At 39.3% G+C, this 288,358-nt stretch overlaps 2 protein-coding genes, 1 long non-coding RNA gene and 1 pseudogene across 4 annotated transcripts; 1 reads left to right on the top strand and 3 right to left on the bottom strand.

Moving 5' to 3' along the window:
- Positions 1-153,303: 153,303 nt before the first annotated feature.
- On the top strand, positions 153,304-275,011 carry ZNRF2 (zinc and ring finger 2). Of its 2 annotated transcripts, XM_053608391.1 has the most exons (5): positions 153,304-154,537; positions 222,081-222,176; positions 252,780-252,885; positions 262,518-262,597; positions 273,353-275,011. In XM_053608391.1, exons 1-4 carry the CDS (start codon positions 154,078-154,080, stop codon positions 262,573-262,575), a joined length of 720 nt encoding a protein of 239 aa, XP_053464366.1. In that variant the 5' UTR covers positions 153,304-154,077; the 3' UTR covers positions 262,576-262,597; positions 273,353-275,011. The 2 variants fall into 2 exon arrangements, with proteins under 2 accessions (XP_053464366.1, XP_053464365.1); XM_053608390.1 differs by lacking the exons at positions 252,780-252,885; positions 262,518-262,597; positions 273,353-275,011 and adding exons at positions 245,627-245,829; positions 248,690-248,760 and having other exon boundaries at positions 153,725-154,537.
- Positions 199,882-200,412, bottom strand: LOC128598121 (protein tyrosine phosphatase type IVA 1-like). Its single transcript, XM_053608392.1, has one exon. It carries the CDS (start codon positions 200,407-200,409, stop codon positions 199,939-199,941), a length of 471 nt encoding a protein of 156 aa, XP_053464367.1. The 5' UTR covers positions 200,410-200,412; the 3' UTR covers positions 199,882-199,938.
- On the bottom strand, positions 200,506-201,077 carry LOC128598124 (uncharacterized). Its single transcript, XR_008383577.1, has one exon. It is a non-coding gene; the product is annotated as an uncharacterized LOC128598124 (long non-coding RNA).
- Positions 237,848-238,200, bottom strand: LOC128598122 (small nuclear ribonucleoprotein Sm D2-like; annotated as a pseudogene).
- Positions 275,012-288,358: the final 13,347 nt, after the last annotated feature.

Here is a 288,358-nt window from a genome sequence, read left to right as displayed (position 1 = left end):
GCAGGGTCCAGACTCTAGTGCCTTTAACACCAATCAATTTCATCTGCAAATCTTCACAGGTGTAGTGTCTTAATCGACTGCCCATCCATTGGCGTCACTTTTCCATCTTAGTCTTAGTCCTGCTCCCTACTTTTCCCTTGAATCTACAGTTCTGTCTTTCTGGATGGACTGTTTTGATGATCTCAAGGCTTCCCAACTTTGCCTTTGCTGGACAGCCTGTTTTTGGGTCCCCTTTGCTGCACGCTCTGTGGCTGCAGAGCAGCCCTGCCCTCTCTCGAGCATCTCCAGCCACCCCTTCCCTATTCTTCAAGCTCCAGCCCAGGCAGAGACCAGATCCTCCTTGCTTGGAGACTTCAACATTTGTACACACGTTTGTTTACACAGTTTCTTATTTAATTCCTGAAAGGCGGGTATTATTATTGCTTTTATTATCCCTGGCCTTTTGACAGATGAGAAAATTGAGAGTTAAGATGGGAAGTGTGTTATCTTTTACTGTGTTGTGACAAATTATCACACACTTAGCAACTTAACACATATTTTATTATCTCACAGTTTCTGTGCATTGGGAATCTGGACATGTCTTAGCTGGATCCTCTGCTTCAGGCTCTCTAATGAGGCTGCAATTGAGGTGTTAGTCACGGCTGGGGTCTTGACACCTGGGCAAGGATCTGCTTCTGAAGTACTGAGTGGTTGTTGACAGAATTCAGTTCTTTTGAGCAGTTAGACCAGGGGCCTCCATTCCTTGCTGGCTGTTTCCTGGCAGTCACCTCAGCTCCCTGCCACATGGGTCTGCGCTACTTCAGCAGCATGTAAACTAAGGAGTCAGTAGAGTGTCTGCTGGGAAGAGAGGCTGCAATCTCTGGGAACCTAATATCCAAAGTGACATCCCATCATCCTTTGCTATTCTGTTGGCTAGAAGCAAGATGTTAGGCCATCCCACACACCAGGAAAGGCACTGCACAGGGCAGGACTAGCAGGATGAATCATGGGACCCATCTTAGCATCAGCCCACCCCAGGATGTAACACCTGAGGTTTTAGCTCTGGTCTGTCAACGTCCAGGGCTTGGGTGCTTACTTCTATGCATACCTGGACCCTTGATGGTTGTGCCATTCTATAGCTTGAACAAAAAACGAACAATAAATTACTTTGTTTTTCTTTTTTTATTTCTTTTTTCTTTTTTTAGACAGAGTCTTGCTCTGTTGCCTTGAGCTAGAGTGCTATGGTGTCATCATAGCTCACTACAGCCTCAACTCCTGGGCTCAAGGGATCCTCCTGCCTCAGCCTCCCCAGGGGCTAGGACTACAGGCACCCACCACAATGCCCAGATCATTTTTTCTATTTTTAGTAGAGATGGAGTCTCTCTGGTCTCAAACCTCTGACCTCAAGAGATCCTCCTGCCTCAGCCTCCCAGGGTGCTAGGATTATAGGCATGAGCCACAGCACGAATCTGATATTACTTTCTTTATGTGACTCTGTCAACTAAAAACACTTTTAGCCAGAAATGTCAAGTGATCTGGTTTGAACAATCATAGAGTAGAACTTCCAAATTAGCATACTTTTCCAAAACAGAGTGTGATTTAAAGCTTGAGTAGCTGAGGTGATAAAGGGAGAGGTAAATGGTGTCCTGCTGATATCGCTGGCCATCACCTTTCAAACCAGTCCTTCACCCTGCAGACTACAGGTACATCCTCTCTCTCCACCTTGGGAGATTGTCATTGACGTAACACAGCTGCTGTAGCGTAGAAGGTGGGTCAGAGGAGCTGGAGAGAGCTAGCCACCAGTCTTCTCTCTGAGCCACCTTATTCCAAGCCACTTAAGTGGAAACAGGCCAGAACACATCCCACAGAATGTCCTGCAGCAACAGGTGGGAGAGATGGAAAGTGTCAACCTTCTCTTCCCATCTTGCACCACTGCTCCCTGAACACTTCTGGTGGGGATGATTCCCAGAGCTGTGGCTTCTCGGAAACCCAGCCCAGTCTCAGGCACCCTTCTGCTCCTAAATCTGTTTCTTGGGGTACCACTGAGTAGACTCTTTTCCCAGTCCTCCCACTCCTCAGAGGGGTCACTCTGGCTTCCATGACCCCCTTCATCTCCCCTGGGACTCCCTGTCTCTAGCTTGACCCCAGATGAGTAAACTTATTTAATAAATATTTATTGAAAACTCACCAGAGGCCAGATATCCTTTCAGGCACTGAAAAAGATGTTCCTTATGCAAGGCTAGATATGTACATCATACCCGTAACACAGATGCTAAGAGCACACCTTAAAACCATGTAGATCCCACCATTTCGTAATAGTGAACTTTACTTTGGTAAGTTGCTTAAACTTTCTGAGCTCCAGTTTCCTTTTCTGTAACACGGAACCTTTATTTCTAACTCCTAGGTTCATTGTGAGGAGTAAGTGAAATAATTCGTGTGCAACACTTGGCATTATGCCTAATACATAAATACTTAATGACATGTCTGTGTGATCAGCGATGGACAGACTGTTCCCACTGGCTCCTCACCCCCACCACACTGTAGGCCCACGAAGGCTGAAACTACAATGGCCTCTTTCACCATTTTATCCTCAATACCTGGCACAGTGCCTGGTAAGCCCAAAGTGCTTTTGCGGAATGGGTTAATACATGAATAAGTAATACTGCAGTTAATGACAAAACTATCTGGTGTAACTTTCATAGGAGCTTAAAGATCTTGCAGTATCATCTAATTCAGTTTCAAAGTTCACTTTGGATGGTAAGTAATACATTTGACCATTTACTTAGGCATTTGACCAAGGCCTAAACTTGACTTTCTTAGGACCATGTAATAAATCAGTTCATAGGGTTGGCATTCAGATTCTTGTACCCAGTACTCCTACACATCCAGTACATTGAGATCAACTTCCTAGCCTGAATGATTTAGCAAATATGGGAAAGCCCCTTTGAACTTCAGAATTTGAGGGCTTTCTAATTTCCTTGTGACCATGACTCACTTTGGAAGGAACCAATATGTTGTTCCTGTACTTGGTGCTGAGCAAATGGTGGAGCAAAAGCCTGCTGCTCATCAGTCCAAGAGTGAGCTGTGACATCCCTGCAGAGTTGCCTGTAGCCCAGGGAAGATGTCCCTGTGTGGCAATGTTAGCCACTTGAGGTGACCAGCAGACATTCTTGGAGAGTGAGAACAAATCTCAGAATCAGGCGATCTGGCTTCTAGTCCCAGCTCCACTAGCTGCGTGACCTTGGAAAAGTTACTTATTTTCTTTGCACTTTCATTTTCTTATCTGGAAGAAGGGAAAATAAGGACTTAATGATATGGTGTGTGGCAAAAGGCACCATGCCCTGCACAGTTCCCAAAGAATGTTTGTGAGTTTGAATTGGATTGATCCAAAGTTGACCTCACTTGTCAAAGCAGGGCTCAGAGATAGCCTAGATCCCTCTCTGTGATCTACCCCTCTACATTTTGCAATGACCTCTCATGTAACTCCACGAGCCCCCAAACTTCCCAGAATTTGTTTGGAATACGAGTGAACTAAAGTGGTATTCCAGATGGTCCCTTTCAAATTAATAGTAACAATACAAACCAGTGATGCTGGCACCGGAGTTCACTGTGAGCTTTCTGTATGACAGGCACTGTGCTAAGCATTCTACCTGAATGGTTTTATTTAACGCACACATCTATACTATAAGGTAATTGTTGTACTATTTATATCCCTTATTTACAGATGAGGAAACTAATAGAGTCTAAGTAACTTACTTGAGGTCTTATTGCTATTGAGTGGTAGATTCCAGGTCTAGCTCCACAGTCCTCACTTTTGATCATGTTAAAATGTTAAAATGAAAACATGCATCCAAGGGAGGGATCCACTCATATATGATCATTGCCCTGCTACAAATAAGTTAACATAGTGAACTGGCTCTGAGACAAAGGGTTCTAAGATAATTGAGGTTTAATGAAAAACAGAAAAATACAACAGAACAGGAATATCTGCTATTGTGTGTCATGGTCTGAAAGGTATTTTGGAATACTCTGAAGACTTTTAACCAAGAGAGACAGTACTTGTGACAAAGAATAAACAAGGTGTTAAGAAGACAAATTTCACTTTATTGCTTTCACTTTTTTCATTATTCACTACTTCACTAGTTTATAAAATCCATGTTGAATGTCTACTATAAGCTGGATGTGTTATCAGAACCACAAGGGGGTTGTGGCATAGATCCAGCTGCTTGCCGCACCAATATTCCATTATTAAGACAATGAGGGTTGCCAAGGGAGAAAGGAATTTTAATGCAAAAGCAATCTGTTGAGAGAACAAGAAAAATAGTCTCAAATCTGTCTCCCTGATCAACAGAGATCTGGGGTTTTCAAGGCGGAGCCACGTGCACGGGGCAGGTTGAGAGGGATGGTGATTTGTAGTATCAGGAATCTTGCTCAGGGGCCTTCAAACTTTCTACTTCTTTGTCTTGTAAAAATCCTACCATTTCCGGGAAACAACTCAAAAAGTTCAAGTAACTGTAAGAAGAGATTATATTATTTTTAAAAATAGGAGTCATTGAAATTTTTTCATACAGCCCATTACAACTGCTGCTTGGTGCTGGAGAAACAACAAAGAGTAAAAATGGACATAGTCCATGACCCTCAAACCTGACACTGTACTCAGTATTATTAAGCCTAGCAACTTAATTCGTGCCCAAGTCACGGAATCATGCAATTCCACTTTGTCCATGTGCTTCCCTTATGTCCCAGCCCTTTTGGTTTTGATTCTACCCAGTCTTATTATCTTGCATTATTCACTTTGTCTGTTGACCTAATGAATTTCCACTCTGACTCATGCAGTTCAACCCAATTCTGATGTCATGATCTCAAAAGCTTGCCTTGTCAATAGATGTTTTTAAAATTCTTGTCTATAGACAGGATTTGGCTGGAGTTTAATAACTGGTAACTTGTAAATACGACTAATAGGTGGAGGTTTTTCACTGTTCTGCTCTTGTGTTCTTATTCATTACTGCTCATTAATTACCCAGAGTGACTGATATGCCAGATGGATAGTTAATGAATGGTCTAATGACTAGATCTGAAGCACCATATTCAGGTTCAAGGGAACCGTGGTCCTTAGAGGGAGGACTGTCACTCAGTTTTCTCCTTTACTTTCAGAGGAGGTTTGAGAAGTTTGAATTAGATCCTAAAGATCATGTGGCTCTTTTTGATTCCAAGGAAATTTTTCCCAAATCCCAGGCTTGGTATGCTTTCTGTGAAAACTCATTTGGGGGAAGATTCTCAGTCTTACTTGTTTCAAGTTGAATTTACTTACTTTGGCAAAGTTCTGACCTATTTTAAAAAGTACTAATAGATAGAGTAAGGAACCATGTTGTCTTAGTCTGTTTTGTGTTACTGTAATCAGCATACTTGAGACTGGGTAATTTACACAGAGTGCTGGCACCTCCTGGGCTGCTGGTGAGGGCTTTCTGTTGTGTCACAACATGTAGAATGTGGAAGGGGAAGCAGACACATGTGCAAAGGAAATACCCAAGGGGTGCCCGACTCTTGTGGGAACTAATTCATTCCCAAGAGAACTAATCCAGTCTCATCAGAGAGAACCCACTGTCTACCCACCTATTCATAAGGGATCAGCTCTCATGACCCAAACCTCTCCAGCTGGGCCCCACCTTCCAGCACTGATACCACGGGGACCAAATTTCAACATCAATTTTGGTGAGGACAAACCTATCCAAATAATAGCACATGTGAAGGAAAGAAGAAAGAAAAAGGGAAGAAAGGAATAGCAAGACTGGTAAGAAATCCATGATTGATGTGAAAATGGAGTTTTCATGACAGGCAAAGGAAAAGTTATAGGCTGTCTCCTAGAGACACAAATTTCCAGGATCTAATCTGCAGATTTGTTTACATTAAAAACAAAACTAAATTTAAGCCTCAAAGTAGTAACTCAACATTCAGGCAGCCATATGGGCTGTTTGCTTTTAACAAGGGGCAGCAGCCAGTCTTCTCCAAGTTGGCCAAGAGAAAATTTTTGAAACACAGACTGTAATGTTAGCTGGCCCAAGGAATTTTTGAAAGAAATAAGTGCTTTCAAAAAGAAAAAAATGAAGACAATAATAATAATAAGTCCATATACAGAGTGTGCCAAAAAATGTGCCCATTTTAAGAAGGGAAAAAACTGTATTTAAATTGTAGTCAAGTTTGACTTCTGCAATTACAAGAGCTACAAGAGACAATATACAAGATGACAAAAGTTATCAGTATATACTGAGTGTAGAGATTTCTGTGTCTGTGCTGCCCAATGCAGTGTAGCCACTTGCCACATGTAGCTATAGAGCACTTCAAGTTTGGCTGAGGAAGTGACTTTTTAAATTTAATTAATTAATTTTTTATAAATTTTATTCAAAATATTAGAGAATACAAGTGTTCTTGTTACCTGGATGAATTGTATAATGCTGAAGTCAGAGCTATTAGCATACTACTCACCAGAATAGTACATATTGTACCCAGTAGGTAAGTTTTTATCCCTCATCCTCCTTCCATGCTGCTCCCTTCTTAGTTTCCAACATCCTTTATGCCACTTTATGACCATGTACACCCATTATTTAGTTCCCACTTATTAGTAAGAACATGATGTTTGGTTTTCCATTTCTGAGGTACTTCACTTAGGATTATTGACATTATTTCATTCATTTTTATGCCAAGTAGTGCTCTATGGTATTTGAAGACTGTCTGAAAGGTGTCTAGCATGTTATATGAAAAATAGAGACTTATGTGGCTGGATACTTTTTGGACAGCCCATATATGTATATTCACTCAATTCATGAGTGAATAAAGAAAATATGGTATATATACATATATATACACATATGGTATATATATGGTATATATATATATATATATATACACACCATATTATGTGTATGGGCATATATATATGGGCACTTGGGTTTATTCTATATCTTTGTGTATGCCCATATTATGTGTATGGCATATATATATATATATATATAGGCACTTGGGTTTATTCTATATCTTTGCCATTGTGAATTGTGCTGCAGTAAACAATTGTGTATAGGTACCTCTTTTTGAGGTAATTTGGCATATTTTCTTTCCTTTAGGGTAGATACCTAATATACATCGTATAGGGATTGCTGGATTGAATAATAGATCCACTTTTAGTTCTGAGAAATCTCCACACTGTTTTCCACAGAAGTTGTAGGAATTTACAGTCCCACCAATAGTATATAAATGTTCTATCCTCTCTGCATCCATGCTAGCATCTATCGTTTTTGGACTTTTGAATAAAAGCCATTCTAACTGGGGTAATGTGGTATCTCATTGTGGTTTTAATTTTCATTTCCCTAATGATTAGTGATGTTAAGAATTTTTTCATATATCTGTTGACCATTTGTGTATCTTCTTTTGAAAAAACTGTGTCTTTTGTCTACTTTTCACTGGGGTTATTCTTTTTCTTCTTGCTGATGTGTTTGAGTTTTTTGTAGATTCTGGATATTAGGCCCTTGTCAGATGAATAGTTCACAAATACTTTCTCTCATTTTGTACGTTGTCTGTTTTCTCTGTTGCTTATTTCCTTTTTTTGTGCAGAAACTTTCTAATTTATTAGATTTAACTAATTGAAATTAAAATAGCCATGTGTGATCTGCAGCTACGATGTCAGACAGCACAGACTTATGAGATGCAAACTGTCAAATCTGTTTGAGAAAGGGCAATGTTGTAAGAGAACAGTTCAGTGGAATTATAAGGAAGCATAGAGCTCATAAGCTTAAACAAGTCAGAAAGAAGTTTTTAATGAGTCATGAATGTAATTCTTGTTACATCCTTTAGTGTAAAAACAAGCAAAATGCAAAACATTTGTAAACCTTTAAAGTCAAATAGGCCACTTTCAAAAACTATTTGACAAATTATAATTTTGTTAAAATGAAAGAGACTCAACTTTGAGTTAGAATTTACAATAAATGAGGAAACACCAGGTCTAATCATTGCACTCCATCAAGCACAGGAGAGTTTCTTTTTTTTTTTTTTTTAATTTATTTATTATTTATTTTTTTAATTAATTTATTTTTATGAAACCATAGCTGTGTACATTAGTATGATCATGGGGCACCATACACTTGGTTCATAGATTGTTTGACACATTTTCATCACATTAGTTAACATAGCTTTTGTAGCATTTTCTTAGTTATTTTGCTAAGACCTTTACATTCCACATTTACTAGGATTCACATATACCCTTCTAAGATGCACTGCAGGTGTAATCCCATTAATCCCCCTCCTTCCCCCTCCCTCCCCCCTCCCTCCCCTCCCTTTCCTCTTTCTTCCTATTCTTAGGTTGTAACTGGGTTATAGCTTTCATGTGTAGGTCCTACATTAGTTTCATAATAAGGCTGAGTACATTTCTTCCATTCTTGAGACACTTTACTAAGAAGAATATCTTCCAGCTCCTTCCATGTAAACATGAAAGAGGTAAAGTCTCCATCTTTCTTTAAGGCTGCATAATATTCCATGGTGTACATATACCACAATTTAGTAATCCATTCGTGGATCGATGGGCACTTGGGCTTTTTCCATGACTTAGCCATTATGAATAGGGCTGCAATAAATATTCTGATACAAATATCTTTGTTATGGTGTGATTTTTGGTCTTCTGGATATATGCCCAGTAGGGGGATTACAGGATTGAATGGCAGATCTATTTTTAGATCTCTAAGTGTTCTCCATGTCTCTTTCCAAAAGGAATGTATTAATTTGCATTCCCACCAGCAGTGCAAAAGTGTTCTCTTTTCTCCACATCCATGCCAACATCTCTGGTCTTGGGATTTTGTGATATAGGCTAGTCTCACTGGAGTTGGATGATATCTCAAAGTAGTTTTGATGTGCATTTCTTTGATGATTAAAGATGATGAGCATTTTTTCATATGTCTGAAGGCCGTGTGCCTGTCTTCTTCAGAGAAGTTTCTCTTCAAGTCCCTTGCCCAGCCTGTGATGGGATCTCTTGTTCTTTTCTTGCTAATGCGTTTGAGTTCTCTGTGGATTCTGGTTATTAAACCTTTGTCGGAGACATAACCTGCAAATATCTTCTCCCATTCTGAGGGCTGTTTGCTTGCTTTACTTACTGTGTTCTTGGCTGTGCAGAAGCTTTTTAGTTTGATCAAGTCCCAATAGTGTATTTTTGAAGCAGCTTCAATTGCCCGGGGGGTTCTTCTCATAAAAAACTCGCCCAACTCAATTTCTTCAAGGATTTTCCATGCACTCTCTTCTAGTATTTTTATAGTTTCATGTCTTTGGTTTAAATCTTTAATCCAGTGAGAGTCTATCTTGGTTAATGGTGAGAGGTGTGGGTCCAGTTTCAGTCTTCTACAGGTTGCTAGCCAATTCACCCAGCACCATTTGTTAAATAAGGAATCTTTTCCCCACTGAATGTTTTTTTTTTTTTTTTGTAGAGATAGAGTCTCACTGTACCGCCCTCGGTAGAGTGCCGTGGCGTCACATGGCTCACAGCAACCTCTAACTATTGGGCTTACACGATTCTCTTGCCTCAGCCTCCCGAGCAGCTGGGACTACAGGCGCCTGCCACAACACCCGGCTATTTTTTTTGTTGCAGTTTGGCCGGGGCTGGGTTTGAACCCGCCACCCTCAGCATATGGGGCCGGCGCCCTACTCACTGAGCCACAGGCGCCGCCCACCCACTGAATGTTTTTAATTGGCTTGTCAAAGATTAAATAACAGTAAGTAACTGGATTCATCTCTTGGTTCTCTATTCTGTTCCAGACATCTACTTCTCTGTTTTTGTGCCAGTACCATGCTGTTTTGATCACTATCGATTTGTAGTATAATCTGAGGTCTGGTAGCGTGATTCCTCCTGCTTTGTTTTTATTTTTGAGTAATGTCTTGGCTATTCGAGGTTTTTTATGATTCCATATGAAATGAAGTATTATTTTTTCAAGATCTTTAAAGTTTGACAGTGGAGCTTTAATGGGGATTACGTTGAAATTATATATTGCTTTGGGTAGTGTGGACATTTTAACAATGTTGATTCTTCCCAACCATGAGCATGGTATATTTTTCCATTTGTTAACATTCTCAGCTATCTCTTTTCTTAGAGTTTCATAGTTCTCTTTATATAGATCTTTCATGTCCTTTGTTAGATAAAGTCCCAAGTATTTCATCTTCTTTGGCACTACTGTGAATGGGATAGAGTCCTTAATTGTTTTTTCAACTTGACTATTGTTGGTATATATAAAGGCTACCGATTTATGAATGTTGATTTTGTAACCTGAGACACTGCTGTATTCCTTAATCAAAATCTTAATCTAAGAGTTCCTTAATCTAAGAGTTTTGTAGTAGAGTCCCTAGTGTTTTCCAGATATACTATCATATCATCCACGAAGAGCAAAAGTTTGATCTCTTCTGACCCTATGTGGATACCCTTGATCGCCTTTTCTTCCCTAATTGCGGTGGCTAAAACTTCCATTACAATGTTAAAGAGCAATGGAGACAATGGGCCGCCTTGTCTGGTTCCAGATCTAAGTGGAAATGATTCCAATTTAACTCCATTTAATATGATAATTGGCTGTGGGTTTGCTGTAGATGGCCTCTATCAGTTTAAGAAATGTCCCTTCTATACCAATTTTCTTAAGTGTTCTGATCATGAATGGATGTTGGATGTTATCAAAAGCTTTTTCTGCATTGATTGAGAGAATCATATGGTCTTTGTTTTTTAATTTGTTTATGTGCTGTATTACATTTATAGATTTACATATATGGAACCAGCCTTGAGACCCTGGGATAAAACCGACTTGGTCATGATGTATGATTTGTTTGATATGTTGCTGGATTCTGTTTGTTAGAATCTTGTTGAATATTTTTGCATCTATATTCATTAGTGATATTGGTCTATAATTTTCTTTTCTTGTTGGGTCTTTTCCTGGTTTGGGGATCAGGGTGATGTTTGCTTCATAGAACGTGTTGGGTAGTCTTCCTTCTTTTTCTACGTTTTGGAACAGGTTGAGTAGTATAGGTACTAATTCCTCTTTAAAGGTTTGGTAGAATTCTGACATGAAACCATCTGGTCCCGGGCTTTTCTTTTTGGGGAGATTTTGTATGGTTGATGATATTTCTGAACTTGATATGGGCCTGGTTCAACATTTCCACTTGTTTTTGATTAAGTCTTGGAAGGTGATGTGCTTCCAAGTAACGGTCGATTTCCTTCAGATTTTCGTATTTCTGAGAGTAAAGTTTCTTGTAATATTCATTAAGGATTTTTTGGATTTCTGAGGAGTCTGTTGTTATTTCATCTTTGTTATTTCTGATTGATGAGATTAGAGATTTTACTCTTTTTTTCCTGATTAGGTTGGCCAAAGGTTTATCTATTTTGTTGACCTTTTCAAAAAACCAGCTTTTTGATTTATTGATCTGTTGTATTATTCTTTTGTTTTCAATTTCATTTAGTTCTGCTCTGATTTTGGTTATTTCTTTCTTTTACTGGGTTTGGGGTTGGAGTGTTCTTCCATTTCCAGTCTCTTGAGATGTCCCATTAAGTTGCTTACTTCCTCTCTTTCCGTTCTCCTGAGGAAGGCTTGCAGTGCTATAAATTTCCCTCTTAGAACTGCCTTTGCGGTGTCCCAGAGGTTCTGATAGTTCGTGTCTTCATTGTCGTTTTGTTCCAGAAATTTGGCAATTTCCTTCTTGATCTCATCTCTGACCCAGCTATCATTCAGCATAAGGTTATTTAACTTCCATGTTTTTGTATGAGTATGCAGATTCCTGTTGTTACTCATCTCACGTTTTATTCCATGATGGTCTGAGAAGATGCATGGAATAATTTCTGTTCCTTTAAATTTGCTGAGGTTAGACTTGTGACCTAAGATGTGATCGATTCTGGAGTAAGTTCCGTGGGCTGATGAGAAGTATGTGTATTCAGTTTTGTTGGGATGAAATGTTCTGTAGATGTCTGCTAAATCTAAATGCTGGATGCTTAGATTTAAATCTAGAATTTCTTTACTCAGCTTTTTGTTGGAGGATCGAGCCATCACTGCCAAAGGAGTGTTAAAATCTCCGACTATTATAGAGTTGGAGGAAATCAAGTTGCTCATGTCTGTTAGAGTTTCTCTTATAAATTGAGGTGCATTCTTGTTGGGTGCATGGATATTAATAATTGAAATCTCATCATATTGAGTCTTACCCTTAACAAATATGAAGTGACCATTTTTGTCCTTCCTTACTTTTGTTGGTTTAAAGCCTATTGTGTCCGCAAATAAAATTGCAACTCCTGCTTTTTTCTGGTTACCATTTGCCTGAAATATGGATGACCATCCTTTCACCCTGAGTCTGTATTTGCCTTTTAAGTTAAGATGTGACTCTTGTATGCAACAAATGTCTGGCCTGAGTTTTTGTATCCAGTCAGCTAACCTATGTCTCTTTAGAGGACAGTTTAAGCCATTCACATTAATGGAGAGTATTGATAAGTTTGGTGAAATTTGGGGTATTGAGGTTTTTGAAAGTCCAGTGAGCATTTTTAATCCTTTTGCCATTGTGGAAGTTGGAGTTTGATCAGAAGTTTCTGAGTGAGTTTACTTTTGTAGTAGAGGATTGGGTTGGTTATTATGGAGGATAGGTCTGAGAATATCCTGAAGAGCTGGTTTGGTTATGGCAAATTTCTTTAGCATATGTATGTCATTAAAGTATTTAATTTCTCCGTTGTAAATGAAACTCAGTTTAGCTGGGTAGAAGATCCGGGGTTGAAAGTTATTTTGCTTGAGGAGATTAAACGTTGATGACCACCCTCTTCTGGCTTGAAAAGTTTCAGCAGAGAGATCTGCAGTCATTCTAATTGTTCTTCCCTTTGAAGGTAATAGATTTCTTTCTCCTGGCCACTTTGAAAATTTTCTCCTTCATATTAACTTTAGTGAAGTTAATTATGATATGCCTGGGGGATGTCTTATTGGGGTTGAGTCGTGCTGGGGTTCTGAAGCTATCTGCTATCTGAATTTCAGGTTCTCTAGGCATGTCTGGAAAATTCTCTTTCATAATTTCATGCAGAAGGGCCTCTGTGCCCAGTGAGGCCACTTCATTTGTTTCAGGAATTCCTATGAGACGGATATTTGCCTTCTTCGAGTTATCCCAGAGCTCTCTGAGTGAGTGATCCATTTTTGCTCTCCATTTCTCTTCCTCTTTGAGAGTTTGGGAGCGTTCAAAGGCTTTATCTTCGATGTCGGAGATCCTTTCTTCTGCTTGGTCCATTCTGTTGCTAAGGGATTCTACTGTATTTTTATATCTTTGAGGGCTGCAAATTCTTGCTTCAGTGTGTCTAAGTCTTTGGTGGTTTTGTCTTTAAATTCGTTAAATTTTTGAGACAGCTTTTGAATTTCTCCACGAATTCCTAATTCCATTTTGTTAATCTTGTTTGCCATCCAAATTCTGAATTCGATTTCTGACATCTCAGCCAGTTGTTTGTGAATGGGATCTTCAATTACATCTGCCGTATCTTTCCTTGGGGGTGTTGATCTATTCTGGTTATTCATGTTACCAGAGTTTTTCCGCTGATTCCGCCCCATGATTGTTTTACTCCCTTTGATTTTCCTCTGGTGTTTTGTCGAGGACCATACAGTGCTGTGGCCTGAGAAACTGGGGCCCTGTTTGGTATAGAGGGGCTAAGTGGTTCTGATTTGTTTTCAGCTGGTTTCTATGTGACCCTAGTGAAACAGTTACTCTGGGTTGAAGTCTCAGCTGTGGAGAAATACCAGCAAGTAAGTCACCCCACCCACCACGGGCAACAATTGGAAAAGGAAAATCAAACCTTCCTACAACCACACACCCAGGGCACCACCTGGATAGTCCCCAGGTGAGTGACTCAGTTCAAAAGGTCCAAGTCGATTGTCTCAGTCAGCAGCTGCCTCGGGTGGGAGAGTTCAAGAGGTCCCTGGGAACTGGATCACAGGGGTCTGGTGACTGCTCTAAAATGGCTTGCTCCAGTGCTGCGTGGAGTCAGGAAGAGCCACCAGTAAATACATCAGTCTGGGAAGATTGATGCCTCCTTCCCCACCTTGCAGCTCTGTCACACCCAGTCGCTGCTATCCCCACAGGGCTGTGACCCAGTCAGTTGTCTGCAGTAAGCAGATACTCCAGGGGTTTGCACCTGCCTAAGTCACAGGGTAGTCTGTGTCTGCTCGACTAGGCTGCTATTCTCTGTCTTTATCCAGCAGGGGGTGGTGTGGCCTGTCAACCTTGGGCACTTGATGGAGGCTGGAGGTGTTCACTCAGTTCCAGCCCCACCCTTAGTTTATGTTACTGGGTGAAGGGAACAACCCTGTGGGAGTTTGTTTCTGACCTTGCCAGATTCCTCTGCAGAGGAGAGACTGATTTGAGTTCCCAGAACCTGTGTCTCAGGCCCTGTCTTTAGTCCTGCGGGTTTGTATTCGCAGCATGATCAGTTGTTGGCTGTAGCCTCTTGGCCTCCTTTGTCTATAGGCTGGTGATCCCCTAAGGGCCAGGTGCGTCTTAGGCTCAGTAGAGCGGTTTCTGGATCAGCCCCACCCTAGGAGTTTCCCAGCTCTGCGGGTGTGTTTTCTAGTCCCCGTGTTCCACCCAGGTCGGTACCGTCTCAGGAAAACCCTTTACTCACGGGGCCTGTGTTTCAGTCCCAGGTCTGTTCCATGGTGGTTGCCATCTGAGAAGATGCTCGGCCTCATCTGGTTGCCCAGGAAGACAGGAGGAGAGGCTATGGGATATCTGGGGGTGGGCCTTGTTATTGCTGAAGACGGCTGTTGCTCTGCACCTCAGGGCACCACTGCTCCAGTGTAATTCCCTCTCAGCCGACCGTTGTCTTCTCGCTCCTTTGCTACAGAGTCAGCACTGGCCAGCTGCAGTCCAGGTCCTGTCTACACCTCTTGAGAGTTCACCCAAGAATCTGGAGTCCTGAGGGGGCAGGTCTCCAGATCACAGAGTGAGAGTGGAGGGGGGTGTTAGGAGCTCATGGTTGCAGGTCGTAACACCAAGCTCATTGAGACCAAATGAACAAATAACCAGATACAAAGGTTACCAGGCACATGGGCCCATAGATACAGAGACAGACGGAAACACATAGACATACAGGCAATAGCCACGACAACAGCAATATAAGAACAACTGCAATAAAAATAGTGATAATTGTAAAATAATTGAAAGAAGGGAAAAAAAAGAGAGAAAAAAGTGGTGTTAGAAGGAATGTTAAGTGAGAAGAAAGAAGAAATTAAAATTAGAAGACATAGAAATAAAAAATATATCTATATAAAATGTAGTAATAAAAAATTATCGAAATCTCCTCTAAGAAAATGGTGAGGAAAAATCAGACAAAAAGAAAACAACAGCAAAAAAAACCAAAAAAACCCCACGAAAACAAAAAAACAAAACAAAAAAGGCACCAACTGCAAAAATATTCTTGTGCTAGAAATATACCTTTAAATATCTATATGTCTGCTGTAGGGATCAACTTTCATAGGAATATATTCATACTGCAATATACTTTCTGGACACCAGGTGGCACTGTGAGTGGTTTCGAGACTTATATCTGGTTTACAGTTCATACCGTTACCATGGTAACCACCTTCCATGGCCGATTGCCATTTTGGAGTTTCCGTAAAAGTTTGTCGCCTAAGAATTGTGCAACCTCAGCTGTTCTTTTCCAGACAGCACTTGCGACCGACCTTCCCACTCAGTGCAGGTGTCCACGCTTCCTAATTCCCTCCACTCTGTTCCCAGGTTCCCCCGCAAACTGGTGACTGCAATCGGCCATAAGGGGAGTGGTGTTGAGTTTGCGCGGTATCTCCTGTAGCTGGTTCCCAGGGCTTCAGCAGCCAAAGCCGGTCCACGGCTTCAGTAGCTTCACAGCTCCAGAAGCCAAAGCCGGGTCCTAGGCTTCAAGCCAGTTCCCATGGTTGGAGCGCTCGGGGGATTTATTCTGAGTTTTATGGTTTAGAGTTTTGGATGGGCGTCCGCCAGTTCGCTGTGCAGCCTGAACCGCCAGCCCCCTCCAACACCTGGGGGAAAGGTGCCCGCCCTTTTGGGTAGTTCAAAATGTCTGTTTCCCAGGCAGGATCCCTTCCCTTCAATTGTCCAACAGTTTGCCCAGCTCCCTGTGGTTTTGAGTGGCTCTCCTTTCAGATGCCTCCCTCAGTTCAGGATTAATTACTTGTCAATTGGATTTTGTCAGCATTTACAAGCTGCTGACCTCCGTGGGGGAGGGGCCTGCTGGCCGGCCTGGCCAAGCAGGGAAGAATCTCTACAACAGAGTCTGTGATTTTAAATTACCCCTCATATATAGCAAACCGCCAGTTCGCTGGGCGTCTCCAGCTGTCTGTCCACTCCAATAATCCACACACAGGGAAGGTCCAGACCGCCTTTCCTCTCACCTGGTGGCTTGGGAGAGGTGGGCTACACGTCTGTCCTGTCCGCCATCATGCTCCGCCCCCCCAAGCACAGGAGAGTTTCTTGAATGTCCTTCCTCAAAGTACATGTTGTACCTATGCAGATAAGAGCCATTTTTTGGGAAAAGATAATGTAAGAAGCATTGTTTATGAAACTCACCGTTGGGTTGGCAATGAGCTTTCTCATTTGCATCCTAATGAGAAAGCCTTATATAGGGAGAAATTAATAAAGTTAGCATTTTTTCTGTTTCTGTCAGTGCAACCCAGGATATGGGTGTAAGTAGTTTGTTCAATAAGAACTCAAATATGTCATAGGCATTATGAGAGAAGGTCTAGTGCATAGGTAACTTTAAGTATTAGGAGACTTATCATCCAGGAGGTTAGGGGTCCGAGATGAATAAATCAATGTTTCAAAAAGCTCACACCTGTAATTCTAGCTCTCTGGGAGGCCAAGGTGGTGGATTATTGAGCTCAGGAGTTTGAGATCAGCCTGAACAAAAGCGAGACCCTGTCTCTACTAAAAATAGTAAAATTAGTCAGGCGTTTTGGTGGGCACCTGTAATCTCAGCTACTCAGGAGGCTGAGGTAAGAGGATCACTTGAACCCAAGAGTTTGCAATTGTTGTGAGCTATAATGCCATGGCACTCTACCCAGAGCTACAGAGTGAGATTCTGTCTCAAAAAAAAAAAAAAGCATGGCTTTTACATCACACTTAATATTTTACATGGAGACCCTAAGTAATTGGAGTAAAAATGGCCCTTACGCTGGGATTGACAAGTCTTATTCTGAGACCTGGTTATGCTGGTTCTAGCTGGAAGTCCTTCAGCAAACTACTAACTCCCTCTGTGCCTTCCAGTTTCCACATGGGTGGATAGTAACTACTTCATAGGATTCTTGTAAGGGTTCAGTGGAAAACTACAAGGCACTTTGCAAATGAGAAGTGTCATCATCATCGTTATTTTGACTTTCTCAACAATCCTGCGAGGGAGTGAGACAGAGCTAGTCCACCCATTTACAAATGAGGAAACGAAAGCTTAGAGGACTTAAATGTGCCCAAGGTCACACAGCTATGAAGACTGCATTCTCATCAAGGCTATGAAAAATTAGGTGGGTGGAATTTAGGTGATAACCACAAGGTTTTATAGTTCTTTTGGAGCTTATGGTTTAGAATGTCATGGGTTCTAAGGTACCAGCCACATACACTGGAGCTGGCGGGTTCGAATCCAGCCCAGGCCCACCATACAACAATGAAAACTACAACCAAAAAATAGCCGGGCGTTGCAGCAGGCACCTGCAGTCCCAGCTACTTGGGAGGCTAAGGCAAGAGAATTGCTTAAGCCCAGAAATTTGAGGTTGCTGTGAGCTGTGATGCCACAGTATTGTACCAAAGGCAACAGCTTGAGACTCTGTCTCAAAAAAAAAAAGAAAAAAGAAATGTCATGGAAAATGGAAAAGTCAGGACTACCTTTAGACACAAGGAAGATAGACCTCTGCCTAGGGACCTGTGTGCTAGTTAGGACAAGGGTCAGCCAACTGGACCAAGTCAAGCCTGCTTTGGTAATAAAGTTTTATTACAACACAGCCACACTCATTCGTTTATAACCTGTTTGGCTGCATTTGCACTACAGCAGGGTTGAATACTTACAAAGGAGACCCCATGGGCCACAAAGCCAAAAATATATACTATCCGGCTCTTTACAGAAAGTTTGCTGACTCTTGCTTTAGAAGGCCCAGTATCACAACACAAAAATAAATGTATGAACGAAAACATGGCTGATCTATCCCTCAGGATCTGGAAACTGGCATTGGAAATGTATGACCCATACCCTTAAATAGCTGCTGTAGTGACTAGCATCACTCAGGACTCAGGCCCCAGGTCACCACACCTGCCTGTGTCCTCAAAACAAAAGGACACTGGATGCCAGAAAAGCTCAGGACTTCTGCCATCTCTTATTCAGGCAGGCATGGCCTGGAGGTGTAAAGAGCAGCATAAGTACTAGGAAAACAGAAATGACAAATCAAGTAGTTTGTCAGCTCTTCCTCTCAAACAGCATAAATGCAATAGATCTTCCATAACTAAAGTATCAGTTCCCAGTGGGGCGGGTGGCCTTGCTTCTCTCTCTCTCTTTTTTTTTTTTTTGAGACAGAGTCTCACTTTGTCACCCTCAGTAGAGTACCCAAGTGTCATAGTTCATAGCAACTTCAAACTCTAAGGCTCACATGATCCTCTTGTCTCAGCCTCCCAAGTAGCTGGGACTACAGGCACCCACCACAACACCCAGCTATTTTAGAGATGGGGTCTCCCTCTTGTTCAGGCTAGTCTCGAACTCCTAAGCTCAGGCAATCCACCTGCCTCAACCTCCCAGAATGCTAGGATTACAGGCGTGAGCCGTTGTGGCCAGCCTGCCTTGCTTCTCTTTCAGTTTCAATTCTTGGGTCTGGGTCTGGGGATGCTCACAAGATTGGCAAGGGACAGTATTTACACAGATGCATATGGCAATTGGGGAACATTTTACATTATTAAACAACTCATGCTACTTAAAAATTTTTTAATGTAGGTCTTAGTATAACATGCATGAACTGGAATTGTGACAGGGTTTTTTTTTGTCAACTAGATGGACATTGAATACTAGAATTGTAAATAGTGTTATTTTATTTATTTTTTTTTTTTTGTGGTTTTTGGCCGGGGCTGGGTTTGAACCCGCCACCTCCGGCATATGGGACCAACTCCCTACTCCTTGAGCCACAGGCGCCGCCCATAAATAGTGTTATTTTTTAAGAATGATTTCATTTAAATGGTTTTTATTTGAATATTCGATATTGTCCATTTGGGATCCACATATTAACCACTATTTATAAACAATAGAAATTTATGACTCATAGTTCTGGAGGCTGGGAAGTCAAAGATCAAGGTGCCTGCAAATTCATTGTTCCTCATAGATGGCACCCTTTATCTGTCCTCATGTGGAAGGGTAAAAACAAGTTCATAATCATCTCCAAAGTCCTCACCTTCCAAAATCATTGCCTTAGTGATGAGGTTTCAATATCTGATGCAAACAGTCAGACCATAGCAGGCATTCATGTATTTTGATATGTATTTTGCCTCTTTTTTTTTAAAGCTGTGTATAGTATTTTTAGTTCATGAGAATTTTATTTATGATTATCATTTTCATTTTTGTCGTGTCTTTTTTTTTTTTTTTTTTTTTTGTGGTTTTTTTGGCCGGGGCTGCGTTTGAACCCTCCACCTCCGGCATATGGGACCGGCGCCCTACTCCTTGAGCCACAGGCGCCGCCTGTATTTTGCCTCTTAATTTTAAAGATAAATTTTGAAGTTTTAGGGAAAAAAATACTTATTTGACAACATGAAAGTTTTGAATTTTGAGATTTTTAATATTTATTTTAATTTACATTATTTGATGAAAATATATTAAATTTTATGTACTTTGAATGCTGTTATGTCCTGTTTTTATAATCCTTTGAGCATTACTGTCAATGAAATAAAATCCAAGTTTCTCACTTATATTAGTAGTCATGATTTTTTTTGATTTTGGCAGCCGCAGAAATAATATGCCTATCTTTAATTTTTTTTTAATTTAGACAACAGATGGGAAAGTGACAGAACAGAATCATTAATGTGGATATTTGTCCCCCATCCCCCGGTGCCCCTCCCTCCATAGGGACACATTCCTCAGTAGGAATTGTGTTGAGTCCTTTTTACACTGGTATCTTTGGGAATCTGTTTCTCAGGGAAAAAAGGGAAGAAGCAGCTCTCTTCCATGTCAGGACTGTACAATCCCATTTAATGTTGCTTTCCAGGTGGGTTTGGGTTTGGGTCTCTTTTTCCAGTGACTCATTTGCTAGGATGCAGCTTCTCAGGAGATGTCTGTGGCGGCCCGGGTAGAGTTCCTTGAAGCCCCCTGGCAGGCTGCCTTTCCAGGAGGAGGAGGGAGAGCTGCTGGGCTGGCCTGGAAACAAGGCAGCCTTTGTCTCCTTTATCCCAAAGACAGCTGCTTCCCCTGGGGCGCCATTAGGACGGCCATTCAGGAAGCTGATGAAAGCTGAAAGCGCTTCTCTTGTAGTGAAGAGAGACACTCTTCCAAATCTACCCCAGGCCTCCTGGAAAACTGGCACAGATGTTTTTAATGAGTCAAGAGGGGTCCAGGGCCAGAACTCAGCTGAGCTGCCCCAGGATTGGAGGACCTTCTCCCACACTTGAAAGAAATAATGTATTCATTTGTTGGTTCATTAATTCATTTAACAAATCTAGACTGCACGCCTACTGTGTGCCAGGTGCTGTGCTAGGCTAAGGAACACAGGTGTGAACGTGGTTAGTGTGTTCCTGTGGTGTAATAAGAGATATATTGGGTTTTGTCCCTGGTTCCTGGCAGAGGGTTCCTCAAACTCTTAGAATTTCCTGATAGGTTTGTTTTTTGTTATTCATAAGGAGCCTCTTTCCATGACACGCAAGTCAATACTAGTAAAGTGACTTAGAGTGGGACTATTAGATAGCCTTAGGATGGGGCTAGTCACCAGAAAGGCCAAGGGACTGGAGAGTTGGAGCTCTTAACTACCTATCAACCTCCCAGAAGGAAAGGAGAGGAACTAGAGATTGAGCCTGGTAAGGACTCCTGAACAGTGGGATGTGGAGAGCTTCTGGGTTGGTGAATGCACCCATGTACTGAGAGGGTGGCATACTCCAATCCATTGACAGGAGAAGTTCTTGCATTTGGGACCCGTCTCAACCTTGCCCTATGTACTTCTCCCTCTGTGGTTCATCCATATCCTTAATAATAAACCAGTGCTGGGACCCAGAAACAATATCCCAAAATGAAGGCCTTGGAAGGAGCCTTAGAAGCAGAAGTTTTTCTCTGATCTTCTCCTGCCCTTTCATCTCCCAGTCCCATGCTCCCCCGAGGTTAGCCATAGAACAAGAATCCTTCTTCCCCAAGGTGGGTCATAGAAATCAGAATCCCTTCAAAACTATTAAGAAATGAGTATAATTGTAATGGATAACATTTCACATTGTATATTGAAGCAGTACCCTGAACCCCATAAATCCATCAATGTACAAAGTTATGATTTAATAAAAAAATAATTAATTAAAAAAAATAAAAGAAATAGGAATCTCCTTTCCCCAAAGTCAGCCATAAACCTAAAAATATTGCACCAATTTTCCCTCCACCTTTCTGTGTAAAAACTGACCGTAAAGAAATTATCTGACCTACTTTGTTTGAATATAGGTCTTAAGACCCCTATTCCAGAGAGGGCTCTCCCCAACACCAGAAGGAAGGAATGCTGCTCAGAGAGGCCAAGAAGAATCCAGACAGAAAGGCCCTGCTGGGTTTCCCCACCCAGGCTATCAGCATTGGATCATACCCTCTTTGTCCAGTCACATTTCTACATGGTTATCCATACTTTGTTGAATCTAACGATAAAAACTGGACAATTTCCCTTGGATCTTTGGGTCTTCATTCTGAAGGTTCTTACCTCATGTAAACTATGATCAAATAAATTTGTATGCCTTTTTCTCTCACTAATCTGCCTTTTGTCAGTGATTTTCAGTGAAATTTCAGAGGGCAAAGGAGTTTTCCCTTGGCCTCAGCATCAGTAAATGTAACTACAGGGTCTGAGACCGGTAAGGCATTCTAGTAATTATTGAACAGGAGGGAGTTATGGGAACCCCTGGTTTATAGCTGGTCAGTCAGAAATATGGATGGCCTGGAACTGGTGATTGGCGTCTGAAGTGGGAATAATCTTATGGGACTTAGCCCTTGACTTGTGGGGTCTGCACTAACTCTGGGTGATTTGAATGGAACTGTAAGTCACCCAGCTGATGTCTGAGAATTGGTTGGTGCCCGAAAACCTCCCAGAAGTCCTTTACCTCGGTGAACTTACAATGTGTCAGAGAATGACCTGATGAAACAAGTCATTACAATAAAATAAGTTTGAAAAGGGGAAAAGATGAGGAACCCTGGGAGGCTATAGCAGGGTCACTTATCTTAATTGAAGAGATAGAAAAGGTATCCAAGGAAGGGACATGCAAGGTAAGACCCCAAGGACACACAGGAGTAGCCAGCCTAAGAGGGCAGAGAGAGGTCCAGGGCAAGGGCAGAGCACACAGGCCTGAGCAAGGGGTTGACAGGAGCCTGAAGGTAAAGCAGGCCTAAATTTGAAGAATTTGAAGGTAAAGCAGACCTGAATTTGAATTTGTGTCAGGTAAGGCAAACACTAGGAGAATCCTAAACTCAGGATGATAACAACTTCATTAAGCCTTTTGGAAACCCTGTAGCTATTTCCTCTTCAGAATGATACTGAGCGTCATTCATTCATTCAACGAATGTTAAGGAAGCATTTTGTCTATGCTATGTACTGGGTGAGGAGCTGGGAATAAAAAATGAAGTCAGACCCAGTCCTCACACTGAAGGAGATTATGGTGTGGCCCTGGAGAGCAGCATAGTGGATGTATACTTTTGTCTGCCCATTATCTCTTTATGGGGACAACCCTGCTTTGTCTGTCATCTCTCTGGCTCTGAGGATGGGCGCATGACTAGGTCTGGCTAATCAGAATGTCCTATCTCCCTGGTCATAGTGACTGGTTTAGGAATGGACATGTGCCCGGAGATCAGTCCTTTAAACCCTTCCCTAGGACTTTTGCTGGAATGAAAGAAGAAGGCAGCATTCTCACTATCTGAGATAGCAAGATAAAAAGATGCTAGGAGCTGCCTTTGCCTCTTCCTGGAAAAATCTTACCTGAAATTAGAGCTAACACTGAAGAAAAGCAGATCTAAAAAATGAGAGACAGAGTCAGAGCAAGAGTGTAATGCATAGCTTGCACTGTTCCTTCTTCCAGATAGATGGCTGTCCAACTTCATAGTTACATGAATCAATAAGCTTGCTTTTTAATTTTCTTTAATGAGACTTATGGTTTTTCTTGACCTACAAGCATACTATGCACTTCACAATAATGTGCTAAATACTGTTAGAATAGAGGGAAGACAAGAAGGCAGGAGAGCCTACTGGGTAAATGGCTGGTACAGCTGACACTGTTAGTGCCTTTCTCATGTCCTCTAAGCCTGCAGTCCCTTGAGACCATGGACTGGTACTGGTCCATGGCCTGCTAGGAACCAGGCCACACAGCAGGAGGTAAGCAGCAGGCAAGTGAGCAAAGCTTCATCTTCTGCTGCTCATCACTCCCTGTCAGATCAGTAGCAGCATTAGATTCTCATAGATGTGTGAACCCTACTATAAATTGCACATGCAAGGGACCTAGGTTGTGTGCACTCCTTATGAGAATCTAACGCCTCCCCCATCAATGGAAAAATTGTCTTCCATGAAACCTATCCCTGATGCCAAAAAGGGTGGGGACTGCCGCTCTAAGACCCACCCTGGACATCTGGTACAGCGTTAGAGGATCATTTCCACACACATCATCAGCACATCTCAAGCCCCTGCATAGGTGTGTGCTTAGCTCAAGCATAGGCCAAGCTGGAAGTACCAAGGGGTTAGGACTCTGAGGGCCAACCATCAACACATGGAGGCCTGCATTTAGAGTATCAGCACCCCAGCTCTCCCATTCCTGGGTGGAACAATTCTAAGGCACATTTTTCTCAGTCATTCAAAGGTCCCTGGAGAATTTAGCTCTATTACCCACAAATAAACCCTTGACGGACTTTCCTCCATCCTCCCTGTCTCATTCCTTCACTCCCTCACCTGGGCTTCCTGAGATTACCTTGTAAATAGACCATTTATACCCAAATTCTGATCTCAAGGGTCTACTTTTGGAAAACCCAAACTCAGACAGAAGCATTCTGAGAACATCATATAGGTTTGAATCCCAGTGCTGATGCTCCCAGTGTTGTGTGACTTTGGACAACTTATTTAATCCTCATGTGCCTCAATTTCTTTGTCTATGAAAGGGGGTGATAATGTTGTGGGCTTAAATGAGACTCAACACATGAAGTGCTTACAGCAGTCTGAGTGCTCAGTAAATATAACTGTTGTTCTCCTTTTCCATCTTCATTAAACATTGCCCACGCATCTTGGAAGAGGGGACACTTGAGCTTCATAGTAAAGAACCAGCATGAGCTCAGAGGAAGATGAAAGAGAGAGCGCCACGTTGAGCAGAGGAAATGAGACATTCCACTTTGAAACTTGGTTCTCTGATAATTAGACAAGATTATATCCTTTTTTTTGAGACAGAGCCTCAAGCTGTCACCCTCGGTAGAGAGCTGTGGCGTCACAGCTCACAGCAACCTCCAACTCCTCGCCTTAAGCAATTCTCTTGCCTCAGCCTCTCAAGTAGCTGGGACTATAGGTGCCTGCCAAAATGCCTGCCTATTTTTTGGTTGTAGTTGTTATTGTTGTTTGGCGAGCCCAGGCTGGATTTGAAACCACCACCTCTGGTATATGTGGCTTGTGCCTTAGCTGCTTGAGCTACAGGCACTGAGCCTATTTTTAATTTTTTTTAGACAGAGTCTGGAGGAGTCTCAACTATGCCTATGTCCATGTATCAAGTTGAAAATCAGTGAAGGATTGAGAGCATGGGCACAGGAGGAACAACAAGGTCTGTTTCTGCTGCAGTAACAAAGGCCAACAACTGTTTTGCCCCAGCCTGGGTGGAATGGAATTTGGATGCTCAAAGACAAGAGGACATTTGACCTGGATTCCCCAACTGTGGTGGACGCTAATTAATGCCCATGACACTCCTAATACTGAGGAAACCATCAGGCCGTAGGTGGTGTAGACAAGGTAAGTAGGAATTAAGGAGGAAACATGTATGTGTGTGATGTATATGTGGGTTGTGTGTGTGTGGGTGTCTCTGTGTGGTGTGTATGGTGTGCATGTGTATGTACGTGTATAGTGTGTCTGTATGCTTGTGTGTGGTGTGTCTCTAGTGTGTGTCTGTACCTGTGTGTGGGGGTGATGTGCATAGTGTGTATGTCTCTACTGTGCTGTGTGTGTAAGTGTCTACCCCTGAGCTCCATGAAGCTAGAAGGGCCCAGCCGGGACTTGCCATCTCCACTCCGGAGTTGCCAGCCTTTGTCAAGCTTCCTACTTACTGCTCCTTCTGGTCTATACTCCTATGGCAGATGGTCAGGGTCACCTTTCTTGAGAAAGGAGGATGTATTGGTAGCCAGGGGCCTGCATGGCATTTCTAGCACAAACACATTGCAAGTTTCAAATCTCTGCTTCAGGTGCATGAAAGGGCCATCAATGGCCTTCAGGACAGAGCAGTGTTTCTTAAAGTGGGTTCTTTGCAAAAGTAATGGGCATTATTTAGAAATAGGATTCTGTGGCCATATGTATTTAGAGATCAGCTGCCCAGAGTCTTTAATGTAAAACAGTGCATCATACATGCCCACTATGGGGGTACTTATTCACATGGCCACCAAACACTATGACCCTGATGGGTCCCAGGACTGTTGCAGGCAGAACACACTTTGAGAAGTGTTGTGTGACTGGTCTGCCTGTTTATCATTCTGTGGTTCTGACTGCCATGGTTTGGGATTAGAGGACATATTAGCCTGCCTAAGGTGAGTTACTGAGAAGCAGCAATTTGAAATCTCTGAGAGGTGACAACTTGTTGTACTCATGTGCCACCTGGAAGAAAAACGCGGACCCCACTTCAGGTATAAATCAGATGGTGATTTATTACACTTGTGCAGGCAGGTCACTGCCCCAAAGGGCAAAACGGCCCCGAAGAGAAAAGCAGGCTGCCTTTTATACCATTTTTGTGCTGTTGTGGCAAGCCAAGCAAAAACAGAAGCAGAACGTGGCGGTTGGTTAGCTCAGGGGGTAGCTCGGGGCAGGGTTACAGTCAGAGGGGCTGGTTGCCTCAGGGGGTTGCATCGTGGCAGCTGGCATGAGGACAAACTTGGCTTGGGAAATTTTGCTTGAGTAAGCTCTCCACCATTGTTTAGCCATTGCTAGGGAGTTGGGGTAAGTTCTACCATTGTTTTACCTATTGCTAGGAGTTTTGGGGAACTCAGGGAACTTCCTTGTCCCGAAACCTGTTCTCAGAATTAACCCAAGGGGGTGGGGGGGTTGAGACATGCGGAGACTAAGGCTGAGACAGTTAGGGGCCTTTAGGGGTCCTTTGGCTGGGTACTACAAACTCATCATTCCTGTAAATTTCCAGGGACAAAGCTATCAATGGCTGGACTGTTGCCACTACCCATCACAGAGCTGAGTTTTCTGCCTTTGTTATTATTTGTCTAAGGTCACCGTTGTTTCTTTTCTTATGATTTCTTTTTTGAAACACAAGCACAAACTTCAATGCCCTAAAAGGCCATATGAAATGCCTTGGTGTTTTTCCAGGCAAAAAACTAGTAGCCAATTCATTTTTAAATTAATTCATGCACCTGCTATTTAGTATCGACTGACCCCTCTGGAACGTACAAAGTTTAATTAGGCAAAGTCTCAACTCTTTAATGTCTTTTGGGCCAGCTCTATCTGATGTCTTTAGCCATTTATGTTCTAGAAAATGTTACAGTAACACATTTATAGATAAAGGGATTTATCTGTAGATGAAAGAAGCAAGTAGCTGCCCTAGTTTTGATGCTATGAAGTTGGAAACTCTTCCAAGGCAGCAGGATAAGGAAGCAAGATCATTACTTCACTTCCACTTAACTTCAGTGAACTTGTTGGAAAAGATGGTATTTTAAAGATCTGAAATAAAAGCACTAGATGAATCTCAAGAGAAATTGTTCAATATATGTATAAGGATCCAGGCTCGGGAATGTTAGCACTGATGACTCAGAGAGGGTGACGCTGGGTGTTCTAAACCTCTTTGTTCCCTGTCAAAGACAGCATCTCTTACATCTCTTAAATCTCACCATTGGGAACTGTCAAGCCACTGTTTCATTATAATCTTGGCCCTTGAACAGCACAGTTCATCCAAGAATGACAGGGTTTTATGAACAGAAATTAGGCCTTGGACCAAGTTTGTAATAAATCATAAGTTTCATTACATAGGTGAAGAAAAGTAACCAGCTATTGGATGACAGATTTGCCAGGGAGCAAGAGGGCAGACTTCATGTGGCCATTTCAGAAAGGTTCCCCTGTGGATTTTGACTGACTCACAGGGTGACTTTCTTTGGGGGACGTTGTGTGGAAGAAGGATAATAAAAGGGAAAGGATAAAAGGAGGGAGGGAGATTTGGGGGTGGTGGATGTTTCATCAAAATCTTTTGAACCCTTGCAGAAATGGCAGCATGATAATACACTTAATAAATATTAAAGGAGAAAATCAAATTATTTTTCTATTCTATATTTCTATATTAATTAGGATTTAGGTGAAAATGGGAGAGTTCTTTCTTTTACTTAAAATGAACAATAGGCCTATTAATAATGTTAGGATGTGACCAAAACGAGGGGGGTAATAACAGACTTGGATTAACACTATTATTTTCAAAAGAGTCTGAACAACTTCAGGTTCAATAGAAGTCCTCTCATCACAACTGCAGCACAGGCCTGCCGCAGTTGCCTAAGGAATGCCTCTAGGATCTGCCCTTTCCTCTTAGTCCTTCCTGCCAGGCCTGCCTTGTTCTTACCTCCTAACACTGGAACCAATATTGCGTGGCCACAAAGGACAGTCAGGCTGCTCTGTGGGCTGCCACCAAGTTGTAATCCAGCTCATCTGATCTTGCCACGCTCACACACTCAGTCTTGTTTTTTTCTCTATGTGTGACAGAGGATTTTACAGACAATTCATGAGCTGCCTCTTGCTTAGCCTAAAGAAGGGACTTCAGATTTGTCCTGGTTTTTTGGGTGACCTGCCAAGGTAGACTGGCCCAAAGATGTCTGATTTCAGTGAAAGGCCTGGAGCCTTCTGCTATGACTGTGAGAGAGACAGAGAAGTGGGGCCTTGGGTTGGGTTGAGGGGATGTAAGGGCTATACCCCTCTCTGGTTCAATGGACAGTTTGTGAGCCCTTCTAAGAAAGAAGAGTTAACAACAAAAATGGAGAAGTTTTCCTTTTTTTTTTTGAGACAGATTCACACTCTGTTGGCCAGGCTAGAGTTCTGTGGCATTATAGTTCACAGCAACCTCAAACTCTTGGGTTTGAGCAATCCTCTTGGCTCAGCTTCCTGAGAGCTGGGACTATAGGCACCCACCACAACGTCCAGCTAGTTTTTCTATTTTAGTAAAGATGGAGATCTCACTCTTGCTCAGGCTGGTCTCAAACTCCTGAGCTCAAGAAATCCTCCTGCCTTGGCCTCCCAGAGTGCTAGGATTACAGACATAAGCCACTGGGCCTGGCACAGACAAATTGTTTTTAAAAACTGACCTGTGATACTGGGGTTTGATTGTAGGATGGAGGGTGGAGATGAAATGCCCAGACTATGATGCTTGGTTCCTCCAACCCCCTACCCACAGGTGACAGTGTGTTGCAGAACTGGGAGGGGCTACTTTCCATACTACTGCACAAAACTCAGCGTCTGTCTGGCCTCCTGAGGCGTGGCAGCTTTGAAAACAGGAGCCTGTGATGAAGTGACCACAGTCTGGCCAGGAACCTGTATGGGCTTATGAGTGGGTCATCACATGCAGTTACAAACATCCAACTTAAGTGCAACTCATACTTACTAACAGAGGCTATTACAGGTAATAGGTAAATGTACCTGCTCCAACTTACAACAAATTCAGCTTAAGAACAAACTACAGAACCTATATAATTCAACTTGGGCACTGTCTGTACTCTATCTAGGGAAAATGAACTTTGTTTTTTTTGTAGACAGAGTCTCACTCTGTCACCCTGGGTAGAGTGCCCTGGTGTCATAGCTCATAGCAACTCCAAACTTGCCTCAAGCAATCCTCTTGAGTCAGCCTCCCAAGTAGCTGGCACTACAGGCTCTCACCACAATGTGAAGCTAGTTTTTCTATCTAATTTTAGTAGAGGTAGGGGTATTGCTCTTGCTCAGGCTGGTCTTGAACTCCCAAATTCAGGTGATCCACCCATCTCAGCCTCCCAGGGTGCTAGGATTACACGCTTGAGCCACTGTACTTGGCTTAGGGAGAATGAACTTAAAACATTGAAAAGAAGCCAGTCGGGGGGTTGGGACAGAAGCTGCTAGTGACCACTAATAGCCACATGCTCTCTGTCCTCTGTGAATATAGCTGGGCAACACTTCCTAATCCCCTGGTATCTAAGTGGGACCATTGGTCCTAACTAGTGAAATGTGGGTAGAAGTTTTGGATGCCAGTCTTAGGCCTGCCTCCTAAAACCTTCTGTGAGATCATCCAAACTCTCTCTTTAGTCATTTGCTGGCTAGATTTGGAGGATCAGGAGGAGGACTCTGAAGCCCTAGCTGAGCCACAGATGGAAGAAGCCTGGGTCTCTGAGTGACTGCCTGGACCAGTCTCTCGTACCACACCACATCCCCATCTTCATTGGACTGAGATGTGAGTGAAAATTAAAACTATGTTGTGTTAGAACACTGAGCTGTGGACCTTTTTTTTTTTTTCATAACAGTTACTATAATGACTAGTGCAGAGTTGAAGCTGAAAAGTCAGGATGTAGAGAGGGGCGGAGGTTATCATTTCTTTCTCCAAAGATTTCCCTTGAAGTTTTCAGAAGTACAAATAAAAGTAAACCCATATTCCTAGGTGCTGGGGCTCATGACCAACTGGTTTGCTTTGAGTTTAATTTCCTCTTAATCTCCTGGCTGGAAATATTTGTCTTCTTCTCTAAAATACATTCACATTTGCTTTACAGTAAAAATAATATTTATGAAGATTTACTCCTATGTTAAATAGTTAAATTGATTTTCAACCTATGCCTTGGCATTCCCACATTAAAGTCTGGCTCCAAAGATGACCACCCTCTCTTTCCCCTGATTGTTTGGTAAAGAGCAAAGCTACTTCTGGGAACCACCTAAGCAAGGTTACAATGAGTTAGCATTCATTTGATTTCAGATGACTGATTTAGTTCTTCAAAAATGAAAATAATCTTGACCTATTTTTTTGTTAATGCTGACACTATTGAAAATGTTTAGTAACTTGGTTAACAAAAAAGATAGAGAGTATTTTTTTTTTAAGTCTGGAGGCTTCTATAGAAGTCAAGTGCTTCTTTGGGGTGAGGCAGCCAAAGTGTGAAGATGTCTACATCTTTTCCTGTCTGATAGTTACACCTCAGTGAGTTTTCCTCCTGCTCTGAGGTCAGACTGCCTGGGAGAGTGAGATATTGGAGAATCAAGCCTAGACCCTGGAGAGTCATCTAAGTCAACACTTGTTCTCCAAACAAGAATCCATGGAGACTATTTAGACCAAGGAGGAAGTACCCGAACCAGTTCCTCTCCAAACTGAAAACTCCCAGTCCTCTTTATCTTTTCTCAAGGTTCTTGTCTGCAATTTAATGATCTGTCTGGAAAAACCACTGAGTAGTTCTCTGTCAGAGGCAGAGGGCGCTGAGCCATTGACATCAGCCAAGGAGTGGGCATGGAAACCTTCTCCATATCTTGCTGTCTGAATTTTATCCTGTGATCATTACCATAGACTTAGCTATTAGATAACATGGTGCCTTGAGACAAGTTGTTAAGAATCGAAATAACTGAAAGCAGGGACTCCAAGAAATATTTGTACACCCATATTCATGGCAGCATTAGTCACAATAGCCAAAAGGCAAAAGTAGCCCCAGTATCCATTGACGATGAATAAATAAACAAAATGTGATATCTGCATACAATAGGGTAGTAGTCAGTCTTAAAAAGAAAGAAAATGCTGCCACATGCTACAACATGGATGAACCTCAAGGACTTCATATTATTTATTTATTTTTTGAGACAGAGTCTCAAGCTGTCGCCCTGAGTAAAGTGCTCTGGTATCATAGCTCAAGCAACCTCCAGCTCAGGCTCAAGCAATCTCTTGCCTCAGTTTTTCTATTCCTAGTAGAGAAGGGGGTCTTGCTTTTGCGCAGGCTGGTCTTGAACTTGTGACCTCAAGCAATCCACCTGCCTTGGCCTCCCAAAGTGCTAGGGTTATAGGAGTAAGCCACAGCCCCCAGTCAATATTAAATAAACAAATCTTTTTTTTTTTTTTTTTTTTGAGACAGAATCTCACTGTCCCCCTGGGAAGAATGATGTAGAGTTCATAGCTCACAGCAACCTCAAACTCATAGCCTCGAGCAATCCCCTTGAGGTTCATATAGGCAATTGCCACCATGCCATGCTGGTTTTTCTATTTTTAGCAGAGACAGGGTCTCACTCTTGCTCAGGCTGGTCTCAAACTCCTAAGTTGAAGCAATCCTCCCACCCCAGCCTCCTAGAGGGCTAGGATTACAGTTGTGAGCTACTCACTGCACCCTGCCAGAATAATCCAGTATTAAAAAGACAAATACATTTTGATTCCACTTGCATGCGAATACCTAGAGCAATCAAACTCAGAGAAGTAGAACATAAAATAGTGGTTTCCAGGGATTAGGGGAAGGAGAGAAGCAGGAGTTATGGGTTAATGGGGGTAGAGTTTCAGTTTGGGAAGATGGAAAGAGTTCTGGACAATTAATGACTTAGCACACTGTGGCAGGTGGAGGATGGGGACAGCAGAAAAAGGGAAGGAGGGAGGAGGTGAGGGGATCATGGGGGGTGTGGTGGTAGGCCTTTTGGGGGCAGAACACTATTATGGGAGGGTCTTTATCTGACACAAGCAATCAATGTAACCTGGTTCTTATACCCTCAATGAATCCTCAACAATCAAAAAAAAAAAAAGAAAGAAAAGAGTTCTGGAGATGGATGGTGGTGATGGTAGCCCAACAATATGAATATACTTAAGGCTGCACACAACTGCACACAAGAATAGTTAAGATGATAAATTTTATGTGTATTTGACCTCAATTTTAACAACTATTGAAGAGGCACAACTTTGGAAGAAGGTGTTCCCTTACCCCCCTCCTACCCAAGACACAGCTCTGCAGTTGAAGTAATTTATTTAGTTACATATTTTGCTTGCACATAACCACACATTTTGTAATTTATTTTGCTGCTTTGGGGTCCTGAATGAAAGCATAAAATGAAAACTCCCTCCTTTTTCTGCCTTTGTTTCTTTAATGTCTGTGCTTTCATGGCCCATGGAGAATGTTCAGCTTTTCTGTGTTTTAAAGGCTGCTGAACAGGCCAAGCAGTGGCTCACACCTGTAATCCTAGCAGTCTGGGAGGCTGAGGAGGGTGGATTAGCTGAGCTCAGGAGTTTGAGACCAGGCTGAGCAAGAGCAAGACCCCATCTCTACTAAAAATAGAAAAACAACAACAAAAAGAACTAGCTGGGCTTTGTGGCAGCCACCAATAGTTCCCGCTTTCTAACTACTTAGGAGGCTGAGGCAACAGGATTACTGAGCCCAAGAGTTTGAAGTTTCTGTGAGCTATGGTGCCATAGCACTCTACCCAGAGTAACAGAGTTTTGAGTAACTGTCTCAAAAAAAAAAAAAAAAAAAAGGCTTGGCACCTGTAGCATGGTGGTTATGGTGCCAGCCACATACACCAAGGCTGGTGGATTCAAACCCAGCTCAGGCCAGCAAAACAGCAATGACAACTGCAACAAAAAAAATAGCCGGGCATTGTGGGGGGCACCTGTAGTCTCAGCTACTTTGGAGGCTGAGACAAGAGAATCACTTAAGCCCAAGAGTTTGAAGTTCCTGTGAGCTGTGACGCTATGGCACTCTACCAAGGGCAACATAGTGAGACTCTTCTCAAAAAAAAAAGCTGCTGAACAGACCACCACCCTCCCAGGTCTCTCTGTGTTTGTTCTGTACCCATCTAAGGAGAATCAGGATTTGCCCAAAATGGAGACAGGGTAGAGCAGTGAGGTACAGCCTAGGAATTTGAGATGGGAGCTTTGAGGGCTTGGAGAGGTTGCAACTTCAATTCTAGGAAGGAGTTGTGGGTTAGTGGCTATTCTGGGGCCCTAATAAGAAATTATGTTGATGCCTGGGAGAAGGAGGACCCCCTGTCAGCAAGGTATCCCAAGCCTGCAGAATGTCCCAATAAAAGGACACTATAACAGCTGGCAGAGAAGCATCCTCTGACACTGTCCCACCAACGCTGATGGTGGCAGCAGGTGGCAAAAGGCACAGTGCACTCAGGACAGCCGCTGCAGACTAAGGAGCAGCTCCCACTTTTGCTGTGTGGGACCGTCTGTGCTTCCTATTCCTGTGTCAATCACTGGAGGGAGTCGAGGAAGCAGAGGAAGCCCGGGCTTCAGAGGCCAGGGAGGAACAAGCGCTCAGAGCTGGATGTGAGTCAGCTGGGAAGAAACAACAAGCGTGTCACTGCCCACACCTTTACCAAATGCCTTGGAACAGTCCCTGGCTCTCACAGTTGTACATGTTTTACCCGACATGCAGTGTGGGCTTCCATTGTCTTCTCACATTGTGGGACCCTTCAGGAGATATGACAGATGGCTGTGCGCGGCAACAGTGCTTCCTCCCAACCAGCAGGATGGACTTTCATAAACCCCTTTTTCTTGTATCAAAAATTTTTTTTCTTTACATTGAAAGTGACAGATTGCTTTGATATTGTAAAACGATAGAAGAAGAAAATTAACATTGACTCAGATAATCACTGTTGCTGCTGCAGTGTGTGTCCTGCCTCGGGTTCCTGGAGTACAGCTTCCCCTGTTCTCAGCCAAGTCCCTCTTCCAGGTCCCAGTGCCCCAGGCATGCTGATAACCCCATAGTAAACCTTTTGTATTTCCCAGGCACTCAGTCCTACAGTAGTGGAGGGAATTAAGAAGGCGGCTTGTGGCATGGAACAGAGAGAAAACTGATTTGCCTATGAGGGACACAAACCTACCACCTTTTCAGCAGATTCCTCACCAACCACACCTATTCCTGATACAAGCAGTTAGTTGACATTAAGCTGGTTCCAAAAGTGTATTGGAACTTATGCTATAGTTATTTTTAAAAACAAGTTTGCAAATGATATCTAGGTTCTCCTGGGCCAGCTCACAAAAACTCAGGAGACCAATGTAATTTAGCAGTTGTTGATAACCATTCTGAACATGGATTCCTCCTAAGCTCTTCTGAACTTTGGTCTCTTAGAGGCCCAAGTCCCATGTCTGGAATCCATCTGCCTTGTCTCTGGCCTCTTTAAATTATTGGGATGTTTGGACTTGACTAGGCAGATGGCAGTGAAAGGTGAAAATCAGGGTGAGAGGATTCGGGTGGGAGAAGCATGGTATCACCGACCAGTCCAATGCTATTAAATAAGGAGTCAGGGTTGAAATTATGGGCTTTAGAGTCAGTTCCGATAGGTTCCAATTCCAGCTCTCCTTTTCATCAGCTGTGTGGGTTTGAGAACATCCCTGAACCTCTTTGGGTCTCAGTTTTCTCACCTATAAAATGAGAACAGTAACACATATTTCTAAGGACTTATGTGAAGATAAGATGAGACAGGTCATAATTTCTCAGACTTGAGAATGACTATGTCTTCTGATTTTAATTATATAAATTAGACCACAGATAACTGACAAGTATGTGAGGTGATACATATGTTAATTAGCTTGATTTAGCTATTCCACAATGTACACATATTTGAAAACATCATATTATGCACCATAAATAAATGCACTTTTTATTTACCAATTAAAAAATAAATTTCTTAAATGTTCTTAAACATTTCTTAAATGTTGACAAATACACTCTTATATAATCATAAAATCAAAGACAAGTTTCCAAATGAATTAAAACCAAAACCAACTTAAGACTGAAATTTATTGGTGTGATGGATGACATTATTTTGCTGAAATTAATTCAGCTTCTTGAAATGTTACTTTCTAGTTTCTGATGACTGCCAGGATGTGGTTCATTTGAACTTGGCATCCTGAGGCCACCATATGCTGTGTAATGATTCCATTTGCCTAAAACCTTTCTGTAGTCTAGAGGTTGGAAACTAGAGGACTAGAGGCTATATGCGACCATGGACATGTTTTATTTGATTCTCACAATCTCAATTTTTTTCAATTAGTTGCTATTATAGAAGAATTAAAAAATATCACATAAAATCTGCCTTTCTAGGGTCTCATGAAAAGCTGGAAAATTTAGCACCATGAGGCCCACATTCCTGAAAGGCCACAGGGTGGGGAGCTAGACAGTGGCCCCTTCTAGCCCAAGTCTGGGTTTCTAGTTTGCCACCAACTCCACGTACCCTGCCAGCCCAGTAAGAAGCATCTGTTCTTTCCAAACAACAACAAAAGGGAAGAAACCCAAGTGCAAATAGTTGCTAAAATAGTGAAAAGTTCAGTACACAGCAGTAATGTGCCAGATGACCTGGTCAATATACTTTTGCAAAAATGTTTTTATTTTTATTTGTTTGAGTTTTTTTTTTTTTTTTGAGACAGAGTTTCACTTTGTTGCCCTTGGTAGAGCACTGCTGTGTCATAGCTCACAGCAACCTCAAACTCTTAGGCTCAAGTGATTCTCTTGCCTCAGCCTCCCAAGTAGCTGGGAATACAGGTGTCTGCCACAATGCCCAGCTATTTTTTTTTTTTTTTGAGACAGAGTCTCAAGCTGTCACTCTGCATAGAGTGCTATGACACCATAGCTCACAGCAACCTCAAACTCTTGGGCTCAAGCAATCCTCTTGTCTCAGATTTTCTATTTTTAGTAGAGACGAGGTCTCGATTTTGCTCAGGCTGGTCTCGAACTTATGAGCTCAAGCAACCACCCACCTTGGCCTCCCAGAGTACTAGGATTATAGGCGTGAGCCACAATATCCAGCCTTTGCAAAGGTGTTTTTAAATTGTTATTAATATGGACATATAAAATGTTTAAAATCTCTAAGGGAATTCTTAGCTACTCTGAAATCCCAGTTTGAGAACCACTGAGATAAGGGTATCTATGTGCCATAGAAGAATGTCTGGAACAGAGAAAAGGTTTAATAAAAAGGCAGTGGTCAGATTTTGGTGGTAAAGCCTGAACAGTGAAAGGTAGAGTTGCCAAAGGGCCCCTCCTAGCTGCCCACGTGACATCTGAGCTGTGGGCTATGTGTGCTGACATGGAAGTTGTGGTTCACCATAGTTTGCAGAACTCCCTCTTTGGAACTGGCCACCCACTCTGAGACGTCTCCCTCCTGGACCAGCACAGCAAAAAGGGCTCCTCCCTTCCTCCCTTGGGAAAGACACCACTCACTTGCAGCTTCTCAGAGACATTGTGTCCAGGTTGTTAATCCACTCTGCAGAGATTAATATGTAAAAAATGAAGTCAAGGCATCTAGAAATCCATCTAGCAAGGTATCTCCTTTTTTTCTCATATCACTTTTCATAAGGAGGTGGGAGAGTGATGTGAAATATTGTGCTTATTTGACCTGAATAGTCTTGGAGAAATAATACCAGAGAAAGGTAGGAGGGTAGGTCTGGAGCTCACTCGCCAGAATGAAAGGATGCCACTGAGCATTATCTGGGGTAGGGACAAATTTCTAAATTCTGAATGTCCAATAAGAGAATCAGATTGATGACTATCAAACAGCAAGTCCTGGATGTTGCTAAGGAGTAAATGGAAAAAACCAGAACTATAGAACATGGAAATCCATTGTCCCTTTGCACATTAAATCAAGGGATAGCCCAACCTTTTGATTTTTGAAGCCTTTACTTCACGGTAAGCCACATTTGAGTTTTTTTGTTGGCTGATGAGGAGTAAATAGTGGTGAGAATGGGGAGTTAAGGAGGAACAGGTGGGAAGAAAGTGGTAGGTGGGTCTTGCAGGAGCTGCCAAGGTGGCCTGGAGGGAGCTGCGCAGCACAGAGGAGGGGAGGGCAAGAGGCCTTGAAGAACTTCTCTGTGAGTTGCCTGACAATGTGGGACAGTCTATCAAGGGCAGGCAGGTCGTAGGACTTACAGATGCCAGTAAGTTTCTCAAGGAGGTTAAAACTGATACCATGACCACTGCTAGAGCCTGCAAGGCTGGGGAAGGAGTCCTCTCTCCGTGGCTGGTGCTGCCGAGAACCAAGTAGGGGACTGCCCTTGCATTATCATCTGTCTCCCCTACAGTCCACCCCAGCAGCCATCAGAGGAGTCACACTGTGCCTTCCCTGAGGCAATACACCAAGGTTTGACAAGGTTAGGACATTGTCCCTGAAGGCCTTTGTTACAATACATGTGATTACTTACGAAGGTCACAGAGGAGCATTGTCTCAGCCACTAAACAGGTGCCTAAGAGTTCCTTAGGTATATTTGCACAAGGAGGGAAGGAGAAGACAGAAAACAGCCTGGGGCTGGGGGAAGCCTGAGAAGAAAGACAGAGTAGTGCAGTGGTTCTGAGGGCCCAGAGTCTGGGAGGACGCTGAAGGCTGTCTCTGCAGACAGAAGTAAGGACACTCTACCCTTGTCCACTTAACCGGACCTACTGCCGGCAGTAGCTGAAGAGTACCTTTCTCTGACCTTTCAGAACTGCAGCCTGGTGGAGAGAAAGAAGCCCTACGTTTCCTTTGGAAGCACATCTCTCACTTTGCGGATGGATAAACAGAAGCGTAGAAAAGTACTGTTTTGAATTTATGAGAGACTTACAGGAACTTCTAGGGCCATGCTCATGCATTTAAACTCTGGACAAGGACTGCTTGAATTTGTAGAACTATTTAGTTGTATTTGTGTTTTCTCATGTTGATTCATGTGCTAAGAACAATACTGAGAATTCTTGGTGGTGTCTTGTCTGTCATGGATCAGCATGCACATGGGAAACAGTGCACCTTCAAACTACCCTCCCATCGTGCACAGCTGAGTTCTGGAGCCCAGGAGTCTGGAGGAAACCGTCTCGGTTCTCATAAAAATGGCTGAGCCTGAGGAAAGAAAAGTCTTTTAAAGTGTGATCTGAGAAAACAAAATAGATATCCCCTTACCAACTAAGAACCTGAGGTTTAAAGAAAAAGTTGCCTAAGGGTTGAGGGTTCATGCCTGCCTGGCACCACAAATTTTTAAATTCCTACAGTTCTAAACCCACTAACAATAGGATCTATCAGTCAAATTGTCCTAACTCTGATTTACAACACAGACCATAAAAATCTGACTGGACTGAGGACCAGCCTTATAAACATTCTTCTCTGGGCAACTGCAGACCTTAAGCCAATTTCAGCCAGCTTATAGAGGCTGGCACAAACTGTCTTTGTGTCCCTTTTTGACATAAATAACCAAATTCCTCATTTTGATGCTAAAAACTGCCCCAAAGTGAACATGGGATGTACATTACGTACTGATAAATGTATGTATGTATGAATGTGCATTATGCATGCACATAAATAAATAGCTCTTCTCCCACATCTGCTGGATTTATATATAGCCTCAGAGGCATAAAACCTGAACTGTCCTTCCCCTTGTTGATGGGAAAACCAAACTTTATAAAATATTTGAAAGAGACTTATTCTAAGTCGTGTGAGTGACTGTAACCTGAGGGAAACACAAACCCAAGATGTCTTGAGAAAGTGTCCTGAAGAGCTCAGATCGTGATTGTGTGTTGTGTACATTTCAGGAAGCAGAAGTTATAGGCAAAGTCATAAATCAATATGTGGAGATTATACATTAGCTTGGCCTAAAAAGGTGGGTTATCTTGAAGTGGGGGCTTACAGGTCACAAGTGGATTCAGAGATTCTTTAATTTGCAATGGGTTAAAAGAGCAAGGCTTTATCTAAACACTTAATATCAGCAGAAAAGAATGTTCAAGATAACCTCTGATATGTGTTAGTTAAGAAATCAGATGATCCTCATGCAATGCTATGCCATCTTCAAATTGTGAGTACAAGGCACAATACATGGGCCCAGCGACCTGTGCAGCAAAAGGGACAGTCTGCAGATGTGACTTCTCTCCCAGGCCCCTAAGAAGGAACTGGAAGCAAAGAGTAGTGGTCAGAGTTTAGTATTCACCCTTCTCAAAGAGTACACCTTCAGTCCACACTGGGAACTTTTTCTTCCCAGCTTGCGCACGGGTGTCACCAATAAAGCTCTTTTTTACTACTAAGCCATCCTGGTTTTGTCATACTTTTGGATGACAAAAGTAAGAGAAGGTATTTAAACCTGCAGTACAGTTCCTAAGATTAAAATAAGCATTTCCTTTCACTATCCTGGGGTTTTATTTTGTTTGTTTGTCTGTTTGTTTTCTGAGAGGGATTCTTGCTCTGTCACCCGGGGCAGAGGGCCATGGCATCATCATAGCCCACTATAACCTCAAACTCCTGGTCTTAAGTGATCCTCCTCAGCAGGTAGGACTCAAGCATGGACCACTATGCCCATTTAATTTTTCTATTTTTTTTTTTTTTTTTTTTTGTAAAGATGCGGGTATTGCTCTTGCTCAGCCTGGTCTCAAACTCCTGGCCTCAAGTGATCCTCTTGCCGTGGCCTCCCAAAGTGCTAGGATTATAGGCGTGAGTCACCAGCCCAGCCTATTATCCTGGTTTTCTTTACAAGAACAGAAGGTAGATTTCAAAAGCAATTCTGTTTTTGCACCATGGTGACTGAACACTTCAGTAAAAACTTTAGCTTTAGCCACTGTCATTAGCTGAATTGTGTCCCCCATAACGATATGCTGAAGTTTGAAGCTTCAGTATATAGAATGTGACCTTATTTGAAAATAGGGTCATTGCAGATATAATTAGTTAAGACGAGGTCATACTAAAGTTGGGTGAGTCCTTAATTTAATATGATTGGTGTCCTCATTTAAAAATAAGGTGAAGCTACAAGGGATGAAAGCCATGCAATGATGGAGGTGGAATTTGGAATGACCCAGCTGTAAGCCAAGGACTGCCTAGACTTGGTGCAATACGAAAAGCTAGGTGAGAGGCCGGGACAGAATCTTCCTTGGAGCTGCCACGAGGAATAACCCTACGTACACCTTGATTTCAGACTTCTAGCCTCCAGAACTATGAGAGAATACATTTCTGATGTTTTAAGCTACCCGGTTCATGGTAATTTGTTAGCAGAAGTTTAGGAAACTAAACAGAAAAAATGAATTGGATATGACTGTAATTGAAGGGTGAGAGAGAATTAGCCTCAGTCTGCAAATAGGTGGTCTTAGTGCCACCAATTCCCATCTATGCCTGTGGCAGACATGTCTGGGGCCTTGGAATACTTCTCAGCACCGTCCTACAGCTACCACTGATGTCAGAGATTCCTGCCCTCTTCTATTCACCTCTTCAAGCTGTACTTTATCTTCCTTAAGCCTCCTTAATCAACAGCCTGCTCTTTCTCTATGTTGTTAGTGAGCTTTGGGTAGATTGAACCACCAGAAAAATCAATGGCTGGGAGACAAGTTGAGAAATAGGATCCAGGTCAGGAGTGAGAGTGGGTTATCAGATTAGGGGAAAGGTTAGTGTAACCAGCAAGGCTAGTGTAACTTGGTTCCCCTCAAACTCTGGCCAAAATTTGAGCCAGTGGATGTGAGAGACCTCATTTAAAGACAATGCTATAAATATCTAAGCATGAGGTCTTCGTTCTTGCTTGGCCAATGAAAAACAACACTGTTTTTCTTTTAACAAAAAAACCCTGAATAACACTTTAATCTCCAACAAAGGTGTTTGCAAAAACAAAGAGTCCTTGCAGTGGGTGTTTAGGGATGTGTATTAATTTGCAGCAGAATCATCCCTGGCATCCTGTGAAAATTTGTGTGCACTCCAGTTCTCCTGTCCGTGGGGTGCGATTGACAGCAACATCAGCACTTCCTGGCCAGCATTTTCTGCCTTCCATATCACTACTGTTCTACTGACACCAATCTCAATGAATTTTAAATGATGATGTGTCTCTTCATTACGCCCACTTAGCCTACTGCTGTCTGTTGTCACATTTCTGTCTGTCCTCAGATCTTTGGAATAAACTATGAATTTTGTCAGACCTTATGTCTCTTCATCTGTCATCTTTATGCTCTTCACCCTGACATGCTGTGTTCAACTTTTTAACCAAGTGTTTATTGCTGGTGGCATTTTCCCCCCATTCATTTCCTACCATTCTGGTATTTGCATTGCATTAATATGCAAATTAAACAAAATGAAACACTTTCTTACTCAGTTGAGAATTCACAGTTCTTTTTTTTTGTGTGTGTGGTTTTTGGCGGGGGCTGGGTTTGAACCCACCACCTCCGCCATATGGGACCGGCGCCCTACTCCTTGAGCAACAGGCGCCACCTGAGAATTCACAGTTCTAAGGCTGAAGACTGGTTGGTTTATTTTTTAATGGATTTTTATAACACCAAGTTTTGCTACTGTGATGGAAAGCAGGAATGTCCCAGATGTTTGCCTACTGTCTTGCCTTTTTCCCTTCCTTCCCTTCTCTCTATTGTCCTTTTTCTGTTTCTTCCTTCATTTCTTATTTAGTTAGTTAGTTAATGGTGGTAAGACATACTTAAAATTTACCACTTTAACCATTTTTCAGGGCACTATTCAATGACATTGAGTAAAGTACATTCACATTGTTGTGCAACGATCACCCCTGTCCTTTTCCAAAACTATTTTCATTATCCCAAACAGGAACTTTACCTGTTCAACAATAATTCTCCATTTCCTCCATTCTACTTTCCATCTCTATGAATTTGTTTTTATTTTTTTTCATTTTTGAGACAGAGTCTCACTTTGTCACCCTCAGTACAGTGATATGGTGTTATAGCTCACAGCAACCTCAAACTCTTGGGCTCGAGTGATCCTCTTGCCCTAGCCTCCGGAGTAGCTGAGACTACAGGCACCCGCCACAATGCCGGGCTGTTTTTAGAGACGGAATCTCACTCTTGCTCAGGCTGGTCTCCAACCAGTGAGCTCAGGCAATCCACCTGCCTCGGCCTCCCAGAGTGCTAGGATTATAGGTGTGAGCATCTCTATGAATTTAAATCCTTCATTTCTTCTAAAACTATCATTTCATTATATGGATAAATTCATACTTCTTACCATTGATTACATTTACCTCACACCATACACAAAAAAATTAACTAAAGATAGATCACAGCACAGATCTAAATGTAAAAGCTAAAACTAAAACACATACCCAACAGTGAGAAACTAGATGCTTTCCGCTAAGATCAAGAACAAGGCAAGGTCATGTTCTCTCTCATCATTCCTAACCAACATTATTTTGGAAATCCTAGCTAATATAATAAGACAATGAAAGGAAATCTAAGTATACAGATTGGGAAGAAAGAAATAAAGCTGTTTTTGTTTGCAGATGGTATGGTCATCTATGTAGAAAATCTGAAAGAACTAACAAAAAAATAAAAAACCTCCTAAAACTAAATGATCATAGCAAAGTTAATATAGAAAATATCAATATATCACTTTCCTAAACACTAGCAATGATCGGGTGGAATTTGAAATTAAAAACACAATACCATTGACATTAGCACCTCCAGAAATAAGATATGAATATGAATCTAACAAAATAGGCACAAGATCTACATGAGGAAAAGTACAAGACTCTGATGAAAGAAATCAAAGAACTAAATAGAGAGATATTGCATGTTCATGGATAAGAAGATTTAATATTGTCAAGACATCAGTTCTTTCCAACTTGATGTATAAATTGAATGAGATTCCAATCAAAATCCCAGGCAGTTATTTTATGGATACTGAAAAGCTGATTCTAAGGTTTATATGGAGAGGGAGAAGACCCAGAAGAACCAACAAAATATTGAAGGAGAAGAACAAAGTTGATCCAGCAGTCATGCTTCGTGGTATTCACCTAAAGGGGCTAAAGACCTACAACCACACAAAACCCTGCACTTGGATATTTATAGCAACTTTTTCTTATAATTTAACAGAGCTTGGAAGCAACTGGGATGTCCTTCAGTGGATTAATAGACAAATCAACTGTGGTTCATGTAGACCATGGAATATTATTGAATGCTAAAAAGAAATGAGCTATTGAGCCATGAAAAGATGCAGATGAAACTTAAATGTATATTACCAAGTAAAAGAAGCCCACCCTACAGGGCAACATTCTGTACAATTACAACTATATGACATTTTGGAAAAGGTAAGACTGTAGAAATAAGACAATAGGCGGTGCCTGTGGCTCAAAAGAGTAGGGCGCCAGCCCCATATGTCAGAGGTGGTGGGTTCAAAACCAGCCCCGGCCAAAAACTGCAAAAAAAGAAAGAAAAAAGAAATAATAGACAATATTATAGATGAATGGTTGCCAGGGGCTGAGGAGCGGGAGGGATCAATAGGTAGAGCATGATTTTTAGGACAGTGTAATTACTCCATATGACACTATAATGGTGAATACATGTCATTACACATTTGTACAACCCCCTAGAAATGTCTAGCAGCAAGACTGAACCCTAATGCTAACTATGGACTTGGGGTCGTAATGATGGGTCACTGTGGGTTCATCCACTGTAACAAATGTTCCCCTCTACAGTGGGGTGTTGATAACACAGGAAGCTGTCTATATGTAGGGGTAGAGGGTATAGGAGCACTCTCTCCACTTTCTACTAATTTTACTGTGAAAATAAAAAAGTCTATTTAAAAGGCAAATGAAAGGCTCAGCATGGTGACTCACGCCTGTAATCACCAGCAACGCTGGGAGGCCAAGGCAGGTGGATTGCCTAAGCGCAGGAATTCAAGACCAACCTGAGCAAGAGCAAGACCCCATCTTAAAAATAGCCAGGTATTGTGGCAGGCATCTGTAGTCCAAACTACTTGGGAGGCTGAGGCAAGAGAATTCACTTGAGCCCAAGAGTTTGAGGTTGCTGTGAGCTATGATGCCACAGCACCACAAACCCTGACAAATTAAGAGGGTGACAAATTAAGAATCTGTCTCAAAAAAATAATAAAAATAAAATAAAAGGCAAATAAAAAAGAATAAAAGGCAAATAAATTAATAAACATTCAAAAATATCAAGGCACAAGCATATTTGGTGTCTGGATCTTATGAGGGTTCCCTTCCTGGCCCACAGATGGCTTTTTCTTATAATCTCACCATTTGGAAGAAAGCAAAGTTTCTCTAAGGGCACTAATCCTATTCATGAGAGCTGTGCCCTCATGACCTAATCACCTCCCAAAGTCCCACCTCCTAATACTGTCACCTTGGGGTTAGGATTTTAACATGTGAATTTGAGGAGATACAAACATTCATACTACAACAACAAGGATTTTCATCCTAACATTCTTTATAAAGAACAACTGAATGATGTAAATGATCAGTAATGGAGAGTTAGTTGAAATATTATGGTATACATATTTATGGTATATGGTATACATATGTGTGTATATATATATATATATACACACCATAATATGGTATACACATATATATACCATATTTATATTTATACATATATACACATATTTATACATATATACGTATATACATGTATACCATATACATATTTATACCATATGGTATATGGTATACATATGTATATATATATATACACCATAATATGGTATATGGTATACATATATTTATATATATACACCATAATATTTCAACTAACTTTCCATTACTGATCATTTACATCATTCAGTTGTTCTTTATAAAGAATGTTAGGATGAACATATATACATATGTGTATATATATATTTATTTACACACACCCATATATAATAATCCAACCATTAATAGTCATGCTGTCCAACTGTATTTATTGGCACAGATTTTTATTACATATAATACACCATTGAGTGAAAAGAAATCTGATTACCAAACCATATATGGCATAATTCCATATGTGGAATTATGTACACATAAGAAATCTCTATGTACACATAAGATGTCTGGGGTACACATGCCAAAATGGTGAAATTCTAGGTGATTTTAATCTTTTTCCTTCTCCTTGTTTTCTGATTTTTCCATAAGCTTTCATAAGTTGAATGATGTGTATTAATAGCAATAATGATTTCCAGAAGCTCCTCAGCCACTTTAAGAGGAAAGAATTTCAGCCTGATTGTTCTTTGATCACTGTTGCTTATGTAAGCACTGCTTTAAACATTTTCTTCCTCATTCCCACCCCTAGGAATGTATGTGAGATCATTGCAGGTGCTGTGTTGGGGACATATCACAAGGAAGATACTTGCCTACCTCCTGACCCCAGCATGCCACACATCCTCCATTCTAATCACTCCTGCATCCTACAGACAAGAGAGGTGAGAGGAAGGCCCAGGGATGCCCAGAAGCACAGGAGAGGCCTGCACATGCTCTGGACCAGTGGTACCTTCCCTTTACTTGCATAAACTCAAACCTGCAGAGGATATTTCCTTCCAAGCCCAGACATTAATGACACTACCAAGAAACCTTAAAGCTAGTACCAGCCTGACAAAAAGGCTTGCAAGAACTGGTGCTGCCAATAGCATCCAGGGAGGGAAAGTCCAAAACACATCCTTACACAGGAAGATCAGCATTCAACGGTCACACTAAAGCTGTTCAGTGGGGTCCCGTTGCAAGATCTGATTGTGGATCCCTCCAAAAATTAAGAATTGGGTTTCAATTGTAATCTCCAGCAAACTTCCCCTCTCTCTGTTCCTGCACAGATTGTCAGTTGAATCTGTCCTCTGTCCATACATGAGCATCCCCCATTCTCAGGCAACCAGATCCCTATAAGACCTGTCTAGTCCCAAGTGCTCCTTCAGGAAACACTGTCAGTCACATCTGGAAGCTTCCAGGGGAGAACGCAGTGACACATTGCTCAAATCCCATGTGATACATTGCTCGAGTCCCAACTCTGTTAGCTGTGTGATTCTGGCAGGTGACCACCAATCTGAGTACCACCCCCCTCATTAGCAAATATGGATTATACTTCCCTTATGAATTTGTGGTCTGGATTACATGAAATAAAGGAATTTACAAAGTGCTATATGGTATGAATTCCCTGCCTAGGTAATTCAGACTCCATATGGCTTTTCTCCGTAGAACCCTCTTACATTTGCTAAGGTTTAACATAAAAAGTGATCTAATAATCCAACAAAGAAAAATAGTATTTAAAAATTATTTCTAATAAGTTTGGAAAACCACTTTTAAGTTCTTTCTAACCCCTCTCTCCTCCCACTCATACACCTTAGCTGTAGAGTTGAGCTCTAGCTAAGTTAAAAACAAATATATTTTTTCTTAAAAACATGATAATGGAATGGGCTCTGGGTAAAGGAGGGGATGACTGGCAGGACAGCCATAAGAAGCCACAAACTAAAAACATTCTGGAAGTTTTTAAATTCCAATGAGTAGAGTATGTATAGAATGAGAAAGGCAGAGAGATGGGATGAGGCCTGTGGAATATCAGCATTTCAGGACTGGGTAGAGGAAAAGAAACTTACAAAGGAGAATGAGAAGGAGTTATGTAGGCAGGTATGGCAGAGACAACCAGTTGTCCAACGTCATTTTCCCTTTCCTCCATGGAGGTAGAGTTTCTAGCTAGGTTCATGGTCACCCAGCTAAAGGTTCATATATTTATGAACCTCTGCTGCTGATGGATTTGACCATGTGTATGTGTCTTGGCTAAGAGGATCTGAATGTAATGTGTGTAACTACACATTACTCCCTTAAAGAGAAGGGCATGTCCTCCCCTACATATTTTCCCCCTTTCCAATGGTAGAATGCAGCTGTGGGAAGTACTATCTTGGGCCACACAGATAGACAGGATTCCTAAGGAAGATGGAGTAACAGGATAGAAAGAACCTGGGCCTGTGACAATGTTTCAGAGCAAAATCAACATGCCAACTCCATTGTTTGCATAAGAGTGGGATAAAATACTTTGCTTTTCAAGCCGCTACTTTTTTAGGTCCCTGACATGTGGCTGAACCAATATCTACCCTAACCAATGCACGTAGGAAAAAGACGATTTAAAAAAGGGAGTAGTTAACAGAGACAAATGCAGCTGATAGGTCAAATAAGATGAGGGTTAGTAAGTTTCCTCTTGGCCAAACAATAAGGAATTCACCAATGACCCAGTAACAGCCTTTTTAAAGGGTGATAAGATTAAAAGCTCAACTTTATTGCACTCAGGTGAGGAAGGTTAGACAGGAAGTGTAAGCACTTAATTAAAAAGTTTAGGTGTAAGAGAGACAATAGATGGAGAGTACATTAAACTGAAAAAAATTCTGCCTCACCTCTTTTTTATTATTTCATGGGACTCTCAAAGAATAGGAATCCATCCTAACAGTAATTGCTTATGTTCTCAACCTATTTTACTTACAGATGATTGTGTAACAAACTACACCAAAACTTGGTGACTTAAACTACGAAATTTATAATCTCTCAGGTTCTATAGGTTGACTGGGTAGTTATTCCCTTTATGTAGTGTGACCTAGAGCCCTTTCCAGGTTGGATGACTGGAAATCCCAAATGGCTAGCTGTTGGTGCTGGCCACTGCCTGGAGCTCAGCTAGGGCTCTCAGCCAGGGACCTTGGTTCTCCTCAAGGGTTCTTCTCTACTGCTTGAGCTTCCTCACAGCTGCGTTCCAAGAAGAAATGTTTCAAGAGGACAAATGCATTTACTGCTAGTACTTTCTCAAGCTTAAGCATGAATCTAAAATAGTGTCACTTTCACCACATTCTATTGTTTAAAATGGAACACAAGACAGCCCAGATTCAAGTGGAGGGGACTACAAAAATGCATGAATAAAAGGAGGCATTGGAGACGTGAAAATAAAAAACTAATAAGCAAAAATGACAGGAGAGAGAGGTCACAAAGAAAGAAGATATTTTGAAAAGTGAGAAGTATATTTTTATCTTAATTGTAGTGATAGTTTCATAGGTCTACACATGTCAAATTTATCAAATTGTATACTTTAAATTTGTACAGTTTATCACATACCAATCATAACTCAATGTAGGTATTTTAAAAAGGAAAATAATCTATGTATAGAATAAGTATTTCAGTAAATTATGGTCTATCCGTGAGGTAGATATTTCACATTAGTTATCAGTGATTAGAAGAGTACAAAATAACATGAGAAAAAATTCTGATGTAAGAACAAATGAAAAAAGTAAGTATGAAATTCTGGGTACACTGAAAATTTTGTAAAAGTGTAAATGTGTGGGCAAGGCTAGGAAAATATATTGCAAAATGAAAATGCCTTCATTATAAGATGGAATACTATGAACTGTCCTCTTCAATTGTCTACATTTTCAGCTATGTTGCTGCATTTTTTTTTTAAATTAATCTCTGAATCCTTCTATTTCTGCATTCATTTCAGTCTCTGCAGGCCCTCCACACCAGCCGGGCCTCTTCAGCTCAGGCTCTGGCAGCGTAAACACTATGTCTGTCTAAAGCACTTTGTCCCCATGTGGTTCACTCCTAAGGCTGGACCACTTGCTGGAGGCTTGAGATGGAGACAATCAGGACTCTTGGGGAATGATGCAGCAGCACGTCTGTGTTCGTCAATCCTAATCACAGCCTTGCTCTGTCTCCCACCTGGGGCTGTCACTCTGGCTTCCAAACCCAGACAGGTTCCGTTTCACAATTACTTCCTTATTAGTCATACCCTTTCCACTTCCCCTTCTGCTACTTCTTATAAAACACACTGGTTTAGCCAGCTATGTGTCTGAATCACCACTGCGATGTAGCTCACTCACTCTCTGTCTCAGCTGCTCACCCACCATTTAGCGGAACTGTGCAAGGCTCAATTTACCTCCTCGGCATCCAAAAATGGGGAAACAGCTATAGCAGGCATGAGCTACAAAGTTTCCTTCCTGTCCCTCCATCTCTCTCCCTCTTTCCTGATATATTATCTTCTCACAAGGAAGCTACTTGTGGAAACATGCTATTATTCTCTCCTAGGTGTTACACAGTCACAAAGGGAATTTTCCAGGCAGATGGGATCAGTAGGACCAGTGCCCAGAGCTGGGGAGAGGAGAGAGTTAGGCCTTTTAATCACACCCTGTGGCTCCAAGTATCCATTGTACCTGCCACGATGATGCTCTGCCCCTCAGGGTGATAAGCACCAAAAGACAGGCAATGACAGCCTGATATAGTCTCATGGGCCAAACTGCTGTCTGCATGTTCAGAGGGATGCGTGGGCAACAGATCCAGGATGGAGGTCTGCAAGCCAGAGGCAGAGAGGCACCTGCCAACCCCCAGTTACCTGGCTGCATATGGGGGGGTGACAAAGAGGTGGGATGGAGAGGCAGCGTGCAAAGGGTACAGGGGCACCATGCAGCCAGCTCCCAGCCATGTGTTCTGTGTGTGTGGGCGGGACTCTTTGGCTTGGAGCAGGCAGCCTGATGTCTGCTAAACTGTTTTTCAAAGTGGCCACACTAAAACTTGAACCCATAAAACAGGATGGCAATGTACTGTCAAATTGATTTGCTCTTAAAATGGGACTTGTTTCTTCTTTGGGCAGAAGGCCTGTCAGTTTCCAGCGGGGGCAGTGAAGCCCACTCCTGGAGAAAACTTGGGATCCTCACCAGTGGGTAGGGCAAGTGTCCTCTGGGGGACAGAGGCCTCCTCCTCTCATCAGTCCCAGTGTTTCTCCTAAGGCAGCTTTTCAAAGCCATTTCCCCTCCAATTTCTCTGCTTACACCTCCTGCTGCCTCTCTCACTGTCTTTTTTACTGTCTGCTTTAATTTAGCACAAAACTTTTTTGCAGAAATACATTTCATAAGCTATGCTTGCCAGGGAACAGTGCTAATCCTGGGGTGCAGTCTGAGTGAGAGGTGCTAGTGCTACTGCTGTGACCAGCTAAGATGCAGCCTGGGATTCTGTGCCCCTAAGCTTTCTTCCTCTGCCTCCCCTGCTCCTTTTCAGGCAAGAAAAAAATGCAAGCACGTGTGCGTGTGCATACCCACCCACACACATTCTGGAAAGAAATAGAGTACCAACAAGTCTTCCTTTCCAACATTCATGATTTGCATAAGTTAAAAAATCGCATATCTCCGACCATTTCAATATTATGTTGAATCTACAGTATTTTAAAATGGTGAAAGGGAAAAACGATCATGTTCTCTCAACGATTTAAAATTACATTTATTCCTCATCCAAAAAGCTTTTTTTTTTTTTTTGCAAGAAGAAATTGGGTGACTTTAGAAAGTTAAATTTAGACATTGAGATTACTTTTTAAGGTTAGAAAATGCTAACTACACAGTTAAAAACAAAATGATGATTCTTAAAATCTCTCGGATCCCCTGCATACTGGTAATAAAGATGTTCTATTGTTTCTTAATTTTTACAGATTGAGAAACTGAAGGACAGATAGGACTCAACTCTCCTGAATCCCAGAGCCTTGCTGGAACCCAAAAAGGTGGTGAGGACCTTGAAGGTACCGTCTGTTGGCGGCACCTGTAGCTCAGTGGGTAGGGCGCTGGCCACATACACTGAAGCTGGAGGGTTCAAACCAGCCTGGGCCAGCTAAAACAACAATGACAATTGCAACAAAAACAACAACAAAAAATATCTGGGCATTGTGGCAGGCGCCTGTAGTCCCAGTTACTTGCTGAGGCAAGAAACTCACTTAAGCCCAAGTGTTTGAGGTTGCTGTGAGCTGTGATGCCACAGCACTTTACCCAGGGTGACAGCTTGGGACTCTTTCTCAAAAAAAAAAAAAGAAAAAAGAAGGTAGGGTCTGTTATACTATAATATTTGTGCAGTTCCTTTAGATCTGGAGTGCTGTTGGGACTCGGTATGTGTTGAATTTAACTCTTTTCTGTAAAGGCCAAATGATATTGAGATGTTGAACATGGGAACTTGTATTAGGACAATTCATTAAATCCTTATATTTTCCTCATATTTCAGTCACCCAAGGGGAATTACCTAAGACAGCTGAGGAATGAACAGCAGGTGCCAAATTGAGACTGCCTTGTTTTCCCAAAGGGATACTATTTTCTGGGAGTTTGTGAGGCAATTAATTTTACAATTTTACAGATATTTAGCTGCTTGCATGAGCTGTGTTGCTCAACTTGAGTTACTCAAAGATGTAAGTTCAGGTGTGTTTACCAAGACATGTGGCAGGACTGAGTGAGGCCACAGTGGCCTGTGATTCTCCACTCAGGCTACATTCCAGAATCACCCAGGGGAGCTCTTAAACAAGACTTGCCCAGGTCTCCCCTTCTACCGATTAAATCTGAATCTCAGGAGTCTGTTCTCAGCATTATATTTTTAAAGCTCTCTAGAAAGGTCTTCAAAGAGGCACAAAGAATGAATGGTGAGAGTAGAGAACTCCTTCCTGCTTTCTATAAGCTCTGAATTTGCTCTCAGCCAATAGTATCAGCTCAGTGCCGCTCAAACTCTAATATGCACACATATCACTGGGAAACCTTGCGGTGCTATAGGTGTTGACTCAGTAGATCTGGGGTATTGTTGAGGGGCAGCTGGTCAGCATGGCACATTTGGTGTCAAGGATCCAGAGCTGGATTGTCCAACATTGTGACTATCAGCTCAGTGTGACTACTGGGCTTGTGAAATGTGGCCAATCCAAACTGAGATGTGCTATAAGTGTCAAATAAACACTGGATTTTGAAGCCATAGTACAAAAAACTGTAAAATATCTCATTAATAGTTTTTATATTAACCCAGGAATGGATTAACAAGCTGTGGTATATGTATACCATGGAATACTATTCAGCCATTAAAAAAAATGGAGACTTTACATCCTTCGTATTAACCTGAATAGAAGTGGAAGACATTATTCTTAGTAAAGCATCACAAGAGGGGCGGCGCCTGTGGCTCAAGGAGTAGGGCCTTGGTCCCACATGCCGGAGGTGGCAGGTTCAAACCTAGCCCCGGCCAAAAACCACAAAAAAAAAAAAGCATCACAAGAATGGAGAAGTATGAATCCTATATACTCAATTTTGATATGAAGACAATTAATGACAATTAAGGTTATGGGGGGGAAGCAGAAAGAGGGACGGAGGGAGGAGGGTGCGGCCTTGGTGTGTGTCACACTTTCTGGGGGCAAGACATGATTGCAAGAGGGACTTTACCTAACAATTGCAATCAGTGTAACCTGGCTTATTGTACCCTCAATGAATCCCCAACAATTAAAAAAAAAAAATCTGAAATAAAAAAAAAAAGAAAAAAGAGACTCAGGGAAGTTAAGAAACTTGTCTGTGGTAGAATAATTTAGAAGTAGTGGAGTTTGCTTATAAATTCAGCTCTAGACCTGCTCTTAACTAAAAGTGAATTATGGCTATTTTTCCTTGAGAACTATTTTGTTTTCCCTTGGTAGCAAAGTAAAGATCGTAGGGTCAGGTTATGGGTATGTCATTTTATATAATTCTCCTTTATATTAACATTATTATCATGAATTCTTGGCAGTGTTGAAACTGATGGGAAGAAAAGTTAGTAAAGGAAATGAAGAGAGGACACATAATTTAGTCCCTAATTTCAGAAGCAGAGCCATATTAAAAAAGCCAATTGTAAAAAAGACCACAGTGAATAGGGGTTAGTTGAAAATCAGAATTATGAAATCAAGGACCCAGAACCAAGGAAATAGCCAATGTAACAGGAAATTAGAATGAGAGAACAGGATTTGGGTAGATCCAACAAATTCTGACAGACTCCTACTTTTGAATAAGAGCCAGTTTTAACATGTGTACATACGAAATTGTACATTAGAGTTTCTTCAGCCATGTACCTCTTTCTCAATCTATCAATTATTGTAATCTCATTCAGGTGTTGTGTGAAAAACCAGAAGAGGTGCAGATAGGGAATAAGCTGGGCTTGGAAAAAAAAATTAAAAAAATTTTTATGTTGGGCGGCACCTCTGGCTCAGTGAGTAGGGCGCCGGCCCCATATGCCGAGGGTGGCGGGTTCAAACCCAGCCCCGGCCAAACTGCAACAAAAAAATAGCCGGGCGTTGTGGCAGCCGCCTGTAGTCCCAGCTGCTTGGGAGGCTGAGGCAAGAGAATCACGTAAGCCCAAGAGTTAGAGGTTGCTGTGAGCGGTGTGATGCCACGGCACTCTACCCAAGGGCGGTACAGTGAGACTCTGTCTCTACAAAAAAAAAATTTATGTTAAAAAAAATAGTTTTTATATTGATTACATGTCCAAATGACAATATCTTAGATATATCAAGTAAATAAAATACTATACCTGTTCTTTCCTTTTTATTATCATTTTTATTTTTGGGGATTCATTGAGGGTACAATAAGCCAGGTTACACTGATTGCAATTGTTAGGTAAAGTCCCTCTTACAATCGTGTCTTGCCCCCATAAAGTGTGACACACACCAAGGCCCCACCCCCCTCCCTCCATCCCTCTTTCTGCTTCCCCCCCCCATAACCTTAATTGTCATTAATTGTCCTCATACCAAAATTGAGTACATAGGATTCCTGCTTCTCCATTCTTGTGATGCTTTACTAAGAATAATGTCTTCCACGTCCATCCAGGTTAATACGAAGGATGTAAAGTCTCCATTTTTTTTTAATAGCTGAATAGTATTCCATGGTATACATATACCACAGCTTGTTAATCCATTCCTGGGTTGGTGGACATTTAGGCTGTTTCCACATTTTGGCGATTGTAAATTGAGCTGCAATACACAGTCTAGTACAAGTGTCCTTATGATAAAAGGATTTTTTTCCTTCTGGGTAGATGCCCAGTAATGGGATTGCAGGATCAAATGGGAGGTCTAGCTTGAGTGCTTTGAGGTTTCTCCATACTTCCTTCCAGAAAGGTTGTACTAGTTTGCAGTCCCACCAGCAGTGTAAAAGTGTTCCCTTCTCTCCACATCCACACCAGCATCTGCAGTTTTGAGATTTTGTGATGTGGGCCATTCTCACTGGGGTTAGATGGTATCTCAGGGTGGTTTTGATTTGCATTTCTCTAATAGATAGGGATGATGAACATTTTTTCATATGTTTGTTAGCCATTCATCTGTCGTCTTTAGAGAAAGTTCTATTCATGTCTCTTGCCCATTGATATATGGGATTGTTGGCTTTTTTCATGTAGATTAATTTGAGTTCTCTATAGATCCTAGTTATCAAGCTTTTGTCTGATTGAAAATATGCAAATATCCTTTCCCATTGTGTAGGTTGTCTCTTTGCTTTAGTTGTTGTCTCCTTGGCTGTACAGAAGCTTTTCGGTTTAATGAAGTCCCATTTGTTTATTTTTGTTGTTGTTGCAATTGCCATGGCAGTCTTCTTCATGAAGTCTTTCCCCAGGCCAATATGTTCCAGTGTTTTTCCTATGCTTTCTTTGAGGGTTTTTATTGTTTCATGCCTGAAATTTAAGTCCATCTTGAATCAAATTTGTGACTGGGTAAAGGTGTGGGTCCAATTTCAGTCTTTTACATGTGGATATCCAGTTCTCTCAACACCATTTATTGAATAGGGGGTCTTTCCCCTAAGGTATGTTCTTGTTTCGTTTATTCAAGATTAGGTGGTTGTAAGATGTTAGTTTCATTTCTTGGTTTTCTATTCAATTCCAAGTGTCTATGTCTCTGTTTTTGTGCCAGTACCATGCTGTCTTGACCACTATGGCTTTGTAGTACAGACTAAAATCTGGTATGCTGATGCCCCCAGCTTTATTTTTATTACTAAGAACTGCCTTAGCTATACGGGTTTTTTTCTAGTTCCATACAAAACGCAGAATCATTTTTTCCAAATCTTGAAAGTACGATGTTGGTATTTTGATAGGAATGGCATTGAATAGGTAGATTGCTTTGGGAAGTATAGACATTTTAACAATGTTAATTCTGCCCATCCATGAGCATGGTGTGTTCTTCCATTTGTTAAAATCCTCTGCTATTTCCTTTCTGAGGATTTCATAATTTTCTTTATAGAGGTCCTTCACCTCCTTCATTAGGTATATTCCTAGGTATTTCATTTTCTTTGAAACTATGGTGAAGGGAGTTGTGTCCTTAATTAGCTTCTCATCTTGACTGTTATTGGTGTATACAAAGGCTACTGACTTGTGGACATTGATTTTATATCCTGAAACATTACTGTATTTTTCGATGACTTCTAGGAGTCTTATGGTTGAGTCTTTGGGATTCTCTAAGTATAACATGATGTCATCAGCAAAGAGGGAGAGTTTGACCTCCTCTGCTCCCATTTGGATTCCATTTATTTCCTTGTCTTGACTAATTGTATTGGCTAGAACTTCCAGCACTATGTTGAATAGTAAAGGTGACAGAGGACAACCTTGTCTGGTTCCAGTTTTAAGAGGAAAAGCTTTCAGTTTGACTCCAGTCAGTAAAATATTAGCTGTGGGTTTGTCATAGATAGCTTCAATCAGTTTTAGAAATGTGCCACCTATGCCTATACTCTTCAGTGTTCTAATTAGAAAAGGATGCTGGATTTTATCAAATGCTTTTTCTGCATGTATTGAGAGGATCATGTGATCTTCATTTTTGCCTCTGTTAATATGGTGGATAATGTTTATGGACTTGCGTATGTTAAACCAGCCTTGCATCCCTGGGATGAAAGCTACTTGACATGATTATGAATTTTTTGATGATAAGCTGTAATCTATTGACTAGGATTTTGTTGAGAATTTTTGCATCTATATTCATGAGTGAGATTGGTCTGAAATTCTCCTTTTTGATTGGGTCTTTTCCTGCTTTGGGTATCAGGGTGATGTTTGCTTCATAGAATGTGTTGGGGAAGATTCCTTTTTCCTCAACTTTTTGGAATAATTTCTGCAGTACAGGAATAGCTCTTCCTTGAAGGTTTGATAGAATTCTGGTGTGAATCCCTCTGGACCAGGGCATTTTTTGGTTGGAAGATTTTTTATTGTTTCTTTGATCTCAGTGCTTGAAATTGGTCTGTTGAGGAGTTCTGTTTGTTCCGGGCTAAGTCTAGGAAGAGGGTGTGATTCCAAATATTGATCCATTTCCTTCACATTGTCAAATTTCTGGGCATAGAGTTTCTGGTAGTATTCAGAGATGATCTCTTGTATCTCTGTGGGATCACTTGTTATTTCTCCTTTATCATTTCTGATTGAGGTTACTAGAGATTTTACTTTTCTTTTTCTTGTTAGTCTGGCCAATGGTTTATCTATTTTATTAGTTTTTCAAAAAGCAACTCCTTGTTTCATTAATTTTCTGAATGATTCTTTTGTTTTCAATTTCATTGATCTCTGATTTGATTTTGGAGATTTCTTTTCTTCTGCTGAGTTTAGGCTTAGATTGTTCTTCTTTTTCCAATTCCATAAGATCTCTTGTGAGATTGTTGATGTGCTCTCTTTCTGTTTTTCGAATGTAGGCATCTAAAGCGATAAATTTTCCTCTCAAAACTGCTTTTGCAGTATCCCACAGGTTTTGGTAGCTTGTGTCTTCATTGTTGTTGTGCTCAAGGAAGTTAATGATTTCCTGTTTTATTTCTTCCTGCACCCATCTGTTATTCAAGAGAAGATTGTTTAATTTCCATGTCTTTGTGTGGGGTTGAACCTTTTTGTTAGAGTTGAGTTCCACCCTTAGTGCCTTATGGTCTGAGAAGATGCAAGGTAAAATTTCAATTCTTTTGATTCTGTTGATATTTGTTTTGTGTGCCAGGATATGATCAATTTTGGAGAATGTTCCATGGGGTGATGAGAAGAATGTGTATTCTTTATCTTTGGGATGGAGTGTTTATATGTGTCTATCAAGCACAGTTGTTCTAGTATCTCAATAAATCTCTTACATCTTTGTTTAATTTCTGTTTAGAGGATCTGTCCAGCTCTGTAAGAGGAATGTTAAAGTCCCCTGTAATTATGGTATTATCAGATATCATATTGCTCAGACTGAGTAAGGTCTGTTTCTATAATCTGGGAGCATTTATATTGGGTGCATAAATATTTAGAATTGAAACGTCTTCTTGTTGTATTTTTCCCTTGACCAATATAAAGTGACCATCTTTGTCTTTTTTGACTTTAGTTGCTTTAAATCCACATGTATCTGAGAATAAGATTGCAATGCCTCTTTTCTTCTGAATTCCATTTGCCTGAAAAATTGTCTTCCAACTCTTGACTCAGAGCCTTAATTTGTCTTTTGAAGCCAGGTGTGTTTCTTGCAGACAGCAAATGGATGGCTTATGTTTTTTAATCCAGTCAGCCAATCTATGTCTCTTCAGTGGGGAATTCAAGCCATTAACATTTATTGAGATACAAAACTGCAGATGCTGGCGTGGATGTGGAGAGAAGGGAACACTTTTACACTGCTAGTGGGACTGCAAACTAGTATAACCTTTCTGGAAGGAAGTATGGAGAAACCTCAAAGCACTCAAGCTAGACCTCCCATTTGATCTGGCAATCCCATTACTGGGCGTCTACCCAGAAGGAAAAAAATCCTTTTATCATAAGGACACTTGTACTAGACTGTTTATTGCAGCTCAATTTACAATCGCCAAAATGTGGAAACAGCCTAAATGTCCACCAACCCAGGAATGGATTAACAAGCTGTGGTATATGTATACCATGGAATACTATTCAGCCATTAAAAAAAATGGAGACTTTACATCCTTCGTATTAACCTGGATAGAAGTGGAAGACATTATTCTTAGTAAAGCATCACAAGAATGGAGAAGCATGAATCCTCTGTACTCAATCTTGATATGAGGACAATTAATGACAATTAAGGTTATGGGGGGGAAGCAGAAAGCGGGACGGAGGGACAGGGGTGGGGCCTTGGTGTGTGTCACACTTTATGGGGGCAAGACATGATTGCAACAGGGACTTTACCTAACAATTGCAATCAGTGTAACCTGCCTTATTGTACCCTCAATGAATCCCCAACAATAAAAAATAATAATAATAAAAATGAATAAATAAAAAATAAATACAAAAAAAACATTTATTGAGATAATTGATAAGTGGGGTAGTGTTCTATTCATCTTATTTTGTAAGAGTCCATTGCTTAGTTTTATATTTTGCATCAGTGTGGAGGTTAGGTTCTGTTCTTTAATTTCTGAGTTTTTACTTTGCTGCTGACCCATTGTGATGGTCAGTGTGTAGAACAGGTTGAAGCATTTCCTGTAGAGCTGGTCTTGTTGTGGCGAATTTCCTCAATATTTGTATCCATAAATGATTTGATTTCTCTGTCAATTTTAAAGCTTAGCTTAGCAGGGTACAAATTTCTGGGCTGGAAATTATTCTGTTTAAGTAGATTCAAGGTAGATGACCATTGTGTTCTTCCTTGGAAAGTTTCATTAGAGAAGTCTGCGGTCACTCTGATGGATTTGCCCCTGTAGGTCAACTGGCGCTTACTTCTGGCACCTTGCGGAATCTTTTCTTTTGTCTTGACTTTGGACAGGTTCATCACAATGTGTCTTGGAGAAGCTTGGTTAGAGTTGAGGCAACCTGGGGTCCAATAGCCCTCTGAAAGCAGTGTGAAGCAGAATCCTTGGTGATATTTGGGAAATTTTCTTTTATAATATTCTCTAGTATGGCTTCCATTCCTCTGGGGCATTCTTCTTCCCCTTCTGGGATTCCTATAACTTGTATGTTGGAATGCTTCATAAGGTCCCATAATTCTGCCAGTGAACATTCTTCTTTCTCTCTCTTCTTTTCTGCCTCTTTTACAACTGAGTTATCTCAAGAACTTTGTCCTCTACCTCTGAAATTCTTTCTTCTGCACGGTCTAACCTGTTGCTGATACTTTCCATTGCATCTTTAAGTTCTCTAATTGACTGTTTCAGTTCCTTCAGCTCTGCTATATCCTTTCTATATTGTTCATATCGTTCATCTGTTATTTGATCCTGTTTTTGGATTTCCTTTAGGTTATTTTCCACTTTATTAGCAGTTTCCTTCATTTTTTCCATCATTTCCTTCATTGTTTTTATCATGTGTATTCTAAATTCCCTTTCTGTCATTCCTAACATTTCTTTATTGGTGGAATCCTCTGCAGTAGCTACCTCATGATCCCTTGGAGGGGTTGTTCTGGACTGGTTCTTCATGTTGCCTGGCATTTGCTGCTGATTCTTCCTCATGAGTGGTTTCTTTTATCTGTTTCCTTGCCCTAATTTTCCTTTCACTTCCTGTTGCTTTTTAAGTTCCTGTGCCTGTGGACTAAGGTTTCGATGAGTTCTTTTGGTATAGGAGCAGAAGGATGAGAAGGTTGAAAAGCAAGAAGGGATAAAAGAAAGAAGGAAAGAATGAAAAGAAAATAGAGAAAGGAGAGGGGGTGGATGAAAGGAATATTGACAAAAAGAAGAGAGGCACAGAAAGAGGGAGACAGAGCAATATAGGTGTACAGTAGGGTACTTTGACACAACCTTAAAAAACCCCAACCTCTGTGGGTGCCCGGTTGGGTGGTTCCCTTGAGGTCAGCAGCTCTTTGCTAACCTGATCAGACACAGTACCCCACCTCCTCCAAGTAGAGAGGAAAGACAAAAATGCTATAAATCAAACCAAAACAAGCAAACAGAAAACTTTACAGGATAAAATTGGGTGAAAAAGCAAAGTAGGGGTAGAAACACTAGCAAAAATGAAGTTCTAGTTATTGAAAAAGGCAGCAATGGGAAATTGAATTTATACTAGAAAACTGGAGAAAGAAAAGAAAAAATCTGTATGGAAAAGGTTGAAATTAAAAAACAAAACAACAACATCAAAACAAACAAAAAAAAAAACAAAGAAAACAAACAAACAAACAAAAAACAAGCAAAAAAGACAACCAAAAACAAAGCAGTATATATATATATCTTGTTGAATATTGTCTGGGCAACAGGTGGTCTTCTGGGGTATGAGATGTTAATTAGAATGCTGATAGACTGGAGGCCTCCACTGATTTCTTAAACCCCACACTCTGTCTCTCTTTAGCCCTCTTAAAAGGCACTTTAAGCTTCTAAACTTGCTAAGCAGAAGCTTTCCCAGGAAAGTGCTTGTCACTGGAATCACTGGTGAAGTGGCTATCCACTTATCCAGTGTGCCAAAACTGGTCTTACTCTGCCCCTGAGGGTTAGGGCTGTAAGGCGGCTCAGACCCCGCCTTTAGGCTGCTCAGTCACTAGGTTACTAGTTCCTGCCTGATCCTTGCCCTGCAACCTGTAGGGTGGACCTTGTTGGGGCAGTTCTCTTACAATGGCTCCCTGTGGCCCACAGCCAAACACTATTAGCTCCATCCGTCTGGCTCAGCGGCTCAGTCTGGGGTCCCAGACAATGCCCAAAGTTCTACGCAGTCCCACTCAAGCTCTCCTCAAGGCAGTTCAACTGAGTGCCAAGTCCAAAAACACCAAAACAGTTCACAGGTAAGGCCTTTCTGGTTTGCAGTCTCGCTACTACTGCACTTACAGCTGTCGGCGGGATTAGACTGATCGAACACACGCGACTACTTGCCAGTTTTCCACTATTTTTGTCCTCCTCTTGGGGTCCAGAAGTCTCTCGCTGACTCCCTGTATCCTCAAAGGGATGATAAGAGGATAAGAGGCAGATTCCACCAGCCAGAGATGCCTGGAGTCTTATCTCCCCAGACTCACGGTGCCCAGATGCAAGGAAGCTGTTACTCGGCTGCCCCTTTCCTTTTTTTTTAATGTCACTACTAGAAAATTTAAAATTACTTATTGACTTGCATCCAATTCCTGATGGACAGTGCTAATTCAGAGAACCATTTACTGCTCTGTGGCAATTGCATAGTAGTCAGGATATTTAAAGGGGTCTAGATGTGAATGCAGGTGCTGGGTGAGTAGATTCCTACTTGGAACTCAGATTCCACAGGTATAAAATGAGAATAATCATGGCTGTCATTTACAAATGCTATTGTGGAGCTGTCACTGTCTGAGGTACTTTACATGAATTATCTCATTTAGTGTTCACAATAGCCAAGAGCTATTGCTGTTATTCCCATTTTACAGATGGAGACTTTAAGACAGAAATAGCCCAAGCAACTTTCCTGCAGATAGCAAGAGTCAGAGTTTAATCTTAAGCTTTGGAAGACCATACCCTAGCCATCCTTTGCTTACGTTCCCTGTCTTAGTCCATTTGTGAGGCTATGATAAAATACTGCAGACTAGTTGATTTATAGACAATAGAAATTTATTTCTCACAGTTCTGGAGGCTGAAAGTTCAAGATCAAGGACTGTTGTCTGGTAGGGGTTGCTATCTGCCTCCAAGATGGCACCCTGTCATGGCATCCCCCAGAAGGGAGGAATGCTGTGTCCTCACATGGCAGAGAGATGGAAGGGTTAGAGGTGCTCCCTTCAACCTCCAGCTCTTTTATAATCCTATTCATGAGAGCAGAGCCCTCGTGACTTAATCACCTCCGGAAGGCCACACTTCATAATACTGTTACATTGGGGATTAAGTTTCAACATGCATTTGGGAGGACATCCTCATTCAAGCCACAGTAGCTCCCACCCCATGGAGCACAATGACCATGGGGCCAAGAGGATGTGCCTACCCGGAACCCCTGGCCCCACCCTTATTCTAGAACATGTTCCTCAATTGGTCTGAGTGTTGAGTGAAGGTGGCTTTTATGGAATGAAGTTAGGGTTCCAAAATCCATCAGTGCAAGATGAAGCTAAGGGCAGGCAGAATGCTAGGAGCTTCTAACTATACTCTTGCCTTGACCTCCAATAATGTTAGGCACACGTCTTGCACCAGGATCTGATGCCAAGATCTACATCATGCCTAAGGGCTGCCAGAGCAGAAGCTGTGCTCTGAGCCAAAACTCTGGGTTTGGAGACTCCCCAGCACACAAGCGCTACAGGGAAAAGCATTGTCACAGCCAATGGGATTATGATCTACAGAAGCCCTTTCTCTGCCTTAGGTAAGAATCGACACAAGCATGGTTGTTTACCATCCCTGTCTCCTGATTGACCACAGGATACTCAAACTCAAAATGATCTGCCTTGGGTAAAGTGGTCTCTTTGTACTGGAAAGTGAAAAATGAGAGAGCCTCTTGGTAGAGATAAATTACAGCACAAGGACTTACTGGAATCCCTTAGTTTAGTAACACTGAAAAACTCCCCAGCTTTGATAGAGTCTATTATATAGGTGCAGATGTGTGCAAAAAGGAAGAACAATATATCTGAATTTCTCCTGTGAAATACAGGCGGTGGTAATATATGCCCCAAGCCTTGTTTGCTGATACATTCAGAGCATTCTCAAGTCTTTCAAAAGAAGGTTCTGGGAAATAGAACATTGTCAGACCCCTCCCCTATCTTGGCGGATGATAGTACCAAGTCCTTGAGAGCTCCAATCCCTGGGTTATTCAGCTATCACTGTGAAACACTGTTTTTCTTTTATCTGCCTTCCCTGGGCCATTGTTTCTTGGGCAACAGATGGGAAAATTTGATCATGTCCAGGAGGTACCATTGTGGTCAGTAACATTTAAATAGTCCCCTTCTCTAAGAGACTATCCTCAGGCCTCATTCTGAGTCCTAGATTCTTGTAACATGAACTTTTGAACTGGGGTAACATAGACATTGCTCTTAACTGGATGTGCAATAAGTTCTTGCCTTTCCTCCACCAAGAGGAAAAGAAGATAATGCAGCAGCAGAGGAAAAGTGTCCACAACCTTAAAGGTCAGGTCAAGAAGAGCCCATCTTTATCTCTTCTGAGATCAGAATCAGAGGCAATTTACTCATTGGTACAAGGGGCTCATGAAACAACTTCCAGATAATGAGGATTTTTTTTTTTTGCAGTTTTTGGCCGGGGCTGGGTTTAAATCCACACTTCCAGCATATGGGACCGCACCCTACTCCTTTGAGCCACAGGCAACGCCAGAGAATGAGGACTTTTTTTTTTTTTTTTTTATTGTTGGGGATTCATTGAGGGTACAATAAGCCAGGTTACACTGATTGCAATTGTTAGGTAAAGTCCCTCTTACAATCGTGTCTTGCCCCCATAAAGTGTGACACACACCAAGGCCCCACCCCCCTCCCTCCGTCCCTCTTTCTGCTTCCCCCCCTCATAACCTTAATTGTCATTAATTGTCCTCATACCAAAATTGAGTACATAGGATTCCTGCTTCTCCATTCTTGTGATGCTTTACTAAGAATAATGTCTTCCACGTCCATCCAGGTTAATACGAAGGATGTAAAGTCTCCATTTTTTTTTAATAGCTGAATAGTATTCCATGGTATACATATACCACAGCTTGTTAATCCATTCCTGGGTTGGTGGGCATTTAGGCTGTTTCCACATTTTGGCGATTGTAAATTGAGCTGCAATAAACAGTCTAGTACAAGTGTCCTTATGATAAAAGGATATTTTTCCTTCTGGGTAGATGCCCAGTAATGGGATTGCAGGATCAAATGGGAGGTCTAGCTTGAGTGCTTTGAGGTTTCTCCATACTTCCTTCCAGAAAGGTTGTACTAGTTTGCAGTCCCACCAGCAGTGTAAAAGTGTTCCCTTCTCTCCACATCCACGCCAGCATCTGCAGTTTTCAGATTTTGTGATGTGGGCCATTCTCACTGGGGTTAGATGGTATCTCAGGGTGGTTTTGATTTGCATTTCTCTAATAGATAGGGATGATGAACATTTTTTCATATGTTTGTTAGCCATTCATCTGTCGTCTTTAGAGAAAGTTCTATTCATGTCTCTTGCCCATTGATCTATGGGATTGTTGGCTTTTTTCATGTGGATTAATTTGAGTTCTCTATAGATCCTAGTTATCAAGCTTTTGTCTGATTGAAAATATGCAAATATCCTTTCCCATTGTGTAGGTTGTCTCTTTGATTTGGTTATTGTCTCCTTAGCTGTACAGAAGCTTTTCAGTTTAATGAAGTCCCATTTGTTTATTTTTGTTGTTGTTGCAATTCCCATGGCAGTCTTCTTCATGAAGTCTTCCCCCAGGCCAATATCTTCCAGTGTTTTTCCTATGCTTTCTTTGAGGGTTTTTATTGTTTCATGCCTTAAATTTAAGTCCTTTATCCATCTTGAATCAATTTTTGTGAGTGGGGAAAGGTGTGGGTCCAGTTTCAGTCTTTTACATGTAGACATCCAGTTCTCCCAACACCATTTATTGAATAGGGAGTCTTTCCCCCAAGGTAAGTTCTTGTTTGGTTTATTGAAGATTAGGTGGTTGTAAGATGTTAGTTTCATTTCTTGGTGTTCAATTTGATTCCAAGTGTCTATGTTTCTGTTTTTGTGCCAGTACCATGCTGTCTTGACCACTATGGCTTTGTAGTACAGACTAAAATCAGGTATGCTGATGCCCCCAGCTTTATTTTTATTACTGCCTTAGCTATACGGGGCTTTTTCCGGTTCCATACAAAACCCAGAATCATTTTTTCCAAATCTTGAAAGTACAATGTTGGTATTTTGATAGGAATGGCATTGAATAGATAGATTGCTTTGGGAAGTATAGACATTTTAACAATGTTGATTCTTCCCGTCCATGAGCATGGTATGTTCTTCCATTTGTTAATATCCTCTGCTATTTCCTTTCTGAGGATTTCATAGTTTTCTTTATAGAGGTCCTTCACCTCCTTCATTAGGTATATTCCTAGGTATTTCATTTTCTTTGAAACTATGGTGAAGGGAGTTGTGTCCTTAATTAGCTTCTCATCTTGACTGTTATTGGTGTATACAAAGGCTACTGACTTGTGGACATTGATTTTATATCCTGAAACATTACTGTATTTTTTAATGACTTCTAGGAGTCTTGTGGTTGAGTCTTTGGGGTTCTCTAAGTATAAGATCATGTCGTCAGCTGTTTTGGTGTCTTTGGACTTGGCACTCGGTTGAACTGCCTTGGGGAGAGCCTGAGCGGGAGTGCGGAGAACTTTGGCCATTGTCTGGGGCCCCAGTCTGAGCCGCTGAGCCAGACGGAGCTAATAGTGTTTGGCTGTGGGTCACAGGGAGCCATTGTGAGCGATCTGCCCCGGCAAGCTCCGCCCTCAGGGTCACAGAGCTAGAATCGGGTGGGAGCTGGTAACACAGAGACCAAGTAGCCTAAGGGTGGGGTCTGAGCCGCCTTGCAGCCCTAAACCTCAGGGGTAGAGTGAGACCGGTTTTGGCACACTGGGTAAGTGGATAGCCAGTTCAGCAATAATTCCAGCGACAAGCACTTTCCTGGGAAAGCTTCTGCTCAGCAAGTTTACAAGTTCAAAGTGCCTTTTAAGTGGGCTGAAGAGAGATTTAGGGTGTCTACCTGCTGGGGTTTGAGAAATCAGCAGCTTCCAGTTCTATCAGAACTGTGATTAACATCTCATTCCCCAGAAGACCACATGTTGCCCAGACAATATTCAATAACATATACATACTGCTTTGTTTTTTTTTTTTTTTTTTTGGTTTGGTTGTTTTTTTTTTTGTTTATTTTGATGTTGTTGATGTTGTTTTGTTTTTTAATTTCAACCTTTTCCATACAGATCCTTTTTCTTTCTCAATTTTTCTAGTTTAATTATAATTTCCCATTGCTGCCTTTTTCAATAACTAGAACTTCATTTTTGCTAGTGAGAATGAGGATTTTTAAATCCTGGAGTAAGTTGTCTGGGTAGCAGAGAATCGCCCTCCCTGAGGTTTTTAGAGGCAGAGGAGACCCAGGGAGGAGTTAAGTGCAGATTTTCTTGCATAGAGAGGAAAGATTAGCTTTGTGTCTTATGGAAGAGGACAATGGGAGCAGGAAGCTGAATAAATCAGTCTTTACCCTCTCTTCTACGTCTTCTGAAGCAACTAAAATAAACTGTGACAGCAGTAATGACTACTCTGCATTGTATATTTCCAAGATACCTTCATTTACTTCAATTGGTTTCTACAGAGGAACTCTATGAGTTAGATGGGAAACACGGGTGTCATTATCACCTTTGGCAGAGGGACCAGAGTGAAGAGAGCTGCCCACACTTGCACAGCCGATTAGCATTGGGGCCAGGGCTTCATGGCTTTCCTGATGAATTGCTCTTTTCAACTAGTGTTTGAAACTGTGAATCTGGTGAAATATTAGGGATTGTAGGGATTCCACCACAGTTTAAATTGCATTTCTGAAAATTTTCTGTGCATTTAAAAATTAAAATTATGAGAACTTCCCACCTTACCTCCTTGTTAACATTTAGCTGGAAGCCAGGAGGGCTTGACTTCTAACTAGGCTCATTAGCACGGACACACGCTGCAGACTCAACTGCATAGAAGGAAGGGGTGGTGGGGAGAGAGCCCCTCTCCTCTGCCTAATTGCATAATCTGCTTAGTTGTGAGGCAGTATTTGGGGAGCATATTGTTGGGACGTACCCAGCCTCCCTAGAGGCAGGTAGACCAGATGCTCTGGTTACAGCTTCATCATCTCAACTTGAGCCTTGAGTCCTATGTACTCAATTTTGATATGAGGACAATTAATGACAATTAAGGTTATGGGGAAGCAGAAAGAGGGACAGAGGGAGGGAGGTGGGGCCTTGGTGTGTGTCACACTTTATGGGGGCAAGACATGATTGCAAGAGGGACTTTACCTAACAATTGCAATCAGTGTAACCTGGCTTATTGTACCCTCAATGAATCCCCAACAATAAAAAAAAAAAAGAAATGTAGAGTAAAGCTGAATTAAAAACAAAAAAAATCACAAGTCAAAGCAAGGAGTACCAAAGTCCCTGTATTCAGAGTGTTTTTTGGTTTGTTTGTTTTGGAGGGGAGGCTTGGAGGTGGATTGAGCATGGAAGTCAGCTGCCAGTATTCACCTTCTGATAAACTGTAAAATGCCCTGCTGGCTCCCCACGGCCTCTGCTCGCAGCCCTTACCCATTCCCATTTTAGGGCCAGGCTGATCAATAATGACTGTTGAAATCAAGAAAATAAATACTTACTATTCACTAGTATATATAAACATGAAAAAACATTCATTATTTCTATAGGAAATATCGATGTAGGCCTTGAAAAAAAGTTATATTTTTCTGCTTGAAGTTTTTAGTCATATATGTAATATATACATGGATTTATATACACACATATACATAGATAGGTATGATACGCATGAGTGTAGGCCCCCTAAAAACACACCCTTCTCTATAAAAATAACTAAATGTATGTGTGTTTATGTATGAAAATAGCATGTACATTAAGCACATACAACAAGGCTTTTAATGTATAATGGCTCAGCAGAACTGGGTTTCAGAGATTTCTGTTTTGTTTTCAACTTAATTCATGGTGCCTATAATTTTACGACTTTGTTTTTTTTTTTCTTTTTTTTTTTATTAAATCATAACTGTATACAATGATATGATTATGGGGCATCACACACTCACTTCATAAACCATTTGACACATTTTTATCACAGTGGTTAACATAGCCTTTCTGGCGTTATTTCAGTTACTGTGCCAAAACATTTACATTCTACATTTACCAAGTTTCGCAAATATCCCTGTAATATGCACCACAGGTGTGATCCCACCGATTCCCCTCCCTCAACCCACCCCCCCCTTTCCCACTTCCCCCTATTGTTAAGTTGTAGCTGGGTTATAGCTTTCATGTGAGAGTCCCAAATTAGTTTCATAGTAGGGCTGTGTACATTGGGTATTTTTTCTTCCATTCTTGGGATACTTTACTAAGAAGAATATGTTCCAGCTCCATCCATGTAAACATGAAAGAGGTAAAGTCTCCATCTTTCTTTAAGGCTGCATAGTATTCCATGGTATACATATACCACAATTTATTAATCCATTCGTGGATCGATGGGCACTTGGGCTTTTTCCATGACTTAGCTATTATGAATTGGGCTGCAATAAACATTCTGGTACAAATATCTTTGTTATGTTGTGATTTTTGGTCTTCTGGGTATATGCCCAGCAGAGGAATTACAGGATTGAATGGCAGACCTATTTTTAGATCTCTGAGTGTTCTCCATATATCTTTCCAAAAGGAATGTATTAATTTGCATTCCCACCAGCAGTGCAGAAGTGTTCCCTTTTCTCCGCATCCACGCCAACATCTCTGGTCTTGAGATTTTGTGATATAGGCTAGTCTCATTGGAGTTAGATGATATCTCAAAGTAGTTTTGATTTGCATTTCTCTGATGATTAAAGATGATGAGCATTTTTTCATATGTCTGAAGGCCGTGCGCCTGTCTTCTTCAGAGAAGTTTCTCTTCAAATCCCTTGCCCAGCCTGCGATGGGATTCCTTGTTTTTTTCTTGCTGATGCGTTTGAGTTCTCTGTGGATTCTGGTTATTAAACCTTTGTCAGAGATATACCCTGCAAATATCTTCTCCCATTCTGAGGGCTGTCTGCTTGCTCTGCTTACTGTGTTCTTAGCTGTGCAGAAGCTTTTTAGTTTGATCAAGTCCCAGTAGTGTATTTTTGAAGCTGCTTCAATTGCCCGGGGGGTTCTCCTCATGAAATACTCACCCAGACCAATTTCTTCAAGGGTTTTCCCTGCATTCTCCTCTAGTATTTTTATAGTTTCATGTCTTAAGTTTAAATCTTTAATCCAATGAGAGTCTATCTTAGTTAATGGTGAAAGGTGTGGGTCCAATTTCAGTCTTCTGCAGGTTGCCAGCCAGTTCACCCAGCACCATTTGTTAAATAGGGAATCTTTTCCCCACTGAATGTTTTTAATTGGCTTGTCAAAAATCAAAAAGCGGTAAGTAGCTGGATTCATCTCTTGGTTCTCTATTCTGTTCCAGATATCTACTTCTCTGTTTTTGTGCCAATACCATGCTGTTTTGATCACTATCGATTTGTAGTAAAGTCTGAGGTCTGGTAGTGTGATTCCTCCTGTTTTGTTTTTATTTCTGAGTAATGTCTTGGCTATTCGAGGTTTTTTCTGATTCCATATAAAACGAAGTAAAATTTTTTCAAGATCTTTAAAATATGACATTGGAGCTTTAATAGGGAGTGCGTTGAAATTATATATTGCTTTGGGTAGTATGGACATTTTGATAATGTTGATTTTTCCTAGCCATGAGCATGGTATGTTTTTCCATTTGTTAACATTTTCAGCTATTTCTTTTCTTAGAGTTTCATAGTTCTCTTTATAGAGATCTTTCACGTCTTTTGTTAGGTAAATTCCCAAATATTTCATCTTCTTTGGCACTACTGTGAATGAGATAGAGTCCTTAACTGCTTTTTCAATTTGACTGTTGTTGGTGTATATAAAGGCTACCGATTTATGTATGTTGATTTTGTAACCTGAGACGCTGCTGTATTCCTTGATCACTTCTAGGAGTTTTGTAGTAGAGTCCCTAGTGTTTTCCAGATACACAATCATATCATCTGTGAAGAGCGAGAGTTTGATCTCTTCTGACCCTATATGGATACCCTCGATCGCCTTTTCTTTCCTAATTGCGGTGGCTAAAACTTCCATTACAATGTTGAAAAGCAATGGAGACAATGGGCAGCCTTGTCTGGTTCCTGATCTGAGTGGAAATGATTCCAATTTAACTCCATTCAATATGATATTGGCTGTGGGTTTGCTGTAGATAGCCTCTATCAGTTTAAGAAAAGTCCCTTCTAGACCAATTTTCTTGAGTGTTCTGATCATGAAGGGATGCTGGATATTATCAAAAGCTTTTTCTGCATCAATTGAGAGAATCATGTGGTCTTTGTTTTTTAATTTGTTTATGTGCTGTATTACATTTATAGATTTACGTATATTGAACCAGCCTTGAGACCCTGGGATAAAACCAACTTGGTCATGATGTATAATTTGTTTGATGTGTTGCTGGATTCTGTTTGTTAGGATCTTTTTTTTTTTTTTTTTTTTTTTTTTATAGTTGGGGATTCATTGAGGGTACAATAAGCCAGTTACACTGATTGCAATTGTTAGGTAAAGTCCCTCTTGCAATCATGTCTTGCCCCCATAAAGTGTGACACACACTAAGGCCCCACCCTCCTCCCTCCATCCCTCTTTCTGCTTCCCCCCCCATAACCTTAATTGTCATTAATTGTCCTCATATCAAGATTGAGTACATAGGATTCATGCTTCTCCATTTTTGTGATGCTTTACTAAGAATAATGTCTTCCACGTCCATCCAGGTTAATACGAAAGATGTAAAGTCTCCATTTTTTTTAATGGATGAATAGTATTCCATGGTATACATATACCACAGCTTGTTAATCCATTCCTGGGTTGGTGGGCATTTAGGCTGTTTCCACATTTTGGCAATGGTAAATTGAGCTGCAATAAACAGTCTAGTACAAGTGTCCTTATGATAAAAGGATTTTTTTCCTTCTGGGTAGATGCCCAGTAATGGGATTGCAGGATCGAATGGGAGGTCTAGGTTGAGTGCCTTGAGGTTTCTCCATACTTCCTTCCAGAAAGGTTGTACTAGTTTGCAGTCCCACCAGCAGTGTAAAAGTGTTCCCTTCTCTCCACATCCACGCCAGCATCTGCAATTTTGAGATTTTGTGATGTGGGCCATTCTCACTGGGGTTAGATGATATCTCAGGGTTGTTTTGATTTGCATTTCTCTAATATATAGAGATGATGAACATTTTTTCATGTGTTTGTTAGCCATTCGTCTGTCGTCTTTAGAGAAAGTTCTATTCATGTCTCTTGCCCATTGATATACGGGATTGTTGGCTTTTTTCATGTGGATTAATTTGAGTTCTCTATAGATCCTGGTTATCAAGCTTTTGTCTGACTGAAAATATGCAAATATCCTTTCCCATTGTGTAGGTTGTCTCTTTGCTTTGGTTATTGTGTCCTTAGCTGTACAGAAGCTTTTCAGTTTAATGAAGTCCCATTTGTTTATTTTTGTTGTTGTTGCAATTGCCATGGCACTCTTCTTCATGAAGTCTTCCCCCAGGCCAATATCTTCCAGTGTTTTTCCTATGCTTTCTTGGAGGATTTTTATTGTTTCATGCCTTAAGTTTAAGTCCTTTATCCATCTTGAATCAATTTTTGTGAGTGGGGAAAGGTGTGGGTCCAGTTTCAGTCTTTTACATGTAGACATCCAGTTCTCCCAACACCATTGATTGAATAGGGAGTCTTTCCCCCAAGGTAAGTTCTTGTTTGGTTTATCAAAGATTAGGTGGTTGTAAGATGTTAGTTTCATTTCTTGGTGTTCAATTCGATTCCAAATGTCTATGTCTCTGTTTTTGTGCCAGTACCATGCTGTCTTGACCACTATGGCTTTGTAGTACAGACTAAAATCTGGTATGCTGATGCCCCCAGCTTTATTTTTGTTACTAAGAACTGCCTTAGCTATACGGGTTTTTTTCCGGTTCCATACAAAACCCAGAATCATTTTTTCCAAATCTTGAAAGTACGATGTAGGTACTTTGATAGGAATGGCATTGAATAGGTAGATTGCTTTGGGAAGTATAGACATTTTAACAATGTTAATTCTTCCCATCCATGAGCATGGTATGTTCTTCCATTTGTTAATATCCTCTGCTATTTCCTTTCTGAGGATTTCATAGTTTTCTTTATAGAGGTCCTTCACCTCCTTCGTTAGGTATATTCCTAGGTATTTCATTTTCTTTGAAACTATGGTGAAGGGAGTTGTGTCCTTAATTAGCTTCTCATCTTGACTGTTATTGGTGTATACAAAGGCTACTGACTTGTGGACATTGATTTTATATCCTGAAACATTACTGTATTTTTTGATGACTTCTAGGAGTCTTGTGGTTGAGTCTCCGGGGTTCTCTAAGTATATGATCATGTCGTCAGCAAAGAGGGAGAGTTTGACCTCCTCTGCTCCCATTTGGATTCCATTTATTTCCCTGTCTTGCCTAATTGTATTGGCTAGATCTTCCAGCACTATGTTGAATAGTAAAGGTGACAGAGGACAACCTTGTCTGGTTCCAGTTCTAAGAGGAAAAGCTTTCAGTTTTACTCCATTCAGTAAAATATTGGCTGTGGGTTTGTCATAGATAGCTTCAATCAGTTTTAGAAATGTGCCACCTATGCCTATACTCTTCAGTGTTCTAATTAGAAAAGGATGCTGGATTTTATCAAATGCTTTTTCTGCATCTATTGAGAGGATCATATGATCTTTATTTTTGCCTCTGTTAATATGGTGGATAACGTTTATGGACTTGCGTATGTTAAACCAGCCTTGCATCCCTGGGATGAAGCCTACTTGATCATGATGAATGACTTTTTTGATGATAAGCTGTAATCTATTGGCTAGGATTTTGTTGAGAATTTTTGCATCTATATTCATGAGTGAGATTGGTCTGAAATTCTCCTTTTTGCTTGGGTCTTTTCCTGGTTTTGGTATCAGGGTGATGTTTGCTTCATAGAATGTGTTGGGGAAGATTCCTTCTTCCTCAGTTTTTTGGAATAATTTCTGCAGTACAGGAATAAGCTCTTCCTTGAAGGTTTGATAGAATTCTGGAGTGAAGCCATCTGGACCAGGGCATTTTTTAGTTGGAAGCTTTTTTATTGTTTCTTTGATCTCAGTGCTTGAAATTGGTCTGTTCAGGAGGTCTATTTCTTCCTGGCTAAGTCTAGGGAGAGGGTGTGATTCCAAATATTGATCCATTTCCTTCACATTGTCAAATTTCTGGGCATAGAGTTTCTGGTAGTATTCAGAGATGATCTCTTGTATCTCTGTAGGATCAGTTGTTATTTCCCCTTTATCGTTTCTGATTGAGGTTATTAGAGATTTTACTTTTCTATTTCTAGTTAGTCTGGCCAATGGTTTATCTATTTTATTTATTTTTTCAAAAAACCAACTCCTTGTTTCATTAATTTTCTGAATGATTCTTTTGTTTTCAATTTCATTGATCTCTGATTTGATTTTGGATATTTCTTTTCTTCTACTGACTTTAGGCTTAGATTGTTCTTCTTTTTCAAATTCCATAAGATCTCTTCTGAGATTGTTGATGTGCTCTCTTTCTGTTTTTCGAATGTAGGCATCTAAAGCGATGAATTTTCCTCTCAAAACTGCTTTTGCAGTATCCCAGAGGTTTTGGTAGCTTGTGTCTTCATTGTTGTTATGCTCAAGGAAGTTAATGATTTCCTGTTTTATTTCTTCCTTCACCCATCTGTTATTCAACAGAAGATTGTTTAATTTCCATGCCTTTGGGTGGGGTCGAGCATTTTTGTTAGAGTTGAGTTCCACCTTTAGTGCCTTATGGTCTGAAAAGATACAAGGTAAAATTTCAATTCTTTTGATTCTGTTGATATTTGTTTTGTGTCCCAGGATATGATCAATTTTGGAGAATGTTCCATGGGGTGATGAGAAGAATGTATATTCTTTATCTTTGGGGTGGAGTGTTCTATATACGTCTATCAAGCATAATTGTTCTAGGGTCTCATTTAAATCTCTTACATCTTTGTTTAATTTCTGTTTAGAGGATCTGTCCAGCTCCATAAGAGATGTGTTAAAGTCCCCTGTTATGATGGTTTTATCAGATATCATATTGCTCAGACTGAGTAAGGTCTGCTTCAAGAATCTGGGAGCATTTAAATTGGGTGCATAAATATTTAGAATTGAAATGTCTTCTTGTTGTAGTTTTCCCTTGACCAATATAAAGTGACCATCTTTGTCTTTTTTGACTTTAGTTACTTTAAATCCACATGTATCTGAAAATAAGATTGCAACTCCTCTTTTCTTCTGAATTCCATTTGCCTGAAAAATTGTCTTCCAACCCTTGACTCGGAGCTTTAATTTGTCTTTTGAAGCCAGGTGTGTTTCTTGCAGACAGCAAATGGATGACTTGTGTTTTTTAATCCAGTCAGCCAATCTATGTCTCTTCAGTGGGGAATTCAAGCCATTAACATTTATTGAGATAATTGATAAGTGTGGTAGTATTCTATTCATCTTATTTGGTGAGAGTCCATTGCTTAGTTTTATCTTTTGCATCATTGTGGAGGTTAGGTTCTGTCCTTTAATTTCTGAGTTCTTACTTTGCTGCTGATCCATTGTGGTGGTCAGTGTGCAGAACAGGTTGAAGTATTTCCTGTAGAGCTGGTCTTGTTGTGGCAAATTTCCTCAATGTTTGTATATCCGTAAATGATTTGATTTCTCCGTCAATTTTGAAGCTTAGCTTAGCAGGGTACAGAATTCTGGGCTGAAAATTGTTCTGTTTAAGTAGATTAAAGGTAGATGACCAGTGTCTTCTTGCTTGGAAAGTTTCATTAGAGAAGTCTGCGGTAACTCTGATGGATTTGCCCCTGTAGATCAACTGGCGCTTACTCCTGGCAGCTTGCAGAATATTTTCTTTTGTCTTGACTTTGGACAGGTTCATCACAATGTGTCTTGGAGAAGCTCGGTTAGAATTGAGGCGACCCGGGGTCCGATATCCCTCTGAAAGCAGTGTGTGAGAATCTTTGGTGATGTTTAGGAAATTTTCTTTTATAATATTCTCTAGTATGGCTTCCATTCCTCTGGGGCATTCTTCTTACCCTTCTGGAATTCCTATAACTCGTATGTTGGAACGCTTCATAAAGTCCCATAATTCTGACAGTGAACGTTCTGCTTTCTCTCTCTTCTTTTCTGCCTCTTTTACTGTCTGAGTTATCTCAAGAACTTTGTCTTCTACCTCTGAAATTCTTTCTTCTGCATGGTCTAACCTGTTGCTGATACTTTCCATTGCATCTTTAAGTTCCCTAATTGACTGTTTCAGTTCCTTCAGCTCTGCTATATCCTTTTTATATTCTTCATATCGTTCATCTCTTATTTGATTCTGTTTTTGGATTTCCTTTTGGTTATTTTCCACTTTATTAGCAATTTCCTTCATTGTTTCCATCATTTCTTTCATTGTTTTCAACATGTGTATTCTAAATTCCCTTTCTGTCATTCCTAACATTTCTATACTGGTGGAATCATCTGCAGTAGCTACCTCATGGTCCCTTGGTGGGGTTGTTCTAGACTGGTTCTTCATGTTGCCTGGAGTTTTCTGCTGATTCTTCCTCATGAGTGATTTCTTTTATCTGTTTCCTTGCCCTAATTTTCCTTTCACTTCCTCTTGCTCTTTAAGTTCTTGTGCCTGTGGACTAAGGGTTACAGGACCAGAAGGGTGAGAAGGTATGAGAGCAAAAAAAAGGGGGATGAAAGAAAGGAGGACCGAGTGATAAGAAAAAAAGAAAGATAGAGAAAGGAGAGGGGGTGGGTATAAGGAATATTGACAAAAAGAAGAGAGGCACAGAAAGAGGGAGACAGGGCAATATAGGTGTACAGTAGGGTACTTTGACACAACCTTAAAAAACCCCACCTTCTGGGGGTGCCCAGTTGCGTGGTTCCCTTGAGGTCAGCAGCTCTTTGCTAACCTGGTCAGACACAGTACCCCACCTCCACCAAGTAGAGAGGAATGACAAAAATGCTATAAATCAAACCAAAACAAGCAAACAGAAAACTTTACAGGGATAAAATTGGGTGAAAAACCAAATTATATCGGTAGAAACACTAGCAAAAATGAAGTTGAAGTTATTAAAAAAGGCAGCAATGGGAAATTATAATTAAACTAGGAAAATTGAGAAAGAAAAAGGGATCTGTGTGGAAAAGATTGAAATTAAAAAAACAAAAGAACATCAGCAACGTCAAAATAAACAAACAAAAAAACAACCAAACAAAAAAAAAAAAAAAAGAAAAAAATACACAACCAGAAACAAAGCAGTTTGTATATGTTTTTGAATATTGTCTGGGCAACACGTGGTCTTCTGGGGTATGAGATGTTAGTCACAGTTCTGATACGACTGGAGGCTGCTGATTTCTCAAACCCCAGCAGGTAGACACCCTAAATCTCTCTTCAGCCTACTTAAAAGGCACTTCGAACTTGCTGAGCAGAAGCTTTCCCAGCTTTCTCACTGGAATCGCTGCTGAAGTGGCTATCCACTTACCCAGGGTGCCAAAACTGGTCTCACTCTGCCCCTGAGGGTTAGGGCTGCAAGGCGGCTCAGACCCGACCCTTAGGCTACTTGGTTGCTGGGTTACCAGCTCCCACCCGTTTCTAGCTCTGCGACCCTGAGGGCGGAGCTTGCCAGGGCAGATCACTGACAATGGATCCGTGTGACCCACGCCAAACACTGTTAGCTCTGTCTGGCTCAGCGGCTCAGATTGGGGCCCTAGACAACGGCCAAAGTTCTCCGCACTCCCGCTCAGGCCTTCCCCAAGGCAGTTCAACTCAGTGCCAAGTCCAAGGACATCAAAACAGTTCACAGGTAAGGCCTTTCTGGTTTGCAGTCTCGCTGCTACTGAACTTACAGTTGTGGGCGGGTTTAGACGGATAGAACACACGCGACCACTTGCCGGTTTTCCACGGTTTTAGTCCTCCTCTTGGGGTCCAGAAGTCTCTCGCTGACTCCCTGTATCCTCTTAGGAGTGATGATAGGCAGTTCCCACCAGCCAGAGATGCCTGGAGTCCTATCTCCCCAGACTCACAGTGCCCAGATGCAAGGAAGCTGTTACTCGGCTGCCATCTTGCTCCGCCCGCTTTGGAAGCTAAAAGTGTTTGTTAGGATCTTGTTCAATATTTTTGCATCTATATTCATTAGTGATATTGGTCTATAATTTTCTTTTCTTGTTGGGTCTTTTCCTGGTTTGGGGATCAGGGTGATGTTTGCTTCATAGAACGTGTTGGGTAGTCTTCCTTCTTTTTCTACATTTTGGAACAGGTTGAGTAATATAGGTACTAATTCCTCTTTAAAGGTTTGGTAGAATTCTGACGTGAAACCATCTGGTCCCGGGCTTTTCTTTTTAGGGAGGTTTTGCATAGTTGATGCTACTTCTGAACTTGATATGGGTCTGTTCAACATTTCCACTTGATTCTGGTTAAGTCTTGGAAGGTGGCGTGCTTCCACGTATCGGTCTATTTCCTTCAGATTTTCATATTTCTGAGAATAAAGTTTCTTGTAATATTCATTAAGGATTTTTTGGATTTCTGATGAGTCTGTGGTTATTTCGTCTTTGTTGTTTCTGATTGATGAGATTAGAGATTTTACTCTTTTTTTCCTGATTAGGTTGGCCAGAGGTTTATCTATTTTATTGACCTTTTCAAAAAACCAGCTTTTTGATTTATTGATGTGTTGTATTATTCTTTTGTTTTCAATTTCATTTAATTCTGCTCTAATTTTGGTTATTTCTTTTCTTCTACTGGGTTTGGGGTTGGAATGTTCTTCCCTTTCCAGTTGCGTGAGATGTCCCATTAAGTTGTTAACTTCCTCTCTTTCCGTTCTCTTGAGGAAGGCTTGCAGTGGTATAAATTTCCCTCTTAGAACTGCCTTTGCAGTGTCCCAGAGGTTCTGATAGTTTGTGTCTTCATTGTCGTTTTGTTCCATAAAATTGGTGATTTCTTTCTTAATCTCATCTCTGACCCAGCTATCATTCAGCATAAGGTTATTTAACTTCCATGTTTTTGTATGGGTATGCAGATTCCTGTTGTTACTCAATTCAAGTTTTATTCCATGATGGTCCGAGAAGATGCATGGAATAATTTCTATTCCTTTAAATTTACTGAGGTTAGACTTGTGACCTAAAATGTGATCAATTTTGGAGTAAGTTCCGTGGGCTGATGAGAAGTATGTGTATTCAGTTTTGTTGGGATGAAATGTTCTGTAGATGTCTGCTAAATCTAAATATTGGATGGTTAGGTTTAAATCTAAGATTTCTTTGCTCAGCTTCTTTCTGGAGGATCGATCCAACACTGCCAAGGGAGTGTTGAAATCTCCAACGATTATGGAGGTGGAGGAAATCAAGTTACTCATGTCTGTTAGAGTTTCTCTTATAAATTGAGGTGCATTCTGATTGGGTGCATAGATATTAATAATTGAGATCTCGTCATATTGAGTATTACCCTTAACAAATATGAAGTGACCATTCTTGTCCTTCCTTACTTTTGATGGTTTAAAGCCTACTGTATCTGCAAATAAAATTGCAACACCTGCTTTTTTCTGATTACCATTTGCCTGAAATATGGATGACCATCCTTTCACCCTGAGTCTGTATTTGTCTTTTAAGTTGAGATGTGACTCTTGTATGCAACAAATATCTGGCTTGAGTTTTTGTATCCAGTCAGCTAACCTATGCCTCTTTAGAGGACAGTTTAAGCCATTCACATTGATGGAGAGTATTGATAAGTCTGGTGGAATTTTGGGTATCGAGTTTTTCAAAGGTCCAGTGAACATTTTTAATCCTTTCGCCAGTGAGGAAGTTGGAGTTTGATCCGAAGTTTCTGAGTGAGTTTACTTTTGTGGTATAGGATTGGGTTGGTCATTGTGGAGGATAGGTCTGAGAACATCCTGAAGAGCTGGTTTACTTATGGCAAATTTTTTCAACATATGAATGTCATTGAAGTATTTAATTTCTCCATCATAGATGAAACTCAGTTTAGCTGGATACAAGATCCTGGGTTGAAAGTTTTTTTGCTTTAGGAGATTAAAATTTGATGACCAGCCTCTTTTTGCTTGAAAAGTTTCAGCAGAGAGATCTGCAGTTATTCTAATATTCTTACCTTTGTATGTTATAGTTTTCTTTCACCGGGCTGCTTTGAGAATCTTCTCTTTCATGTTAACTTTAGTGAAGCTAATTATGATATGTCTGGGAGATGGCTTATTGGGGTTGAATCGTGCTGGGGTTCTGAAGCTGTCTGCTATCTGAATTTCAGATTCTCTAGGCATGTCTGGAAAATTTTCTTTCATAATTTCATGTAGAAGGGCCTCTGTGCCCTTGGCAGCCACTTCATCGTTCTCCGAAATTCGTATAACCCTTATGTTGTTTTTTTTTCGAATTATCTGAGAGTTCTCTGAGTGAGTGATCCGTTTTTGCTCTCCATTTCTCTTCCTCTTTGAGAGATTGGGAGCGTTCAAAGACTTTATCTTCAATGTCAGAAATCCTTTCTTCTGCTTGCTCCATTCTGTTACTGAGGGATTCTACTGTATTTTTCATATCTTTGAGGGCTGTAAGTTCTTGTTTCAGTGTGTCTAAGTCTTTGGTGGTTTTGTCTTTAAATTTGTTAAATTCTTGAGACAATTTTTGAATTTCTCCTCGAATTCCTAATTCCATTTTATTAATCTTGTCTGCAAACCAAATTCTGAATTCGACTTCTGACATCTCAGCCAGTTGTTTATGAATGGGATCTTCAATCACATCTGCCGTATCTTTTCTTGGGGGGGGTTGATCTATTCTGGTTATTCATGTTACCAGAGTTTTTCCGCTGATTCCGCCCCATGGTTTACTCCCTTTGGTTTTTCCCCTGGGGTTTTATCGAGGGCCCGTACAGTGTTGTGGCCTGAGAAACTGGGGCCCTGTCTGGTGTGGTGGAACAAAGTGGTTCTGTCTTGTTTTCAGCTGGTTTCTGTTTGATCCTATTGCAACTTCTACTCTGGCTTGAAGTCTCAGCTGTGTGGAAAAATCAGCAATTAAGTCACCCTGCCCGCCCACCTCTGGCCCCAGTTGGAAAAGGAGAATCAAACCTTCCTACCATCGCACACCCAGGGCACCGCCTGAAAAGTCCTCAGTCTATTAGCCCAGTTCAAAAGGTCCGAATCAACTGTCTCAATCGGTACTTGTCTCGGGTGGAAGGGTTCAAGAGGTCTCTGGGAACTGGATCACAGGGGCCTGGTGACTCCTCTGACACAGCTCACCCCAGTGCAGCGTGGAGTCAGGAGGAGCCACCCAGCAAACAGAGCAGTCTGGGAAGGTTGACGTCTCCTTCCCCACTTTGCCCCTCCGTCGGACCCAGTCACTGGTATCTCTGCAGATGGCTAACCCAGTTGCCTGCAGTGAACAGACACTCCAGGGGTTTGCACCTGCCTGAATCGCAAGGAAGTCTGCCAGGCCCCCGCAGACTGCCGCTATCTAGCAGGAGGAGATGGGGCCTGACATCTTTGAGTGTTTGATGCAGGTGATGGGAAGGAGGTGTTCACTCAGGCTTAGCCCCGTCCCTGATGGATGCTGCTAACAGAACAGAACAGAACAGACAACTTTGTGAGGTTCTGTCTCTGTTCCTGTCGTCGCCTACAGAAGACGGGCTGTTTTGAGTTCAAACGTCTTTGCTGTTGGAGAATTGCGTCTGAACACCTCTCTGGGTCGGCCCCGCCCTGGAAGCTTCCCGGGTTTGTGAGCCGTGTCACCGGCGGCCTCCTCTGGTTGCCCAGGGAGACAGGGGGTGTGGCCTCAGAATATCCAGAAGTGAGCGTTCTGCCGTTAAAGAAAAAACGGCTGTTGATCTATCTCCGAGGAACTGCTGCTCTGGTGTGGGCACTCAGGCGACCCTTTTCTTCTCTGTCCCGCGCCCCAGAGTCAGCACTGAGCGGCCGCAGTTTGTGCTGGGTCCACACCCCTTAAGAGATCCCCCAAGAATCAGAACTCTTGGGGGATGGGCCCCCAGACCCCAATTGGGAGTGGGGGGGGGGAAGCTAGAGTTTCATTCAGTTTTACGCAATACTGTGGTCCGGGGAGGGCTCCTGCACTGCACCGCAGGGAAGTGCCGCCAAGGCTTGATTTCCCCTCAGCAGAGTGCCCTCTCCTCACTCACGTATCCCAGAGTCAGCGCTGACCTGACGCAGCTCAGGCACTGTGCACTCCCCTCGAGAAATCACCCAAGGAGCCGAACTCCTGGGGGATAGGCCCTCAGACCCCGAGTGAGAGTAGGGGCTCTCAGCTCTCAGCGGGGAAGCTAGAGTCTTATTCAGTCTTGTGCCCCGTAATGTTGCCCGGGGAGGGTTGTTGCACTGCACCGCAGGGAAGTGCCGCGAGGCGTGACTCCCCCTCAGCCCGGTGCCCTCTCCTCACTCGCGCGCCTCAGAGTCAATGCTGACCAGTTGCAACTCGGGGACTGTCCACTCCCCTTGAGAAATCACCCAAGGATCAGAACTCCTGGGGGACAGGCCTCCTGACCTCAGTGGGCGGGAGGGGAGCGCCGGGGATTCAGGGTTGCCGGCAAAGGATTCCCAAAGTTTTATTCAGCCCTATGTCCAGCAGGAGAACGCCACGGCACCCCAGTAGGGGAGGGAGGTCCAGTTTTTAGAAGGTCTCTCCCGTAGAGTGTAGTGGGAGGGCCTTTAATTTCTGCCCGCTTGTTCAATTGTGGGGCTCTTGAGCCGGTCTCATGGGGGAGGGGGACTCCCGTCTGCTTGGTGGTGGATTTTGTACCTTTTGTTTGCGTCCTTGTGATCACAACTTGCCTCAGCGGTGTTGCTCAAGTCCACCAGGGTACTTACTAAATTCCTGTCCCTTAACTCTCCTTCTGGACAGGAGCCTTTGTTGAAAGCTGGCTTCAGTCCGCCATCTTGTCTCCTCCCCCAATTTTACCACTTTGAAGGAAAAGGTATGGGAATCCTACCTATGACAGCAAAGAATTCTTTTTTTTTTTTTATCTGAAGAAGGAAGGGAGGGAGGGAGGGAAGGAAGTTTTCATAGAGTTAATTGAGCAGTGGGATCTCCAGAAAGCAACTTGCCTCTCTCAGCCAACAAGAAGGAAAGGAAGAAATAGAACTCCTCCTTCCTCAGAGCAGAGACTTCACTGCTCCTGGGCCTGCAGCCCCCTCTTCAAGAGGACACTCCCTCTTGAAGTAAGTTGGTACAACACTTCTGCAGGTGGGCTGGTTGTATGTGTCCACTTTGACCCCAACTCTTCCTCCAGGAATTTAGCCTCGGGACAAGCACGGGGAAGCAGAGGCCCTGGGAGGCACACTAGCGAAAATTCAAGAATAGGAGACACTGTAATGAGTAGCTGTTCAAATAGTGATCTAGATCCATATTTCTTGCTTGGAAAGATAGAGAAAATCCAGTAAAGCTATTTTCATTTTGGAAAATGATAGATGACAAAGAATGAAGAAGAGGAGGGAAAAGGGCAAAGAGGTGAAGCTGGAGAAACGAAAACAGCATGGTCTTCTCTAGATCTGCCCACGGCGAGCCACGATCCTGGCTCTTGCCTCTGAGGATTCTGCACATGGGGTGAACGGATGGCAGGCCCACCGTGCTCAGCCAGGAGAACACTGCAGGTCTTAGGCAGGTTTACCCTCATAGCAGGCCTTTGGCTGGGGCTGCTCTGCCCAGGCCTGGCCGGTCTTCCTGTGCCCTTCTCCAGGAAGCCTCTCTGGGAGTTCTGCACTTTCCTCTGGGAAGGGAAGCAGTCGGAAACATGATTCATGTGGAGGTGCAAGTAACTCACCAAGTTGTGGGAGTCCAGTCAAAGTCTTTATACTACAAAAGAGCCATTTGGGGAAACTCTTGGCTTGCTAGACAGAGACTGTATTTGTCTAACTATTGAAAGTTAATTTAGATTTGTACCAAAACTCTTAGAATTGTACACAAATTTTAGCCTGGAAATTCCATGTTTCAGAATTTATTCGAAGGAAATAATCATAAATACATAAATGTTTGTGTGAATATTCATTATAGCAGCTGTTTATAATAGTGAAAATTCAGAGCTACCCACATGTCCCGCAGTAAAAGTTTGGATAAATTACATTAGCTCCATTTAATGGAATACATGATGTCCTCTAAAACTATTGTGGAAATATACTATTGTTATGGTAAAACATTCACTATATGGTATCAAGGGAAAAAGCAGGTGTGTAAATGAAACAATCCCAATTTTTTTTAAAGTACAAAAACATCTAAGTGTTAAAAGTATTTGTTCCTGAATTACATATGATTATTTTCTCTCTTTATTGAATATATGTCACCTTTAAAACAAGAAATACTGTTATTACAATTTTATTTTTTTTAAGGTACAGGAACCTGGCCAGGCTCAGTAGCTCACATCTAGCACTCTGGGAGGCTGAGGCAGGTAGATCCCTTGAGCTCAGGAGTTTGAGACCAGCCTGAGCAAGAGTGAGACCCCCATCTCTACTAAAAACAGAAAAAAATAGCTGGGCATTGTGGTGGGTGCCTGTAGCTAATGTTCATGAATCTCTTCCTGTGGAAAAAGGGGACAAATGACACTGGGAAACAATTGGCAGCTTCTGCAGGGAGGTATCCTTACCCATCTTGTCACTAGCCAACTTGAGTGTCATCAAACTTGCAGCATCTGCTGTGATGATGTAAGGAAGGCTACAATGACAGTGGCTTACAATTAACCAAATGCTTGGACGGATGTGGATAAACACTGCCTGAGAGATGGCAGACTTCTTTAGTTGCCATGTAATGACACATTTCCATATCTGGCACAGTTCCTGTGGTGTCACAGAGGTGACCTAGGTCACTACTCTCTGCCTAGCACTGGGCTACCAGCTGCAAGTCAGCATCTTTCCTACAGCAGCGGTTTCCTATGTCCTGCACACCCAGGCTGACCGTGGCATTCAGATCATTAGAGAAACCAGAGGCTGCACTTAGGATTCTCACTATATACACAAGGAAATAGTAGAAGGGACCAAAGTTTCAGAATACAACTTTAAGTTATTGTGCCTAGTATGTGCCTTGTATGATCCCCTTCCTATAGTGAATCAGGGCTAACCTGTATGACCAATACAATACAGTGGAAATGGTGATCTGTGACTTCTGAGGCTCACCCTTGTGAGGTTATAGGGTGCTGCCCTTTCTGACATTGCTATGAGACTGTTAGGCAAGTACCAGTCTGAGAGGAGAAAAGCGATATTGGCCATTCTATTTTTTATTTCCATGCTTATTTTTTACTTATTTTTTATTCTTATTTCCTTTATTTATTTATTTATTTATTGTTTCTTTTTTGAGACAGAGCCTTGCCCTATGCCCTGAGCAGAGTTCAATGGCGTCATGGCTCACTGCAACCTCTGACTTGGGCTGTGGGTATCTGCTGCCTCATCCTCTAGAAGCCCATAGGTGCTCGCCAGGGCGTCCAGCTGGGTTATTTTTGCTTTTGTTTTTGTTTTTTTATGAGTCAGGGTCTCACTCAAGCTTAGGCAAGTCTGAAATTCCTGAGCTCAAGCAATTCTCCCTTCTCAGCCTCCCACAGTGCTGGGATTACAGGAGTGAGACATCGTGCCTGGCGATGTTGGCCATTTTAGAACAAAAGAAAAGGGATGGTCCTGTGTGTGTGTGTGTGTGTGTGTGTGTGTGTGTATGTGTAAGATAAACAGATAATAATCCTATGAGCAGCTACCATTTAGTACTCTGCGAGCTTTGTAGTTGCCAGCATCTAAGGCAGCCCCGTAGAGACCTTGCTTCCTAGCATTGTGCCTTGTATGATCCCCTTCCCATAGGCATTGCAACTTCTGTCTTGGTCTCTCAGACTGATTGCTCTGGGAGGAGCCAGTCATCATGCTCTGAGGATACTGTGCAGAGGCCCAGATGTTGTAGAACTGAAGCCTCCTGCCAAGAACCAGCTGTGTGAGTGAACAACCTTAGAAACAGATTCTCTAGCCCCAGTCTAGCCTTCAGATGTCTGCAGCCCTACCTGACATCTGTGAACCTTGGAAGACCCTGAACCAGAACCACTCCTCAATTCCTGACCCTCAAAAACTATGAGATAATTAAATGTTATTACTAATTATTATTTAATTTAATTAACATCACACATTAAACATGGTGGTTCTTTAAGCCATGACATTTTAGGGTAGCTTGTTGTGCAACAGTAGATAACTGATATAGCTTCTATATATAATTTATTCATCATAACAATAGTCTATTAACTAGGTATTAGTATTCCCATTTTACTGATAAGGAAATTAAGCATAGAGAGGTTAATTAATTTTCCCCGGGTCAGAACAGCTTGCAGAAGCAAAGCTGGTACTCCAGCATAGCTCTGCTTACATAGAACCTATACCCTGAAGAACTGCTCACTATGCTGCAATACCATATGGGCCCACTTAGGAATTTCCAGAATTCCTGGAAGCAGAGGAAAGCCAAATATCCTTAAATTAACTGAGGTATGCTAAGAGTAATAGTGAAGGTTACACGCTAACATTCAAAAATTATATAGACCCTACAAGCAGCTGTTGATCTATACTTTAAATCCATAGCTAGTTTTCAATGCAAGTGCATAATTGCATTGTAAAAATAAAAATCAAGTTACCCTGGGGACTGTCTGCCAAGAGAGCCCCCATTCAGTTGCTTGGAATACAGAAAGGCTCCCAAACTCCCAGCAGAGTTTGAACAGGTGCAAAACAATTGCCTTCACTAGGCAATTGCAACTTGATGTAGTTTGGGGATGCTGTATTTAAAGTAGTTTGGATTATAGAGGGCAGGGATATGGTTTCTGGTTCCTCAGGGCTCTATGGTGAGGAATGTGGGGTAGAAAGATCATTTCCCTTTACTTGTTTTTCCTATGACGGGTCAGTTTCCATTTAACATTTCGGCTACCTGCCAATATGCTGACAGTGCCAGATTCGTTTGGTACATACTTGTCAGCAAAAGGATGTGAGCATTGTTCTGAAGTTACAGCAAATAATGAACTTCTGAGAGCTTCTCTTGGACTAACTGGTTCACAAATGTCTCATTCTGGCTAGAGCCCTCACTGAAAGACCAAGAAGGCGTTTAATGTCTAGTGGAAACTTCTGATCTTGTCCAAGTGGCTAAGAAACCCAGGGCTGTGGGTAAGAGAAGATTGTCCTTGTTCTTCAGCCTTCTCCACTACAGTCCAGATGCAATTCTGTTCTGTAATCATATAAGAAGTTGTATAAACGGATGAGGAAGGAGGGTCTCTTTCTGAAGAATGAAATGTCACTTCTAAAAAGGAATTCATTACCTCCTTTTAGCTTCCTCAGACTTTCCTTTCTGTGGTTGGTGCCAGTATGCCCTGGAGCTCAAAATTGGTCATCAACCTTGACTATTCCATTCATTCATCCCTTTGAATTGAACCATCCAGGCTTGCCAATTATGCCTTCCAAATATCCCAGGATGATTTCCTTTCCATTTATGCTTTACCTTTATGTGCCCAATTTCCTTGCCATTTAGTGCCTCTACACTGCCCACTGCAATGATTCTAAATTTGTTCATCTAGCCTCTAAGACATGCATAATTTGTTCCTTCCTAACTTTCTTATGTATAGATCCCGGTGCTAATCCTTCTACACACACTCCTATGTGTGTACACCATTCCTGGCACTACCACTCGCCTTTTACTTGTGCTTCCCCATCTGAGATTTCAGATGTACCTTATAATCTTTTCTTTGTCTGTTTTAACCTATCCTGTAAGGAGAACTGTCTTACCTTCTCAGACACCAGTACACAGTAATCCCTCCTTTCAGTCTTTCCACTGGCTGTTAGTTTCAGTATTGGACAAACCACACCTCTGTGGTTTAGATAAAGCCCATTTTCTGGATCCCTCAGGCTTCTAGAATTCCTCTGGACTCAAAAATCTTTTGGAAAACAGAAATGGAAATAATTCATGGTAAAGCACATCCCCTGAGGAGCTGGCTCACAAACACTGCTAACTGAAGCCACTATCCCAGAGACCACATTGTGCTGAGATTCATGGTTTGCTGAGCAGAAGGAAAAGTACCCAGTAATTAGCTGTGACCACAAAGGTCAACCACACAAACACCCAGCAAGACAGGCATGATAAAAAGCAACAGAAGTCCTGGAGAGAATAAAGCTGTGGTGGTAAGTGGTGCTAGATGTGATTAGATGTGGGGATGGGAGTTATGAGCAGCAGACACTGCAGTGGAGAGGCAAGTTGATGAAAAGTGACAGGAGATAATAGCTCTGTGTACTGCAGAGGTGACAACCAGTGCTCCAGTGCTCTCTCTCTCCCTCCCTCCCTCAATGCTATAGCCTTTACAAATGGGGAAAATTCTGGGGAAAGCAGCAGCTTCCTATCCTGCATATAGAACACCTCAGGATCATACATAACCACCTCTGCGATGCTCTGCCAGAGGCTGCAGCTCAAGTGCCCACAGGCCAAATAGATAATGTAAATGTATGAAGTAAGGCAGGTATTTGGAATCAAGAGAGGTGGGGACTGTGTCAAATTAAAGCACACAACCCCAACAAAAGGCAGCCAACTGCGCGTCTTCTGAAGATACCGTGTAGGCTAGACCACCCTGCCTGCAATCCTGGGACTTCATAGATGTGTGTGCAGCCCATCTCTAGTACTGATGACGGGAATGATGAACTTGGGTGGCCCACATGTTAGCTAAGCTCTTTCAGACTACCAGGACTAACGTAGCCATGGGGCTATTTTAAGGATGGCTAGGGAGGTAAGCTTGATGACAGTTGCCAGCTAGAGCAAGGTTAGTGATCGATCAGGGATCACAGCAGCTCTTGTGGCACCAGAGAACTTTAGATCAACTCTAGAAGGTCTAGAATAAGGGGCAGGCCATCTTATTGTTCCCACAGCAGCAGTCATTGGTGGCTTCCTACCTTAACTGTTTTACTTTCCTTCTCTCTGCCTCTTGGTTTCTGCTTCTGCCTGACTTGCCTTGCCTATGGCTTCTCCTTCTCACTGATAGGCGTGTCAGCCAATATCTATACCTGTGCAGTGCCTTTACTAGACAGAGTTCTTGTGGCTACTGGCTGACCTATGGATGGCTGTTTTTAATATTTGTTTGCATTGCACTCAAAGTTAAAAACTAACAGAGTGAACTGTGACATTTTTGTTTGGCAGGTCCAAATTGTAGTTCCTACATGATTTATTCCACCACATTTGAGTAATCTTCTAAAAAGAAATTATTCTTTTAAAATTGTTCATTTTTAAAAGCCAAAAAATAAATCAAGAAGATTATGCTTATTTCTGTTGATTACATAATTATTGCTGAAAATAATTTCATTACATAGAAAAGGAAGATGCTCAAAAATGATTTGCTGTAATAGTAAATATGATCCATGTGCATTGCACCAGAGGGACTTAGAATCTGGCACAAGCCCCTCACTCTGCAATTACCAAAAGGGAAGGTGCCTGAGGCCACCCAGCTAGCAGTAGCAAAGAGACTCAAATAGTCTCCTGGATAGAGCTGGACTACATTTTACATCATCTCCCACATAACTGCAATAGTACCACAGTTTTTGTGCTTCTCAAACAGTGATAAAGAACCAAGATTTAAATTTTTCCAATCTGTTTTTCAATCTCTTGCCCAGCTCAGACCACTTCTGACTCATCAGGTGAGTTTGTATCTTCTAAACAATCTCTACCCTGTTCAGTGAGATGAGTCCACTGGTCACACACTTGGATACAGCAGCAATATCAAGTTGCCGCAAAGGTTTTTGTTTATTTATTTATTATTAAGTCATATACACAGAGATCATGAATACATTTATGCATCTGTGGGGTAAAATGTGTTGATTTTTTTTATACAATCTGACGTGCTTACATCAAACCAATCAACATAGTTTTCGCCTCATTTACTTGATTGTTGTGTTAAGACATTTATGTTCTACACTTGACAGATTTGACTTATACCCTTGCAATATGCTCCATAGGTGTGGTCCTGCCTTTTACCCTCCCACTATCAAACCTCCCCTCTCCCCTCCCTTCCCACTCCATTTCTCTCCTTCATCCTGGGCTATGGTTGTGTTCTATCTTTCATAAGAAGGTGTGAGTAAATATAAGTTGGTTTCAGAGAAGTACTGAGTACATAGGATACTTTTTCCTCCATTCTTGAGATACTTTACTCAGGAGAATATGTTCTAGGTCCCTCCATGTAAACATAAAAGAGGTAATAATTTGTGTTAAGACATTTATGTTCTACACTTGACAGATTTGACTTGTACCCTTGCAATATGCTCCATCTTTTTTAAGGCTGCATAGTATTCCCTGGTATACATATACCACAATTTATTAATCCATTCATGGGTCAATGGGCACTTGGTCTTCTTCCATGACTTGGCTATTAATAAATTGAGCTGCAATGAATAATATGGTGCAAATATCTTTTTTGCAAAGTGACTTTTGGTCTTTTGGATATACTTCTAGTAGAGAAATTGCAGGATCCAATGGCAGGCCAATTTTTAGATCCCTGAGTGTTCTCCAAACTTCTTTCCAAAAGGAAGGTATTAGCTTGCATTCCCACCAGCAGTGGAGAAGTGTTCCCTTTTCTTCACATGCACACCAATATCTATAGTTTGGGATTTTGTTATGTGGGCTACTCTTACTGGAGTTAGATGGTGTCTCAAAGTGGTTTTGATTTGCATTTCTCTGATGATTAAAGATGATGAGCATTTTTTTCATCTGTCTGTAGACCATGCGCCTATCTTCTTCAAAGAAGCTTCTGTTCAGGTCTCTTGCCTATAGTGAAATGGGATCACTTGTTCTTTTCTTATTAATAAGTTTGAGTTCTCTGTGGATTCTGGTTATCAGACCTTTCGGAAACGTAACCTGCAAATATCCTCTCCCATTCTAAGTTTTTAAGTGTGATCAGATCCTAGTAATGTATTTTTGGTATTGCTTCGATTGCCCTTGGGGTCCTCTTCATACAGTTTTCTCCCAAGGCAATTTCTTCAAGTGTTTCTCTTGCACTTCTCCAAGAATTTTATGGTTTCATGTCTTAGGTTTAAGTTTTTTATCCAGTAAGAGTCAATTTTTGTTAGAAGTGAAGTTTCAGTCTTCTACAAGTTGCCAGCCAATTCACCCAACACCATTTGTTAAATAGGGAATCTTTCCCCCAATTTAAGTTTTTGATAGGCTTATGGAAGGTCAAATGACGATAAGTGTCTGGATTCATCTCTTGGTTCTCAATTCTGTTCCATATATCTCCCTCTCTATTTTGGTGCCAATACCATGCTGTTTTGATCACTATAGATTTATAATATAGTCTGAAGTCTGGTACTGTGATTCCACCTGATTTGTTTTTATGCCACAAGGGTTTGTTTTATGCCACAAACATTCACCCTCAATTTTCTTACTGCGTCACAAACTGGTGACAGTTTCCCAATCAGCTTTGAGTGGCTCTGTACCACCTCAGAGAGTGTCTATGATGAAGACCTATGGTCAGAAAAATACCCCTGGATATTTATATAAGCAAATTTTAGCCCTTGGGTTGCTTTGTCTATGCTGAATTTCTGGACATGGTCTGCTAGGTTATGAGCTCAGGTTTGAGTTAGCATTAGCACTGGCTGTGTGGCCTTGGGAAAGTGCACACAACTCTCTAAAAGTGAGTTTCCTCATCCAGAGAGCAAGGGAACATTAGTGTCTTGCTCAGAGGGGCAGGTGAGGGGATATAAGTGTGTAACCACCGGGGACCTGCCACATTGTAAACCTTGTGCCTGTGAGCCATCATTAGTGTCACTGTTTCCCCTCCTGTTTCTTGGTTGTGAGATATGTCTGTTGGGGAGTGCTGTAGGTTATGTGTCACAGCATAGTTACCCTAAGGTAGCCCAGGGAAGAAATAGCGCGAAGCCAGATGTCAGAGCTGTGGGTTCTGGCCCGGTTTCTGGTGACCGGGCATGGGTCACTATGCTACAGATGCATTCAATAAGCAGTTATAGGGCACTGTCCTGCCCTAGGCTTGCTCTGGGCACTGGTAGAGGACTGATCTGTGCTCTCCAGAGTCCCACATGGTAGAGGGAAGCAGAAGAGACCCTGTTAGCAGGCATAGGGGCTGTCACAGAGCGAGGACCCCAGGCAGAGGGCCCCAGCTAGCTCCACGGGGAGTGCGTGCACTTCTCCATCTTGGGAGATCTGAGCTTGAGGCCACAGAGTGAACCTGCTTTGGGATCATGTTACAGGGAGCATCTTCTCCTTCCTTGCTTCCCCTGAGGAGAAATTTTCCCCTCAGACACTCTTGCCCATCGTGGCAGCTTCACTCCCTGATTCAGTGGGATTTGCCTGAGTGGTGAACTAGGAGGCTGGCTGAGTGCTCTGAGCTAAACGCTCTGCTTAGCGGCTTCTCCGTCTTCTCAGGCATGATCCTGGCAGGAAGATGGTCCTCTGTGAACCTGCCCACATTTGGCCCTGTGGGGAAGCCTGCCCAGACCAGCCCTGCCTGCCAGTGGCCAGGGGCTTGGCCTGATTTGTGTTTCCCTCCCCTGATCTGCGTCTCCCTGCTTCATCTTTGTCAGTAATCAAAGATGATATATTTTGGGCACCATCTGCCAGATGTTCTTTGACTTATTATTATTCACTAAATTGAGAACTTGATCAGGACAGAAGGGGGCTATTTCTTGTTCCCCCACAGGAAAACCAAGAGTTAGACATAATATATCACTAGACAGACCTCAAGCTCCTTGCCATAGGACCTACGATGACCTTGATATAGCTATATCTCCTCCCATGACACATACAATGGTTTTCACTGATACTGGTTAAATAAATTAACAATTTTTTCGGCAGCGGTGGTGAGGAGTGTGTAGAGGAGAATGGCAAGTGCTACAGAGAAAGGGAGATGCTTTACTGGGGCTTTGGGGGCTTAAAGGACAAGAAGGACTCTGCATTGCAAGGTGAATGAATGCCCAGGGACGGGACATGTTCTGTGACAATAAAAGGTCTCCATCTTTTCTGAGATCCAGCTTTCTCATCTGTAGAATGAGGATAGGAAAACTGCCTTTGCCTCACTCATAGCATCCTTGGGAGTGTCAGACTATATACCCAAGGCAGAATGTTTTGAAACTATAAAATGCTATACAAATTATTGTATAATACTCAGCCCCCAGTATAAACATTGACTGTCAATGGAGAGAGTGAAAACAAATTTTTTTTTCCAAGTTGATGAATTCTTTTAATCTTTTATAAAGTAAACTCTCCCAGAAATGGTTTTCATTAATGTGCAATGCACACAATTGAACCACCATGCCACTTGTCTTTTATTAAAACACTGATAAAACAGAATCTGGTTTGCCTTTGTGAACATGTTAAAGATGATATTTTCAGAGAGAACAATGGAAAAACAGACAGTGTTGTCAGTTTGACATCCCTTGCTAGGATTTTTTTCTGATGCCTCTATGTAAACAGTATATTTAGAAACCAAATGGATTCCAGCACCTTATGAATTTCTTTCTTCTCTCCAATTTGCATAGGGGGGAGGCCAGTAGAAAAACTGTGGTAGCAATCAAATTTCACTTGTTATGAAACAATGAAGCAGTTTTGACTGGAGATGGTGTTTAAATAATCATGAAAGCGGCAGCTGGCTCCTTTCTCCCTCTGCCCAATTAGGTGCTGTTTTCTCTGCAAGGATTACTGAAAGGCAGTTATACCTTGATCCTTCCTGTGTCAAAAGTCTGTCTGAAAGGCTGACTTCTCATCATCCAAGAAAAAAATAGCACATTTGTTTTTCTGTCTAGGTGTGACACCACTTCAGAAAAAAGTTGATAGCTTTGAGTGGAAATTTTATTTCATCCCATGTAGGTGAAAGCTATTTCTTTTAAGGATTGGAGAGTATTGTGCCAGGTGAGGTAAGTACCCAGTACGCCAGATGCTGTCAGCAAGCGAAGAGCCTCAGTGGAAAGTATGAGAGAAAGTGTGCATTCAGGCAACAAGGCTGAATTGTCACATATCAGTGGCTCCAGGAAGAGAGAAGCTCTGTAAATAATCCACTTGTAGACAGTTTAATGCTTTGAACATAGTAACAGCTCATGTGCAGGAACCATCCACTAGGGCAGATTGCAAATTTCACTTCCAGGAATCTACTTGCGCTTTCAAGGTAAGCAAAGGTCTGACAGCCTGGGAGAAAGAGGGAAGAGAACGAGAGAGGCTTTGAAGGATAGCCGTGGCCCTCCTCCTGCTTCTGTGATGCTACTGGGAAGGGGCTGTGTCTCGGAAGGGATCCTAGATATTGATCAGAGCCAGTGTAATTTTCTTTTTCAGAACTTAAAAGACTGTTCCCCAACTGCCCTGAGACTTCCCAGAGTAATCAGTCAATAGTATCCACTGGACGCCTCTTTCACATCCAGCATGGTGCTAGGAATCACCAGCAATTCAGAAGAATCATAATCATAACCCCTAGCATCTGTAGATGGCATATGGTGCACAAAGTGTTTTTTACTTACAGTAAAAAGTATTGCATCCCAATAATCCTGAGGGGTAAGAAAGAGTGTAGAAGTTATTTCCCTGAAAAGACAGGGAAAATAATAGGATATCATCATCTTCATTATCATCACAAGAGCTCAAATTTATTGAGCATTTACCAGACTTAGTATATAAATGATCACATTTAATTTTCATAACCACCTTATAAAGGATGTACTCATCATCCTCAATTGGCAGATGAGAAAACTGACGTTCAGATATTAAGTAAATGGCCCAGGTCATGCCAGTAGGACATGGCAGAGCCAACACATCTAACCATCTGAGGCTGGCCTGCAGGCTTCTGAATCACTGTATCCTCTCTGCTTTGACACTCAGTCCTGTTCGTCCTCCGAGGAGAGACTCTCAGCAAGTATACTGGCCAGGTGTTGTGGCTCATGCCTGTGATTACAGCACTCTGGGAGGCTGAGGCAGGAGGATCCCTTGAGCTTTGGAGTTCAAGACCAGCCTGAGCAAGAGCAAAAAAAAAAAAAAGCCAGGCATTGAGGTGGGCACCTGAGGTCCCAGCTTCTTAGGAGGCTGAGGCAAGAGAATCCCTTGAAGTGATCACTGTGTTTGACATCACTGTGAGCTAAGCTGAGTCACTGCACTCTAGCCTGGGCAACAGAATGAGACTGTCTTCAAAAAAACAGAGCTTACTGTGTGCCAGAAATAGCGCTAGACACTGAGAATGCATTTGTTCATTTAACAAATACTTCACTATTTCCTACGTGTTGGTTGTGTTTTGAGTTTAGGGTACATCAGCAAATAAATGAAGCTCTCTGGCCTCCTGAAGCTGCCATTGTACTGGGGCAGGCAATGAACAAGACATATGTAAGGAAACAAAGTGGTGTATTAGAAATTAATAAAGCTCTGTGGACAAAAGGAAATTTACAGCTCCATAAAGGGAACCAAGAATGCTGGCCTGGGGTAGACAGAGTACATTTAAATAAAGTGGTCAGGGGAGGTGTCACAGAGCAGGTAGCATTCAAACACAAAAATGGAAGGAAGTGAGGGAAGTAACCATGTCCTCCTGTAGGAAAAGCACCACAGGCAGAGAGGACAGGCAATGTCTGGAAGAATAAAATACTGAAGGAAGAGTAAGAAAGTGAAGTGGCCAGGATACTGAGAGCAGCCGCAGATGTGGGCCACAGTGTCCTGGAAGCTAAGTCAAGAGGGCCTCTGAGGCCATCACGAAGACCTTGACTCTGTGGGAAAGGGAGGGGCCCCAAGAAGAGGGATAACCTATTGTGGGTTCTGTGTTTGAATGGCTACTGTGGCTGCTGCTTTGGCCCTAATAGGGAAAGGTGGAGGCAAGAAGGCTGCGTCAGAGGCCACTGCAGAGATCCTGATACAAGATGATACTGGCCCACACTAGGTGGTGGCAGAAGAACCACAGAAGTGGTCAAATTCTGTGTGTATTTTTTTTTTTTATTAAATCATAGCTGTGTACATTAGTATGATCATGGGGCACCATACACTTGGTTCATAGATCGTTTGGCACATTTTCATCACACTAAGTTAACATAGCTTTTGTAGCATTTTCTTAGTTATTTTGCTAAGACCTTTACATTCCACATTTACTAGGATTCACATATACCCTTGTAAGATGCACCGCAGGTGTAATCCCATTAATCCCCCTCCCTCCACCCACCTCCCCCCTCCCTTTCCCCCTTCTCCCTATTCTTAGGTTGTAACTGGGTAATAGCTTTCATGTGAAGGTCCTACATTAGTTTCATAATAAGGGTGAGTACATTGGGTACTTTTTCTTCCATTCTTGAGACATTTCACTAAGAAGAATATATTCCAGCTCCATCCATGTAAACATGAAAGAGGTAAAGTCTCCATCTTTTTTTAAGGCTGCATAATATTCCATGGTGTACATATACCACAATTTAGTAATCCATTCGTGGATCGATGGGCACTTGGACTTTTTCCATGACTTAGCCATTATGAATAGGGCTGCAATAAATATTCTAATACAAATACCTTTGTTATGGTGTGATTTTTGGTCTTCTGGGTATATGCCCAGTAGAGGGATTACAGGATTGAATGGCAGATCTATTTTTAGATCTCTAAGTGTTCTCCATATCTCTTTCCAAAAAGAATGTATTAATTTGCATTCCCCACCAGCAGTGCAAAAGTGTTCCCTTTTCTCCACATCCACACCAACATCTCTGGTCTTGGGATTTTGTGACATAGGCTAGTCTCACTGGAGTTAGATGATATCTCAAAGTAGTTTTGATTTGCATTTCTTTGATGATTAAAGATGATGAGCATTTTTTCATATGTCTGAAGGCCGTGCGCCTGTCTTCTTCAGAGAAATTTCTCTTCAAGTCCCTTGCCCAGCTTGAGATGGGATCCCTTGTTCTTTTCTTGCTAATGGGTTTGAGTTCTCTGTGGATTCTGGTTATTTAACCTTTGTCGGAGACATAACCTGCAAATATCTTCTCCCATTCTGAGGGCTGTTTGCTTGCTTTACTTACTGTGTTCTTGGCTGTGCAGAAGCTTTTTAGTTTGATCAGGTCCCAATAGTGTATTTTTGAAGCAGCTTCAATTGCCCGGGGGGTCCTTCTCATAAAAAAACTCGCCCAACCCAATTTCTTCAAGGATTTTCCATGCACTCTCTTCTAGTATTTTTATAGTTTCATGTCTTAGGTTTAAATCTTTAATCCAGTGAGAGTCTATCTTAGTTAATGGTGAGAGGTGTGGGTCCAGTTTCAGTCTTCTATAGGTTGCCAGCCAGTTCACCCAGCACCATTTGTTAAATAGGGAATCTTTTCCCCACTGAATGTTTTTAATTGGCTTGTCAAAGATTAAATAACGGTAAGTAGCTGGATTCATCTCTTGGTTCTCTATTCTGTTCCAGACATCTACTTCTCTGTTTTTGTGCCAGTACCATGCTGTTTTGATCACTATCGATTTGTAGTATAGTCTGAAGTCTGGTAGCGTGATTCCTCCTGCATTCTTTTTATTTTTGAGTAATGTCTTGGCTATTCGAGGTTTTTTCTGATTCCATATAAAATGAAGTATTGTTTTTTCAAGATCTTTAAAGTATGACAGTGGAGCTTTAATGGGGATTGCATTGAAATTATATATTGTTTTGGGTAGTATGGACATTTTAACAATGTTGATTCTTCCCAACCATGAGAATGGTATATTTTTCCATTTGTTAACATTCTCAGCTATCTCTTTTCTTAGAGTTTCATAGTTCTCTTTATATAGATCTTTCACGTCCTTTGTTAGATAAACCCCCAAGTATTTCATCTTCTTTGGCACTACTGTGAATGGGATAGAGTCCTTAATTGTTTTTTCAACTTGACTATTTTTGGTATACATAAAGGCTACCGATTTATGAATGTTGATTTTGTAACCTGAGACACTGCTGTATTCCTTGATCACTTCTAAGAGTTTTGTAGTAGAGTCCCTAGTATTTTCCAGATATACAATCATATCATCTGTGTAGAGCGAAAGTTTGATCTCTTCTGAACCTATGTGGATACCCTTGATCGCCTTTTCTTCCCTAATTGCGGTGGCTAAAACTTCCATTACAATGTTAAAGAGCAATGGAGACAATGGGCAGCTTGTCTGATTCCTGATCTGAGTGGAAATGATTCCAATTTAACTCCATTCAATATGATATTGGCTGTGGGTTTGCTGTAGATGGTCTCTATCAGTTTAAGAAATGTCCCTTCTATACCAATTTTCTTAAGTGTTCTGATCATGAATGGATGTTGGATGTTATCAAAAGCTTTTTCTGCATTGATTGAGAGAATCATATGGTCTTTGTTTTTTAATTTGTTTATGTGCTGAATTACATTTATAGATTTATGTATATTGAACCAGCCTTGAGACCCTGGGATAAAACCAACGTGGTCATGATGTATGATTTGTTTGATATGTTGCTGGATTCTGTTTGTTAGAATCTTGTTGAATATTTTTGCGTCTATATTCATTAGTGATATTGGTCTATAATTTTCTTTTCTTGTTGGGTCTTTTCCTGGTTTGGGGATCAGGGTGATGTTTGCTTCATAGAACGTGTTGGGTAGTCGTCCTTCTTTTTCTACCTTTTGGAACAGGTTGGGTAATATAGGTACTAATACCTCTTTAAAGGTTTGGTAGAATTCTGTCATAAAACCGTCTGGTCCCGGGCTTTTCTTTTTGGGGAGATTTTCTATGGTTGATGTTATTTCTGAACTTGATATGGGCCTGTTCAACATTTCCACTTGATTTTGGTTAAGTCTTGGAAGGTGACGTGCTTCCAAGTAATGGTCAATTTCCTTCATATTTTTGTATTTCTGAGAGTAAAGTTTCTTGTAATATTCATTAAGGATTTTTTGGATTTCTGAGGAGTCTGTTGTTATTTCGTCTTTGTTATTTCTGATTGATGAGATTAGAGATTTTACTCTTTTTTTCCTGATTAGGTTGGCCAAAGTTTTATCTGTTTTATTGACCTTTCCAAAAAACCAGCTTTTTGATTTATTGATCTGTTGTATTATTCTTTTGTTTTCAATTTCATTTAGTTCTGCTCTGATTTTGGTTATTTCTTTTCTTCTACTGGATTTGGGGTTGGAGTGTTCTTCCTTTTCCAGTCTCTTGAGATGTCCCATTAAGTTGCTTACTTCCTCTCTTTCCGTTCTCCTGAGGAAGGCTTGCAGTGCTATAAATTTCCCTCTTAGAACTGCCTTTGCGGTGTCCCAGAGGTTCTGATAGTTCGTGTCTTCATTGTCGTTTTGTTCCAGAAATTTGGCAATTTCCTTCTTGATCTCATCTCTGACCCATCTATCATTCAACATAAGGTTATTTAACTTCCATGTTTTTGTATGAGTATGCAGATTCCTGTTGTTACTCATCTCACGTTTTATTGCATGATGGTCCGAGAAGATGCATGGAATAATTTCTATTCCTTTAAATTTACTGAGGTTAGACTTGTGACCTAAGATGTGATCGATTCTGGAGTAAGTTTCCTGGGCTGATGAGAAGTATGTGTATTCAGTTTTGTTGGGATGAAATGTCCTGTAGATGTCTGCTAAATCTAAATGCTGGATGCTTAGATTTAAATCTAGAATTTCTTTACTCAGCTTTTTGTTGGAGGATCGATCCAGCACTGCCAAAGGAGTGTTAAAATCTCCGACTATTATAAAGTTGGAGGAAATCAAGTTGCTCATGTCTGTTAGAGTTTCTCTTATAAATTGAGGTGCATTCTTGTTGGGTGCATGGATATTAATAATTGAAATCTCATCATATTGAGTCTTTCCCTTAAAAAATATGAAGTGACCATTTTTGTCCTTCCTTACTTTTGTTGGTTTAAAGCCTATTGTATCCGCAAATAAAATTGCAACTCCTGCTTTTTTCTGGTTACCATTTGCCTGAAATATGGATGACCATCCTTTCACCCTGAGTCTGTATTTGCCTTTTAAGTTAAGATGTGACTCTTGTATGCAACAAATGTCTGGCCTGAGTTTTTGTATCTAGTCAGCTAACCTATCTCTTTAGAGGGCAGTTTCAGCCATTCACATTAATGGAGAGTATTGATAAGTTTGGTGAAATTTGGGGTATTGAGTTTTTCGAAAGTCCAGTGGGCATTTTTAATCCTTTTGCCATTGTGGAAGTTGGAGTTTGATCAGAAGTTTCTGAGTGAGTTTACTTTTGTAGTAGAGGATTGGGTTGGTTATTATGGAGGATAGGTCTGAGAATATCCTGAAGAGCTGGTTTGGTTATGGCAAATTTCTTTAGCATATGTACATCATTAAAATATTTAATTTCTCCATCATAAATGAAACTCAGTTTAGCTGGGTACAAGATCCGGGGTTGAAAGTTATTTTGCTTGAGGAGATTAAACGTTGATGACCACCCTCTTCTGGCTTGAAAAGTTTCAGCAGAGAGATCTGCAGTCATTCTAATGTTCTTCCCTTTGAAGGTAATAGATTTCTTTTGCCTGGCTGCTTTGAGAATTTTCTCCCTCATATTAACTTTAGTGAAGTTAATTATGATATGCCTGGGGGATGTCTTATTGGAGTTGAGTCGTGCTGGGGTTCTGAAGCTATCTGCTATCTGAATTTCAGGTTCTCTAGGCATGTCTGGAAAATTCTCTTTCATAATTTCATGCAGAAGGGCCTCTGCGTCCAGTGAGGCCACTTCATCTGTTTCAGGAATTCCTGTGAGTCAGATATTTGCCTTCTTCAAGTTATCCAGAGCTCTCTGAGTGAGTGATCCATTTTTGCTCTCCATTTCTCTTCCTCTTTGAGAGTTTGGGAGCGTTCAAAGGCTTTATCTTCGATGTCGGAGATCCTTTCTTCTGCTTGGTCCATTCTGTTGCTAAGGGATTCTACTGTATTTTTCATATCTTTGAGGGCTGCAAATTCTTGTTTCAGTGTGTCTAAGTCTTTGGTGGTTTTGTCTTTAAATTCGTTAAATTTTTGAGACAGCTTTTGAATTTCTCCACGAATTCCTAATTCCATTTTGTTAATCTTGTTTGCCATCCAAATTCTGAATTCGATTTCTGACATCTCAGCCAGTTGTTTGTGAATGGGATCTTCAATTACATCTGCCGTATCTTTCCTTGGGGGTGTTGATCTATTCTGGTTATTCATGTTACCAGAGTTTTTCCGCTGATTCCGCCCCATGATTGTTTTACTCCCTTTGATTTTCCTCTGGTGTTTTATCGAGGACCCGTACAGTGCTGTGGCCTGAGAAACTGGGGCCCTGTTTGATGGAGAGGGGCTAAGTGGTTCTGTCTTGTTTTTAGCTGGTTTCTATGTGACCCTAGTGAAACAGTTATTCTGGGTTGAAGTCTCAGCTGTGGAGAAATACCAGCAATTAAGTCACTCCACCCACCACAGGCAACAAATGGAAAAGGAAAATCAAACCTTCCTACAACCACACACCCAGGGCACCACCTGGATAGTCCCCAGGTGAGTGACTCAGTTCAAAAGGTCCAAGTCGATTGTCTCAGTCAGCAGCTGCCTCGGGTGGGAGAGTTCAAGAGGTCCCTGGGAACTGGATCACAGGGGTCTGGTGACTGCTCTAAAATGGCTTGCTCCAGTGCTGCGTGGAGTCAGGAAGAGCCACCAGTAAATAGATCAGTCTGGGAAGATTGATGCCTCCTTCCCCACCTTGCAGCTCTGTCACACCCAGTCGCTGCTATCCCCACAGGGCTGTGACCCAGTCAGTTGTCTGCAGTAAGCAGATACTCCAGGGGTTTGCACCTGCCTAAGTCACAGGGTAGTCTGTGTCTGCTCGACTAGGCTGCTATTCTCTGTCTTTATCCAGCAGGGGGTGGTGTGGCCTGTCAACCTTGGGCACTTGATGGAGGCTGGAGGTGTTCACTCAGTTCCAGCCCCACCCTTAGTTTATGTTAGTGGGTGAAGGGAACAACCCTGTGGGAGTTTGTTTCTGACCTTGCCAGATTCCTCTGCAGAGGAGAGGCTGATTTGAGTTCCCAGAACCTGTGTCTCAGGCCCTGTCTTTAGTCCTGCGGGTTTGTATTCGCAGCATGATCAGTTGTTGGCTGTAGCCTCTTGGCCTCCTTTGTCTATAGGCTGGTGATCCCCTAAGGGCCAGGTGCATCTTAGGCTCAGTAGAGTGGTCCTCTGGATCAGCCCCACCCTGATAGTTTCCCAGCTCTGCGGGTGTGTTTTCTAGTCCCCATGTTCCACCCAGGTTGGTACCGTCTCAGGAAAACCCTTTACTCTGTTCCATGGTGGTTGCCATCTGAGAAGATGCTTGGCCTCATCTGGTTGCCCAGGAAGACAGGAGGAGGGCTATGGGATATCTGGGGGTGGGCCTTGTTATTGCTGAAGATGGCTGTTGCTCTGCACCTCGGGGCACCACCTCTCCAGTGTAATTCCCTCTCAGCCGACCGTCATCTTCTCGCTCCTTTGCTACAGGGTCAGCACTGGCCAGCTGCAGTCCAGGTCCTGTCTACACCTGTCAAGAGTCCACCCAAGAATCTGGACTCCTGGGGGGGCAGGTCTCCAGATCACGGAGTGAGAGTGGAGGGGAGAGTTAGGAGCTCAGAGTTGCAGGTCGTAACACCAAGCTCATTGAGACCAAATGAACAAATAAACAGATACAAAGGTTACCAGGCACATGGGCCCATAGATACAGAGACAGACGGAAACACATAGACATACAGGCAATAGCCACGACAACAGCAATATACGAACAACTGCAATAAAAATAGTGATAATCGTAAAATAATTGAAAGAAAGGAAAAAAAAGAGAGAAAAACGTGGTGTTAGAAGGAATGTTAAATGAGAAGAAAGAGGAAATTAAAATTAGGAGACACAGAAATAAAAAATGTATCTATATAAAAAGTAATAATAAAAAATTATCGAAATCTCCTCTAAGAAAATGGTGAGGAAAAAACAGACAAAAAAAAACAACAACAAAAAAACCCCCCACAAAACCCAAAACAAAACAAAACAAAAAAAAAGGCACCAACTATAAAAATATTCTTGTGTGTAGAAATATACCTATAAATGTCTATATGTCTGCTGTAGGGATCAACTTTCGTAGGAATATATTCATAGAGCAATATACTTTCTGGACATCAGGTGGCGCTGTGAGTGGTTCTGAGACTTATACCTGATTTATAGTTTATACCGTTACCATGGTAACCACCTTCCATGGCCTATCGCCATTTTGGAGTTTCCGTAAAAGTTTGTCACCTAAGAATTGTGCAACCTCAGCTGTTCTTTTCCAGACAGCACTTGCGACCGACCTTCCCACTCAGTGCAGGTGTCCATGCTTCCTAAGTCCCTCCACTCTGTTCCCAGGTTCCTCCGCAAACTGGCGACTGCAATCTGCCATAAGGGGAGCGGTGCTGAGTTTGCGTGGTCGTTGATGGGCTGGTGGCTCTATCTCCTGTAGCTGGTTCCCGTGGCTTCAGCAGCCAAAGCCGGTCCGTGGTTTCAGTAGCTTCGCGGCTACAGAAGCCAAAGCCGGGTCCTAGGCTTCAAGCCGGTTTTCGTGGTTGGAGCGCTCGGGGGACTTATTTTGAGTTTTATGGTTCAGTTTCCCTTTTGGATGGGCGCCCGCCAGTTTGCCACGCAGCCTGAACCACCAGCCCCCTCCAACACCTGGGGAAAAGGTGCCTGCCCTTTTGGGTAGTTCAAAATGTCTGTTTCCTGGGCAAGATCCCTTCCCTTCAATTATCCAACAGTTTGCCCAGCTCCCTGTGGTTTTGAGTGGCTCTCCTTTCGGAGGCCTCCCTCAGTTCAGGATTAATTATTTGTCAATTGGATTTTGTCAGCATTTACAAACTGCTGACCTCCATAGGGGAGGGTCCTGCTGGAAACGGAGTCTGTGATTTTAAATTACCCCTCATGTATAGCAAACCGCCAGTTCACTGGGCGTCTCCAGCTGTCTGTCCACTCCAATAATCCACACACAGGGAAGGTCCAGACCGCCTTTTCTCTCACCTGGTGGCTTGGGAGAGGTGGGCTACACGTCTGTCCTGTCCGCCATCATGCTCTGCCTCCTCTCTGTGTGTATTTTGAATGCAGAGTCACACTGCAGGTCTACCAAATTGTTAAACCAGCTGTAATCTGGTGTTAAGAAACTTGCTTTCATAATAGAGGAACAGAGCAGAGGAACTTATGAGTGGTGATTTAAAATACTGAAAAATAGTACTAGGGAGGAAAGATCTATACTTAGAAAGACCCAACAGAAAGCATGATAATGAGAAAACTAGAAAACACAATACGTTTCTTGTTTTTATTCCTTATTTCATTGAATTTAACGTATTCATGCAAACGGAATCAGCCTCACTAGAAAACCACATCATTTATGACTTTGCCCCATGACTGTGCTAAGTACCATTCACAGAGGAACAGGATTTTAGGAACCATCACTGCCTTGTTTTCTAAACTGAGCTCTGTTTTACTCCACTGAGAAATGCACACAAAGGGAGAGAAGGAAGCAAAATAATGCATGTATTTTTTAAGTATTCGTGCTTCCTGTGACTGTGGACACCTTGTGATGGTGAGAATCCTAAGGAGATCAGTTTTGTTCCTTATAGAACTTCAGCTATCAGATATTAATTCAGAAAACAATGTGGCCAGGTGAATGTGATTAACATCCCTGTCTCATGAGAGGAAGGTGAGTTGTACATAGAGAGGAAGGCAAGCACCCCTGGCTTCAGGTTTGTTTTTTTTACCCTCTCTACATAGCCCATGAAGTGTTTTGCTGTTAAGACTTAGGAGAAGCTGGACATGGTGGCTCATAATTGTGATCCCAGCACTTTGGCAGGCTGACGCAGGAGGATCACTTGAGACCAAGAGTTCTAGACCAGCCTGGGCAAGAGAGACCTCACCTCACAAAAAATAAAAAAGAACCAGTTGGTGTGTGCCTGTAGTTCCAGTTACTTGTGAGGCTGAGGCTGGAGGATCACTTGAGCACAGGAGTTTGAGGTTGCAGTGATCCACAATGATATTAATGCACTCTAGTCAGGGTAATAGAGCAAAACCCTGTCTCAAAAAAAAAAAATATATATATATATGTATACACACACACATACACACAGGGGATCATCATTAGGTTTTTTCTCATGCTTGAGTGTGGGTGTCAACAACATTGACTGACACTTGTGTTCCTGAACTTTGCTGTGTTCTCATTCACCTTTGTCTGTCTACACAGTACACAGTCTTTTCTTTCATTCAACCTGAGGTTGTTCTTTTTTTTTTTATTGTTAAATCATAGCTGCGTACATTAGTGCAATCAAGAGGTATGTGTGCACACCATTGTTACTGGTCACAGTTGAATGAAGAATTTACTTTCTGCTCAACTCTAGGCTTGATGGTCTTATATTAAGGGAATAGTCTCCTCAATAGAACTTACTATTAAACTCTGACACTGGATTAAGTTCTGAGCATTATAAGCCCAATTAAAAGATCTATACCCTCCTACTTGTCTCGTGGCAAATTGTGCAGCCAAGTCACACTCCTGGTTAAAAGAGAGCACATGATGAAAGTGTCTTATGAGAAAACTACTCTGGATAAATGCCTAAGTTTATCCTCTTCATACTATGCTTAAACAGTGGAAGCATTCTTACCATTCACAATCATTATTTCTGGAAGTTCTAGCTACTAAAAAGTAAAAAAATGAAATAAGTAAACAACATAATTACTTCTGAGAATTATTAGAAATAATAAAAGTTGAGTAAAGAGCCATTGTTAGAAGTCACATTATATATCTTTAAGGAAAAGCACAGATGGGATCACCGTTGGCTGAGCAGAATTTCAGAAATCAATTTGTTCACTTAAAATGAAAGAGACATGTATTATTATATTGAATTTTGTCTACACCCAAAAATGGAATCAGAAGAAAGGGAAAGATTTGTGAACCCCACATCTAAGAATGAAAATGGAGGTCCAAAAACTAAGCTTCCTTTATTTTTTTTTAAATGGGGTCTTCCTATGTTGTCCAGGCTGGACTTGAACTTCTGGGCTCGAGCAATCATCCTGCCTATGGGGACTGCAGGTCTGGTCCACCATACCCATCTAGGGCTTCCTTATTTTTTAACCATCTCAAAAGAAAGTCAGACATTGCAGAGCAAGGACAACCACTATAAGGAACTTGGATATATGTCTCAGATTTTAAAACTCCATGCTGATTCTTTGTCTCTCTCCCCTCTCCCTACTACCACTACACACACACACCCCACACTCCACATACACACCCAGTTTAGTGATAAAACTTTATAAGAAAAGAACCCACGCATTTGCTTTCAGGAGCAATGACAATGAGATCTTTGTCCTATCCTATCGCCAAGTTTGAGAAACCCCAAGGGATATAATAGATGGTAGCAGTGACTGAGGTTGTTGCTAGGCTGGATTTGGGGAAATGATGCCATGTGGAAAAAAAGATACCTACAGCAGCTCAGTCTGGAGGTAGCAGATGGGTCAGCACGCAGAATGGCAGGAGGAAACAGGGATGATAGCCTGACTCATTTCAAAGAATGTTAGAATATGATAACTCACTACAGCTTTTAGCACATGGGTCTTTATAAATGTGTCTTAATCCAAAAAGATTGCTTCATGGCAAGACACACTTTCCCCCTGTTGCCATGGGAACAGCACAGTGCTCACATGTGTCAGGAGCGCACACACCCGCATGCATGCACACACATGCACATGCTGGATGTTAACACATTCTGGTGTTCTTTATACTTCTAAAAAGACACAGAGCCAAAATTTTACTAATTCATACAATCTAATATTTAGCTATCATCTTTTTTGTTTCAACATTAAGCATTCTGATTTTAGGATTTTTTAAAATATAGTCTCTCCTGGAAATGAAATAATCCATCATTTGCCCCTTTGCCTAGCTCCAATATTTTCTCTGGCCCTCAAATTAACACACTGCAGATCTCAACATCTATCGTTTATTAATTTTAAAAAGAAACCTATTTCAGATCTTAGTTAATTTCTTTGATGAGAATAATGACACATTTTTGTATGTTTCATTTTCTTAAATATTCTTGATGTAAAATACTGTTTTAAGCTAGCAAAATGGCAATTTCTTGGAAGAATGTTGAATCATAAGTCCATGTGAGTGTGAGACTGGATTTGTCTGGTTCGGTCTTCAATCTATACAAACTTGAAAAGAAACTAAAAGAAACTCTGATGCAGAGAAGCAATTTATTTTAACAAGTGCCTCTTGGGCACCTACTGTCTGATCATATATGACTCAGTTGCTCTTGAAAGCTGATCCTGACTTCATGGAAAAGCTTGTGATTGATGACAAGGTGTCACAGTGTATGGGAGTCAGGAAATACTTTGGAGTTCACACCAGCAGCTGTAGGTTTTTTATACCCCTGAATTAGAGTATAGAATCAAAATCTGTAAAATGAGCAACTTGGATTAGACTATCTCCCCGGGTCCTTCAGCTCCTAGGCCATGGCTGTAATGCTGTTTCAGAACTAGACCCAGTGGAGTGTGTGGTTGATTAGGCAGTAAGGCCCACAGTCTAGGAGGTGACTTTGTCATATCAGCAGATAAAGCCTGATACCCCACTTTTTTTTCCCCGCCTTGCACCAGTCTCTGCCCCATTCCCTGGCCCTGGAGGTGGTATGGAGCTTCTACTCAAGCAAGTGTCCTTTCCGGACTTTATCTTCACCTTCATCACATCTGTCCTTTGTCACTACCCCATTGAGACTAGCCAGCTTGATACATTCATTTGTGCCAAGTTATCCAGTGGCTGTACTTGTCACATTCAAGGCAACATTCTTAAATTGTAAAGTCACTTTCTGGAGATACCAATGTTGCTAAAGTCTCCAATTTATTTCTCACAACTTCCCTTCTAACATGCTTTGCTTCAGCCTCAAGGCAATTCCTGGAACTCACTCTTCACTGCCCTGGACCTTGGCCTTGGTCTATGGCCAATGCTGCTACCACTGCCCAGAAAAGCTCCCCTTCTGTCAGTACTTGATTAACTCCTCCCCACCCTTCAGTCTCAGCCTCAAAAATCCCTCCTCCAAACTAAGCCCTCCTGTTGTCCTCTTTTCCTTCATAGATTTTACCAAAAAGTACAAATATCTTGGGCACCTACTGTCTGAACATATATGACCCAGTTGCTCTTGAAAGCTGATCCTGACTTCATGGAAAAGCTTGTGATTGATGACAAGGTGGCACGGCGCCACAGTGTAACTGTTCAACATACACCTGTCCTAGTTGATTGCACATTTCATGAAGGCACTGTGCCACTCTATACCAGGCATCTGCTGGGAACATAGCAGGGGTTTGGGTAATAATTGTTGGGTAAGTGCATGGATGAATAAATGAATAAAAGCATTGTCTCAACCCAAAGAGGAGACAGATGGTGAGAATTGCAGGCTCTGGCACATGCAGATGGGAGAGAGACATTTTTGAGTAGGTAAAACTCATCTCTCATCTCTACCTGCAGTGCTCACTTGACTCTTGAAGGACAGACACAAAGAGCAGAAAACATTGTCACTCTGAAATGTATCAGCTTGGCCTATAATGTTTCGTCAATAGTAATTTGACTCACTATGAAATCTTTCTTTGCATACATTTGAAACATTTTTACTTTGCATTTGAGCATATATGTTTGTGACAGCAGTCCTTAGAATGTGAACCATAATGGCATAAACATTACATTGAGACAGTAAGGGCGAGATGGGCTTCCAGCCCATAATGAACTCTTGACAGAACAAGGACCAGAATCCAATTTTTGCTGGTCAAATCACTTTTCCTCTCTGAGCCTCATTTGCCTTTTCTCCACTGCTCTTCTTTTTTTTTTTTTTTGAGACGGAGCCTCAAGCTGTCACCCTGGGTAAAGTGCTGTGGCATCACAGCTCACAGCATCCTCCAACTCCTGGGCTCAAGCGATTCTCCTGCCTCTGCCTCCGCCTCCCAAGTAGCTGGGACTACAGGCGCCTGCCACAACGCCCGGCTATTTTTTTGGTTGCAGCCGTCATTGTTGTTCGGTGGGCCCGGGCTGGATTCGAACCGGCAAGCTCAGGTGTATGTGGCTGGCGCCTTAGCCAATTGAGCCACAGGTGCCGAGCTGCCACTGCACTTCTTAACAGAACTAGAACTATTTATTTATTTATTCATTTTTGAGACAGAGTCTTGCTCTGTCACTCAGGCTAGAATACAGTGATGTCATCATAGCTCACTGAAACCTCAAACTCCTGAGCTCAAGCCTCAGCCTTCCGAGTAGCTGAGACTACAGGTATGCCACCATGCCCAGCTAATTTTTTATTTTTTGTAGAGATGGAGACTTGCTATTGTTCAGGCTGACCTAGAACTCCTGGCCTCAAGTGATCCTCCCACCTCAGCCTCTCAGAGTTTTAAAATTAAGGTGTAAGCACTGTGCCTGGCCAGTTTTGAGGTTTTATTTTGAAAATCAGGCTAACTAGTGAGGTTAAAAGACCATGGACTTTGGGCTCAGACAAATTGAGTTTAAATTCACACTTTAATGGTTAACAACTGGAGACCTGGATCAAGTGACTATTCTTCTCTGAGCTTTAAACTTCTCCTATTTTAAATGGACGTTAATACTTCCAACCCATGGAGTTCCTAAGAGGATCTGATGAAATAATGTGTGTGGAAGCACCAAACACCGTTCTGGCATGCACTATACCTTTAGCAAATGTTAGTGTCCTTCCACTTAAGAAGCTGGGTAAATTTCCAAAGCTTAGCATTGTCTCTTCCAGCCTAAGTAAGTTAGCTAATCATTAACTCACAAAACCAGGTCACAGGAGATCTAGAAAACAATAACAGGGTTGTCCTATGGCTCAGTTTTTTCAAGCAGACTTTGGAATTTTATGACAAATACATTTTACAGTCATTAAAAAAAACCAATTAGCCCCCCAAAATAGAAAGGGCGTATCTCAGACAAAAGAACAGCTGACAATACAGACACTCACACCACATTGGTCGTTATTTTTCTCATTGGCTACAGATCACACCAGATTGGACTTGATCCTATGGGAGCCACTGTTGCAGAAGTCACACTAAGTCTCAGGCCACAGAACATATGTGAGGTATCAGGGCCTATAACAACCTTCATGGAACCCAGTGAGAGAAGTGTCACAAATCCCTGGCAAGCCTGCATCCCTGTGCTGCCCAGAGGTCAGGCATCCTGTGGAATTGGCACAAAGCCACACATTGCAACAGCTTTTGCCAGATTCCTGGAGATACAGATAGAGCCAGGTACATTTTCTACCTGACATGTGAAAAAAACTATTGCCAAGCAATATAAGACATAAAGGAATTAAATGGTTTTTCTAATTTATAGAAAATTATATTGATTTAATGGTGAAGACAGAATGAGAAAGCACATCTTAAAGCTGGGCCTAGTGTTCCAAGATTCGAGGGTAATCTACCCAGCCACTTACACAGGCGAGACAGACAGGACACAAAAGGTGGCTATAAATCTGCCAACATCAGCATGGGCAGCAGAAATGGCATGAATGTCTTTTCTTATTCTCAGGAAAATATGTCCTTTATAAGCCAATTATTTAAAGAAAAGTTCACATGTGAGTGGTTTTTTAAAAGATAGAAACATGAATTATTAGAGCCTATAACAAATTTTTAAAAGCTGATAAAAATCACAAACATCATAAAATCTAAAAAAAAATTATATTTGTTTTAATTAATTACCTGACATACTTCTGTACTCCTATACTCCTTTTCTTTTCTTTTTGAGACAGAGTCTCACTCTGTCACCTTCTGTAAAGTGAGGTGGCATCATATCTCACAGCAACCTCAAACTCCTGAACCCTAGGGATCCTCTTGCCTCAGCCTCTTGAGTAGCTGGGACTACAGGTACCCACCATGACACCAGATTAGTTTTTTCTATTTTTAGTAGAGATGAGCTCTTGCTCTTGCTCAGGCTGGTCTCAAACTCCTGAGCTCAAGCAATCCACCAGCCTCGGCCTCCCATAGTGCTAGGATTACAGGCATGAGCCACCATGCCTGGCCAAACCAGGGATTGAATACAGGCAAAAGAGACATGGAACACACATTGGGAAACAGCACTAAGAAATCCACATTTCAGTCAAGTGGCATACAATCACTCACTTGCTACATGGAGGGTTTTCTTTTGTTATTTTTCTTTCCAACTGATAGGGATAAAGAATATCCCTTTTTGACCCTACATGCTGAGAAGGAACTGCACCTGCCTCCAAATAATCACTCCTTTCTCTGGGTTTGTCTTAATATTAGAAATGGGCCAAAGAGAAGAATCTTTAGCTGTGCAGAATTCCAGAGGATTGTGGTGGGGGAAGGGTGAGAACCAAGGCATCCCAACGATCTGAGAGAGGATGCCCTTGTGGGCATCCTTCATAAGGACGAGGGATGTGCTGGGCACTGTCAGCATGAAGACTATAAATCCGCATAGAGCAGTCACACTAATTCAAAAGTCCTTTGAGGCTTACAGACAGTTCCGTTTTTATCTAGTATACAAGTCAGCATATCTTTCAAATGCTGCCTGAAAATGCCAACTCTCTAGCTGGCTGCCATGCTTTTCCAAGGTACTATGCTCCCCATGCAGGGCTGTCTTTTTTTTTTTTTTTTTTTTTTCAGTTATAATTTTATTTTATTTTTTGTTGTTGGGGACTCATTGAGGGTACAATGAGCCAGGTTACACTGATTGCAATTGTTAGGTAAAGTCCCTCTTGCAATCATGTCTTGCCCCCATAAAGTGTGACACACACCAAGGCCCCACCCCCTCCCTCCGTCCCTCTTTCTCCTTCCCCCCCATAACCTTGTCATTAATTGTCCTCATATCAAAATTGAGTACATAGGATACATGCTTTTCCATTCTTGTGATGCTTTACTAAGAATGATGTCTTCCACTTCCATCCAGGTTAATACGAAGGATGTAAAGTCTCCATTTTTTTTAATGGCTGAATAGTATTCCATGGTGTACATATACCACAGCTTGTTAATCCATTCCTGGGTTGGTGGGCATTTAGGCTGTTTCCACATTTTGGCGATTGTAAATTGAGCTGCAATAAACAGTCTAGTACAAGTGTCCTTATGATAAAAGGATTTTTTTCCCTTCTGGGGAGATGCCCAGTAATGGGATTGCAGGATCGAATGGGAGGTCTAGCTTGAGTGCTTTGAGGTTTCTCCATACTTCCTTCCAGAAAGGTTGTACTAGTTTGCAGTCCCACCAGCAGTGTAAAAATCTTCCCTTCTCTCCACATCCACGCCAGCATCTGCAGTTTTGAGATTTTGTGATGTGGGCCATTCTCACTGGGGTTAGATGATATCTCAGGGTTGTTTTGATTTGCATTTCTCTAATACATAGAGATGATGAACATTTTTTCATGTGTTTGTTAGCCATTCGTCTGTCATCTTTAGAGAAAGTTCTATTCATGTCTCTTGCCCATTGATATATGGGATTGTTGGCTTTTTTCATGTGGATTAATTTGAGTTCTCTATAGATCCTAGTTATCAAGCTTTTGTCTGATTGAAAATATGCAAATATCCTTTCCCATTGTGTAGGTTGTCTCTTTGCTTTGGTTATTATCTCCTTAGCTGTAAAGAAGCTTTTCAGTTTAATGAAGTCCCATTTGTTTATTTTTGTTATTGTTGCAATTGCCATGGCAGTCTTCTTCATGAAGTCTTCCCCCAGGCCAATATCTTCCAGTGTTTTTCCTATGCTTTCTTTGAGGGTTTTTATTGTTTCATGCCTGAAATTTAAGTCCTTTATCCATCTTGAATCAATTTTTGTGAGTGGGGAAAGGTGTGGGTCCAGTTTCAGTCTTTTACATGTAGACATCCAGTTCTCCCAACACCATTGATTGAATAGGGAGTCTTTCCCCCAAGGTATGTTCTTGTTTGGTTTATCGAAGATTAGGTGGTTGTAAGATGTTAGTTTCATTTCTTGGTTTTCTATTCGATTCCAAGTGTCTATGTCTCTGTTTTTGTGTCAGTACCATGCTGTCTTGACCACAATGGCTTTGTAGTACAGACTAAAATCTGGTATGCTGATGCCCCCAGCTTTATTTTTGTTACTAAGAACTGCCTTAGCTATACGGGTTTTTTTCCAGTTCCATACAAAACGCAGAATCATTTTTTCCAAATCTTGAAAGTACGATGTTGGTATTTTGATAGGAATGGATTGAATAGGTAGATTGCTTTGGGAAGTATAGACATTTTAACAATGTTGATTCTTCCCATCCATGAGCATGGTATGTTCTTCCATTTGTTAATATCCTCTGCTATTTCCTTTCTGAGGAGTTCATAGTTTTATTTATAGAGGTCCTTCACCTCCTTCGTTAGGTATATTCCTAGGTATTTCATTTTCTTTGAAACTATGGTGAAGGGAGTTGTGTCCTTAATTAACTTCTCATCTTGACTGTTATTGGCATATACAAAGGCTACTGACTTGTGGACATTGATTTTATATCCTGAAACATTACTGTCTTTTTTGATGACTTCTAGGAGTCTTGTGGTTGAGTCTTTGGGGTTCTCTAAGTATAAGATCATGTCGTCAGCAAAGAGGGAGAGTTTGACCTCCTCTGCTCCCATTTGGATTCCCTTGATTTCCTTGTCTTGCCTAATTGTATTGGCTAGAACTTCCAGCACTACGTTGAATAGTAAAGGTGACAGAGGACAACTTTGTCTGGTTCCACTTCTAAGAGGAAAAGCTTTCAGTTTTACTCCATTCGGTAAAATATTGGCTGTGAGTTTGTCATAGATAGCTTCAAGCAGTTTCAGAAATGTGCCAACTATGCCTATACTCTTCAGTGTTCTAATTAGAAAAGGATACTGGATTTTATCAAATGCTTTTTCTGCATCTATTGAGAGGATCATGTGATCTTTATTTTTGCCTCTGTTAACACGGTGGATAACGTTTATGGACTTGCGTATGTTAAACCAGCCTTGCATCCCTGGGATGAAAGCTACTTGATCATGATGAATGACTTTTTTGATGATAAGCTGTAATCTATTGGCTAGGATTTTGTTGAGAATTTTTGCATCTATATTCATGAGTGAGATTGGTCTGAAATTCTCCTTTTTGTTCGGGTCTTTTCCTGGTTTTGGTATCAGGTTGATGTTTGCTTCATAGAATGTGTTGGGGAAGATTACTTCGTCCTCAATTTTTTGGAATAATTTCTGCAGTACAGGAAAAAGCTCTTCCTTGAAGGTTTGATAGAATTCTGGAGTGAAGTCATCTGGACCAGGGCATTTTTTGGTTGGAAGATTATTTATTGTTTCTTTGATGTCAGTGCTTGAAATTGGTCTGTTCAGGAGCCTATATTTTCCTGGCTGAGTCTAGGAAGAGGGTGTGATTTCAAATATTTCTCCATTTCCTTCACATTGTCGAATTTCTTTTTTCTTTTTTTTTTATTGTTGGGGATTCATTGAGGGTACAATAAGCCAGGTTACACTGATTGCAATTGTTAGGTAAAGTCCCTCTTGCAATCATGTCTTGCCCCCATAAAGTGTGACACACACTAAGGCCCCACCCTCCTCCCTCCATCCCTCTTTCTGCTCCCCCCCCATAACCTTAATTGTCATTAATTGTCCTCATATCAAGATTGAGTACATAGGATTCATGCTTCTCCATTCTTGTGATGCTTCACTAAGAATGATGTCTTCCACTTCCATCCAGGTTAATACGAAGGATGTAAAGTCTCCATTTTTTTTAATGGCTGAATAGTATTCCATGGTATACATATACCACAGCTTGTTAATCCATTCCTGGGTTGGTGGGCATTTAGGCTGTTTCCACATTTGGCCGATTGTAAATTGAGCTGCAGTAAACAGTCTAGTACAAGTGTCCTTATGATAAAAGGATTTTTTTCCTTCTGGGTAGATGCCCAGTAATGGGATTGCAGGATCGAATGGGAGGTCTAGGTTGAGTGCCTTGAGGTTTCTCCATACTTCCTTCCAGAAAGGTTGCACTAGTTTGCAGTCCCACCAGCAGTGTAAAAGTGTTCCCTTCTCTCCACATCCACGCCAGCATCTGCAGTTTTGAGATTTTGTGATGTGGGCCATTCTCACTGGGGTTAGATGATATCTCAGGGTTGTTTTGATTTGCATTTCTCTAATATATAGAGATGATGAACATTTTTTCATGTGTTTGTTAGCCATTCGTCTGTCATCTTTAGAGAAAGTTCTATTCATGTCTCTTGCCCATTGATATATGGGATTGTTGGCTTTTTTCATGTGGATTAATTTGAGTTCTCTATAGATCCTAGTTATCAAGCTTTTGTCTGATTGAAAATATGCAAATATCCTTTCCCATTGTGTAGGTTGTCTCTTTGCTTTGGTTATTGTCTCCTTAGCTGTACAGAAGCTTTTCAGTTTAATGAAGTCCCATTTGTTTATTTTTGTTGTTGTTGCAATTGCCATGGCACTCTTCTTCATGAAGTCTTCCCCCAGGCCAATATCTTCCAGTGTTTTTCCTATGCTTTCTTGGAGGATTTTTATTGTTTCATGCCTTAAATTTAAGTCCTTTATCCATCTTGAATCAATATTTGTGAGTGGGGAAAGGTGTGGGTCCAGTTTCAGTCTTTTACATGTAGACATCCAGTTCTCCCAACACCATTTATTGAATAGGGAGTCTTTCCCCCAAGGTATGTTCTTGTTTGGTTTATTGAAGATTAGGTGGTTGTAAGATGTTAGTTTCATTTCTTGGTGTTCAATTCGATTCCAAGTGTCTATGTTTCTGTTTTTGTGTCAGTACCATGCTGTCTTGACCACAATGGCTTTGTAGTACAGACTAAAATCTGGTATGCTGATGCCCCCAGCTTTATTTTTGTTACTAAGAACTGCCTTAGCTATACGGGTTTTTTTCCAGTTCCATACAAAACCCAGAATCATTTTTTCCAAATCTTGAAAGTACGATGTAGGTACTTTGATAGGAATGGCATTGAATAGGTAGATTGCTTTGGGAAGTATAGACATTTTAACAATGTTGATTCTTCCCATCCATGAGCATGGTATGTTCTTCCATTTGTTAATATCCTCTGCTATTTCCTTTCTGAGGATTTCATAGTTTTCTTTATAGAGGTCCTTCACCTCCTTCATTAGGTATATTCCTAGGTATTTCATTTTCTTTGAAACTATGGTGAAGGGAGTTGTGTCCTTAATTAGCTTCTCATCTTGACTGTTATTGGTGTACACAAAGGCTACTGACTTGTGGACATTGATTTTATATCCTGAAACATTACTGCATTTTTTGATGACTTCTAGGAGTCTTGTGGTTGAGTCTTTGGGGTTCTCTAAGTATAAGATCATGTCATCAGCAAAGAGGGAGAGTTAAATCTCCTCTGCTCCCATTTGGATTCCCTTGATTTCCTTGTCTTGCCTAATTGTATTGGCTAGAACTTCCAGCACTACGTTGAATAGTAAAGGTGACAGAGGACAACCTTGTCTGGTTCCAGTTCTAAGAGGAAAAGCTTTCAGTTTTACACCATTCAGTAAAATATTGGCTGTGGGTTTGTCATAGATAGCTTCAATCAGTTTTAGAAATGTGCCACCTATGCCTGTACTCTTCAGTGTTCTAATTAGAAAAGGATGCTGGATTTTATAAAATCCTTTTTCTGCATCTATTGAGAGGATCATGTGCTCTTTATTTTTGCCTCTGTTAATATGCTGGATAACGTTTATAGACTTGCATATGTTAAACCAGCCTTGCATCTCTGGGATGAAGCCTACTTGATCATGATGAATGACTTTTTTGATGATAAGCTGCAATCTATTGGCTAGGATTTTGTTGAGAATTTTTGCGTCTATGTTCATGAGTGAGACTGGTCTGAAATTCTCCTTTTTGTTTGGGTCTTTTCCTGGTTTTGGTATCAGGGTGATGTTTGCTTCATAGAATGTGTTGGGGAAGATTCCTTCTTCCTCAATTTTTTGGAATAATTTCTGCAGCACAGGAATAAGCTCTTCTTCGAAGGTTTGATAGAATTCTGGAGTGAAGCCATCTGGACCAGGGCATTTTTTGATTGGAAGATTTTTTATTGTTTCTTTGATATCAGTGCTTGAAATTGGTCTGTTCAGGAGCTCCATTTCTTCCTGGCTGAGTCTAGGGAGAGGGTGTGATTCCAAACATTGATCCATTTCCTTCACATTGTCAAATTTCTGGGCATAGAGTTTCTGGTAGTATTCAGAGATGATCTCTTGTATCTCTGTGGGATCAGATATTATATCACCTTTATCCTTTCTCATTGAGGTTACTAGAGATTTTACTTTTCTATTTCTCGTTAGTCTGGCCAATGGTTTATCTATTTTATTTATTTTTTCAAAAAACCAACTCCTTGTTTCATTAATTTTCTGAATGATTCTTTTGTTTTCAATTTCATTGATCTGTGATTTGATTTTGGATATTTCTTTTCTTCTACTGAGTTTAGGCTTAGATTGTTCTTCTTTTTCCAATTCCATAAGATCTCTTGTGAGATTGTTGATGTGCTCTCTTTCTGTTTTTCGAATGTAGGCATCTAAAGTGATGAATTTTCCTCTCAAAACTGCTTTTGCAGTATCCCACAGGTTTTGGTAGCTTGTGTCTTCATTGTTGTTATGCTCAAGGGAGTTAATGATTTCCTATTTTATTTCTTCCTGCACCCATCTGTTATTCAATAGAAGATTGTTTAATTTCCATGCCTTTGGGTGGGGTCGAGCATTTTTGTTAGAGTTGAGTTCCACCTTTAGTGCCTTATGGTCTGAAAAGATACAAGGTAAAATTTCAATTCTTTTGAGTCTGTTGATATTTGTTTTGTGTCCCAGGATATGATCAATTTTGGAGAATGTTCCATGAGGTGATGAGAAGAATGTATATTCTTTATCTTTGGGGTGGAGTGTTCTATATGCATCTATCAAGCATAGTTGTTCTCGGGTCTCAATTAAATCTCAGATATCTTTGTTTAATTTCTGTTTAGAGGATCTGTCCAGCTCTATAAGAGGTGTGTTAAAGTCCCCTGTTATGATGGTATTATCAGATATCATATTGCTCAGACTGAGTAAGGTCTGCTTCAAGAATCTGGGAGCATTTAAATTGGGTGCATAAATGTTTAGAATTGAAATGTCTTCTTCTTGTATTTTTCCCTTGACCAATATAAAGTTACCATCTTTGTCTTTTTTGACTTTAGTTGCTTTAAATCCACATGTATCTGAAAATAAGATTGCAACTCCTCTTTTCTTCTGAATTCCATTTGCCTGAAAAATTGTCTTCCAACCCTTGACTCGGAGCTTTAATTTGTCTTTTGAAGCCAGGTGTGTTTCTTGCAGACAGCAAATGGATGGCTTGTGTTTTTTAATCCAGTCAGCCAATCTATGTCTCTTCAGTGGGGAATTCAAGCCATTAACATTTATTGAGATAATTGATAAGTGTGATAGTATTCTATTCGTCTTATTTGGTGAGAGTCCATTGCTTAGTTTTATCTTTTGCGTCAGTGTGCAGGTTAGGTTCTGTCCTTTGATTTCTGAGTTCTTACTTTCCTGCTGATCCATTGTGGTTGTCAGTGTGCAGAACAGGTTGAAGTATTTCCTGTAGAGGTGGTCTTGTTGTGGCGAATTTCCTCAATGTTTGTATATCCGTAAATGATTTGATTTGTCCATCAATTTTGAAGCTTAGCTTAGCACGGTACAGAATTCTGGGCTGAAAATTGTTCTGTATAAGTAGATTAAAGGTAGATGACCATTGTCTTCTTGCTTGGAAAGTTTCATTAGAGAAGTCTGTGGTCACTCTGATGGATTTGCCCCTGTCGGTCAACTGGCGCTTACTCCTGGCAGCTTGCAGAATCTTTTCTTTTGTCTTGACTTTGGACAGGTTCATCACAATGTGTCTTGGAGAAGCTCGGTTAGAGTTGAGGCGACCTGGGGTCCGATAGCCCTCTGAAAGCAGTGTGTCAGAATCTTTGGTGATGTTTGGGAAATTTTCTTTTATAATATTCTCTAGTATGGCTTCCATTCCTCTGGGGCATTCTTCTTCCCCTTCTGGAAGTCCTATAACTCGTATTTTGGAACGCTTCATAAAGTCCCATAATTCTGACAGTGAACATTCTGGTTTCTCTCTCTTCTTTTCTGCCTCTTTTACTGTCTGAGTTATCTCAAGAACTTTGTCTTCTACCTCTGAAATTCTTTCTTCTGCATGGTCTAACCTGTTGCTCATACTTTCCATTGCATCTTTAAGTTCCCTAATTGACTGTTTCAGTTCCTTCAGCTCTGCTATATCCTTTTTATATTCTTCATATCGTTCATCTCTTATTTGATTCTGTTTTTGGATTTCCTTTTGGTTATTTTCCACTTTATTAGCAGTTTCCTTCATTGTTTCCATCATTTCTATCATTGTTTTCAACATGCGTATTCTAAATTCCCTTTCTGTCATTCCTAACATTTCTTTACAGGTGGAATCATCTGCAGTAGCTACCTCATGGTCCCTTGGTCGGGTTGTTCTAGACTGGTTCTTCATGTTGCCTGGAGTTTTCTGCTGATTTTTCCTCATGAGTTATTTCTTTTATCTGTTTCCTTGCCCTAATTTTCCTTTCACTTCCTCTTGCTCTTTAAGTTCTTGTGCCTGTGGACTAAGGGTTACAGGACCATAAGAGTGAGAAGGTTGAAGAGCAAAAATGGGATGAAAGAAAGGAGGACCGAGTGATAAGAAAAAAAAGAAAGATAGAGAAAGGAGAGGGGGTGGGTATAAGGAATATTGACAAAAAGAAGAGAGGCACAGAAAGATGGAGGCAGGGCAATATAGGTGTACAGTAGGGTACTTTGACACAACCTTAAAAAACCCCACCTTCTGGGGGTGCCCAGTTGGGTGGTTCCCTTGAGGTCAGCGGCTCTTTGCTAACCTGATCAGACACAGTACCCCACCTCCACCAAGTAGAGAGGAAAGACAAAACTGCTATAAATCAAACCAAAACAAGCAAACAGAAAACTTTAAGGGGATAAAATTGGGTGAAAAACCAAATGATAGCGGTAGAAACACTAGCAAAAATGAAGTTCTAGTTATTAAAAAAGGCAGCAATGGGAAATTATAATTAAACTAGAAAAATTGAGAAAGAAAAAGGGATCTGTATGGAAAAGATTGAAATTAAAAAACAAGAGAACATCAACAACGTCAAAATAAACAACAAAAAAAAAAAAACCAAACAATAAAAAAGAAAAAAATACACAACCAAAAACAAAGCAGTTTGTATATGTTTTTGAATATTGTCTGGGCAACACGTGGTCTTCTGGGGTATGAGATGTTAATCACAGTTCTGATATGACTGGAGGCTGCTGATTTCTCAAACCCCAGCAGGTAGACACCCTAAATCTCTCTTCAGCCCACTTAAAAGGCACTTTGAACTTGTAAACTTGCTGAGCAGAAGCTTTCCCAGCTTTCTCGCTGGAATCACTGCTGAAGTGGCTATCCACTTACCCAGTGTGCCAAAACCGGTCTCACTCTGCCCCTGAGGGTTAGGGCTGCAAGGTGGCTCAGACCCGACCCTTAGGCTACTTGGTTGCTGGGTTACCAGCTCCCACCCGTTTCTAGCCCTGCGACCCTGAGGGCGGAGCTTGCCAGGGCAGATCACTGACAATGGTTCCGTGTGACCCACCGCCAAACACTATTAGCTCCGTCTGGCTCAGTGGCTCAGACTGGGGCCCTAGACAATGGCCAAAGTTCTCCACACTCCCGCTCAGGCCTTCCCCAAGGCAGTTCAACTCAGTGCCAAGTCCAAGGACATCAAAACAGTTCACAGGTAAGGCCTTTCTGGTTTGCAGTCTCGCTGCTACTGAACTTACAGTTGTGGGTGGGTTTAGACGGATTAAACACAAGCGACCACTTGCCGGTTTTCCACTGTTTTAGTCCTCCTCTTGGGGTCCAGAAGTCTCTCGCTGACTCCCTGTATCCTCATAGGAGTGACGGTAGGCAGTTCTCACCAGCCAGAGATGCCTGGAGTCCTATCTCCCCAGACTCACGGTGCCCAGATGCAAGGAAGCTGTTACTCGGCCGCCATCTTGCTCCGCCTCCACATTGTCAAATTTCTGGGCATAGAGTTTCTGGTAGTATTCAGAGATGATCTCTTGTATCTCTGTGGGATCGGTTGTTATTTCCCCTTTATCATTTCTGATTGAGGTTACTAGAGATTTTACTTTTCTATTCCTCGTTAGTCTGGCCAATGGTTTATCTATTTCATTTATTTTTTCAAAAAGCAACTCCTTGTTTCATTAATTTTCTGAATGATTCTTTTGTTTTCAATTTCATTGATCTCTGATTTGATTTTGGAGATTTCTTTTCTTCTACTGAGTTTAGGCTTAGATTGTTCTTCTTTTTCCAATTCCATAAGATCTCTTGTGAGATTGTTGATGTGCTCTCTTTCTGTTTTTCGAATGTAGGCATCTAAAGCGATAAATTTTCCTCTCAAAACTGCTTTTGCAGTATCCCACAGGTTTTGGTAGCTTGTGTCTTCATTGTTGTTGTGCTCAAGGAAGTTAATGATTTCCTGTTTTATTTCTTCCTGCACCCATCTGTTATTCAAGAGAAGATTGTTTAATTTCCATGTCTTTGTGTGGGGTTGAACCTTTTTGTTAGAGTTGAGTTCCACCCTTAGTGCCTTATGGTCTGAGAAGATGCAAGGTAAAATTTCAATTCTTTTGATTCTGTTGATATTTGTTTTGTGTGCCAGGATATGATCAATTTTGGAGAATGTTCCATGGGGTGATGAGAAGAATGTGTATTCTTTATCTTTGGGATGGAGTGTTTATATGTGTCTATCAAGCACAGTTGTTCTAGTATCTCAATAAATCTCTTACATCTTTGTTTAATTTCTGTTTAGAGGATCTGTCCAGCTCTGTAAGAGGAATGTTAAAGTCCCCTGTAATTATGGTATTATCAGATACATATTGCTCAGACTGAGTAAGGTCTGTTTCTATAATCTGGGAGCATTTATATTGGGTGCATAAATATTTAGAATTGAAATGTCTTCTTGTTGTATTTTTCCCTTGACCAATATAAAGTGACCATCTTTGTCTTTTTTTGACTTTAGTTTCTTTAAATCCACATGTATCTGAAAATATGATTGCAACTCCTCTTTTCTTCTGAATTCCATTTGCCTGAAAAATTGTCTTCCAACCCTTGACTCGGAGCTTTAATTTGTCTTTTGAAGCCAGGTGTGTTTCTTGCAGACAGCAAATGGATGGCTTGTGTTTTTTAATCCAGTCAGCCAATCTATGTCTCTTCAGTGGGGAATTCAAGCCATTAACATTTATTGAGATAATTGATAAGTGTGGTAGTATTCTATTCGTCTTATTTGGTGAGAGTCCATTGCTTAGTTTTATCTTTTGCATCAGTGTGCAGGTTAGGTTCTGTCCTTTGATTTCTGAGTTCTTACTTTGCTGCTGATCCATTATGGTGGTTAGTGTGCAGAACAGGTTTAAGTATTTCCTGTAGAGCTGGTCTTGTTGTGGGGAATTTCCTCAATGTTTGTATATCCGTAAATGATTTGATTTCTCCGTCAATTTTTAAGCTTAGCTTAGCAGGTTACAGAATTCTGGGCTGGAAATTGTTCTGTTTAAGTACATTAAAGGTAGATGACCATTTGTCTTCTTGCTTGGAAAGTTTCATTAGAGAAGTCTGCGGTCACTCTGATGGATTTGCCCCTGTAGGTCAACTGGCGCTTACTCCTGGCAGCTTGCAGAATCTTTTCTTTTGTCTTGACTTTGGACAGGTTCATCACAATGTGTCTTGGAGAAGCTCGGTTAGAGTTGAGGCGACCTGGTGTCTGATATCCCTCTGAAAGTAGTGTGTCAGAATCTTTGGTGATATTTGGGAAATTTTCTTTTATAATATTCTCTAGTATGGCTTCCATTCCTCTGGGGCATTCTTCTTCCCCTTCTGAAATTCCTATAACTCGTATGTTGGAACGCTTCATAAAGTCCCATAATTCTGACAGTGAATACTCTGCTTTCTCTCTCTTCTTTTCTGCCTCTTTTACTATCTGAGTTATCTCAAGAAGTTTTTCTTCTCCCACTGAAATTCTTTCTTCTGCATGGTCTAACCTGTTGCTGAGACTTTCCATTGTATCTTTAAGTTTCCTAATTGACTGTTTCAGTTCCTTCAGCTGTGCTATATCCTTTTTATATTCTTCATATCATTCATTTCTTATTTGATTCTGTTTTTGGATTTCCTTTTGGTTATTTTCCACTTTATTAGCAGTTTCATTTGTTGTTTCCATCATTTCTTTCATTGTTTTCAACATGTGTATTCTAAATTCCCTTTCTGTCATTCCTAACATTTCTTTATGGGTGGAATCATCTGCAGTAGCTACCTCATGGTCCCATGGCGGGGTTGTTCTGGAATGGTTCTTCATGTTGCCTGGAGTTTTCTGCTGATTTTTCCTCATGAGTGATTTCTTTTATCTGTTTCCTTGCTCTAATTTTCCTTTCACTTCCTCTTGCTCTTTAAGTTCTCGTGCCTGTGGACTAAGGGTTACAGGACCAGAAGGGTGAGAAGGTTGAAGAGCAAAAAAAGGGATGAAAGAAAGGAGGACTGAATGATAAGAAAAATAGAGAAAGGAGAGGGGGTGAGTAAAAGGAATATTGACAAAAAGAAGAGAGGCACAGAAAGAGGGAGACAGAGCAATATAGGTGTACAGTAGGGTACTTTGATAGAACCTTAAAAAAACCCCACCTTCTGGGGGTGCCCAGTTGGGTGGTTCCCTTGAGGTCAGCAGGTCTTTGATAACCTGATCAGACACAGTACCTCACCTGTACCAAGTAGAGAGGAAAGACAAAAATGCTATAAATCAAACCAAAACAAGGAAACAGAAAACTTTACGGGATAAAATTGGGTGAAAAACCAAGTAATAGCAGTAGAAGCACTAGCAAAAATGAAGTTCTAGTTATTGAAAAAGGCAGCAATGGGAAATTATAATTGAACTAGAAAAATTGAGAAGGAAAAAGGATCTGTATGGAAAAGGTTGAAATTGAAAAACAAAACAACATCAACAACATCAAAATAAACAACAACAAAAAAACCAAACCAAAAAAAAAAAAAAAAACACAACCAAAAACAAAGCAGTATGTATATGTTATTGAATATTGTCTGGGAAACACATGGTCTTCTGGGGTATGAGATGTTAATCACAGTTCTGATATGACTGGAGGCTGCTGATTTCTCAAACCCCAGCAGGTAGACACCCTAAATCTCTCTTCAGCCCACTTAAAAGGCACTTTGAACTTGTAAACTTGCTGAGCAGAAGCTTTCCTGGGAAAGTTCTTGTCGCTGGAATCACTGCTGAAGTAGCTATCCACTTACCCAGTGTGCCAAAACCGGTCTCACTCTGCCCCTGAGGGTTAGGGCTGCAAGGCGGCTCAGACCCGACCCTTAGGCTACTTGGTTGCTGGGTTACCAGCTCCCACCTGATTCTAGCTCTGTGACCCTGAGGGTGGAGCTTGCCGGGGTAGATCGCTCACAACGGCTCCCTGTGACCCACAGCCAAACACTATTAGCTCCATCTGGTTCAGTGGCTCAGACTGGGGCCCTAGACAACGGCCAAAGTTCTCCGCACTCCCGCTCAGGCTCTCCCCAAGGCAGTTCACCTGAGTGCCAAGTCCAAAGACACCAAAACAGTTCACAGGTAAGGCCTTTCTGGTTTGCAGTCTTGCTGCCACTGAACTTACAGTTGCGGGCTGGTTTAGACGGATTTAATACACGCGACCACTTGCCGCTTTTCCACTGTTTTAGTCCTCCTCTTGGGGTCCAGAAGTCTCTCGCTGACTCCCTGTATCCTCACAGGGGTGATGATAGGCAGATACCACCAGCCAGAGATGCCTGGAGTCCTATCTCCCCAGATTCACGGTGCCCAGATGCAAGGAAGCTGTTACTTGGCCGCCATCTTGCTCCGCCTTCCGCAGGGCTGTCTTTGTGATTGTTTATGGGCAGGGAGCTATTCTGGTTGATCGATACCTGGGCTCAACCAGTGGTTAGATATACAGGAAAACCCTGTTTTATTGTATTCCACTTAATTGTGCTTCCCAGATAGTTTTTTTTTTTTTTTATTATTATTAAGAAATTGAAGGTCTGTGACAATGCTGCATTGAGCAATTCTTTTGGTACCATTTTTCTAACATACGTGCTTACTTCATGTCTCTGTGTCCATTTTGGTAATTCCCAACAATATTACAAACTTATCATTATTATTATATTTTTTCAAACTTTTCATATTATTATATCATGGTAATCTGTGATCAGTGATCTTTGATGTTACTATTATAATTATTTGGGAGGAACTATGAACTGTGTCCGTATAAGATAGAGAATTTAAGTGATGAATCTTATGTGTTCTGACTGCTCCTCCAACCTGCTGCCCTCTGATTGCTCTCTATCTCACCTTTGGCCTCCCTCTTTCCTGAGACACACAACATTGAACTTAGGCCAAGCAGGCCAGGCTAGATGGCTCATGCCTGTAATCCTAGCACTTTGGGGGGCTGAGGTGGATAGGTCACCTGAGCTCAAGAGTTTGAGACAAGCCTGAGCAAAAGTGAGATTCCATTTCTACTAAAAAATTAGAAAAACTAGCCAGGCATTGTGGTGGGCGCAATTACTTGGGAGGCTGAGGCAAGAGGATCACTTGAGTTTAAGAGTTTGACTTTGCTGTAAGCTATGATGATACCATGGCACCCCAACCAAGGGGACAGAGTGAGACTCTGACGAAAGAAAGAAAGAAAGAAAGAAAGAAAGAAAGAAAGAAAGAAAGAAAGAAAGAAAGAAAGAAAGAAGGAAGGAAGGAAGGAAGGAAGGAAGGAAGGAAGGAAGGAAGGAGAGAGAGAGAGAGAGAGAGAGAGAAAGAAAGAAAGAAAGAAAGAAAGAAAGAAAGAAAGAAAGAAAGAAAGAAAGAAAGAAAGAAAGAAAGAAAGAAAGAAATTAGGCCAAGTTATAACTTACAAAGAGAAAGGAAGAGTTGCACATCTCTCTCTTTGAATCAAAAGGTAGAAATAATTAAGCTTAGTGAGGAAGCCATGTTGAAAGGAAAGACAGGCCCAAAGCTAGGCCTCTTGTGCTAAACAGTTAGCCAGGTTGTGAATACAAAGGAAGAGTTCAAGAAGGAAATTAAAAGTGCTACTTCAGTGAGCACACAAATGATAAAAAGGCAAAACAGCCTGCTTTTGCTAATATGGAAAAAGTTGGAGTGACCTAGATAAATCAAACCAGCAGTAATAGTGTCTTAAGCCAAAGCCTAATCCAGAGCAAGGTCCTAATTCTCTTCAATTCTGTGAGATTGAGAGAGGTGAGGAAGTTACAGAAGAAAAGTTGGAATCTAGAAGAGGCGGTTCCTCAGGTTTGAGGAAAGAATCCATCACCATAACTTAAAATTGCAAGATGAAGCAGCAAGTGCTGATGTGGAAGCTATACAGTGAGTTATCCAGAAGATTCAGCTAAGATCATTGATGAAAGTGGCTACCCAAAATACCAGATTTTCAATATAGATGAAATAGCCTTATATTGGGGAAAAATGCTATCTAGGAATTTCATAGATAAAGAACAGAAATCAATGCCTGGCTTCAAAGCTTCAAAAGAAAGGCCAACTCTGAACCATTCTAGCTGCTGTCAAGAATATTCATGATTTGGGTGGTGCCTGTGGCTCAGTGAGTAGGGCACTGGCCCCATGTACCAAGGGTGGCAGGTTCAAACCAGGCCCGGCCAAACTACAACAACAACAAAAATAGCCGGGCATTGTGGTGGGCACCTGTAGTCCCAGCTACTCGGGAGGCTGAGGCAAGAGAATTGTCTAAGCCCAAGAGCTGGAGGTTGCTGTGAGCTGTGACACCACAGCACTCTACCGAGGGCAACAAAGTAAGACTCTGTCACTGAAAAAAAAAGAATACTCACGATTCATGGGAAAGGTCAAAATATCAACATTAACAGGAGTTTGGAAGAAGTTGATTTCAATTCTCATGGGTCACTTTGTGGAGGAAGTCACTGCAGATGTGGTGGAAAGAGCAAGAGAACTACAATTAGAAGTGGAGCCTCAAGCTTGACTGACTTCCTGCAGTCTCATAAAACTTGGATGGGTAAGGAGTTGCTTCCAGATGAGCAAAGAAAGTGGTTTCTTGAGATGGAATTTACTCCTGGTGAAGATGCTGTGAACATTGTTGAAAGGACAACAAAGGATTTAGAATATTACATCAACCTACCAGTGATTTTCAAGTGGTGTGCCATGAGAGGATCTTAGGTGTGCTGTGAAAAATTTTTAAGATCATTAATTAAATTATTTTCAAAAGAAGTTCAAAGCACAGTAAGTATATTCTTTCTTTTACTCCTTTTTTTTTATTTTTGATCAACATAATTTAAATGTGCCATGGAAATTTAAGGATAGGTTCAAGTGTGCCATGAGATAAAAAGGTTAAAAATTACTGACTTAGTTGATACAGCAGCAGCAGGTCTGGAGAGAATTGACTCCAATTTTGAAAATTCTGTTGCGGAAAAAATGCTACCCAACAGCATTGCATGCTACAGAAAAATCATTCATGGAATGAAGAGTCCATCCATTTTGAAGAAATTGATGGTCTTATTTTAAGAAATTGTCACAGCTATTCCAACTTTTAGCAACCACCACCTTGATTGGTTAGCAGACATCAACATTGAGGCAAGATCCTCCACCAGCAAAAAAGATCAAGACTTGTCCCGACCCGTGGGACAGCAACGGGGGACGCAGGAACCACCTAAAGGAGAAAAACAAACAAGGGGCGCAAAAAGGTAGACAAGACAGTTTTCTGATCAAGTCTCAAATTTTATTGAAAAAACTTGTGCCTTATAAGCATTACGGGGAAGGTGGGTGTGTCTTGTTGGGAGGTTCAGAGGAGTTGTTAACTGGGGATTGGCTAGAGTAAGTAAGATGGGGCATAAGGTGATTGGTTGGCTAGTTGCCAGATAAAGTTACTGGGAAAAGGTAAAACTGTTTTTTACTTGAAGAGGAAGTAAGGCCAAGCTGTACCTTATATGGCTTCCGACAAAGACTCACTGAAGGCTCAGATGATCAATTAGCATTTTTTAGTAATAAAGTATTTTTGAATTACAGTATGTGTATTTTTTTAGATATAAAGCTCTTGCACACTTAATAGATTGAAGAATGTGTAAACATAGTTTTTATGTGCACTGGGAAACCAAAAATTCATGTGACTTGCATTTCCTACTTTTGCTTTATTACGGTGGTCCAGAACAAACCTTGCACTGTCTCTGAGGTGTGCCTGTACTGAATGTCACTCCTAATGGTGACAGAGGGTGCCTTGAGAAAAGAGAGCTGGACCCTGAGGTGAGGTGTTAGGTGGGAGAGCAGAGAATATTGCTAACATACTTAGTATGTTATCCCCAACAAATTGGGGAAACTAGATGAAGGTTGGCAGAATTTCTATAGGAGTCAAGTCTGGAGGATGGGTGGTGGCTCCCTGGAGTCCTGGGCTGGAATGTTTTCTGAGGTCAGGGACAGTCTCCGCAGTGATCATCTACTATGATTGATCTCTGATGTCTGTCAGGCTGTGTAAGGTGTGTATGAGGCACTCCCTTCACCTGCACTCTGGGGGATGCAGGCTACCTTTTGAACTCTTTGGCCTTTCTCTGATCTCTCCTTCCAGTATCACACACCAGCTCTTTCTTTCTCCTCATGAATATGCATGGCTATCTCCTTGATGCTCAGATAAGAGATTTATAGTAGTTTGGGCAGAATCTCTCAGAGGTATTTGGGCTAATGAGCAGTAAATGCCACTTTGCATCTGTCTCTAAAAACTATGAGCAGGGAAACCCCTGCAAGTTGGTTTTCCCTGTGTAGTCACTTTCTCTCTGCAACAGGTCCAACACATGGGCTTTTCCCATGCCTCAGATCTAACTGCCACCCTCGAATCCCCTGAAGTGGATCATGACTATGACAGGATCTATGACATCTGTCACTGGACTTCCCACAGAAGACAGAATTGATCTGAATTTGACTGTGTATTACTAGCACTTCCAGTCATAACCACTCTCTGGAAATATCTGCCCCATTTGATGGAGCTGGTGTCCACACTTGTGTCCTGCTCACTGGGTGGGAAACGGGACAGATGGGCCACTCACTGTGCTCCCTTATGGCTCCACTGCCTGGCCCTTCACTATTTTCATAATAATTAGGTTTTCCTTAAATATTAAAGGCTCTTGTCTTCAGGGAGGCTTTCCGTTTTAGTCTGCCTGGTCTGCTATACCAATGGCATAACTGGGTGGCTTAAACAACAGGTTTTATATCTTGCAGTTCTGGAGTCTGCCCAATTCTGTTGCTGATGAAGTCCAAATCCTGGCATGTGCACAGCCACCTTCTTTCTGTGTCCTCATATGGCAGAGACAGCTGAGGTCTATTTCTCTTCCTATAAGGAAGGACACCAGTCTCATCTTGTCCCCCAACCCCCATGACTTCATCTCAACCCATTACCTCCCAGAGAGGTTTATCTCCCTGGGAGTTGGGGTTTTAACATATGAATTTGAGGAGTATAAATATTCAATAGATAATTCCACCCTCCTTTCCAGAAGGTGCATTTTCAATGGAAAACACCAGGCTTCTGATAACGCAACCAAACTTTCTAAAAGAGTTTGATTGGCAGTTTGGTTTGAAAGCTCTGAGTTTTCAGGAGGTTGGTGTACTGGTGGCACTGGATTGAGAGAATAGAGCCTTACAAATTATTAAGATTTGGAAATATGTTGTTTTTCAGTTTTCAAAAGAACAGCGGGTGACTTGATTGCTATAGTTAATCTTAGAATTATGGAATTACCTGTCATTGTGGAATGTGTGAAGAGGAGGAAACAGTAGTGGGATAGGGAGGAGAATGATTTGGGGCCATTTAAGCTGTTTTCTGTTAAATGAACTGACACTTCTGCTTGTCAAGTTGTTCATATAATGTTGAAGCTCAGGAGCTACATCTGATTTCAGTTCCTGACTCTACCACTTAGTAACAGCGTGTCCTTGGGCTAGATATTTAATCTCTCTAAGCCTCAGTTTCATCACTTCTAAAATGAAAGAAATAATAATTCCTGCTTCATGGGATTCAGTGAGAAGATTCAATGAGAATGCATGCAAAGTAATTTAGGAACACGTCTGAAGCATGGTAAGTGTTCATTAAACATTAGCTATTATTATTTGTTAGCAGCATGGTGAGAAAGGTACAAAACAGGAAGCTAAAGTCCTTTCCTCAATTACTTACTTAAATTAGTAATTATAACAACAACAACAATAGTAGCAAACACGTATTAGGCTCTTTTTTTTTTTTGAGACAGAGCCTCAAGCTGTCGCCCTGGGTAGAGTGCTGTGGCATCACCACTCACATCAACCTCAAACTCCTGGGCTTAAGCGATTCTCTTGCCTCAGCCTCCCAAGTAGCTGGGACCACAGGCATCCGCCACAATGCCCGGCTATTTTTTGGTTGCAGCTGTCATTGTTGTTTGGTGGGCCCGGGCTGGATTCGAAACCACCCCAGCTCAGGTGTATGTAGCTGGCGCCTTAGCTGTTTGAGCCACAGGTGCAGAGCCACTTATTAGGCTCTTAACATCCATTGATTTATAATTATCCTTTGAGGTAGATACTATTGTTATCATCATCCCTAACTTATAATTGAGGAAACTGTACACAGAAAGATTAAGTAATTTGCCCAAAGTCACACAGCTATTGACCACCCTGGATTTTGAAACCAGGCAGGTCTGGCTCCAGAACCAACATGTCAAACCATCATATGCAGCCTTTTTGATCTAAATGGTTAGGGCCTTGGCTGGTAGCAATGTGTAGACCCAATAATTTATTTGGATTCCTTCATATCTGAGATCCTTGGAAATGTCCCTGATTTTAGATCTACTGCTATGCTCCATACCAGACAATGGAAAACATAGTACTGAGTCCTTAGCTTGGGAAACTCTCGTATATTTCACTTAACTGCAGTCAAATGGTACAAAATTCAAAAGTAAAAGGGCACATGATAAGTCTCTTTTTTTTTTATTAAATCATAGCTGTGTACATTAATGCAATCATGGGGTACAATGTGTTGGTTTTATATACAATTTGGAATATTTTCATCAAACTAGTTAACACAGCCTTCACGGGATAAGTCTCTTTTTACCCCAACATCCAGCCATCCAGTTTCCTTGCCTGGAGATAACTAATGTTAGCTAGTGGCTCGACTTTGAACAAATTGTTAACCTAAAGCTCACCTCCTTATACTGTCCAAGTCAAGCACTGCTACCATGCCTCCCCTGCACTCTCCACTCTGACTTCCTGGCTGGAGAGAGAATTCCCGGTGAAGGCGAGAAGCCTAACCAGCTAGTGCCAGCCTCAGCTTCCCTTCCCTCCTCTCTCTACCTCACCCCTACCCTAACTCAACTCCAGTCTTTCTTTCCCAGCTCAAACTGTCACCACTTTCCACTACACTAAAGGTATCCTCAGGAGAAGGTTGGGGGACATCTCCTTTATCTTCTACAACCCTCTTTGTTACCATGACTATTGTTTTGGGGTTATCACCAGTTAGCATACCACACAAGCTGTGAAGTGTAAGAACTGGTGTGGCTGGACTCCTGGACCAGTCTCCTTAACACTCTTAAACATAGAAATTAGGAAATAGGATGTTCTTTCTCTAAATATTCAAATACTAAACCCTGTAGCTCTGTATGTATGGGAATGAACAGATGTCAGGTTGTGCTATCGGTCTCATTTGCAAAAACCAAAAATAATAGTAACAACAAACTAAACATACATTAACTAGTTCACGAAACTGTTGGCAAGTGAAAAGTTACATACCAATATTTTAACATTTTATAAGAAGCATGAATTTCATATTACATATGTGTATAATTTTCAGATCTTCCCTCTTTATTATTGTGGTAAAATATACATAACATAAATTTTACTTACCATTTTAACTATTTGAAAGTGTATAATTTGGGCGGCACCTGTGGCTCAAAGGGGTAGGGCTCTGGCCCCATATGCTGGAGGTGGCAGTTTCAAACCCAGCCCTGGCCAAAAACTGCAAAAAATAATAAAAAAAAAATAATAATTTAAAAAAAGACAAAAACTAAAACATTTTTTAAAAATGTGTATAATTCAATGACATTTAGGACATTCACAGTGTTCTGCAATGATCTTCACTATCCATTTCCTGAAACTTTTTTTCTTTTTCTCATATTAATATATGGGTACATATGACTGAATTTCATTGTTTGGACTTGTTAGGTAGCCTTCAGGTTGTAGTTGAGTCCTTCACCCAGGAGGAGCTCCATATACTCCTACCTTGTACCTAGTAGGTGGGAGCTTATCAAGCCCCTCCCTCCCTTCTCCCCTACTTGAATTTAATTGTGTTTTTCTTATATGTGGGCCTGTAGTCCTTCATCTACTAGTTTCAAATTAGTATTGAGCACATAGGGTGCTCAATCATTCTTGATATTCTTTGCTCAGGAGAATGTTCTTAACTCTATCTAGGTAAATTCAATCATTCTTGATATTCTTTACTCAAGAGAACGTTCTTTAACTCTATCTAGGTAAATTCAAAACATGTTAAGTCTCCATCTTTTTATGGTTGAATAGTATTCCATGTTGTGTGTGTGTATATATATATACACACCACTGTTTATTAATCCATCCATGGATTGATGGGCACTTGGGTTATTGCCATATCTTTGAGATTGTGGATTGAGCTTCTATAAATACTTTCCAAACATTTTCATCATCCCAGACAGAAACTCTATATCCATAAGCAGTAACTCTCCATTCCTCCCTCCCCCCATCCTTCAATAATCTCTGGTCTACTTCCCATCTCAGTGAATTTGCCTATTCTCGATACCTCCTATCAGTGGCATCATACAGTGTGTGCCCTTTGGTGTAAGGCTTATTTCACTTAATGTTTTCAATATTCATTCATGTTGCAGCATGTATCAGAATGACATACATCCTTTATGTTTGTACAGGAATTTTCATTCATTTTAAAGGATGAATAATATCTCATTTTATGTATATACCACTTTATAAAATCTATTCACTTGTTGATAGACATTTGGGTTGTTTTTATCTTTTAGCTATTATGAATAATGCTACTGTGAACATGGGCATAAAAGTATCTGTTTGAATCTCTGCTTTCAATTCTTTTGGCCTACACCTGGAAGTGAAACTACTAGATCATATGGTCGTTTTGTGTTTAACTTTTTGAGGAAATATCATACCATTCTCCATAGCAGCTGTACCATTTTATACTCCCACCAGCAATGCCCCAGGGTCCTGGTTACCTCCGTATCCTCATCAATAATTATTATTTCTCTTTTAAAAAAAAATAGTTATTCTAATGTGTGTGAGTACTGCATTTTTTTTAAAGGTGTGATGGTTAATTTTATGTGTCATTTTGATTGCTGTATGGGGATGGCTCCCTATTTGGTCAAACATTCTATTCTGGGATCCCTTGGAGATAGTTTCTATCATTTACTTTTTTTCTGTGTATCAGCCATACTTTTTTGTTTCTTTGAATGTTTTGTAATTTTAAGTTGCTACTTGGATATTTAAAATTATATGCTGTGGCAACGATAGAAATTAGATCTTCCCCCCTCCCAAGGATTTGTCATTGTTGCTGGTTTTGGGGTTTGTTTAGTGACTTTCCTGAAATATTCTGTAAAGTCTATATTTTTTGTCATGTTTGGCCACTGAAATCTCTGCTTCCTGGACAGGTAATGATTGGAGGAAGATTTCTTTAAATACCAAGACTCAACAAGCCTACCAGCCTTTGCAAAGGAGCTCTGCAGGCATGGTGGGGCATGCCTTTAACACTCAGCCAGGCGGTTGACAATTCTGCCTCGGCTTTCACTACCTGCTTACATACAGCTTCAAGGTTAGGTTGCTAGGGGTAACAATTTAAGACCTTCTCAGGTCTTTCCTGAGCACATGCATGGCCCTGGTTTACACACAGCTTTGTGTAGGTGTGTGTCCATCTAGCTTCTCAGGAATATGTCCAAGCTTTTCAAAATCTCTATGGACATCTAATTCCTTGGCTTTTCTTTTTAAGCTTTTTGATTAGCCAGTTATCTGCCAACTGTTATCCACTACTTCAGATAGACTTGAAATTAAACAATTGCCTCCAAATGCATTCAGTAAATGCCCCAGAAAAAGGGTTTTTGCACTGGGTGACCTTCAAATCATGTCACGTAAAGATTGCCTTGCGATTGGAATCTTCCAGGGAACTCCCAAACAGAGAACATTCTGATAGTTCTCTGGGAATGAGGTTTCAAAAGACCTCTAATCCTATCCTGCCTTCTCCAGTGGCTGCCACGCTGCTGGCTTTCACTGTGGTTGTGGGATGTTGATTTTCAGGGATACCACAGAGCTGGGGGAGGTAAGGAAAGAAGGCAAGTCAAGATCACTGTTCTTACTGAGACTCGGCCATTTTTCTGAAATAAACACTGCCTGGTTCACTGCAAGCCTTGAGTTAATTTACAGAGTGCTGAAAATTTTGATTCTGATGATTTTTGCTAGTTTCTCATTGCTTTTATGGAAAAGAGAAGTTTTGGACATCTGCACTCTATCATTTCTTCTCTTTCTTTTTTTTTTTTTTGCTAACATTGCTCTAATGAAGCTTTAATGGAGGAAGAGAGCGTGAGTGGTTTTTTTTTCTCTGTAGCTCTTTTTTTTATTATTTATTTATTTTTATTAAATCATAGCTGTGTACATTAGTATGATCGTGGGGCACCATACACTTGGTTCATAGATCGTTTGACACATTTTCATCACATTAGTTAACATAGTTTTTGTAGCATTTTCTTTGTTATTTTGCTAAGACCTTTACATTCCACATTTACTAGGATTCACATATACCCTTGTAAGATGCACCGCAGGTGTAATCCCATTAATCCCCCTGTGAGTGGTTTTTAAGTGATGACAGAGTCCAGGGTAAGACCATGGGAATAGCCAGCTGGGGTGGAGTGCAAATGAAAGTCAATGCTGGTGCTGGGGCAGGCAATGGCTTTTAAGGCTAGGATGGTGAGAGGGCATCCACATAGATGCTGAAATCCTCCAGGATGAGGATACTACTTGGAGGGAGGAGACTGAACTAGGTGCCAAGTCCTCCCTGACTAAAGGAGTTACTTGAAATTGGTGGATGGTGGCAGTGGCAGTGTTGGGAATTGAAAGTTATCACTTTCATAGCCAGAGTGGAAAGCAATGATTGAGATTTTGTCTGAAGACTGAAGATGACCAAGAAATTTTATTTATTTTTTATTTTTTGGAGACAGAGTCTCACTTTGTTGCCCTCCATAGAGTGTTGTGGCATCACAGCTCATAGCAACCTCAAACTCTTGGGGTCAACTGAACCTCTTGCCTCAGTCTCCCAAGTAGCAAGGACTATAAGTGACCCACCACAATGCCCAGCTGTTTTTTAGAGACGGGGTCTCGCTCTTGCTCAGGCTGGTCTTAATCCTGTGAGCTCAGGCAATCCTCCTGCCTTGGCCTTTCAGAGTGCCAGGATTGTAGGCATGAGCCACTGTGTCTGGCCAGACAGAGAAATTTTAAAAGAGACAATTAAGTGAATATCTTATACCAAGATAAAAAAGGAGAATTGTTATCAATATAACTTACATAGTCTACCAGTAGACAAATTTCTTAGTGCCAACAAACTACTTTTGCTCATCTCTCATGCATTAAGGGGGTGAAGACCTGAGCTGCAGACCTTGATAGCTGCATGCTCTTGTGAGCATCCTACTCTTTGTTCTTGAAGGCAGACTCTTTTATCTGAGTTCATATTACCTGTTTTATCTCTAAGTTTACATCAAGAGCCCACCACGGGGACCAGGTTGATAACCTGCATGTGTTCACACCAAAGTCAAGGAAGGCTTAGAGAATCCCAGAGAGCCACCCATTGCCTTTATTTTTGGAAAGTCACTGCTTTCTGCAGGCTCTGAAGGTAGGGATTTCGCCATCTATTACACAGAGTCATGAGTATTCATTATGTATAAATCTTTTAATCAATCTTTTCACAATTTATAATAGATGTGACCATCAAATTTTAAATTATAACAGCTTACAACACTAATGTCTGAATATAAACCAAGACTTCAAGATCTGGGGCTGGAAAATGCACTGTCAGTATAATTGCTTAAAGTCACCATCACTCTGGTTCTGCTCTCATGACTGTGAAAAGTACTTCAGGTTCAGCTCTCAAGACTGAAAGTAAGACCCTGGCCGGGTGCAGTGGTTCAGACCTGTAATCCTCGCACTCTGGGAGGCCAAGGTGAATGGATCACTTGAGCTCAGGAGTTCAAGACCAGCCTGAACAAGAGTGAGACCCCATTTCTAAAAATAGCCAGGTGTTGTAGTGGGCACCTGTAGTCCAGTTACTCCAGAGGCTAGGGCAAAAGGATCACTTGAGCTCAAGAGTTTGAGGTTGCCATGAGCTATGATGCCATGGTACTCTACGGAGAGCAACAAAGTGAGACGCTATCTCAAAAAAAAAAAAAAAAGTGAGACCCAGCAGATCAGGGGAGTGGATTCAGCTGCCTTTTCTCTAATTTTCCAACCAATGTTCACACAAGATCTAGCAGTAAACAACATGGAAAAAATTGAACAAGAAAACTTTGCCTCCCCATCAACCTGCCACAGTTCCCTCTTCTGCCTATCACTGGACAGAGTGGTCTGCAATTACCATCTAGTCCTCATTCCCATGAGGTCTGCAGCAGGCAGGGCCCTGCCTTCCACCTCCACCACTCAAAAAAGACCAACAGTGATGGGTGCTGTCCTCTCAAGGATGATGTCACTCTTCATCATTCTCTACTTGTTTTGCTCCTGTTGACAGAGTTGAATCTCCATTCCCAGAATTTTCTCCTTCCATCACTTTCTGGGATACTGCTCTCCTATTTCCCCTGTACAACTCCAATTCCACCTCTTTCTTTCCTGGCTCCTCCTTTTCCACCAGCTCTTTGCCATTTCCTCAAAGTCCACTCTAGATTTTGTATTTTATCCTTCTTTTTTAGCAACTTCTACCTAGTGTCCTAACAACCTAATTTACACCTCCCATATCCATCAGTGAGCTCCATGTCTCTAGTTGGCAAGTATCTCCAACTCAACATGCCTCAAACTGTACAAACAGTTTCCCCCAAATCTGTTTCTCTTCTTGTTTCTCCTAGTCCCCATGTCACCCAGCCTGGGGATGCTGAGTCATCATTAACTATTCTCAACCTCTCTTTCTCTCTCTCTTCTCTTTTTCTCCTTTTTGGTCTCCATTTCAATCCATCTTATTTCTGAGAAAACCATCCCTACTTGCCTTCTTCCCACTGCCTTCCTAGCTGTTTCCCTGGCTGTAGGAACCCTTTCTTTTTTCTAATCCACATTGCTGCCAGAGTTCCCTCCACAATATACAAACCAAATCAGTGTTGGGCCTTAGTGGTTCCCTAAAGCTAGAGTGACTGTATGTCCCTGTTGGCTTAGAACAGTGCTGTTGTCTGCTGGGTGTTCTATAATTCCATCTGGTCAATATACCTATTCATTCTCAAAAGTGGCCTGTTTGGATAATGAATTATGTGATCCTCCTGTCATGGCTAACAGGATAAAATACAAACTCTTTTACCTGGCTTAAAATGTGTTCCTAAGCTAACTTTCTCTCTCCATCTTCTTCCATTCTATCCAACTGCCACTCCCCCTAACACACTAAGCTCTTCCCCATCTCACTGTCATTGTTCATGCTGTCCTCTGTTCCTGAACACCTTTCCCCCATTTCACTGCCCACCCAAGATAGCCTCTCTTCTGTGAAACCTTCTTCTTAACTGCCCTGTCCCCATCTGTCCCTCTGTCAAGCACCTCCTCTCTCCTCCACTCCCCAGTGATCTTTAGCAATTTGTTCAAACCTCTGCCGTGTATTCCACTTTGAATCTGGTACAACAACTAGCACACTGCAGGTCTCAAAATGTTTTGAAAAAGAGGCTTTAAAGAAGGAGATTTTTTTCAGCTGGGTTTGATTAGAATTAAAAGTTTTTATTTTCCATATGGGACTTGCTTGAGAAAATCCAACATGTCAAAGCCAAATCTATTTCTTCTTCATCTGTAGAGAAATAAGGAGAATAATTGCTGCTGCCAAAATCTACCCATGTGAACTCAATAGGGTAATAAAAACAAGTCCTACTGTTGAAGTATCATGTGTTGAAATAGAGTAAGATGAGCCTCCCATCCCCTGTCATCTATTTCCATAGCCTATGGCCTCTGTGGGACAGAGACAGGAGAAGATTCTGAGATCTGGCAGATGGTTAAATAGGGAAATGTACCTTAGGGAGGACAGAAGGATTATTCCAGTACAAATGAAACTAATTTTAGGAATACCCATTTTTTGAGCATGTGCATGGACCAAATTCTGTGCTAAAGATTTTATATATAGTTTCTTTAATTCCCAGTCTTGGAAGGATATTGATGGATGTTATGATTTTCCACTTTCCATTTGAGGAAAATGAGGCCTAGAGAGGTTAAACAGCTTATCAGGGACACAAAGTTAATAAGTAGTGGAGTTGGGATATATGATAATACTAATAATTCACATGTATGTACCAGAGTATCTATGTAGTATGATGATGCTGGGTCCTCACAACCACTCTATGTATTAGACACCATTATCAGATGGGGGAAACTTTAAGTAGCCCATAGTCACATTGCTAGTAAGAAACTGTGCCAGGTAATTTATCCAGTAATCCCATGCCTGGTTACTACCCTCACTGTCTTCTGGGTCTGTCTGTCTCAACTCTCTCACCTCTTTGTATATTGCCAGAGTGTCCATCAGACGCTCTTTCCTCACTCTCAAAGTGTGGTCTGTGTCGGCATCACCTGAAGCACATTCGATAGTCTCTCATGCCCAACTCCAAGCTTTGGGAGACAGAATCTGCACTTCTCACAAGATTCCCAGGAGGCCCAGCCAGTCTGATATGCACCCACTGGTATAAGTCAGTGGTTCTCAATCTTGTCTGCACATTGGACTCCCTTTGAAGAGCTTTAAAGAATCTGACGTCTGGACTCCACTTGTGGGGATTCTGCCTTAATTGTTCGGGTGTGGCTCTGGGTATTGAGCTTTTAACAAGCTTCCCAGGAGATTCTGATACTAAGCCAAGTCTAAGAACCACTCCCTAAATAAGTAGATACAGCTGTGGCTTGCTGGCTTGCTGGCTTGCTGGCTGGCTTGTTTGCTTCCTTCCCTCATTCTTGTCTGTGCCACTGACAGCATTCAGGTGCTCCTCACCGCAGCTTGCTGGGAAGATGGACAAACAATGACAATATAGTACGACAAGTAGCTTGTGAAGCACTATCCCAAGGATAAGGTAACCCTAGAGGAAGGCTGGTGTCAAGTCACACTTCTTGGAGGATACCACTCAGGAGCTCAGTGTCAAGGGCAAAGAAGAGCTCTTGGATTTGTTGAGGGAGATATTGAGCAGATGTGGATGAAGGGAGAGTTCCATGCTCATTATCAAGGAAAGATTTGTAGAATTTTAGGCTATAACAGTTTATAGAGATCATCTAATGCAGTGGTTCTCAACCTTCCTAATGCCGCGATGTATTTTCATTGTTACAAAGCGGTTGCGACACACAGGTTGAGAACCCTGAAATGAATGTAATGGTTTGCAAACTTTTTTTGACTATAGCCCATATTAAGAGAAACATTCTAGGTTTCAGCTCAGAATATATACAATATACAAAGTTTTATAAAATATCGGTAATATTTACCTTCACCAAATGTGATGAACTTTAATATTTTCTGGTCTTTCAATACTATTCTCTTTCTTTAGCAAAAAAAAAAAAAAAAAATAGTGGTCATGCTTAGTTGATTTGGTTGTCTGCCCTATCCATGGGTCACAAACCTGAGTTTGAAAGACCTTGACCTTGTCTCTTCAATTTTTCCTTGAGGAAACAATGACCTAGAATAACTAAATGGGTTGGCTTGAAAGAGTAAAGGGAAATGTGTTCAAATTCCGGTGTAAAGGATTTGGGTTAAAGATAAAGAAAACCTGTGTGGCATTGGTTATTGCTTATTTCAGCAGGACCTGTCTTACATAGAAGTCTTACTCATTTTTCTGGGAAGCTCAGGCATAGCCCCATAGAAGAGGAACACAGTGTATTAATAACTGAGATTTCTGGGACATTTCCCACTAAAATATCCTGGATGTATCAAAACTACTGAATAGGCATTATCAGTTTAGCTAGGTTTGGGGAGGGGGCAATGCCACCTGGGGAGGAGGAGAGGAGCCTATTAGAATTACCTGGGACCTTTGTCTAGTATGTACAAGGCCCAGCCAGTCTGATATGCACCCTCCCCATCAATTCCAGCTGATAATGCCTCACTGAGGCTCTGGTTGATGGTGCTATATCATATCACTCCAGTGTTGGGGCAGGCAGGAGAAACAAAGGTGAGAACTATTGATCTCTTGAGTAATGTTTTCCCATATTTTAGATTTCACAGGTTCATAAAAATTAAAAGAAAAAGTTAGGAATCAGTCTATCAGGGTACCAATTTTTATTTGTTCCAAATATGGGGATATTTTAAAAAAGAAATAAAGAAACAAATTCCTCCCAAATCTGCTGCCATCTACAACTATCCTTAAAAGTGGGAAGCCAGATGTGGTGGCTCATGTCTGTGGTTCTAGCACTTTGAGAGACCGAGGTGGGTGGATCCCTTGAGCTCAGGAATTTGACACCAGCCTGAGTAAGAGTGAGACACCCTCCTACTTCCCCCCATCCCCATCTGGTCTAAAAATAGAAAAATTAGCTGGGCATTGTGGCTGCTGCCTGTAGTCCCAGATACTTGGGAGGCTGAGACAGGAAGATTGCTTGAACCCAGGAGTTTGAGAGTTTGAGGTTGCTGTGAGCTAAGCTGAATCCAGGGCACTCTAGCCTGGACACAGAGTAAGACTCTGTCTGGGGGGGGGGGGGGAGTAAGAGTGGGAAAGATATAATCTTAGACTGAAGATAGTCTTATATGTTAAATACATTTAGTTTTTTATAGATAACAAAGCAATTACATTGTCCCAATTTTTCTTATTTCTCTGTGAACACTTCATTATGGACTGGTGCCTGGAATTACTCCTCAACAGACAGAAACTTCTTCCTGAGGCTATTCACTCTTTTATGAGGAGATTCGGATTCTTTATGTCTTGCATGATATGGAAGATAATTATTTTAAATCATAAAAAAATCCATTAAGTAGTCTGGAAAATTATCCACAAGCCATTAGCTAGATTAACCCAAATATGAAAAATAAGACAGTTCTTACTGTTTAGTTTATCCAGTCATCACCATTTCAATTTGGCTGTAGATGGCGATCATTCTAGTATTGAGCCCTTAAGGCCAGAGGAACTTGCTTTCTCCCCTTTGCAGAATGACCGGAGTTTGTAGAAATGCTAGAGGAAGTAGCCTTGCTTTCCAAAATTCTTGTTTCTCCCAACTCTGTATGTGTCAAGCTAAGTAATTTTTCTACATGGTGGGGTTTTAATATTTTTTTTAGTTATATATCCTAGGTTTGTGAGCTCCAGAAAAAAAAAAAAAGCAAAAGAAACCTTTTTTTGCTACTGAAATTCATGAGCTATTATCAAATAAATATACCCTGACATTTAATTCAGTATAAAAATCCTGCTATATTAAAATGAAATCTTAATCGTAGCTGTCATTCTTCTTATTAATATTGGTCTTGACAGTATTTTTCATTTTTTTTACCCAGTCATTGGTAGCGTGTGGAGACACAGCAAGATGTATGATTAGTATACCATCTGCTAAATGATATACTATACTGGTTTCTGCAAGAAACCAGATAGATGTATAGATAGATGTATCTGTAAACCAGATAGATATTACATTTTACCAAAGAAATTCCAGATCACTGCTAATGCCCCATTTTAATTTACTATAAATTCTAAAAAAAGTAACAAATCATCATTTCCAAACCTTTTACTTTGCTGTTCCCACCAGTTATGTCTTGAGCACCTTCCTAAAAATTAATTATCTTTTCCTATTTTGCTTGCCTAGCAGAAACAACTGAATTCTGGAAATGTTTTTTATCTCTCTCATGTATTTCTGACAGTTGAAACTGAATCAGAGATGCCTTGTGGGGTTTTTTGTTTTTTCCTTTTGACCCTTCTTTGCTACATCTGTGTGGTTTTAGTGCAGCACATTTTATTTTCCCATCTGTATAATTTGCTTAAAGCTTTTGATATTTAATGTCATAAAAGAAAATGTTGTAAATGTATGAAGAAAAACAGTTCCTTGGAAAATCTGATGTCTTTCTAATGTTTAGGTCTATTTGTTTCAATGTGGAGGTAGTAGGAGTGCTCTTGGCATATTAGTATTATAAAGAGTTTAATATTTGTTCATCTGCACTTATGTGCCCATTTTACCTATAAGAATGATATGAAATGGCTGGGCAAGGTGGCTCACGCCAGTAATCCTAGCACTCTGGGAGGCCAAGGCAGGTATCACCTGAGCTCAGAAGTTTGAAACCAGTCTGAGCAAGAGCAAGACTCCTGTTCTCTACTAAAAATAGAAAAACTAGCTGAGCATTGTGGCAGGTGCCTATAGTCCCAGAGACTTGGGAGGCTGAGGCAAGAGCATTGCTCAAGCCTATGAGTTTGAGGTTGCTGTGAGTTATGATGCCACAGCACGCTACTCAGGGTGATATAGTGAGACTCTATCTCAAAAAGAAAAAAAAGAAAGGATGATATGAACATGTATCTTCATCTAATCATTTAGTCAGTTATGCAGAATCTTCTCTTCCTCCTGTTAACCAACGCTGTTCGGCCCTCATAATTTTCTTTTAATTGGGGTAAAATACACAAAATTTACCATTTTAACTATTTTTTTATCTACAGTTTAGTAGCATCAAGTACATTCACATTGTTGTACAAACACCTCATATTGACAGCCTTCAAACTTCAGTCTTGCTTTTCATTTTGTCCCCATTAAAGAAGAAAATAGAAATATTATTTTGCTGACTATTTTCATCTGTGCATAGAAGAAAAATGGAAATATTATTTCTTCTAGGTTTTAGGCTCTGCGTTACTGAAAATCAAACACAGAGAATGTTCTCAGGGCAAAGAAGGGCAAGTATCTGCTGTACCTACCAGTTCCATTCTCTGATGAAGATTATTCCTCACTCAGGACATCTCAGCCCAAGCAATTGTTTTGAGAACATAAAGAATATAAAAAAGTCATTTGGCATTAAAGGGTCTGGCCATGAGATACACTAAAAGGCTTTTAGAAGTAAAATCTTTAGCTTTAAAATGTGCAACAATGATCATTTTAAAAAATTAAGAAGCGGGCAGCGCCTGTGGCTCAATGGAGTAGGGTGCCAGCCCCATATGCCGGAGGTGGCGGGTTCAAACCCAGCCCCAGCCAAAAACTCAAAAAAAAAAAATTAAGAAGCAAAACTCTGGTGTATGCAAACATCAAGAAGCCAGAACTGCCTCAGCCCCCACCAGGGCAGCTAAATTTGGCTGGTCTGCATGGAGTCTTGAGACCTCTTGGTGGGTAGCAGGTGCATCAAGAATGAGGAGCCCATTGATATAAACTGCTTCCCTTGAAGCCTTTGGCAGTGCAGTTTTGTATCACTAGATGTCAGTATGGACTTTCCAACCATCACCCTTTCCGCCTTTGCAGGAGCTATATCAGATATCAGGCAGGACGCTTCCTCAAGTCTTGGCAAACACAAGGCTATTTACAGAACCGTAATTTCACCATTTTGTCTACTTACATATTTTGACTTTTTGGAGTTTTAAAAAACACAAACAGGAACTCTGACCCAAAGGAGGTTCTTTTTAAAGCTGTGATCTTCTAATCTCAGTGCTTGCACTTGGAAGGCAGCCTAGGATGCAGGCAGTGGAAAACTCCACTTAGGGTCTTTTCAGAGCAGCATGATAACCAAGATACCTGTAGGCCCAGCTTTAGGAAACCACGACATCCTATGCTACTGTGGTTCAAGATTGAGGCAAGGAACTAAGGAAAAATATGTGATTAGCCACATAAGACTTCAGCAGCTGTATTTACCAGATTTTTAAAAATGTAGTTTGTAATTAGGCAGCTTCTGAAACCTTAAAGAGTAATCATTGTTTTAGTTTTCTTATTGCTGATGGAACACATTACCACAAAGTTAGTGGCTTAAGACAGTACAAATTTATCTTACAATTCTGGAGGTCAGAAGTCTGAAATGGGTCGCATTGAGCTGAAATCAAGGGTTCAGCAGGGATTCCTTCTAGAGGCTTTCAAGGAGAACCCATTTCCTTGACTTTTCAAGCTTCTGGAGACCTCTTCCATCCCTTGGCTTCTAGACCCCTTCTGTCCTCAAAACCAACAATGGCCTATTGTGTCTTTCTTCACATCACTCTGAGCCTGCCTCTCCTGCCTCCCTCTTTCACTTATAAGGAAACTTGTAATTATACTGAGCCCACCCAGATAATCCAGGATTATCTCCCTATCTCAAGATCATTAATTTATTTAGATCTGCAAAGTCCCTTTTGCCTTGTAAGGCAACATATTCAGATTCTGGGGATGAGGACAGGGACATCTTTTGGTAGATACAGGGAGCATTTTCCTGCCTACCACAACCATTCTTTTTAAAGTAATGCATGATGCATTTTTCAGGTGATGAACTTTTTTTTATTAAAGCAAGGACCAAAGTCTTTAATAACCAATCTGCCTTTCCAAAGTCTGCAAAAAGCACATATTCAATCTTCAAGGAATTTACAAATAATGCAGTCAAATGAATAAATACAAAAGCATTTACTGACACTGGTGACTTAACTAATGGCATAACCCCTCCCAGTGGCTGCTCTAAGCCCAGGGGGACTACACCTGAGTGAGTTACAATGACTTAGTACAGACATGTTCAGTAAGTGAAAGTCTTTATGTACAACAAGGCATTCCTCTTACTGGGTCACTACTGTAAAACAAGAGGGTCAGAGAAAGAATTTCTGATTCTTTTCAGGTCTAAGCTCCATGATTCCTCTTCTGGGGCCCACCACACCACACACAGGGAGGGCAGAGTGTGGCTTGAGCAACAGCCAAGCAAATGTGAAATTCTGGGTATAGTTAAACTTCGTGCAATCAAACTAGTTTGGAGGAGTTAATCCCAGAGTTAGAGTGGTAATGAAAATTGATCTAGGCTGTGCAAGACAGGCGTGGACAGGGACCTTTGAACCTATGACAGGGAGTTCTGAAATTGTTATTCTCATGGGCCTTGGCAATTGACCTGTGGAACAAGCACACCCAGACAAGTAACTTAACACTGGGTTGGCCTGGCTTCCCAAATAGAGTCACAGTCTTTTTTTTTTTTTTTTCTTTCCAGTTTTTGGCCAAGGCCAGGTTTGAACCTGCTACCTCTGGCTACCTCTGAAATCAAGGGTTCAGCAGGGATTCCCTACTTCTTTGAGCTATAGGAGGCACCCAGAGTCACAGTCTTTATGATTCTTTATAGCCCCCCCTCCCCCATCACTCCCTTGGACATCACTGGTCCTCTTCTCAGCTCAGTCCCATCTGCCTGAGGGCTGGTGGGCCTGCAGTGCAGCCAGATGGGGTCCCGGCTGAGTCCCGGGATCCATTCCCTCTGGAGGCCTAATGCGGGAGAATGAGGTCCTGTCCCCACCATGGTACTGGGGTCCACGTAAGAGCAGCAAGTGAGAGTGGTCTTGTTTGTGAGGCTGCTACATGTGGGCTGTGGTTCAGCTTGACTGAACCCTGGAGCAGCCACACTCCACTGGGCCCCTGTGCCACCTTCCAGGTGATGAACTTTTTAATAGACTAATTCAGTGCCATATATGACTGCTGTTTGTACAGGAGACTGTGTTGAAAAATAACAAGGCCTAAATTGCCTTGCTGATGAAATGACAACAATGTAGAAAAATAAATTTGCCACATCCATATTAATATTTGGTTAGGCCTCCAACCTGACCTGGCTCTAACTCAGTTCCCTCCTGATGATCCCTATTTCCAGGATGTTGATCCCAAGAATAGCACTGAGTTGGCTCAGGGGAAGCACACACAGAAAGCAAGAGACTGGTCCTGCACAGGGAAGCATCCAGCAAAATGAAATGCAGTCCTCTGAGAGACCAGAGAGGGTAACTCATGTGTGCCCTCCTTGAAAATTCAGCATACAGTTGCATGCCAAATGTCAACAGAACCTCACCCCAGGCCTTGCTGCAACCTCAAGTCTAGTTTTTTTCTACCCACATACAGCTCCCTGCTTCTCAAACGTGCTCCTTCTCTTCATTCCTACTTAGTGCCAGCACCAGAAATCAATTTTCCTGTCATCCTGACTCTTCCTTCTCTGTCATGTATGACACTCAGTTAGTCTTCAATACCTGTAGAGGCTCTTCTCCCCAGAGCTTTTCAATCTGCTCTACCACCTCCTTAAGTCAGATTCTCTTCACTTGCCTGGATGACTACATTAGTCTTAGAACTAGTTCTCCACTTCACTGTCCTTTCCTCCTGCCCATCAATCCATTCTCCAAAATATTGCTGAAGTTATCTTTTCAATGTGTAAATATGATCATGCTACTTCCCCGTTTAGGAAAAAATGGTTCCCTTTTGCTTTCTAGATCGATTCCAACCTCTTAGCCCAGCATACCAGGCCTGTTAGACTCTGTCCCCACCTACTTTTCCAGTCTATTTTCTCTCCTTCTCACCTGCTACTCTTCATTCCAGCTATAACAAACTGCTTGAAGTTCTTCACATGCTCAAAGCTTTGCCTTGCTTCATGGTCCCTCAGCCTGGAATGCTTGTGGCTGCTTAAGCCAGCTGTCTCTCAAGACTCAGCTCAGTGTCACTTCTGGGACCACGTCTGTGTTCTCCACACAACTCTCATTCTTTTATTCAGCTCTAGTATGCCTTTCCCACATTGCACTTTAATCATCTTTTTATTTATATCTAGGGTCCTTGACTATAAGCTATAAGGTTTTTGAAGACAAGGATCTTCCTTTTTGGTTTAACTTTATATATCCCCAGTGCCAAGCACAGGGCCTGGCACGTTATAGGTGCACTGCCATTCTTTGTTTAAGGAATGAAAACTTCTCTAGTGTGGGTCCTGAGGTATGCTGATGTTTCCATGCACTAGGGATGATCCAGCTCAGGGCTATGTTCCAGAATCTACCCAGTTTAGACATGTATAGCTAGAGTTCAGCCAGAGCCCAGCTAGCTTCTGAGAAACAGAGGGTGGGGTAAGTTGACCAGGAGTTCTTGTTGCTTTGTTTTCTTTCTTGCTTCTGGGGAAAAGTAGTCCCTGCAACTATGACCTTACTCTCTTCAATCTGGCCTAACATGGGGCCATAGATCCTTTAATCAATTCAAAGGGAATGGGCCACCTAAGCTACAAACTGCCCTGGTAGAAAAGCGTAGCAGATAGCCAACTGAACACACACAAACAATGTGTCATGATAGTAAATTAATCAGTAGTAATTCAGGACATGCAGTAATTGCTGCTATCTGCTCTAAGCAACCTACAGCATTTACTGACAGTCTCCTGGATGCAAACTGTCTTGGAGCTCTCAAGAAGCAGGCACCATGAAGAGTTAAAAATAAAGTAGAAAGAGAGTTCCTACACTTGGGAGCAATCCAGGACTAAAATGTGGGACTTGCCTTTATTGGAGCTTTTAGCTACCTTTGAGGGAGGAGATGGTAAGGGAAAATGTCTCATAACACTTTTTAATCATTCGTGTATAACCATAGTGGTTTAAGCAAATGATAGGAGGCAGTGTGGAGGGTGCATATGCATTGAAGAAGGGACCACATACATTATGTAGCAGAGAGCTATTTTTTCTCCAAGCTAGTTGTCACTTCTGTGGACTTGGAAAATCCCCTCGGTACTGACCCTATGACATGTCTTTCACTAAATTTTATGCCTTTCCAACAGTGTGCCCCCAATAAAGATCCTGGACTCTTTCCAAAACACTATATTTGGAATCTGAGAGGTTTCTTTATAAAGAAGGAAAAGCATCATGAGCTGTGGTTGGTTTGTACTAAAGGTTTTTAAATAAGGGCTTTTAGAGATCAAAGAAAATAGTTTGCAAGCCAAAATGAATTAATTGAGAATGTAACATAATACAGATATTTGAGCTTTTATTAATACTACATACCATTTTGACAAGAATTAAGTTATTTTTATTAGCAGGTGCTGACATCTCAAGCTGTTTTTAGAAAGGAAAATGACAACATAGCATTCTGGTCTTTGATTAACATGAGATGCTTTTGTGACACATTTAAGTCTATTTAGGACCCCAAAGACTCTTTATTCAAAGTATTAACTACCTTGTAGAATCAAAAGAATTCTTTTCCTTTTTTTCATTTTAATTTTTACGTATACACGTGTTAATTAGGTTTCCATATTTTTTTGCCTTCACAAAATTAAAAAGATTTAAAATATAATAATGATAATGTTTAAGATAAGGATTAGAAACAAAAACCTTGTAAAGAACGAATGAACATAAATACATTCAGAAAAGGAATCAGACAATTGCTACATTGAAATATTAAGCAATAATAATAATAATGCAAAGAAAGTAACATTCACATTGTCAAATAAGAGTATGTCTATTATAGAATGCTTTGACTCAGATTCAGTATGGAGTCATCAGTTAATTTCTTCTTCTTCTTTTTTTTTTTTTTGGCCAGGGCTGTGTTTGAACCCACCACCTCCGGCATATGGGACCGGCGCCCTACTCCTTGAGCCACAGGTGCCGCCCTCTACTTCTTTAAGTATCAGAAAATAGACAACTAATATTTATAAATAAAAGTAAAAGATAATTTCAAAAAACAGATCATGCTAAATCTTATAGATAATAGAAAAAGAAGAAATACATCAAAATCATTCTACTTGATCTGGATACACCCGACATTAAAGTTGGAGAAAATGTACTATTATAAAGGAGAAATTACAAACATATGTCACTTATAAATGAGGATACAATCTCCAAACAACATATTAACATGTTGAGTTAAAAATTAATGTTTAAGTAATATACTTGGTCAAATTAAAACCAATTTATGTGAAGATTAGTCACCATTTTCTTTTCTTGTTCTTTTTTTTCTTCTTTTCCCTTCCCTTAGCCCTTTCCTCCTTCTCTGTCTGCTCTCCCCTTCCCCCATCCCCTACCATGTCATTAATTGTCTTTAAATCAAAATTGAGTACATAGGATTCATACTTCTCCACTCCTGTGATGCTTCACTAAGAATAATGTGTTCCACCTCCATCCAAGTTAGTACAAATGCTGAAAAAAATCTCCATTTTTTATGGCTGAATAATATTCCATTGTATACATATACCACAGGTTACGGATCCATTCCTGGGTTGAAGGACATTTAGCTTGTTTCCCCATTTTGGCAATTGTAAATTGGGCTGCAATAAACAGCCTAGAACAGGTGTCTTTATAATAAAATATTTTTTTTCCCCTTCTGGATAAATGCCCAGTAATGGGATTGCAGGATCAAACGGGAGGTCTAGGTTGAGTTCTTTGAGGTTTCTCCATACTTCCTTCCAAAAAGGTTGTATTAGTTTGTAGTCCCACCAGCAGTATAAAAGTGTTCCTTTCTCTCCACAACCGTGCCAGCATCTGCAGTTTTGAGATTTTGTGATATAGGCCATTGTCGCTGGGGTTAGATGATATCTCAGGGTGGTTTTAATCTGCATTTCTCTAATAATTAGGAGTGATGAGCATTTTTTCATATGATTGCTGGCCATTGGTGGCTATAAGTTGTTGATTTCATTTCCTGGTTTTCTATTGATTCCAAATGTCTATGTCTCTATTTTTTGTGCCACTATCATGCTGTCTTGACCACTATGGCCTTGTAATACAGCCCAAAATCCGGTATGGTGATACCCCTGGCTTTGTTTTTATTACTAAGAACTGCCTTAGCTATACGGGTTTTTTTCTGGTTCCATACAAAACTCGGAATCATTTTTTGCAAGTCTAGAAAATAGGATGTTGGTCTTTTAATGGGGATGGTGTTGAATCGGTAAATTGCTCTGGGAAGTATAGACATTTTAACAATGTTGATCCTTCCCAGCCATGAACATAGTATGTTTTTCCATTTGTTAAGGTCCTCTGCTATTTCCTTTCTTAAGGTTACATAATTTTCTTTATAGAGGTCCTTCACCTCTTTTGTTAGGTATATTACTAAGTATTTCATTTTCTTTGAAACTATGGTGAAGGGAGTTGTGTTTTTAATTAACATTTCATCTTGGCTGTTGTTGGGTATACAAAAGCAACTGACTGTGGACATTGATTTTATATCCTGAAACATTATTGTATTTTTTAATGACTTCCAAGAGTCTTGTGGTTGAGTCTTTAAGGTTCTCTAAGTATAAGATCATATCATCAGCAAAGAGGGAGAGTTTGACCTCCTCTGCTCCAATTTGGATGCCCTTTATTTTCTTGTCTTGTCTAATTGTATTGGTAGAACTTCCAGCACTATGTTGAATAGTAAGGTGACAGAGGACAACCTTGTCTGGTTCCAGTTTGAAGAGGAAAAACTTTCAGTTTGACTCCACTCAGTAAAATATTAGCTGTGGGTTTGTCATAAATAGCTTCAATCAGTTTCAGAAATGTGCCACCTATGCCTATACTCCTCAGTGTTCTAATTAGAAAAGGATGCTAGATTTTGTCAAATGCTTTTTCTGCATCTATTGAGAGGATCATATAGTTTTTAGTTTTACTTCTGTTGATACAGTGAATAACATTTATAGACTTGAGTATATTAAACCAGCCTTGCATCCCTGGGATGAAACCTACTTGATCATGATGTATAACTTTTTTGATGATAAGCTGTAATCTGTTGGCTAGGATTTTGTTGAGAATTTTTGCATCTATATTCATTAGTGAAATTGGTCTGAAATTCTCCTTTTTGGTTGGGTCTTTTCCTGGTTTTGGTATCAGACAAAAGAAATTTTTTAAAGAAGCTTTAAATATTAGTGATTTCAAATAGTCTCTGGTTTTTTAATGACAATTTCTTTTCAAATTTCATATATGTGTATACATATATATGTTTATATACATCCAAGCCATAGTAGAAAGATATAGATTTGTCATGAAGACATGTCATATTATCCTCATTATTATAACAGCGATATCTATACTTATTAGTAAACTGTTACTAAACAGTTACTAAACAATAAATCCTTAAGCATCAATAATGCATCAAAAATACACAAAATGATAAAATCAATTCCAGTGACTATTAGTGTACATTAAACTGCATAATATCACAACCTGCTAGAGATAACCTGTAAATTATTACAGTCTTCTAGGGATAATAACATTGAGATTAAAATTGTTTATCTATCAAATTTCAAATCAAATAGAGAAAATCTTCTGAGACTCATAACCTCTCTGTGAGACTGGTATTAACACTGTATCTGCATTTCACAGAGGAAACAAGTTTAGCCAGGTTAAGTGGCTTGCCCTAAATCCCACAGCCAGTGTTAGAGCGAGGCCCTAACTCCAGCTTGAGCTCACCCGCTTCATGATGTGTGCTTATAATCCTGTCATGACTGATTCCCGTCCTTTGCTTTTCATTAAAGAACCAATGAAAGTACAGGGAAGGGATTAGAAAAAAATTTTAAAGACATTATATAAACTATTATTGCTCTCTGAAAAATTAGCCAACATTGTGATTCCTAAATGCTCTAACCTAAGTTTTAGAATTTATAATATGTCTCTAGTCCCCACTGAAATTTTAAAGTGTTTTCTGTAGAATATATTAAGATAAACTTTAATGTTTAGATGGTCCATTCTTTTTAAAAATAAAATAAATATAATAATAGGAAAAAAGGCCAATTTAAAGATAGATAATTATACATACAGTGCCATTTTTGGTAAAGAAACCAGGTAGTGTATGAACACTTTTTTTTAAAAGGTAAAACCATGGCCATCTTTAAAATACTATTCATTTTAAAATGAAATAAAGCAGGATGGCAAAGACTTGAACATGTGTATGGCTGGTGCTGGCTGGCAAAGACTTGAACATGTATAGGGCTGGTGCTGGCTTCAGGAGAACCTGGTCAGAGCCTCTGGGCTCCAACTGAGGGCACTGAGTGCCACAGGTCTGCCCTATGTAGTAAATATGCTATCCATGCATCAAAGGTGTGATCCAGCACAGCTTTAAAAAAGGTAGCAAAGAGGGAAGGGGAACACAAAGGAGAATAAGGGCCAAAGGGAAGAGGCTCCCCTCACCTGAAATTCAAACCAGACAACAGCAAACTGATTAGTTGGGCATTTTATTGAAAGCCCACAGATAGCTTAGCTATTCCAGTGTGGGTTTCTGGCCAATGATTTTGTCAACATGAAGTGACAAAACATTCAAAATAATCTCAAATCCCAAAATTCTTTGTCAAAATATCATTTAACCATGTGATGAGGAAGAAAAATATATACTATAAAAAAACTTCCAATATGAGAAATTTTTATTTATTTATTAAATCATAGCTGTGTACATTAATGTGATCATGGGACCCCATACACTAGTTTCATAGACCGTTTGACAGATTTTCATCACACTGGTTAACATAGCCTTCCTGGCATTTTCTTAGTTATTGTGCTAAGACATTTACATTCCACATTTACTACGTTTCACATATACCCTTGTAAGATGCACCGCAGGTGTAATCCCACCAATCACCCTCCTTCTACCCCCCTCCCTCCTCCCTCCCCTCCCTTTCCCCCTTCCCTCTATTCTTAGGTTGTAACTGGGTTATAGCTTTCATGTGAAAGCCATAAATTAGTTTCATAGTAGGGCTGAGTACATTGGATACTTTTTCTTCCATTCTTGGGATACTTTACTGAGAAGAATATGTTCCAGCTCCATCTATGTAAACATGAAAGAGGTAAAGTCTCCGTCTTTCTTTAAGGCTGCATAATATTCTATGGTGTACATATACCACAGTTCATTAATCCCAAATATGAGAAATTTTAAGGGACAGGGGCTCTGGTCTTGTGAGAGTAACCAGGATATGTTCTGATTATGCACAGGAAACATCATGCAGGACCACATGTAGCCTTCTGGATCCTGAAGTTTGGCACTTTGACTGAATCCAATTTTTACAGAACAAATCCTTTCAATAAGGGGATTTGTTCTGTGAAGTTTGGATTTGATTGAGGGGGCCCACACTGGGGATCTGGAGGGCCCTACGTGGCCCCAAGGCTGCAGCATTCCCCTCCCCCATTCCCTAGGCTTCTCCAAATGTGGTCTGAGGTCTGGTGGCAGCAACACCCTGCTGCCAGTTAGCTAGGATGCAAATTCTCCAGGCCCAACCCTTAACTACAGAATGAGAATCACTGTGGGTGGAACCAGTCTGTTTCAACAAGGTTTCTCAGTGTACTGAAGTTTGCAAAGTGCTGATTTAGATCAGTGTTTGTCAAGCTGCAGTTTACAATCCATTAGTGGGTTGTGAAATCAATTCAGCAGGCAGTGACCAGCATTTTACAAAAGTGAAACAGAACAGAAAAGAACATAGAAAGCCAGAGTTTTATCTCCCGAATCTTTGTGGAGAAATAAATGAAATGGCCTACCAGAGAGGAGAGTGGAACGGGCACCCACCACAAACGAGATAAGAGGAGAATAAGAATACGGTAAGTTCATGAGTTACCTTGGAGATAGCCAAGTTAGTACGACTGGTGAAGATGTATGTATTCACTCATTTATTCACAGAACATTTATTGTGCCATTCTAGGTACCAGACAGTGTGCTAGATATTGGGGGTACAAATTTGAAATTTATCATGAAGCCAGTTATTTCCTGACAAGCAGGAACTCTAATAACAGTAACAACATGATTGGTGCCATGAGGGAGGTATTATACAGCTATGAGGAAGAACAATGAAGTCAGTCCATGATGATGGGATGAGGAGGAAGATTGTGACAGAGGACATCTGTAAGGAGGGGGTGCTGAAGCAAAAGGATGACCACATCTTAACATGATGCTCCATACAGTGGCACTGAGTGCCTTTGTTTACACACACACACACACAAAATATATATATGTATATGTGTATATATATGTATATATATATGCTTCCAGAAAGTATCCAGACACTATGTCTCTTTTTCATAGTACATGGCTAGATACTTTCAGGACAGACCTCATATGTAGTGCATATGAATGTATTTTTTGTATTTTTCACTTGTTTAAAAACTTGATGCCCATACTTTTAAAAGAATGATAAAAATCATTACATAAGGGAGCCCTTGCAAATATGAAAAAGACAAAATTATTTCTGTAGTTTGTACAAAAGATCCACTGGCTATTACTTTTAAGTAGCGGTTTCTTCAGGCATTTTGAAAATGGGAGGGTCTGAGTGGGCTATTTCCACACTACCTAGGAATGCACCGCAAGGCCAGAGAGCAGTGGGGTTCCCGGGTGAGCCTAGGCCCGTGTGATTTTTATTAAATGACATGTTTTTTTGCAGTTTTTGGCCGGGGCTGGGTTTGAACCTGCCACCTCCGGCATATGGGGTCGGCACCCTACTCCTTTGAGCCACAGGCATAGAGTATATTAAAGGTGCAGATGCCCTAGTATTTAACACAAACATTACAGGTGAGGAACCTAAAGTCCAAACCGCAAAATAATTCGTTTACCACACATAATTTAGTTCTGCGTAGGAGCTACATTCCAGGTCTCTTGAGTAGGTGCAGCTTTCTCTGCACACAGTTTTGCCCTACCACGGAGGGTCAGCTGGATTATCCTTACTTCTTCCAACTCTCCACTTCTTCCCAGGTTGGAGAGTTTTATGGGGTAAACTTAATTCAGAAAGTTGGCTTTTTGAGTTTTTGCATTTTCCGTTTTCTTAATCAGAGTGTGTAACACCAACAAAGAGGGGAATACCCACGAACAGCAAATGACTCCGTACACCTCCCTATCAGGAAAAGCAGAAGACGCTCCTCCACAGCGTCCGCAGGCCACGTGCGGGAGGAGGGGCCGCCTTCTGGTTGGCTCCCCGAGCGGATCTCTTCCTCCAATCCGCGTAGGTACCGCGGTGGGGCGGGGCCATCAACCTGTCCATCAGCGAGTCCGCGGGTGGCAGCACCTACCATACCGCGGTACCTTGGCGAGGAGGGGCCCGGCGGCGGGAGCCAATCCGCCCGGCGGCGCGAGGGGCGGGGGCGGGATCACCGCGAGCGACCCAAACACACGGGCCTAGGCGCACCCTGGAGCCGCGCTACTCCGCGGCCTTCCGGTGCTCGGCTGGGGAACCTCCTCCCCTCTTGGCACCCCCACCTTCGTTACCCAGATACCCCCGCCCTCCCTCACTGGGACAGCAAGGCGACGGTTACCGGGAAGCGCACACCTCCCCTCCCTCCCGTTCTCCATCCTCCCCTCACGCGCCACCCGTTCTTCTTCTTTCTCCGTTAATAACAGCTGGGTGGCTGGGGGAGGGGAGAAGGTGTCCCCAGCGGAGTCTGGGCGGGCGCCTCCCACTCACCCGCGAGCGGCGGTGGGAGCCGGAGGATGGCGGCGGTAGCGGCGGCCGCCCGGGAGGAGGCGGTGCCGAGGCCCCGGGCGCAGAGCGCGGCGGCGGCGGCGGCGGCAGAGAGCGGCAGCGGCCCGTCGTGGCGCACCAGAACCGAAACCAGCGGCAGCCGCACAGCTACCTGAGCCGCTCCTTCCCTCTGGAGTCAGTGAGCGGCGCCCGCCGAGACCGCTGCCGGGCCCTCTTTACCTTTCCGCTTCTCGTCTCTCGCGTCCCCGTCAGGCCGCCGGCCTCTCCAGCCGCCCCCGAGAAGAAGAGGGCGCTGGGTGCCGATCGCCCCTCGGGGCGCCGGGCGGCGGCCCTGGACGTGCGAGGACCTCTCTGGGCCGGCCGCGGAACCTCCGCCCTGCCCTCTCGTTCCGGCGCTCGCTCCCGACCGCCTCGCACTCCGAGCGCAACGCGCGGGCCTGGCCCGGGGCAGGGCGGACATGGGCGCTAAGCAGAGCGGCCCGGCCGCTGCTAACGGCCGCACCCGCGCGTATTCAGGCTCGGATCTACCTTCCAGTAGCAGCGGAGGGGCCAACGGGACCGCGGGCGGCGGCGGCGGGGCTCGGGCCGCGGCCGCTGGGAGGTTTCCGGCTCAGGTGCCCGGCGCGCACCAGCCCAGCGCCTCGGGCGGCGCCGCGGCGGCCTCGGCGGCCCCCGCCGCCCCGCGCAGCCGCTCCCTCGGCGGGGCCGTGGGGAGCGTGACATCGGGGGCCCGCGCTGCGCAGTCCTCCTTCAACATCCCCAACAGTAGCAGCGGCCCATACGGCTCACAGGACTCGGTGCACAGCAGCCCCGAGGACGGCGGCGGTGGCAGGGACCGGCCGGCGGGCGGGGGCCCCGGCGGGCCGCGTCTGGTGATCGGCTCCTTACCAGCTCACCTTTCGCCGCACATGTTTGGAGGTACGGCTCTCTCCCCGCGCGCGGGCGCCTGGCCTTCTCGCCTGCTTGCTATGGCGGCACGTGGGCTGCGGCTGCAGCTTGTTTTTTACTCTTTACTTTTCTCCTTCAGCCCGGGCGCCGAGGTTCCCACTCCTGGGGCGAAAATTTGCATTGAATCCCCGCGGTGCGGCTATCGCCTGTCTTAGGGCTTTGTTTTAAACGCCGTGAGCACACCCTCATCTCAGTAGCAACTCCCAGTATAGAAAGTCCCCTTTTTTCCAAGGAGGTAAATGGAGCAAATGTTTTAAAACAAATCGATGAAACTCCCTTCTGGTTGTGGCTTTTAGTACCAGGAAGTCATGAGGACCCGGTTGCTAAATGTAGTTCTGTCTGGGAACGCGAGTGGTGAGAGTAGTTTTTGAAGGCCGAAAGTCTGTGGATCTCGATAAACGTTTGAGTATTTGAAAAAGAAGGGAGTTATCGCCTCTGGATTGACTTAATATAAAGCGGTCATTTTTTAAGTCTGTGTCAGTACTCCCACCTATTACGTATGCTTTAATTGGATGACTGTAAATGAAAAGTGTGTTTTTAACCCCAGTGAACTACTTTAGGTCGCAGTTAATGTGTGAGTCCTGCTTAATTAGAATAAGGCATCTACAAAACTGAACAGTTTCTTAAGGAGGGAAAGTAAAAATTACTACAGCTGTGCCTACAAGGTGCAGCAATTGGCTAGATTCAACAAGGTGCATTGTTATCTAGAGTTCGGGAAAAGTCACTTGAACAAAAGGAAATTTTTGATAGCAAAATGATCCTCTTTTAGTAGAAACTGGAAGAAGGGTGTACTTATTTAGGAAAGTGATCTGTACTTCTCCAATTAAGTTTTATACTGATCTACTTTATTGCAAAACACTTCATAGTAAATGAATCAAGACCATGCCTTTCCCCCTTTATGAAAAGAAACAGACATGCAGAAGGTAAACATTCTCATATCATTGCATTACGTGTCTGATACTGGAAAAATTCAGTTTAGCACCGACAGTGAAAACACCATCCTCTCCATTTTTTGTGCCCCCTTTATACATATATGGAGAAATGTAAGGACTTTGAGTAGGGAATTGGTAAAAATATTTAATAGTGTATTTTGTCCCGTGTTCTCGGCATTCATACTAGCAAAAAATAGGAATGTCATGGTTAGGTTTTCCCATCTTTTTGTAACAATTCGCACATTCAGTATGGAACAGCTTTTGACTTTTTTTTTTTTTTGTAGAGACAGAGTCTCACTTTATGGCCCTTGGTAGAGTGCCTGGCCTCACACAGTTTACAGCAACCTCCAACTCCTGGGCTTAAGCGATTCTCTTGCCTCAGCCTCCCGAGTAGCTGGGACTACAGGCGCCCAGCTTTTGACTTTTAATTAGCTACCTTGTTTTAAAATAATTTTTGCTACATAAGTAAAAATTTTCATGCTTTAGGACATCTTTAAAAAATCATTGGTTTTTGAGAAAAATAACTAATGACTTTCTTACTATGATTTGGTCACAGCTAATACAATTGAAGGTGGTGGTGTCACTATGTAGAGGAATTAAAGAAAGGCAGTTTCCTGAGAATTGTGATTAGAGCCAAGAGTAAAGGATCAGCAGGGTTTTAAAAATACTTGCTTTTTAAAGTAAAAATTTGCTTTTAGCTGTTATTAAAAGATATGAATATTTAAAAGCTTGCTAAAGAAGGGGCAATAAAAGAGGCTTAACAAGTTTATTTAATATACTGATTACTATTTTTATTTTTTTGGGGGATGACAATTCTCTTTGACAAAAGTTGTATAGGTTTATTTTGTTAAAGTGAATTACCTTCCACTCAGAACAAGGGATAGTTAACACTTATGCTGTTAATCCATAGTAAAGGAGAATGTGAAAAAAGACCTAATTGCTTGTCTTTTTTCTTATTTAGGTTCCTAGATTTGTGCACTTAATACAGTTCTTTTAGTCCTGTTAGGATGAAGCCTAGTAGCAGGACAGTAACACCAAAGAACTTGTGCGGCAGCCTTTCTCACAGGTTTCTGGAGACAATTAGGCCCTCATGGCCTAGGCTATCATATATAATGAACTTTTATCTCCTGTGTGCAGTTTAGAACAATTCTAGTTATGTTCTAGTTCATTCTTGGAACATTTGAGAAAACAATCACTTAGATAATTGTCTGTATTCAGTGAGTCAATGAGGAAAACTAATTGAGAAAGACTGAAAGGGATTAGAGAAATTACTTGTTTTTATTATGTGATCAGATCAAAGTACCATGATCCTAAATCCTTGTTGAGACAGGGAAATGGAATACACTTATGTAAAAACCCATCTTTCTAGCTGTGCCTTAGTAAGAGTTTTACCTGCATTTTAGTAGATGGGTTCATTAGGAAAATAATAGAAGCATGTTTCTTAGTGTGAGGTTTAGGAAGCTAGGTGGTGAATCTTATTTTAAATTAACCTTACATTGACTTAATGTTTTAGTATGTATTTTGTCATTAATGTGTTTATTGAGTTATAAATTATACAAATGTGTGGGCATAGTTACTTCATCTGAAAATAGAAAAGGATTATTTCTGAATTAATGGATAATTCTTTTAATTTTGTAAAACTATTGTTTTGCTTGTATTATTAATGTCTTCTAATAAGAAAAGGTGATACTGAGATTCAAAATTATTCTCTTGTGAGCTGTCATGTAATTTATAGAAAGTGAAAACTTCAACAGCACAGTCCCCCTCCCCCCCTTTTTTGACACTTAGAACTGTCTAGTGGGTCTAGCTGTTAATAGTTCCCTTCATGATGAACTGCCAAAACTGAATGAGGACGTTTTATGTGTTGGTTTTATGTTTTGCTCTGTTATAGATGTATTAAAGTATTTAATTCTTTCTAGAAAACCGGAAGAAAGGTGCCTAATCTAGACATTTCAGTTTGTAGACATTTCCTAGAATTGAGTTGCTGGACATCAAAATATGATTATATATAATCTATATGAGAGTTTTTAGGTGAAGTAGATCTTACCTGTTTTTGTTATTTTCATAGCAGTGAGTAATAATGTTAAGGCGAACAGCGCTCTCTTGACTACTGCTGATACTGTCCATCACATTGGTTTTAAAACATGTCTTTAAAAGCCTTGATGATTTGTTTGGCTTTATTTTATGTTTGTTTTTTTCCTCTATTAAGGTGCTAACATTCATAAAAGCAATTAATGTGGGTGGTAAATAGCCTTCACTGATGCAGCAAGGGTGGGTGAGGTGAATTGGGTAAATGTACACCAATGAAAGATTATTTCTAGAGAAATCCCGTGATCTTTTATTACGTATCCATGAATCTTTTTTTTTTTTTTTTTTTTCTGTAGAGACAGAATCTCATTTTATCACCCTCGGTAGAGTGCTGCGGCTTCACAGAGCTCACAGCAACTTCCAACTTCTGGGCTTAGGCGATTCTTTTGCCTCAGCCTCTCTAGTAGCTGGGACTACAGGTGCCTGCCACAAGCCCAGCTATTTTTTTGTTGCAGTTTGGCTGGGCTGGGTTTGAACCCGTCACCCTTCATATATGGGGTTGGCGCCCTACCCACTGAGCCACAGGTGTCTCCCCGTATCCATAAATCTTAAAGTGAAAATGTAAAATGACTTAATTTAAGAAAATCAACCAGTGGCCCTGGGTTAATTTTGACCGTGCTTTTTTTTGACTTCTTAATTGTCTTGAGCTTGTTTAGGTGGGGTTTGCTCATGAGTATTTCAGTAGTCTGATTGTAATTCAAGTGCCTCCTGTTACCTATGAAACATGAGTCCTTATATTGAAGGAGTGGGTTATCTCATTTTTTTTTTTTTTGGAGACAGAGTGTCACTATGTTAACAGCCCTGGGTAGGGTGCGTACATCACAGCTCACCTTAAACTCTTTGGCTTAAGCGATTCTCTTGTCTTAGACTCCCAAGTAGCTGGGACTACAGGTGCCCTCCACAATGTCTGGCTTTTTTGGGTTGCGATTGTCATTGTTGTTTAGCAGGCCTGGGCTGGGCTTGAACCCATCAGCCTTGGTGTATGTAGCTGGCGCCCTGCTCACTAAGCTATGGGTGCTGAGCATAAATCTCTTGAATAAATAAATAAATCTCTTAAAACTAAATATGTTAAAATGCAGTCAGTGTAACCTGGTTTGTTGTACCCTCAATGAATCCCCAACAATAAAAAAAATAAAGAAAAAGAAAAAATCTAAACTAAATATGTTAAATAAGACCTGTATTTCTAGGAAGAATGATTTAATTTTCAAAACAGATTTGAGTCTCTGTGGTATATTAGATTATCTTCATTAACCGTTATTGTTTTTAACCATTACTTTTAACCAGTAACAAGTGTCAAAATGTTTGAATATGAGATATTGTAATTAATCTTACTATTCCCAAATGTTCTATTGTTTAATTGAAGACTTTTACGGGGAGTGCCTGAAGAGAAATGTCTGCTTTTTTTCCCAAGAAAAATGAACCTTCTAATCACCACTCTTGCTACCCCTGAAAAAACAAAAATTTTGGTTAATGTTTCTCACTTGTAATACCATGTATCTTTATACACTATAGGAGGAGCGTTATGTTGTATGCTTTGCTATACTGAAGTGTGCCCTCTGTCCTGGAAGTTTCGGCTTGGGGAATTTTTTGAAAGTGTGCATATTCTTGACAGTAAAGTAGAATGTGGACTGGAGGAAGGAGTTGTATGAGTTGCACAGAGCATCAACCGATTTTGAGAGCAGCATGACCTAAGTAGCTGGTACTTCCATGCTGTGCTGGCTGCCACAGTGCCTGAGAGAGTAAGCACTGTTGTCTTACAGAAAGTGTCTCCAGCAAGTCTTCTACTCTTCTCCAATTTGATTGCTTTGCCTCGTGACCACTTCTTCTTTCTAATTGCCAAGATCATTAATTAGATCCCAGTTTTTAAATATTTATTATTCATCTCGTGTTTGTAAGGTGAAGTGCCTTAATGATATACTTATTACATGTACTAGATCTATGTAAAATTGGCAAATGGTCTAAAAGACAAATGTAGGAACTGTTTTATGTGGAAAAGTCCTTCCTGAGTTTTACCTTATGTAAATATTCCTAAGAACTATTGCTTATTTGAAATGTTAGACTGTATTTTAATTTTGCGTGTACTTGACTGGTTCACATTTAAATGTTTAGAAATTGGGGAAAATATAGCTCTTTGTGTGAATAAAGCGTTCAGAAATACCTTAGGTTCTGATAATACTAGTTTTCTATGCTACTTATTGACAAGTTACTACAAATTTAGCTGTTTAAAACACACATTATCTCACAGTTTCTGTGGGTCAGGAGGCTTGGCACAGCTTAGCTGGGTCCTCTGCAAGATTGCATTACTGTGTTGGCTAGGACTGAATTATTATCTAGAGACTCAAGTGTGGAAGAGTCTGCCCCCAAACATTCGCAGGTTGTTGGCAGAATTATGGCCTCGTGGTGGTTAGGTTCATAACAGCATGTTTCTTCAAAGCTAGCAAAGGAGAAAGGAACTATCAAAGTGGGCTGGCACTATGTTCTTATGTAATTGTGATGTTATCACATGTAGTCTATTGCCTTTGCTGCATTTCCTTGTGGCAAGAAAGTCCAGTTCACGTTTAAGAGGAGGGACTTACAGGTGGCGCCTGTGGCTCAAAGGAGTAGGGCACTGGCCCCATATACCGGAGGTGGCAGGTTCAAACCTGGCCCCAGCCAAAAACTGTAAAAAAAAAAAAAAGGGAATTATGTGAAGATTTAAACATCAGGAAGTAGGAATCCAGAATAGTCACTACATTGAATCTATCTGCCACACAGATTATAGATTTAGGTTGACCAGCTAAAAGTGTCAGCAGAAGAGAAACTATAGCTTGTAAAATAAAGAGATTTATTCTTAGCCAAATTTGAGGACCATGAGCTGGAAATTACAGGCAAAGTCATAAGTCAATACATAGAAGACATACCTTAAGGTTTGGCCCCCAAAAGTGGGATATCTCAAAGAGGGGGCAGTGTCTTACAGATTGATTATAGGTGGGTTTAAAGATTCTTTGATTTGTAATTGATTAAAGAAATGAAGCTTTGTTTAAAGACCTGCAATTTCCTTGAGTCAGTGATTTTCAACTGGTGTGCTGTGAGAGGATCTTAGATGTGCCTTGAAAATTTTTAAAGATCATTAATTAAATTATTTCCAGAAGTTCAAAGCACAGTAAGTATATTCTCTCTCTTTCTCTCTCTCTTTTTTTTTTTTTCCGATCAACATAATTTAAGTGTGCCCCCCCGGAAGTTTCAAGTGTGCCATGAGATAAAGGTTGAAAAACACTGCCTTAAGTTAAGGAAGTCTGTTAATCAGAGACAAACTACTTGCCACATATTTGTTGTAGAAATTGAGGACCTGAAAGTTTGTCCTGCATCACCTTAGGCCTGTTAATGAGCTATAAAGAATATTTCCTGGAAGGGAGGGCGGCATAATGAGGAATGTCTGGCCTCCTTTCTCATGGCTAGCAACTTAGTTTTAGGGTATCCCCTTGGCCAAGAAGGAGGGTTGGTTCAGTCAGTGCTGGGTGGGGGGAGGGTTGGTTCAGTCAGTGCTGGGGGGGAGCCTTAAGATTTTATTTTGGTTCATACATCTAACTTTTAACTTTTTAAAAAACTCAATTTTGGGGAGGCACCGGCCCCATATGCTGGAGGTGGCAGTTCAAGCCCAGCCCTGGCCAAAAATTGCAAAAAACCCTCATTTTTTGTTTACTTTGTAATAAAGTTGTAATAATTACTAATGTAAGTGTATTTTTAGTAAGCATGAATTGTTCCGTTAGGGGCTGTGTTTTGTAAATGTCAAGAGTACAAACATAGTGAGCTTCATCCTGTTGGTGCTTAACTCCCTGGAATTTGAGAGATGTGATAATTGTACAGTGTAACAAGTTTCATAATAGAACTATTAACAAAATGCTTAGTGAAGTGTCTTTGCCTAGGATAGTCAAAGAATGCTTTACAAAGGAAGGTAACATTTGAACTGTTTTAAGGGATTTAGAAGTTTTATGAAGGCAGAGCACTATAGACTAAAGAAAAATCCACAGAGCTTGCTGAAAAGTTAAATATGTTTGGATTGTAGGGTGCATGAAGGAATGATGAAAAGATAAAGCTAGAAAAATAAAAAATTGGACCAGTTAGTGCTATAAGTTTGTCTTAAGTTTGAAAGCAAGGTTATATCACTATCAGGCCACTGGGCACCATTACAGTCACAGTTTACATGGATGGTGACCTTGTGGTACAGTGCTCAGCTTTCAAGCTGTGTACAACCCTGATCAGGATTAAATTCTTTAGGAGGGGAGTGTGGTAACAGGGAGATAAGCTAGGTCTTTTTTAGCATATGATTGATGGAAGATGCCTAAATTGAAATCATCAGATTTGTGAGGGAGAGGAAAAGTTGGATTTGATTAAGCTTGCCAAAGTAGAATTGATAGAATTTAGTTAGAACCTGGTTGCATAGTGGTATCTTTAGCAACACTAAAAATAAAGATGAAAAGAATAGGTTTTAGGAAATAATGAGTTCTTTTAGATTTGTGTAGTTATAGAATTTTCATCTAAATGGAAGTATCCTTTAAGCAGTTGGAAGTATGAGTCTCTCAGTATATTATTATAAAAAAATTGAGAAATCAATTTGCAGTTGAAAAAGTAGAAAAGATTACTAAGGGATGGATATAAATTGAGGAGAAGCAAGGATGAAATCCAGGGGAGCAAATATTTTAAGTGACAGGCAAAGGAAGAGGCCAACAATTAGAATTGAACCAGAAAGAAAGAACTTTAACAAACAAGTTTAATTAATTAATTTATTTTGAGACAGAGTCTCAAGCTGTTGCCCTGGGTAGAGTGCTATGGTGTCACAGCTCATAGCAACCTCCAACTCTTGGGCTTAAGCAGTTCTCTTGCCTCAGCCTCCCAAGTAGTTGGGACTACAGGCACCTGCCACAACAACGCCCAACTATTTTTTTTGTTGCAGTTGTCAGTGTTGTTTTGCTGGCCTGGGCTGGGTTTGCACCACACCCTAGCCACTGAGCTACAGGTGCCAAGCCGGCATTGGAACATTTTTGAGCAGTGGATTGATATAACCTGACTTGATTTTTAGAGTATTACTGTGTGAGAGAAGGGGGCAAGAGTCAGCAATCAGAAATCCAGGCAGAAGGTTAACAGTGGCTCAGATTAGGGTGTAGCACTGGCAATGGTCAGAGGTGGCCAGATTCTGGATATCCAGTGTTTTGAAGATAAGAGCCAACTAAATTAGATGTGGAGATGTGAGAAAAAATTCAGTCAAGGATTTATTTGGTGGTTCTTTATGGTTGAGTGTTTAGCTTGTTTGCATTTTGCCACTATTGTACATACCATAATATTGTCAATACCTGGTAAGCAAATTTTTACTTTTATCCAGTTCTTATAAATTTATCAGACATGGGATGGTTAGAACCAAAGATGTGCATTTACTCATGACATTTGGTCTTTTTTTTTTGAGACTGAGTCTTAAGCTGTTGCCCTGGGGAGAGTGCCGTGGCGTCATAGCTCACAGCAACCTCCAATTCTTGGGTTCACGTGATCCTCTTGCCTCAGTTTTTCTTCTTTTAGTGGAGATGAGGTCTCTCTTGCTCAGGCAGGTCTCGAACTCATGAGCTCAAGCCATCTGCCCGCCTCGACCTCCCAGAATACTAGGATTACAGGCATGAGCCACAGCGCCTGGCCATGACATATGATCTTTATTGCCACATTGCCTATTAGAAAGGGCCATTAACTTGTAGCAAGTGTATATATAACTATGTAACTTTGTAACTGTGTAAATCTTTTTCTCCCCCCATTAAAAGCTGAAGTGAGGTTTTGATACTTAGAAGTACAGATTGGTAGATTGAATAATGTCTTCTATTAGAGTCATCATTCCATTCAGAGCTTTTTAAAAGCAATATGGAAATATAGTGTATCAGAAAATAAATACATTCGATCATTTGACTTTCGTAAGTTCTGACCATGCAGTGTATGTAATTTTTGTTTGAGTTGTGATTATTCTATAATAGCTCATTGATTTATCCATTTGTATACATGTGAGCTGAGGGAAAAAAAGAACAAAGAAACCTTATATAGGTAATGGGTTATTACATGTAATTTGGTTTGAAGGATAAATCCTAGTATTTTTATTCTGTTCTACACTTAACCTTTATTATTTCTTTCTGATTTTGTAATGTTAATTTTGTTCTTTCTTGTAACTTCTTAGTTCATTTATATTTTCATTATTTTTTCATGATAAAAGCATATAAGGGTATGATTACTTCTTAGTACATACAGTCGCTTCTCATAGTTTTGGATATATAGTATTTTCATTGTCACTGAGTATATTTTTTTCTTTGTTATTCTGATCTATGGGAGGAATATTCTTGTTAAATTATTTCAGTATTTTACTTGGAAGTTAAAAGTGAGCCTTTAAAGTTTTTAGGTAGGTTTATTCTTCTTGCTACCCTTTTATTTCCTTTGTTAACTAGAAATATTGCATTGTCATCAAAGAATATTAATATTCTTTCAGTTGTGAATAGTAGCATCACAACTTGAAATAGCGTTAAGGGGAAAACCTATATATTGTTTCAAATTCTTGAAAAGGATCCCAGCCAGGCACAATGGCTCACACCTGTAATCCCAGCCCTCTGGGAGGCTGAGGTGCGTGGATTGCTTAGCTCATGAGTTTGTGATCATTCTGAGCAAAAGCAAGACCCCATATCTACACATAGAAAAATAACAGTAACAAAAATGTTGGAATCTTTTTGCTGCTTCTAATAGGCAATGTGGCAAAATAGAAACACTGAAGGAAGAGGATTGCTTGAGCCCAAGAGTTGGAGGTTGCTGTGAGCTGTGATGCTACAGTACTCTATGCAGGGCAGCAGCTTGAGACTCTTGTCTCAAGAAAGAAAAAAGGAAAGGATGTTAAGGTGACAAAATTGAAGGAACAGGTGCAGGAACCAAGGCTCCTAGAGCTTAAATTTAGCAATTTTCTCTGTGTGTGTTTGCATGTGTTCACACAAACACGCATAGGCAACCTAATCTGCATTTACTTCTCACTTAGTTTTATCCTTTTCTTTTGTCAACCTAAAATAATCAAAAAGGTTAGATTTTAGTTTAAGGAGAGTTTGTTTAAGGTTGAGGACTACAGCCCCAGACACTTATTCATGTCCTAAAGAATTTCCTCTGGGAGTGCTCTAGAGAACAAAAGGGTCAAGTTTTTGAAGAAGAAAAAGATTAACTCAGGAGGGGGGGATGGTTATAAAAGTTGCTCATCAGGAATTCTCATTGGTTTACAGAAAGAATCACTGGTTAGTGATTGGCTGTATGTTTTGAAATATAGGGCGTATGGCATTTTATGGCTGCTTGGCATCAGTCAGTCTAGAGCCTGTATAGCAAGTAGCTTCAACAGGTAATTATTTAGCTCAAAGAGAAGAGAGATGTGACTGCTTGTTACATTTAAATGCCTTTCTGGGCCTGATAATTTACAGGATCTCCAATTCTTCCGGTCAAAAATTTTTCCTATTTGAATATAGCCCTTCTTTAAGCTGATGGCCTATAGGCTTCTAGCCACGTGTGATTTTACAGGCCTGAAGGAAGTATTTCCTCCTACCTCCAGCAGAAAGCCCTCTGATTAGCTCAGTTGAGTCCTGTGCCTGTCCATAATCAGTCACTGAAGCAAAGGAGATGGGATGCTCTCTACCTTCAGGATTTATTCAGTTGTTAAAGGAAGAGTTTGTGTCTTCAAGTCAGGCTTCTTGGATTGAGTCCAGCTTCTCTGTGTGACTTTGAATAAGTTACTTAACACCTCTGTACTTTAGTTTTCTCAACTCTAAAATCAAAATAAAAATACCTGCTTTTGCAGTATTGTAAGGGTTAAAATAATCCACATAAGGTACTTTATGTCTTTAACATTTGAATCTATTTATAAAAAATGAAAACACCCAAAATTCATGCCCTTCTCAAGAAGACTGTGTACTTTACTCCAGTACCACATTCCTTTCTCTGCCCAACTTCTCAGATTTTGCAAAAAGATTCCAACATTTTTCGTTACTGTTATTTTTCTATGTGTCTCCTGTCTTCAAAATTCTCCTGGAACATCTGACTTCAGCTTTGTGGCACATTTAATGTGCCTGACACGTGGTTAAAAACTCTGGTAAAGGCTAGGTGCCCGTGGCTCAAGCGGCTAAGGTGCCAGCCATATACACTTGAGCTGGCGGGTTCAAATCCAGCCCGGGCCCACCAAACAACAGTGACGGCTATGACCAAAAAGGCACCTGTAGTCCCAGCTACTTGGGAGGCAGAGGCAAGAGAATCACTTGAACCCAGGAGTTGGAGGTTGCTGTGAGCTGTGATGCCACGGCTCTCTACTCAGGGCGACAGCTTGAGGCTGTGTTTCAAAAAAAAAATCTGGTAAATATTAAATATTCCCCCAGATATATTTGGTAAAACTACATTATTGTTTTAAAGTCATTGATTATCAAAATTATTGTTACATTTAAATCATATATTAAAACTTAACTGCTCTAGAAAGAAGCAATGTGGTATGTTTTTATTTGCATGAAGTAAATATATATAAATTGAATTTGTGGGCCAAAGAAAATAGGTATATTATGGATTATATGATTGGGGACAATCATGAAATGGTGTCAGAAATTATGGTGTGCTTATAGCCCTTATTAATATAAGCATATGAATGTGCTACAAAATATTCTTAATGTGAATATGTTTTTTGGGTGGTTGGAGCTGATTGGAAGGATGGTTGGTAAGAAGGTAAGGCAGGTCAGTCTTTTCATTGTGTGCTGCTTCTCTAAGGCAGAGTCTGAAAGATTTAGCATTTTTATAGTAGCTGTATGCTTGACTACGTCTCAGGCAACCTACATGATGTGGCATTTATTTTTTGAGTCTCATTTTGTCACCCTTGGTAGAGTACTGTGGTGTCACAGCTCACAGCAACCTCAAACTCCTGGGCTCAGGTGATTCTCTTGCCTCAGCCTCCTGGGTAGCTGAGACTAGAGTTGCCTGGCACAACACTTGGCCACTTTTAGAGATGGGGTCTCACTCTTGCTCAAGCTAGTCTTGAACTGGTGAACTCAGGCAATCCACCCGCCTTGGCCTCTCAGAGTGCTAGGATTACAGACAGGAGCCACCATGTCTGGTCTAATTTATTTTATTTTTTGTTTGTTTAGCAGTCCCAGGCTGGGTTCTAACCTGCTAGCCCCCAGCACTCTAATCATTGAGCTACGGGCACCCAGCTGACATGGCTTTTAATAAAGTAATTCACTACTCTGCTGTTGCTTTGATACACCACCCACTTAGCTGAGAGTGCTGAGGACTTCTTTTGGAATTGTCCATATGTCTATTACAGCACATCTGTTCACCCTGAAATCTCAGTTCCATAATAATTCCTCTTGTCTACTCATTCACCATATACAGAGTTCTTCAGAGGATTGCCATTAGTTTTTTTTTTTTCTTTTTTTTTTAATAACAACTAGAGGGGAGGTGGGCAGAGGAAGGGTGATTTGGTGGGATTACACCTGCGGTGCATCTTACCAGGGTATATGCGAAACTTAGTAAATGTTGAATGTCTTAATAAGAAAATGCCAGGAAGGCTATGTTAACCAGTGTGATGAAAATGTGTCAGACGGTCTATAAAACCAGTGTATGGGGCGGCGCCTGTGGCTCAAGGAGTAGGGCGCCGGTCCCATATGCCGGAGGTGGCGGGTTCAAACCCAGCCCTGGCCAAAAAACCACAAAAAAAAAAAAAAAGAAAAACCAGTGTATGGTGCCCCATGATCGCATTAATGTACACAGCTATGATTTAATAAGAAAAAAATTCTGAAGAACGATTAAAAAAAAGAATATTCACTATTATAGGATGCTTTAAGTGTCTTTATAAATGCTAAACTAATACTTAACTTTTGTATAGTAATATATATATTCGGATGATGATTTCATAAGTACTATCTCTTGAGCTTCATGTCTTAAGAAGTAGATAGGGTAGATCATTTCCTTTGGCAGCACATATACTAAAATTGAGCGTTATTTGGAGATGAGACGAAAAAGTTAAATGAACTACTTGCAATTGTATTTTATTCATTTATATTTTAAATTGCAATTGTATTTTAAATGTTACTTCTGTATTTTAGTTCTAAAGTGTAGAGAACTTTACATTCCTTTTAGTAAGTCTTGCACAATTTTACATTTTATTTTTTGTGTTTAAAAAATTTTAGTTTTCTGTTATTTTTGTTTTTCAAAAATTTGTTTGGTTTTTAAAAAATGTGTTTAGTTTCACAACCCTGCCTTATTTGTATAAATTTCTCAGTTTGTTCATACATGTACTTTAGGTATTTTCTGAATTTTATCTGTTTGTTAAAGTCTCTCTGGGGCCCTACGACTTATCCCATTCTCAATTGGTTATCAAGTAAGATCTCTCTGTTCATCATCATCCTGGAGATTCCATTTGTTTTCCTCTTAAATTCAGTCTCATGTTTCCTTGATGTCATGTCTTTTCTTTCTTGATATTCTCCATTGTTTTCGGTGGGACAGTGTCCGATTGAGAAAGAATGAATGTAAAGTAAATATTTTTTGAGACTTCAGTTTATGAAAATATTTATTTTTGCCCTTACTCTGGTTGGTAGTTTAACTTGATAAGAATTCTAGGTTGGAAATTATTTTCCCTCAGAATTGTAAATGTGTTGTTCTGTTGCCTTCTAGAGTTGATGTTGAGCACAGGCATGTTATTCTGTCTTTTGATCTTTTGTATGAAAATTTTACTATTACATGTTTTGGGAGGGATCGCTTTTCATTTGTATGGGTTTTTTTTTTTAAATTATTTCTGTGGCTCTTTTACTATTTGTTCTTTATTTAGATGTTGGACACCTAGAGTGGTCCTTTGCTTTCTCTTTTTTTCTTTTCTGTTTTTTTAATCCCTTTGGTTTTTGTTATTTTCTTGAGGGATGTTTTTTCACTGTTGTGTTATAACCCTTTGGTTAATGTTTTTTCCTACAATTTTGTTTTTAAATTAAGTTTTAATGTTTTTTTAATTTCTAAGGGCTTTTTAAAAATGAATTTTCTTATAGATTCTATTTTCATTTTGTGGATACATCTTTTTCTAAGAATATTACTTATATAGTATATTTACGCATATTATAGTATATTTATATTTATATAGTATATTTATGCATATGTTTGTGTTTATGTATGTATGTGTATGCTTTTTTCTCCTTCCTGATTACTCAGTTTCTTCCCAGTTGCTTTTTCTGTTTGTCTTCATTTGTTAGATATTTTCCTCAAATGTTTGGTGATCTTTGGCTGACTACTCACACTTTAAAGTATGACACTGTGAAACTTAAGGAAGCTTTATGCATGTGGTGTCATCTTTCTGGGCCCCTTTCTTAGGAATATATATTTTTTTTTTTTGTAGAGACAGAGTCTCACTGTACCGCCCTCGGGTAGAGTGCCGTGGCATCACACGGCTCACAGCAACCTCTTAACTCTTGGGCTTACGCGATTCTCTTGCCTCAGCCTCCCGAGCAGCTGGGACTACAGGCGCCCGCCACAACGCCCGGCTTTATTTTTTGGTTGCAGTTTGGCCGGGGCTGGGTTTGAACCCGCCACCCTCGGCATATGGGGCTGGCGCCCTACTCACTGAGCCACAGGCGCCGCCCCCTTTCTTAGGAATATTAAGTTTCATCTTTTCTCTTGGGCTTGTCATATTTTCTAGAAATGGCTTTTCTTGACTCGATGACATAACTGTTTTTTAATGAGCAAAATGAGAAGAAGTTTGGGAGTCTTCATACTGGTACTCTTTCATTTAATCTCCATGTTTAGTGTCAGCACAGGTAACTGCCCTCACATATTCCCATTGTCCCCAAGTCTAGAAACTTTTCCCTTTCCAAATTACAAATCTCCAGTGTAATGCCAGTGTAATGCAGTTGTTTAGCTGCTGGAAGTCAGGGAGAACAACTTAAGAGATCTAACAAGCTTTCTTTTTCTTAGGCATGCCTTCTACCTCTGCTTCCAGGGAGGGATGTCTTGTGCTTGCCTTGTGTAAATCAGGTTGCTTCTCTGCTTTCCTAGTTTTGCAGTGAAAGTTATCACTCATTTTTCTTCCCAAAGTCCAAATATTGCTATTCCCCCCCCCCCAATTTCCTTGATCTATGTTTACTCCCTTTAAAAAATTACATTTTTATCATTTTAGTGGGATGTTTAGACTAAGCAGAAACTGATAAATATGTACAACTAATTATCTTTACCGAGAAGATGTCTTTTTTAAAAATTGGAGTAGAAATAAGAATCCATTCCTATAAGATTCAGATAATTTAAATGAAATGAAAGTTACTTTCAGTCCTCTGGTGGTCTCATTCTCTTCCCAGATGTAATTATTATCATTTTTTTTCTTATTGTTTGGGATTCATTGAGGGTACAAAGAATTAGGTTACACTGATTGCGATTGTTAAGTTAAAGTCCCTCTTGTAATTATGTCCCACCTCCGAGAGGTGTGCCATGTACTGTGACCCCCCCATATTATAATTTTTTTGTATGTACACTTCCTAACTTTTTAATTCATTTACATACTTGTAATTATATAGGAAAAAAGTACTTTGATTTTTTTTTTCTATGTGGTTTTGCAATAGAGGCTGTTATTGGTAAGAATGTAGTCATATTTTTCTAAAATCTTTTTCTCTTTGATATATTTTTAGGGGATTTTTCTTTTTCTTTCTGTTTCTTTTCTTTTTCTTTTTTTTTTTTTTTGACAGATTCTCACTATGTTGCCCTCTGTAGAGTGCTGTCGCATCACAGCTCACAGCAACCTCAAACTTTTGGGCTCAAGTGATCCCCTTGCCTTAGCTTCCTCAGTAGCTGGGACTACAGGTGCTGGCCACAATCCCCTGCTGTTTTTTTGGAGATGGGGATCTCACTCTTAGGCTGGTCTCGAACTCATGAGCTCAAATGATTCGCCCTCCTCAACCTCCCAGAGTGTTGGGATTACAGGTGTGAGCCACCTTAGCTTTTCTTTCTAAGTGCTTTTATTTACTATTCCGTAATATGTATGTACTGTAGTTGACTTAACCATTTTTCTGTTAGTAAACGTTTAGGATATTTGCACTTTTCTGCTTTTCTAGTGATACAGTGAACATTTTTATGAATATGTCTTTGTACATATTTTTCCAGGGTGGATGCTATTCTGATTCCAACAGGTAGATTGCAATATAATTCTGGCACTAACCACCCAGAACTAGTATCTGCTTCTGTAAGTTTAAGGGCACCATCCCAAGAAGGCTGTCTTTATTTCAGATAACAGCTATGCTTTAGAGAGGTCCCCAGGCCAACTGCATCTCTATCTGCCCACCTTATAACAAAGCTGGGGCAATTCTGGGACCCCTCAGCTTTTATAATTCAGTAAATAGACTGACTCACAGAACTCAGGAAGGCACTATACTATGATCACTATTGTTTTATTATATAGGATATATTGTTTTATTATAAAGGATATATAGGGGTCCAAAAGTTACCACTAAAGTTGCCATACATAGGAAAATGGGAAATGGTGGCTAAACTTAACCTTTGTTTATAAAATACTCATTAAAAAATTTTGCAGAGAGGTGGCCAACATGTAGAGAATATTTTGTAAATATTTTGTGAGATTTTGTAATGAATATTTTGTATATTTTGCTACCATTTCCCATTTTTTTGTATGGCAACTTCAGGGGTAACTTTTGGAACCCTCTGTAGATCATGGCCAACCAAACGAAGACACACAATATGAGATCCAGGAGGATCCTGAATGCAAAGCTTTTCCGTCCTCTCACTTGGGAATCAGGCTATCTCTCCCTTCTGGTACATCTTTGTGTTCACGTTATCAGGAAGCTCCTCCAAGTCTAGGTGTCCAGGCTTTTTATTTGGACTTATTTATGTAAGTATGATTGATGGAAAATTGGCCAATTAATTGAACTGAATCTCCAGCCTACCTCTCCCCAGAGATTGGGCTGGCTTAAAGCCCCAACCCTTTAATCTTATGGTTGGTTGTTTTGGTGACTAACTCCCATTCTGACTTGCCTCCTTAAAGTGAGGTGTGATCCAAGGGACTCGTAAGTAATGACGACACCTCTATCATTTGGGAAATTTCAAGGAGTTTAGAAGCCCCGTGCCAGCTTGTACACAGTAGATACCTAGCAGTATCATTTTCTGGTTGAATGGTAGGGACACTGTAATTTTTAATAGATACTGAAACTCCCCTTTCAAAGGCATACTAATTTACTTTGTACCAACAGTACAATTTCCTTTGTTAGTAAATGTCATATTCTTTTTTATTAGATGTTATTCTATTCTTTTTCCTTTTATTTTACTTGATGAAAAATTTTGATTTTCATTTTGTTTATTTTTTATTGTTAAATCATAGCTGTGTACATTAGTGCAATCAAGGGGTGCAATGTGCTGGTTTCATATACAATCTGAAATATTCTCATCAAACTGTACAACGTAGCCTTCATGGCATTTTCTTAGTTACTGTATGTAGACATTTGTATTCTGCCTTTAGTAAGTTTTGCCTGTACCCATTCTAAGATGCACCTAGGTGTGGCTCCATTCATTACCCTCCCTCCATTTTAACCTCCCCCCTCCCTTCCCCTTCCTTGGCCCTTTCCTCATAGTCTTGTGCTATAGTTGGGTTACAGCCTTCATGTGAAAGCTATAATTTAGCTTCATAATAGGGCTGAGTACATTGGATACTTTTTCTTCCATTCCTGAGATACTTTGCTAAGAAGAATATGTTCCAGCTCCATCCATGTAAACATGAAAGGGTAAAGTCTCTATCTTTCTTTAAGGCTGCATACTATTCCATGGTATACATGTACCACAATTTGCTAGTCCATTCGTGGGTCGATGGGCACTTGGGCTTCTTCCATGACTTAGCAATTATGAATTGGGCTGCAATAAACATTCTGGTACAGATGTCTTTGTTATATTGTGACTTTTGGTCTTCTGGGTATAAACCTAGAAAAGGAATTATAGGATCGAATGGCAGGTCTATTTTTAGGTCTCTAAGTATTCTCCAAACATCCTTCCAGAAGGAACGTATTAGTGGGCATTCCCACCAGCAGTGTAGAAGTGTGCCCTTTTCTCCATATCCACGCCAACATCACTGGTTTTGGGATTTTGTTATGTGGGCTACTCTTACTGGGGTTAGGTGATATCTCAAAGTAGTTTTGATTTGCATTTCTCTGATGATTAAGGATGATGAGCTTGGGCAGCGCATGTGGCTCAGTGAGTAGGGCGTCGGCCCCATATGCAGAGGGTGGCGGGTTCGGACCCAGCCCCTGCCAAACTGCAACAGAAAAATAGCCGGGCGTTGTGGCGCACGCCTGTAGTCCCAGCTGCTCGGGAGGCTGAGGCAAGAGAATCGCGTAAGCCCAAGAGTTAAGTTTGCTATGAGCCCTGTGACGCCATGGCACTCTACCCGAGGGCGGTACAGTGAGACTCTGTCTCTACAAAAAAAAAAAAAAAAAAGGATGATGAGATTTTTTTCATGTGTTTGTAGATCGTGCGTCTGTCTTCTTTAGAGAAGTTTCTCTTCAAGTCCCTTGCCCATCCTGAGATGGGATCACGTGTTCTTTTCTTGCTAATACGTTTGAGTTCTCTGTGGATTCTGGTTATTAGACCTTTATCAGAGGTATAACCTGCAAATATTTTCTCCCATTCTGAGGGCTGTCTGCTTCCTTTACTTGCTATGTTCTTGGCTGTGCAGAAGCTCTTTAGTTTGATCAGGTCCCAGTAGTGTATTTTTGGTAATGTTTCAATTGCCTGGGGAGTCCTCCTCATAAAATATTCACCCAGGCCTATTCCTTCAAGAGTTTTCCCTGCACTTTCTTCAAGTATTTTTATAGTTTTATGTCTTAAGTTTAAATCTTTTTTTTTTAAGAGACAGAGTCTCACTTTATCACCCTCGGTAGAGTGCCGTGGCCTCACCCAGCTCACAGCAACCTCCAACTCCTGGGCTTAAGCGATTCTCTTGCCTCAGCCTTCCGAGTAGCTGGGACTACAGGCGCCCGCCACAAAGCCCAGCTATTTTCTGGTTGCAGTTCAGCCGGGGCTGGGTTTGAACCCACCACCCTCGGTATATGGGGCCGCACCCTACCAACTGAGCCACAGGTGCCGCCCAAGTTTAAATCGTTTATCTAGTGAGAGTTTATCTTAGTTAATGGTGAAAGGTGTGGGACCAATTTCAATCTTCTACAGGTTGCCAGCCGGTTCACCCAGCACCATTTGTTAAATAGGGAATCTTTTCCTCACTGAATGTTTTTAATTGGCTTGTCAAAGATCAAGTAACGGCAAGTAGCTGGATTCATCTCTTGGTTCTCTATTCTGTTCCAGACATCTACTTCTCTGTTTTTGTGCCAATACCATGCTGTTTTGATCACTATCGATTTATAGTACAGTCTGAGGTCTGGTAGCGTGATTCCTCCTGCTGTGTTTTTATTGCTGAGTAATGTTTTGGCTATTCGAGGTTTTTTTCTGATTCCATATAAAATGAAGTATATTTTTTCAAGATCTTTAAAATATGACAAAGGAGCTTTAATAGGAATTGCATTAAAATTATATATTGCTTTGGGTAGTATAGACATTTTAACAATGTTGATTCTTCTTCATTTTCATTTTGATTGCCAGTGAAAGTGAGCATGTTTCCATGCGTTTAATAACCATTTGTGTATCTTTTTTGAATTTCCTTTTCACTGGGTTTGCCCCCCCCCTTTTTTTTTTTTGAGAGAGTCTCACTTTATTGCCCCTGGTAGAGTGCTGTGGTTTCATAGCTCACGCAACCTCAAACTCTTGGGCTCAAGTGATTCTCTTGCCTCAACCTCCCAAGTACCTGGGACTACAGGTGCTCGCCACAATGCCCGGTATTTTTTAGAGATGGGGTCTCATTCTTGCTCAGGTTGGTCTCGAACTCGTGAGCTCAAGCAATCCATCCACCTTGGCCTCCCAAGTGCTGGGTATAGGTGTGAGCCACCATGCCTGGCCTGGTTTGCCTACTTTTACTTTGGGTTGTTAATCCATATTATATAGATTTTTAGTTCATTATATATTGTACATATTAGTCTTTGGTTGTTTACATGTTTTAAATATTCTCCCATGCTATTGACTTATAAAGTTAAATTTTTATGAATTAAATTTATGGTGTTATTTCTAATGATAGAGGGCTATAAATTAAAATATTTGGAAGTCTATTGCTTCCTATAAATGAAAAAGAAAAGGCATTTATCGCCAAGATATTTTGTGATTTTGGTTAGCTGAGATACATTGTATTTAATTTCATAGGGATTTAAATTATGTTGGCCCCTATCTAGCTCCTTGTTTTTTGGAAAATTTGAACTCCATAAGAGAAACAAGGAGTAGGAAGAAGAAAATATTTGTTGTGGCAGTATAATGAGATAAGTAAGTCTAAAAGTAATAACTAACTTAAAAAAAATTCTGTAGGTGGTATTTATCCACATCATTCTATTTTGTTTTATTAAAAGTGATTCAGAAGGCTGGGCACAGTGGCTCACGCCTGTAATGCTAGCACTCTGGGAAGCTGAGGAGGGGTAGATTGCCTGAACTCACAGGTTCAAGACCAGCCTGGGCAAGTGAGAGACCCCGCATCAAAGAAATAGCCAGGTGTTGTGTTGGGCATCTGTAGTCCCACCTACTTGGGAGGCTGAGACGAGAGTGGCTTGAACCCAAGAGTTTGAGGTTGCTGTGAGCTATGACACTGTGGCACTCTACCGAGGGTGACAAATTAAGATTCTCAAAAAAAAAAAAAGTAAAATAAATTAAAAAAGAAATTAAAAAAAGGTGATTCAGAATTGACCATAATCCAAATGACATAATTCTAAATATATTAAGTTCTTTATTATAATAATTTGCCATATATACTATATGTATACTTTTTACTTTTAGAAGTTTTTGTAAATTGCTGTGTGGTGTGTTCTGCACTTTGTTATGTATGGAATATAGAAGTATATAGTAAAAAACTGTTCTTACCATTTACAAATTTGTTGTAAATTGCTATGTGGTGTATTCTGCACTTCGTTATGTATGGAATATAGAAGTATATAGTAAAAAACTTTGTTCTTACCATTTAAAAATTTGTTATCAATTTCTGAGATTTTCCCTGCTGGATTTTTTTTGGCATAAACCTTTCAGAAATATGTATTAGAAATAATTTCAGTAAGTATTAGTGAAGCTTTGTTTCTAGAACTCTTAGTTGTATATGATATCTGAATATATTTTTGTATGCCAACATGAATGTTATCTTGCTTACCTTGATCTAATGTAATAATACTACTAGTTCACATCCATATATACTTTATAGTTTACAAATGCTTATTGACATATTCTAATTATAGCTTCCTTTGACACTTTGCAAGAGGCAAAGAACATAAGATCCTCAATTTTATAAAGGAGAAGATTGAGATATTAAGATATTTGGCATTTAAGTGGTTAACTCATAATGACTCTGAATTGATGGAGTGGTTTTTTTTTATTTCTTTTTTTTGGTTTTTGGCCGGGGCTAGGTTTGAACCTGCCACCTCCGGCATATGGGACCGGCGTCCTACTCCTTAAGCCACAGGTGCCGCCCCAAGGTTTTTTTTATTTCTTAAAAGTATTAGTTTATTATGGCTGCTGTAAGAAATTACCACAAATATAGTGGCTTAAAACCACACAAATTTATTATTTTATAATCTTCAAGATCAGAAGTCCAAAATGAGTCTCACAGAGCGAAAACCAAGGTGTTGGTAGTCTACTTCTGGAAACTTTACAGGAGAGTCTTATTTTCTTGCCTTTTCCAGTTTCTAGAGGCCACCCACATTTCATTTCTTGGCTTACAGCCCCTTCCTCCATTTTCAAAGCCAGCAACATTGGGCCTTTTTTTTTCACATTGCCATCTCTCTGGTTTTGACTGTTCTTCTGGGCTTTTCCACATTTAAGGACCCTTGTGATTACATTGGGCCTATCCAGATGATTGTCTCCCTATTTTAAGATTAACCGATTTAGCAACTTTAGCCTTAATTCCCCTTTGCCCTACAATCTAACATGGTTCTAGGGATTAGGCTGTAGACTTCTTTGGAAGGCCATTCTGCCTACCACTCTGTGATAGCTCTTGAATATTCTTATTGTATAAAGAAAATGCCATGGTTTTGATTACAAGGGAGAGTTACCAGGAGAGAAGGAAAAATGGTTGAGATTAAACTGTTAAAAAAAAAAAAAAAAAAGGGTAATTTGGCTGGGCACCTGTAGCGTTGTGGTTAGGGTGCTGGCCATAAGCTCCAGGGCTGGTGGGTTTGAACCTGGCCTGGGCCTGCTAAAAAAAAAAAAAAAAAAAAAAATTGAGTAATTTGAGTAATTAGCCATTAGCTGTTATACCCGAAAGAAAGTTGAGTTCTTCATCTAAAAGATGATTAAACGAGTTATTTTTTTAGATCCTCTATAGAACATAATATAATGAATAGGTCATCTCATATATTCTCTAACTTGAATAGTAGGAAGCAGAGTTATCTCTTATTTTTACTTACGTTGGGTAAAATATTAAAATTTTATCTACTTACAGAAAGGTTTTTAGGGTATAGTTAGAAGATCTCTGAAGAGTCCATGGGTAAATTTCAGGTGATCCATAAAGCTTTTGAAATTATATACAAAATTTTATGTTTTATGTTCATCTTTCTAGAGGTGTAATCCTCCAATAATAATAATTTTCATCAAATCCTCAAAGTGAAGCTATAAAGAATAGATTAAGAATCATGGATCTAATAATTATTTTATGTCTAATTATTTTCTTGGTTTGAGGAGACATAGTTCTTTGATGTTTTTGTATAGTTTTTTAATGCATGATGCTTCTGCTATATGCTAAGGAAGTTACAGTAGTAAATGTAATGGATGTGGGAGCTAGTCTTCATAGAACTTGTTAAGTGTCACATTCATCTTGTAATTTTTTAAAAACGTTTTAGTTATTTTTTTTCCTGAGCCTTCTCTAATTCTATCATCATTGGGCACTGACCTCTTTGTGGGAAGGAAAAAACTACTTTTTTCCTTTTTGAAATTGGGATTAATTTTGCATATAGTGGAATTTGCAGGTCTTAAGTGTATGGTTTGAAGAACTTCGGCAAATACATGAACTGTGACTAACATACTATCAAAGTAGAGAATACTTGTATTTCCCCAAAGAGTTCTCTCAGTCTCTTTTCTAGCTGTTCCTGCTCCACTTATAAGAGGCTGATTATAAGGCTGAACCTATTTCTGTTACTTGAGACTAGTTTTGCCCTGTACTTTCATGTCAAGAGTTTGGATAATTGTGAAGTACAGTTAAAAATGGGAGTTACAGGGTTGGCATGGCGGTTCACACTTGTAATCCTAGCACTCAGGGAGGCCAAGGTGGGTGGATTGCCTGAGCTCATGGGTTCAAGACCAGCCTGAGCAAGAGCGAGACTCCCCCCTCTTAAAAAAAAAAATAGGTGGGTGTTATGGCGGGCACTTGTAATCCCAGCTACTTGGGAGGCTGAGGCAAGAGAATCACTTGAGCCCAAGAGTTTGAAGTGGCTGTGAGCTATGATGCTTGGGCACTCTATGGAGGGCAACAGAGTGAGACTCTGTCTCAAAAAAAAAAAAAAAAGAAATGGAAGTCATTGCCACTCTGATCTTTCCCTTGTTTTATCCCTTTCACTCTACTCCCCCACATTTCCATCAGTCAGTTACTGTACAGTAATACTGTACTTTTATTTGTGGGCACTAAAACAAAGAACACCCGAAATGTTTAATGATGATATACATGTATTAGACTTCAGTATTGCTTTCATTTGTTGTTTTTATTAAGCAGGTCCACGCGAGATTCGTACTCACTGGCCCTTGTGTGCAGGGCCAGGACTCTAACCACTGAGCTGTGGCACCCAGCTTAGGCTTGAGTATTGCTAATACAGGTGAACTTAATTAAAATTTAATGCTTCCTGTTTTATCTATTCTTTAATTTTAAATTATCTGATTAGCCAAGGTTTTGGATGATAACTATTTTAGAAAGAATTCTTCACTACAGCAAAGTGGGATTTGGGATACAGTGGTTGATTTATTTGCAAATTTTAAATTCTCAGAAAGGATAAAGTTCGGGGAATTTATTTTTAGGATTAAGTGTTTCTAAGTATGGGAGAAATTTCAAGGAATGTAGAGAAGTGGTTGAACAAAGATTTATTGGGAATTTATTATTAGTTTTTGGTTTATTAAAAATTTTTTTTAATTAGGTAGACGGTGGCTTAAATACAGGGGTTTTCTTGGTTTGTTTGTTTTTATCTTCATATATAAGCCCAGAAAATATGAATGAGGCAAACTTCGTGTTATGTTTTGTATACAATTTAACTGTAGTCTAAAATAATAGTTGAGGCTAAAAGAAACTTAACCTTGTGCACAAGGAATCAGAAAAGGGATTTTTTTTTTTTTTTGGTGAGACAGTCTCACTTGTCACCCTTGGTAGAGTGCTCACAACAACCTCAGACTCTTGGGCTTAAGTGATTCTCTTGCCCCAGCCTCCCAAGTAGCTGGGTCTACAGGTGCCTGCCACAACGCCCGGCTACAGAAAAGGGAATTCTTACGGCTATTCTGACAGTGAGACAGACTGTACTGAGTCTTAGATATGAACTCCCCTTTTACCAGTGGTGAGAGCGATGGAAGAGAAGAGTCTGCTGCTGTGTTCTTATAGTCTGCCTTATCAAGCTGCCTGACAGGGGGTGATAACTGGGGTGGTGGAACCTCAGTCCCGGATTCAGTTAGTATCTATGGGGAAAAGAGTGTCTTTCAAAAGTAGGCAAGGGATTTTGCTAAAATTCCTAAAAGGAGTCTGGGGCATGGCTACCTACATTCACTTTTTATATATTAAGTATTTTTAGAAGAGGCACTGGGCATGATAAGAACAATTCTACTTTGACGTCAATTGGATTAGATTTATGACTTTTCATATTTCATATTCTTGGGCTTCACTTTCCAAGATGAATGGTATAAAATAATGAGGCTTTAAAAAAAACAACACAACAACGAAGTAAAACCAAAAAACAAAATCATGCCCAAGTTTTAGATTTGAATATAAAGGTCAAATCCCATTGTAACAGTCTCCCGGCTTGTACACTAAAGGGAGTCATAATAATACTTGTAGAAAGGAGCATGCTGCTACTTGTTTAGAGAAAGGTAATTTCACTCCTCCCCCACTTAGAGGTGATGAACTAGTTAGGTCAGCTTCACTCCTTGGTGTTCTGAAAGCAGTTGTAGTCTGTTTGGGAGGCTGGAGCTCTAGAGGAATTTGAGAAATCTGATGTGCTTACTCCACAGAAAATTCAGGTCTTTTGGGGATCAAATGGGTACCACCTATTGGCATTTTTGCTTTTGCTAGGTGTGTACATACTTAATGTCTGAAGGACTTCTTATGTTTTTAAAAATTACTGTCATATGTAGCAGGGAGTAAGAAAAATTTCCTTATTCTGTATATGAATGTGATAGTGGACTTTTATGTGTACAAGTAAAAGCAGCTTATAATTCAGATATGCTTTTGTGTTTTTGGCTGGCTTTAATAAAATTTAGCATGGGGGAGAAAAATTTAATTACTCTTATTATATCATACATAGTTTATGTATCTGATTTTTGTTTCTTTGTTACTTAGTCAAAAAATATTCAGTGCCTGCTGCAATAGATTAGGTAGGCTTTCTGGTACTGGGAATGCAAAGATGAAAAAAACTTTTGCTTTTGAGAAATGTATAGTCTAATGGCTATCTACCATACAGTTGAAACAAATGAATACAATATAAAAGATGTCTACGGCATACAATGTTGGCATACAATCTAGTCTGATCTCAGAAGCTAAGCAGGGTAAGGCCTGGTTAGTGCTTGGATGGGAGACAATGTAAAAGATAAATGTGGTATGGGTTTTGCTTCGGTAATTTTGTTACCAAATTAGTGTGTATATGTGTACCTGAAGAAGATAAGAAGGTAACATTTATACTCTAAAAGTTGGTTTTCTCTGGCTAGTAGACATACTGCTGTTTTATTCTTAGGTACAGAGTAATAGCCTCCATTTGTAAGTACGAGCTACAGGGGATTGCCTGTATTGTTATGCATTTTCTTTTTTTTTTTTTTTTGTAGAGACAGAGTTTCACTTTATTGCCCTCGGTAGAGTGCCGTGGCGTCACACAGCTCACAGCAACCTCCAGCTCCTGGGCTTAGGCGATTCTCCTGCCTCAGCCTCCCGAGTAGCTGGGATTACAGGCGCCCGCCACAACGCCCGGTTGCAGTTTGGCCGGGGCTGGGTTTGAACCCGCCACCCTCGGCATATGGGGCCGACGCCCTACTCACTGAGCCACAGGCGCCGCCCTGTTATGCATTTTCTATAGTAATACATGTATTCTTTCTATAAACAGAAAAGAACTGGTAGTGGTAATATTATCTTTGCTATTCTTAACTGCTATTAACTCCCATACTACCACTACTGATGCTTTCAGAGGTTGGATTCAGTCTCAGCCTATCTGATGCCACGTGTGTCTCCTTACATGACAGGCCCCAAAGAGCAACATCAACTGTGGACAGCATCATTTAAAGTTTATTCTGTAGAATGCTATCTTACAGATTCTCCTGGAAGGAAGGGTTCTGTTAAAAGTTCTGCCATAAAATCTGATAAACTCTTTTAATTCTTTATTTCCCAAATTAATTTTACAGTAACTTGACCTTTTTTTCATTAACCCTTTATTGATATTTTGTGGTTCTCAAACTTTGGTAGGCCTGAGAATCACATGGAGTGCTGGACTTCACTCCCAGAGTTTCTGATTCAGAAGGGTTGGATGGGGAGTGAGAAACTGCATTTCTAAATAGTTTCCAGGTATTGCTGATGCTTATCTTGTGCTTCCTTCGTTATGTGCCTCCCCGTTGTGTTTTGCCTTTAGATACAAGCTCACAGAACTCATATGATAGACTATGATGTTGTGTTTTCCTGCTGAAAGAGCATCTCTTAAAAGTAGTATATAATTGTATTTATCATATAAAGAGTTTCGGCAGGGGGTTTTAGATTAACTTTGTTACTCAGTGTAGCAGTATAATTGGTCCTTAGTATCCAGGGTTCCAATCCACAGATTCAGCTAACCAAGGATGGAAAATATTTTTGGAAATAATAATAATACAACAAAAATAATATAAATAAAAAATGAAATAAAAAATTTGCATATCATTTATGTTGTATTGTTATTGTGAGTAAACTAGAGATGAATTTAAAGCATACTGGGTGAGGTGCACAGGTTATATGCAAATTCGGTGCCATTTTATGTAAAGGACTTGAGCATCTAAGGATTTTGTTATCTGTGGGATGGTGGGGGAGTAGAGTAGGATGGGAGAAGGGCATCCTGGAAACAGTCACCCAAGGATACTGAGAAATGATTGTGTTCCTCTTCTGTTACCAGTATTATTTATTTTTGCTATTCCTATGAATTTCACTTTAGTCATCTGTAGATGGAAATGATTGTTTCTTGGCCTTTTGGCTAAGATGAAGTGTAGATGGAAATGATTAAGCCTACCTCCAAAAAGTTGTGATAAGGATTAAGTAATATAATAAATGCAACAGTGCATACCCTGTTTCCCCGAAAATAAGACAGTGTCTTATTTTAAGGTGTGCTCCCAAAGATGCGCTAGGTCTTATTTTCAGGGGACGTCTTATCTTTCCTGTAAGTAGGTCTTATTTTCGGAGGATGTCTTATTTTTGGGGAAACAGGGTAGTAAAGGACCTGATGCATTCCATGTGCTCACTACCTTACTAATTAAGTATAGACTCTGGACCAGTGGTAATACTTAGGAACTTACTGAAAATGCAGAATCTCAGGTACCACCTCAGACTTACTAAAACAGAATCTGCATTATAAAAATGGCCAGGTGGGCTCAGCACCTGAGCTCAAGTGGCTAAGGTGCCAGCCACATACATCACAGCTCGTGAGTCTGAATCCAGCCCAGGCCTGCCAAACAACCATGACAACTACAACCAAAAAAATAGGTGGGCATTGTGGCAGGCACCTGTAGCCTCAGTTATTGGGAGGCTGAGGCAAGAGAATCGCTTAAACTCAGGAGTTGAAGGTTGCTGTGAGCTGTGATGCCACGGGCACTCTACTGAGGGTGACTGCTTGAGGCTTTGTCTCAAAAAAAAAAAAAATGGCCAGGTGATTTGTATGCATATTATTAATACCACATGAGAAGCATCAATATACAGGAATGGAAAATGCTACCCTAGTGTAGCATATAATTTATTTTTCATTTTATAAACTGGCTGCTTCTGTGTAGATACTACTAGTGGAACATTACTTATTTTGGAGTCCAGAAATCCTTTGACAGTATCTTTCTTGGCGTTTTCTGACATAAAATAATCTATGTTACTGTTAAATTTTGAAATAACACATGAAAATATAATGAAAATTAAAATTGGTTGAAAATCTACTTCCTAAGATAAATACCACTAACAGTTTGGTGTAGTCTTCACTACATCTCTTTATACATGTATACGTGTGCACACAATTTTTTTGGCTTCCCAGTTTTATCCATCATATTTCTACCTGCCAGTTATACCAACCAGGTATTTATCCTCTGGGCCCTTGGACAAATCATGAATATAATAATATGCAAACAAATATAGGGATTTTGTAGTCATTGTTTTACAAAATTGGGATTATGTTATAGATACTTGTCTGTGTCTTGCTTTTTTCCTTTAAAACATTGTGAAGATTCGGGCGGCGCCTGTGGCTCAGTGAGTAGGGCGCCAGCCCCATATGCCGAGGGTGGCGGGTTCAAAGCCAGCCCCGGCCAAACTGCAACAAAAAAATAGCCGGGCTTTGTGGCGGGCGCCTGTAGTCCCAGCTGCTCGGGAGGCTGAGGCAAGAGAATCGCGTAAGCCCAGGAGTTGGAGGTTGCTGTGAGCTGTGTGATGCCACGGCACTCTACCCGAGGGTGGTACAGTGAGACTCTGTCTCTACAAAAAAAAAAAAAAAAAACATTGTGAAGATTCTTCAAGTAGTACATGTCACATTGTTTTTTAATGGGCAAATGATATTTCATGTTAAAGATGTTGGACCAGTTGTTGAGCTGTTTTTATTGATGGTCAATTTTTGCTACTGCAGATAAAAATCCTCAATCATACATTCTCTGTGGACTGATGCCATTATTTCTGTCTGTAGGATAGATTAGCAAGAAGGGGATTTCTGGGTTGAAGGACAGTTTTCTCTTTTCCTTTTCCTTTTCCTGTCCTTTTCTTTCCTTTTTCCTGTCCTGTCCTGTACTTTCCTTTTTTCTTTTCCTTTCCTTTTCCCCCTTCCTTGACAGTAGCTGGGACTACAGGGGTGTGCTACCACACCTGCCTAGTTTTTCTGTTTTTTTAGTAGAGATGGGGTCTTGTTCTTACTCAGGCTATTCTTGAACTCCTGAGCTCAAGCAATCTACCTGCTTCAGCATCCCAGAGTTCTAGGATTACAGGCATGAGCCATCCTGCCTGGCCTGAAGGACAGTTTTAAAAATAAATTTTTATTGTGAAATATTTTATATACAAACTAGTATATAAAACATACGTATGTCTTTTTTTTTTTTTTTGAGACAGAGCCTCAAGCTGTCACCCTGGGTAGAGTGCAGTGGCATCACAGCTCACAGCAACCTCCAACTACTGGGCTCAAGCGATTCTCCTGCCTCCGCCTCCCAAGTAGCTGGGACTACAGGCGCCTGCCACAACGCTCAGCTATGTTTTGGTTCCAGCCGTCATTGTTGTTTGACGGGCCCGGGCTGGATTTAAACCCGCCAGCTCAGGTGTGTGTGGCTGGTGCCTTAGCTGCTTGAGCCACAGCCAACATATGTATGTCTTAAAGGCTAATAATATGACTCTGTTCAACAATTGAAGCTAAGGAATATAACATTTGTTATTTTTTAGAATCTCCTTTTGTTTCCTTTTCTTGTATTCTCTCTGCTTCCATGATAACCATAACCACTGTTTTCCTTGTTTCTTTATTGTTTTACCATTTGATTAATAAACATCCTCAAACAATAGGTTTGGTTTTAAATATTATGTAAATGGAGTAATTCTAAATATATGACATTATTTGTACAGTCATGTATCTATACTGTAGCTTAATCATTTTTGTTGATAACACTCTATTGAATGAAGATACTATAATTTATTCCTTTCACACCACTATGTCCAGCTAATTTTTTTTTTTTTTTTTTTAATTTTTTGTGAAGACAGAGCCTTGTTCTATTGTCCAGGCTGGGCTCAAACTCCTGGGCTCAAGCAGTCTTCTCTCACCTTGGCCTCCCAAAGTGCTAAGATGACAGATGTGAACCTCAAGATATTTTGTGTACCCAATAGAACAGCGGTTCTCAACCTGTGGGTCACGACCCCTTTGGGGGTTGAACGACCCCTTAACAGGGGTCGCCTAAGGCCATATCCTGCATATCAGATATTTACATTACAATTCATAACAGTAGCAAAATTACAGTTATGAAGTAGCAACGAAAATAATTTTATGGTTGGGGTTCACTATAACATGAGGAACTGTATTAAATGGCATTAGGAAGGTCGGGAACCACTGCAATAGAATATAGAACTGAATATAAAAAATGTATTTATACATGAAATTTTATATATTTTAAATGTATACTTTAAAATTTTATGTTGCCATTAGGCTCTAGGTATTAAACATTTATTATAGCTTTTAATGATATGTAATTGCTAAAAAACATAACATTGAAATTACTTAAAATTTAGCCTGGGTGCAGTGGCTCACGCTTGTAATCCTAGTACTCTGGGAGGCTAAGGTGGGTGGATTGCCTGAGCTCACTAGTTGGAGACCAGCCTGAACCAGAGTAAGACCTCATCTTTAAAAATAAGCAGCTTTGTGGCAGGTGCCTGTAGTCCCAGCTACTTGGGAAGCTGAGTTAAGAGAATTGCTTAAGTCCAAGAGTTTGAGGTTGCTGTGAGCTATGATGCCACGGCACTCTACCAAGGGCAACAGAATGAGACTCTGTCTCAAAAAAGAAAAGAAAAAGAAACTACTTAAAATTTAAAATATTTAACATGAAAGTAGGATCATATTGGAGATGTATTTCTTAATTAGATGGAGTGAGGAATGAGTTGGAATTTAGGGTGCTTTGATTAAAGATGTCAAATGCTGCTTTTGATGCCAAGAGGCTTTTATATCATTGTGCAGTGCATCAGAACAAGATTTGGAATGAATATGTGAGAGGTATGGCTTGATTTTACAAAGTGGGCAAATGTGAAATGGGAGAAGAACCTACATCACTTTAAGTTAGTATAAGGTAAGACGTGTGGAAGTTGGGGTCTGAAAATGGATATCTTTAAAATTGGTGCCTTGAAAATCTCGTGAGTCTCCTCACATTTTAAGACACTTGCCTAGGTAAGAGAGGAATTGTTAGCTTGCATGGGGGTGGTAGGCAGATCTTCACTTCATTGGGTAGTATCAGACAGTTTGCTAAAGTGATTGTACTGATGTACTTTCCCAGAAGAGAATAAACAGTCCAGTTATTCCATATCCTCATTGCCATTTATGTTTGTCAGACTTTGTAATTCTTCCCAGTTTAGTGGGAAAGAAATGGCATTTCACTATACTAATTTTCTTTTCCATGATGCTGATTTTTTGGGCCATAAATATTTCTTTTGATCAAGTGCCTATGTCTTTTGCTCATTTTTCTATCGAGTTTGTATTTTTCTTAGTGATTTATAGGAGTTCTTTATACATTCCGTATTCTGCTTTTTTGTTATGCAGTTTTCAGATTTCTTCTAGGAGTTTAATGCTTTTTGTTTTTCACTCTTAGAAGGAAAAATATATACAAAGGTAGAGAAAATAGTATAATAAACCCTTACCACCCACATTCAACATTCATCAAGATTTTTGCCATAGGGTGGAGCCTGTGGCTCAAAGAAATAGGGCACTGGCCCCACAGTGGAGGGGCCGGTGCCTGGAGGTGGCAGGTTCAAACCCGACCCCAGACAAAAACTACAAAAAAAAAGAAAAAAGATTTTTGCCATACTTATATTATTTATCTTTATTCCTCCTATTTTCCCGATTTTTAAAATATTTTTTAATTTTAAAAGGATACAGATGTTTTTGTCACATGGATACTTTTCATAATGCTTAAGTGGGGGCTTTTGATTTGCTCATCACCTAAATAATGTTCTTTCTGAAGTATTTTAAAGCAAATCTCAGACATGTCATTTCTAATGGAGACTTTGATGAACAATCATTTATTTAACGTCACTTTGTTACTCTTTCCTATTTTTTTTTTTTTTTTTTTGCAGTTTCTGGCTGGGGCTGGGTTTGAACTCACCACCTCTGGCGTTTGGGGCCACCGCCCTACTCCTTTGAGCCACAGGTGCCCACCCTCTTCTCCTATTTCTTAAACTCAACTCTTCTCCATGGTCTTAAATTTATTCTTTAGTAACTTTTTTGAAACCACTATAGTTTGTCTTTTATGTTAATATTACTTTTCCTGGAATTGATTTTTGTATGTAATGTAAGGTAGGGATCTATTTCTTTTTCTTTTTTTTTTTCTATATGGAGACCCATTTGCTCCAGCACTGTTTATTTATTTGTTTGTTTATTTTTGGAGGCAGAGTTTCACTCTGTCACCTGGGTAGATTATTTTTAGAACCTCTGATCTACACTGCCACCTTATTTTAAAATAAATGTTGGCTTCTTTCAGAAGCCCTGGGCACTCATCATTCTACATCAGTGGTTCTGGGGAAGTGTGGTCCCAGACCAGCAGTCTGAGCATTACTTGGGAACTGGTTCAACAGATAATCAGGCCCACTCCAGACCTACTAAAAACTTCTAGGTAGAGAAGGGGAACCAGCATTCTGCATTTTCATAAACACTCTAGGTGATTCTGCTGCGTGCTAAAATGTATGCGTGTTAGGACAGTAGTTTTGGACCACCTGGGAAGTCAGACTGTAAAAGCAGCAGGAACTTTATTTGTGGTTATTTTTCTGGTTTCTTCCTTCTTCTCTCCCTCCCTCTCTCTGTCTGTCCCCTCTCCTCCACCCCCTTTTTTAAGACATAGTCTCACTTTCTCGCCCAGGATAGAGTGTCAGGGCATCATTGTCACAGCAATGTCAAAGTCTTAGACTCAGGCTGTCCTCTTGCTTTAGCCTTCCGAGTAGCTAGGACTAGGCACCTACCACAATGCTCTGCTAGTTTTTCTATTTTTAGTAAGGATGAGGTCTCACTCTGACTTAGGCTGGTTTTGAACTCCTGAACTCAAGCAGGCTACCTTCCTCAGCTTCCCAAAGTGCTAGGATTACAGGCATGAACCACCATGCCTGGCTTCAGTGGTGGTTTTTCTACCCCGTCCCCACTCATTGTCAACATTGAATAGATTTTCCTTGGAGTTGCCTGAGTGGTGGTTGTAAGGAGAGTAGGATTATTTTTAGTTTTTCCTAACTGAAATCTGACAATCCTTTAAGGGCATCTAGCTCAAGGCGGGGGCCTACTGCTGCTGTTCATTTTATCTCTTTGGCTTTCTAGCCTCCTCCCATTTTCAGGCATAAGAATTTATAGCTTTCTTGCCAGCTCATTAATGTTTTTAAGATTTTTTTTTTTTTAATCCTAGATTTTGACTTATTTCTTAGGAGGGCAGGTCCATGTAGCTATTCCACTGTATTCCTGGCATTCTCTGTTATTCAGTGGATTTTGCCAGATTGCTTTCTAGGGAGATGAAAACTAAAGTAGTAATGTGATAGAACTTTATGCGTGTCAGATTGGCAGAAAATAAAGTAATAACCTAACTGTTGCAAGTGATATGGTTGTGATATTGCTGTAAATGCAGATTTTTCTAGTCTTTTAGGAAACTTTAAAAAAATGCTTGTCAGGCAAAAACTGTTGTGATGTTGAGAGAATAGGTGGAAGGAAGTGTATTTCCAGCAAATGAACTGGCCATTGCTTTCATTTTTCTGTAGTAGGACTGGGAAAAATATGAGTGGATGTTACCAGTCTATTATACCGTATTTTAGAGCCATGGCTTGGGTATTGCTTGATTGAACAGCAAGGATAGGTGGACTTAAAGGACATTCATATAGGCTTAGGAGAAATCTTTGAGAGAGATGATTAATGGAAATAGTATGACTTTCTTCCATGCTAATGCACCAAAAAGTTATAGGAAAATGAGGGAAATGAACAAAAAGACTGGGGTACATAAGTTAAAATGGGAAGTATGTGCCAGTGGTGTGCTAGAACCAGCGTTGATCAGTTTTCAGGACTTTGACAAGCCAGATGTTAAATATAGCCATCATTAAAAATATATAGATTTAGATTTAAGGGCTGGGCACAGTGGCTCACACCTGTAATCCTAGCACTCTGGGAGCCGGAGGAGGGTGGATTGCTAGAGCTCAGGAGTTGGAGACCAGCCTGAACAAGAGACCCCATCTCTAAAAAACAGCCTGGCCTTGTGGCAGATGCCTGTAGTCCCAGTGACCAGAGAGGCTGAGGCAAGAGGATCGCTTGAGCCAAGAATTTGAGGTTGCTGTGAGCTGTGATGCCACAGCACCCTACCAAGGGTGACAAAGTGAGACTCTGTCTCAAAAAGAAAGAAAAACAAATGAACTTACATTTTAAACAAAGGTAACAAATACTCAAACCATATCATATCCAAGTTGCTTTATTCCATTTTATTGTTATCTGTGTTCTTGAGGTCATTGACATCTATTATATTTGTGTGGTAGAAATACTGTCTGTATCAAAATGCTATTGCACATCTCTTTCCTATTCTGTGTCCAGTGGTGACTCTTTGGTAGCTTGAAATTGGACAGGGAGATACCATGTCAATCAGTAAATACTCTAAATCAGTCTTTTTATTATTTTTTTTATCTTAAGTTTAAAGGAAAGATGTGCATTGTTTTATTTAGTTTTTACTTGCATGTAGAAAGTATTTTTGCAGATTTGTTTTAGTGTTTTAAAACTTTGTCATTTAAAAGTATCCTTGAAAAATCTTTCTTTATAACAAAAAAATCACCCACAGTTTATCTTTCATGTAAGCCATCAAAGTTTCATTTCTTGAGTTGATTGTAGCAAGAAACATTCTTTTTAATGTGAACATGTTCTTGTGTGTCTGTGATTTAATTCTTATAGCAGCCTCATAGATGAGGTTGACCAGTTATGCCAAGAAACATTGTTTCTTTAGTATTTTTACTTATGGTTAGAATTTGACTTTTTTGTAAGATCAAAGTATTATTTGATTATTTCCTACTTATATATATTTAGTTTATATTCCAGTACTTTAGAAAATAAATGAATTGGGAAATTTTCCATAAGATTTATGATTTTTTGTCATATGATTTATCTGTCATATGTATTTTATGACAAATTTATGTTTATCTGTCATATGTATTTTCAGCACTTACAGCAATGAAAATAAAATTGAAACATTGAACATATTCTAAATTCCTTATCATTTATTCCTGATAGAGGGATTTAGGTTTTTGGATCTAATGTTGGCCCTTTGTGACTTTGGCCCAATCATTTAAACTGTGCTGCTCTTTCTACACTATTCAAGTGATGGTAATAATAGTACCTACCTCATATCATGGTTTTAAAGATTAGGTGAGAAAACAGCATTTAGCAAAGTGTTTGGGTTATAGTAAAGTGTTCTTAGTAATGAATGCACTAACATTCTTATTATCAAAATAATAAATTCTCCTACCTTAAATGGTGGATATGAAAGCTAGTAACAAGTAAAGGACTACATAAAATACTTAAAGCCATTGAAACCAAGTCAGGAAGAATAAAATTTAATCTTTTATGGCATAGTAAATGTATATGAGTAAAGTGGATTAAGTAGTGTTACATGTCATTTACTTAAGATAATGGCTGGGTATCAACCATACCAGCAAAAAAAAAAAAAAAGGAAAGAAAGAAAGAAAAAACAATTGTTCATTCAGATGCTAAACAGCTACTTTAGTTATATATATACACATTATGGATAAACTTAGATAATTTTCCTAAAATACTGGGTAATCCAGTTGCTGTAGAATAGAATTTAGTGTTAGAAAGATTCTTGGCTTCTTTAATAATTTAAATTGCACATTGACCTACCTGTTAGCCATATTTAAAATTACAGTCTTTACCTTCTTTGCCTTCCCAAGCCTGCTCTTTGGAATAGCTGTTAAGTAGCTTGTGTCCAAATAATAAGCAAACTAGGAATGGAAGACAGAAAGGACTATTGATAATTCTCCTCTCAATAACACTGGGGAGTTGGCTGCCTGCCCTGTATTTTGTATTTATTTGCTGTTTTATTCTAGGTGCTTAGATTTGATAGTGTGTTGCCACTTTGTATCCTTAGTATTGATTGGGTTTTCCGTCTTTTTTCTACTCTGCTACCTCTATTTCTTCTGGAACCAGTAGTTTAATGTAAGTATTTTAAAAAGATTTACAAAGTTTTTCACCTAGTGAGTATTTTTTTAACCCTCACTTTATCTCAGTGAAAACGTTGTAGACTCCAGATGGTCTCTGTGGTTTTTCCAGGTTTTCATTGTTGCCTTGTGTGTAGACTGAATAAAACTTGAGTTTTGAGGTACTTCTGACCTTCCTTGCATGCTGTGTCAGATGGCATTCATTGTGTGTGTGTTTCATGGTAATGTTCTTCTTGGAGCTTGCACTCTCTATTCTTCCTTCTTTCTGCCCTTTTTTTTTTTTTTTTTTCTTTTTGAGGGGGTCTTGGGGTGTAGAAGTCTTTCTCACATCTGCTTTACTTTTATTTTTCCTACAACATTTGGAATCTTTCCCTATTTTGGCAGCTAGGTCTCTGTAAGATGTTTGTTCTGTGTACATTAAAATCACAATTACTAGTATCTTTGAGCAGAATTACAGATTGAGTTGAAGTCCATTAGTTGATATTGTTTTTATTCATTAACTTTTAACTCTGTCGAATTTTCTAGGAAATTCTGTGGTCTGTTTTTTTTGTTTAAAATTTGAGATATTTAAATATTTTAAGTGTATTAAAAATATGGTTTTAAGATTTTTCATAGCAATATCTGTTATGCAGTTGTTGCAAGACTTTTTAATTTAATGAAATGTATTTACTACATGCCTAATATTTCATTCTTTAAACTTAGATTATAAAATATAATTTAAATGATTAAAAGAATGAAGCTGGAATCCTAACACTTAGGGAAGCTGAGACAGGAGGATCACGTGAGACCAGGAGCTCAAGAACAACTTGAGCAAGAGCGAGACCCCCATCTCTACAAAAAAAATGGAAAAATTTGCCAGCCATGGTAGGTGGCACATGCCTGTAGTCCATGCTACCTAGGAGGCTGAGACAGGAGGATCCCTTGAGCCCAGGAATTCAAGATTGCAGTGAGCTATGATGAGGCCACTGCACTCCAGCCTGTGTGACAAAGCAAGACCCTGTCTCAAATGGAATGAGACTAGATTTTTTTAAAGTATTAAAATTTAAGTGAGAAGCCACTTCCATAAAATTCTACCATTAAAGATAATGTCTTAAAATTTCCTGTGTGAAATAGACTTAAGAAAAATGCATAAAACAGAAGCATGCGGCTACAAAATGAATACCAATGCATTCATATGAAAAGAATGAATACCAACACTCCAGAAACCTTCCCCTGTGTCTTCCTGATGATAAACCCTTTTCTTCCTCTTAGGGTAATCCTAATCTTTACTTTCATGATAACTTTTTGTTATTCATCATTTATATATTCATTTCTAAAAAATGCTTATTTTTGCCTGCTTGAAGTAAGTGCAGTCATACTCTTATTTTGGGTTTTGCTCCTTTTCCACCAGTATTATGTTTGTTAAATTCATTTGTTTTGTGCATAGGTATGGTTCATTTTCATCACTCTGTTGTATGTATTTCATAGTCTATAGTATTTTATTTTGTGAACATACCAGCATTTATTTAACCACTCATTCCCTTGTTGAGTATGTGTGTCCATTTTGCTGTCATGAACACTGCTGCTGTGAATACTTTGTTAACATGTATTCTAGTACGCATATGCCTAGGTTTCTTTAGGACAGTATTATTTAAGGTGTGGTCCTTGGACCAGAACCATTAGTGTTATCACCTGTGTGAGCTTGTTAGAAATGCAAATTATGGGTCCGTCTCTGAGTCAAGACTATCTGGGGATGGGTCCAGGAAACTGAAACAAACTCCACAGATGAATCTTACAGAGTTCTTTGAGCTAACAGTGTTAAACAGTTTTACACTGTGGTTTTATCAGTTTTTACTTACATAGGTGATGTTTGGGAGTTTATATTTCACTATATCAGCGGTTCTCAAACTGTGGGTTGCGACCTACAGGAACTGTATTACAGGGCCACGGCGTTAGGAAAGTTGAGAACCACTGCTCTATATAGTCTAACAATTGTATCGTCAAAGTTTTATTTTCTTTAATTAAAATTTAAGTGATTTCTGGATTCACTTTCAACTACAGTTGAATTTTGGCTTTTCAGATTTACTGAAATAATTGTAAATTGACTAAGGACTTTCTAAAAATAGGAAAATTTTCAAGCATACAAGAAGTAAAGAGGAATAGTATAGTGAACTTATAAACTTCATATCTTTATCATCCACATTTAATTTATTATATTTTTCCATATTTGCTGCATCTTTTTTCTCTGGATTATTTTAAGAGAAACCCCTGATATCTTATTTCCCCTCTGTATATTTAAGTGTACATATCTAGAATATGTACTTTTGTTTTTTTACATCAGGCAATGTCTTAATTACTGAGGGCCCTTTTTATTTAAAAAAGTTAGGCCAGTGGGTAGCGCCTGTGGCTCAGAGGGTAGGGCGCCGGCCCTATATACCAAGGGTGGTGGGTTCAAACCCAGCCCCAGCCAAACTGCAACAAAAAGATAGCCGGGCACCTGTAGTCCCAGCTACTGGGAGGCTGAGGCAAGAGAATTGCCTAAGCCCAGGAGTTGGAGGTTACTGTGAGCTGTGTGACGCCAGGACACTCTACCAAGGGCGATAAAGTGAGACTCTGTCTCTACAAACCAACAAAGTTAGGACAGCATATTAAGAAACTCAAATAATGGCAAAACTCTGTAAGTGATTATATGGATATTATGAGTAGGAGGTTTTGAATTATAGTCTTTCAACATTCTCTGAACTCTTGTAAGATACTCAGTTAAATAATCATATTGATTATTTTGTGTTTTACCAATAGAGTCAGAAATTTAGGTTTCTTAAAATGATTGTTTAACCCTGGATTTGCTTTTAGGGACAAGAAAATGTTTAGAGTGTGCAGAATTTATTGCTTCTGTGATAAAATTTAGCCTGTGTAATGATGATGTTCCTAGTTAATAACTAGATTAGATGGATGAAAGATGTTCTCAGTCTTTATTCTTAGGAGCAACTCTTTGACAGTCCAGACATTTAATCTTTCACATCTGCAACTGGCCTGCTGTTGAGTTGTGGTGACTTTAGTGCCCTTAAACTTCCAGTAGAATTAAGAGCGCAATCAGTGTTTTTAAATTAATTAAGCAGTAGTTTTGGAGTGGATCCTACTATGTTGGTCATTGCTGGATAAAAATGAAAGTATAGGAAGCTTCAGGGTAGATGGGAAGACAAAAATTAAATTCTCTAATATTAGCATGTTACTAAGCAATACAAAAAGATTTGCAGTAATTTTTGGTTGTTTTGCATTATAGTGAGTCAGTACTGATCAGGGAACTATAGATTTGTAGTGTATATAATACATAAAAAATTTTCTGTAATTGATCAAAAATTATAAAGTCAATTAGGGGTTGGAAGAGAAATGAGGCTGGAGTTAGAAGGGAACAGATGCATGGCTTTGTATAATAAATAAAAAGTTTGGGTGGCACCTGTGGCTCAAGGAGTAGGGTACCGGCCCCATATACCGGGGGTGGCAGGTTTGAGCCCGGCCCCGGCCAAAACTGCCAAAAAAAAAAAAAAGTTTGTGTGTCTATTTTAAATGGGAATGATATGATCAGATTTGTCTTTTGAAGATAGCCTGTAAGAACAGTTTTGGGGAAGGGGAGGGCAAGAACCTTCCCAGTAGTCTGGGAAAAAATAATAATAGCTGGATTTAGGAATGTGGTGGATGTCTATAGCAGTGGTTGAATTTGATCAATACTCAGGAGGTAAAATCTACCAGGTTGGTGATGGCATAGAGAACAAACAGGTGTTGCTGTAGGGAAGCAGTGGTAATAACTGCCCTGACTCCTCAACCCTTTGGTGGACTAAACTTTTCAATCCAGTTTACTGACAGCTCACAAATAGTTTTTGTCATAATGAAACTTTTTCAAAGGGGTTTTCCTACTTTCCCCTTGTGAAACAAATATTCAGACTGTTTGAATAATTCTTAATGGCTTGCCAGTAAACTTCCAGTAAAGGGCTAGATGGTAAATATTTTAGCCTGTGCAAACTTCTTTCTTTCCTCCTCTCCTCCCCTCTTCTCTCCTCCCCTTCTCACCTCAACTTCCAGAGTGCTAGAATTAGAGGTGTGAGCCCTGTGTCTGGCCCTTTACAAACCTTTCAATCTCTGTCCTTCTTGTAGTATAAATTGAGTCATAGACAGTATACATGTATAAAGGCATGTGTGTGTTGTGTTCCAACAAAATTTTTATTAATGAGTACTGAAATTTGAATTTCCTATAATTTATATGTACCACAAAATTTTCTTTTTACATTTTTTCAGCCATTAAAGTTTTGACACAAGGGCTGTACAAAAACAGGTGGCAAGCCACATTTGGTGCTAACCTTAGAATTACCCCAAGTGCAGTTTCTTTACAAGAAACTTAAATAGTAAATAGGCTGTAAGACATTAATTCCTTTACTTTAAAACCTATAATGCTTTATTTGATTCTTAGATTTGAGAGTTTTGGGGATTGAAGAGGCAAGAATACACTTAAAAGAATACTGGCAAACCTAATATAGCTAGGCAAATATTTAATGCCTAGTGAATTCCTTGAAGAGCAGTATCTGTAAGGAAGTAATTAACACATACCAGTGAAAGTAGTTTCCAGAGGTCAGCCCCTAAGGGGAAACAAAGTTAATAACTTCTGTCAGACGAAATACTAATAATTCTAAGAAAGTAGAGTTTGGTTCTAGGGTAGTAACAGTAGGGAGCTTTATCTATGTAAATTATAGTGCTTACAAGTCAGTCACAGAACTGCTATAATTACAATTTGATTTTAATTGTGACACTAAACTGTTTATGCATATTTAGCTTTCATGTTTACTTGTTCATTTGTCATGGTGACTGTCAAAAAATTAAATCAAGGTCTTAATTGCCAAAAGTACACTTTTAAAAAATCCTGTAAAGTTTTGTTAGGTATGTTTGCATTTAATTAAGTATCTAAAAAGTTATTTGGTAAAAAATGTAGTATTTATGAGAACCAGATTTGTGCTAAATACACACATTTGTGAATTTTATTGTTAAGAAATCATCATTTACAACATCAGAACCCAATTACTTTTAATGGAAAATAATAGAATTTAAATTGTATTTTTAAAAATGATATTCTCATTATTGTGCAAATTATAATTTCTTCTTTTAATTATTTTTGGCCTCTTCTCACATTTCAAATTAGTACATTGAAAATATAGGAGAAAATGGTCTTACACACATAAAATGTAAGGTACAACAAGAATGGCAGAAATATATTTTAAATTTAATTTTTAAAAAATTTTTATTTTTAATTTAATTTAAAACATGTAAATATTTTGCACTAAATATGCCTATGTCTGACCTGTGGCTCAGTGTTTTTTCTTTCAGCCTTTTCTTTCTTTTTTTTTCTAATTTTTTTTATTATTAAATCATAGCTGTGTACATTAATGCGATCATGGGGCACCATACACTGGTTTTATAGACCGTCTGACACATTTTCATCACACTGGTTAACATAGCCTTCCTGGCATTTTCTTAGTTATTGTGTTAAGACATTTATATTCTATATTTACTAAGTTTCACATGTACCCTTGTAAGATACACCGCAGGTGTAATCCCACCAATCACCCTCCCTCCACCCATCCTCCCCCCCCCTTCCCCCTATTCTTAGGTTGTAACTGGGTTATAGCTTTCATGTGAAAGCCATAAATTAGTTTCATTGTAGGGCTGAGTACATTGGATACTTTTTCTTCCATTCTTGAGATACTTTACTAAGAAGAATATATTCCAGCTCCATCCACTTAAACATGAAAGAGGTAAAGTCTCCATCTTTCTTTAAGGCTGCATAATATTCCATGGTGTACATATACCACAATTTATTAATCCATTTGTGGATTGATGGGCACTTGGGCTTTTTCCATGACTTAGCAATTATGAATTGGGCTGCAATAAACATTCTGGTACAAATATCTTTGTTATGATGTGATTTTCGGTCTTGGTATATGCCTAGTAGAGGAATTACAGGATTGAATGGCAGATCTATTTTTAGATCTCTAAGTGTTCTCCACACATCTTTCCAAAAGGAATGTATTAATTTGCATTCCCACCAGCAGTGTAGAAGTGTTCCCTTTTCTCCACATCCACGCCAACATCTCTGGTCTTGGGATTTTGTGATACTGGAGTTAGATGATATCTCAAAGTAGTTTTGATTTGCATTCCTCTGATGATTAAAGATGGTGAGCATTTTATCATATGTCTGTAGGCCGCGCACCTGTCTTCTTCAGAGAAGTTTCTCTTCAAATCCCTTGCCCAGCCTGCGATGGGATCACTTGTTCTTTTCTTGCTTATACGTTTGAGTTCTCTGTGGATTCTGGTTATTAAATCTTTGTCAGAGACATAACCTGCAAATATCTTCTCACATTCTGAGGGCTGTTTGCTTGCTTTACTTACTGTGTTATTGGCTGTGCAGAAGCTTTTTAGTTTGATCAAGTCCCAGTAGTGTATTTTTGAAGCTGCTTCAGTTGCCCGGGGGGGCCTCCTCATAAAATACTCGCCCAGACCAATTTCTTCAAGGGTTTTCCCTGCACTCTCTTCTAGTATTTTAATAGTTTCATGTCTTAATTTTAAATCTTTAATCCAGTGAGAGTGTATCTTAGTTAATGGTGAGAGGTGTGGGTCCAATTTCAGTCTTCTACAGGTTGCCAGCCAGTTCACCTAGCACCATCTTTTCCCCACTGAATGTTTTTAATTGGCTTGTCAAAGATCAAATAACGGTAAGTAGCTGGATTCATCTCTTGGTTCTCTATTCTGTTCCAGACATCTACTTCTCTGTTTTGTGACAGAACCATGCTGTTTTGGTCACTATCGATTTATAGTATAGTCTGAGGTCTGGTAGCGTGATTCCTCCTGCTTTGTTTTTATTTCTGAGTAATGTCTTGGCTATTCGAGGTTTTTTCTGATTCCATATAAAACGAAGTATTATTTTTTCAAGATCTTTAAAGTATGACAGTGGCGCTTTAATAGGGATTGCATTAAAATTGTATATTGCTTTGGGTAGTATGGACATTTTAACAATGTTGATTCTTCCCAGCAATGAGCATGGTATGTTTTTCTATTTGTTAACATTTTCAGCTATTTCTTTTCTTAGAGTTTCATAGTTCTCTTTATAGAGATCTTTCACGTCCTTTGTTAGATAAACTCCCAAATATTTCATCTTCTTTGGCACTACTGTGAATGGAATAGAGTCCTTAACTTTTTTTCAGCTTGACTATTGTTGGTATATATAAAGGCTACCGATTTATGAATGTTGATTTTGTAACCTGAGACACTGCTGTATTCCTTGATCACTTCTAAGAGTTTTGTGGTAGAATCCCTGGTGTTTTCCAGATATACAATCATATCATCTGCGAAGAGTGAAAGTTTGATCTCTTCTGACCCTATATCGATACCCTTGATCGCCTTTTCTTCCCTAATTGCAATGGCTAAAACTTCCATTACAATGTTAAAGAGCAATGGAGACAATGGGCAGCCTTGTCTGGTTCCTGATCTGAGTGGAAATGATTTCAATTTAACTCCATTCAATACGATATTGGCTGTGGGTTTGCTGTAGGTGGCCTCTATCAGTTTAAGAAATGTCCCTTCTATACCAATTTTCTTAAGTGTTCTGATCACGAAGAGATGTTTAAGCTCTCGCACTAAGTTTTTGCAAGCTGGTGAACACTGACAAATTATTTCTCCCACAGAACTATAACCACACACTCCCAGACGGTATAAATACATGGTTCAACTAACATTAATACACATCACCGTTTCATCAATTACATAGTAAAACAAATTATCAAGTATCCAAATGTTAAGTTACACAGCTCAAAAGGCATATGTAAAATATTTATTAGATGTCTGCTCAATTCATTAGCAGGAACCTATTTTTTTTTTTTTTTTGCAAGAGGTTGGAAGAAATGGAAAAAAAAAATCACACTTTGAACAAAAAAAAGTTGGTAAACAACTTCTGATAAGTATGGGGAAAAAATTACAAGACTTTCAGAAAGTTTATGATTAAGAATTGTTTTAGCTACAATTAACAGAGCATCTCTACCTTTTAAAAAATATTTACTAAATCAAAGAGCGTATTTCTACATGTCCTGCACAAGACAAAGGCAACATTTTGCTAAAAATATTTAATAGCCCCCTCTTCCATTCTTTTTTCAGGCCCTCCCTGTTAAGTTGCACCTCCGAGTGCAAACATTAAATTAACTGTAAGGCTTTTTTTGTCTGAAGACAGTAAAGACATATGCTTCTGTACAATGCAGATTTTCAAAATGGAGGTTTTTTTATAACAGCACAAAATGAGATTTATAGAAAGACATTAATTACTCTAAGACTTGGTAAAAATCCAAAAAAAAAAAAAATCAATGTTTGAGCAAACCTGATGTAGTTTGGTATAAATGTGGGAGATGTAAACATAAAGTGAGCAGGCAAATAATCCAAGGGCCTTCTTTCGATGTCTGAAATGACTGGATAAACCACGTAAGGTCTAGAATGTTCATAGTTCCTGGGATTTTAGTTCTGTACGATACTAAAAATATCAAGTATTGATACACAAATACAAGTATTGTGCTGGGTATTTTGGCACCTAATCTTTCTAAGTTTCTTATATATTGATAAGATTCTGGCATGGGAATAGATTTAAACAAGACATAACTCAGTAATACCGCATGATTTCAGGAAAGGTCAATTGGTACAAATAATAAGCACATTTAAATGCTGAACAGCAAGAATCTTTTGCTTAGTGTCCAAAAAGGTTGACTATAATCCAAACATAGAGGTTGCAATTCTGTTAAGCTTGTGGCCTGGTAAAACTGCTTTACAATACTCCTGTGGAAGCTTCATTAATCAACATGTTGGCTAATACACGTACATATGACAAATTAGGTTCTGTCTCAAGTTTTACTTCCAAGGCAACAGCATCAGGCACCCCAGTTTTATTGAATGCAACAGTTGTTTCTATGACCATTGGGGTCTTTGAAGAGCAGCCACATCTTAGAACGATACTTCTCCAAGTACAAAAGTTGCTTGCTGTTAAAAGCTCCCCGCCGCTTTTGTCTTATGAATTGTACTGCATCTTCGTATTTCATTCCACCTTCAATTAATGCGAGAGCAACAAACACTGGAGCTCTCTCAAGGCCTACAACACAATGAACAGCAATACAACAACCAGGTTCTTCACGAAACTTGATTTTTACGAGACTTAACCAGTCATCAACAATCTGGTTAGATGGTGGTGCACCATCATCAAAAGGCCAGTCGAGAACATGGATGCCTTCTTTCTCCACAAGAGTAGTGTCATAAGTTGCTTCATACACTCTTACTACTGTGTTAACTCCATACTTAAGTTCCTCTATAAATTTGTTTAAGGTCGCATTGGTTGGATTGTGTGTAATAAGAAATCTCATGTTCTTTTTTTTGGCTGGGGCTGGGTTTGAACCTGCCACCTCCCGCATATAGAGCTGGTGCCCTACTCCTTTGAGCCACAGGCGCCGCCCATCTCATGTTCTTGTATGTGACTTCTACAGGAGCTGGGTGGTTCATTTGAGCCATGTTAATTTAGTTAAAAAAACACTCAAAAGGGTTATGAAAGAATTTAAAAAATTGAATACAGAAATGATGCAAAGAAACTGAAGTCTACTTCAATATACTCCACTTGAAATTCTCAGTGCTTTGAGGATGAAGTTGGAAGTAATGATAAATGAAATGAACCTCCTAACAAGAAGCAGCAATTCTTCAATCCAGTAATACTGAGGCAACAGAAAGGAAGTGCACTGAGGTTTACCCCATCCAGGTCAGAACTCTTGTAAAATGCTCTGCAGATTTCAAGTCAACCCTTCTGTGTCCAGGTTAACCACTCTTACGGGGGCTTCTTGGTGGAGTAGTAATGAATTTCTACAGTTCAGTTGTCTGCATAGAGGTCGTGCTGTGCCTGGCAGTAATCTCCACTGCCCTTCAGAAACTTCATAAATGTGTGACCAAGAACACCACAGAACTGAGGAATATGTTTACTCATTGAAAATTGTGGCCTAATCATACAGCCAGTCCTGAGGCGGCAGTGGCGGCGGCTGCAGGGCAGGAGGCGACAGTGGTCGTTGCAGGGCTGCAATCTCTTTCAGCCTTTTCAAAAAAATTATACTAAAATATTTTTTGTTTGTTTGTTTTGGATAGTATAGAGTACAACAGAAAGGAAATGCAACAATAGAAGAAGGGACATCTATCTTTCCTCTTTCCTTTCTTTTCCTATGTTTTCGGCTGTGTTCTAACGGCTTTGCTTTAGCCAGCACATCAGCTGTCTTGCACTTCCTCTTGCTCTTTAACCCCCTTCCCCTTTGGATCTTATCTTTTGTTTTTTTTTTTTGTTTGTTTGTTTGCTGCTTTCAGTAGCTGTTTTTCAGAAACCTTTTCTTTATCTTTAATTCCATGTTCTGAATGGGATCATTAAAGATTTTAAAATTTAGTTGATCAAGATAAATGATAAAAGATTATTTCCCTTACAAACTGCACACTAAAAACTTCAGCATATTATTAAAAAGTGAGACCTCTAAGAATGTAATGTACAGTTTCTTATGTCATTCCATGTTCTTTAAAAAAGCATTTTAATGATCAATCAGGGAACATTTATATTATGATTATTTATCAGAATAATATGTGCCTCATTTATATTATGATTATTTATCAGAATAATATGTGCCTCATTTTGTTGCCTTCTCTGACCTAATTTTCTCGTGGCTGAGTGAAACATTAATTTAAATGCATGTTTTATCTGAAACAGCAGTGGAAAGGAACCGGCTGTTTTTTACTCAGTAACTAGTCCAGATTTATATGAAGAAAGTAACAAAGCTTAGAATTTCTTTCTCATCAACTCTGTAGTCTCCACTTCCAGCTTCTACTTGCTAAGATAGAACTTTTTGTTTTTACTTTTTGTTTATTGCCTTTCATTCGAGTTATATCTTGATAGTTGACAATATAGTAAATCTCCATGTTGTGTGTGTGCATGAAAGAAACAGCCATGCTTTAAAATTGTCCTTTAGACCACATGTTCTCATTTATTCTCCTTTACAAGTGGCATCTAAGCAGTGGGGGTATGATGGTACAGAGTGACTTAATGGACATTGGAGATTGGGAGAGAAGTTTAAGATAAAAAACTACTTCTTATATACAATGTATACTGTTCAGTGACAGATTATATTAAAAGCCTAGACTTCTCCATTTTGCAGTTTATCCTTGTAACAAAAAGCCCACCTGTGCCCCCCTTAACTTAAGTAATAAGTTACTGAATGTGAGAGTCACATTCAGTTGAGCTTTATTAAGCCAAGACTTTAGCCCTGTGGCTGGGGAAAGCACAGCCCACAAAGTATCTGTTGTGGACTAAACTCTGGGTAGAAGAGGTTGAAGATTTCAAATTTAAAGGAAAATGTGAAGTGCACAGGTGAAGGAGAGGTGAGCAGTGAGGCAAGTGATGATATTCTTGTGAATTTTCTATTTGGTGCCTAGTAAATCTAGATAAGGTCAGATGTAACATTCAAAAGGGGTGGGTGTAGGCTTGTTACCAAAAGTTCAGTACTTATCCCTGAAGCCAAATCTGTAAGAAGGAAGAATGAGGACAAGTGGTTTGAGGCAAAGGAGAGAGAAGTTTATCAATTTGCTGTCAAATGAGTGTAGCAGACCACTTCTCAAAAGACCACCACCCTGCTTTTAAGTCAGTGCTTCTCAACCTTCCTAATGCCTCCTAATGCTGCGGCCGTTTAATACAGTTCCTTGTATGTGGTGACCCCCAACCATAAAATTATTTTCTTTGCTACTTTGTTACTGTAATTTTGCTACTGTTATGAATGGTAATGTAAATGTCTGATAGGCAGGATGTATTTTCTTTGTTACAAAGGGGTCAGGACTCACAGGTTGAGAATGCTGATTTAAGTAGAAATACAGGGCTTCTTAAAGGGGGGAGGTTGTTTCGGTGGTTGTACTTGGGTCTGTGTGACCAGTGTCCCATGTCATGGGTTTGTGCTTTTCAACTATAGTTGTTTTGTTAGACCTTATCTCTCTGATGAAGATATGAAGATGATCTCATGACTTTTGTCTGGACCGTTCTGTAGAGCTGTCTCCTGTGCTTTAAGATGCTAGAAAATAAATAGCAAAGAACATTTGCTTGGTCCTTTGATTACTGGCCTCCAGAAGGAATGCAGGTTTTAATTCCCCAAACGGGTAGTGGCTTTAAAGAGACAAATCATAAACTATTTTGCCCTTTTTTAGACCTTTGCCTCTTACAGGCTGGGGCACAAGGGCTCATGCTTGTAATCCTAGAACTTTAGGAGGCTGAAATGAGAGGGTATCTTGATGTCAGGAGACTAGAATGAGCTAAGTGCAACACTGTGTCTCCACAGAAAACTAAGAGAAATTAGCCAGGTATGGTAGTGCATGTCTATAGTCCCAGCTACTCAGGAAGCTGGGGCTGGAGGATGACTTGAGTCTAGGAGTTTGAGGCTGCAGTGAGCTGTGATGACACCACTGCACTTTAGCCTGGGTGACAGAGTGAGACCTTGTCTCAGAAAATAAGACAAAAACGAAAACAAATCAAAACAAGGGGGTAGAAATAGTAGTCAATGTTTTGATTTTCTCAGGGTGAGTAGAAGAGTGAACATATGTATCTTTTCCTTGATTTGCTTTTGTGGAGATAAACTTGTAACTGACATTTAACAGTTCATTCAGTCTGCCGTCCTATTCTGACATGCACTCATTTATAGGGGCTGCATTTCTTGAAGGGCTTGGTGGGGGGGCTGAAGGACATATTTTAACTCAAATTACATTTATCATTTTGAGATGGCTATTGGCAAACAGGAATATGCTGTAAGGCTATCTAAGTGAGAAGGTTGAGGGGTAGATTTGCATTTGTAGTGAATCTTTGTTAAATGCCACCAGGCCCCTTACCTATTTGATCTTTGACAGGTCAGCAAGAATCTGGCACCCTTAAAGGTCTGAATAAAAACATGTCTTGATGAAGTTTATCTGTATAACAGGACCACCTTACCAGCGAGTCAGTTCTTTCTCCTTCCCAAATCAAGTCCAAAAAGAAAAGTTCTGTCATAGCCATTTTCTAAGCTCCTAATATGTTAAAAGAGGATCCCTGTACCTCATTGGAGAGTGAATGGTAGTGCTGTGTGACTCAGTTCTCAGGCTTAGTTCTTTTCTTTTGGCATAATGAATTTTGGAGGGTCCTGAGATTTTTATTTTTCCTTTACATCCCCAAATCTTTTTTTTTTGTTGTTTTGAAGCGATAGGGAAATAGTTTATTAGAGGATATAGAAAATTTTCCAATACAAAGGAAGGGGTCTCAAATGGGTTGCCCTACATCCCCAACTCTATTTAAATTTTTTTTAAAAAGTCATTCAGCTGTTCAGAGCTATCTTTGTTTATTTAAGCATTAAGAAAAATTGTGAAGAGAGAAATAACACTTAAGATTTGGTCAAGAAGGATATATTAGAGGTAGGATATTGTTCAGTCAATAAATATTTACTGTGTACTCTACTTTGGCATAGTTCTGTGAATTAAATAGATGTATCGTTGTGAAACATGAATAAGTTAGATTTTAAAATCATTCTTTTGTTTTTTAGTTCAGAATTATTTAAAATATATATATTTTTTATTTGAAAGTCCTAAGATTATAACTGCACCTGGGTGGCACCTGTGGCTCAAGGAGTAGGGTGCCGGCCCCATTACCAGGGGTGGTGGGTTCAAGCCCAGCCCTGGCCAAAAACTGCAACAACAACAACAAAAAAGGATTATAACTGCACCTGAAGCTCTTGAATAAATTTTAAGTCTAATGAATTTGTTACATGGTTACTACATATTAAAAGCAGTAGTTTTCTTTTCACTTAAATTTTAGAGAAGCAAGAGTTTCAGTATAATTCCAATGAACCTTTAATAAATAGTTTTTAGAGTAGCTACATGTAAAACACGATAAATATAAATGACAAGAATAATACCCTGTTTCCCCGAAAATAAGACAGTGTCTTATTTTAAGGTGTGCTCCCAAAGATGCGCTAGGTCTTATTTTCAGGGGACGTCTTATCTTTCCTGTAAGTAGATCTTATTTTCGGAGGATGTCTTATTTTCGGGGAAACAGGGTATGTATGTTTTATAATGTGATAGGAATTATATATGTACCAAAAATCGAACAGTTGATAAACAATTACAAGCCATGTAGGCTACACCCAAGTTGATACTCTGGTTCTGGAGCTCATTATCAGTCTTTGGTTTTGTATTTTGTGCAACTGAAGGGAGTTGAAAATGTGTGTTTAGAAATAAATACTCTGACATTGAGCTTAATTGAGAATTTTTGCTGCATTTCCTAGTTGTTTTGTTTTAAGCCAATGTCAGAATAGAAAGTTCAGTAGGCATTCTTGGGTTCGAGAAAGAATTTCTGTAGACAAAGATTAAAAGTATAAAATTTATTTTATCACCAGGCACGGTGGCTCACGCCTGTAATCCTAGCACTCTGGGAGTCTGAGGCAGTTGGATCCCTTGAACTCAGGTGTTCAAGACCAGCCTGAGCAAGAGAGAGACCCTGGTCTCTAATAAAAATAGAAAAACTAGCTGGGCGTCATGGTTGGTGCTTTAGTCCAAGCTACTCAGGAGGCTGAGGCAAGAGGATCACTTGAGCCAAAGAGTTTGAGGTTGCTGTTAGCTAAGATGATGCTGTGGCGCTCTACCGAGGACTGCAGAGTGAGACTCTGTATCAAAAAAACAAAAAAATTATTTTATCTCCTTAGAAGGTGAGAGGGGGACTAAGAGAATAGGGAAAAAGAGAACAGGGAGACATCATGGCATCCCAAAGAAAGAAAGGAGATATGCCATCCTTGAGGTCAAGTGGCTAGATGAATTTAAGAGCGGCAAAGAGGGAAAAAGGCCCTTGAATCTGTTCCATTCCTTCCATGTTCTTAGAAGCTGGATGATAAACAGCTGTTCTTGCTTTTGGAGACAAGACTTTTTTCACAGGTGTTTCTGATCCTGAGGACTGATGCCCTTGCACTCTTTTATTGCTCCAGGGACTACTCAGGAATCCTTGAGGCTAGAAAACAAATTCTAAAAGGTGAATTTCCTTTCTGTGTGCTCTTTTCACTGGTTTATGAAAAGGGAACTCCATAGAGTGCCTGCTAGCAAGCTAGGCCAGAGATCAGAGAGACAGCTTGATTTTTAGCCCTTAACTGAAAAACTGTGAGTTAGAAAATTTTCTATCATTTCAGTATAAAGAGTGATCATCCTTACACCATTAAGTGTAAACAGTAACTGTAGTGGTTAGAATTTGTTGTAATGGTTATTCTGAAATCTATAGTTGGCTTAATTTTTTTTCTCTTTTCATGTGACTTCTACAATATAATCTAAGGCCATGGCAAAATTAACATTGGTTGTATGTTATGGTTCTCCTAGGAAGCTGTGGTTTATGAATTTAGTTTATGAATTCCCAGAGCAAATGCCATTACTCCACCCTTTCCCCTTTCCTGCCCCTCAACTAAAAGAAAATTTCCAAAGCAGAGGCTTTTGTCCTATTTATGAAAATAAATAGACGCTGCAGTTGAAGTTCATGCTCAGTTCTAGAAGTGCCTTGCATTTGTAGTCGTCCCCAAGAATGCTGAGACTAAGTTATCCTTGGCGTTGAAGCATCTTTCTCCTATTCTGTAGTGAGCTTGTTTCATATCAGGGAGAAGTAAAAACTATTTAACCTTCCTGTGTCTATCTTTTGGTTATTCTGTCCTCTCATTCACTACCTTCCTCCTTTGGTGATGTGTGGCCCTTTTCAGGGCCCCTTAGTGGCAGAAGATGTTTAGATTTTACAAGGCCCACTGATTCTTAGGTCCTCGTTTTATTACATGTATACTCTCTCATATTATAAATTAAAGACACTTTACATTTGCCACATGGATTTTATTTAGTTTTCTGTGAGAGCTGACTTGTCCCTTGCCATCATAATTTAAGTTGGTTTTTCTAACATTCTGGGTAGTGATTTGATTCTTGTATTCCCCTTCTTTAGCTATTTGGTAAGAGTGGTTGCATTGTATCCTATTTGATATTCTTCTGTAAAATGGATTTCATTTCTTCATTTACTCAAACTCAAATTCAAAAGAGAAAGTCTTGTTTGTTTTCCCAAGGAAGAGCAACCCATTTTGCCCAAGATGACCTTCATAATCAATCTGTAATTTTCATTATCAGAATTATTTTCTGTACATTTCATGGGGCACATGGAACTGACAGTGACAGGGAAGCATTTTTTGTCAATTGTGGCTTATTGTTCAAATCTTTTATAGGTTTCTGAGTCTATAAGATTTGCAGATTACATATATTTAAAGTAATCGGGACAATAAAAAAGCTAGAACATAGGATGAGAAATATAGCTAAAGGGATATTTTTGGGAGTAGGATAGGGAAGATTAAAAAAATTGACAGAAAGTTGATTGATAGGTTACGAGACAATAAAAGGGTATGAATAATAAGAAAGAAAAGCAAAAAGAGCGGCATCTTTGCAGGGTTATTTGTAAGATTACAAATGTGCCTAAGACATAAAAATGCATGCTTTTCTTACATTTTATGACAGTAGCCATAAAATATTTTCTGTTGGGTGGGAGTAGGAGAATTATTGGATCTCAAATACTTAATCTCTCTGAGTTTTTGAATAGTTCCCAAATATGGAAAGTACATGTATGAACAAATTAAAATCCATAGTAGAATCAAACTGGGTATCAGTTCTTTTTTTTTTTTTACATTGATATTTATTCTGAGTGATACATTCATAAGGGTTTATTACTATTCATAATTTTTGTATATTTAAAAAATTACTCACATATTTAAAAAGAAGCAATATATCATTTGACAGTACTAATGGGGACACTTCAAGAGCTCAATTGACCCTCAGTATCAGTTCTTCAACCTAGCCATTCATGACAGACATTTGGCATTATTCCTTAGGGATATGCGTTGAAAACAGTCTCAAAATAGACCCCTATCATGGTTGCCATTTTATAACATTTTTTTTTATAAATTTAATAATTGATTTGCATGAATACTTTCTTTTTTTTCTTTTTTTTTTTTTATTGTTAAATCATAGCTGTGTACATTAGTGCAATCGCCTGTACCCATTCTAAGATGGACCATAGATGTGGTCCCACCCATAACCCTCCCTCCACCAAAACCTCCCCCTCGCTTCCCCTTCCTTGGCCCTTTCCCCATAGTCTTGTGCTATAGTTGGGTTATAGTCTTCATGTGAAAGCTATAATTTAGCTTCATAGTAGGGCTGAGTACATTGGATACTTTTTCTTCCATTCCTGAGATACTTTGCTAAGAAGAATATGTTTCAGCTCCATCCATGTAAACACGAAAGAGGTAAAGTCTCCATCTTTCTTTAAGGCTGCATAGTATTCCATGGTATACATGTACCACAATTTGCTAGTCCATTCGTGGGTCGATGGGCACTTGGGCTTCTTCCATGACTTAGCGATTGTGAATTGGGCTGCAATAAACATTCTGGTACAGATGTCTTTGTTATATTGTGACTTTTGGTCCTCTGGGTATAAACCTAGTAAAGGAATTATAAGATCAAATGGCAGGTCTATTTTTAGGTCTTTAAGTGTTCTCCAAACATCCTTCCAGAAGGAACGTATTAGTGGGCATTCCCACCAGCAGTGTAGAAGTGTGCCCTTTCCTCCACATCCACGCCAATATTTCTGGTTTTGGGATTTTGTTATGTGGGCTACTCTTACTGGGGTTAAGCAATATTTCAGAGTAGTTTTGATTTGCATTTCTCTGATGATTAAGGATGATGAGCTTTTTTTCATGTGTTTGTAGATTGTGCGTCAGTCTTCTTTAGAGAAGTTTCTCTTCAAGTCCCTTGCCCACCCTGAGATGGGGTCACGTGTTCTTTTCTTGTTAATATGTTTGAGTTCTCTGTGGATTCTGGTTATTAGACCTTCATCGGAGGTAAAACCTGCAAATATTTTCTCCCATTCTGAGGGCTGTCTGCTTGCTTTACTCACTATGTTCTTGGCTGTGCAGAAGCTTTTTGGTTTGATCAGGTCCCAGTAGTGTATTTTTGATACTGCTTCAATTGCCTGGGGAGTCCTCATAAAATATTCACCCAGGCCGATTCCTTCAAGAGTTTTTCCTGTACTTTCTTCAAGTATTTTTTATAGTTTCATGTCTTAAGTTTAAATCTTTTATCTAGTGAGAGTCTTAGTTAATGGTGAAAGGTGTGGGTCCAGTTTCAATCTTGTACAGGTTGCCAGCCAGTTTACCCAGCACCATTTGTTTAAATAGAGTATCTTTTCCCCACTGAAGGTTTTTAATTGGCTTGTCAAAGATCAAATAACGGTAAGTAGCTGGATCCATCTCTTGGTTCTCTATTCTGTTCCAGACATCTACTTCTCTGCTTTTGTGCCAGTACCATGCTGTTTTGATCACTATGGATTTATAGTACAGTCTCAAGTCTACAGCGTGATTCCTCCTGCTTTGTTTTTATTGCTCAGTAATGTTTTGGCTATTTGAAGTTTTTTCTGATTCCATATAAAACGAAGTATTATTTTTTCAAGATCTTTAAAGTATGACAATGGAGCTTTAATAGGAATTGCATTAAAATTATATATTGCTTTGGGCAGTATGGACATTTTAACAATGTTGATTCTTCCCAGCCATGAGCATGGTATGTTTTTCCATCTGTTAACATCTTCGGCTATTTCTTTTCTTAGAGTTTCATAGTTCTCTTTGTAGAGATCTTTCACGTCCTTTGTTAGGTATACTCCCAAATATTTCACCTTCTTTGGCACTACTGTGAAAGGAATAGAGTCCTTGACTGTTTTTTCAGCTTGGTTATTGTTGGTATATATGAAGGCTACAGATTCATGGGTGTTGATTTTGTAGCCTGAGAAATTGCTATATTCCTTGATCACTTCTAAAAGTTTTGTAGTAGAATCCCTAGTGTTTTCCAGATATACGAGCATATCATCTGCGAAGAGTGAAAGTTTGATCTCTTCTGACCCTATGTGGATACCCTTGATCGCCTTTTCTTCCCTAATTGCAATGGCTAAAACTTCCATTACAATGTTAAAGAGCAATGGAGACAATGGGCAACCTTGCCTGGTTCCTGATCTAAGTGGAAATGATTTCAATTTAACTCCATTCAATACGATATTGGCTGTGGGTTTGCTGTAGATGGCCTCTGTTAGTTTAAGAAATGTCCCTTCTATACCAACTTTCTTAAGTGCTCTGATCATGAAGGGATGCTGGATATTATCAAAAGCTTTTTCTGCATCAATTGAAAGAATCATATGGTCTTTATTTTTAAGTTTGTTTATGTGTTGAATTACATTTATAGATTTACGTATATTGAACCAGCCTTGAGACCCTGGGATAAATCCCACTTGGTCATGGTGTATAATTATTTTGACGTGTTGTTGGATTCTGTTTGTAGGATCTTATTGAGTATTTTAGCATCTATATTCGTTAGTGATATTGGTCTGTAATTTTCTTTTCTTGTTGGGTCTTTCCCTGGTTTGGGGATCAAGGTGATGTTTGCTTCGTAGAATGTGCTGGGTAATATTCCTTCTTTTTCTATATTTTGGAAGAGGTTTAGTAGTATAGATACTAGTTCTTCTTTAAAGGTTTGGTAGAATTCTGACATAAAGCCATCTGGTCCTGGGCTTTTCTTTTTAGGGAGATTTTGTATAGTTGATGCTATTTCAGAACTTGATATAGGCCTGTTCAACATTTCCACTTCGTTCTGGCCAAGTCTTGGTAGGTGGCGTGCTTCCAGGTATTGGTCGATTTCTTTTAGATTTTCATATTTGTGAGAGTAGAGTTTCTTGTAGTATTTGTTAAGGATTTTTTTAATTTCTGAGGGGTCTGTTGTTATTTCATGGTTACCATTTCTGATTGATGAAATTAGAGAGTTTACTCTTTTTTTCCTGGTGAGGTTGGCCAAAGGTTTATCTATTTTATTTATCTTTTCAAAAAACCAGCTTTTGGATTTATTGATCTGTTGTATAATTCTCTTTTTTTCAATTTCATTTAATTCTGCTCTGATTTTGGTTATTTCTTTTCTTCTGCTGGGTTTGGGGTTGAAGTGTTCTTCTTTCTCCATTTGCTTGAAATGTTCCATTAAGTTATTGACTTCCTCTCTTTCAGTTTTCTTGAGGAAGGCTTGCAGTGCTATAAATTTCCCTCTTAGGACTGTCTTTGCAGTATCCCAGAGGTTCTGGTAATTCGTGTTTTGATTGTTGTTTTGTTCCGAAAATATGGTGATTTCCTTCTTAATCTCATCTATAACTCATGTATCCTTCAGCATAAGGTTGTTTAGCTTCCATGTTTTTGTATGGGTATGCAGGATCCTGTTATTTATTTCAACTTTTATTCCACGATGGTCTGAGAAGATGCAAGGAATAATTTCTATTTTTTTGAATTCGCTGAGGTTAGATTTGTAGCCTAGGATGTGGTCGATTTTGAAGTATGTTCTGTGGGCTGATGAGAAGAATGTGTATTCAGTTTTGTTGGGATGAAATGTTCTGTAGATGTCTGTTAAGTCCAGATATTGAATGGTTGAGTTTAATCTAAAATTTCTTTGCTTAGCTTCTTTTTGGAGGATCTATCCAGGATTGCTAAAGGGGTGTTAAAATCTCCAACTACTATGGAAGTGGAGGAAATCGAGTTGCTCATGTCTGTTAGAGTTGCTCTTATAAATTGAGGTGTGTTGTGGTTGGGTGCATAAATATTAATAATTGAGATCTCATCATATTGAGTATTACCTTTAACAAATATGAAGTGTCCATCCTTATCCTTAATTGTTTTGGTTGGTTTAAAGCCTATTGCGATCTGCGAACAGGATTGCAACGCCTGCTTTTTTCTGCTTTCCATTTGCTTGGCATATAGATGACCATCCCTTCACCTTGAGTCTATATCTGTCTTTTAATGTAAGATGCGATTCTTGGATGCAGCAGATATCTGGCTTGAGTTTTTGTATCCAGTCCGCCAACCTATGCCTCTTTAGAGTACAATTTAAACCATTCACATTAATTGAGAGTATTGATAAGCCTTTCGAGAGACCGGTGGACATTTTTAATCCTTTTGCGACTGTGGAAGTTGGAATTTGATCAAGAATTTTTGGGGTGGGTTTACTTTTGTGGTGGAAAATTACACTGGTCTGTATGGAGGATAGGTCTAAGAATGTCCTGGAGGGCTGGTTTAGTTGTGGCAAATTTCTTCAACATGTGAATGTCGTTGAAGTATTTAATTTCTCCGTCATAAATGAAGCTCAGTTTAGCTGGGTACAGGATCCTGGGTTGAAAGTTATTTTGTTTTAGGAGATTAAAAGTCGATGACCATGTTCTTCTAGCTTGAAAGGTTTCAGCAGAGGTCTGCAGTTATTCTGATATTCTTCCCCTTGTAGGTAATGGTTTTCTTTCGTCTGGCAGCTTTCAGAATTTTCTCCTTCATATTAACTTTAGTGAAATTGATTATGATATGTCTGGGGGATGTCTTAATTGGGTTGAGTCATGCTGGAGTTCTGAAACTGTCTGCTATCTGAATTTCGGAATCTCTTGGCATGTCTGGAAAGTTCTCCTTTATAATCTCATGGAGAAGAGACTCTTTGCCTTGTGAAGCCACTTTGTCACTTTCGGGGATTCCTATAAGACGAATATTGGTTTTCTTCAAATTATCTGAGAGCTCTCTGAGAGAGTGGTCTGTTTTTGCTCTCCATTTCTCTTCTTCTTTGAGGGTTTGGGAGCATTCGGATGCTTGTCTTCAATGTCAGAAATCGTTTCTTCTGCTTGTTTTATTCTGTTACTGAGGGATTCTACTGTGTTTCTCAGATCTTTGAGGGATGCAACTTCTTGTCTCAATGTGTCGAAATCTTTGGTCATTTGGTCTTTGAATCTGTTGAATTCTTGAGATAACTTTTGGAATTCTAATTTGATCTTATTTGCTATCCAGATCCTGAATTCGATTTCTGACATCTCACCTATTTGTTTGTGCATGGGGTCTTGTGCTGTTTCTGCCCCATTGATCCTTGGGGGAATTGATCTACTCTGAGTATTCATATTGCTAGAATTTTTCTGTTGATTTCGCCTCATGATTGTTTTTCACCATTGCCTCTGGCTGTCCTCAGAGTTGGAGAGGTGTCTCTCCAAGATTAGACCCCAGCGGGATCACTCTATTGTTGCTCCATTTTATAACATTTTTATCTGTAAGGTGTTGCAAATTGTAAAACTGGTTATAAATGCTTATAAGAGATGTTTAACAAAGAAGTGAATGGGCTGCAGAAAGTAATGAAAAGAGTCCTACTTCTGGCTCTCCTGATGACTAGTTTTATGAGTTGGCAAGAATTTTTAAATCACTGGGTTTTCTTATCTGTGAGATGACATTAGAGTAGTTGCTCCCATAGGGTTCATTTATGTTTTCAAAATAGTCTATTTATTGTGGGAATAATTACAGTAAATGTGGAGAAGTAGCTCTTTTTGAATAACACTGAGGGCATTGTTAAGTGTATAATGTAAAATGTTTAAAAATGTCTGATCTCATAGGGTATTTTTTGTTTGTTTGTGTTTTTTTGTTTTTTGTTTTTTTTTTTTTGAGACCAAAAGAGGGAAATTTACCAAACTTTGAACAGATCCTACTAGCTAAGAAGATAAATCTTGCGGGGCTGCACCTATGGCTCAGTGAGTAGGGCGCTGGCCCCATATGCCGAGGGTGGCGGGTTCAAGGCCAGCCCCGGCCAAACTGCAGCAAAAAAATAGCCGGGTGTTGTGGCGGGCGCCTGTAGTCCCAGCTGCTCGGGAGGCTGAGGCAGGAGAATCGCGTAAGCCCAAGAGTTAGAGGTTGCTGTGAGCCGTGGGACGCCACAGCACTCTACCCAAGGGCGGTACAGTGAGACTCTGTTTCTACAAAAAAAAGAAAAAAAAAGATAAATCTTGCTTGTTTTACCCTTATGACCTTTTCTTGTACATTATGTATTCAGCATCTCTGCTTATGGAAGTTGATTTATTAACCTCTCTTTTTATCGGCACATTTAAAACAATTGTATCTTGAAACAAATTTGAAAAAAAAGCAATGCATGTTTTCAAACAATGCTTAGAACTCTACCAATACTAGTACAGTTATAATCACCAGTAATTAGAATTCCCTAATGTGCTTTTAATTGTGGTACTCTTGCTCTATAGAACTCAGGGCCACTATGTAATTCATTTAGTAATTTAAATATTGTGTTGACTCTACGTCTAGGTGAATGCTTGGACAGGGTGTTTGAATAGGATATGTAGAAGAATGATATACAATCTCTGCCCCATATATTTTATCAAACTTGGGAGATAAGATCTAGAAATATTGTAAATGAGTATTACCAATAAAAGGAATGTAGTAGAGCCGAGAAGGACATTTTGGTTTTGAGTTGTCGTGAACGATTTTATTGAGATAGTGAAACTTGATCTGGGCTTAAAGGGATGAGTAGATTTTTAATAAAATAAGAAAAAACAAAACATACTGGTTTAATCAAGAGCAAAGGCACAGAGTAGCTGGGACTGCAGGTGCCCACCACTACGCCCTGCTAGTTTAGAGATAGGTCTTGCTCTGTCTGGCTAAGGCTGTTCTTGAACAGGCAGTCCACCTGCCTCGGCCTCCCAGAATGGTAGGATTACGGGCATGAGCCACCGCGTCCAGCCTAGAAATAAAATTTTTGATGCTTTGTCTGGAAAAGTATGTATTTATCAGTTAGGTATGAACATGTAGTAGTTTGGGCACATAGTCTAAGACTCTAAGTCAGGCATCCTCAAACTTTTTAAACAGGGAGCCAATTCACTGTCCCTCAGACGGTTGGAGGGCTGGGCTATAGTTTAAAAGAAAAACTATGAACAAATTCCTGTGCACCCTGCACATATCTTATTTTGAAGTAAAAAACAAAACGGGAACAAATACAATTCACACCGCTTTGTGTGGCCCGTGGGCCACAGTTTGAGGACACCTGCTGTAAGTGAAGTAAGTTTTTCTTTCAGAATTTTGAACTTACTGCTTTATTTGTCATAGCTTCACATGCTGCTCTTGAGAAGACGGATACCATTCTGATTCTGAAACAGTTGAACCTAGATTCTCCAAAAGACAAAAAAAAAGAAACTCAGAAATTGTTCTAAATATTTTTTCTTAGCTTTTTCCTTTTTGAAAACTTATAGTTTTGTTTTTTGTCTCTAGTGCTCTGTTGTTTCATGTAATGTACCTCGGTATGATTGTTTGCTTTCATTTGTTTCATTTACATTCTTTCAGTCTGTATACTCATGAACTTCAGTTTGGAAAAATACATATGTCTTTGATAGTTTCTTCCTCTTTCCTCAGTTCTGTGTTTATGGTTGGTTGGATGTTAGAACATTTTAGATTGGTCTGATTTTTTTTTTTTTTTTTTTTTTAAGTTCAGATTGGTCTGATTTTATTATCTACCTTCTATTTGACTTTTGATTCTGTTACCTGAGAGATTGAAAAAGCTGTGTGGAGTGTTTTAAGGACTTAGGCTCTCAAGCCAGAAGGCTTGTTTGAATTTTGGTATTGCCAGTTCTAGCTGTTCGATCCCATACAAGTTTACTTTCCCTTTCTGTTTCTCATCTGTAGAATATTAATACCTATTTCAGAGGAATAAATGAATAAATTCATCCAAAGTGCTTAGATATTTCCTATTACACAGGGAAATTTAATTGTATTATCATTTAGCATCATGATTACCTCATGTTAATATTCCAACTGTCTATTTGAATTTTCTAGGAAACTTTAAATTTTCAAGAGTGTTCTTTGGATTCATATTTTATAGTTTCTTTTTCTTATTCCGTGGATGCAATGTCATCTTGAATTATTGGGATACTTGAAGAAGTTTGGGGAAAAGCCTCTAACATAAAAGATGGAAACTAAAACAAATAAATAGAAACTAAGTAAATAATTTTTAAAAACCTCAAATAAATACAAATCTTATAAAAATTGGAGGGTAGTGGTTAGCAGTGTTGACGTTTTCTTCTGTTACCTGCATTATCTTTTATCATAGTTCCCTGGTCTGTTTGTTTTGGTGTTTTTCTTACATATTGGAAGCTTTTTCCCCCCAAATCTCTTCCTAATTAGGTATCATGTGTCCTCAGTGCATCACATCAGGGAGTACATGATGTCAGTTTCCCCTTTTATTGGCAATATTAAGTTTGAACCTTGTTTAAGGTGATGTCAGCCAATCACTTCATTATATATAAAAGTACCTTTTTCTCTTAGTTAAGTGATCTTGGGTTGATACTTTCAGAATGTATAATTATACATACATACTTTTGCATTCTTTTAAATTTTAATGTGTTAGTATGTATTACATCATTATTTATTTTGATTCTTAGATGATCCAAATTTGGCAAGAAAAGCCCTTTCAAGCTGGCTTCTGTGCCTTTTTGTATGTCCATGTTAGTTTTTGAGCACTTCCTTAATCTTACACAGGGGTGAGGAACCCTGTCATGTTGGGAGGCTGTATTTATTTAGCTATTACCAAACAAGGCCACATTCAAGAAACTTCAGTTAGATATACTTGAATATGTACGTTATTTTTTAAAAATGTAACTAGTATTAATTTCGAGAAGCTAAACTATTAACTTTAAAGTTAACTAACATCGTAGTGACTTTGTTGTGTCTTACTTTTGTAGCGTGGAGGTCCACAGTTACAGTTAATCCTCCAAATGGGTAATCAGTCATTTGTCACCGTAAGGGCACCGTGATTTGGGTTAGGCAGGAGAAGGTAAATAAAGCAAGAAAGCATTTTTCAGGCATGCTGCCCAAGGTATGGACATTCTGCATTTTCCCATATTTCAGTTGGATCTTTCTAAACGTCAGACAGTGACTTTAAAATGTTATCTACTGAGAGCTCAATTCTATCTGTAGTTCTTTAGGTGCCTTGGTGTTATCAACGAGGTGAGGACAAATTATCAATCCTCATTAAAATCCTGTTCTCTTCCTTCAAAGTTCTCTTGGTCTTCGACATGATGGGTTGTTAAGCAGACAGAATTAAAAATACTGTATACTGTTGAGCTGTGCAACTATTCATAAATTCCACTGTCAAAAGCTGATAACAGACTGACGTACTCAACCTCCATAAACTGTCAGTAACTAGGCTTGTGTGGTGGTGGTGGTGCTGATTGGGTGGGGAAGTTAAAACTGAATCATGAGCATGAGCTGTAGCAGCTGTCAGGTTAGCCCTTATGGCTTACTAATTAGTGTTCTAATTGTATTGGTCGAACTGTTAGTAGTATTTCATTAAAACTTATTTTCTTCTTTGGGATTTTAAATACATTCATTTAAAAATAAAAATACAAAGGACAAACAAATATATTAATAAAAATAAAAGGATTTGTTCTGTAAAATTTGGATTCAGTCTGAAGGCCATACTTAAGAACCTAGAAAGCCATGGTGGCCTTAAGGTCTGGCACCACAAGATATCCTAGATGACTTGTACTTTCCCTGCCCTAGACCTAGAAGCAGCCATTTCTCCAAGGAGATCTGGTTTGTTTAGGTTGGGGAATAAAATTTTAGAAACCTAAGATCTGGGGGCTGGGTCTTTCTGTAGCTCCTAGCATGTCAACCCTTCCAGGTCCTTTGAGTGGACAGAACTAAGAAGTATGTGGGTATGTTTCTTTGTGATTATCTATTTGACACATAGATTAGGTTCTTTTGTTTCTGTTTTAATTTAGGTAGAGATTTTATACTAATCCTTATTGGTTTGTTTTTATTTTTGAATATGTAAATCATTAACATTGTCCAAAAGTCAAATAGTTTATGAGTACCATCTTCCCTGTTCCCTGTGTCTTTCACCGCTACCTCACCACTCAAGGATAACGTGTAAACCCTAGCTTGAAGTTTATCCTTCCTTTTTCCTTTGTGCACATACACACATATACGTGTATTCTTATTTACTCTTCTTTGCACGATAGGTAGTATAGTTTATTCATTTCTTTGAACCTTGCTTTTTTTTTCATTTAATATAGCTTGGGAATCACTCAATGTCAGTTTAGAGATCTTCCTTATTTTTTTTTTTTATATCTGCATAGTACATCCATTGTGTGGATACACCATGGTTTACTTACCAGATCGCTGTGTCATCACTTAAATTGTAGTCAGCATTATGCTATTTCAAGTAGTGCCCCAGTAAATTATTGTACATGTGTTTTTTTGTATTATTGGAGGCATATCTTCAGTGCACATTCCTAGAACTGGATAAGAAGAGATAAGCACATGTGCAGTATTATTAGATATTGCCAAATTGCCCTTCGTAGAGATTGTACAATTTTGCACTCATACCAGCAGTGTATGAAAGTATCTGTTTGTCTACAGCCTCGTCAACAGGGTGGGCTGTCAAGCTTTGAGTCTTTGCCGATCTAGGATGAGAAATGTTATCTCAGTATAGATGTAAAGCAGATCCTCCAGGAAGGACACAGTCTGTACAAAAATGTGTGTACCTAGTTACACACGTTGAATCGGACATGTATTTCTCTCTTCTCCCTCCTGTAACTACTAAAATGAGAATATGGAAATGTAAAGAATTTAAGAAGATGGTGCTTCTTTTATTCACAAACTGTAGTTTTTTTATTTATTTAAGGGGTATATGTATATCTAATTTTTTTCTGGTGAAATGTCTGTTTAGAACTTTTGTTCGTCTTTCTGATAGTATTGGTTTTATTTTACTGAATTTGAGAGTTCTTTATCTAGATAGTCCACAGTTTACAATGGCTTGACTTATGATTTTCGAAATCAGTTGTTTTAAAAACAATATGAAATATGAAAGTAGAAACCATATTTTGAATTTTAAACTTAGATGTTTTCGTGGTCTAACAATGTGTAGTACGATAATCTCTTACAATGCTGGGCCAAATTATCTAACACAAAACCTATTTTATAATTAAGTATTGAGTATCTCAAAGTAATTTATTGAATACTGTATTGAAAGTATTCTGAGCATGTTTAAGGTTGGGTAGGCTTAGCTGTGATGTTTGGTGGGTTAGGTATACTAAATGCACCATCAATTTAGGATATTTTCAATTTAATAAAAATTGAGCTAAGCTATAAGGGTAGGCATATTTAATGCATTTTTGACTTTGGATATATTGTAAGTCAAGGAACATCTGTATATTAACAATATTATCTTTAGGTTTTTGATATATATTGCAGATATTTTAAATTTATTTTATGTCTTTTGAATGTGCTTCTGGAGTGTTGTACCATGATATTTTTTTTCTTTTCTTGTGCAATGCTTGAGAGAGGCCCTAAAAAAACTGATAGATAAACAAGGCTGGGGCTTAGTAATAGTCAAGGATTCATTCTGTGAAACCTTTTAAGAGAAGAATCTACCTGTTCCTTAATGGGTAAAGATGAGGGACCTTTTCTAGCATGCAGATCTTTATTTATTCTCCTGTTTTTTTTCCCTTGCCCATTTCTGTGCCTAGTGTCCTTAATTCTGAATTTTCTTTGGTTCTTTTCTTTTTTCCATAGTAAACCTCCACTCTCCAGCTCTGTTGAGAGTATGATAGTTGCTTGGCTGTGTGTCATAGATTGGGGATATGGAGAATCTGCCTCTTTTTTTTTTTTTTTTTTTTCTTTTAGAGACATGGTCTCACTCTTTTACTCAGTCTGGAGTATAGTAGCATGATGTTAGCTCACTGTAATCTCAAACTCTCAAAGCCCAGATCATCCTTCTGCCTCAGCTTCCTGATTGTACTACAGGTGCTCGCAACCATGCCCAGCTATTTACTTTTATTTCTATTTTTCTTTTTAGTGCTTTTAGGGATAGCATCTTGTTATGTTGTCCAGGCTAGTCTTGATCTCCTGGCCACAAGAGATCCTCCCATCCCAGCCTCCCAAAGTGCCATTGTACCCAGTTGGATGTTTATGTATTCAGTGTTTTAATCAATCTAGATTTTTACTTCATGCATCATTGTTGTCTTAGAAATTTATGGAGCTCCAGATTCCTGCATCCTTCAGAATTACATAATGAGAATTGGCTTACTCGTGTAGGCACATAGCATGTTTGTTTTCTCAGTCCTATTAATTCCTTCATTTGTGTTTTTATAAATTATTTGTTGCTGACTCCTCTCAAGTTCTTTAAATCATTTTTATTTACTTTTATTTATTTTTATTTTAGTAGTTTTGGGGAGAAGGAGAGAGACATACATGTGTTTAATTCGCTATATTTAAGTAGAAATCCAGGTGGTTCTTTGTGCATGCTGTTTATCTCCTTAGGCTCTATTTTGTGAGTGGTTGGATGGCTCTCAGTGAGGCTTTTTACGTTCATAATACTGCATTTTTGTTTGTGATTTAGGATTTGTTTGCCAGTGCTCAGATAATTCTGATTCATAGCTGCAAAATTGGTTGCCTCTTGCCCTTTTGTGCCTGTTTAACTTCAAGGAAGCATCTTTTTAAAGTTTCAAGCAAAGGGTTTGTTAGTTGGTCCTTGTAATCTGCTGCTTTTGGGTATGTCTTCTCCCTAGTTCACCAGTTTCACTGTATTTGATGTGAAACTTATTATAGGTTTTTATAGTTTTATTTTCAATCAATCCTCTTTCCTGTTTTCGTTTTGGTGGTTTTCAAGAAGTTGAAGTAAACATACCTGCTTTCTTCTAAAATGCACGTAATATGATTTGAAAAACAGTGTTCAAAGTCACATATTTCATTTAGGAAATTGAGTACCTGGATAAGTGGCCATGCCAACATGTGTTTCCCAATCCTGTATATAAGGTGCAATTCTAGTCTGATGCATTTGGTTGTAGTGCATTTCATGTCATGGTAAAGGGAGAACAGTGCTAAGAACAAGTATGTGTGTTGGAACTAGAGATGTGCAGAACGTTCCTGTCACTGCCTTATTGTCTCTTACAGTTCCTTTGCTTCTGTGTACAGTTCTGCTCTGGGACCGCCATGTGGCCCATTTTGCTTACCCTCTTCTCTTGTAAGTTCAGCTTATACCTAAGTCATCATGGCCACTCCAGTCTCTCTCTCACCTGCATTTGACCATTTTGCTTCAGTTCTTTCTTGCTTGCCAGTGTAGTCTCTTGTGTTTTTTATTCATATTTCTAAGAAGAAAAATGATAGGTCTAGCCCATCTTTTTGTTCCACTTCTGATTTGTCCCAAGTCAAACAATAAATTGTCTGTCTGGATCAGGTATCCAAACAGCTTAGGGGTATGGTGGAGTGGGAGAGGGAGCAGTGGACCAGTACGGAACCAGACTATATTTTATGACTACCTACGCAGTGAGGAACCCGGAGTGGGACAGTTTACCTTGCCAAGTGAGGGAGGAGGGCAAGCTAAAGCTGAATACATAAAATATCCTGTTCTTCATTATGCCATTTTATTTTTAATATAGTACTTCAGGCAAATACTTAGCAGTGCAGATTGAAAATTGTAGGAAACTAGCAGCTTTTTTGAGTGTCAAAATTGACTGCAAAACCCTGCCCTGGTTTGATGTTATTTTCTGTTGCATTATGACTTTGGTAGTACGGTGTAACAGAATGACCATTAAAAGGGAAGTCAAGAGTCTTAAATTCTAGACCTGTTTTTTTGCAGTTCTAAAAGGCTTCGCATTCCTTGTCAGATAATCTTTTTAACAGATTGATGGGGTAGAATAGTTTCTAAGGTACTGTCTAGCTGTAAAATCCTGTGACTCTAAGTGTACTGTACCAAGCTAGAAAAGGTAGTCTCCACAAGTGTGGTCAGGTTACAAAGCTGTAACATGAAATCATAAGAGTAGGCTAATATAAAAAATTTGAAGTAAGAGAATAACTAGACCACATTAGAAAGAGATGCAGGATTTTGTAGTGGGCCACACCCTTCTCATTTGTACTTGTTTTATTTAAAGATGAGGTGATTGTCGTAAACTGATATAAGTCAGGTATTATAATCAGAAACTCTTTTCTCACCTTGAGTTGCACATCAACTTGTAATGCATTACTGTAAATATAATACTGAAGTTTGAAGTGCTTTTGCTCGTTTATGGTTTTTAAAAATCACAATAGGATTTGAGAATAGTTAAGTAACTTACGTTTCTTTTACTTTTTAGGATTTAAGTGCCCCGTATGCTCAAAATTTGTACCCTCAGATGAAATGGATTTGCATCTCGTGATGTGTTTAACAAAGCCAAGAATAACCTATAATGGTAAGTTCATTACTTTAAAATAATACTTTGAATTAGAATTACCTTACATTTTATGATTTTCCTGTTTCTAGTAACATCTAAAAGGCAAAGAAGGACCTTATTTTCTCTTTGCTAGTTCATTAAAGCAGTGATTCTCACACTTTTTGTTTTGTGGAGTCCTTTACACTTAAAAAAAAATTATTGAGGACATTAAACAGGTTTTTGTTTGTATAGGTTACATATGTCAATATTTATCATATCAGAAATTAAAACCGAGATTTAATTTACTTTTAATGAATTCATTTAAACAATAAATATAGTAATTACATTGACATAATTTTTAAGTGAAAAATAAGGAAATTTTCTAAGACAAATACTGAATGAAAAGAGTAACATTGCTTGTATTTTTTAAACTGTTTAATATCTGGCTTGATAACATGGAATTCTCACATCTGCTTCTATATTCCTTTTATTGTGATATGACACGTCATATGTCCTCTTGAAAACTCTCCAGTTAGTCTAGAGCAGTGGTCCTCAACCTTCTAATGCCACCACTGTTTAATACAGTTCCTCATGTTGTGGTGACCTCCAACCATAAAATTATTTTTGTTGCTGATTCATAAATATAATTTTGCTACTGTTATGAATCATAATGTAAATATCTGATATGTAGGAGACCCCCCAAAGGGGTCGTGACCCACAGGTTGAGAACCGCTGGTCTAGAAGAGAATGGGGGTGAAAAAGGCAAATAATGTCTTAATGTTGTCAGCAAAATTACTTTTACCTTATTAAACTAAAATGATCACTGAGACTTCCTCATTTTCTATACTCTACAAGATTCTTTGAACCACACTTTGAGAAGTGCTGCATTGAAATAAAATCTTTCAGGTCAGAATTAAGTAAAAAGTAGTGTTAATAATGGCCATTTTCAAAAGTATAAGCATGCATGTTTAAAATAGCAACTTTTCTTTTTAAGAAGTAAATGAAAGGTACATATTTAGGAGTAGAGAAGATAGAATTGTATTTACTATCATAAATAGATGGCTAATGGAAGAAAAGAAAGTGATGAAGAGAAACCAGAACTCCACCTCTGCTATGTATCTCTGTCTTTCCTTCCATAGACAAATAGAAAAATGTAAACTGTGAGCCCTGAAGCTAATTGGTATTTTAGTTAATAGTTCTGATACTTCAGGCTGTACATCGTTTCCTGACCTAAATCTTTGTATATTCGGCACATTGTGGAATAGACTAGCAAAAAAAGGTCAAAGAGTTCTGTCCTAAGTAATAAATAGAATAAAATAAAGGAAAAATGAAAGCTTTTTTTTTGGAGAGAGAGTCTCATTATGCCACCCTCAGTAGAGTGCCCATGGCGTCACAGCACACAGCAACCTCAAACTCTTGGGCTGAAGCGATTCTCTTGCCCCAACCTCCCAAGAAGTTGGAACTACAGGTGCCCACCACAACACCAAGCTATTTTTTGTTGTTGTTGTTGTTGTCATTGTTATTTAGCAGGCCCGGCTCAGGTTCTAACCCGCCAGCCCAGGTGTATGTGGTGCTGTAACCACTGTGTTACGGGTGCCTAGTCAGAAAAATGAAAGCTTTTTCAAAATTTTATAAATAGAAAAGCAAATGTCAGAAGTTTAAGAGAAATTGCATATTTTTTAGATATAAATTCTATTTCAAATAAAATAAATAGAGTATTAGTAAATAGTATAGCCAATTGAAAAACTGGCTTTATTTCACCAAAAATCTTTTGAGCACCTGTTATGTATGAATGGCTGTGTTAGGGTGCAGGAGTACAGCAATGGCTAAACAGAGGTGGAGCTTATAGCCTACTAGTCACTGACTTAAGATTTATTGATTAAATGAAGGTATTACATGAAAAACATAGTAAATGTAGTAGCATTTCTCTGGTAACGAAATTGTTAGGAGGGCTAGAATTCAACTTTGAAATGTTCAATCTAGAAATTGGCCTCTTTCTTTCTCTCTAATAAAATAACGTTTCAGCGCCACTTTACAATAATGACACTAGAGCACGTTTTTCCCCCATTAATTTCCCAATGAATATGTAAAAGTGGCTTTTAGCAATTACTTTGAAAAGTAAAATATACCTGTTGATTATGTCCCAATCTTTCTGCATTATGCAGTTGAATTGACTATTTTGCATAATCTATTTGAAGTTCAGCTACTTAGGAAATAAAAAATGTTCTTATTCAGGTTCAAAATTTGAGGCTGAAAGTGTTTAGGCTTGTTTCTCATACTTGCTTCCTTATGTTATCATTACACTATAATTATTTATGTTTAATACAGATGTTAAGTATCCTTAAATGTTTAGCCTCTGGTCTTGAATTTAAATAGCACAAATATATGTCCTTTGACCATGTAATAATATATTTTTATACAATCTTGGTTTTCTGTACATTTTTTGGGTGTAATATCTAGAAAACGGTCTTACTGTAAGTGTGATATTTAACAGTTTTTAATTTCCTTTTCTACTAGTTCACTTGTTTAGTGTCTTGAAGAATCATTATACGTATAGCCTTTTGCTTGAGGATACTGTAAACTGAAGTTTCAAGTTTTAAATATTTGACTGTATTCCAGTTCAGAAATTAATAAATTTCAGGCAAAAAGTAAATAAAGTCTCATCTATTCTTAAAGTAGCTGACCTGAATCTTTAAAATTTTTCAAGTATGTATAATATTAACTGTGTAAACATTCACAGCAAGAAACAAAAACAACCCCTATATAAAAACTATATGTGGTTTTTGAAGTTTTAAAATTAGCCTTTGGACAATGGCCAGATAGGCTAAACAAGAAAGGAGCTACAGGTGGCCTGAATGGGAGGGTTATAGAGAGGTGGCAGGTTGGTGATGTGTTTTCTTATTATAGGCTAGGAATTCTAACACCACCTGTTTTAAAGGCACACACACCCCCAACCCCCAAACTACCACAGGTGATAAGTTTATATGAAAATTGGCTTTTTTAATGCCTGAGGAAGGCATCTAGGATTATTGTAAAATTTAGAGCAAGGTGAAGTCAGAGAATCTCTAAATCTTTTTAGTCTCTTAGACTCCTCACAGTTTTATGTATGAATTCTTAAATGGTGATTTTAGAGAGCGAGAGAGAAAGAGATGTCAGATAGATTGGGCCTCTAAATGGTGTTAATGTTCCAAAAGAAAATTTTTTTATCATACAGTTTATTAACTTACACCTTTTGTAGGCTTTCCCAAAATAGCTAAATCTAAAATTTTAAAGTTTGTTAAGCGAGTATTAATTGAACTATCTGCAAACATTCACAGGTAGCAAGGAGAATAATTGGGTTTTTCAGGCTGGATGTATTTATAGATAAGCTCCCAGATAAGACGAATTTGAATATAAGTTGGTAATTTGGAGTCTCAAATTCTTTCTTGCAGAGATGATATTTTAAATACTGGTTTGGTTTTTAGATTAGCCCATGACATTTTTCTTATCTTTTTTAAAATCCAGTATATGTTTGAACACCCAAATTCTAGTAACTGAAAAAGAAAATTAGCTGGCTAGGTAGAAGCTTTCAGTGCTTAGGCAGCTGCCTCAGCAGAAGTTCAGGCAGGAGGCCCAAGGCAATCATGGCAGAGAAGGATTCTTGATGATGTTGGTGGTATTATCTATCGCAGATCTGTTTGGCAGAATGGAAAAAATTCATGATGCCACAGTGAGAGTTCTTCAACATAGATTGCCTTTAAGTCAAGGACTGCGTATTTCATATACTTTTCCGTCTTTCACGTGCTTCATTGTTTAGTTTATAACCTAGCAATTCCTTGTGTAGTCTGTGAAACTAATAAACATTTTATGAGTCTAGACACTCTATATTTCCTTACACATCTAAAAATGTTTCAGAAGAAAAAATGAATTAAATATTATTAGCAAATCTTTAGTCTTTTTATTTTTAATTTCTGGATTAAAATGTATTATAAATTATAAATAATTATATGTATTATGTATACATATCATACATATTTGTGGCGTGAGCATTTAATGTGTAATGATCAAATCACAGTAATCGGAGTGTCCATGACCTTAAGCATCTATCATTTCTGTGTGTTAGGAAGATTCCAATTCCATGCTTCTAGTTATTTTGAAATACGTAATAAGTTATTGTTAATGATAGTCACCTTATTATACTGTTGAATGCTAAACTAGACCTTAATTCTGTCTAACTTTATTTTTGTACCCATTAGCCTTTATCTCCCCTCCTCACTACTCTTTTCACATCCTGCTTTCTAGCTACATGGGATCAACTTTTCTTTTAAGCATCTACATATGAGTGTGAAAGTGTAATGTCCTTTTGCGTTTTGCTTATTTTACTTAATATAATGTCCTCAAATTCTATCCATATTGTTGCAAATGATACAATTTCATTCTTTTGTTTGGCCGAATAATGTTCCATTATGCACCACGTTTTCTTTATCCATTCATCCATTGAGAGACTCTTAGAGTTACTCCATATTCTGGCTGTTGTGAATAGTGCTGCAGTAAACTTAGGTGTGGAGATATCTCTTAGATATACTATTTCCTTTATTTTGGACATACGTTCATATACCTAGCAGTGATATTTCTGGATCATACGATATTTCTATTTTAGTTTTGTGAGGAACTGCCGTTCTATTCTCCATAGTGGCTTTACTAATTTATACTTTTAGGGACTCCCGTTTCTCCACATACTGGCCAGCATACATTGTTGCCTGTCTTTTAACTGGAATAAGATGATATCTCATTGTAATTTTGATTCAGCAAATTCTTAGTCTTGATACAAATCAATACAATTCTTGTATTGATCTTTAAACAACACTTGGGCAGCACCTGTTGCTCAGTGGGTAGGGCTCTGGTCCCATATGCCGAGGGTGGCGGGTTCAAACCCGGCACTGGCCAAACTGCAGTAAACTACACTGGATCATATTATGTTTGATATCATATAAAGTTTAGTTTTTACTTTAGACTTTTGTGATTAAAGGCATTAAAATTTGTTTATATTGAAGAAATCCTTTTTTTTTTATTTGTAGTTGGTACTGTGTGTGTATGTGTACATAGAGGACAAGTGACTTGAAATAAAGTTGTATCCTGAGAGTTAAATGATAAGCTCATGTAGTGAATCAAAGCAGAGCTGTTCAAAATCATCTGAAAGAAAAGACCAACTGTGTACAGAGTGAGATACAACTATTACTCTGTTAAAGTAAACATATTTAAAGAAAGCTTGAGTCAATTGGAAGGCAACTTGTTCTTCAATAAAAGTAAGGAAAAAGGATTCCAACTTCTGTGCTGTTCGTAAGAGAATTTATCTTCTCAAACTCACCCAAATATTGCGGATGTGATTATTTCTGCTAGTATCACCTTGATTACAAGTGTGCATATGCAGCCTTCTAATGATCTGAATTCCCATATAGTTTATTTGTATGAAAGAGCATATTTTTGTCCTCTATAGATACAATGTGGCCTTCTAGGCAGCTGAGATATGACTATTTTAAGTTAAAAGCTTGCTTTCTGCCTTATATATTACATTTTCCTGGTTTTAAGATTTCTCCATACATACATTTTATTTTTATTTTTGAGATAGAATTTCACTCTGTCACTCTGGAGTTGAGTGCTGTAGCGTCATCATAGCTCACAGCAACCTCAAATTCTTGGGCTCAAGCTGTCCTCATGCCTCAGCTTCCTAAGTGGCACTACAGGCACCTGCCATAACACCTAGCTCATTTTTCTATTTTTAATAGAGACGGAGGTCTCTCTCTTGCTGAGGCTGGTCTCGAACTCCTGAGCTCAAGGGATCCATCCTCCTCAGTCTCCCAGAGTGCTGCTCAGGGATTACAGGTGTGAGCCACCGTCCCTGGCCATACACACACATTTTAATCTTTCTGAATTCAGGATGCTTTCTGAAATTGTCATGTCTCTCATAATTGAAGTTTTATAAAATGAGAGAGAAGGAAACTTACTATCCTCTTAGCAAGATTTTAAATAAGAAGGTATAAGGTATCATTGCCAGAGTATGTGTGAACTTTGCTTTCTATGGTAGGTTTCTGTGGTTGAGTTTTAACTTAAATGTGAATCAGTTGTAATTTTCAGTGACTTCATAAAGATTACGTTGTGAGGCAGTATTGAAGTGAAGAGTGATTTTTTAATACTACAAATTGACTATCATCCATGTAATGAAATTAAAGGCAACAGAAAGTGTCAAATTCCTCATACCATACTGATCTCACAGCAGGTGATATCCCAGAAGAGCTTGGCAAAAACAAAAGGAAAACTTAGTAAACCCACATAGGATTCCTATAGAAATATACAGTCTCTATTAAAGGTGAACTTGTAAAGAAAAATGACAAATATATAAGCATTAAGAGTACATGTGATTAGAATTATTACCCTAAGAACTTTAGAAATTAGTATGTTTATTTTCAGATTATTAAAATTATAACAGGGTGAACAGGAGATGGGAAAAATAGGACATTGTGAATAAAGAACGGGAAGGTTTGAAAAATATTTAAATTGAACTCTTAATAGGTTAAGCAGCAGATTAGATAGAGCTGCAAGGAGAATTAGTGAAAATAGGTCTGAGGAAATGATATAGAATGTAACAAAGAGAATGAGGGAAAAAATGAGAGAGGGATACATAGCATCCAGCCAGGAAAGAGAACATCCACCATGTATATGCATAGTAATCTCAGATAAAGAGATGGAATTGGGGAAAGACAATATTTGTAAGGAAATGCAGAGAACTTTCTAGAATTGCAGAAAACTAGGAATTCTGAGATTGAAGGATGAAGGAGCACAGTAATCATGACTGACATAAATAGAAGTAAGCCCATATTCATACCTAATCTATAAACCATAAATCAGATACCTAACAAAAAGAGACAAATGTTAATGTAATGACCCAAACAATGATTTACACTGTTTCACTTGCATTAATATTTCTAAAGTACTGCTTGCTTTGTGAAATAATTTGAAATTTAGCTGATCTTTATAAAAATAATAGATCAGAAACAGTCTTAATAAGAAACTTTATCATAGTTACAGTCTCATCCAGTTGCCAAAATTGTAAGCCCATTTTTTATGCCACTAAATTCAATTTATCTGCCCTTTTGTAAACACATAACTACCCAAAAGTAGCACCTATTTGTGTTTAAAAAATTATGAAGTATGGCACAAAGTACAAACTCGAAATTCAGCTTATTGAGTTCAGATCCCAATTCTGTCACTTAATAGCAATATAATCATGGTCTTGGTTTTCCGTCCTATAAAAAATGGAACTAGAAATAGTTATCTGTCTTCACAGAGTTATTGTGAGAATCAAATGAGAAATTATGTATAGTTTTTCACAGGCAGTGAGTGCTAAGTAAACAAGACGTATTGTTATCACTAAGAAGTATTACCTTTACCTCTGGGAGAAAAACATAGAATAGGTGCCCTATTATCGAACATGCTAGCAAGTCTAAAATTCTTTGGAAATTTTGTTTTAAAATCCCATAGTTTAATGTCAAATTAGAAGTCTAAAAGTCTTGTGTGAAATTACTTCCTATTCTATATATATAAAGATATAGAGGGTAGGAGGATAACTAGAAAACTTCTTGCTATCATATGTGTGTAATGTAACAATTTAAAGCTATAGTTTAATGGAAAAATATACAGTATTCCTACTTTTTATAAGCAACATGGTAGCCTACATAGCTGACATCTAAAATATCAATTTGATGATAGGCAGATTGCTTACTGGAATTCTAGGTGAAATTAATCTTTGTAGAAACAGAGACCCTTTCATATTCGGTACAGAAATTAAAATGCTGTATAAAAGAACATGGATAAATGTGTTTATGTTGAGGTGAATTCTTTCTTTATGGCTTACTTAAAAGAATGTGCGTACATTTTGAGAGGAAAGTTTATCACTTTAGATGCCTACATTAAAAAAACGGAAAGAGAGCACATCAACAAACTCACAAGCCATCTTATGGAATTGGAAAAAGAAGAACAATCTAAGCCTAAACCCAGTAGAAGAAAAGAAATCTCCAAAATAAATCAGAGATCAATGAAATTGAAAACAAAAGAATCATTCAGAAAATTAATGAAACAAGGAGTTGGTTTTTTGAGAAAATAAATAAAATAGATAAACCTTTGCCCAGACTACCTAGAAATAGAAAAGTAAAATCTCTAGTAACCTCAATCAGAAATGATAAAGGGGAAATAACAACTGATGCCACAGACATACAAGAGATTATCTCTGAATACTACTAGAAACTCTATGCCCAGAAATTTGACAATGTGAAGGAAATGAGATTCAATGTTTGGAATCACAGATTCACAGGAATATATATATATGTATATTTGGAATATACAGATTCAATGTTTGGAATCACACCCTCTCCCTAGAGTTAGCCAGGAAGAAATAGAGCTTCTGAACAGACCAATTTCATGCACTGGTGTCCATCTCATTCCTGACATCACTTGCCAGGGCCCGAGACTGGCCAGGTCTCGGGCCCGGCTTACCTGGGTTCCGGACGCGGACCGCTAAGTTCTTGCTCAGGTCTGTTAGGTGCATGAGGGCTATCTACTTTAGCTGGAGAGAGAGAGAGAGAGAGAGTCTTAGAGTAAAGCACTCTTCTTAGAAAGATAGATCTTAGTTTTTAACAGAGCTTGATAATCTTCAGCAGAGAGATGCCGTGCTGGCATTCTGCAGGCAGGAGAGGAGACAGAGTCAGAGTAAGCGTGTCCGTGATAGAATGCACATGCTCCTGACTGCCTTCTCCTCCAGCCTAATATACGGTTGATCTTGTGCCTCTCAACGCCACAGGTGTACAGACTGCCAGTTCACCACTGCTCTTGTCTTGCAAGCTCTCATGCTTGTTTAGGAAAGCTAAATCACTCCCCCTGCCCTTTCCACCAAGGTGTTCCATTAATCAGCTATACAGGTATTTCTTATAACTCTCTCTTCTCTTAGCCATAGGCTATACGGGCTGCTACACACTAAGATTAAAGAAATGATAAAAAAGCTTCCAACAAAAAAATGCCCTGGTCCAGATGGCTTCACACCAGAATTCTATCAAAACTTCAAGGAAGAGCTTATTCCTGTACTGCAGAAATTATTCCAAAAAATTTGAGGAGGAAGGAATCTTCCCCAACACGTTCTATGACGCAAACATCACCCTGATGCCAAAACCAGGAAAAGACCCAACTAAAAAGAATTTCAGACCAATCTCACTCATGAATATAGATGCAAAAATTCTCAACAAAATCCTAGCCAACAGATCACAGCTTATCATCAAAAAAGTCATACATCATGATCAAGTAGGTTTCATCCCAGGGATGCAAGGCTGGTTTAACATATGCAAGTCCATAAACGTTATCCACCGTATTAACAGAGGCAAAAATAAAGTTCATATGATTCTCTCAATAGATGCAGAAAAAGCATTTGATAAAATCCAGCATCCTTTTCTAATTAGAACACTGAAGAGTATAGGCATAGGTGGCACATTTCTGAAACTGATTGACGCTATCTATGACAAACCCACAGCTGATATTTTACTGAATGGAGTAAAAACTGAAAGCTTGTCCTCTTAGAACTGGAACCAGTTGTCCTCTGCCACCATTACTTTTCAACATAGTGCTGGAAGTTCTAGCCAATACAATTAGGCAAGACAAGGAAATAAAGGGAATCCAAATGGGAGCAGATGAGGTCAAACTCTCCTTTGCTGATGACATGATCTTATACTTAGAGAACCCCAAAGATTCAACCACAAGATCTGGAAGTCATCAAGAAAATACAGTGATGTCTCAGGATATAAAATCAATGTCCACAAATCGGTTGCCTTTGTATATGCCAATAAAAGGCTAATTAAGGACACAACTCCCTTCACCAAAGCTTCCAAGAAAATGAAATACCTAGAAATATACCTAACAAAGGAGGTGAAGGACATCTATAAAGAAAATTATGAAATCCCCAGAAAGCAAATAGCAGAGGATATTAACAAATGGAAGAACATACTATGCTCATGGATGGGAAGAATGAACATTGTTAAAATGTCTATACTTCCCAAAGCAATCTACCTATTCAATGCCATTCCTATTAAAATACCAACATTGTACTTTCAAGATTTGGAAAAAATGATTCTGCATTTTGTATGGAACCAGAAAAAAACCCGTATAGCTAAGGCAGTTCTTAGTAATAAAAATAAAGCTGGGGGCATCACCATACCAGATTTTAGGCTGTACTACAAAGCCGTAGTAGTCAAGACAGCATGGTACTGGAACAAAAATAGAGACATAGACATTTGGAATCAAATAGAAAACCAGGAAATGAAACTAAATACAACCACCCAATCTTCGATAAACCAAACAAGAACATATCTTAGAGGAAAGACTCCCTATTCAATAAATGGTGCTGGGAGAACTGGATATCCACATGTAAAAGACTGAAACTGAACCCACACCTTTCTCCACTCACAAAAATTGATTTAAGATGGATAAAGGACTTAAATTGAAGGCATGAAACAATAAAAATCCTCAAAGAAAGCTTAGGAAAAACACTGGAAGATATTGGCCTGGGGAAAGACTTCATGAAGAAGACTGCCATGGCAATTGCAACAACAACAAAAATTAACAAATGGAACTTAATTAAACTGAAAAGCTTCTGTACAGCTAAGTAGACAACCGCCAAAGCAAATAGACAACCTATACAATGGGAAAGGATATTTGCATATTTTGAATGAGACAAAAGCTTGATAACTAGGATCTGTAGAGAACACAATCCACGTGAAAAAAGCCAACAATCCCATATATCAATGGGCAAGAGACATGAATAGAACCTTCTCTAAAGAAGACAGACGAATGGCTAATAAACATGAAAAATGCCCATCATCCCTAATTATTAGAGAAATGCTATGTCATCCTCATAGCCATCTAACCCAAGTAAGAATGGCCAACATCACAAAATCTCAAAACTGTAGATGCTGGTGTGGATATGGAGAGAAAGGAACATTTTTACACTGCTGGTGGGACTGCAAACTAATATAACCTTTTTGGAAGGAAATATGGAGAACCCTCAAAGCACTCAAGCTAGACCTCCCATTTGATCCTGAATCCTGTTACTGGACATCTACCCAGAAGGGAAAAAATCCTTTTATCAGAAGGACACTTGGACTAGACTGTTTATTGCAGCTCAATTTACAATCGCCAAAATGTGGAAACAGCCTAAATGCCCACCAACCCAGGAATGGATTAACAAGCTATGGTATATGTACACCATGGAATACTATTTTAAAAAGGGAGACTTTACATCCTTCATATTAATCTGGATGGAAGTGGAGCACATTATTCTTAGTAAAGCATCACAAGAATGGAGAAGCATGGATCGTATGTACTCAATTTTGATATGAGGACAATTAAGGACATGGTGGGGGTGGGGAAAGGAAGAGCAGAGAGGGGGAAGGAAGGAGGGGTTGTGAAAGGAAGAGCAGAGAGAGGGAAGGAAGGAGGTGGGTGTTGCCTTGTTGTGTGCCACACTTTGGGGGGCAAGACACGATTGCACGATTACCTAACACATGCAATCAGTGTAACCTGGTTTCTTGTACCCTCGATGAATCCTCAACAATAAAAAAAAAAAAAAAGAATGTGCATAGGAGAGAAATTAAAATTATTTGGTTCGCTGAGGAAGTTTTGAGAAATGTCTAAGGCATGAAGTAGGTTTCAGATTCCATTTCTGATACCGTTAATAACATTTCAGAAGGAGGATGAGTTCTGTTTCTTCATTTACTGGTTCTTAGTGTCATCATTTCATAGATCTTTCTGTAAAAAAACCTGCCATTATAAAGGGTCTCTTTTTCTTTCTATTACTAGATAACGTTGATTTGTGTCATTCTAACATTCCAAGAAAGCCTGCTTGAATTTATTGAGCCTTTTTTTTTTGCAGTTTTTGGCCAGGGCTGGGTTTGAACCCACCACCTCTGGCATATGGGGCCGGCACCCTACCCCTTTGAGCCACAGGCACCGCCCACCTGCTTGAATTTATGAAGAAATCAGAAGAAAAAAACAGTGCAAGTGACTAAATAAAACATAGCCATCCTCAATTTGCAGTTCTTTTTTTGGCCGGGGCTGGGTTTGAACCCATCACCTCCTGCGTATGGGGCTGGTGCCCTACTCCTTGAGCCACAGGCGCCGCCCCACCATCCTCAATTTGAAAAAGCATTTCCCCCGGGTGACAGTTCTTATTTTGGTTAAGGTGTGGTGTTGATAAAATCTCATCTTAAAGGAATTGTAGTACAAATATTAATAAAATGTTTTTCACATTTATCTCTCTTTTTTTTTTTGTTTCCTCTATTAAGGAGCAAAGCTAGGACTCAGCCCACATCTGCTAACAGTTTTACCTTTTCACAAAATTATTTTGTGTGTATGTATACAGTAAAGATAAATTAGTCTTTATTTAGACACTTAGGCCTTGGAAGGATGAAGATTTGGGGAGAAAGAGCATATTTAAAAGTAATTGAGGCAGGCGTAGTTGGGAGTATGAGAAAATGATAAAAGAGACTAGAAGGTGAAAAGATAAATTAGGGCTATAATGATAATTAGGGCTGTAAAATGAAATATAAAATATTGGTTCAATATTTTACATGTGCAGGGTTTAGGTGATGTAGTGGGAGAAGACAGGCAAATATTAGATGCATTGTAACAGAATGGGGAGATTTGTTTACTGATAGCTGGAAACTTGAGGGTGGGCAGTGGACTCAGTTCCAGGGTAAAGAGATCCCTGCTCTTAAACAATATGCTAGGGATGTGTTTCTTTGCAAAATATAAACATTACAGAATTTGATTTTTTTTTTCTTTAGGATTTTTCCAAAAGGGGAGAGTGAAGATGTTACAAGGGATCATTGAATATTACATTGAGTTCAAGAAAGATTTTAGAGAGAATTATTAAGGAAATGACTTGTGAATATTTTTTCAGCAGTCATTTATTAACTGCCTCACTAAGTCACATTTGCCCTGATAATTCATAGTTCTGGCCCTGGATTTGCCTCAGAGGTGGCCTTGAGACAGATCTTTCAAACTACTGAATGGTTTTGTTTCTAGGAGGGCATTATTAACACAGTGGCTTTGTTTTCGGGGAGGTTGGAGGGGGGTGGTATTTTTAACTCTCAACATTTTAAGTATATTAAGGCAATATAATAATAAAAACATATTCTAGATATGTTTTTGCCATTTAAATATTTATACTATGCTTAAAATTTGTTTCATTTCCTCCCATTTTCCACTCAGCTGATTTTCATGATTTCCAGACTTTTTGACCTCTCAGCACCTTCTGGATTATTGTTACTTGTGTCTCCTTTCATCTTAATTCCTTTAAACTCTCCTCTTTAGCATTCTCTTCAGTTCTTCCTCTTTTCCTTGTAAGGCTTTTACGCTTGAGGCCTGTTTCTATAATTCAAAAATCTTTGATATCAAGTCAAGATTTTCTTAACATCATTCTCTTGTTAAGGAACCAGGCTTTTTGCAGAATGGCTGATTTTAGGGCTGAGGCAGAGAAAATCGAGGTGAGTCTGGAGTACCTTACAGTGTCTGAAAGCAAGGAAATGCTCAAGCAAGGAAAAGCATGAAGACGTTTTATTTGGACATAGGAACCAAACAAAGAGCTCCCAGTGGCCAAAGCTGGAACAATTTGAGCAACAAAATTGGTGTTGGATTACAACCTAAATTATAAAATAAATATATCCAAGTCTATACTAATAAAAATAGTGGAGTGAATGAATGAATCTGTCAATAAATAAAATCTATACAGAAGAGTAAAAGCTTAATCTGGACACTTAATCCAGAGAAAATTTTTTTATAGCACTCTCATTTTGTTGGAACATAAAAGAACTTTTTCCCCAAATTTTCTAATGAGCCATATGTGCTTTCTTGATTTCAAGTAGCCCCAGGACACATCAAAAGATACTGTGCGTGGTACCTGTATAATTTGAAATACATAATCTTAGTTTATTATCAACATTGAAAAAGTGTATGAAAAGGATTTAGAGAAATGAGAGTTCCTATTGTTAGCACCAGAAACAAAAGATGTAATTTTCTCTTCTGCAAGTTTTAGAGGGAAAATGTGAGTTAATTTTAATAGGCTTTATATTTTGGAGTTCTCATAGCAAGAATTTAAGTTATGAAATCTTAGCTTATAATTTCAGATATTTTACATTTATTATATTATGTACAGAGTACACATGAGTGAATATAAAGTATGGTTTATTATTTACTAAAATAAGACTTAGCTGGACTCTATTATTAAATCATTGAAAAAGTTGTACACTATATCTTTTGCTCAATACTGTTTTTGTTTTTTTTTTTTGTTAAATTTTTCAGTCCTGTGCAGGAATATGGTTTGTCTCTACATGTATTTGAATAGAGACAGAGATAGAACCTATATCTTCAGCGTTAAACTTGTTTATTTTTAGTATTCTATACTTTTGTTATTGTTACAAATGGCATTTGTTTCTACCAGGTGAACTTCTTTTTTAAAGGGAAGCTATTAGTTTTAAGCGAGATCTTGGATTTTCTAGCTATATAATTGTCATCTGCAAATAAAGGCAATATACTTATTTTTTTTATTGTTGGGATTCTTGGGGGTACAATAAGCCAGGTTACACTGATTTCATTTGTTAGGTAAAGCCCCTCTTGCAGTCGTGTCTTACCCCCAAAAGGTATGGCACATACCAAGACCCCACCCTCCTCCCTCCTTCGCGCTCTCTGCTCTTCCTTTCCCCTCCATCCTCCTTTCTCTCTTTGCTCTCCCCTTCCCTCACCCCCACCATGTCCTTAATTGTCCTCATATCAAAATTGAGTACATAGCATTCATGTTTCTCCATTCTTGTGATGCTTTACTAAGAATAATGTCTTCCACTTCCATCCAGGTTAATACAAAGGATGTAAAGTCTCCATTTTTTTTAATGGCTGAATAGTATTCCATGGTGTACATGTACCACAGCTTGTTAATCCATTCCTGGGTTGGTGGGCATTTAGGCTGTTTCCACATTTTGGCGATTGTAAATTGAGCTGCCATAAACAGTCTAGTACAAGTGTCCTTATGATAAAAGGATTTTTTTCCTTCTGGGTAGATGCCCAGTAATTGGATTGCAGGATCAAATGGGAGGTCTAGCTTGAGTGCTTTGAGGTTTCTCCAGACTTCCTTCCAGAAAGGCTGTACTAGTTTGCAGTCCCACCAGCAGTGTAAAAGTGTTCCCTTCTCTCCACATCTACACCAGCATCTGCAGTATTGAGATTTTGTGATGTGGGCCATTCTCGCTGGGGTTAGATGGTATCTCAGGGTGGTTTTGATTTGCATTTCTCTAATAGATAGGGATGATGAACATTTTTTCATATGTTTGTTAGCCATTCGTCTGTCTTCTTTAGAGAACGTTCTGTTCATGTCTCTCGCCCATTGATACATTAATTAATTTGAGTTCTCTATAGATCCTAGTTATCAAGCTTTTGTCTGATTCAAAATATGGAAATATCCTTTCCCATTGTGTAGATTGTCTATTTGCTTTGGTTATTGTCTCCTTGGCTGTACAGAAACTTTTCAGTTTAATGAAGTCCCATTTGTTTATTTTTTAGAAAAAAAACACACAGGGCTTTATTATTCCCATCACAAAGAGCAGGCCTTCACAGGACCGGGGAGCATGCTGTCGGTAAGGGCCCTATTTGCCAGCAATAAGTGGGTTCTGGAGGACCACAATGACCAAGTCCCCATGCAGGAACATCTTGGAGATGTAGCAATCTTTGTTCACTGGCTTAGACTTCTTCTTACCATTGCCACTTTTGGGGACCTCAGTCCACATCTCCTTCACATTCTCCAGCACCATGTTGCAGTGCTTATCAAAGGCCTTCACCCAGCCCAGGAGTTTCTTGTTATTGCGGCAATTAATAAGCACTTGGGTGTTGACCTTGACTGTGTGAGCACAGAGAGTAGACCAGTGTTATATTCTACTTCCTCCCACTTCCGTAACTCCTCTGGGGTTATCTCACTCTTGGGCTTGTTGAGGAGGCTCATGGTGGTGGCTTTGCTCTCAAGTCAATTCCTTCTCTCCATTTGTTTATTTTTGTTGTTGTTGCAATTGCCATGGCAGTCTTCTTCATGAAGTCTTTCCCCAGGCTGTATCTTCCAGTGTTTTTCCTATGCTTTCTTTGAGAATTCTGATTGTTTCATGCCTTAAATTTAAGTCCTTTATCCATCTTGAATCAATTTTTGTGAGTCGGGAAAGGTGTGGGTCCAGTTTCAGTCTTTTACATGTGGATATCCAGTTCTCCCAGCACCATTTATTGAATAGGGAGTCTTTCCCCTAAGATATGTTCTTGTTTGGTTTATCGAAGGTTGGGTGATTGTAAGATGTTAGTTTTATTTCTTGTTGATTCCAAGTGTCTATCTCTATTTTTGTGCCAGTACCATGCTGTCTTGACCAGTATGGCTTTGTAGTATACCCTAAAATCTGGTATGTGATGCCCCCAGCTTTATTTTTGTTACAGAGAACTGCCGTAGCTATATGGGGTTTTTTCTGGTTCCATACAAAACGCAGAATCATTTTTTCCAAATCTTGAAAGTACAATGTTGGTATTTTAATAGGAATGGCATTGAATACGTAGATTGCTTTGGGAAGTATAGACATTTTAACAATGTTCATTCTTCCCATCCATGAGCATGGTATGCTCTTCCATTTGTTAATATCCTCTATTTCCTTTCTGAGGATTTCATAATTTTTTTTATAGAGGTCCTTCACCTCATTCGTTAGGAATATTCCGAGGTACTTCATTTTCTTTGAAACTATGGTGAAGGGAGTTGTGTCCTTAATTAGCTTCTCATCTTGACTGTTACAGGCGTATACAAAGGCTACTGACTTGTGGACATTGATTTTATATCCTGAGACATTATTGTATTTTTTGATGACTTCCAGGAGTCTTGTGTTTGAGTCTTTGCGATTCTCTAAGTATAAGATCATGTTGTCAGCAAAAAGGGAGAGTTTGACCTCCTCTGCTCCCATTTGAATTCCCTTTATTTCCTTGTCTTGACTAATTGTATTGGCTAGAACTTCCAGCACTATGTTGAATAGTAAAGGTGACAAGAGGACAACCTCATCTGGTTCCAGTTCTAAGAGGAAAAGCATTCAGTAAAATATTAGTTGAAGGTTTGTCATAGATAGCGTCAGTCAGTTTCAGAAATGTGCCACCTATGCCTATACTCTTCAGTGTTCTAATTAGAAAAGGATGCTGGATTTTATCAAATGCTTTTTCTGCATCTATTGAGAGAATCATATGATCTTTGTTTTTGCCTCTGTTAATACGGTGGATAACGTTTATGGACTTGTGTATGTTAAACCAGCCTTGCATCCCTGGGATGAAGCCTACTTGATCATGATGAATGAATATTGACAAAAAGAAGAGAGGCACAGAAAGAGGGAGACACAGCCATATAGGTGTACAGTAGGGTACTTTGACACAACCTTAAAAAAAAACCCAACCTCTGGCGGTGCCTGGTTGGGTGGTTCCCTTGAGGTCAGCAGCTCTTTGCTAATCTGATCAGACACAGTACCCCACCTCCACCAAATAGAGAGGAAAGACAAAAATGCTATAAATCAAACCAAAACAAGCAAACAGAAAACTTTACAGGATAAAATTGAGTGAAAAACCAAATGATATGGGTAGAAACACTAGCAAAAAATGAAGTTCTAATTATTGAAAAAGGCATTGAGTAAGTGTATTTAAACTAGAAAAATGTAGAAAAAAAAATATCTGTAGGGAAAAGGTTGAAATTAAAAAACAAAACAACAACAAATAAAGAAATAAATGCAAAAACCCAAGAACAAAGCAGTATATATATCTTGTTGAATATTGTCTGGGCAACAGGTGGTTTTCTGGGTTATGAGATGTTAATGACAATGCTGATATGACTGGAGGCCTCTGCTGATTTCTCAAATCCCACAGGGTGGAGACCCTACCTGTCTTTTCAGCTCTCTTAAAAGGCATTTTAAACTTCTAAACTTGCCTAAGCAGAAACTGTCCTGGGAAAGTGCTTGTCACTGGGATCACTGCTGAAGTGGCTATCCAGTTACCAGTATGTCAAAACCGGTCTCACTCTGCCCCTGAGGGTTAAGGCTGTAGGGCAGCTCAGACCCCACCTTTAGGCTACTCTGTCACTATATTACTAGCTCCTGCCCTACCCTTGCTCTGGAACCCTGAGGGCAGAGCTTGCTGAGGCAGTTCTCTCACAGTGGCTCACTGCGGCCCATAGCTGAACATTATTAGCTCCGTCCCACTCAGCAGCTCAGTCTGGGGTCCTAGACAACGCCCAAAGTTCTCTGCACTCCTGCCCAAGCTCTCCCCAAGGCCGTTCAACTGAGCGCCAAGTCCAAAAACACCAAAACAGTTCACAGGTAAGGCCTTTCCAGTTTGCAGTCTCCCTGCTGCTGTACTTACAGCTGCCGGCGGGATTAAACAGATCTAAAACATGCAACCACTTGCCAGTTTTCCACTGTTTTTGTCCTACTCTTGGGGTCCAGAAGTCTCTCACTGAATCCCTGTGTCCTCAAAGGGATGTTTATAGGCAGATCCCTCCAGAGATGCCTGGAGTCTTATCTCCCCAGACTCAGGGTGCCTACCTGCAGGGAAGCTGTTACTTGGCCACCATCTTGCTCTCCCATAAAGGTAATATTTTTAAGTGCTTATGCATGTTTTGTTTTTTTGTCTTATTATATCAATTTGAAGCTTACAAACAGCATATAGTAGTAGTGGTACCAGTGGGCATGTCTGCTTGTTCATGTGTGTTTTAAGTGTTTCAGTTTAATAGATGGCTGCTTTGAATTTGGGGAAATCATCATTATTGTGTATATATCATTTTTTTCATCTTTCTGTTTTACTGAAGGTAAAAAACAACTTTATTAAATACACTTGTTCCTTTTTATTGATGTTTCTAATGTTCAGTTGAATTGTATTGCTTTCTTATGTTACTAGATTTAACTCAGATCACGGGGTATCATTCTTTTAAAACATTAAAGCCACAGTTATGTACAGCTAAAGATTATGTGGATAAAATGAATTGGAAAGCTTTCCATCTTTGATCTGAAATGATTTGAATAGCTCAAAAAGTACTTTTCTTTTCATAGTAGGTTTAATTCTATCATGAAACCATTCTACCTTTAAAGATTGACCTTTGACAGTCTTTCCTTAGTGAAGTTTGTTTTACTACTTCTCAACTTAATTTTGGGAGTACTCAACTAGAAAATTAGTTATAAGTACTTACTAAAGCTGTTTAGTTAATTTCTTTTCAGTCTTTCAACTTTAATTGAAATATTTTAGGAATAGAAATATTTTTCTTATAATAGTTTTAGTTTATCTAAGGTTTTAATATGAACAATTCTGTTAATTTCTAAATAATTTCTATTTTCGTTTTTGATTTCCTCTTTGAGCCAGAGATTAATTAGAAAAATGTTTCATAATTTCAAAGATAAATTTTGGGAGGGCAAGGAGATGTATAATGTGGTGTCATTTTGATCTTGATATTAGAGAAGTTGCCCATATCTCTGTTTTTGAAATTTATTTATTTTTTGTGACCAGGTACATCGTTGAGTTCTATTAATTATGACTGTAAGAGAGGCGTGTATGTTTTCTATAGAGTAAAAACATCTTACTCTTTTAAAATACATGTATACGCATGATTTATATATATATATGTATGTATTAGAAAAAATATGTGTGTGTATATGTACTTCTAGTCAGTTGAGTTTGGTTGTATTATTAAAATATTCTGTATTATTGCTTGTGTTTGGTCTATATAGTCTGATAAATTTAGGAACTTTGTTTCTTCATTATGTCTGGTTTTATCATTTTCTCATGTCTAAAGTCTCTTAATTTGTTTTGGTGATGTTTGCCTAGAAAATGCTAGTTTTTTATAGCTTTTATATTTCATAGCTGTGTTATTTGCACAAATATATATGATTTATTTTCATTTTTGATTGAATCTTTTTATGGTATAAAGTATTTGTCTCTATCCCATGTATTGTGTTTTATGGAGTATTGTTTTGATATGCACTTACTGTGAAGGGTTCGACCCTACTTGTGGGCTAACAAGTTAGCCTGCCACAGTTTCATAGATTCCAACAGAAGACATAAGACCCCGAGTCAGAATCAAAGAACTTTTTTTACTCAACAGCAGTAAAAGTAGCTAGAATATCACCATTTTCTTCTGTCAGTCATTTAAGCCCAGTTCCCACATGGTGCTTGGAAGAAGGCCAGGTGACGTCTGTATATTCAGTGAGTTATATGGCAGAAGAGGAACCCTGAGCTTAGGGAAACTGAATCTTTTGTCTTGGGAAGTAGGCATGTCTTTCCTTTTGCAGTTCGGGGGGTTAATACTATGTCTGTCTTCCTAGGCTGTTCTCTGCAGAAACATGAGTGAGAGACCCAGGGAGACTTGTCTCCCCAAAGTCATTTCTTTTTGTTGCATTTGCCTATCTTTGCTCCTTTCTTTTCTTTTAATAAATTTTAATTTTATTTTTTAATAGTAATATGTTTGTATGCTTTCAAAGCAAAGAGATACAAAGGATATCCAGTGAGGTCTTCTTTTCCTCAGTCACCCTTTTCAGAGGTAGCCAGTACTACCAGTTTCGTATGATACTTAGTGCATATGCGAACGAAGATACATATATTCTTCACACACACACTTTACAGTGATACCATGCTGTACACAATTCTGAACCTTGAGTTTTTTTCCGTAATATATGCTGGCAGTTGTTCTACATGAGCTTCATCATTCTTTACAATTGCCTTGTATTTCATAGGTGGATAAGCCACAGATAGATGAACTGTACGTAGGTAGATAAATCCACCTTGAGGGCAGCGCCTGTGGCTCAGTGAGTAGGGCGCCGGCCCCATATGCCGAGGGCGGAGGGTTCAAACCCAGCCCCGGCCAAACTGCAACAACAACAACAAAAAAAAATAGCCCGGCGTTGTGGCGGGCGCCTGTAGTCCCAGCTGCTCGGGAGGCTGAGGCAAGAGAATCGCTTAAGCCCATGAGTTGGAGGTTGCTGTGAGCTGTGTGAGGCCACCGCACTCTACCAAGGGCCATAAAGTGAGACTCTGTCTCTACAAAAAAAATAAATAAATAAATAGATAAATCCACCTTGTACGGGGATGAAGTTTTCATTTATTCCTGGTATTTTGTATATGTGTGAGTATTTTTATGGGTTATAATCCTTGAAGCCTTGATTGGCCAGGGGTGTGTGTACATTTGTATTTTTGATAATTATTTGTCAGATTCCTATCCAGATATTCTGTGCCTATTTTAATTCCCACCTGCAGTGTGAGAGTGCTGGTTTATGTAGTATTACATTTTTTGATCATTGCAAATCTGATAAATAAAAAGGTATATGTATGTAAGTGTTCATTGTTTTGTTTTCATGAGAATGAAAAATTTTCATGTATTCTAATTACTTGAAATCCATTCTTGTCATATCACATTCTTATAGGCATGTGGATCTCTTTCTGGACTTGTTTTTTGCTTCCATTGATCTGATCATTCAGTCCTATTTCAGTGTCTCACTCTTCTAGTTAAGGTAGCTTTACACTATGTCCTAATATCCAGGCATCCATTTTTCCCTCCGTTTTCTTCTTTTTCTAAATTTCTATGTCCATTCATGCTTGATTATTTTCTCTATGAACTTTAGAATTATCTTGTCTAATTTTAAAATAAAATTTATGTTGGTTTTTAAATAAAGATCACATTCAGTTTATGGATTACCATTGGAAAATTAACATTTGGTAGTAGGTCTTCCTATCTAAGGATATAGTTCATGTTTCTATTTGTTTAATTTTTCTTTTATTTCCCTTACTAGGGTCTTAAGGCTTCTTTTAGAGCATTAGATATGTCTTATTTTGTTTATGCCTATGTATTATCTTTCTTATGTATTTATCCTTCTTATGGTTCTTCTAACACAGTGGTTCTCAACCTTCCTAACGTCGTGACCCTTTAATACAGTTCCTATGGGTCACAACCCACAGGTTGAGAACCGTTATTTGTGTGTATGGTGACCTTTGTTTTCCCTTATTAATATTGTGCTTACCTCTCATTTGATAATAGTTTTTCACTGTCTTTGGTTTTCATTGCATACAGTTAGATCATCTACATATCATGATCATTTTAGCTCCTATTTTCTAGTTTTTGTACCTCAAATTTCTTTTATCTGGTTGTTTTTAGAACATGTTAAGATAGTAGTTGACATTCTTGGCTTGTTTTTTACTTCATTGGGAACCATTCCTAATGTTTTACTATTAGTAGAGTGCGGGAATGTGTTTAGGAATTTTGAAAAGTGAAGTTGGATGAGTTTTGGGGATAATATTTTTGTCTTAGAATCAATGTTATACTTGTTTCAGAAAAAAATAATTTAGGAGACTTTCCCCACTTCATGTTCTAGAGCAGCGGTTCTCAACCTGTGGGTCGTGACATTAAAGGGCTGCGGCATTAGGAAGGTTGAGAACCACTGTTCTAGAGTTATAACATTTCAAATCATTTAGGATGGTTCTCTGTGGAAGTGTCTGGACATCATTCGTGTTTTTTTGAAGACATACATTCTGTGCATTTGATCGGTTGGCTGATATGAACCTCCTTGATAAAGAAATTAGTGTACATAAAAAAAGAAAAATCTCACCTCAGCTTTGTCACCAAGACTGCAAATAGTCAGAGTGCCCAGGTCATTGGCAACAACAACTATGTGGCTTTTGGGCATTTTCTCTGTCCATTGGCTGTTCACTTTTGTTGCTTGGTATTTTTCCTAAGTCTCCTGAGATCTGTTGTTCAAAAAGTATTTATTAGCATTTACTGTGTGCAAAACACTATGCTACATGTTGACATAAGCAAAACCTACGAGGTCTTCTTTCTGTCATGGAATTTACCGTTTGTTTTATACTGAAGTTGCAAAGCTTAGCTACATCTGACTCAGGCCTGTTTTATTTAGCTTACATAGGGTCAAATTTTACTATTTGGAAATGAGAAGATTCACCTAAAAACCTAAATTTTCAGCTTTTGCACTGGGATTTCATTTCTATATAGCATTTTGCTCTAGTAGCAGCTGCCTTTGAGAGAGGACATGTACCAGATTGCCTCCATTCTCTGACAATCCCTAAAACCAAGGCCAACTTGGCCTTTATTGTCAACAATTATGCTCGTCATTTTTAAAATAGTTAAGATGATGAACTATATGTTGAGGCTTTTGAGTTTGTATCCCTTGTGTAGTATTTATCAATAATCCTGTTAATTATCTCTCAGCCTCTAGAGGAAGAGAAAGAGCCTTATATTTTAGCTTCAACAAAGGCAATATACAAGCCATGAACATTGTGATACTCCTTCTTAACTTCATGTTATCAAAATGATAACTGTGTATGGAATCTGACTTTGTAAGCCTGATAGTTTTTTTTTTTTTTTTTTGAGACAGAGCCTCAAGCTGTCGCCCTGAGTAGAGTGCTGTGGCATCACAACTCACAGCAACCTCCAACTCCTGGGTTTAAGCGATTCTCTTGCCTCAGCCTCCCAAGTAGCTGGGTATACAGGTGCCCGCCACGATGCCCAGCTATTACTTGGTTGCAGTTGTCATTGTTGTTTGACAGGCCCAGATTGGATTCTAACCCTCCAGCTCTGGTGTGTGGGGCTGGTGCCTTAGCTGCGTAAGTTACAGGCGCCGAGCCAGGCCTGACAGTTCTGATGTAACATATATTATGTATTGTTGCATACTGTAATACTGTTTGAATTGACATTTTTTGGTTTTTTTCAGTACTTAGTAAAATTTTGTTTATATTCAGCTAATATTTGTTAATGCCTTTTAAATATTTTCACATTTATTAGCTTTATTTTTAATCATCAGTATTAAAACCATGTGAAATATGAGTTTTATGACTTTCAATTTATTTGAAGAAAATGAGGCTCAAAGAGGTTTGTGACTTGTCCAGTGTTTCAGCCTATTCTTTTTCCATGAGACGGCCGTCATTTGCATTATCTCATTAGATCTTCACATTAATCCTAAGAGACAAGTAGAGCAAGTTTTATCATTATTACCACTTCAGATTGCAAAAAACAAACTCAAAGAATCCTTCTTGCCAATAATCACATAACTAGATTCAGAACATACCTGCTCTGTGCTAGGTATCAATGCTAAACATTTGAGAGGTGTTATTTAACGTATTAACTGCCATGTGAGTTGTATTTAACTAACCCTAGTTTTGAGGCCAGGGCCTCGTGAAGCATATATAACTCACACATCTCTTGTTTTAAAATTTTTTTATTACCAATTAATATGATGGTACAGATGTTAGGTTATATTGTTTTCAATTCTAAGGTAAAGTTCAAGTTGTAGTCGAGCCCTTCATCCAGGGGGTGTGCTGAATACTCTAACATTGTGCACCTTAGGTGAGATTTGGCCAAGTCCCCCCACTCCTTTCCCCAGTTTCCCTCCCTCCTTCCCTCTCCCCTGTCTCTCCTCCCCTTCCCCTTGCTAGACTGTATTTGTGTTTTTTTCTTTCATGTGGGTGTATAGTTATTTATATATTGGTTTCATGTTAGTATTGAATATCTTAGATACAGCTCACACATCTCTTGACTTAACTTGACCTAATAAAACACCATGACCCCAAGGAAAAAAACTTTTTTTCTAATGTGGAATCAATGTGTTAATTCTTACCACTATCCTATGAGAGTAGGTACTTTTATTCATATTTTATTTCTAAATCAGTTGGAAGAGTTGGGATTCAAACTTGGAACTGTCTGTAAGTTATACTTGTGGGTTATTTTATTTACTACATCATATTGCCCAGATTTTTTTTTTTTTTTTTTGAGACAGAGTCTCACTATGTCGCCATTGGTAGAGTGCTGTGGCATCACAGCTCACAGCAACCTTGGGCTTAAGCAATTCTTTTGCCTCAGCCTCCCAAGTAGCTGGGACTACAGGCGCTCACCTCAACATCTAGCTATTTTTTGTTGTAGTTGTCATTGTTGTTTAACAGGCTCCAAGCTGGGTTCCAATCTGCCAGCCCCAGTGTATAAGGCCAGCACCGTAACCACTGAGCTATGGACGCTGAGCCATATTACCCAGATTTTATAGCTCCTTTTTTATTGCCTTACATACATCATGATTCAGTAAATACATCTAATTTTAAATATATGTAATAGAATTAAGCTTGAGAATCAGATGAGGATTTTTTTTTGTTTTTTCAGGAGTATTGTTTTTCTCTTTGTAGTGATTCAAGACAAATGAACCTAAAATTTTAGTTCTAAGTATAATTTATTCTATTCTTATAATCATTCAGCAGTTTTGTTTTGTTTTTTGATAGAGACAGCGTCATACAGCTCATAACAACCTCCAACTCCTAGGTTTAGGCAATTCTCTTGCCTCAGCCTCCCGAGTAGCTGGGACTACAGGCGCCCATTGCAACTTTTGTTGCAGTTTGGTCGGGGCCGGGTTTGAACCCGCCACCCTCGGTATATGGGGCTGGCTGCCTACCCACTGAGCCACAGGCACTGCCCAGTTCAGCAGTTTTAAAATCTTTTTTCCCCTCATTTATATGGACAATTAATTTAAGAAAACATTTGTTTAGAATTTAGCAAATCAGTGTGATTGTTTTGGGGTTTTAGTTTATTGATTTGTGATAGGGAGTGGCATAGGAAAATTATCTTAGTTTGATTTGATGGTTGAGAAATAATATGCCAATCTAATAATTTCTTAGGTGACTTATATGACTAGTTTCAGCTTTTAGGTTTTTAATTTATAAATGCTTAATCCTGAGTTAGCTTTTTAAGGCATGGTAGGAGCAAAAAAGCTCAAGAAAGCTAAGTTGGAGTTAGTATGTCTTTCATATATTTTAGCTTTTAGAGTTTATAGGTTTGGTTCTATTTTATTTTAGCTATATTCTCCTTGAGAGTGTGCCAAATGTTGACTTCCCAGATATTCCCAAGTTTACAGACTTTCATTGAAAGAGTTATAAATTCATTTCCTTTCAGGAATTAATCTTAATTTTATATTGTTTCTAACAATACAGATAAAGGATAGCTATGTTTTAATAATTAATTCTTAGTTATCCTTAAACTAAAGAAGAATTAGTAAAGTAATTGTCAATGACATCTAGGCAGAGAAGTTAAGAATTTTTAGTTGAAATAGAAAAATAAAGTTCAAAAAAGAGTAAAAGCTGACACTGACCAGAAACTTCAGGTTTTAGACAGATTAATAAAGGTTATTCCCATGTTTTTATTAATACACGCATATATATCTTACACTGAAAATGACAACTTCTTTTTGTTAAATATCATTTCTAAACTCCCTTACATTTGTGTATAGTAATAACTCATGGATCTGTCATCCAAATTATTGATGTTAACTTCTTTTAAACCTGTTAGAGACAACTTAATATGTGCAAGTATTTATTATTAAAGGTGATGAGTCCCAACTTTTTATTCTTTGAGTAATTGCTTCTTACTAATGTTGTGAATTTTTTTAATTCTTGATTTCTAGGGGTTATTTCACATTTCAGCCGCTTTTGTTTTCTACTGCTATCATTGAGGGTTCAAGAACAAAATATAAGTCTTCAGGTAAAATGCCTGATCGATAATAGTGCTTGGCATTGTATTTTGCTGAAAATATCATATACCTGTTTGGATGCTTGATCTGAAAATAAAGTTGTGATGATTATGAAATTTTTGCATGGAGTTTTTGGGCTGCCTCTAACAAATTCAGTCTTATTTGTTGATTTGGTGTTGGGTTTTTTTTATTCTTTTAATTTTTTTTTTAAGAATTTTGGCTGTTTGCTTTTTTTTTTTCTTTACCTTCATGTTGTCTTGATCTGCAGTAACTATGAATTTGTGCTTGGACCTGCTGAATATTTTGGTTTTGCATATTTGGCTGCTTGAATTTTAAGTAATTTCTTTGGACAGCAGAAATTTTAACAGCTTGAGAGGCTATCAGTGAAATACCAATTAATAGAAGTTTGTAACTAGTTTATAAATGTATATTCATTATTTACTATATATTTTAAGGTTTCATATTTTACGAAAGTTAAATTAAAAATTCACTTTCTCCGTTGCATTGGCCACATTTTAAGTGCTACTTTCACACTATATATGGCTAATGGTTGCCATTGTGGACAACACAAATGAAAGAATTTCTTACACTGCAGAAAGAACTTTTGGACAGGGCTATTTTAAACTGTATAAGCAACTCAGTGTTTGCTCACTTCTCATACCAGTTTTTTATCAGCTTACTAATTCCAGAAGAGTTAAACTTGTGACCAGTCCTGAGGACTTCTCTAAATATATAGTCATCCCCAGCTTCAGTGTTTAAAACTTAAAAGTTGTCTGAAACGGTTCATGTGCTTTGGTACGATTCTACTTTAGGAAAAAGGCCAAGGACTTAGCTTATATTTTAATTCTGACCCCAGGACTTACTAGTTTAATATTACTTTACTTCTTTGAGCCTCAGTTTCCTTAAGTGTAAAATAGAGGTAATGATAGTTACCTCATAGAATTAATGTATGACTTATATATATCAAAACACACATAACAAAGGGGACATTTGTAGTGCTTTTAAAATATGTAATGAAGCCCAATCATTTATAAACTAGGTAGTGTCATATGCATGGAGTTATTCCCAGCCTGGCAGTTATAATAAGTGCCAAGAAATGACTAGATCAGGAGTATCCCGTAAAGTTCTTGGTTGTCATAGTGTTTTTTGATGATATAACTTTGAAACAACTAGAATACAAGTATAGGGAGAAAAAGAAATTGGAAGATGGCCAACTTTGTCTTTGGGGAGGTGGATATAATAACTTCCTGATAATAAAAACTAGTATTTGCAAAGTGTTTTTGTAACGTGAAGGTTTTTCACATAATTTTTTAAAATTTCGTCTCTGTAATATTTTGAATACTTTTAGTATACTAATATTAAAGAACAGTAAAAGGAAACTCAAGAGGTTGACTAACATTTTTGAGATTATATAGCCAACTAAGAGTAGGAATGGGAATTCTTTTTTTTTTTTTTAAATTCCATCCGGGTTACTTTTTATTTTTATTTTTTTGCAGTTTTTGGCTAGGGCCAGGGTCTAAACCCACCACCTCTGGCATATGGGGCCGGTGCCCTACCCCTTTGAGCCACAGGCGCCGCCTGAGGAATGGGAATTCATATTAAGTTTTCAACTTTAAATGTTATGCTCTTTTTTTCTTCAACACGTTGTTTTTTTGATAGCTGTTGTGTTTCTGCGTTAGATGTGTATTTCAGAATCTCTAGGGGTAGAATTCACATATACGTCCCTTTTTTTTGTCCTGTGTTGAGAATGCACCACCAGAAATGATTGTGTATGGTGCCCAGCTCTGGTTAAAAATCATTCCTATCTTCTAGTCTTTTTAATTTTGTTTTCCTGTATCAGCATATCTAAATTAATGCATAGATCATATGAATAAAACAAAGAGACTGATAAAGCAGTACACTGATTTAACTTTCACTACTCTAGATGTTTAGGAAGGAGATCAATAACATGTTTTAAAAAGCAGCACGACTTTGGTTTCTTATTTGCAGTCTCACACATCTCCATTGATCATTGTTTGGGGAGGATTCCAGACTAACCAACTATGGTAGTTAAATCTGTTAGTGTTCCCTTCTCTAAACTAGTACTAGTTTTAGCTAGTTTTGTGTCCCAAGGTATTCCAATACTAAAGTGTTAACTTCATTAAGTGGATAGTATCTTAATAAATATTTTAAATTGATTGGCTAAAGATATTTAATAATCTTTCCCCAACTGTCTTGAAGATGCTTCAATGTCCTATATTTAGTGATAGTTCCAGGCCCTGCTTAACTGTGAATGTATCACATTACTAATGATTCTTTCACAATTGTAAAACCTAGTACCCCCTGTGGAGGCAAAAGCTCAAAACTTACCTTTGAATGAAAGAGTCATAGTAAGAATGAAAGAGAGGAATGCTCTAGCAAACTCTCAGGTTAGCAAAAATTAATCACATTGCACGGTGAATTTTCAAAACCGAAAATGTTTTCGGACATTCAAGGACAGGTTCTGACTCGGTGCCACATAAACTGGGACTGGCGGGGTTCAAACCCGGCCCTGGCCTGCTAAACACTGACAACTACAATCAAAAAAAATAGCCAGGTGTTGTGGCAAGCTGCTGTAGTCCTGCTACTTGGGAAGCTGAAGCAAGAGAATTGCTTAAGTCTTAAGAGTTTGAGGTTGCTGTGAGCTGTGACACAACGGCACTCTACCAAGGGCAACATAGAATCTATCTCAAAAAAAAAAAAAGGCAGATTCTTCAAAGATTTTAAAGAATCTGTTGCAATAAAGAAATGAAACCTGAATATAGATATATGTAAAAGTGTTACAAGACAGTTGTTTTTCTGTCAACAATGTATTCAGAAGTCTATACCTAGTGGATTTCTACTTATTTACATTTGGTGTTAGGATCACAGACTTGTATGACAGAAATGTTTCTTTATTGTTTAAAAGCTGGTTTATCTTCATTTTCTTAATTTATGATGAATGAGATCTGATGGTTCATTTTTACTTAAATCTAGATGCATTGTTAATATATTCTAAAAGATGGAAAATGTGATACCCAAGTCCATCATACGCTTCTTTGTCAAATTTTACAGCCCTGAAAATGAGATGCAGCTTAAAATTGATGTTATGGTTTAATGGAAGCATTTTTTTCCCATGGAGTTTTTTTAAATACCCCACAGGTCCCTGGAAGCCACTCTGATTGCTGCCTGGAGTAGGCTTGGCATTGTCATGGAAAAAGTTAGGAAGAATTGCTACATCCATGTCTGAAATTCTCAAGTTTCCAAAAGTCTCATTCAGAATCTACACAAAAGTTTTGATTTTCCTTTGCATGTTCTTGAGTTAAGCCGCTTTTAAAAAGTCTCATATACAGAATGATCCTTGAATTTATAATTTTGTTAATTTAAAATTAGAAATTTAAAAATTGTAATAGCATTTTATTTTCATATCATTTCAGCCCTGCTATATTCTATAAACTTTATTGAACTCTCTTGGGCACCAAACTAATATAGATTAGGAGAAGGAAAATGAATTCCACAGTATAAATAAACTGACTTAGTGATAAAATTCTAGAGCAGGAGTATCCAACATTTTTTTTTTCCTGCTGCACATTGGAAGAATAAGCATTGTCTTGCGTCACAGAATAAATACACAAACACTGATGAATGGTGATTAACAAAATGTCCCTGCATACTTATTGTGATATCAAGACACCTCAGATAAACAAAAAAAACTCACAAAGTCAGCATGTGGCGTACAGGCTACAGGTTGGACACCCCTGTTCTAGAGCAAAGTCCTTTGCAGTTGGAGGGAATTCTGCACTGTTTTTGCTTTCTATAATGCCTCAGTAAAATAGACGTGGAAATGCAAGACATTGTAAGTAAAGGTAAACATTTCAAACACAGATGCTGAGTTTTATATGTATCTGATAAAAAAGGTACCCCAGCTAAGGTGGAATCACTACTCCTTATATATTAACATTCACATAATTGTTTTTTCAAATTGATGGATAATTTTATTGTGTCAAATTTATTTTTTTTTCTTCAGAGGATGTACTGAGCAAAGATGCTGGGGAATGTGCAATATGCCTTGAAGAACTGCAGCAGGGAGATACTATAGCACGGCTGCCTTGTCTATGCATATATCATAAAGGGTAAGTTTAGTTTTATGTTAATCAACTTGATATTAGAGTAAAAGATTATTCTCTCATTTTCAAACATTGTAGTTAGGGCTGAAAAGGTTTCTTCTTTGTTGAAACAACCCACCTCCCCACACACACATATATGCACTAAACAAAATAATGGCCCTGCATGCCACACCTTCTGGGGACAAGACATGATTGCAAGAGGGACTTTACCTACCAGATGCAATCAGTGTAACCTGGGTTATTGAACCCTCAATGAATCCCCAACAATAAAAAAAAAAAAAAAAATGGCCCTTTTTCTCTGCTAGACCCACATTTGTTTGTATCCAAAAGGCTACATTTTTTTGTTTGTTTTGTTTATTTGTTTTTGAGACAGAGTCTCGCTCTGTTTCCCAGATTGAGAGTGCTGTAGTGTCATAGCTCACAGCAGCCTCAAACTCTTGGGCTCACGTGATTCTCTTGCCTCAGCCTCCTGAGCATCTAGAACTACAGACACCCACCACAGCCCCTGGCTATTTTTTAGAGACAGGGTCTCATTCTTGCTCAGGCTGGTCTCAAACACCTGATCTTAAGCAATCCACCCACCTTGGCCTCCCAGAGTGCTAGGTTACAGGCGTGAGTCATCACACATGGCCCTACATAAAAACATTTACTATGACTCAGATATTGTCCCTACCTTCTTGAAGCAGGTTGCCTCAACAACCTATTGGGTACAACTGAAGGCTCAACCTAAGCCTGTGACAACTTCATTCTACAATTAAGGAATAAGCTAAGGGGCAATAGGGAATTTCTCCAAGGCTAGTAGCTAGTACTAGTAAATGCCAGAGTTGAGATTATAGTAGATTTGGAATCTGCTTGACTCCAGGGCCTATTTGATTTCTTATAAGGTCTTTTTACTTTGAGAGCAGTACAGTTAATATTTTATGTAAAAGAAAAACTGTTTAAGGTAACCACAAAAAGGATAGAAAGCTAAGACTTTCAAACCAATGAAAATAAGGTAGAATTTTACTTAAAGTTGGTCGTGGTAGAGGGAGACAGAATAAATAATATAAAATGAAGTAAAAATAAACCCAAATATATCCATAATCATAATAAATCTACATAGGAATATATTCTGCAGTTGAAAAACAGAATGAAAGGTTGGGATGTGTTGTTCATAAGCAACACATTCAAACCTAAGGCTATAGAAAAATGTGAAAATTAAAACACAGAAAACTATATTCATGCTAATATTAACTTTAAAAAAGTAAACTTTACAGCAAAAACATTATTAGAGATAAAAACAGTCACTAAGTAAGATAAAAAGTATATAAAATTCTATATTTTCTGTGTATATCTAATAACAATCTCAGACTATTGGTAAAACTATCAGAAGAAATTCACAAATCTATGATTATAATGGGAAATTTCAGGACACCTTTCATTGAATCAAGCTATACACACAAAAAATGAATCAAGGCCTATAAAAATTGAGCATTGCAGTTAATAAATTTGATCTAATGGATGTGTATGTGTATACAATTAGAAAATACATATTTTTTTCAAGCACATGGAGAACTATAGAAATTAATTATGTCCTAGTTCATAAAGCAAGTTTCAGCAAATTACAAAGAACTGCTATCACACAAAATGCTCTTCTCTGATTCCTATTAGATGTCAATAATAAAAAGATAAATAATCCTCACATATACTTCTACATAAGTTCTAGATAAATGAAACATAATGTTGAAACTTAGAAAATACTTGGAAGTGGATAATAATGAAAAAATTCTGACATGTACTTAGTGATTTTGGGAAAGTTTGTGTTAGAACAAAAAGACAGACTAGAAATAGTAAGCCAAGTTTCTTTCTTAAAGAAAAGTAATACCCTGGGGCGGCGCCTGTGGCTCAGTCAGTAAGGTGCCAGCCCCATATACCGAGGGTGGTGGGTTCAAACCCGGCCCTGGCCAAACTGCAACCAAAAAATAGCTGGGCGTTGTGGCGGGCGCCTGAAGTCCCAGCTACTCAGGAGGCTGAGGCAAGAGAATCGCTTAAGCCCAGGAGTTGGAGGTTGCCGTGAGCTGTGTGAGGCCACGGCACTCTACCGAGGGCCATAAAGTGAGACTCTGTCTCTACAAAAAAAAAAAAAAAAAGAAAAGTAATACCCTGATTCCCTGAAAATAAGTCATCCTCCGAAAATAAGACCTACTTACAGGAAAGATAAGACGTCCCCTGAAAATAAGACCTAGCGCATCTTTGGGAGCACACTTTAAAATAAGACAGTGTCTTATTTTCGGGAAAACAGGGTAGTAGAGGCCAGGTACATTGGTTCACACCTCTAATCCTAGCACTCTGGGAGGCCAAAGTGGGAGTATCATTTGAGGTCAGGAGTTTAAGGCTAGCTTGAGCACAAGAGCAAGACCTCTGTCTCCACCAAAAATAGAAAAAATTAGCTGGACACAGTGATGTATTACTCAGGAGGCTGAGGCAAGAGGATTGCTTGAGCCCAGGAGTTCGAGGTTGCAGTGAGCTACCACGAAAAAAAAGAAAGAAGAAAAAGTAACAGCATAATAAACATGAAGAATACTTATAAAGATTAGAGAAGAACATAATGAAATTTTAAAAAACTACATTAGAATGGAGACCCACAGCTTGGCACCCATAGCTCAGTGGTTAGGGCACTGGCCACATACACTGGGGCTGGTGTGTTCGAACCTGGCCCAGGTCTACTAAATAACAATGATGATTGTAGCAACAAAAGATAGCCAGGCGTTGTGGCAGATGCCTGTTTTCCCAGCTACTTGGGAGGCTGAGGCAAGAGAATTGCTTTTAAGCCCAAGAGTTTCAGGTTGCTGTGAGCTGTGACACTATGGCACTCTACTGAGGGCGACAAGTAAGACTCTGTCTCAAAAAAAAAAAGAGTAGGGACCCACGCACCTTTAAGTTGTTGTTTAACTTTTGAGCTGATCTCAAACTCCTGAACTCAAGCAGTCTGCCTGCCTTGGCCTCCCAGAGTGCTAGGATTATACGTGTGAGCCACTGCACCTGGCTTATAAGCTGGTCTTTGAAAGACTAATAACAGGATTGCATCTCAAAGGAAAAAAATGTAACAGCAGAAATTAAAAATAATCAGAAAAAACCAGCCTACGGAGACAGTTTGACAACAATTTATACCAGATATCCAAAGAATACCATGTTAAAAATGTAAAATTCTTCCAAAAAGTAGAAGAAGATGGAAGATTCCTTTACTTATTTTATGAGAAAAGTATAAACTTAATACCAAACTCAGGCACAGACAGTATAGGAAAGAATATTAGAAAGTACTCATTTATAAACATAGATGTAGAAATTCAAACCATATTAGCAAACCCAATTAAACAATATACCTAACAATATAGATCTAAGATAATGTCTTATGATCAATTAAAGGAGAAAGACCATTAAATTAAATAAGAGAAAGCTTTCAGTAACATTTTATACTTACATATCAATGATTTTAAAACAAAAGCTAAGAATAAGTATTAAGACAAATCATTAAAATTATTAAGAGCTCAGTAAGATTGCCAGGTATGAGGTCATGATATGGAAATCAGTTGCATTCATATCCCAAAATCCCAATAAGAAAAATACTAACTTTTTAAAAATAATAAACATAGTGACAACAGAAACTACAGTAGCTAGAGGTATATTAGGAATAAATTGTACAAAAGATACACAAGACTTTCAGTTAGAGAAAATTTGTAAACTTTAGATAGACTAAAGGTCTAATTTTGAAGGTATAATTTGACCACCCATTACTCTAAATAGTTAATACTACCTCAATCAAACCTCAAGTAGTTTTTTTCTATAATTTGACAAGTTGATTCTAAAAATACATGTGGATCAAAGAGCAGAGGGCCAAGAACAGTCAAGACACTACATGAAAAAGAACATTCTATTGGCAGGACTTGTCTTGTACGAGTTCATTATAAGACCATGTTAATTAAGACAGTATGGAAACGGGATAGGCCGGCCAGTGGGACAGAATGTAGTTCATAGACATTAGTACCTTTGTGAGAAACAGCATAGCATGTTGGTTAAAAGCATGGACTCTCAAGTTTTGACTCTCAGTCCATCTGTTAATTTACTGTATTGATCTTGACCAAGTTACTTTTCTCTCCTTCTCAGTCTACAAAATTAGAAAATACTAACCACATTTATGGAGTTAAGAGTTAAACGAGCTCAGTTTTGGAAAACGATGGCATATAATAGAGGCCATATAAATGTTCGTTGAATAGAATAAATGAAAATAATGATTTGCTAGAGATGGCCTTACCCTGTAGTAGACAGGGAATGAACTGTTCAGTAAATGGTTCTGGAATCAGTTGGTTATTGATACGTGAATATCTTACATTTGAAATAAACATCAATTCCAGGTTACTTGAGTACCTGCCTATTCAATTCAAAGTGGTGATGTAAGAAAATCAAAATCAAAGTAGTAAAGAAAGAAGACAGGGAAATGTTTTTGACCTTTTAGTAAGGAATTATATTTTGTCTAAAATACACCCGCCCCCCAAGAAAAAGTTAAAGATTGATAAATTTAGCTATATTAAAATTTAAAACTTACTTGTTTCATGACACTGCAAATTAGCCAACAACACAGCTTTAGACTGAGATTGTTTTTCATGACAATAAAGGTTTGGTATCTGAAATAAAAATCTCCTTCACTGATTTTCTGTAATGCAGTTAACTCATTGCATTTGATAAATGGGAGAGTAAAGACAATATAATGACATGATCTTATTGGTTGGTACAAAATATTTCTCAGCACATTAATGCTTTGCTCCATTGAATTAACAGCAAGACAAAAGCACATAGGCTAACACAGCAGGCTGTGCAAGACTATGGTATTATAATGAATCCCATCTCCTTATATTCTTACTTTAAGTTTATAGTAAAGCTGTGGCCTTTGTTTATTTCTTATTTATTTTTGTTTTTATTTATTTTGTTTATTATTTTGCAGGTTTTTTTGGCTGGGACTGGGTTTGAACCCGCCACCTCTGGCATATGGGGCCAGTGCCCTACTCCTTTGAGCCACAGGTGCCACCCCTTTTGTTTTTATTTTTTTGAGGCCGTCTCACTTTGTCACCTTGGTAGAGTACGTGGCATCATAGCTTACAGCAACATCTAACTCTTGGGCTCAAGTGATCCTTTTTTTAAATTTTATTTTATTTTATTATTTTTTTTTAAGAGACAGAGTCTTACTTTGTCAGTAGAGTGCTGTAGCATCACAGCTCACAGCAACCCCCAACTCCTGGACTTAGGCAATTCTCTTGCCTCAGTGTCCCAAGTAGCTGGGACCACAGGTGCCCACCACAATGCCCAGCTATTTTTTTGTTGCAGTTTGGCCGGGGCTGGGTTTGAACCCGCCACCCTTGCTGTCTGGGGCCGGTGCCCTACCCACTGAGCCACAAGCTCAAGTGATCCTATTGCCTCAGCTTCCCAAGTAGCTGGGATTATAGGCGCCTGCCACAACACAGCTATTTTTAGAGACAGGGTCTCGTTCTTGCTCAGGTTGGTCTTGAACTCCTGAGATCAAGCAGTCCACCCACCTTGACCTCTTAGAGTGCTGGGATTACAGGCATGAGCCACTGCACCTGGCCTTTGTTAGGTGCTTATTTCACAGTTCTCATGTTTTGTGCATTGGCTTTTGTCTCCCTGACTCAGCAGTCTTGATCCTCCTTCAGTCTTCTTTCTGTGATGTTAACTTCACCATTTTTAAAAGCATATTTATAAGGAATAAATGTATCTTTGTTCTGGTTATAAAATTATGTTATTTTAGTGATCTGCCTTTAAACTGATTTTTCCCCAGAATTCCTGTTACTTTTTTTTTTTTTTTTTTTTGTAGAGACAGTCTCACTGTACCGCCCTTGGGTAGAGTGCTGTGGCGTCACACGGCTCACAGCAACCTCTAACTCTTGGGCTTACGCGATTCTCTTGCCTCAGCCTCCCGAGCAGCTGGGACTACAGGCGCCCGCCACAGCGCCCGGCTATTTTTTTGTTGCAGTTTGGCGGGGCTGGGTTTGAACCCGCCACCCTCGGCATATGGGGCCGGCGCCCTACTCACTGAGCCACAGGCGCCGCCCTCCTGTTACTTTTTTTTTTTTTGTAGAGACAGAGTCTCACTTTGTTGTCCTCAGTAGAGTGCCGTGGCGTCACACAAATCACAGCAACCTCCAACTCCTGGGCTTAGACGATTCTCTTGCCTCGGCCTCCCAAGTAGCTGGGACTACAGGAGCCCGCCAAAACACCTGGCTATTTTTTTGTTGCAGTTTGGCCAGGGCCGGGTTTGAACCCATCACCTTCGGCTATGGGTAGTGGGTATACCTCGGTATATGGGGCCGGCGCCCTACCCACTGACCCATAGGCGCTGCCCAATTCCTGTTACTTTTACTTTACAATTTTGTGGAAAGCAAGGTTTATCACAAATGTGAATATTGAATTATAGCTGAAATACCTGTATGATAGCAAATCTGTAAGAAAAAGACAAATCAAAATAGAAAATTTGACAAAAATTAAGAAAACCCCAAATGGTCCAAAATATACAAATATATCTACTTTGTGGATAAATGTAATAGCTATGTGTAGTACATATCTCGTAAGCCAGTAATTTCACCTTTAGAAATTACCTAGAGAAATTTCACTTGTAGAGAAATTCATCTTTTGCTCTAAGACAATGTTGCAACCCAAAGTACAGCTCCAAAAGGACATAAGGAGCTTGTGCCAAAATATAAATTGGCACAATGCTTCATTCATTGAGAAAGTCTTACTATGATTTTTTTTTTTTTTTTTTTTTTTTAAGTCAATTGCTAGGCTAAGCCAGGTGGCTCATGCACCTCAAGCTCATGTGTCATGTAATCCTAGCACTCTGGGAGGCCGAGGCAGGTGGATGGCTTGAACTTAGGAGTTCAAGACCAGCCTGAGCAAGAGTGAGATCTTGTGGGCGGCGCCTGTGGCTCAGTCAGTGAGGCGCCGGCCCCATATACCGAGGGTGGCGGGTTCAAACCCAGCCCCGGCCAAACTGCAACCAAAAAATAGCCGGGCGTTGTGGTGGGCGCCTGTAGTCCCAGCTACTTGGGAGGCTGAGGCAAGAGAATCGCTTAAGTCCAGGAGTTGGAGGTTGCTGTGAGCTGTGTGAGGCCACGGCACTCTACCGAGGGCCATAAAGTGAGACTCTGTCTCTACAAAAAAAAAAAAAAAAAGAGTGAGATCTTGTCTCTAAAAATAGCTGGGCATTGTTGCAGGCACCTGTAGACCTAGCTACTTGGGAGGCTTAGGCACAGAGGATCACTTGAGCCCAAGAGTTAGAGGTATGATGCCCCAAGATTCTACCAAAAGTGACAAAATGAGACTGTCTCAAAAAAAAGTCACTTGAAACAGTGTGATTAGTGACAAAACTAATTTATGTTCTAGGGCTATAATCCCAGCATTTTGGAAGGCTGAGGCAGGAGGATAGTTTGAGACCAGGAGTTTCAGACCCACCTGAGCAACATAGCAAGACCCAAATTTATGAACAATAAAAAAAAAATTAAAAATTTATATTCTGGTGCAAGCTCACAGAATGTTAATAGCACCATTGAAAATTTTCATCAGTAAAAAAATAGATACATAAATTGTGGCATACTTAATTTAGTGGAATACTGTACATAATGAAATATCAAAATGAGACATTTACTTACCAGCAATTGTGAATCTCAAACAAATTGAGTGACAAAAGTAAATTAGAAAAAAAAAGAGAAAAAAAGCAAATTAGAAAAAGTGTAATGCTATTTTATGATAGCATTTATATAAAAATTAAAACATAAAACACTGAAAATAGTTTAGAATGGAACATATATGGATTGATAGCAGACTATATGAAAAGGTCCTATGGTTTTAAATGATTACTTCTCATGATGAGCCAAAGTTTCATGCTTTTAAAATAAAAAGCACCCATTTTAGGTCATACATATCTGCTATTCAGACATGAATTAACACATCTGGAGTATTTTGTTTAGTTCTTAGTACTTCATATTAAGAAGTATTTTGGTAGACCAGGGCATTCTTAGGGCTCTAGAGCAGGCTGAAAACAGTATTATCCCCAAATTGGGAATTTATTTAGAGAACAAAAGTCTTAATGACAACAGAAATTTAGATATTTGAGGCCAGCACAGTGGCTCATATAATTCTAACATTCTGGGAGGCTGAGGGTGGAGGATTCTTTGAGTTCAGGAGTTTGAGATCAGCCTGAACAAGAGCAAGACCCCCATCTCTACTAAAAATAGGAAAATTAGCCAGACATTGTGGCAAGAACTTGTAGACCCAGCTGCTCAGGAGGCTGAGGCTGGAGGATCCCTTGAACCCAGGAGTTTGAGGTTGCTATGAGCTAAGCTGACACCATTCTAGTCTGGGACAACAGAGTGAGACTCCGTCTCAAAAAATGAAAGAAGAGAAAGGAAAGGAAATTAAGATATTTGAAAGAAAGTGGATGGGGTACTTAACTCTTTTTTAATTTCATCTATCATTTTCACCTACCAACCCATGTATCAGGATAGAAAAATGATAAATATTAATTTTGCCCTTCAGTATATGAACCAAACCTTGTGGCTTTGTGGCATATGCAAATTTGGCATATTTCACCAAAGAAAATATTGAATGGTGTGAATCCTACTAGGATAACTCACTGTTAGGCAAGTTGTTTAATCTTTCAAGACTTATATAGCTCTGTGAAATAGAATTTCATATGGCGATGGAAACATCTTGTATCTACTGTCCAATAGAGAAGCTATGAGCCATGTCACTACTGAGCATTTGAAATAATATGGCTAGTATGACTAAGGAACTGTATTGCAGGGTGGGATAGAATTAAAATAAATATTTAATGATCACACATAAATATGGTCTCTTTAAAATGTGATGAAATTTTGGCAAGGATTAAATTTTAAAAGCTATTTTTTATTATGTTGATAGGAGACACAAATAGGTTGGTATATGTATAAATAACTTTTATTCATTTATACATATAAAAAGAGAAATATGGGTGGTTCCTGTGGCTCAGAGAGAAGGGCGCTGGCCCCATATACCGAGGGTGGCAGATTCGAAACTGGCCCTGATCAAACTGCAAAAAAATAGCTGGGTGTTGTGGCAGGTGCCTGTAGTCCCAGCTACTTGGGAGGCGGAGGCAAGAGAATCGCTTAAACCCAAGAGCTGGAGTTTGCTGTGAGCTGTGATGTTACAGCTCTCTACTAAGGGTGATAAAAGTAAGAGAGACTCTGTCTCTAAAAAAAAAAAATAAATGAATAAAAATAAAAAAAGAGAAATATCTATCTAAATTTCTCACTTAAATTTGAATATTGGTAAAGTGATAGTTCTTTAGATTGTCTTTTGGGGGATAGTTTTGTTTGAATTTTAAAGTACTTCCTAGCATAATTTTGCAAAGATTTTTTTTCCTTAATGGCTTAAAATAATCAAAATGTAATAAATATATTCTTATCTTTCATTTGTCACATGTTACCATTAAAAATAACTGATTTTTTTTCTGCAAAGATACATTAAAGAGAAGAAGTAAGCATTTATATTGTGGCTGTGATGATAAAAATAATTAAATGTAAGTATTTCATTTTTCTGATTTTGTTCTTTTCTAGCTGCATAGATGAATGGTTTGAAGTAAATAGATCCTGCCCTGAGCACCCTTCCGATTAAGCATCAGATAATGGTTTTATAGGTAATTCTTTCTTTTCGTTGTTTTAAATGCTTTTTAAGGTGTTATCCTGAATTATACATTCTTAACCTTTGTTTCTCTTCATTGAAGCATGTGCATGTATGTATACATGTATGTTTCTGACACTTTATTAGGCTACAACATAGAAAACATTTAAAAATACATTAAAAACAACTTTAATCTTGCTGAGTCATATGGGAAGAAATCGCTACATTCTTGTTTTTTTAAAACACATTTGCTTATTTAATTTTAGTTTAACACTAAACAAAACCTGTGTAGTATGTATTATGACGTTATTTTCCCGTGAGAAACCTGAGGGTCAGATTAGTTAAGTTCCATGACTTTAAAGAAGTAGTACCATTCTCATCAAGTGTTTTAAGGAGTGGGATAAAAGAAGCAGGTTGCATCAAGAGTCCAAGGTCATGCAGTTTAGCCAATAGAATCAAATTCTATACTCTTGTCCCTAACTTCCCACCTGTGTTCTTAGATAATACAGTTCTGGTTATTTAACATTATGTGCCACATATTGTTCTAAACATTTTATATCTCTTAATTTTTTATAGACTCATCTAATTTTTATAACTATCTTTTGAGCTCGGTATTACTATTCCTTTTATGCAGATGAAGAAATTAAGTATAGAAAGTTTATAAAACTTGATTTGTGAAGGTCAAATAGTTACTTTGTTGGAGGACATATGATTTTAACCCAGGCATTCTGGCTGCATGGACTGTTCTTAGGAATTTTGCTATGATTAGTTAGGAGCATTTTCTTTTAAAAATTAGATCTTGGATTCATTCATTCAATTTAATCATTCACCTTAGCATATCCTTAGCATGTATTACAGTGCTTGTCTATGTAATAGGCAAAAAATAAAATTGAATTAAGTTTTAAGACTGAGTAAGGAATAGTTTTGCTCTACTGATTTAGCTTATTCATGTTTTTTTTGTATTATCTGAAAAAATGTTTAGTGAATTAAATGATAACCTCATTTGAATATTGCTTTTTTTCATATTTCATGAAGTCAATTAAATGGCATCATTTAGCTTTGAAAAAATAAAGATTAACTTAATTGCTGTCTTTAAATATATGAAAAGATTTGCAGAAATGATATAAAGCATTGGATTCTTAACATCAAAGAACATTTTAGCTAATCCTGGAATTGTTTCTAAAGGCGTTCAGAGGCTCATGACAGTAACAGACAACATGAAAGGCTGAGACTGAAGACAGGCAACGAGAGCAGTTGATGTCCTGAGGCCTAGTCCTGTGCTATCCCTAAATTTGCTCTTAATTCAATAACTTTTGCTCTTAAACTTGAGAGTGTAAGTCTTGTGGTAATAAATATACCCAAGGAATTCTGTTGCTTTATTGATGAGGATAATTTAAGTGTAGCACTTGAGAATATTGACAAAAGAGATTTGAGGTAACTTAAAGCAGCCATGGCAACTGAAAAACTGCAATTGAATGAAACCTCTGTCATATTAAAAGCAGGGCTGTTCATGTGAAATGTGAAAGCCCCAATAAACTGTAGAGTATTAAAAGACTATCAGCTTTTGAACCTTTTACTGTTAGTAAAGGTTCATTGAAGAGAAGAATGCATTGGAATGCCTTTATTGTCATTTTGTGTTGGAACCAATGAAATGATCTATGGTTAAAATTATAGAAGCATTTTAAAAGAAGCCCTAAAATCCAATGCTAATAAAATGAAATTTCATAGTAGGGCTGAGTACATTGGATACTTTTTCTTCCATTCTTGAGATACTTTGCTAAGAAGAATATGTTCATATGAAAGCTATAACCCAATTATAGCCTAAGAATATGGGGAAAGGAGAAAGGGAGGCGAAAGTAGCGGGGAGGATGGGCAGAGGGAGGGTAATTGGTGGGACCACACCTACGGTGCATCTTACAAGGGTACATGTGAAACTTACTAAATGTAGAATATAAATGTCTTAACACAATAACTAAGAAAAGGCCAGGAAGGCTGTGTTAACCAGTGTGATGAAAATATTTCAAATTGTATATAAAACCAGCACCTGGTACCTCATGATTGCATTAATGTACACAGCTATGATTTAATTCAAAAAAATGAAACTTCAATTATAGTATTTCATATGCCACAGTTATGTGTCTCCTTCACCTATAGGTATCTTTAAAATTTAGAGTTTGTCTTGGTGCATTTGGGCTGCTATAACAAAATACCTTAGGTAATTTATAAATGACAGAAATTTATTGCTCACAGTTCTGGAGGCTGGAAGGTCCAGGATCAAGGTACTAGGAGATTCAGTGTCTGCTGAGAGCTCCTTCCTCATTTACAGTACCTGCTTGTGTGTCCTCACATGGCAAAAGGGGCAGCAGGCTCCCTTAACCCTCTTTTATAGGAACTTTAATCGCGTTTATGAGAGCAGAGCCCCCTTGACCATATCACCTCCCAAAAGTTCCACCTTTTAATGCTCTTACAGTGGAGTTTAGATTTTACTATACAAATTTGTGGAGGGAACACACATTCAGACCATGTAGACTTGGTAAATTTTTTTATGGATATGGTATGAAAGTTTTCTTTTATCATTCAATTAGCTGAATTTTTCCTGTCATAGTGAGCTTCTGGGATATGTAGAACACATCTCATCTCATAGTCAAAATACATGTCTGTTGGTCTTACATAGCATTTTCATTTTCTTCTGTTACATGTTACCCTTTTTATTCCCCTGGAAGGTGAATTTGCAACTAGTCTACTGTTTAGGGCAGGTTGAATACTTAGCACCCACTGAAATCTGAACTAATGGGATCTGTCTCTAAAGGCCTTGAAGAGTCATTTTTAAGAATTTATGGATATGAAATATCTTAACCCTTTCACATTTTTTTTGCTTCTGTCCTGACTACTATTATTTGTCAAATGATATTCTTTGTATACCGTAGGCAGTCTTACATTAACACTGTGGATTTCAAGAGGAATCACTATTGTTAAAAATTGTTTTTAAAATGGCAACAAAGCCTAGTACTTCTGTTATCCCTCAGCATAAGAATTTAATAATCAACTCCAAATAGAAATACATGACTATTTTGTTAGTCCTGATTAGTTAGAAAATAGTTTGTTATTCTTACTTTGGAATTGTTAGTTATTTGGGTAAGATATTAAAATTTTTTTTTTTTTATTAAATCATAACTGTATACATTGATACGATCATGGGGCATCATACACTCGCTTCATAAACCATTTGACACATTTTTATCACAGTGGTTAACATAGCCTTTCTGGCGTTATCTCAGTTACTGTGCCAAAACATTTACATTCTACATTTACCAAGTTTCGCAAATACCCCTGTAAGATGCACCACAGGTGTGATCCCACCGATCCCCCTCCCTCTACCCACCGCCCCATCCCACTTCCCCCTATTGTTAAGTTGTAGCTGGGTTACAGCTTTCATGTGAGAGTCCCAAATTAGTTTCATAGTAGGGCTGTGTACATTGGGTACTTTTTCTTCCATTCTTGGGATACTTTACTAAGAAGAATATGTTCCAGCTCCATCCATGTAAACATGAAAGAGGTAAAGTCTCCATCTTTCTTTAAGGCTGCATAGTATTCCATGGTATACATATACCACAATTTATTAATCCATTCGTGGATCGATGGGCACTTGGGCTTTTTCCATGACTTAGCTAGTATGAATTGGGCTGCAATAAACATTCTGGTACAAATATCTTTGTTATGTTGTGATTTTTGGTCTTCTGGGTATATGCCCAGCAGAGGAATTACAGATTGAACGGCAGATCTATTTTTAGATCTCTGAGTATTCTCCATATATCTTTCCAAAAGGAATGTATTAATTTGCATTCCCACCAGCAGTGCAGAAGTGTTCCCTTTTCTCCGCATCCGCGCCAACATCTCTGGTCTTGAGATTTTGTGATATAGGCTAGTCTCATTGGAGTTAGATGATATCTCAAAGTAGTTTTGATTTGCATTTCTCTGATGATTAAAGATGATGAGCATTTTTTCATATGTCTGAAGGCCGTGCGCCTGTCTTCTTCAGAGAAGTTTCTCTTCAAATCCCTTGCCCAGCCTGCGATGGGATTCCTTGTTTTTTTCTTGCTGATGCGTTTGAGTTCTCTGTGGATTCTGGTTATTAAACCTTTGTCAGAGATATACCCTGCAAATATCTTCTCCCATTCTGAGGGCTGTCTGCTTGCTCTGCTTACTGTGTTCTTAGCTGTGCAGAAGCTTTTTAGTTTGATCAAGTCCCAGTAGTGTATTTTTGAAGCTGCTTCAATTGCCCGGGGGGTTCTCCTGATGAAATACTCACCCAGACCAATTTCTTCAAGGGTTTTCCCTGCATTCTCCTCTAGTATTTTTATAGTTTCATGTTTTAAGTTTAAATCTTTAATCCAATGAGAGTCTATCTTAGTTAATGGTGAAAGGTGTGGGTCCAATTTCAGTCTTCTGCAGGTTGCCAGCCAGTTCACCCAGCACCATTTGTTAAATAGGGAATCTTTTCCCCACTGAATGTTTTTAATTGGCTTGTCAAAAATCAAATAGCGGTAAGTAGCTGGATTCATCTCTTGGTTCTCTATTCTGTTCCAGATATCTACTTCTCTGTTTTTGTGCCAATACCATGCTGTTTTGATCACTATCGATTTGTAGTAAAGTCTGAGGTCTGGTAGTGTGATTCCTCCTGTTTTGTTTTTATTTCTGAGTAATGTCTTGGCTATTCGAGGTTTTTTCTGATTCCATGTAAAACGAAGTAATGTTTTTTCAAGATCTTTAAAATATGACAGTGGAGCTTTAATAGGGAGTGCATTGAAATTATATATTGCTTTGGGTAGTATGGACATTTTGATAATGTTGATTCTTCCAAGCCATGAGCATGGTATGTTTTACCATTTGTTAACATTTTCAGCTATTTCTTTTCTTAGAGTTTCATAGTTCTCTTTATAGAGATCTTTCACGTCTTTTGTTAGGTAAATTCCCAAATATTTCATCTTCTTTGGCAATACTGTGAATGGGATAGAGTCCTTAACTGCTTTTTCAACTTGACTGTTGTTGGTGTATATAAAGGCTACCGATTTATGAATGTGGATTTTGTAACCTGAGACGCTGCTGTATTCCTTGATCACTTCTAAGAGTTTTGTAGTAGAGTCCCTAGTGTTTTCCAGATACACAATCATATCATCTGCGAAGAGCGAAAGTTTGATCTCTTCTGACCCTATATGGATACCCTTGATCGCCTTTTCTTCCCTAATTGTGGTGGCTAAAACTTCCATTACAATGTTGAAAAGCAATGGAGACAATGGGCAGCCTTGTCTGGTTCCTGATCTGAGTGGAAATGATTCCAATTTAACTCCATTCAATATGATATTGGCTGTGGGTTTGCTGTAGATAGCCTCTATCAGTTTAAGAAAAGTCCCTTCTAGACCAATTTTCTTGAGTGTTCTGATCATGAAGGGATGCTGGATATTATCAAAAGCTTTTTCTGCATCAATTGAGAGAATCATATGGTCTTTGTTTTTTAATTTGTTTATGTGCTGAATTACATTTATAGATTTACGTATATTGAACCAGCCTTGAGACCCTGGGATAAAACCAACTTGGTCATGATGTATAATTTGTTTGATGTGTTGCTGGATTCTGTTTGTTAGGATCTTGTTGAATATTTTTGCATCTATATTCATTAGTGATATTGGTCTGTAATTTTCTTTTCTTGTTGGGTCTTTTCCTGGTTTGGGGATCAGGGTGATGTTTGCTTCATAGAACGTGTTGGGTAGTCTTCCTTCTTTTTCTACATTTTGGAACAGGTTGAGTAATATAGGTACTAATTCCTCTTTAAAGGTTTGGTAGAATTCTGACGTGAAACCATCTGGTCCCGGGCTTTTCTTTTTAGGGAGGTTTTGTATAGTTGATGCTATTTCTGAACTTCATATGGGTCTATTCAACATTTCCACTTGATTCTGGTTAAGTCTTGGAAGGTGGCGCGCTTCCAAGTATTGGTCTATTTCCTTCAGATTTTCATATTTCTGAGAATAAAGTTTCTTGTAATATTCATTAAGGATTTTTTGGATTTCTGATGAGTCTGTGGTTATTTCGTCTTTGTTGTTTCTGATTGATGATATTAGAGATTTTACTCTTTTTTTCCTGATTAGGTTGGCCAGAGGTTTATCTATTTTACTGACATTTTCAAAAAACCAGCTTTTTGATTTATTGATCTGTTGTATTATTCTTTTGTTTTCAATTTCATTTCATTCTGCTCTAATTTTGGTTATTTCTTTTCTTCTACTGGGTTTGGGGTTGGAATGTTCTTCCTTTTCCAGTTGCGTGAGATGTCCCATTAAGTTGTTAACTTCCTCTCTTTCCGTTCTCATGAAGAAGGCTTGCAGTGCTATAAATTTCCCTCTTAGAACTGCCTTTGCAGTGGCCCAGAGGTTCGGATACTTTGTGTCTTCATTGTCGTTTTGTGCCAAAAAATTGGCGATTTCTTTCTTAATCTCATCTCTGACCCAGCTATCATTCAGCATAAGGTTATTTAACTTCCATGTTTTTGTATGGGTATGCAGATTCCTGTTGTTACTCAATTCAAGTTTTATTCCATGATGGTCCGAGAAGATGCATGGAATAATTTCTATTCCTTTAAATTTACTGAGGTTAGACTTGTGACCTAAAATGTGGTCAATTTTGGAGTAAGTTCCGTGGGCTGATGAGAAGTATGTGTATTCAGTTTTGTTGGGATGAAATGTTCTGTAGATGTCTGCTAAATCTAAATATTGGATGGTTAGGTTTAAATCTAAGATTTCTTTGCTCAGCTTCTTTCTGGAGGATCGATCCAACACTGCCAAGGGAGTGTTGAAATCTCCGACGATTATGGAGCTGGAGGAAATCAAGTTGCTCATGTCTGTTAAGAGTTTCTCTTATAACTTGAGGTGCATTCTGGTTGGGTGCATAGATATTAATAATTGAGATCTCATCATATTGAGTATTACCCTTAACAAATATGAAGTGACCATTCTTGTCCTTCCTTACTTTTGATGGTTTAAAGCCTACTGTATCTGCAAATAAAATTGCAACACCTGCTTTTTTCTGATTACCATTTGCCTGAAATATGGATGACCATCCTTTCACCCTGAGTCTGTATTTGTCTTTTAAGTTGAGATGTGACTCTTGTATGCAACAAATATCTGGCTTGAGTTTTTGTATCCAGTCAGCTAACCTATGTCTCTTTAGAGGACAGTTTAAGCCATTCACATTGATGGAGAGTATTGATAAGTCTGGTGGAATTTTGGGTATCGAGTTTTTCAAAGGTCCAGTGGACATTTTTAATCCTTTCGCCAGTGAGGAAGTTGGAGTTTGATCCGAAGTTTCTGAGTGAGTTTACTTTTGTGGTATAGGATTGGGTTGGTCATTGTGGAGGATAGGTCTGAGAACATCCTGAAGAGCTGGTTTACTTATGGCAAATTTTTTCAACATATGAATGTCATTGAAGTATTTAATTTCTCCATCATAGATGAAACTCAGTTTAGCTGGATACAAGATCCTGGGTTGAAAGTTTTTTTGCTTTAGGAGATTAAAAGTTGATGACCAGCCTCTTCTTGCTTGAAAAGTTTCAGCAGAGAGATCTGCAGTTATTCTAATATTCTTACCTTTGTACGTTATAGTTTTCTTTCGCCGGGCTGCTTTGAGAATCTTCTCTTTCATGTTAACTTTAGTGAAGCTAATTATGATATGTCTGGGGGATGACTTATTGGGGTTGAATTGTGCTGGGGTTCTGAAGCTGTCTGCTATCTGAATTTCAGATTCTCTAGGCATGTCTGGAAAATTTTCTTTCATAGTTTCATGTAGAAGGGCCTCTGTGCCCTTGGCAGCCACTTCATCGTTCTCCAAAATTCCTATAACCCTTATGTTGTTTTTTTTCGAATTATCTGAGAGTTCTCTGAGTGAGTGATCCGTTTTTGCTCTCCATTTCTCTTCCTCTTTGAGAGATTGGGAGCGTTCGAAGACTTTATCTTCAATGTCAGAAATCCTTTCTTCTGCTTGCTCCATTCTGTTACTGAGGGATTCTACTGTATTTTTCATATCTTTGAGGGCTGTAAGTTCTTGTTTCAGTGTGTCTAAGTCTTTGGTGGTTTTGTCTTTAAATTCGTTAAATTCTTGAGACAATTTTTGAATTTCTCCTCGAATTCCTAATTCCATTTTATTAATCTTGTCTGCAAACCAAATTCTGAATTCGACTTCTGACATCTCAGGCAGTTGTTTATGAATGGGATCTTCAATCACATCTGCCGTATCTTTTCTTGGGGGGGTTGATCTATTCTGGTTATTCATGTTACCAGAGTTTTTCCGCTGATTCCGCCCCATGGTTTACTCCCTTTGGTTTTTCCCCTGGGGTTTTATCGAGGGCCCATACAGTGTTGTGGCCTGAGAAACTGGGGCCCTGTCTGGTGTGGCGGAACAAAGTGGTTCTGTCTTGTTTTCAGCTGGTTTCTGTTCGATCCTATTGCAACTTCTACTCTGGCTTGAAGTCTCAGCTGTGTGGAAAAATCAGCAATTAAGTCACCCCGCCTGCCCACCTCTGGCCCCAGTTGGAAAAGGAGAATCAAACCTTCCTACAATCGCACACCCAGGGCACCGCCTGAAAAGTCCTCAGTCTATTAGCCCAGTTCAAAAGGTCCGAATCAACTGTCTCAATCGGCACTTGTCTCGGGTGGAAGGGTTCAAGAGGTCTCTGGGAACTGGATCACAGGGGCCTGGTGACTCCTCTGACACAGCTCACCCCAGTGCAGCGTGGAGTCAGGAGGAGCCACCCAGCAAACAGAGCAGTCTGGGAAGGTTGACGTCTCCTTCCCCACTTTGCCCCTCCGTCGGACCCAGTCACTGGTATCTCTGCAGATGGCTAACCCAGTTGCCTGCAGTGAACAGACACTCCAGGGGTTTGCACCTGCCTGAATGGCAAGGAAGTCTGCCAGGCCCCCGCAGACTGCCGCTATCTAGCAGGAGGAGATGGGGCCTGACATCTTTGAGTGTTTGATGCAGGCGATGGGAAGGAGTTGTTCACTCAGGCTTAGCCCCATCCCTGATGGATGCTGCTAACAGAACAGAACAGAACAGACAACTTTGCGGGGTTCTGTCTCTGTTCCTGTCGAAATCGCCTGCAGAAGACGGGCTGTTTTGAGTTCAAACGTCTTTGCCGCTGGAGATTTGCATTCGAACACCTCTCTGGGTCGGCCTCGCCCTGGAAGCTTCCCGGGTTTGTGAGCCGTGTCAGGAAATCCCCCGCTCACCGGTGGCCTCCTCTGGTTGCCCAGGGAGACAGGGGGTGTGGCCTCAGAATATCCAGAAGTGAGCGTTCTGCCGTTAAAGAAAAAACGGCTGTTGATCTACCTCCAGGGAACTGCTGCTCTGGTGTGGGCACTCAGGCGACCCTTTTCTCCTCTGTCCCGCGCCCCAGAGTCAGCACTGAGCGGCCGCAGTTTGTGCTGGGTCCACACCCCTCAAGAGATCCCCCAAGAATCAGAACTCTTGGGGGATGAGCCCCCAGATCCCGATTGGGAGTGGGGGGGGGGTGAAGCTAGAGTTTCATTCAGTTTTACGCAACACTACAGCCCGGGGAGGGCTCCTGCACTGCACCGCAGGGAAGTGCCGCCAAGGCTTGATTTCCCCTCAGCAGAGTGCCCTCTCCTCGCTCCCGTGTCCCAGAGTCAGCGCTGACCTGACGCAGCTCAGGCACTGTGCACTCCCCTTGAGAAATCACCCAAGGATCCGAACTCCGGGGGGATAGGCCCTCAGACCCCGAGTGAGAGTAGGGGCTCTCAGCTCTGAGCGGGGAAGCTAGAGTCTTACTCAGTCTTGTGCCCCGTCATGTTGCCCGGGGAGGGTTGGTGCACTGCACCACAGGGAAGTGCCGCCAAGGCATGACTCCCCTTCAGCCCGGTGCCCTCTCCTCACTCGCGCGCCTCAGAGTCAATGCTGACCAGTCGCAACTCGGGGACTGTCCACTCCCCTTGAGAAATCACCCAAGGATCCGAATTCCTGGGGGACAGGCCTCCAGACCTCAGTGGGCGGGAGGGGAGCACCGGGGATTCAGGGTTGCCAGCAAAGGATTCCCAAAGTTTTATTCAGCCCTATGTCGGGCAGGAGAACGCCACGGCACCCCAGTAGGGGAGGTAGGTCTAGTTTTTAGAAGGTCTCTCCCTGGAGTGTAGCAGGAGGGCCTTTAATTTCTGTCCGCTTGTTCAATTGTGGGGCTCTTGAGCCGGTCTCATGGGGGAGGGGGATTCCCATCCGCCTGGTGGTGGATTTTGTACCTTTTGTTTGCGTCCTTGTGATCACAGCTTGCCTCAGCGGTGTTGATGTACGTTCTTCAACCTTCTCTCTTGGTGAGGCTCAAGTCCACCAGGACACCTACTAAATTCCTGTCCCTTAACTCTCCTTCTGGACGGGAGCCTCTGTTGAAAGCTGGCTTCGGTCCGCCATCTTGTCTCCCTCCCCAAGATATTAAAAAATTAAGTATATGCCCTTTTACTTTGGTATAGTCTTTATTATGGAAGGGGAATGACTTTGTTATGCATTTGATTTTTTTGTGACTATTTTAAACTTTAATTAGTCCTTTTGTGTTTTAATCTGTTATTTAGCATACTGATTATATGAGCTTTGGGAATAGTAAGAGATTTAAAATTTACATTAACTATGGCAGATATTCATAGGGAAATGTATGTTAAATTTTGATTAATATTACCATTACAAACCACTACTTAAACTAAATTTATCTGTTATTACACAGGTTTTCTTGTCTTCAGGATGCTTAAAAAACTGAGAGGATAAGAAGATACGTCTCTGAAGAAACAAAACATGGGCATACTCAGCCAGAAGTCTTGAGTTTTGTGAGACTTGGTAATACAGAGATGGACAATCATATAGGAGAAAAAAAAGCCCTGTTGAGGAGAGGACATTTACCACAGAACTCAGTGTACCAAACATGCATATCAAGGACACACAGGGATTTTGAAAATGCTGCACATCCCTTAATTGTTGTCTACAGAGGTAATACTGATAAACATTTTGTATTCAGACGCCAAAGTTAACTGATTTAAAAGTTGATTTACTTTTTATTACATTCTCTAGAGCTGCGCAACTAGTTGTGTTTTGATCTGTTTTGTTTTTCAGTTTGGGGTCTCTTTATTTTCCCCAGCATAGTGTTTCTACATTCATCTATTCATAAGTTGAAAACCACATAATTTGCATCTTATAAATTAAAGTCTTAAATGTGAAACCAAGAAATGTAATCAGGCAGTAAAAGCATTCTCTGAATTTAGACCATGTCAAGTTCTTCCATTTTTCTTTTCCCTAAGAGTGAAAAATAGACTTATATATGGGAAAGGTAAAATATGTTAAATATTTTTAAGTTGAAGGTTTAATATTATCAGAATGCAGTCCAAAGAGTAAATCAAGTTACATAATTACATATTAATTAATTAAATGTAGAATTGTCTACTGAATTTCAATTCATTAAGTATATTGTTTCCTCTTAAATAAAACTGGTCAACAGGTAATCAGCAGTGAATCATCTTGTAGCTATGCAACTTTTTAAAAAAATATAAATTACAAATTTTAAGTGTTGCCAGCTACAATAACTTTATTTTAACGGGTATTTTTTGCTTCTTCTTTTCATGTAATGATTTTATTGTGCTTTGCATCTCCAGGTAGTTTTCCCACATTTGGGTAGAATGTTCAGCAGATTGTAAACTTAAGAAGGAGAAGGTAAAATAAAATTTTTTGGAGTGGAATTTTGAATAATTTGAGGGAAATTTTATATACTTTTAAACATCAGAATTTAATTGGGATGAGATTTATAGCAATTTGCATTTTTCTGGATAATCTGGTTAACATTTGATAATGATTTTTTCAAAGCAAATATGAAGATTTTGTTAATTTATGATTTATTAATGTGTTATTTCTGTAATTGAAAATGTTATAGAGAAGAGTCTTAAATTCAGTTTCATGTGGAAAGAAATGTGTTAAACATAATTATGTGAATAAATAGTCCTACAAAATACATCTGAATGATTAAAAATACTGGAAGAGAGCTGTCAGGGCTACAATAGTGAATGTCTTTTTTGTTATATCAAAAAATGCCAAAATACCAATTAGTAGATTTCATATTTTCAACATAGGGAACATTTTATCAGTGAATATTTAGATAGTGCACTTTACTTGGTATAACTGAAAGCTGCACAGTACTGTTTCCTTTTTTGAAGCTCTCTTTAATGTATTTCAAAATTTGCTTTTTTATTTAATGCTGCTATTTTTCTCTAAATTTTTTCCCCTACTTCATTGCTTCTGTTTCATATTTTTTGAAAGGGCAAATACAGGAGCAATTGCTGCTACCCAGAAAAATTTGTGTATTATAAATAATTAAAAAGAGTTTTTAATTGCTTTCTGTGTCATTCTAGATCAGTTAACATTTTCTCTAAAGTTGTGCTGTGAAATGCCTTTTGTTATGCTGTAGTTGCTAAAAGAATCCAAAACCTCCATTGTGACAGCTGACAGCACAGTTTCATAGGTGCTTTTCAATCAGTTATGGAAAATATTCTTCCCTGTACAGAAATATTAGAAAAATATTTTTCTGTTATTATGTAATCTTAATTTGAATTCATTTTATTTCACATTTTTAATTTTGTAAACTTTTATCCCTTCCTGCCCAGCCCCGGCAAGTAAACGTCTTACATGGAATGTGAATAATTGATTTGTTTTCTTTCTTTTTTTTTTTTAATTTGTACATTTTTTTGTATTAAATCATAGCTGTGTACATTAATGCAATTATGAGGCACCATACACTGATTTTATAGACCATTTGACATATTTTCATCACACTGGTTAACATAGACTTCCTGGCATTTTCTTAGTTATTATATTAGGACATTTATATTCTACTAAGTTTCACATGTACCCCTGTAAGATGCACCGATTTGTTTTCTATTATTGATATATTGCAATAAGAATTATTTTTGTTGTCTTCTGTTCTTAAAGGAAGAGACTGACTAGAGCTGTGGTACTTAACTGTATTCTGTTATCACTGATTTTGTGATACGGTTTGCTTGTTAACTTCATTTTTTTTTTTAACTTTATTGGTTTATGTTCACTTTTTCTTCTTTATCCTGCACCATGCTCTCATAGTCCTGGTAATTTACCCCGTTTGTCATAAGGTTCTGTGCTGCGGCTGCTACAATAGACGCTCCTATGATTTAAAGAAAGTTCAGTGTTTGGCAGTGTGAAGTACTACTTGATTATTATACTCATTTAGAACAGTATTTACTTAAGTTTGTTTATAGCAATCCCTTTTTTGCTAGAATTTGCAAAAGTTAGCATTTTTTTATGTTAAATCTCTATCAATGACTTCCTAAAAAGAACAGTTTAGAAATTAGAAGAAAAGTGTTTTTAAAGCCCATATGCTTCAGTTTCTATTCAAAGTCAGAGTCATTATTCTGAAAAATATTATAAGTAATGTTCTATATAATGTCACTTATAATATTTGTGAATCTATATGCAAACACTTAATAGTGTAAGTCGGACATAAAATCATATTAGATATTTGAATATTTAGCTGAAACTACTGATAACTAAATATTATGGGGACATGATAAAGATCAAAAGCCTAGGTTGTCAAGTTGGTTATAGCTTTCTAGAATCTTTGTAAATACTTGTCTTCAAATAAGATCACAGCACATTTATAGAGAGCAGTATGTTCTGAAATTTCACTTTAGTGCCATTCTTTGTTCATAATGGATTTATTGCCAATTTTGACTGCTCACCTTACTTTGATCTGGCTTTCTTTTCCTTGCTAGAATGTTTAGGGGAAAGTAAAATTATTCTGTTTTACTTTTCAGCTCTTTGCCAGAGAAATAGACTAAGCATGGTCTTAATATATGTTTTTCAGATCTGGTTACAAATCAGATTATAGGTTGTATTTTAAGAGTAATATTGTTATTAAAATATAAATAATGGTTTTTATAACTGCTTTTTTTGCAATAGGAAAAAAAACATTAAAAAGATCCTGTTACATAATATATAGGTTTTGGTTTCTTAGTGCAAGTCTTATATTTCTTTTAAATGTTATTCCTGTACTAAATGGGAATTATGTGGTCCTCTAAGTCAGCTTCTCTGTGGAAAGTAAAAGTAAATGTTACACATTTACTTCAATTTTCACCCACTAGACACTTTATTAGAATGTAGCGCAAAATGACTGAGAATACCCTCTGCGTATCTGCAGTGTGTATTTCAAAGATTTTAGTTTGAATGAGTTAATAGAAATGGCAGATTCCTTTTCAAAGCTTATTTGACTCACAACTATATTTCTGAGTTTGGGTATAGTGAAGTTTAAGAGCAATCATTTAAATTAATTTCTTATACCAAGGTGTAGGGATATTCCTTTAAATGAAAAAGACTGTAAATTCAGTGTAAATAGTACCCAACTTTGTGTACTAACTTGGTGAATAGAAAAAGGGAATTATCCCAGTATTAAGCTACATTTGAACAAGCATGAAACTCTGGGGCTTTTCAAAATTCAAGAATAATTGAATTTATCTTCGAATTGACATCTGCACTATGCATTGATAATAGTATACAAATCATTTTATTCTTTCACAGAGAAAATTTCTATGTAAGTCAGATTGTTTGGGAACTGTGTAAAACTACATAGAAGTAAATGGTGTTTATTAAATTGAGTAAGTTTGTTAGATGCTGTAAGCCTTCTAGTAATCTAGGCAATTTTGATTTATCTGAGGTAACGCAGTATGTATTAACAATGAGTGGCTAAATGTGATGTGCCCTTGTTCTTGTACAGATATTGTCTTAGTTTATAAAACAAACAAACAAAAACAAACAAACTCTAGCATGCCAATATCATGTCTTTGGCTCATTCCCTTTTTTCCTGTAGTATACAACTGATTATTTATTTCTTTGCTATGTGTGATTAACAGTAGTTAAATTACCTGTTTTACTATCTACTTTTCTTTTCTACCCAGATCTCTTCATTCTGTAACTAAATTGCTGCTTGGTTTTCTTTAGCTGAAATTGCTACTTGGTATACCCCTAGTAGTGAGTCATGTTCAAGAACAACTGGCAAAACATTTTTAGTAGTAATTTATCCAAACAATACATTGAGTACCATATTCTGTGAATGACATGCTCAATCTAGGAAACTGGATAGTCTTTTTAAATAACAGAATTCCTGTACTGTGTGGTCCTCTAAGTCAGCTTCTCTGTGGAAAGTAAAAGGCATTGAAAAAATACCAGATATGTTAATACTTAGTTTTAGTTGAAAATGGAACATTACTGTATTTAGGGAAATTGATTTATTTTTAGATATTTAAGCTATTGTTAATTTTAGATCAATGACTAATAGTAAAATAGATGTTTGGTGCTTGTTTATAGAGAGACAAAGAACAGCATGGCATAAACTAACATCCCAGAAATAGACGAAAAATTTTAAGTGATAATGTAGTATCTGTTAACCACTGTTATGTTTCTTAACTCTGCCCTGAACAGTGAGGCACCTGTCTGGACCCCTAGCGTTGGCACCAAAATTGATTGTTCTCCTATTACTAAATTCTCGTGCCTTTCTGCCGCTTTGGTAGGTTAAAATTAATAGGTACTGATGATTTATGTTTGATAAACTTAAGTTCTGTCTGTATCTCATACAGTAAACTTGGTGCCAGAATCTTTAAAAAAATTCATTATTAGTCAAAAGTATCTTGAGTACCTGTGTGTCTATGGTATGGTTAGCAGATCCTATAGAGAGATAAAGAGAGATTTTGAACTTTAGTGATGATATTGATCTTTATTACACCAGTTCATTACATTTTGTTTGTGATAACTTTTTATGTGGGTTTTGTTGAAAATTTTGGTAACAATAGATATTTACCTCTATTGCTTTATTCATGGTTTCCACAACTCTTGCTGTAATATCTCTTATTTCTTCTATTTGAAAGTGTTCTCATGTTAAATGAGGTATCAAAAACATCAGTCCCAAGAAACAGAAAATGTGGTAGGAATAACTTGTATTAGAATATTCTAAACTAAAATGGAATAACTCATTATTGATATTTTAGTAAAACTTCCAAATGATACTACTAAATTATCCCATTATTTAGAAATTTAAAAAAAGGGGGGAAATGCTTTTAAGGAAATTTGTCATATCCTCCCTATGTCTAGAAAATGACAAAATATTATAATAAAACTTGAAAAAATTCTGAATGCTGAAAATTATACAAATTAATTGTTATATCTTTATTTTTGTATACCCATTCCCACAAAATTGAATCCAGAATTATTAGTTAAAATTCTGTAATACTTTAAGAAATGACTGTCTGTACTAGTAATGGACAAAGAGGTCATTCTTCATTACCCCAACCATAATTAAACATGTACTTTGACATTTCTAATATAAAACCTATGTATAAATTTTGTAATTGAAATATGATTGGAAAGCTGTTAAGTTTGGGGAGGGGATGATCTAGTGTGCAATCAATAACCTTTTAAATTTAGGTTGTATTTAGCAACATTCTATTATGTTTCCAAAAGAAGAGTAATAAATTTTTTGAAGCACAGTTTTCATAACATAAAAGGTATTGAGTTTTGTAGTGAAGTGGTTCAGAACATAGGTTCTGGAGATAGTCTTACTATCTATGGACATTAGGCAAGATAAAGGATTCACCTTTATAAAACGAAGTAATACTACTTCCTACATCAGGGTTGCTCTGAGGTAGTATACGTGTATGTAAACACCAGACACAGTAAGCATTTAACGTTAGTGGCCAGTATACATATTTATGAAATGTTTGTGCCTATTTATGAATAATTTTTATCTTTCCTAGTCGTGAGGTATATTTTAAGACCTTAGCTAATGTGTTTAAAGATGCCTAGGTATAATAGAGAAGATTATGGGTTCTGTTTTCATTCTCACTAAAATCTAATGACCTTACTCTTTTAGCAAATATACATTAAGTACTACTTGATTCATTGGAGTGTTAGGGACCAAGAACATAGAAATGAAGGATAGCAGCTGACCTCTAGGAACTTAATTTTTAGTGGGTGAAGCAAATAAGTAAACAAGCATGTAGTAGCGAATAATAAATGCTGTGATAGACACAGGAGGCACAACGGAGAGTTAATAAACTCAAAGTAGACTAGAGAATGGTTAAATTTAAGAACAAACAGATTGTAGCTCTAGAGATATGAATAAAGAAACGTGAAGTGGGAAGTTTGGGAATGGTATTCCTAAGCAGAAAGCTTATAAAGAAATGAGAAAAGCATGACACTCTTACCGAGTTGCTCTGTCTAGAGAGGTAAACAGATGGCAAATCTTAATTAGATTAAGATCCTATAATTAGAGGATTTTAAGGAGGAAAAGATAATCACATTTATAGTTAAGGTTAGAGAAGGATGAGATGGGAGGCAGAGAGACCTATTAGAAAATATATACTAATTCAGATGAAAGAGTGAGGGAGCAGAACTTAAGCAATGGCAGTAGAGAAAGCAAGGATGAAAGAATTTAAAGATTTAGACAGTAGAATTGACTCATCTTAGTAGTCACTGAGATATTAGGCATGAGAGAAGACAAGATTAACTTCTAGTTGTACTTTTTTCACATATTAGAGGGTTGTCTCCCTGGAGAAATCTGATCATTGATAAGAGTATCTGCTGGAGAATCAGACATAAAGAACATAATAATAAAGTGAAGGAGCCAGAGCCTTGAGAGAGAAGCCACACAGGACTAGTTAGCACATTATGAGAATTCAAGGTGTGTATGTGCTTGTCTGTCTGTCTACCTTAGTGTATTTTTTTATTGCTATGACTGAATACTTGAAACCAGGTAATTTATAAAGGAGATTTACTTCTTAACAGTTTTAGAGGCTGAGAAGTTCAGGGTCTGTTGGCTGTATCTGGTAAGGGTATTATTGTTGGTAGGGACTCTGCAGAGTTCGAAGGCAGTGCAGGGTATCACATGGCAAGGGGGCTCTTGAGAGATGGACAAACTGACTTTTTTTTTTTTTTTAAATATCAGTTTTTGGCTGGGGCTGGGTTTGAACCTGCCACCTTTGGCATATGGGGCCGGTGCCCTACCTCTTTGAGCCACAAGTGCTGCCCGGACAAAGTGACTTTTATAACAGACCCACTGTTGTGATATCTAACTCAACCCTGTAATAACCCACTAATTCATTTATGAAGCCATAGCCTTCATGGCCCAGTCACCTCTTAAAGACTCCACTTCTGAATACTGTTACATTGAGGACTAAGTTTCAACATGAGGTTTAAAGGGGATAGACATTCAAACCGTAGCAGTATCTATTAGGGTTCATGAGGTGTCTAGACCCAAACATTGCCAACACTGTTGGGAGAGTCAGTAAATGCATGGTAAGTACAGTACACGCTGAGCTAGTTTATCTAGCTTGGTTGAGTTGGACCACTCCTGGCATCATCATCCTCCCTTAGCTCCAGTTGCCTGTCGGAATGGGGCTGTGCTTTCCCAGGTTTGTTTAATAAAATACTGAGATGCATTCAGAAGCATTCTTGAAGTTTTCTCTTTGATTCATTTGTCCCTGTAACCCTTCTCATTGTATGAGTCTTCTCAGCTCCTGGCAGCAAAGGTAATGCTAGTGTTGGAAGCAGAGTTCAGGAAAGATAAGAGTCTGCTATCCTGATAGAAGCTGCTAAGATCACTTGGGTTGGGCTGGGCTAGTCTAGGGGAGGAGGACCAGAAGAGATATATTACTTCTTAGAAGGCTTACAGGTTGCCATTAGCCCCATGATGAACTTTTCTGTTTAGCAAAAGTCAGGAAATGGGTACTGATAAACTTGTATTTCATTTGTGGAAGAACAGTAGAAACCTTGGGATGTCCTTGTGAGTCAAGGGGACAGTTCTCCACATAGATTCCCTAAATTAATACAACATATTCATGGGAATACCCATTCACATTTTCACAGGTTTCTCTAAATTGGTTCAAAGTTTCTCTTAATAGGTAACTTGAGACTTCCTAGACTAAAAATCATATAAAGCAAGGCTTGTGCAAATAATAGTAATGTAACATCTGCAAGGGATATATCCCAAGATGTTAAACCCTCTATATTTATAAATCACCATAGGATTTAAGAGTTGATTTCCAAGATATAATGTGTAAAAATAATTTTTCTTTGTAAAAATAATTTTTCTGCTATACCTTAATGACGCTGTAACTGTAAAACAGGGCTTTTAAATCCTGACATTTAGTGCCTTATTCCTATGGTAATGTTTTCCATGAACTTTTGAATTCAGTGTTATTTTATGAGATTTAAAGAGTATATAACAAAAAATACCTTTCCAGTTAAGTCAGTTAAGATTTTAGTGCTTTAATTTGATGGCCAGCTAAACAATAGGTAACTGAACTTAGACTTTACAGTGTTAGCAATATAAATTTATATTTCAGAAAAATATGAAATAACTATCAAACGAAGCTTTCAAGGTTTTGTGTTAATACTTGAATTAAAATGTTGTTAAACCCGTAAATGCTAAAGCTGTCCATTTTCCAGATACTCAGATGATATCCATCAAAGAACCCAAAGGCCAAAGGTATTTAAAATTTCCAGACTGTTATTATTTTAGCATATAATCAATATAAAAAGTTTTCAAGTAATATGTTACATTCTTTTTTTTAGTCTGCGAAATAATGGTGTGTATTTTATACCTGCATCATGTTTCTATTCAGAACTAGCTACATTTTAAGTGCTCAAGAGTCATACATGACCAGTAGCTGCAATACAGGTCAAGTCCAAATGATGCTGGGAAATTTTTCCATTCTTGTCTATTCTTACCTGACTGTTTCTGAAGGCCTTATAATTTCAACTTCCTGAAGACACTTAGGCTTCTCACACACTTGATTTAACTACTATGCATGAGCAGAACGTGTCCTATATTGCTACTAATTGAAGTCATTTCTTAAAAAGGGTGGAGGATCTCATGAGTTCTGTTCATGTTCATGTGTAGATAGATAGCGCTGGCTTTTATTGTGATTACAGTTTTTTGTTTTTTGTTTGTTTGTTTTGAGACAGTCTCACTACGTGGCCCTCAGTAGAGTGCCAGGAGTGCTGTGGCATCACAGCTCACGGCAACCTCAAACTCTTAGGCTTAAATGATTCTCTTGCCTCAGCCTCCCAAGTAGCTGGGACTATAGGCGCCCACCACAATGCCTAGCTATTTTTTTTGTTGTTGTAGTGGTCATTGTTGTTTCCTGGGCTGGGTTTGAACCTGCCAGCCTCGGTGTATGTGACCAGTGCTGTAACCACTGTGCTATGGGAGCCGAGCCAATGTGATTACAGTTTTTGATGAGGACCTTTGAGTAACCGCTTAATTTTATAGTTAGGAGTTGGTATGTTTTTGAGGTTTTAGCCAAGTGGTTAATAGGAATTGTGAGCAGTGTTGATGAGTAGCTGTAGTCAGATTTGTCTTTTGTGTTGAGTTCAATGGGGGCATTTTCATGAGCATTAGGCTTTCTAGCTATTGTGGACTTCCTACTACATCTGTGCTTAGATTGTTAAAGTTGTCTATGAGCACCTCTTTCAGTAAACTGAGACTCTTCAAAATCTAGCGAGAGTGGCACCAGCAGACAAGTCTAAGCCATTTTCAGAACCAATGCTTCCTAGTTTGCCTTGAGGTTCTGTTCGTAAGCGCCACTCTGAATGGACTCAGCAGGTCAGGGTTGGCTGCATGCTGGGAAGGTAGGCATTATATACTTCTAGTTGGAATCCTTGTGAGCCAGTGGTTCTCAGCGCTTAGCTAAACATTAGATCAACTCGGGAGGCAGGAAGGGAATATAGAGCAGCTCTTCAAGTATATTAAGGCCATGACCTTACCCAGAGATTGAGTTTATTGTTCTGTTATGAATCTGTTGTGTGGCCAGTATACAACCTATCTCAGGTTTTCTCACACACCCCAAAATAGAGTTTTAACCCATGAAGAAAAAAGAGTGCCATGGATGTCTCAGATGCAGGCAACTAAGCTCTAGCTGCATTCCCTTCAGTTCTCTTTTCTATTTGATCAAACCCTTGACTTTTTGGATGAGAAAACTGCTCTGACATCCTTATGCATTCTTCCTAACTCCATTGTTTGTAGAATAAGCTTCCTAATTCAGCCAAGCTCTGATCCTTGCTTTTCATCGTAAAGTTTGTAGATTCCTAAAAGCTTTTTCTGCCCCTAGAACTTGGCTCTGACAAAAACATTTTGGCCTTCAGACTCTTTTCTTTTTGTTTGACACTCAAGACTGAGCAACAATGTCTTATCTTTTATCCTCATTGTTTCTCCCTCCTGAAGCAGCAACTACCAATGAGTCACTGAGTAAGTTGCTCGTAAGCAACAAGAAATGAAGTACGGCAGCGGCTGTGGCTCAAAGGAGTAGGGTGCTGGCTCCATATGCTGGAGGTGGCAGGTTCAAGCCCAGCCCTGGCCAAAAACTGCAAAAAAAGAAAAAGAAATGAAGTAGCAGGAATGAAAATGTAACAATTAATGATTCAAAAGTAGTATCTTAGTATACTCGTATCAATTACTAGAAAGCAACCAAGGCTTAAATATGTAATTATAGTCTGATTTTCATTCTTAGGGTTATGATGGCCTTCTCACCCTAAAAAAGAATATGTAGGAGTTATTGGAGCTATAAATACAGAGTGAGTATAAGTGTTGGTTCAATCATTTAGCTCATATTTATTGAGTAGTTGATATAATAAGATACTTTTTGAGACACTGCAATATACATTGATTGGGGGGTGGGGGGGAGATAGTTCCTGTCCTTATGGAGCTTATGATTCAGTGTTCCTAGCAGAAGGTTGGTAGTCAGTTACATGTAGTATAACAAATAACATAGATAATATGGATGTTTGAAACATGGTTCTTGAATAAGCTTTTGTGTCATATCTTATGTAATGTGTAAGTTTATACGTTATTTGAATGTGCATCTGGTATTAGGTTTTATACCTTGTGTAAGACCCTGATACGTATCAATGCTACTAAAATAAAAGTGAAAGCAGGTGACAGTACTACAAGCACTGGGATTGCAGTAGAGCCAGCCAGATGCAGATTTAATTTGTTTCCATTTTTAGAGACCTGTTTCTTCAGAAGGATTGATTTTCTACTATTTCTTTTTTTTTGAGACAGAGTCTCACTGTGTCACCCTTGGTAGAGTGCTGTGACATCACAGCAACCTCTAACTCTTGTGCTTACATGATTCTCTTGCTTCAGCCTCCCAAGTAGCTGGGACTACAGGTGCCTGCCACAATGCCCGGCTATTCTTTTGTTTTTGTTGCAGTTGTCATTGTTGTTTAGCTGGCCCAGGCCGGGTGTGATCCCACCAGTCTCGGTATATGTGGCTGGCACCCTAACTGCTGTACAATCACTGAGCCAGGCATTCTACTATTACTAATCAAATTTTTTCTTAACTGCTTTTAGAAAGCATCTTTACTATGATTGTCATCTAACAAAAAAATACCCATTATGAGTGCACAATCTGATGAATTTGGACAGACATGTGTAACTGTAGTCACAACCAAAATAGAGACCATTTCCATGACTACTCACAAGTTACCTCTAGTCCCTTTATATTTGCCTTCAGCCCTAGGCAGCCATTGATCTACTTTGTGTCACTGTACGTCAGATGAAATCAGTTGGTATGTACTTAGTTGTTTAAGTCTTGATAAGACTTAAGATAGTGTCTATGAGAAGCATCACTATTGCTTGAATCAGAACTCGTATTTCATTATATGAATATAGTTGGTTATCATTTTCCTTTTTGGGCTATTTCCCGTTTGGGACTATTATGAATAAAGTGGCCATGAACATTTGTATATAAGTGTTTGTATGAACATGTGATTTCATTTATCTTCAATAAATTTGTAGGGGTGAAATTGTTGAGTCATATGGTGTTTGTAAGACACTGCCAAACTGTTGTTCAGAGTAGCTGTGCCATGTTACATTCCACCCACAGTGCATTAATATATTAGGATTGGAATTTCACCACATTACTGCCAGTACTTGGTGGTGTCAGTCTTTTTAATTTTGGCCATTCTAGTGGGTATGTAATGGTATCTGCTTGTGGTTTTAGTTTGAATTTACTTAATCACTAATGACATTATCTTTTTGTGTGCTCATTTACTATACCTATATCTTTGGTTAAAAGTCTGTTCAATTTGTTATCCCATTATTTTTAACAGCTTTATTGAGGTATAATTTACATGCTATAAAATCCACCCATTAAAAGGTTATAGTTCAGTTATTTTTAGTATATTAAACAGAGTTGTACATTCTTCAGCATAACCTAATTTTGGAATATTTCGATAAATCTAAAGAAACTTCAGCACTCATTTTTAGTCACCCCCCATTTTCCCCTCCTCCACTTTCAGGCAACCACTAATCTCTTTGTCTCCATAGATTTATCTTTACTAGATATTTCATATAAATAGAATCATACAAAATATAGCCTTTGCATTTGACTTCTTTCACCTAACATAGTTTCTGAAAACCACCTATGTTTACCATGAATTAGTAATTCTTTCAATTTTTTGCTGAGTGTTACTCTGTTGTATAGATATACCACATTTGTTTATCCATTCAACAGCTGATGGAAATTTGTGTTGTCTCCACTTTTTTGGCTTTTATGAATAATGCTTCTATGAACACTTACTTTGAAGTCTTTGTGTAGACATAGTTTTTGTTTGTCTTGGGTAGGTGCCTACATGTGGATCATAGGCATGCAGTTTTGTGTACCCTTACTATTCCTTCCCACTGCTGTTGCCTTCCCCAGATCTCTGTATTAAATGGGCTGTTCTGCCCATCTGTTGGCTTATACTAAATAGTAGCTCAATCTAGCTATAATGTTGCCCTTCCCTTTTTGTTTGAAATTGGTATTATTTCTAGCAGTACCTCTACTATGTGAGGTTTTTTTCCCCTCACTTCAGCAATCTTCAGCAGGGAGGCCACAGACCTTCACTATCTGCCCTGGTAGAGCTAAGGTACCACAGAACTTAGGGCATTGGGAAAGGAGGAGATGGAAGCAGCCTCAGGCTGTAAAGCCACAGACTCCCACTGTTCTTACCAAGGTTCAGTAGGTTTTCTTAAGTATATATTTCTTTTTTAAGTATCAAAAAATAGAAAACTAATGTTTATAAATAAAAGTAAAAGATAATTTCAAAAAACAGATCATGCTAAATTTTATAGACAGTAGAAAAAGAAGAAATACATCAAAATCATTCTACTTGATCTGGGTACACCTGATATTAAAGTTGGAGAAAATATATTATTATAAAGGAGAAATTACAAACATATGTCACTTATAAGTGAGGATACAATATCCTAAACAACATATTAACATGTTGAGTTAAAAATTAATGTTTAAGTAATATACTTTGGTCAAAATTAAAACCAATTTATGTGAAAATTAGTCACCATTTTCTTTTCTTTTCTTGTTCTTTTCCTCTCCCTCAGCCCTTCCCTCCTTCTCTGTCTTCTCTCTCCTTACCCCATGCCCTACAATGTCACTAATTGTCATTAATTGTCTTCAAATCAAAATTGAGTACATAGGATTCATACTTCTCCATTCCTGTGATGCTTCACTAAGAGTAATGTGTTCCACCTCCATCCAGGTTAGTACAAATGCTGAAAAAAAAATCTCCATTTTTTTTAATGACTGAATAATATTCCATCGTACACATATGCCACAGCTTACCAATCCATTCCTGGGTTGGAAGATATTTATGTTGTTTCCACATTTTGGCAATTGTAAATTGGGCTATGATAAACAGCCTAGCACAGGTGTCTTTATAATAAAAGTTTTTTTTCCCTTATGGATAGATGCCCAGTAATGGGATTGCAGGATCAAACGGGAGGTCTAGGTTGAGTTCTTTGAGGTTTCTCCATACTTCCTTCCAAAAAGGTTGTATTAGTTTGTAGTGCCACCAGCAGTGTAAAAGTGTTCCTTGCTCTCCACAACCGCGCCTGCATCTGCAGTTTTGAGATTTTGTGATGTGGGCCATTCTCTCTGGGGTTAGATGATATCTCAGGGTGGTTTTAATCTGCATTTCTCTAATAATTAGGGATGATGAGCATTTTTTCATATGATTGCTGGCCATTCGTCTGTCATCTTTAAAGAAGATTCTATTCATCTCTCTTCCCCATTGTTGTATGGGATTGTTGGTTTATTTCTTGTGAATTAATTGAAGTTCTGTGTAGATCCTGGTAATTAAGGGTTTGTCTGATTCAAAATATGCAAATATCCTTTCCCATTGGGTAGGTTGTCTATTTGCTTTGGTTGTCTCCTTGGCTGTACAAAAGCTTTTCAGTTTAATTAAATCCCATTTGTTTATTATTGCTGTTGCTATTGCCATGGCAGTCTTCCTCATAAAATCTTTCCCTAGGCTGTTATCTTCCAGTATTTTTCCTATTCTTTCTTTGATGATTTTTATTGTTTCGTGCCTCAAATTTAAGTCCTTTATCCATCTTGAATCAATTTTTGTGAATGGAGAAAGGTACAGGTCCAGTTTCAGTCTTTTACATATGGATATACAATTCTCCCAGCACCATTTATTGAATAGGGAATCTTTCCCCCAGTGATGCTCTTGTTTCATTTATCGAAGATTAGGTGGCTGTAAGTTGTTGATTTCATTTCCTGGTTTTCTATTTGATTCCAAATGTCTATGTCTCTATTTTTGTGCCAGTACCATGCTGTCTTGACCACTATGGCCTTGTAATACAGCCTAACATCCAGGATGGTGA

Source organism: Nycticebus coucang, chromosome 11 (assembly GCF_027406575.1).
Source record: "Nycticebus coucang isolate mNycCou1 chromosome 11, mNycCou1.pri, whole genome shotgun sequence".
Classification (NCBI taxonomy): domain Eukaryota; kingdom Metazoa; phylum Chordata; class Mammalia; order Primates; family Lorisidae; genus Nycticebus; species Nycticebus coucang.
The sequence above is the reverse complement of the archived record's forward strand: the minus strand, read 5'-3'. Positions and strand labels throughout refer to the sequence as shown.

Coding starts and splice junctions, on each gene's coding strand:
- ZNRF2 (XM_053608390.1), top strand. CDS start 154,078: ATGGGCGCTAAGCAGAGCGGCCCGGCCGCTGCTAACGGCCGCACCCGC. Junction 222,177..245,626: donor GCCAAGAATAACCTATAATG/GTAAGTTCATTA, acceptor TTTTTGAGACAG/AGCCTCAAGCTGTCGCCCTG. Junction 245,830..248,689: donor ATTCTAACCCTCCAGCTCTG/GTGTGTGGGGCT, acceptor CTTGATTTCTAG/GGGTTATTTCACATTTCAGC.
- LOC128598121 (XM_053608392.1), bottom strand. CDS start 200,409: ATGAGATTTCTTATTACACACAATCCAACCAATGCGACCTTAAACAAA.